The 206589-nt window shown below is 42.4% G+C and overlaps 4 protein-coding genes across 15 annotated transcripts; 2 read left to right on the top strand and 2 right to left on the bottom strand.

Annotated features, from left to right (window-relative positions):
• Positions 1-1778: 1778 nt before the first annotated feature.
• On the top strand, positions 1779-20390 carry LOC134340995 (interleukin-20 receptor subunit alpha-like). The gene is made up of 7 exons (XM_063038669.1): positions 1779-1970; positions 5796-5922; positions 9877-10058; positions 11073-11239; positions 13038-13191; positions 15102-15223; positions 18745-20390. Exons 1-7 carry the CDS (start codon positions 1922-1924, stop codon positions 19294-19296), a joined length of 1353 nt encoding a protein of 450 aa, XP_062894739.1. The 5' UTR covers positions 1779-1921; the 3' UTR covers positions 19297-20390.
• Positions 20067-68481, bottom strand: LOC134340997 (small integral membrane protein 35-like). Of its 8 annotated transcripts, none has more exons than XM_063038674.1 (7): positions 68287-68481; positions 63328-63399; positions 44634-44745; positions 43275-43562; positions 26281-26394; positions 24336-24369; positions 20067-22015 (listed from the first exon to the last, which is right to left on the bottom strand). In XM_063038674.1, exons 4-7 carry the CDS (start codon positions 43309-43311, stop codon positions 21868-21870), a joined length of 333 nt encoding a protein of 110 aa, XP_062894744.1. In that variant the 5' UTR covers positions 43312-43562; positions 44634-44745; positions 63328-63399; positions 68287-68481; the 3' UTR covers positions 20067-21867. The 8 variants fall into 8 exon arrangements, 7 of the variants coding, with proteins under 7 accessions (XP_062894744.1, XP_062894742.1, XP_062894740.1 ...); XM_063038672.1 differs by lacking the exon at positions 68287-68481 and adding an exon at positions 67474-67592; XM_063038670.1 differs by lacking the exon at positions 68287-68481 and adding an exon at positions 67348-67484.
• Positions 67408-128443, top strand: LOC134340994 (transmembrane protease serine 4-like). 5 transcript variants are annotated; one of them, XM_063038666.1, is made up of 13 exons: positions 67408-67574; positions 101350-101431; positions 104341-104445; positions 105585-105737; positions 105823-105952; positions 108067-108174; positions 110279-110319; positions 113378-113537; positions 117302-117471; positions 118452-118544; positions 121194-121336; positions 123054-123203; positions 126581-128441. In XM_063038666.1, exons 1-13 carry the CDS (start codon positions 67554-67556, stop codon positions 126584-126586), a joined length of 1362 nt encoding a protein of 453 aa, XP_062894736.1. In that variant the 5' UTR covers positions 67408-67553; the 3' UTR covers positions 126587-128441. The 5 variants fall into 5 exon arrangements, with proteins under 5 accessions (XP_062894736.1, XP_062894738.1, XP_062894737.1 ...); XM_063038667.1 differs by lacking the exon at positions 67408-67574 and adding an exon at positions 68624-68834 and having other exon boundaries at positions 126581-128440; XM_063038665.1 differs by lacking the exon at positions 67408-67574 and adding an exon at positions 72204-72338.
• Positions 128444-130179: 1736 nt separating this feature from the next.
• LOC134341022 (sodium channel subunit beta-4-like) lies at positions 130180-173142 on the bottom strand. Its single transcript, XM_063038741.1, has 5 exons — positions 172594-173142; positions 150437-150615; positions 145691-145904; positions 142542-142671; positions 130180-140041 (listed from the first exon to the last, which is right to left on the bottom strand). The coding sequence occupies exons 1-5, from the start codon at positions 172679-172681 to the stop codon at positions 139954-139956; spliced, it is 699 nt and encodes a 232-aa protein (XP_062894811.1). The 5' UTR covers positions 172682-173142; the 3' UTR covers positions 130180-139953.
• Between the last annotated feature and the right edge of the window lie 33447 nt (positions 173143-206589).

Here is a 206589-nt window from a genome sequence, read left to right on the forward strand (position 1 = left end):
GTATCTCCAATTTACGTAAGAACACAAGGAATACAGGCTTCAATAACCCCACCATTGGTAGTAGCTACTTGAGGCACTGCCTGAAGAAGGCAACATCCATCATCAAAGATCTCTGCCATCTGGGCCATGCCATCTTTTCACAGCTGGACATATAGAAGCCTTGAGTCCCATACCACCAGGTTCAAGAACAGCTACTATTCCATTATTGAACCAACCAGAAAAAAATTAATCACTAGAGATTAGCAACACTGATCACTTTGGCCACTTTGTACTAAAGTGGACTTCATTTTTGTTTGTTCTAATTGTGTTCTTTCTTGTAAAAATATTACAAATTTATCTTTTATTTATGTTTTTCTTGGGAGTTATGCTTATATGATACTACAGTATATGCCTGGGATGCTGCAGCAAGTAAGTGTTTCATTGCACTTTCGTGTACATGTTCCTGTGCAGATAACAATGAACTCAACTTTGACAGTGAATAGATCACTTTTAGAGCTCTCAATTTCCCCCTTTTTTTTTTACCTCAATCTATTCTAAATACCTCTCCTGATTGAGACTTTGTGTAGCCAAACATTTGTGCAATGCAACAGTGAAGCAATCCTGTACCCATCCATTATTTCCATTCATAGATAGTTGAAAGACACCAACAGATGAGGAATCAGCATGGGATTTTACACCCACCCCTGATCCAATGGTTCATTTCGGCATCATGCAATTCTCCGCTAGCAGAGAGTAGCTATTTCAACATAGAGAACGTGACATCTTTTTTGCCTGTATTACACAATATTGACATGCAGAGGGGATGGGACATTCTGGTATTTTCCCGTCCTCCCTCCAGATATATAATAATAAAGAGCAAAATAATTAAGTTAAATCCCATCCACTACCAATATTCACCAGCACCGGTAAGTATGGCGATTAATAAAAAAATCTGGATTTTTCATGTAAAATGTTCAATTCTAAACTACACACTCAAAATGCTGGAGGAACACAGCAGGCCAGACAGCATCTATGGTAAAAAAAAATGTTTTTAAATTTAAAATGAAATTAAAAATGGTAGAAAAAATGTCGGCCCCAAACATAGATCCTGCCTGGACAGCTAACCTCCTCCAGCATTTTGTGTGTGTTATTCTGGATTTCCAGCATCTGTAGAGTCTCTTATGTTTAAGTTCTTACCAAACCAAAATATAAGTAGTTAGACGTACTTTTCCGAAGGGAGCGGTGAAATTGAGTCTAACTTTAGGGCAATGAATTCCTATTAAATAATCAGAGTTTAATTGCGTTTTCACAGAAATTGTAGCCTAGATATGAATATTTCCGAAGCTATATTTGCGAAAATTATTAGGCAGAGAGCATGTTATGAATGTATACGTTAATTAACTAGGTTAATGCTGGGTCTCAGCGAGAAACGTCGACCATCGCTTTGCCGGCACAGGATCTGCGAAGTTCCGGCAGTTTTAGTCCAGATTCCAGCATTCGCAGTCTCTTAGGTCTCCATTCAAAGATGCAGAAACTTACATTTTGCTTACAATTTTAACACCATAAATGTGAAATTTGAAATGTATTCGTGATTTTTTTTTGTGGAAAATCAGCGCCCCTGTCCCGATTTCGGTTTCGATCGTTCAACTTATGCTGAAGTTCAGCTTTAGAAGGGGATCTGTAATAGCTGGACTGGGTCTAACCAGTCTACTTCCCCTCTGTGGACTCCATGCATGTGAGGTCAGTGCGTCAGCTTTTGGGAGAGTTTGAAGGAAATTCCCCGCCACTGCTGAGTTGAAATCGCCCGGCGGAAGTTGAAACTGACTCCCTCCCACGCCTATACCTGGCGCTGCCCTGGACAAGAGTTGGGTAGTTGAGTGCGGCTGAAGAAACGAACTGCATGCCCTCCGGTGATTTCTAAATACTGTAACGGCAAACGACAATGGAACTTCAGATTACAATTCTTCTGTTACTGGGGATCAATCTCTCTGGTAGGTCTAGTGTATTGGATAAATAATGAGTCTTTACATTTTTATTCTTTTAAACCCATTTTATATATAAAAAGTTAACACGTTCCATTTGCAGCTATTGAGTTTGATTTTGTCTTGTCAATCAATACCTCTAAATGAAATATGTTGAAATGAGGAGCCGTGTTCTTGGGTGTACTTACTCATTGTCTCAGACAAGGATATTACACCTGCGTGGGATTCACACGCCAGTGAATATTTTTAAAGTACAGTCACCGTCGCTATTGATGCAGCAACGTTCTGGGGGAAAGCAGTACGTTTAACGATCAGATATTTTAATTACTTTTAAATGAGGGAAAAATAGTGGCGAGCTCATGGGACAATACCCCTGTTCTTCAAGTTTTCCATTTTCGTCCACGCGGGAAAGGTTGGTTTACGACCTCAGCTTGTGGACTGCACAACCGTGAGCCTACACCGCGAGTGTCATCCAGACCCTGAACTCAGGGTTTGAATTTGAAAATTCTGGTTAAAGGAAAGATTTAAAAAAAAATACATAGACGTGACAATTGAGAACTTGCTAGGAAAGCCATGGCGCTACTGTTTTTGACGTTAGTATGTCTGAATGCGATGCATTTTGTTATGAGAACGTCACGCAATAATAATTATATATCAACATCAAAGATAGCGGTGTATGTGAAAGCAGTCAGTTCCGAGACTAGTTAGCACGCTTTGATCAGGTGATTATGGTTTAAAAACCCACAAGGAGTTGAGCGTATTGTCTTGCTATACTTGTAGTACTGAGGATCTCTGTGCAGCCAAAAAGTTGTTTTTTGGAAGCATTACTAAACTCACAGAAGCATAGTGCATAGCGCCTGTTAGCTCCTGCTCTCTCCCTGTGTGCTTGGTGTCTGTTTTTGCGTCTAGAAAGCGATCTATCTCCTTAAACATATTCAACAACTTTACCTCTACAGTCTTTTGTGATGGAGAATTCCACATCTTGTCTAAGAACTTTCTTTTCATCTCAATCTTAAATCTTTTAACTGGTACTCTGGAACTGTGACCCTTCTTCGTCGTCCTACACAACCCACCCAGGAGGAACATCCTCCCAGTCTAACAGAACTTCATGAGTTTCAATTAGTTAACAACTCATTCTTTTCAACTCTCATCAAAGCAAACATAGTTTGCTTATATAAAAATATAAGGACCTGGGTTATAGGACAAGATTGAGTAGGTTAGGACATTATTCCTTGGAACACAGAAGACTGGAGGGAGATTTGATAGAGGTATACAACATTATGAGGGGTATAGATAGGGTAAATGCAAGCAGCCTTCTTCCACTGAGGGTGGGTAGGACTGCAACGTAAACTACATTTATGTTACATGATCGACACAACATTGTGGGCCGAATGTAAATTTCTATGTACTTAACCAGAGGTCGTGGGTTAAGGGTGAAAGGTGAAAAGTTTAAGGGGAACATGAGGGGAAATTTATTCACTCAGAGGGTCACAAAAGTGTGGAACGAGCTGCCGGCACAATTGGTCCATGCGAGCTCAATTTTAACATTTAAGAGAAGTTTGGATAGGCACATGGATAGTAGGGGTATGGAAGGCTATGGTCCCAGTGCAGGTCAATGGGAGTAGTTAGCTTAAGTGTATGAACTAGATGGGCTAAAGAGCTGTTTCTGTATTGTACTTTTCTAGGAATCCATGACTAAAATAAACTCTATTCATAATTTAAAAAATTACAACCCCTGCAATCTCTTTCATTCTTACATTCATAGCCAATGTGTTCAGTATTGTTCTGTTGTATTCATTAAAACCAACAGGATTCTTGACACTCATGTTGCCCTCTCAGGCGGTATGCTAATTAAGGGACTCACCCAAATGGCCACTCCATCTCCAGTAGCTGAAGAACCCTATTCTGTGAAGGCAACCTCTTCTTATGCAGCTGTTCTGTTGAGCCAGAAATCAATCAGATTACACACGCACCCATTGGCATGTATATCCTTAAGGCAGAACAAAAGTGCAGATGTGGCCTCTTCAAACCCTGTGTCATTGCAACAGGAAATTGTTGTGCCCATTCTTAAAGGGGCAAAATACCATTTGACTTCTCAACTGCTTGATTTGGCTGTATCTTGCAACTGTGTACAAGAACACCTTAGTTTCTTTGCACACCAGACTTCCCAATCTCCAGTCAGTAGCCACGTTACTAGGTCCCTCCAGTACCCAATTAAATGGTTACTGTGGTCTTCTGCTGCTGTAGCCCATCCACTTCAAGGTTCAACATGTTGTTCACTAAAAAAATGCATGGTTATTTGAGTTAATCTCACCTTCCTGTCAGCTTGAACCAGTCTGGCTATTCTCCTCTGACCTCTCATATTAACAAAGCATTTTCATCCACAGAACTGCCACTCAGTGGATTTTATTTTGTTGTTTTTTGCACTATTCCCTGCAAATCATATTTCTTCCTCATTCTGGTGTTTGGTCTGAGCAACGACTGAACCTCTTGACCATGTTTGCTTGTTTATGCATTGAGTTGCTGATGCATGATTTGCTGGTTAAATACAGTATTTGCATTAACAAGCAGGTACAGGTGTACCTAATAAAGTGGCCACTGGGCATATGTTATGAATTGTTGAGATCCAAACAATGATCCCTCCAGTTATCACATTCCACCCCAAGAAAGACCATTTATTGCTATTTTCTCTCTCCTGTATCTCTGCAACTAATTTTCAGTCCATGAATTGACATTACTTCAGTCCCTGCTCTTTAATTTTACACACTAATCTTTCATCCGGATCTTTTCAAAGACTTACTGAAAATCTATAACACTCTTGTCTACTGGTTTTTCCTTATCTACCAGTTACACCCTTGAAAAATTCTAACTGTGATTCTTTTTCTACAAACATTTGTAAATTTCAAAACTAGACTTTGGTGTAACTGGGTAGCTGTGAGGAACAGAAAGTCTGTTGTGTTTCCTCCACCTTCTGCTCTCACACCAAACAGAACTACGTTTTCCCTTTTTCTACTAGGATTCAGTCTAATCTGCACAATCCTAAAATTCTTTGGTTTTTCCCCATGTACAAAACAGGGACTTTTGATGGTGAATAATCATGAACGGTCAGGCTTGGTCATTAGTGAACTGGTTGGTGTTCGATATACAATGCAGCAGTCACTAATGAGCAGATTTATCAATACTTGGCACAGTGTGTACTGAGGTCGCAGATCGCCAAACTCTGAGACAGAAACTTGTAATGTTATGATGGGGTTTAATAGGGAACATACAGAAAAAGATGTTTCCATTTCAGAGGAACTCTAAAACTAAGGATTAATAATTACAAAATATTTACTAACAAATCAAAGACTTTTTGACTGCTGACTTATTAGATAATCAAACTACTACCATATGGAATACCAGAAGTGAATGTAACACTGATACATTTACGAAGCTGAGTAGGTTTCTGGTGATAGAGTATAAAGATTGACATATATTTTGGGGATAAAAGATATGTTCCTGAGCTGTATTTATTTTAACTATTCCATATGTGTCATCAGTATTAGAGCCAATATTTTCTATAGTCTGCTATACAAGGTACACACATCATTTGTATCCATAGACAAACTTACATAGGCGACATTGGCAATATAAAGCTGCAAATGCCAACTAGACTTGTACTCCAGTTACAAGTCTCTCATCACCTCACCCCATTTTCTTTAAGCCAAGTCAGTACACACCAGCGAGTGATCAACACAGAATTGCTGTTAAGCTATTGTAGAATTGAGGAGTTATTTTTAAGCAATTGTAGGGTAAACTTGCATTGATTGCTGAATGCTGGGATTTTTTTTACAGGATCTGAAACCATCCTAAGTCCCCCAGAAAATCTTCATTTTGTTTCTGTGAATACTGAAAACATCTTTCATTGGAGTCCAGCCCAGAATAATTCACAACATGTTCGATATGATGTGGAGTACTGCAGGTAAGGGAGTCTCATTTCTCATTGCCAAAATACAGCTGGTGAGCATGGAGGAGTGTTGCAGATTTTTCCCCCATCAACTACAGTTAACCTAAGTGAATTTTGGATATGATTGGAAGCTTGGGGTAAATACATGTGATAGGGTTAGTGGGGTGGAGATGGTTGCTGCATTTTTAGGACCATGAGTTCAAATGCCATGTCAGAGACTTGAGGTCAAAAAAAAGTTAGGAATCTGCACTGTGTTATTGAGGGGTTGACCAATCATCAGAGATGTTATTTTTCAGTAAAAACGTTAAATTGCTTGCATCCCAAAATTTTGGAATAGAATTTGAAGAACAGACACATTTTCCTGCACTTTCTGAACAGTGTGTGTTACTTCACAGGCAATATCGCTAAACAAAAAGATTATTTATTTATCTCAAAACAGTTTATGGAACTTCATTAAATGTTTCATATATATAAACACTAGTGACGGCACTTTAAAGAAAACTTTAGTTGGACATAACATGCTTTGAGAAGTCCTTAGGATATGTAAGCTGCTAGTTCAATACAAGTTTTATCACAATCTCATTAATTATCCTTTCTACATCTCCTGTGTAGGCTCAGTGTTGACATCTCATCTCTTAGAAATGTCCAGTCACTTTGAGCCAATTTAATCATTATAAAAAGCATTGTGGTCAGCACAGATATTGTGGGCTGAACAGCCTGTTTCTGTGCTGTACTTTTCTATGCTCTATACATTTAGGCATAGCGCAGCAGTTAATGTAATGCTATAACAGCGCCAGCAAACCGGGTTCAGTTCCTGCCATCGTCTGTAAGGAGATTGTATATTATCCCTGTGACTGCGTTGGTTTCCTCCCATATTCCAAAACCATATGGGTTAGTAAATTAATTGTGCGGCACGGGCTCGTTGGCTTGAAAGGGCCTGTTACCGTGTGCTGTGTCTGTAAATAAATATAAAATGGATCACTGGAGCTGTAAGCCAGAAGCTCTATCAGATCTGCCACTGCGTCATTCTCAAAGTGGAACTTGATCCCACAGTCTGACCCAGCCTAAGCAGAAAATTGGTGGATAATTCCAAGACAAAAAAGTAGTAGAAGACGAGGCATGTAAGTCTTGTGTAAGAGGTATTAAACTTGCTCTGAGTCCTGATGAAGGGTCTCGACCCGAAACATCGACTGTTTACTCTTTTCCATTGATGCTGCCTGGCTTGCTGAGTTCCTCCAGCATGTTTTGTGTGTTGCTTTGGATTTCCGGATTTTCTTGCATTTGAGATTAAACTTGTTCTGTAAGGGATAAGCCTGAACATGTAAGTGAGATGTGGTGAGTTTAGATCTTAAGCTCTGTAAATTCATGACCTAGGATGAAGCAACAACATATATTAGTTTTTTTTCTGAAAGTTACTGAATGGGGTTGTGGGCAACAGGAGAGGAAATTTAGTCAATGTTCTCGTGCAATCAATTGCGGAACTCCCTCAATTTTTTAAAATCACACTTGAATTATGCGTCATCACCAAACTGTGAAATATTCCCTGTATAACTAAGATAGCCACTAATAAATAACAGGAAGACGTAAGTTTACAGAAAGAAAATTCACATCTAGTTCAACCATAGATTCAGTGAAGGTTTGAGCTGGTGTCAGAATTTAAATAGCTTTATGTGGGTACTAACATAATGACTGAGAGTATAACTAGTATCAAAAGATTTCAAGAACTTTGATGCACCTGATGTTTCAGATATCTGTATTTTACAGCTGACTTCCTAATTCATAAATGTTTTGCTAACTCTGGCTTTCACTGACACTGTGTTCTGTGTCACTGATGTTGCAATGTTAGGGATGTCCTGTATCCAGTTGTGGAAATGTTTAAAAACTAACCACAGTAATGACGATTTCTTCTGTGTTGCAATTATGGATTCATCACAGGAAGGTGCTTTAAAGCAAGAAGTAAATTGTGACGTAAAGACCAATTTCAACACAGCATTTAAACTGAAACACTATATACCAGCCCTGATAAACAACAATGGGAAAGCTCTGAAAGGGTATTTATTGTTAACAGGATGGCTGGCATTTCATCACTCATTCCTAGTTGCCCTTGAGAAGGTGCAGAACCTTGAACCTTGAGATGTCTCGGAACTATAGGACCAAAAACAGCTTTTAACTAGAGCTTATTTACAAAACAAATCTAGATGCTGTCCATTCATCTGTTGCATGTATGTTGCTCCATCTCCCAGGAGCCCATATTGAGACCTGCATAACCTTACCAATAAAGTGGATATTAGTGCCCCTGATTTTGTCAGTGAGGGCACAGAGATGCATTTGGCTGTGCACATTTTTGGGAAGCGTATTATTGTGTGGGCACAGCCATGTATCAAGAGAATGCAATTAGCTGCATGAGGCTGAATATCAAGAGCACAACCTCTCTCTCAAAAATTTTACTTCTTACTGTTGGTTTGGTTTTGAGTCATCCAGTTTGTTTACATGTAAAGACACTCACATTCCCCTGAAAAACCCCAATCTTACTATGCCTGCTTACATTTGTTGTAAAATAAATCGCAAGTGAAATTATAAACAAAAGAAATTCTGCAGATACTGGAAATCCAGAGCAACACACACAAAATGCTGGAAGAACACAGCAGGTCAGGCAGCATCTATGGAAATAAAGAAACAGTTGATGTTTCAAGCCGAGACCCTTCATCAGAACTGGAAAGGAAGGGGGAAGATGCCAGAATAAAAAGGTGGGGGAAGGGAAAGGAGAACTAGCTTGTGCAGACGTGGTTAACCAGGAGGCTGGAGGTCTCCCAGATTTCCCACATCTCACACAAAGAACACAACACAGACCCTACAGCCATTCTCACTGTACTAACAGATGAAGAATGAAGATGATGAAGAAGGGGCGGGGGGAACGTTGACTCAGACCATGAGAGGCCTGCGTCGGGCATTTTCATGCCTTACACGGTGCAGATTGGAAGTCTGTGTGGGGCGCCATTCCTCGCACAGACTAGAGCAATGTGTGATTAAGTGCCTTGCTCAAGGACACAAACACGCTGCCACAGCGGAGGCTCAAACTAGCGACCTTGAGATAACTAGACGAACGCCTTAACCACTTGGCCACGTGCCCAACACATGGAAGAAGAGGAAACTTACCAGAAACTTACTTCACCCAAGCCTGCTGAGCCACAGCATCCCCACTTTAACATTGGTCCATTCCAACAATGGCTGCTCCGCTTCTCGCTAACTTATTTTTATTTGTGCTTACTAATGAATCGCGATTTGATTAGCCTGTCAGAAAAAATGACAGATGCCACCTTCTTGAAGATGTCCTTGATGGTTGGAAGGATTGTGCCTGCGATCCTGTGCAATATTTTGTGCGGCTAAAGTGTAAATATTTAAACTCATCCCAGATTGCCAACAATCCCCTGTGTTTTGTGATAATGGACACACCTCAAAAAAGCACTTTGTTCATATAACAGAAATAAGATAATTATTTTAGCATGGCATTTAAAGCAGTATATCAGCAGTCCCTTCCAAATTCCCTTTCAGGACAGTCAAAGCACTTTGAGGTGTGCTGACTGGTTACCGGAGCAAAGACACAGTAGCATGCTGCAAGACCACACATGCAACTTTGTAGTAATGAGCAGACATTCTGTTTTACATATCAGTGAAAGTATAAAAATTGATATGCACACCAGAGCACTCCCCTGCTCTTTTTCTTTACAGAATTAGGGTTGGGTAGATGCCTGCAAAAAAACCAATCTCAAGGTAGTATATATGGAGTTATAAACATACTTAGATAATAAATTTACTTTATATGTTTGTATTTTGTAGACAGGGTTGAAGGTAGAAAGTCGTGTGATCTTCCAGCATGAACAAGAGTTATTAATAGGAGGCTGTTTCGTTTTTGGAGAGTGTTCACTTGCATAATAACATGAAGATACTGATCAAGTCTCTTTATTGCAGGTATGGATATGGTGAAGAGTTTATCCCAGTGTCAAGCTGTACAGGGATTTCCCACCATTACTGTGATCTCACTGAGGAGACCTGGAACTTCACTGTTACCTTTTTAGTTCGTGTCAGGAGTGTGATTGGCAACACAACTTCCAATTGGGAGAGTTTCGAACGATTTCAACCCTACGATGCCAGTAAGTGACCTCTCATAGAATCATATATCACAGGAAACAGGCCAGTCATGATGCCTATCTACACTGGTCCCATTTGCCTGTGATTGACCCACATACAGTACCCCTCAACCATTCCTATCTATGTACCTGTCCAAGTGCCTTTAAAATGTTAATGTACCTGCCTCAACCACTTCCTCTGGCAGCTCATTCCATATATGGAGGACCACCCTCTGAGTGAAAAAGTTGCCCACCAGGTTTCTATTAACTCTTTCTCCTCTCATCTTAAAAACCTAATGCCCTCCAGTGCCCACTACAGTTATGGAAGAGTTTTTAGTTAGAGATGACACATCTTGCAGTTCAAGTGACAAACTTGGGGGTTTGAGTGCTAGCTTTTAGATTGCTGGGTTATTAATTATACTCCCTTTTCTGTTGAAAAGGGCTTTTAAGAATCTGAAAATATTTACTGCTGAGGTGAATGGTCTGGGATAATAAGCCCTCATTCAATTTCATCCTAACCATAAATTTACATTTAGTAGCCGAAAATGTAGCTGATATAATTCCTTGCTCATCACTGACACTGATGGAACCCGAGAATATGCTTCCAGCTACCACGGCACAGATTTTATCCTGAGACAATCTGGTCTGTCTGTGTCAACACGACACATCTGAACCAGCCCCAAAACTGTCAGGCAGCAAGAATGACATACTTATAACATTCACATCCTGACTGACTCACACGTACTCTGTGACCTCAGTCTTACTGGTACTGGTATATTCACATTCATGCCATGTTCAGACCAGCACACATATTCAAATTTACTTAAACACTGATTTGCTTGCTTGTTTGCTTATATAGACACTGGCAAACTCAGTTACAGACATGCACACAGTGACATATTTGCTTATTTATACACACCCATTGAGACATTCACCATGTATTTCCACGTCCATGCATTAGCTTACTAATACTGACAGATTCATTCATTTTGTTTGTTTGAATATCAAAGTCTAACTTTAGATTTAATTTCCTTTCAGCTGCTTTGGGATCGCCATCTTTTTATATAAAAGTAAACGATAACAAGATTACCGTCAGGGTCTTCCCACCCACCCTGCACACAGCAAAAAGAAACAGGTCAATGGAGGATGTGTTCAAAGACTCGATGTTGTATGTAATTTATACCTGTGGAAATGGCATCAACCGTGTAAGTGCTTGTGGATTTCTGACTGTTGCAATTCCTGATGATGTTGGTAATTTTTATAAAATTGGTCATTGCTGATGGTAAATTGGACATTACCAACTGTTGTCCATCCACTTAACCTTTCTGCTACCTACATCTCCATAGTCCTTCTTGAGAGGACGAAGTCAAAGTAAATTTACTATCAAAATGTGTATATGTCACCACATACAACCCTGAGATTCATTTTCTTGCAGGCATTTACAGGAAAATAAGAAATTCAATAGGATTTATGAAAAACTATACATAGATACACAAGGACTGACAAACAACTAATGTGCAAAATAAGACAAATTGTGCAAATACAATAAATAAATAAATAATACTGAGAACATGAATTGTAGAGTCCTTGAAAGTGAGTCAGGATCAAACATCTTCTGTTGCTTCCTCAAATGAATGTTTTTTCCAAGTATGAGCCATTCCAGAGGCGTGAGACCCAGCAAGGTAGACAGTTAGTAGCCCAACTTTCATCCTTCAAAGTTTTGCAAGATGGAATTATCAGACATTGAAAAGCAGTGGTTAGAAAACCCCGAGCTTGAATTTTCCCTTTACTCTTTTGGAAGTGTAGAGGCCATTTGTACAACCATTCATCTGAGCATTGTGAATTCCACGCAACATACACAGAATGCTGGAGGAACTCAGCAGGCCAGGCAGCATCTAGGAAAAGAGTACAGTCAATGTTTCGGGCCGAAACATCGACTGTACTCTTTTCCATAGATGCTGCCTGGCCTGCTGAGTTCCTCCAGCATTTTGTGTGTGTTGCTGAGATTTCCAGTATCTGCCAGTGACCTAAACCATAATCAGAGAGAGGTTTCCAGAGAACACATTACGGGAGGAGAGGGAAGTAGAGAGGCAAAGAGATTTAGGAAGGGAGTTTATGAGTTTTGTGCTCAGACTACTGAAAGAATACCAGCCAAACGTGAAGCATTATACATCTGGGATGCAGAAGAGGCCAGAATTTGTGGAATCCATCTTTTTAGGAGGGTTATGGGTCTGGTGAAAGTTACGGAACTAAAGAGGACAAAGCCGTAAAATTATTTGAAAACTAAGCATGAATGTTAGCCGGATAAAGGATCCCCGTCCCTTGCAGCCTTGTCTTGCCTCTCATCTCTTGCAAGAAAATTCAGAAGAACATGGAGTGTTACACCCAGGAGACACATACCATCCCTTAATGGGGTAGTGGAAACAATTATCTCCTTATTTTCTCCCCTAACCACGACTTGGTATAGAATATTAGGCCAGGATGCAGATTCCTTGTTCCTTGTTCTGAATAACTGCACCAACAGCTGAGGTGAAGCATACTATCGGTGGAGGAAGAGTGTCCAGGACAGAGTACTGTCAACCTAGCAATGTGACCAGCCTTGGATGAAATACTAAATTTTAAGATGCCAATAATAGGCAAATCTAATTTGTCTTCCACCTTTCCAGTTCTCAAATGAAATTGTCAATAAATTATAGACAACAGTCCCACAATGTTGCTTATGGAATCCCCATAAGAGCTTTGATAATCTTAAGTCCAAAGCTGAGCTTTTCTATGTTGAACATGCCAATATCAGCATGGCGACTCAGATGATGATTTTGGTGTGCCACATTAAATGACGCCACAGTTGGATCTACAAAGTTACTTTTGTACGAGTAATAAGTACCTTGCAAGCTGTTTGTATGTGGATTGTGGTTAGTTAGAACTACCTTCTTGGAACATCGTGTTGATATGAACAGTATGTTGTAAGCTTCTCTAAAGTTTCTCCTGCTTGTGTTCCAACAGTCTGATGAAATTCGGGGTTCAAAAGAACCATTCAGAACAAATAAAGAGCCACCGGGGGCTAGCTACTGCATCAGAGTCAGGGCAAAACTAGATGGCGATAAGAGGGAAAGCAATATTACAGAAGAGAAATGTGTGGAAATCCCAACTAATCCAGGTAAAGAGCAATATCAATATATACATTAATACATCTTTATAGCATATATATCAAGTTGGTTTGAAAAAATTAATCTGGGCTAATACAAAGATGAAACACACATAAATAGAGACCATCTAGATAAGGGGTTCCCAACCTGGGTTCCACAGAACCCCACAGTTAATGGTAAGGCTCCAAGGCATAAAAAAGGTTGGGAAAGGCTTTACCCTCCATTGTGGCCTGTGTTTTTGATCAGTTGAGAAGTCTGTAATTGACCCATCTCCTGTTAAAAAGCAGCCTGAATATTTCTCCACTTTGAAATATTATTTTCATTGTCTTGCTAATTTCCTGGTGTTGGAGAAACAATGGGACTTTGGTACCTTAACTCAGTGGAAAGGCTAAGAATGGGATGCACAGAGTGGGAAATCCTGATGTTTATACTGTATTGTGCCCCTCCACAGCATGGCACATTGCGGTATAAACACCAGGAAGCCATATGCATTATCAAAATTTGAAAAGTGTGTGTTACTTTGTGAAGTTGTTCGCTGCAACTCAGTTAGTTGCACTTCCTGCATAGAGTCAGACATTACAGGATCTGAACATAGACCAGGGCTGACCCTACTTCAGTACAAAGGAATGCTGTACTGACAAGGGTGTGTCTTTGGATAACACTTTAATATGAACTGATAATGTTCAAAGTTCAAAACTAAATACATTATCAAAGTACGTACATGTCACCATATTCTACCCTAAGATTCATTTTCTTGCAGGCATTCGCAGTAGAACAAAGAAATACAATAGAATCAGTGAAAAACTACATACAAAAACTGACAAAAAATGTGCAAAAGAAGACAAACTGTGCAAATATAGAAGAAACAAACTAATGATAATAATAATAATACACAGGCACAATCAAGTGGCAAACATCATTCACTAAAATCTTGCTTTAAAATACAAACTCATAAAAGACACCATACCTTACTATAAATATGAGCCTGATCCAGTTTTAGAGTCAGAGTCGCACAAATTATATTATGACTGATCCATTATTACAGATAGGACAATCCATCATAACCATCCGGATACAATATTACAGGATAAACAAGCAAGAACAGCTTACTTAATAGATAGCACCATTCCAAACACACATAATATACAGAAATCAAAAAGTGAAAACCACCAGGTATATGCTGAATTCAAAGAGGAAATTGAAGGACTATGGAATATGAACAGGATTTACATTGTCCCAAGAGTAGTATCTACAGCTGGTATTATCCAGAAGTCAATACACGATAACATTAAACAATTAGGCCTACACGGCAATAGTAAATCTTCAGAAAGTCACCATAGAATAGTCTGAAAGTTCTAAGCAATTGAGAAATGATTGTGCTTGGTTATGTCCGTACCGTAAGTTTTACCAGCTGGGACTGAGAAAAAAAATAATAATTAAGTAGATAAATCATACTGAGAACATGAGTTGAGTCCTTGAAAGTGGGTCTGATAGGTTATGTTCGGCGATTATTTCAGTGTTGAGGTGAATGAAGTTATCAATGCTGGTTCAGGAGCCTGAAGATTGAAGGGTAATAACTGTTCCTGAACCTGGTGGTATGGAACCTAAAGCTCCTGTACTTCCTTCCGAAGCTTTGATAATGATCTAAATATACTCCATTGAACTGTTTGAGGAACTGCAAGCTATAATAATTAACACTTAATCTTCAATCAATATTGAAATCCTTTTACGTTGGTCTTTGTCACAGTGCCAGATTTGCCAGTACAGTTCAATTGGTATCCCAGCTCAGTAGGAATCAGATGGAAAAGCAGTCTGGCATGAAAGGCACCAGATAATATCTAACTCTGAGACTGATAGATTTTTAATCCAGGGAGGACACAGGCCACCCAGGCAGATAGTTATTGATCTCATTGAATTGCAGATGAATTTCACGTCATCTCTGCTGTCATCGGTGCTGTTGCCACTCTGATGATCGTCTGCTTCTGCCTGCGATTGGTCTGCCATTATTACCTGAAGAAACAAAGAACAACACCAGCTGTTCTGGTAAGTTCTGCCCTCACTCGCTGACAGTATGTGTGGTAGTTACATCTGAAATCATTACAGACAAGGAATCTGATCTAATCTCTTCTTTCAAGTCAGATCATGTCAGGCCCTTAAGTGAGCCCAATAATCCAACTCTCGCCAGACTTCTTACTAACTCACTGTTGCTGCTAGCCATCTTCCAAAACCTAGCCTTGTATGATGTCATGTCTGTCAGACCATCGGTCAACTGGCATATGTTGTGACATTTTTGTTGTTTTGTGGCAGCAGTACAATGCAATACATAATTAAAAATACTATATATTACAATAAGAAATATATATAATTTCAACAAGTCGTGTAAAAGGAGAGTAAAACAAAATTGAGGTAGTGTACATAGGTTCATTGTCCAATCATAAATCTAATGGTAGAGGGGAAGAAGCTGTTACTAAAACATTGAGTATGTGTCTTCAGGCTACTTCACCTCCTCCCTGATGGTAGCAATGAGAAGAGAGCATGTCCTGGGTGGTGGGGTTCTTTAATGATGATGCTGCCTTTTTGAAGCATCGCCTTTTGAAGGTGTCCTGCATGCTGGGGAGGCTGGTGCCCATGATGGAGCTGGCTGAGTTTGCAACTTCCTGCAGCTTTTTCCCATCCTGTGCAGTGGCCCCTCCATACCAGATGGCATTTCTATCAAGGTTACTGAACAAGGAGGAGTGAACAATGTAAGAACATAATGACAATATTAAAAGTAAAAGGAAGCTTGCATTTATACAGCATTTCCATGTGCCTTTCAGAACATCTCACATTTTTTTTCTGGCTAGTGATATCACTGCATTATTCATCCTGAGTCCAGATTCCTTTGTTGAGTATGGCAATGTTAATGATTAATAATGCAGATGAATGATTGAAAATCCTCCCAAGAACACTTTACAAGTCCAAATTCATTATTTGCACAGGTCTTATCGGTGTGGAATATGGGCATTATTGGCAAGCCTTGCATGTAATGTTCACTTCTACTTCCCTTTGAGAAATGTGCATCTGAAATAAAAAGCTAGGAGTAGAAACTACTACAGTGCTATTCAAAGGTACAAACTTAACTGGGTCCAATCACAAACAAGAGAAAATCTGCAGATGCTGAAAATCCAAGCAACACACACAAAATGCTGGAGGAACTCAGCAGCCCAGGCAGCATCTATGGAAAAAAGTATAGTTGACGTTTCAGGCCAAGACCCTTCAGCAGGACTGGAGAAAAAAAGATGAGGATTCAGAGTAAGACGGTGGGGGGGGGGAAGGGGAAGGAAGAAACACAAGGTGATGGGTGAATTAAAGAGCTGGGAAGTTGATTGGTGAAAGAGATAAAGGGCTGGAGAAGGAGGAATCTGGTAGGAGAGGACAGAAGGCCACAGAAGAAAGAAAAGGCGGAGGAGCACCAGGGGGAGGTGATGGGCAGGTCAGGAGATAAGGTGAAAGAGGGAAATGGGAATGGGAAATGGTGAAGAGGAGGAGCATTACTGGAAGTTTGAGAAATTGATGTTCATGCCATCAGGTTGGAGGCTACCCAGATGGAATATAAGATGTTGCTCTTCCAACCTGAGTCTGGCCTCATTGCAACAGTAGAGGAGGTCATGGACCGACATGTCGGAATGGGAATGGGAAATGGAATTAAAATAGGTGGCCACTGGGAGATCCTGTTTTTGCTGGCAGACAGAGCGTAGGTGCACATTCCAGAATGAAAGAGATGTTATACTTCTTCAAAGAAAGGGGCTTTCCTTCCTCCACCATCAATGCTGCCCTCACCCACATCTCTTCCATTTCATGCAGATTTGCCCTCATCCCATTCTCCCGCCACTCCACCCGGGTTCCTCTTGTCTTCATTTACCACCCTACCAGCCTCCACATCCAGCACGTAATTCTCCGTGACTTCCACCAACTCCAACGGGATCCCACCACCAAGCACATCTTTCCCTCCCCCCTCCCGCCCACTTTCTACTTTCTGCAGGGTTTGCAACTTGCTTGTCCATAGGTCCCTCCCCATTGATCTTTCTCATGGCATTTATCCTTGCAAGCAGAACAAGTGCTATACCTGTGCCTACACCTTCTCCCTCACTACCATTCAGGGCCCCAAACAGTCCTTCCAGGTGAGTCTGTTGGGGTTATCTACTGTATCCAGTGCTCCTGCTATGGCCTGCTGTATATCGGTGAGACCTGATGTAGATTGGGAGACCAGTTCGCTAAGCACCTATGTTCCATCCACCAGAAGAAACGGGATCTCCCAGTGACCACCCATTTTAATTCCACCTCCCATTCCCATTCCGATAAGACAGTCCATGACCTCCTCTACTGTCGCAATGAGGCCACACTCTGGTTGGAGGAACAACACCTTATATTTCGTCTGGGTAGCCTCTAATCTGATGGCATGAACATTGATTTCTTGAACTTCTGGTAATGTGCCCCCCTTTCCTTCACCAGTCCCCATTTCCACTTCCCTCTCTCACCTCATCTCCTTGCCTGCCCATCACCTCTCTCTTTTTCTTTCTTCCATGGCCTCCTGTCCTCTCCTATCAGATTCCCCCTTCTCCAGCCCTGTATCTCTTTCACCAATCAACTTCCCAGCTCTCTACTTCACCCCTCCCCACTCCTGGTTTCACTTTATCACCTTTTGTTTCTTCTTTCACTACCCCCCGTCCCCACCTCTTATCCTGACTCCTCATCATTTTTCTCTCTAGTCCTGCTGAAAGGTCCTGGCATGAAATGTCGACTGTACTCTTTTCCATAAATGCTGCCTGGACTGCTGAATTCCTCCAGCATTTTTGTGTGAAATTTAACCAGGCCATTCCTTTTAGAGAGGGTAACTTGTTATTCTTATCTATTCAGGGTTTGTAAACAACGCCAGCCTAGAGCTAATTTGATATGGCTGGCCCAGCAATTGTCTGAATGCTGTATCTGAGGGTGACTCACCATCACAGGAATACAATACTGGCTATTCAGCAAAGCCTTGTTTCCTTGAATAAACAAGTACCCGTAATGATTAAGGACTCCTCTGTTACAAATCTTTAGTGAGACTACTTTACTTACTACTTGTTCTTAGTGACAGACCATTCAAGATCAATGTAATACCCCTGCTCAGATTTTAAAGTTAACACATACTTGCCCTTAGCCCAACCCATAGTCAATTTCTTTTTCCAGATTATCCTATTACGATCTTTCTCACAACCCTCAAATCTGTCCTTAAACTTCTACATATTCTAGCCAATAACAGCCCAGTTTAACACATACCAAATTCTGTAAGAATTCAGCAGGTTAGGCAGCATTTATGGAAAGGAATAAACAGTTGACGTTTAAGGCCTGACTCTATTGAGATTCACTTTCAGGCTGCTCATAGAGCTTCTGGTGGAGTGTGCCCGGTTCCTCAATTCTGGCTAGAAACTGGGTTTAAAAGTGTTTTAGATCTCTCACAAAGTCTGTCTATTGTGGTTCAACACTTCTTCCTTCTTATGATCTCACTCTTGCATTTACAATGAAATTATTATTCCCTCCAACAGAAATCATTTGAAAAGAACAAGAAGTTTTTGAACATCAAGTATTACTTGAGTTTGACAGAAGATGTGGTGGTACAAAAGGTGTTTGCTGTCGATGCCCATCCTGGTGTCACCAGGACTCTGGAACAGGATGAACCTTGGCTGGACCAGAAGATCAAGGAAGCATCTTCTGTGGATAGTGGAATTGATATTGGGAGCCAATCATCAGACCGCATGGTATTGCTCAGTGAGCCTCTGAACCGCTACATGCAGCAGACGCCAGACTCAAGCAGCCTCCAGAGCACCAACCCCGAGTGTGGGCAGAGCAGATCACAGCCTGTCGATTTCTGCTCAGTACACATCCCGGATGCGACGGACGAGCCGGGGGATAGCACTGGAAGCCTAAATATTTCAGGGTATCAGAGACAGATGCCAAGGACTAACGTGGGTCAGGAACAAATTGTAGAGGACTCTCTTCCCTGCTGCATCTCGTTATCAGATATTAGCGTAACAGAAGACTTTACAAAAGGGTTTCTCAACTTGGATGATGTCATGCTAATGGAGAATGAATTTTAAACAAAAGATGTTCATATCAAACATTCTGCAAGCAATTATAATGTATTTTATAATTTAATTATTTATTAAAATACTTCAGTTTCACCACCATTGTAATTGACTTCCTTTGTGGAAGCTTCTTAGTAAACAATACATTTCAGTGGACGTGGCACTATAAATCGAAGGCTGCTCAGTGATGGCAGAAGTACAGTGGATTCTTGTTAATTGGGACACATCGGGACCAGTACATTTTGGTCTACCCCAGTTAGCCAAATTTTCATGAAAATAGTTTAAAAAAGACAAACTACTGTTTAATTGATAATAAATTACAGTATGTATGTATTTAAATGAAATAGAGAACAAACTAGAACACTAGCAATATTACTACAGTACTATAAAACTGTGTATTAGTTACAAATAGTTATTGATGGATGAATTCATCCAGTGTACACTGTTGTGTTCTTTTGATTGACTCTAAATGAACAAAATTAGCGCAGATACCTAGTGCAGATAATGGACTGCCTTCATTGCCTTCCTGCATGAAGTAGTGTCAAAAATCATTGCTTTTTAATTCGGCATCAGTCGGCCCAAATGAATAACATAACACAAGCATACACAACTGACACTACTTAAAACTGCCCACTGTAAGCACGGTTTAGTGTCGTAATGGCCACACAAGTACTGATGACTGACACTATTTAGAAACATCCTCCAAAATCTTCATTTTTATTGTAATGTTCAAGATGATTGTTGATGCCTTCAAATTCTTCATTGTTCCTAACTTCTTGAAGTAGTAAAATCGTTTCATTTTCACTTCTGGCCATTTCTCACATCTCCAAGGCTGAATGCTTGAAACCACAGTGAGCAAAACAGTTTTGAATTGTATTACTGCTTATTTATTGCTAACTATCCATGACAAAAATCATTGCTCTCTGACCTCAAGCGCATGCAACTGATGCTATTTAAAAACTGTTTGGTCTAAGCATGGTGTAGTGTCTAACAGCCACACAAATGCACGAGACAGACGCTAGTTAAACTGTTTGACTACATTCTGTCCCAATTAATTGGCATAGTGTCTCAAATAAGCAAATAAAATCTTGGCTATTTTCTGGACTAGTTTTTGTTCTTTATGCTCAATTAACTGGAATGCACTGTATTACCATCTTCATTCAATTGAGGACACAACAATACATTCAGAGCTTTGCTTTTACAGGGTCAGAAACTTAGGTTCCTATGGCTGAGGTTTAAGCACATAATATAACCTGAAATTCTCTGAGAGCATCCAGAATCATGGAATAGATGGTACGCTGATGGGCTGTCTTCTCTTTAAGGTGGATGCAGCAGATCTCCAGGATCAGAGAAGTTCCCTCCCTATTGTCCTGGCTGATATTTATCTTTAACCAGTATCAGCAAAATAATTACCTGAGTATTTAATCAGGAACTCATTAAGCACAAAATGGAACATGGCAAGTTCACACACACATTTCTACAACTTGGCTACATTGTAGAAAACATAATTAGTTGCAAAATACTTTCTGGAAAAATATGGCTATCAGAGCTACTATGTGAATGCAAGGCTTTACAGTTTTTTTTCTTTCAATTCAGTTGATTCTTAAAATAAAACAAATTGAAAACATCTGCAATCTCAAGCTTCAAAATGGAAAAATTGTACTTCTATGTAAAGAACCTGGCAAATCTTTCTCACAAAGCACCGAGACGGGGCTAGATGGCAAGAGGGTGCAAAACCCCAATATCAAATTGATAACTTCTTTAATGATCTCACAACCAGTGCAGAGTGAACACTGTTGAGGGAAACACAGCAGTCATTTTGTGACTAGCAAGCTCCTACTAGTAATTTACTGGGTGATTTACTTTTCTAATATTGATTGATTAATAAGCATTGGCCAGGATACCAGGAGTAATTCATCTTCTTTCCCTTTTAAAAATTGCTTTGGGATAGGTTATTTCCACCCAAGAGATGAAATGGGGCTTAAATTTAATATCGCAAAGACAACACAGTTGGTGCAGTGCTCTCTCTGCATCAGCCTAGAGGAAAATCCCTGGCATCAAGTAATATAGGGCCCCAGTCAACGGCCAGTCATAACTGAAGTAACATTGGCGGTCATCTGCACAGGCAGTGGCTGAAGGCAAATTCAAAGTTGCTCCATTGGTAATGTTATCCGGAGAATTAAACAAGTAAGGTTCAGCAAAATCAAATCTGAAAACTGAGGAACATTGGAATGCCTTGAGGTTGTAAAAACTGCAGAATGAATATCAAGATCTTATTATTACGTAAAATGGACTTTCATTTTTAAGATGGCCGAGTAAGCAAACCCCCCCAACTCCCGTTTCACACATGAATTTCTCCATATTTGGTTGATGTGGATTGAAAGCAGATCACATCCTCTCCACATGTTGAAAGATCCAAACAAAATACAAAGGGGTAAGATACACTTTCTCCTGGGCATATTTTTCCTACTCCTGCTCCTAACCACCAGAAGGGAGCTATTGGAAGGAGGTCCCTCATTTCCCTAGAGGTTCTTAATGATGCAGTCTTTCTTTCTGGATTCCACCCACCCTGAGATGAGGACGCTATTCATTTGCTGGAGAGAAGTCCACTTCTCTAGTCCTCATAGTGTGATACTGGAACTGTTGATCTGAGCCGTGGTTTCCCATTGTGCTCATCATCCCACTGACAGTGAATGGCGGGTCAAACTCCAGCTGGATTGAGTTCAGTTCTCTGTAAAAAAATACAGTAGTTAATGTATTTCTATTTCTTCTCCTCACTCACATCCCCTCTGCCTCTATCCCCACCCTCCTGCTTCCCTTTTTTGTACTGCAATTTGGTTGCACAGAAACCAGAAGCACTTGCAGAACTTTGTCCGAGTCCAGTCTACAAGTGGGAAGCGGTGAAGATGTTAAAGTAACACACACAATATTTTATTTTATTTTATTTAGTGACACAGCGTGGAACAGGCCTTTCTGGCCAAATGAGCCACGTTGCCCAGCAACCCATCCATTTAACACTAACCTATCACAGGGCAATTTAGAATGGCCAATTAACCTACGTCTTTGGACTGTGGCGTACCCAGAGGAAACCCAGTCATGGGGAGAACATACAAACTCCTTACAGATATTGCTGGAACTGAACTCTGAACTCTGGTTCCCCGAGCTGTATTAGCGTCACGCGAACCGCTACGCTACCGGGAATCAAAATGCTGGAGGAACTGAGCAAGTTAGGCAACAACTATGTAGAGGAACTGAGCAAGTTAGGCAGCAAATATGTATGTTCCAAACCTGAAGGATCTCAGTCTGAAACATCGACTCTTTATTCCTCTCCACAGATGCTGCCTGACCTGCTGAGTTTCTCCAGCATTTTGTGTGTGTTACTATGGATTTCCAGCATCTGCAGAACCTCTTGTGTTTAGAAGTTGTTTGTTGATATCCTGACCAACGCTGGAGTATCTGGAATCAAAGCTGCCTCCTTCCACTGTAACCAGATAATAAACTGGGATTCATTTTGTAATGCAGTACTTCCTAGCCTGTGGAACCCTGCACTAACTCTCTCAGTGATATCACCAATTATAGGCAACAGCTATTTGTCATCCTCCAGAAGTTATTTGGTGTGACAAACTCAAAGGCACAATTGTTAAACAAAAGGTAGCACCTTAGTGGAAGATTCTTGACCTGCAGCATGAAACCAATCCATAATCACCTTGTTCTGCAGTTCCTGCACCCTGCTTGATTTTCAGCCAGTTTTACTTCGCAACAACTAAACACTGCTTTTACAGAGAAAGATCTAACAACACTTCAATGCCACACTCCATTGGATGGCATATACTTCATTTCCTCTGTTTTATTTGTACATCCAGTTATTGATAATAAAAAGGGTTTTCCAAAGACTTAGTGATTATTCAGTGTTGATGTGATTCATATTATCTTCCACTAATTCACTTTCCAGGATCTATGTGTCAATGGAAATGTCAGCATTTTATTACCCATGCTTAATTGCCCTTGAGAAGATGGCAGAAACCCAAGTTCTTGAAACGCTAAAGCCCTACTTGCGAGGAGCTGAATATAGACCATCTCCCTCCTCCCTACCTTCCTGTTCCAGCTTTTTCCCTGCTTCCTTTCCAGTCCTGATGAAGGGTCTCAGCCTGAAAAGTTGACTGTTTCTTCCCCTCCACAGATGCTGCCTGACCTGCTGAGCTCCCCCAGCATTTTGAATGTGTTGCTATAGACCATTCTGACTGGCTTTCAATAAACTTTAAATACTGAACTGAAGTGCAGGAGGCAACATTGGTTTTGAGTGTTGGCTGTTAATGTAAACAACATGTTTTGATGTAAGTTTTGGATAAATGGATCTGAATCTAAATCTGAGCTTCAAAACCAGGAAGTGAAACACTTGTAGAAAGTGGAGCAATTACCCCCATTCAGGTGAAAGAATTCGAATATCAGAAACACGGTTTTAAAAGCTAATTTAGCACAAGGGACAAAGAAATAGAAGGCTGCATTGATAACGTGGAAAGACTTGTCTGTTAATGGGATTTGGACACATTGGCAATATAAGCGTTTTGTGCTAAACTTACTGTTCCTGAGCAGATGTATCCAAGAAGCACTTTGATGACTCCAGAATAACATCTTAGTTATACCGGTGACTTGACAATGAGATCTCTAATAACCAGACAGAAAAGGGAGAGTATCTGCTCTTTGCCAGTTGTGCCAAGGGATCTTTTAATATCCTGATATAAGGACATTCTAACATTAGATGTGCACTGGGTGAAAAGATTCCTATATACCTTATTGTGTGAACTTTTTCTCCATACATCAGCTACAAAGCCACCTCGCCCATATCCCGGCCCCTTCCCTCCCTTACCCCTGAAGCAACCCCCCATCCCCCACCCCCGGTACTTTCCAAAGTATACCCTTCTCCCTGTATCTCCCCCTATTTCTTCCTCCTGTACTTTCCACTCTGACCATACCAGTCACGGCCTCACGTTCTGTGACTCAAGTAATAAACTGACAGAAAAATGCATTCAGGGACACATAGTGATCTGTACCTCAGAATATTCTGACTGAACTTCAGCTTGGATCCTGCGAAATACAGAAAGAGGAACAGGGTTAATAAAGCTCTGTGCACTGAACCAGCAAGCAGTCTGAGAGGCACACAGAATAAGCACACCGAAAGACGCATCCTCACAATCACCCAGCACACAGTGTCAACTACACACATTACATCCCATTGCACACGTAGAATACTCTCCAAGTACCTTCACATATTGGATGCCATATTATAGGAAGGACGTGATTGCTCTAGAGAGGGTGGATTTAGCAGGGATATCTAAAGAAGAATTGCTTCAGTTGGTGGTATATCTGCCCTAGGAGGTGGTGGAAACAGTTACTCTCAACATTTAGACAGCATCTAGACCAGCACTTGAATGGCTAAGGCATGCAAGAGTCTGGGCCTAATGTTAGAGCATGGGCTTATTATAGATACTAATTATAGACAGGTGACTGAATGGCCTCTTTCTATCTATGTGCAGTAACTCTAAGATTTTGTGACTATGACACTGGCATACAATCTCACATAATCTACAACACTTATGTAGGTACATATTCACTAACATATTTTGACATGTACCTAACACCAAACATACTTCAGCACACTTTGATATACTCTACGTACATCCTCATTTCTGCACACACAACCACATGCATGCTATTGTTACATATACACACCTGAGCTCCCCCTCAGACACAAACATGTACGTTAAAGGGCCACTTTATTAGGTACACTTCCACATTAATGAAAATATCTAATCAGCCAATCATGTGTCAGCACCTCAATGCATCAAGCATGCAGACATGGTTAAGAGGTTCGGTTGTTGTTCAGACTAAACATCAGAATGGAGAAGAGATATTATTTAAAAGACTTTGACCGTGGAATGATTGGTGGTGTCAGACAGGGTGGCTTGAGTATCTCAGATACTGCTGAGCTCTTGGGATTTTCAGGCACAACCGTCTCTACAGTTTACAGAGAACGGTGTGAGAAACAAGAAGACATCCAGTGAGCGGCAGTTCTGTGGGTGAAAACACCTTGTTAATGAGAGCGGTCAGAGGAGAATGGCCAGTCTGGTTCAAGCTGACAGGAAGGTGACAGTAACTCAAATATATATAACCCAAAGAATGCCTAACGCCAGGTGTGACCCTCCTTTCATCCGCATGATTCAGCTTGCGCCTTGGACAATGATACAAAGTACAAGACTGCCAATGTGGAAAACGCAAAACAACACAGAAAATGTAGGAAACACTCAGTAGATAAGGCAGCATCTATGGAGGGAGGGACAGAGTTAAAAGGCCAGGACATAGATCTCTCATCCATTGACTCTATTACCTGGGTCACAGATGCTGTTTATCCTGCTAAGTATCTCCAGCATTTCCTGTTTTTATTACAATGGAAGTTGAATTACATGGAAAATCATGCGTTTTGCCCCATTGAAGGTTACTAGCACAAGCCATTGTACTAGCCCAACAACATCAGCATGGGTTGAGGAATGAGCCACCCCACTTTCCAAAGGAAATCTACCATAAAAGGGAAGGGAACCAAGGGAGCTATATGGAAAACTGCAAAAATTCTGTTCGTGAACTGGGCCAGATCAGCCTCTCAGTTTCACTCCACAAGATAGTACTATTAAACCCATGATGATTTATTAAAGCATAACTTAACAATATAAATCACCAAGTTTAGATTCAGTACTTGGAGCAAAGGTTCATGGATAGAATTCGAAATTAGAGTTAATGATTAGCATTAGGGTTTATGCTCATTTTCAGTTTCAGATTAGTCAATAACCTCAACGATGTCTCTGAACCTAATTTCTATTGCTAAAATCTAACCCTGTCAATTAACTCTAAGCCATAATTGAGACATTATCAGTAACAGCAGGAAGAATTGATTGTGGGGGTCGGTAGTCCATTTACTTATAGAAACTAAGCTAGTCCATTTACGTTTAAAACAGCGTCCACGTCTGTAGTACAGGATGAAGAAGACAGCCAGTGAAACAATAACCAACAGCAGCAAGCAGATGCCAATGATGATCCCTCGAGTATTTACACTGCCATCTAGAAACAAGAAAGAGGCACAAATCATTCTTTTTAAATCTTTTTATTGAGTAAGTATACAAAAAAGGTAAGCCATATAAACATTAATACAATGTTAAAGTATAATAAAATTCCAAAAGATAACAATACCAAAAAGAAAATACTACAAACAATGTAATTTAAGCATAAGAAACCAAGATAACATAATAGTATACTAGATTTTATATATATCAATGGAAAAAAAGAAAAAAAAACCCCCCAAAAAAAAACCCACCGTGCAGCTAACTAAAAGCAAAGCAAAGCAATGGGCTAACTTGAAACCAAACAGAGTTAAACTTAAAATCACGTCCTCAATCCCGACCTCCATTAAAACAGTGAAAAAAAAAACAAGAAGGGTAAATATTACATTAAATGAAAATATCGAATAAAAGGTCCCCAAATCTGTTCAAATTTAAATGAAGAATCATAAAGGTTACTTCTAATTTTCTCCAAATTCAAACATAAAATCGTCTGAGAAAACCAAAAAAAGGTAGTTGGAGCATTAAGCTCTTTCCAATGTTGTAAAATACATCTTTTCGCCATTAAAGTAAGAAATGCAATCATTCTACGGGCTGAAGGGGAAAGATTACTAGAAATTTTAGGTAGTCCAAAGATAGCAGTAATAGGGTGAGGAGAGATATCTATATTTAATACCTTAGAAATAATATTGAAAATATCTCTCCAAAAAGTTTCCAAAGTAGGGCAAGACCAAAACATATGAGTTAAAGAGGCTATCTGCCCCGAACATCTATCACAGAAAGGATTAATATGCGAGTAAAAACGCGCTAACTTATCTTTGGACATATGTGCTCTATGAACCACTTTAAATTGAATTAGGGAATGTTTAGCACAAATAGAGGAAGTATTAACTAATTGTAAAATCTGCCCCCAATCATCCACAGAAATGGTAAGCCCCAATTCCTGTTCCCAATCTACCCTAATCTTATCAAATGGAGCTTTCCTAAGTTTCATAATAATATTATAAATCATAGCCGATGCACCTTTCTGACATGGATTAAGGTTAATTATCGAATCTAAAATATATATAGGAGGAAGCATTGGAAAGGAAGAAAGTATAGTACTTAGGAAATTTCTAACTTGTAAATATCTAAAAAAATGTATTCTTGATAAGTTATATTTATTAGATAATTGTTCAAAAGACATAAGGGAACCATCTAAAAATAAATCCAAAAACCGTAAAATACCCTTAGTCTTCCAAGTTTGAAAAGCGCGATCCGTAAAAGAGGGAGGAAAAAATATGTTACCTAAAATAGGAATCGCTAACCCGAATTGATTAAGATCAAAAAATTTTCTGAATTGAAACCAAATACGCAAAGCATATTTAACTATCGGGTTAGAGACCTGCTTAAGGCGTTTCGAATCAAAAGGAAGAGAGGAACCTAAAATAGAACCAAGTGTATAACCCTGAACAGATTTTAATTCCAATGCTACCCATTTAGGAATAGATAGTATGTCCCGGTCAAGTAACCAAAATTTCATATGTCGAATATTAATAGCCCAATAATAAAATCTAAAGTTAGGTAATGCTAAACCTCCATCTCTCTTAGCTTTCTGTAAATGTATTTTACCCAGTCTCGGATTCTTATTCTGCCAAATAAATGAAGAGGCACAAATCAGAATCAGTAAATCTCAGCAGTACCTGTTGTTGTTGAGTGCCATTGAATTGTCACCTATGGATAGTGTAGTTGCCCATTGGGTGTTTGTGGCAAGATACGGAAGTAGATTGCCAGGCCTTTCTTCTGCGAAGATACTGCTGCCGCCAAAGTTGCAACCCAGCTGGACTCGAACACAGGACCATCCTCCTTCAAAATCCACTGCTGATGCCACTACACCACCAGATGGCCACACGCCAAATTTCTGACTGGAACTCTTAAGTTATAATCAAGAAGCAATCCATACCATTGCACACAAGCTTCCTCCATCTCACCCTATCACCCCCTTTTCTGTTCCCTTTTCCCTCACATGCTTATCTATCTCCCCCTTAAATGAATATAATGAATGAATTTGAACATTGAACTTTGATCCATTTTATGTCAAGTTCCGAATTCTACTAAATTACAAAAACAATTCTCCAAGTTTCCTAATTTGATTTTATAGGGTTTGGTTTTAGGACGTCTCCACCAATTTGGATCCCTTTAGTTGCTGTGAATGTGTCTCTTTCACTGATGATCTTTGAAACTGCCATGGACAGGCCCAAGCCTGGCTGCGAAAGGTGGCAGTTTGGGCATAGGGCCAGCAACCCCAGAGCTACAGAAACACCAACAGAAGCCCTAAAGACCCCATTCCTGGAAGGAAAAGGATACACCAAGAAGATGGGCTGAACCTGGAGGCAATGTGAAAGACTGGCCCAAGACAGAGGTCTCTGGTGCGTGCTGTTGCTGGCCTATGCCCCAGTGAGGGTAATGGGATTAAGTAAGATGATCGTTGAAGTGATTAGAAAAGCACCACTCAAACCTTGTTTTGGATCTATTCCTCGATCCAACCTCATTTTCAGCGGTTATTTTTATTGCCCTGTATCTTCTTGGGGAAGAATTTTTACCTTCAGGGCAGGTGATTGCTTTATTTTAGTCAAGAAATCTGAGCAAATAGTGATTCAGTGCTGCACTGTTGAGTTGGAATCATAGAGTCATACAACATAGTGTCAGACCCTTAAGTCCGTGATGTCTATCCTCACTTTTATGCCCATCTAAGGTGATTCCTTACCTATTTAAGTGCCTGTCTAAATGCCTCTTAAACACAGATATTGATCTGATTCCCCCCCTAATGGCAACACATTCCGGATATTATGTGTTGAAACCCTCAGCTCCTCTTTAAAACTTGTTCCAAACCTGCCACTGAAAGATTAAGCTGAGACCCTGTCTGCCGGGCCAGACTGCAAAGGTCAGGGTGTTGGGGCTGGAGGCGAGGGAAGGGCCGGTTCAGCTTGCTGCTCTGAGAGTTTACTCTTTCCTGCACTGAACTGAATCTCTGGCCTGCAACTAACAGGCTTCTGTGGACTCAGTTCTGCATGCTACTTGCTTACTTTTATTGTTAGCACGATTTGGTTTTTCCTGTCTGCCCACTGGGTGTTCAACAGTCTTCTTTTGTTTGAGTGGGTTCTATTGTGTTTCTTCATTCTGTGGCAGCCTGAAGGCTGTGTAAAGTGTACATACTTTGATTAATGTACAAATGTTTGTACTTTGCCCTCTTAGTTGGATATAAGATTCTATGAACTATTTATGACCCAGGAAATGGAAGTAAAATCAGGCTGTTTGGCCCTTGATGCTTGCCATGCCAGTCAATAAAATCTTTTACATCAGTATCACTTTACTTCATTGTATCCCACCTCTTTTGATTTGCTTAATATTCAAAATCTATTCATCTCTGTCTTGAGATCTTGAGATATAATATCTCGAGCCTCCACATCCTTCTTAGGGAAAGAAAATCTAACCTTAACCCTACTTAATACGCTTTGTGTGATGAGGTTTGCTAAGACTTCATCTTGAAACTTGTGATGTTTAGTTGTAGACAGACCAGCCAGAAGAAACGTTATCTCCCCTCTACCCAGTGAGAATTTTGACATAATCTCTTCATTCTTCTAAACTCCAAAGAGTGTGGGCCTACTCTGCTCCTCACCTCCTCACCTCAGGAGCCAACTTAATGAAACTTGTTACATTCCTTAGGCAGTGAGACAACACTTGTACCTAATATTCCATGAACACCAGAGATTCTGCAGATGCTGGAAATCTCGAGCAACCCACACAAAATGCTGGAAGAACTCTGCAAGTCAGACATGGAGAGGAATAAACAGTCAATGTTTCGGGCCGAGGCCTTTCATCAGGACTGGAGAAGAAGGGGAAGAAGCCAGAATAAGGTAGGGGAGGGGAAGGAGTGGCAAGTGATAGGTGAGACTAGATGAGGGAATGAAGTAAGAAACTGGGAGGTGAAAAGTGGAAGAGGTAAGGGATTGAAGAAGAAGGAATCTGGTAAGAGAAGACAGTGGACCATGGGAGAAAGAGAAGGAGGAGGGGAACCAGATGGAGCTGATGGGCAGGTGAGAAGAAAAGAAGGGGTTGAGGGGGTAACCAGAATGGGGAAATGGATAAAGAGAGAAGGATGGAGGGGAGAGAAATTACTGGAATTTGGAGAAATTGATATTCATGACATCAGGTTGGAGGCTACCCAGACAAAATATGAGGCGGTGCTCCTGCGTCCTGTGTTTGGCCTTATCATTCCAGTAGAGGAGGCCATGGACAGACATGTTGGAATCGGAATGGGAATACTGCATCTGTTGCCTCACAAGAACCTTATGTGAGGCCTCTATTGGGCGGGGTCGACCATGGATTTTGCATCCTCACTATCTATGTAGATAATACGCAAGCCAGGGCAGTACAATATGGAGAGCAAAGCTGTTGTCCATGTAGCAGGCTTCCCCTCTCCACATAGCTGATGAATCCAAAGGAACAGCAGAGACCAATACAGTTTGGCACCAGCAGCGTTGCAGGAGTTGCCAGTCAACATTGAACTCAACTTAGGACTGCATTAGAGACTCCAGCTCTGGATTTCTCCTTGGGGTTTACTCCCAAAGCCTTCCCCCTGAGAGGGTATAGCATGTCACTGTTGTAACACGTGATTATTTGAGTTATTGTCACATTCCTTCAGTATGAACAAGTCTAGCCATTCTCCTCTGACCTCTCTCATTAACAAGATGCTTTTGCCCACAGAAAAACCACCCGCTGATTTTCGAACAAGAAAATCTGCAGATGCTGGAAATCCAAGCAGCACGCCCAAAATGCAAGCCAGGCAGCATCTATGGAAAAGATGGGCAAGCAAGGAGAAAAGGTGAGAAAGGGAAAAGGGTATGGGGAATGCAGAAGAAGAGGCCTGCCCATCATCTCCGGATGGTGCTCCTTCCCCCTTATCTTTCATGGCCTTCTGCCCTCTCCTATCAGGTTCCCCCTTCTCCAGCCCTGCATCTCTTTCAATAATCAACTTCCCAGCTCTTTACTTCACTCCCCCCACTTTCAGGTTTCACCTATCATCTCGTATTTCTCCCTCCCTTCCCCCCCCTTTTAAATCTACTCATCTTTTTTCCTCCAGTCCTGCTTAAGGATCTCAGCCCGAAATGTTGACTGTACTTACTAGATTTTTCTTTTTTTTTGTTTTTTGCACATTCTCGGTAAACTCTAGAGACTGTTGTGCATGAAAATCCCAGGAGATCAGCAGTTTCTGAGATACTCAAACCACCCCATCTGGCAGCAACAAAGTCACTTAGATAATATTTCTTCACCATCCTGATGTTTGGTCTGAGCAGCAACTGAACTTCTTCACTATATCTGCATGCTTTTATGCATTGAGTTGCTACCACATGGTTAGCAAATTAGATATTTGCATTACTGAGCAGGTGTACCTAAGAAATTGGCCACTGAGTGTACATTCCACATTGCATCCCGTCTTCTTTGCCCTTGCCCATTTACAAAGCCTGGTGTATCCTACTAAGCCTCCCTGCATCCTTCTGCCCTCACCCACACCCCTTCACCACAGACACTACTCCGCCCCCCACCCCCACCATTCAGTCAATGTCATTAGAAGAATTAGAACATTTGATCATTTTACGGTTATTCAAAGAAGGCTTGGTACTAACTAGTTATAACGACGGTAACAAATCAGACAGAGATAAAGTATCTTTGATCATTAAAATTGTGAAAGATATTATTTAAATGGAAGTTCTTGCTTTCTTTCTATTTTGTGTATTGCTTACATATTTAAGACTCAGATTTATCTGACAATGAATGGAATGTTGGCATATCTCTACTTATGGTTTCCTGTCCCTGTATGGTTTGCAGGTGAGATCTGCCTATGGACATGGAGGAAGATGTCATGTATAGGAATGACAGTAGCGAATTTCAGATCTGCAAGATAAGGAGAAGGAGACTAGCGTGGGTTTTGATGGGAGCCTGGCTATGGCCAAAAGGGCTTGGAAATGGCAGGAGCTGCCATCTTGCTTGTGGTAAGGATCACATTCTCCAATCCACTGGTTCCAGCCTGGTTCACATTCAGATTTGTTTATCACATGTACATCGAAACACACAATGAAGTGTGTCACAAACATGAGGAAATCTGCAATACTTTGTGTTTGTGAGGAAATCTGCAGATGCTGGATATTCAAGCAACACACACAAAAAATGCTGGTGAACGCAGCAGGCCAGGCAGCATCTCTAGGAAGAGGTACAGTCGACGTTTTGGGCCGAGACCCTTTGTCAGGACTAACTGAAGGAAGAGTTAGTAAGAGATTTGAAAGTGGGAGGGGGAGGGGGAGATCTAAAATGATAGGAGAAGACAGGAGGGGGAGAGATGGAGCCAAGAGCTGGACAGGTGATTGGCAAAAGGGATATGAGAGGATCATGGGACAGGAGGCCTGGGGAGAAAGAAAAAGGGAAGGGGGGAAGCCCAGAGGATGGGCAAGGAGTATAGTGAGAGGGACAGAGGGAGAAAAGGCGAGAGAGAAAAAGAATGTGTGTATATAAATAAATAAATAACGGATGGGGTACAAGGGGGAGGTGGGGCATTAGCGAAGTTAGAGAAGCCAATGTTCATGCCATCGGGTTGGAGGCTACCCAGATGGAATATAGGGTGTTGTTCCTCCAACCTGAGTGTGGCTTCATCTTTACAGTAGAGGAGGCCGTGGATAGACATATAGACATATCAAATATGTCATTTGTGTTAACAACCAACACCTCCAAGGATTTGCTGGTGACAGCCTGCAATTGTTGCTACACATTCTGGCACCGATGTAGCATGCCCACAATGCTCGGCAGAACAACATAGAACACAACAAAACAGAACAGAGCAAGCAACAAAGCATGAACAGTGAAACAAGTCTTGTTCCTCCCCCCCCCCCCCGCCCCATCACACACAATTCTCTTACACCAGGACAAGCCAACTTTGGCCTGCAGCTACCAGCAGACTTGTGGATTATCAGACACTGGTCCCCAACTTTCCCAGTAGACTCTGAGATTCGTAGACTTGGGTCTCTAGCCATCAGGCCTCAACTTCCAGACTTCCAATTGACCTTTGGGCTTCAATCTGGATCTCCGATTGTCCTCCAGGCTTCAATCTGGATCTCCAATCAGGCTTCGGCCTTCAATCTGGACTTCCGATTGACCCTTGGGCTTTAATCTTTGGTATCACTCAGGACTTGCAGATGATGATGAATGAGGCCCCTAAATGAGGACCCGAACTCCAGGCCTCAAACTTCAGTCTTGCCAACGGCAAGATCCTGAACATCCTCGCCAACATCATACCACGCACACACTGCCTGCCTTCAAATGTGGAATGGAGGCTTAGACTAAGACTTAGCCTCTGGCCTGTCTTCTGGTTCTCCCACGTCCTTGTCCCTCAACCCTAACCTGACCTAACTCCCACCTCTGTCCCTAAAACCATCCCTATGAACCTAACATCAAAGCCTAACAACTAACTAATTCTGAGCCACGACCTCAATAGAGACCACAGCTCAGCACCATCTTGAATCTTAATGATTAGCAGTCTTGCCTTTAAGCTAGAAGTCACGTCAAACCCTAAGAATTCTGAGCAGAAATTATGGAGGATGCTATGTTTCCTCCACTCCCATCATTCACATGTGTCCTATCAAAAGTTCAAAGTTTAAAGTAAATGTATGATCAAAGTACAGATATGTCACCTAAGATTTGTTTTCTTGCAGATATTCACAGTAAGTACAAGGAAAAACAATAGAATCAATAAGAAACCACACTCAGCAAAGACAAACACCTAACATGCAAAATACAACAAATTATGAAATACAAAAAAAAAGAAGCAATAATAAAAATAAGTAAATAAATGAGTTGACGAGTCCTTGAAAGTGAGTCAGTTGGTTGTGGGAACAGTTCAGTGATGGGGTGAGTGAAGTTGAGCGAAATTATCCTCTTTGGTTCAAGTGCCTGATGGTTGAGGGGTAATAACTGTTCCTGAACCTGGGGCTGTGGGACCTGAGGCTCCTGTACCTCCTTCTTGATGGTTGAGGGGTGATAACTGTTCCTGAACCTGGTGGTGAGGGTCCTGAGGCTCCTGTACCTCCTTCCTGAAGGCAGCAGTGAGAAGAGAGCATGGCCTGGATGGTGGGAGTCCTTAATGATGGATGCTGCTTTCCTGTGACAGTGCTCAGTGGTGGGAGATGGCAGTTAATGATCCCACAGAGCTATTATAGGCATCATAAGGGGAGCTCTGCACAATTCTATGACCATATTTATCTTGTAAGCAAACTGCAGTGAAAGATTGTTATACTCTGATGTACTCTGCTCTTGGTGTGCGTTTGCTGTACACAAAAGCGACTGTGTGTTTCCTCCAGTTCAGCATTAGCTACACTGCTTCCTGATTCCTTAACAAGATAAGCAAGCAGCAACCCTTGTTAAGGGAGGATGTGTTCAGGCTGGCCTCTGAGATGAATGTAGCCAGGATTTATATCTCTACTGTGCACATACAAAATCTAACTTCTTTCCAAGTGTGATAAGACTGCTGAACGGATCCTGACCCGGATCTGGGCTGTACCCTCCAAATATCCGGACCTGCCTCTCGGTTTTTTTGCACTACCTTACTTTCCATTTTTCTACTTTCTATTTATGATCTATAATTTAAATTTTTAATATTTACTAATTTTTACTATTTATAATATTTAATATTTGTAATCCAGGGAGTGGGAAACGCAGAATCAAATATCGCTGTGATGATTGTACGTTCTAGTATCAATTGTTTGGTGACAATAAGGTATAAAGTATAAAGTATAACATCGAGATATGGACCAGACAGGAAGGATTGTACCTTCTATCTGGTGAGTGCTGTATCATGCAGGCCTGATGTACAGACGTCTGTAATTGGTCTCAGTGAGACTTTTAACCCTTTGGGTCATTTCTCAACTGTACACCATTAATAATTGGAGTGACATTGACATATCAGATGAAAACTGTTTCTGACATTTTAATCAGAAGTTTAATATAAAGAGTGAATATATTTACAGAGTAGAGATGATCTCATCTTACAAAATCTCTCATGCAATTCATACATATTTTACAGTTCCATTATCTCCCAGTACTACAAGGAAAATAAAAATAAAACCAGTTTAAACATGAGGAATGAACACAATATACCAGAACTGAATACAGGGTCTTACCCATTGCTTCCCTGTGAGAGTGCAGCCAATGCAGAACTTGCCGTGAGATTCAGAGCTCCCAGGAAACTCAACTGCCACTGAAACTGGTTTGTCCTGATTCCTGACAAGTCTAGCATATCAGTACCCAAAATAAACTGGGAGATCAGGTAAGTTGCACAGATGAGCTTGGGACAAACATCAGACTTCATTAATCTCAATTTTCCCCTCCTTTTTCATTCACACTCACTCGTTACGTGCCATGTCATATGACGTGGGCGATCATGGTCTATCCATGATCATGATTGTTCTCAGCACATTTTTCTACAGAAGTGGTTTGCCATTGCCTTCTTCTGGGCAGTGTCTTTACGAGACAGATGACCCCAGCCATTATCAATACTCTTCAGAGATTGTCTGCCTGGCGTCAGTGGTCGCATCACCAGGACTTGATGATATGCACCAGCTGCTCATACGACCATTCACCACCTGCTCCTATTGCTTCATGTGACCTTGACTGGGGGGGAGGGTGTGCTAATCAGGTGCTACGCCTTTTCCAATGGTGAGCGGCAGGCTAGCGGAGGGAAGGAGCGTCTTACATCTCCTTTGGTAGAGATGTATCTCCACCCCACCACCCATATTCATACATCAGCTCTCCTATTTTCCCTTCCTGCCCGAGAGCCATCTCACATTGCTTTTCCTTTTCCTCCTTTCTCCCCCTGCCCCAGCACCTCCATCAATTATCTTCCCACCATTTCTTTCTTCTCTCATTATTCTTCCATTTCTCCTCTTCACTGGAAGCTGAAGAGTTTGCAAGAGTTCTGTACAGGAAAACCTGCTTTACTGATCTTTAAGCACCTAGTGCAGAGTTGGGTGGGCTAGTCAGTGGGGTGCCTTGCTGGATTGATTCTGACCATTGCCATCGTGGCTATTCGTAGACCCATGAAATGGGCCACTGACTACCTGCCAGTTTTATCTCTGGAGAGCAAGCACACAGTTCTGTAGAATGCTTGAGACCTTCCATGACCAGTAGTCACTGCATGAAAAGTGTGATTTAGTTCGTGTCCTACTGCTGGCTGAGTACACCTTATCCAAAATAATTGCAGCCAGAAGTGTTTTGGATTTCAGATTCTGGAATATATAAGGAGATAATTTGGGATCGCCATCATTTCTGACTCTGAATTTACTGTAGGTGCTACTGGTAAGCTGGTACAATGTGGTTTAAGATGGCACTGGTGAAACCCAGTGATGACTTGCTGGTAGCAAACAAAACTACTAACTACTTTATTAGTAATACACACACAATGCTGTTGGATCTCAGCAACTGAGCTCCTCCAGCATCTTGTGTGCATCACTTTGATTTCCAGTATCTGCAGATTTTCTCGTTTGTGATTCAGCTACTTTATTCCTCACACTTTTTTTTCAGATATGATCACCTGTAACTTCCCTTTCAGAGCTTTTGAACTGCTTATCTTACACTTATTCATCACACATATATGTACTTAACAGTAAAAGTTATTACAAACCATTAATATAATGAAAATATAATGTGTGCAGGGTAACAAAAGCAGCATCGGGAGAATACCTGAATCAGCTGTTCAATAGCAACAAGCAATGGCCTACATCTGTGGGCCAATTTGCTGTGTTTTGATTACATTATAATGTAAGGTTACATTATACTGTATTTGTAATTTACTTTCTTAAAAGTTTCATATAAACTATAAAAACAATCAGCATTGTTGGCTTGTTCTGGTGTTAGATTTTCATCAGCGACGATCTTGGCAAACTCATCAATGAATTTCTCTTCAACACACATAGAAGTTGCTGGTGAATGCAGCAGGCCAGGCAGCATCTCCAGGAAGAGGTACAGTCGACGTTTGGCCGAGACCCTTCGTCAGGACTAACTGAATTTCTCTGTTGCTTTGTGATCAGCAAAAGCTTTATCTTTAAAATTAAAAAAAAAATTGTGCCTTTTCTTAAATTTCTGTAACCAGCCTGCTGAATATTCACAATTACCTTCAATTTTCAGTTTGTTGTGATAGATCTTTGTTTGTTTCATAATCAGCACACTGTTAAGCAGCATATGTTTACTCTGATGCTGATGAATCCACTCTTTCAATACACATCAAGATCTTCATTTTTCTCTTTATGTGGTGATGTTTTGTTTTTCCATTAACCTCTGTCCATTACATATGTGAGGTTACTTCTCAGAACCACCTGTGGTGTGCCAAGACCTGCGCATTGCCGGGAACCTTCCCAGTGCTTTGTGGAATTTTCCATTTGTGATGTCATGTCAGCGCTGAAAACATTTTCAGAATTTGGAGATGTTGGGATTTTGGATTCTCGGGTGAGAGGTACTCAACCTGTACTTGTTTTTGTGAAATTAACTTCTATTTTCAATGTAACAATGGAGAGGCAGAGTGGACTGATGTAAAATATTTAGAAACTGAGTAAAACAAAAAAAAAGTGGAGCATACTACCCAAATTTGATCATAAAATAAATCAGTGTAATCTTTGGCATCAGACTTGGACTTTGCATTTGGAGATAAAAAAACTCTCCACCTCTGGGGAAAGAGTGACTAATATGCACCCTTAACCATAATGATCCACAAAGCCAATCTTGGAATGGATATTGCCAATGCCCTGCCACCTCCTTTGTATTTCAGGGATTACGTGTATTAACGCTGACTAATGGGTGGCATGGTGGTGTAGTGGTTAGTGTTACGCTATTGCAGTGCCAGTGACCCAGGTTCAATTCCCACCACTGTCTGTAAGGAGTTTGTACATTCTCCCAGTGGGTTTCCTCAGGGTGCTCTGGTTTCCCCCCAGGTTAATTGGGCAATGGTGTGGTTGTGCACTACGGGATCATTGGACCAGAAGGACCTGTTAGGGTGCTGTATCTCTAAATAAACAAATAATCCAGGCATGGAAAGCAACCTTGGATTGGCCCAGTGAACTGGAAAATACACCATCAACCACAAGTGGCATATTTCTCTTCATTCCTTCAGCTGCCGTGCAGCAAGGATGAAGCTCCCTTCATGATGGTGCACACTCACTGAGAAGAAGGAGCCCTGAGAACAGGGTGACTCTCAACACGCAGCTCCAGGGTCTCTAGTTCTAGGCTAATTTCTGATGCTGTCCCTGTGCTCTTTCTTTGACTGGGCGTGTTTCCTCTGGTGACCGAGCTTCCTCCCACATCCCAAAGATGTCCTGTTTGGTTATTGTTAAATGGTCGCTGTAAATTGACCTTTGTATGCAGATTGCATTTATTTAGAGATAGAATGTGGTTACAGGCCCTTCAACTCAATAAGCCAACGCCACCCATTAACACCCTTGTGACCAGTTAACCTACTATCCTGTACGTCTTTGGAATGTGGGAGGAAACCGGAGCACCCGGAGGAAATCCATGTGGTCGCTGGTGAGTGGTAGAATCAGCAATAGTTGACAGGAAGGAAGGGAGAATGCATGGGGTTGTAAACAGGTGCCTGGTGAACAGCATAGTCAGTGGGCTGAAGGACCTGTTTCTCTGTGAGATGACTAGAGGACTGATCACTGACATCAGGTCGAGAAAAAACAAGAAGTAAATGATTATAGGGGAACAGAAACTCTAAGAAGAAGGTCACAAGTTTAGATTTCCTCATTATTCTGCAGCTCCGAAGAATGACTTAATGATTCATCAAATATACACTGCCTCAGATTGAAAATAATAACAAAGGTAACAGATACCCAGGACTTAGTTACTGTCTAAGTCTGACTGAGGTGTTCAGGTCTGTATGGATCAACTGCCTCCCAAGTGCTGGGATCCAATTAAGTTTTTATTCTTTAATAATTACTGTCCCTCCTCAGATTATCTGAACTCAATGGAAGATTACGTCTTTGATACAGCTCAGTGTTCACTTTGGCTGCTCTTCATTGAGCACAGGCAGATACAACTCCTTGAGCAGCACACACCTTCCCATCTTGAATTTTTCAGTTATTCAATGCAGTTGAGGGATGTAACCATATGGGAAAGGTCCATTATTTTCCATTGTAGCTCTGTACAAACTTACATGAAGATTTCTCTGTACTTTCAGATGTTATTAAAGAGGCCCTCTGTTGGGTAGGATCGACTATGCATATTGCAACTTAGCTGTCCACGTGATATGCAAGCCCGGGCAGTACACTATAGAGTACAAAGCTGTTGCCCTCTGTACACAGCTGATAAATCCAAAGGAATGCAGAGACTGATACAGTCTGGCTCCAGCAGCAGCAGCATTGCAGGGGTTACCAGTCAGCATTGAACTCAACATAGGACTGCCTTAGGGACTCCAGATTATTCCTCTGGTTTTACTCCTGAAGCCTCCCCCATGAGTGGGTACAGCAGCAAGGCAGCGGAAGTTTGAGATCAGAGTTTTCCTTCTCCTAGGTGAGCTGCCAACCACGGCTGATGAGCCCCTTCTGTCCAAAGCGACTGGTTTTAAAGCGCCAGTAACCTGACTTTGCCCCTTCTCCTGTCAGTAGAAATTGTTCTGCTGGGCTTAGTAGCTAAGCACACGTGAAGGCCAGGAGCTGGACTTGGTTGTCAGAGGCTATTTGAGACACACGTCATTGGAAGCGTTTAATAGATGGTGGGAGTTCATCCCCACTACCACTCCCGGCTACAACAACCTTAAGGAATGAATAATAATCTTTACATAACTCCTAACCTAATCTATTGCATACCCGACTCTGTCCACTGCTCCTGTTCTTGCAGTCTCTAACCTCCTTTCCCAAACTTCGCTACCCTCTACTCATTTCACTGTCCAGAAAAAGTGACAAAACAAACAAATATAAATAATATCAAGCAATGCTATATGTGCAACAGTGGAATTTACTACTGACAAAAGCCATATTGTTGCAGTCAGAGAGACATATAGTATGGAAGCAGGCCCTTCTGCCCAATGAGACCATGCTGACAAAGGTGGTCTTCCAAGCCACATCCCATGGGAATGTTCATCTGTGGCAAAGAGCATCTGAAGTTTGAAAACTTAGATTCACCACAAAGCTCACAATTGACTGGACAGCAGGAATCCCCATTTCCCCTGCATGCTCTGAGGTACTTAGTAACTACACAAGGCACTTTAGAGCACAGGAGAGGTACCACCAACACCACCTCCACAATACTTTCCACACCCACTGACAGGGCAAGCAAGGCAACATTGGTGCCAGAGGTTGGAGCCCAAAGGTCGAAGACTGAAATCGGCAAGCCCAAAAGGCCAAGGCCTCTGGGTTGGCTTGTCTGGAGCTTAGACAAGTGTGGGCCAGGGGCTGGAGGTTGGTAGCCTGATGTCTGTGAGTCTGAGAGTGCGGGGCTGAGGCCTGAAGGCGGCCTGTCCTGGGTTTGGAGGTCTGTGTGTGCGCGCGTCTGTGAGTTGGCGGGAGGCTGGGAAAAGGGCTTGATTTACTGTTGTTCTTGTTGCTTGTGTTGTTCTGCTGAACATTGTGGACTTGCTAAGTTGGTGTCAAAATGTGTAGAGACACTTGCGAGTCCACTCCCCCCCCCCACCGTATATCCTTAGGTTGTGTTGGTTGTTAATGCAAACAACACATTTCACTGTATGATTCACTTCACATGTGACAAGTAAATCTGAATCTGCTACCTGAATCTAAATTCCACGGAACTAGCCAGCTGATCTGCACACTACACCATTCACGTGCTGGATAATGGATCCCCCAAAGGGGCACTCAGTACATAGCTCTGCCACAGAAGGAGTTCCAGGTGGACAATGGAAACATTTCAAGCATTTTTTCAAAGCCTGCTTAAAAGATATTGTAATATCCTCACCATTTTGTCCCATGTCTGTTCGATGCCCAATAGAAAGGAAGAGAAAGCTTTGAGTTTCTTAGTTGGGAGCACGTTGGGTGCACATGGAAGTCTGTGAGTGCGGTGAAAGAATTGCATTTCTCAGTACCCACTGTCCCCCCCCCCCCCCCGAAAACAGCTGTTGTCCCACATTGGCCTCATCGGCCTGCTACAGAACTACAGTAACCCTCGACCACAGGGAACTCTAAGGCAAAGGGATTTCCCCCAGGTACTCCCAAATATGTGTGGGTTGGTTGGTTAACTTTTGACTGTAAATTCCCCCAGTGTGTAGATAAATGGTAGAATCTAGAAGCCGTTGATGGAATGTGGGGAGAAGAAGTTGTAGGGACGGTTCGTGAGGTTCTGTGAGGTTTAATGGGCTGAAATAGCCTCACTCTGTTGAGCAGAAACATGGAAGATGTGTAACTGAGTGCCCATGAAACAGTTAAATAGCCACTGCAGACATGGCCTGTTTGGTGTAGCTGACTGATAGTGGCTGAAATGCTTTGCTATTTTGAAGAGTCATCCTCATCCTTATCAAAATTTAAATTTATGCTTCAACTCTCCCCATACCCCCACTCACTCTGCTTCCCTACTATCCTTTCCATCCTCTGTTCCCTACTCCTGATACCTGCTCTTCATCCCCGTTCTCATTCCTTATCTCTACTCTTGTTCCCTTTATCCACTGCTCTTCTGGATCCTGCATCCCCACTCCAGTTCCCACTCCCCTGCCTCCTGCTCCAATATCCTTTTTGGTCCTCTGCCAGCCATTCAAGAAGACTTTGGGCTTCGGATCGATGTGTCACAGCAATTGCCAGCACCAGAAGTCCCTGCAGCAATGATGGTACTGAACACTAGAGGGTAATGCTTAGCTGCTGCTGAGACTTGTGGGAAGGACAAAAAACACTCACAAAATAGAGTGAGAGGAGGACATTTGGCTCTTCAAGCCTGCCCAGCTATGCCTACAATCATTTCTTCTCCACCCGATGGTTTTGTGCCAGTTCCCAGTAGCCCTCAATCACACGTCCTTCCAAAAATTTATTTATCTCCATTTTAAATGCCTGTAATGAACTACCTTCCATATTTCTCTGGGGTATAGAATTCCAAAATTTCACGACTCTCTGTGAGAAAATTCTATATTTTGGAATTTTAATTGACTGGCCCATTATCTTGAAACCATGTGGCTTTTTTCGACATTTCCCACCAATATGAGAACGAGAAAGATAGACAGAGACATCAGCATATCTGTCATGTATCCTTAAAATCAAAATATTTCAAAAAGTGCACCCCTCATTCTTCTAAACTTCAAACAATCTTGATCACACCCTGTCATTCCAGGAATCAGCCTGGTGAGTCATTTTCAGACAGCTTCCAATGCCTCTACATCCTTTTCTGGGTAAAGGTGTCCAGCTGTGATGTCACCAACACCCTAAACAATTACAGTAAAACTTCCCTATTTCTAAACTCCAACTTCTTACAAAGTGGGCCAAGACGTCGATGTGAGACAATGTCTCAGACAGCCTAACATTCTTGTCTTTATTCTGTCTCCTCCAATGCTTTAGATTAGATTATGAGAACACTCAGTCGTCTTTTTATTGTCATTTAGAAATGCATACATGCATTAAGAAATGATACAATGTTTCTCTGGAGTGATATCACAGAAAACAGGACAAACCAAAGACTAACACTGACAGAACCACATAATTATAACATATAGTTACAGCAGTGCAAAGCAATACCATAATTTGATGAAGAACAAACCATGGGCACATAAATAAAGTCTCAAAAGTCCCCGAGTCGATCGACTCCCGAGTCCCCGATAGCAGCGGCAAAAGGGAGAAACTCCCTGCCATAAACCTCCAGGCACTGTCAACTTGCTGATACCTTGGAAGCAGCCGACCCCAGCCGACCCTGAGTCCATCCGTCCGAAAACTTCGAGCCTCCAAGCAGCCTCTCCGATACAGCCTCCCGAGCGCCATCTTCTGCCGAGCACCTTCAACCTCGCCCCGGCTGCTGAAACACGCAAAGCCGAGGATTTCGGGGCCTTCTGCTCCAGAGATTCTGGTTACCACACAGTAGCAGCGGCAGCAAAGCGGGCATTTCAGAAGTTTTCCAGATGTTCCTCTGTACTCTCACGTCCGTCTCCATCAAATCAGAATTGTGCACGGCTCCCTACTTGACAGATAACAGACTCATCACCAAAGTGGCCGCACGCGCTGCCGTCACGCCGCCATCTTCTCCCAATGTTTGAACAATTCTTGTCTTCAATTCATTCTGTGCTTCTTTGTCAATGTATCATTGACAATAGAAGCACAGAATGGAACAGAACTAGTTCTCACCCTCAACAATTTCTCCTTTGGCTTTTCTCACTTTCTCCAGACTCAAGAGGTAGCCATGGGCACCCACACTGGCCCCAGCTATGACTACCTTTTTGTTGTATAAATAGAACAGCTCACGTTCCGAGCCTTCCCTGGTAATGCTCCCCAATTCATCCTCCTCTACATTGATGTCTGCATTGATACTGCTTTGTGTACCATGCTGGCCTCATCAATTTTGCTTCCAGCTTCCACCCTGCCTTTAAATTCACTTGGTCCATTTCTGACACCTCCCTCCCATTTCTCAATATCTCTGTCTCCATCTTTGGATACATACTGTCAATTGACATCTTTTATAAGCCTACCAATTCCCATGACAATCTTGACTATGCCTCTTCCCAACCTGTCTCTTGTAAGAATGCTATTCCCTTTTCTCAGTTCCTTCATCTCTGCTGCATCTATTCCAAGGATGAGGCTTTCCCGTCCAGGACATCAGAGATGTCTGTCTTCTTCAAAGAATGGGCTTTCCCTTTCTTCATCATTGATGCTACTTTCACCTGCATCTCCTCCATTTCCTGAATATCCATCTTCCGACTGCCTTAACTGGGATAGAGCTCCTCTTGTCCTCACCTACCACCCCATGAGCCTCTGCATCCAACACATCATTCTCCATGACTTCTGCCATCTCCAAAGGGATCCTACCACTAAACAAAATTTTACCCCCTCCCTCCACTTTCCACAGGGATTGCTCCCTTTGTGACTCACTTGTGCGTTCTTCTCTCACCACTAATCTCCCTCCCCGCAATTACCTCTGCATGCGGCCAAAGTGCCACACCTGCCCATTCACCTCCTCCTTCACCTCCATTCAGGGCCCTAAGCAGCCCTTCCAGGTGAGGCAACACTTCACCTGTAAATCTGCTGGGCTCACCTATCGTGTCAGGTGCTCCCAATGCGGCCTCCTCTACATTGGTGAGACCCGTCGTAAGTTGGGGGACTGCTTCATCGGGCACCTCCGCTCCGTCTGCCAAGAGTGGAATGTCCTGGGGAGACAACATCTTAACTCTCATTCCCATTCCTGTTCTATCGTACTGGTCCATGGCCTCCTCCAGTGCCAGGATGAGGCCTCCCTCAGGTTGGAGGAGCAACACCTTGTATTCCGTCTGGGTAGCCTCCAACCTGATGGGGGAAAAAAAACTACCTCTAACATCCCCTTACGTTTCTCTAATCATGTTAAAATTTGATGTGAAATGTGTTGTTTGATGGTGCAAAGACATAAAATAATTATAAATTACAAAAATAAATAATGAGGCAGCATTCACAAGTTCATGGGCCATTCAGGATTTGATGGTGGAGGGGAAGGACCTGATTCTGAATCGTCCTCATGCTCCCCAATGGTGGTAATGAGAAGAGGGCATTTTGCAGATGATGAGGGCCCTTAATGATGCATGTCACTTGAAGATGTCCTCGATGGTGGGGAGTGGTGTGTCTGTGATGCAGCCTCTTGCAACCCCTGCGTAATGAAGCCTCCACACCAGATTGTGATGCAAGGGAGACCAGCTAGAGGTTTTTAAAATAATGAGAGACATAAAGAAGGTAGACTTTTAATCAGAATCGTTTCCCCAAGAGAAAAGTTAAACACCAGAGGACATGCTTTCAAGGTTGGAGGTTTTGCAATTTCAAGGTGACATGAGGGACAAGTTTATATACAGAGAGAGTGGTAGGTGCCTACATTGGGTTACCAGAGGTGGTGATGAAAACAGGAAGTTTGGTGAAGTTTAGGAGACTTTTAGACAAACACATGAACAGGAATGAATGGAATAGAGGGATATGGGTGATACGCCGGAGGAGGATATTTAGTAAACATTGGCATCAAGATCAGTACAATGTTATGGGCTGAATGTTGGGGGAGTCCAGAACCAGAGGCCGCAATTTGAGAATAAGGGGTAGGCCATTTAGAACAGAGTTGAGGAAAAACTTTTTCACCCAGAGAGTTGTGGATCTGTGGAATGCTCTGCCTCAGAAGGCAGTGGAGGCCAATTCTCTGGATGCTTTCAAGAAAGAGTTAGATAGAGCTCTTAATGATAGCGGAGTTAAGGGATATGGGGATAAGGCAGGAACGGGGTACTGATGTGGATGATCAGCCATGATCACAGTGAATGGCAGTGCTGGCTCGAAGGGCTGAATGGCCTACTCCTGCGCCTATTGTCTATTGTCTATTGAATGGTCTGTACAGTACTGTTCTATTCTATGCTCTACGTACAAGGAAATAGGTTATAAATAAATGGAGGAGTGTCATACGTTATGTAACAAAATGGAGAGTTGCCCAGATTTTGTGGGGTTAAACCACATTTCATTTCTGTAGCTTTATAGACAGAACTAACTAGCCAAACCTCTCTTACTGGTACTGAGTCAGTACGAGCTCAATAAACAAGGTCATAGAATGCTGGTTTGTTGTTGGCTTAGAAACAGTAAACAGAGTGTCTGATAAACATTAGGGACACCTTAACAGTTGTCTCTGAGCTACTTGAATAATCTTCTCATATTTATTAGATACCTGGTTGGGTATGTATAGAATGTACACAGTCAGTTATTACTATTATTGATTTATGATGAAATTGAAAATATATTGATAGATTTTTCCTTTGTTCTGTGGAGAGATTGCCTCTTTTCTTACTGGAAGAAGGTACAGGAGCCTCAGGACTCTCACCACCAGGTTCAGGAACAGCTATTACCCCTCAACCATTAGGCTCCTGAACCAAAGGGGATAACTTCACTACATTTCACTCGGCCCATCACTCAACTGTTCCCACAGCCTATCGACTCGCTTTCAAGGACTCTTCATCTCCTGTACTTGATATTTATTGCTTGTTTATTTATTATTATTAACATTTTTTGTTTGTTATCTTTCGCCCATTGGTTGTTTGTCTGCCCTGTTGGGTGTGGTCTTTCATTGATCCTATTATGGTTCTTGGATTTATTGAGTATGCCCATGAGAAAACGAATCTCAGGGTTGTATATGGTGACATTACTGTATGTATTTAATAGTAAGTTTATTTTGAACTTTGACTTTCTCTCACCAGTGATAACCAATGATAGTAGAACCAGAGCAGATCTCGAGTGATTCTTCCATAGTTCACTTTCTAAAAGTTCACTTTGTCTCTTTCTCCCCCCTGGTGCTGTATGACTTGCTGTATACCTCTGGCATTTTCCAATTTCATTTTGGATTTTTGGTATCTGCAGTTTCTTGCCCAAATAATGAAGAGCCAAATTTGGAGTAGTTACAATTATGGCTGTCAAAGTCCTTACTGAAGTAGCAACAGTTTACTTTTGATCCAGTATCATATCAGAATCGGAATCAAGTTTATTATCATTGATGTATGCCGTGGAATTTGTTGTTTTATGACAGGGCTACTGTGTATTGCATAAAACAGTTACTATGAATTACGTTTGTACAATAAAAACAGAAATAAATAAGTAGCAAAAAAGAGGAATGGTAAGGTTGTGTTCATGAGTTCATGAACCATTCAGAAATCTGATGGGGGAGGGGAAGAAGCTGATGCTAAAATGTTGAGTCTTGAGGTTCCTGTACCTCCTCATCTGATGGTAGTAATGAGAAGAGAGCATGTCCTGGATGGGGAGGGCCCTTGACGATGGATGCTGCCTTCTTGACACACCGACTTTTGAAGATGTATTTGATAGTGGGCAGGCTTGTGGCCGTGATGGAGCTGGCAGACTCTACAGCCCTCCGCAGCCTCCTTTGATCTCCATACCAGGCGCTGATGCAACTAGTCAGAAAGCACTCCACTGTACACCTGTAGAAGTTGGCTAAAGTTTTCATAGTCATAGTTATACTTTATTGATCCCGGGGGAAATTGGTTTTCGTTACAGTTGCACCATAAATAATAAATAGTAATAGAACCATAAATAGTTAAATAGTAATATGTAAATTATGCCAGTAAATTATGAAATATGTCCAGGACCAGCCTATTGGCTTAGACAGCATCCTCTTTTCAGACACCACCGTGAGAGAGTCTAGTTCCATCCCCACAACATCACTGGCCTTACGAATGAGTTTGCTGATTCTGCTGGTGTCTGCTACCCTCAGCCTGCTGCCCCAGCACACAACAGCAAACTTGATAGCACTGGCCACCACAGACTCGTAGAACATCCTCAGCACCGTCCGACAGATGTTAAAGGACCTCAGTCTCCTCAGGAAATAGAGATGGCTCTGACCCTTCTTGTAGACAGCCTCAGTGTTCTTTGACCAGTCCAGTTTATTGTCAATTCGTATCCCCAGGTATTTGTAATCCTCCACCATGTCCACACTGACCCCCTGGATGGAAACAGGGGTCACCGGTACCTTAGCTCTCCTCAGGTCTACCACCAGCTCCTTAGTCTTTTTCACATTAAGCTGCAGATAATTCTGCTCACACCATGTGACAAAGTTTCCTACCGTAGCCCTGGCATACCGAATATCCTCAGACTCCTAATGATGAAGTACAGCCACTGATATACCTTCTTCGTGATCGCACCAATGTGTTGGACTGAGGATAGACCTTCTGAGATGTTGACACTCAGGAACTTGAAACTGCTGACCCCTCAATGAGAACTGGTCTGTGTTCTCCCAACTTTCCCTTCCCAAGGTCCCACAATCAATTCTTTGGCTTTGCTGAGGCTGAGCGCAAGGTTGTTGTTGCAACAGCAACCAACCAGCCAACCCGTCTCACTCCTGTCTGCCTTCTTGTTGCGATCTGATATTCTGTCAACAACAGTGGTCCGTTTAGAGATGGAGATTGTTATATTATGAGAATTAGATATTATTCAGATAATTCCTCCAAATGGTATTAAGCATACTACACCTTGAGACCTGTTAGCACATGCTTTTAACACAGTCTAACAAACCATGGTCACATTCAGACACTGATACGAATTACATAAACGGTTACTAATACTGGATAAGATAGTGCTGCTGATGCATTCACTGATATCGATACAGATTCCAAAATTAATTCAGATACTGACACAAGTAAGGGAAGTTCATTCATCTCATTTCAGTCCAAAAAAAAAATCCCAAATTACCTAAGTTGAGTATTCATTTAATTTGGAACTGAATTCAGGCTTTTGTTTTCATTGGAAAGGGATATAGATCCTTTATTAGAACTGACAAAGACTCCCAGACACAGAACATAGTTTTGCTTTCTACAGAGGCTGCCCATCCTGCTGAATGTTTCCAACATTTTCAGTTTCCATTTCAGATTTCCAATATACACAGTTTAATTCTTTTAGAAACCATAGAAAAACTACAGCACAGAAACAGGCCTTTTGGCCCTTCTTGGCTGTACCGAACCATTTTTCTGCCTAGTCCCCTGACCTGCACACGGACCATATCCCTCCATACACCTCCCATCCATGTATCTGTCCAATTTATTCTTAAATGTTAAAAAAGAACTCGAATTTACCACCTCATCTGGCAGCTCATTCCATACTCCCACCACTCTCTGTGTGAAGAAGCCCCCCTTAATGTTCCCTTTAAACTTTTCCCCCCTCGCTCTTGTCCTCTGTTTTTTTTCTCCCCTTGCCTCAGTGGAAAAAGCCTGCTTGCATTCACTCTATCTACACCCATCATAATTTTATATGCCTCTATCAAATCTCCCCTCATTCTTCTACGCTCCAGGGAATAAAGTCCTAACCTATTCAACCTTTCTCTGTAACTCAGTTTCTCAAGTCACGGCAACATCCTTGTAAACCTTCTCTGCACTCTTTCAACCTTATTAATATCCTTCCTGTAATTTGGTGACCAAAACTGAACACAATACTCCAGATTCGGCCTCACCAGTGCCTTATACAACCTCATCACAACATTCCAGCTCTTATACTCAATACCTTGATTAATAAAGGCCAATGTACCAAAAGCTCTCTTGACAACCCTGTCTACCTGTGATGCCACTTTTAGGGAATTTTGTATCTGTATTCCCAGATCCTTCTGTTCTACTGCACTCTTCAGTGCCTTACCATTTACCCTGTATGTTCTACCTTGGTTTGTGCTTCCAGAGTGCAATACCTCACACTTGTCTGTACTAAACTCCATCTGCCATTTTTCAGCCCATTTTTCCAGCTGGTCCAAGTCCCTCTGCAAGCTTTGAAAACCTTCCTCACTGTCCACTACACTTCCAATCTTTGTATCATCAGCAAATTTGCTGATCCAATTTACCACATTATCATCCAGATCATTGATATAGATGACAAATAACAATGGACCCAGCACTGATCCCTGTGGCACACCACTAGTCACAGGCCTCCACTCGGAGAAGCAATTCTCTACCACCACTTTTTGGCTTCTTCCATTGAGCCAATGTTTAATCCAACTTACTACCTCCCCATGTATACCTAGTGACTGAATTTTCCTAACTAACCTCCCATGCGGGACCTTGTCAAAGGCCTTACTGAAGTCCATGTAGACAACATCCACTGACTTCCCTTCATCCACTTTCCTGGTAACCTCCTCGAAAAACTCCAGTAGATTGGTCAAACATGACCTACCAGGCACAAAGCCACGTTGACTCTTCCTAATAAGTCCCTATCTATCCAAATGCTTGTAGATTCTGTCTCTTAGTACTCCCTCCAATAACTTACCCACTACCGACGTCAAACTTACCGGCCTATAATTCCCCAGATTACTTTTCGATCCTTTTTTAAACAACGGAACAACATGAGCCATTCTCCAATCCTCCGGCACCTCACCTGTAGATACCGACATTTTAAATATATCTGCCAGGGCCCCTGCAGTTTCAACACTAGTTTCCTTCAAGGTCAGAGGGAATACCGTGTCCTGGGGATTTATCCATTTTAGTTTGCCTCAAGATAGCAAGCACCTCCTCCTTTTCAATCTGTACAGTTTCCATGATCTCACTACTTGTTTCCCTTCATTCCATAGACTTCGTGCCAATTTCCCTAGTATATACAGACGCAAAAAAAACATTTAAGATCTCCCCCATTTCTTTTGGTTCTGCACATAGCCGACCACTCTGATCTTCAAGAGGACCAATTTTATCCCTTACAATCCTTTTACTCTTAATATACCTGTAAAAGCTCTTTGGATTATCCTTCACTTTGACTGCCAAGGCAACCTCATGTCTTTTAGGTTCAATTTCACAATTAAAATTCTATCCTATAAACTAATCACTTTTAATGGGAAGACACTTCCCTTCTTGTCAATTTTTTCAAATTTTAGAATATTGCTTCACTGCCTCAGTTGTTTAACATGAACTTAAATGAAAATCTTTAGCTTGGCCTCTCAGTTGAAGCAACTAAGCAAAATTTTTTTACCATTGTTATTGGAATTTATTTATTTTTTGAGATACAGTGTGGCAAAGACCCTACTGGTCCTTTGAGTTACGGTCTAATTATGGAACAACTTACAATAACCAATTAACCTACACCAACTGGTAGGCCTTTGGACTGTGGGAGGAAACCGGAGCACCCGGAGGAAACCCATGCGGTCATGGGGAGAACGTACAAACTCCTTATAGACAGCGGCAGGATTTGAACCCAGGTCGTTGATGCTGTGAAGCATTGTGCTAATCACTTTGCTACTGTGCCACCTCAAGTCCAAGAGAATGACAGACAATGACTGTGCAGATAAACCGGTGGATGGTCTTGGTCGAGAGATGAATGTTTGTGCTCAACTTGTGCTATGGAATCCTTTATCTCTGCCTGAGCAGTCTGAAATGCTCAAGGGGTGGGTGCAGTAACAAAATTGCCTTATGCATTATGAACTATGTACTGGAGAAGGCACACACCCAGTTTCTGTATGTGTATTACAGAAAATCTGTATTACAGGAAATACTACAGAAAGGAATCACAAAGTTATCTCATGTCTTCATGCCTTAAAATAGAACACAGAACAGTATAGCACAGTACAGGCCCTTCGGCCCACGATGTTGTGCCAATCTTTTAACCTACTCCAAGATCAATCTAACCCTTCCCTCCTACGCAGCCCATAACCTTCCTCTTTTCTTTCATCTATTTGCCTATGTAAAAGTCTCTTCAATGTCTCTCATCTATCTGCCTGTACTATCTCCCTGAGCAGCAAGTTCCATGCACCCACCCATCTCTGTGTAAAACAAAAACCTGCCTTTGACATCTCTCCCAGGCTTTCCTCCAATCACCTTAAAAGGATGTCCTCTGGTATTAGCCATTGCTGCCCTGGGCTGTCCTCTCTATCTATGCCTCTCATAATCTTATACACGTTTATCCTTTCACCTCTCAACATTCATTGCTCCAAAGAGAAAAGCTGTAGCTCACTCAACCTTTCCTCATAAGACATTTTCTCTCAACCAGGCAGCATTCTGGCAACTCCCTATCAACTTGCGCAGCAACTTTGGAGGATCTATGGACTTGGATTCCAAGATCCCTCTGTTCCTCCACACTGCTAAGAATCCCACCATTAACCTTGTACTCTACCTTAAATTTCGAACTTCTAAGGTGCATCACTTCATAGTTTTCTGAGTTGAACCCCATCTGCTGCTTCTCAGCTCAGCTCAATGTTCATTGTAACCCTCGATAACCTTCTACACGATCCACAACACTACCAATTTTTGTGTAATCTGCACCCGTCCACTTCCTTTTCCCAGACAGTTATAAAAATCACCAACAGCACGAGTCCCAGAACAGATCCCTGTGGAATACCATTAGTCACTGACCTCCAGGCAGAATATGCTCCACCTACTACCACTCTCTGCCTTCTGAGGGCAAGCCAATTCCGAAACCATGTAGCCAAGTTTCAATGGATTTCATGCTTCAGAACCTTCTGGATGAGCCTATCATGGGGAACCTTGTCAAATGCCTTAGTAAAATCAATATGCACATTTACTGCTCTACTTTCATCAATTGCTTTGTCACTTCAATCATGAGGAATAAACTACCCCTCACAAAGCCACGTTGACTATCCCTATGAAGACCATATTTTTTTCCAAATGCTTGTGCATTCTGTTCCTGAGAATTCTCTCCATTAGTTTACCCACCACTGATGCAAGACTCGTTGGTCTATAAATCCCAGGATTATCCTTACTACCTTTCTTGAACAAAGAAACAAAACTTGCCGTCCTCCAATCCTCTGGTACTACTCCTGTAGCCAGTGAGGACACAAAATGTATTGTGGACAGCGCATCAATCTCTTTCCTCACTTCCTGTAACCTGGGGTATATCCCATTCGTTCCTAGGGACTTACCTATCCTAATGTTTCACAAAATATCCAACACTATCTCTTTCTTAACCTTGACATGCCCGGCAAGTTAGCCTTTTCTCCACTGAACTCACATTCGTCAGGGTCCCTCTCATTGATAAATACTGAAGTAAAGTATTTATTAAGGAGTTCCTATACCTCCTCCAACTTCAATCACGTTTCCTCTTTTATCGCTAGCAGTCATACCCTCACGCTCGTCATCTTTCTGTCCTTCATGTATATGTAGAATGCCTTGGCGTTTTCCTTAACCCTACATCCCAAGGCCTTCTTGTGTCACCTTTTAGCTTTCCTAAGTCTCTTCTTAGGATCTTTCCTGGCTAGCTAATAACTCCCAAGAGTCCTGTCCAATTTTTGCTTCCCAACCCTTAAATACGCTTCCTTTTTCCTCTTGACTAGATGTTCCATCTCTTTCGCTAACCATGGCTCCTTCACCCTGTCACCCTTTCCTTGTCTCAATGGGACAAACCTATCCGGATCCCCTTGCAAGTGCTCCCTGAACAATCTCCACATTTCCAATGTGCATTTCCCTGAGAATATCTGTTCCCAGTTTATGCCCTGTGAGATCCTGCCTAATACCATTGTGATTAGTCCTCCCCCAATTATATACTTTCCCATAACATCTGCTCCTAGCCTTGACCATGGCCATGTTAAAGGTCAGAGAGTTGTCACTATCTCACATGTCATATGTTTTTTGTTTTTAGAAAACCCAGATGCTTATCAAGGGGTAAACAGAAAATCTAGGAACAGGAGTAGGCCCTATGACTCCTTGAAACTGATCTATACACAGTGCCCAGGTTATGACAAGCTTCAATTCCTGAGAACTGCTCCTAACGAAAATTGTTTGCAAGTCAGAAGTGAACAGAAACTGTGTGGAAGGGAATCACAGGAACAGCTGAGAGGGTGACTGAGCAGCTGACAGCTGATCTCACTGACTGAGTGAGCGAGGGAGGGAGTTTGTCTGACACTCCCAGCCCCCGATGTCATAGCTTGGTTGTGTGTGGTGGGGGTTGGAAGAAGAGAAGGCACATGGAAATACCCTATTCCCACCCCGTAGAAGATTCCCGCAACTCTGCAGCAGCCGGCAAATCCCAGCAGCAGTCTGCTGGACTCCGAGATGCTCAATGATAGGCATAGGGTGTCCGTAGGTCAAGTGTTTGTAACCAAAGGAAGACCTGTACAAGACTGGGGCTAAACATTTTCACCAACTCCAGCTGTCACAGCATTTCTTGCTCTTCAGTGTTCAAATATCTCTCTGTCTCAGCTTTGAACAGGGTCCATGTCTGTGCATCCGTAGCTCAAGAGTTGAGAATTCCAAATATCCACAAACACTAGTGAATTGATTTCACCTCTTCTCAGTCTAAAATGCCTGACTATGCATCCCCAAGAAGGAGAACATAGAACACTACAGCACAGTACAGGCCCTCTGGTCCACAATGTTGTGCCGGCCCCTTAACCTACTCTAGGATCAATCTAACCCTTCCTTCCCACATAGCCCTCCATTTTTCTTTCAACCATGCGCCTATCAAATAGTCTCTCAAATGCCTCTACCACCACCCCTGGCAGTGTGTTCCACACAATTACCACACTCTGTGTTAAAAAGCCTGCCTCTGGCATCCTTTCTACAGTATACTTTCCCTCCCAACACCTTAAAGTTATTCCCCCTGGTATTAACTGTTTCTGCCCTGGGAAAACGTCACTGGCTGCTCACTCTATCTATGCACTCTATCTTATCATCTTGTGCAACCCTATCAAGTCACTTCTCATCCTCCTTCTCTCCAAAGAGAAAAACCCTAGCTCGCTCAGCATATCCTGATAAGACATGCTCTCTAATCCAGACATCATCCTGGTAAATATCCTCTGCACCCTCTCGAAAGCATTCACGTTCTTCCTGTATGAGGTGACCAGAACTGAACATTAGAATAGTTAACTAGACAAAAAATGAATCAATTTCGGTGAGCCAAGAAGGATTTAAGGGAGAATTTGTTTACTGGAATGTCTTGCTGAGGTAATGGATAGAAATGATGAGGGAAATCCAGTCAATGTAGTTTATTTGGTTTTCTAGAAGACTTTTGAAAAGATGTCACATAACAACCTTGTAAGCAAAGCTGAAGCACATAGCATAAAACAACCATTAGATCTGAAGCGGAACAAGTACTGGACATGGGGTCATGGTGAATGGTCATTTCTTGGACGAGAGAGGTGGATAGTGGTGTTCTCTTGGGATCAGTGTTAGGGGCTTTGCTTTTTTTAAACTCTCTGTTAATGACCTTGACTTGGGACATAAAATCACATTTTCCAGACCTGCAGGTGACACACAACATTCCTTTCTTCCACATCCCCTCCCCTTCAATGACACATTCCCCAAATAATCCCTCCCTGTACTCTCCCCCTTCCCACTTCAGCCACTTCTCTACACTCCAACACTCTCCCATTCTAAAACACCCTCATTTCTGCCATCAGCAACTTCTTCAATGGCTCCTACATACCCTACACCCATTTACTCCACCACACTCTTTCTACCTCCCCCTTCCCCATGCCACACTTTCTATCAACCCATCTCCATCAAACCCTTCCCTTCCATCTCACCTTCAGGATTCAGGAAATGTCATTTCCATTTCCAGTTCCAATGCATTGTCGCAGGATGTCAATAGACTGGTCAAATAGGCAAGTGAAATTTAAGATTCTTAAGAGTTTTAATAAGATTTTTGAAAGATTTAAAAAATGATTTTTAAAATAAAGGTTGCCTGATGTGGGGATTGAGAGCTGTTGTACCATCCAAGCTGAGAGCGAAAGAGTTGAAGGAGCTACATGCCAGTCACCTAGGCATGGTCAAAATGAAAGCATTGGCGCAAAGCTTTGTCTGGTAGCCTGACATAGATCAGCAGATTGAGCAGCTTGCTATGCACTGTTTGGGATGCCAACACATCCAGAAGATGCCAAGAGCAGAACCTCTCTATCCCTGGGAGTGGCCTGTTCTACGAGTCTGTGGTGGCCAGTGCTATCATGTTTGCTGTTGTGTGCTGGGGCAGCAGGCTGAGGGTAGCAGACACCAACAGAATTGTGGGGATGGAACTGGACTCTCTGACAGTGGTGTCTGAAAAGAGGATGCTGTCCAAGTTGCATGTCATCTCGGACAATGTCTCCCATCCACTACATAATGTACTGGGTGAGCACACGAGTACATTCAGCCAGAGACTCATTCCACCGAGATGCAGCACAGAGCGTCATAGGAAGTCATTCCTGCCTGTGGCCATCAAACTTTACAACTCCTCCCTTGGAGGGTCAGACACCCTGAGCCAATAGGCTGGTCCTGGACTTATTTCCTGGCATAATTTACATATTACTATTTAACTATTTATGGTTTTATTACTATTTATTATTTATGGTGCAACTGTAACGAAAAACCAGTTTCCCTCGGGATCAATAAAGTATGACTATGACTATGACTATTACCCTGGCAGAGGATTCATGTGGATTTTGCCATACCATTCATGGGCATGGATTTCTTGGTAGTAGTGGAAGCAGCTACAAAGTTGCCAGCAGTGTTCCCAATAGCCTCCACTACAGCCTCGCACATTGTTGATGTGTTGAGAAGCCTCTTCTCAAGGATAGGTGTTCCAGAACACTTAGTGACAATGGACCACAGTTTGGTACGGAACAGTTTCAGTCATTCCAGAAAACGAAAGGAGGAAGACATATTACATCCACACCGTACCACCTAGCTACAAATGGCTTGGTGGAAAGGTTTCTCCAGAGTCTAAAGAACACACTGTGAGCAATATCAGCAGAACACACCACACTGATACTGAACCAGAAGCTCACCTACTTCCTCTTTGCATCTCGTAATGCAGCACTCTCCATAGCCAACAACTCACCAGGTATGCTGATCCTGGGTCATCACTTGTGCTCATACTTGGATCTCCTCAAACCCAATCTCAGAAGGAGCATGCAGGACAAACAGCTGAGACAGATTGAGGGCTCCTCAAACAAAGAGGTTCGATGTTTCACTCCTGGACAAGCAGTCCTGGTGAGGGACTACAGAGGTGATCAAAAGTAGGTACTTGGAAAGATTAAGGACAGAACTGGACCTCTCTCCTGTATCGTGGAGATTGTGTCTAATGTCATCTGGAGATGACACATGGATCAGTTGAGGAGAACAGAGTCAATTGTTAGAGAGGAAAGGTGTCCATAGCAGTCAGAACCACTTCCTGTAGTCCCAAAGTCAACTCCTGCATCCACCATGGAGGAGGGCACAGAACGTGAGATTGTCTCACCTGCTAAGCAGAGTCATCTGTGAGCACCACACTAAAAGGAAAACTAAGTAGGCAAAACATACCCTGGCTCCTATGTTTTTCTTTTGATTAGTTTCTGGAATTACAGAACATAATATCCTCCTTCTTCAAAGAATGTGGTTTCCTTTCCTCCACCATTGATGCTGCACTCACCCACATCTCCTTCATTTCCCAGCCATCTGCACTCACCCCACTTTCCCACTGCCTTAACAGGGATAGAGTTCCTCGTGTCCTTACCTAGCACCCCATGAGCCTCCATATCCAACATATCATTCTCCACAACGTACACCATATCCAAAGAGATCCTACCACCATCTTTACACCCCCCCCCCATCCACTCTCTACTTGCCACAGGAATTGCACCCTCCGTGATTTTTTTGCCTGTTCGTCTCTCTTCACTAATTCTCCCCCTACCCCAGCACATATCCCTACAAGCAATAGAAGTACTACACCTGCGCATTCACCTCCTCCCTCAAATCCATTCAGGGCCCAAGCAGTACCTCCAGGTGAGGCAACACTTCACCCATGAATCTATTGGAGTTGTCTATTGTTTCTGGTGCTCCCAGGCCACCCTCAGGGTGGAGGAGCCACATCTTATGTTCTGTCTGGGTAGCCTCCGAGCTGATGGCATGAACATCGATTTCTCCTTTTGGAAATCTTTTCTTATGCACTCCCCCTTCCATTTTCTTCTATTCCCCAACATGGCTTCTTACCTTTTCTCCACACCTGCCTATCTCCTCCCCTTGTTGCCTCTTCTTCTTCCCTTTCTCCCAAGCTCCACTCTCCTCTCCTACCAGATTCCTCTTTCTCCAGCTCTTACCTTTCTCACCCAACTAGCTTCACCAGTTACCTTCTAGCTAATCCTCCTTCTCCTTCTCCCACCTGTATATACTCAGACATCTTCCCCCTTCCTTTCCAGTCCTGATGAAGGGTCTTGGCCCAAAATGGAAAGGTTTGTTACTTTCCATAGATGTTTCCTGACCTGCTGTGCTCCTCCAACATTTTGTGTGTGTGTTGTTCAAGCAAGAACCTGTCAACTTCTTCTTTAAATGTACCCAATGACTTGGCCTCCACAACCACCTGTGGCAATCAATCCCACAGATTCACCACCCTCTGGCTGATGAAATTCTTCCTCATCTCTGTTCTAAAAGGACACCATTGTACATTGGACCTGTGCCCTTTGGTCCTAATATTCTGTTTCTCTAATAACATAGATAACTTTCCTGTGCTCCACCTGCCATCCTTTTACCCATTTATTATACTTGTCTTTATCCCCTTACAAGGCAGAAAATACTTTTTCTGCATATCTTTGCATCAATAATACACTTGGAAGCAATACATGGCTTATATTAATGATTTGGATTGTACCCTTCTCTCTAGAATCACACTAGCTGCAGCTTCCCAGCTTGGAAGTGACTTATTCATACTTGTCTTTCTTCTCTGTCATGGAGTCAATAACATGACTCTTATCTCTGGGAATAACCTTTGACATAGCACCTTATCAAAGGCTTTTTAACCTTTCTGTTCTGATATCATTTTTATAACTTTCATTTGCAACAACTCCAACAGATTTTTCTGTTTACTGAAGAGCAGAATGTTTAAAAGTACTCCATCACCTAAATAGAAACTTCCAATGTTTTGTTACTAACTTCCACAAATTCTCTCCAGAAACTGATGTAGTGATTGTTCTTCACTTGGTTAATAATTTTGGTTGATTAATAACAAGTTCTTGAACAATTGGTTGAATTACAATTGCATGGATGGCTTGTTGATTAAATTAACAACTCAATTGGCTAGTTGGTAGAGTTAGCAAATTCTATTTATAAATGAATCTGATAAGTACTATGTGATGTTAGTCACCATTTAAAGAGATGATCAAATGTGAAAGTTCTTATCTGTTCAAGACATGACTAGCATCTTTTAACACTTTTTTAAAAAAATTGTTGCTTTCTTGGAATCCCTTTATTAATGTTATAGAGTGGATTTTTTTTTCAAAATCTTTGAGTAACAGCTACTGGTAAGTAAAAAAAAAAATCACCCTTTCCTCTATGTCTCCATCTCTGCCTTTCTCTCTACCCTGCTCTCATCCCCCCACAATTACTTAAGATGCCAGTGACTCCCATAGGTGTAGTTCAGCAAGAGTTAGATTTCCCAGTCCCTGGCCTCTACTGAGAAATATTTTTTAAAAAATGCCTTCACTTCTAAGTCTGCACAGTGATGTCAGTTGAGCACGGTCACTGCCTGATATTTGCATATCTTCCATTTTTTTTACCAATCTCAAGTGCCAGAGCGGTCTGTCCTTCTATTCCAACGTTACATTCTGAGGCAAGGGAGTCAAATGTTCTTGTTAGGCTCGGTGTCCTACAGGACAGAAAATTGTAGGCTGGAACAAGAAAGTCTGAGTGTATAAACAAGTTCTAATATTCCACTGTAGTAGTGAATAGTGGGTGTTTCTGAGGTATGCTTTCTTCTCAAGGTTCAAATGCACCTTGAATATCACAGGGCACTACTAGAGGGATATTTCTGAATCAGAATCAGAATTGGGATTATCATCACCAGAATGCATTGTGAAATTTGTTAACTTATCAGGAGCAGCAGTTCAATGCAATACATAATATAAAAGAAATAAAGTAGAAATAAGTAAATCAATTACAGTACATGTTTATAGAATAGATTAAAAATTGTGCAAAAACAGAAATAATATGTTGAAAAAAAAGTGAGGTAGTGTTCATGGGTTCAATGTTCATTTAGGAATTGGATGGCAGAGGGGAAGAAGCTGTTCTTGAATAGCTGAGTGAGGCTTCAGGCTTCTGTACCTCCTACCTGATGGTAACAGTGAGAAAAGGGCATGCCCTGGGTGCTGGGGGTCCTTAATAATGGACGCTGCCTTTCTGAGACACTGCTTCCTGAAGATGTCCTGGGTACTTTGTAGGCTAGTGCCCAAGCAGCTTCTTTCAGTCCTGTGTAGTAGCCCCTCCATACCAGACAGTGATGCAGCCTGTCAGAATGCTCTCCACGGTACATCTATAGAAGTTTTTGAGTGTATTTGTTGACATACCAAATCCCTTCAAACTCCTAATAAAGTATAGTTGATGTTTGCCGCCTTTATAACTGCATTGATATGTTGGGACCAGGTTAGGTCCTCAGAGATCTTGACACCCAGGAACTTGAAACTGCTCTGTCTCCACTTCTGATCCCTCTGAGGATTCTTGTGTGTTCTTTCATTTTGCTCTTCCTGAAGTCCACAATCAGCTCTTTTGTCTTGCTGACATTGAGTGCCAGGTTGTTGCTGCGACACCACTCCACTAGTTGGCATATCTCACTCCTGTACACCCTCTCCTCTCCATCTGAGATTCTACCAACAATGGTTGTATCATCAGCAAATTTATAGATACTATTTGAGCTATGCCTGGCCACACAGTCATGGGTATAGAGAGAGTAGAGCAGTGGGCTAAGCACACACCCCTGAGGTGCCCCAGTGTTGATGGTCAGCGAGGAGGATATGTTATCACCAACCTGCACAGATTGTGGTCTTCTGGTTAGGAAGGTGAGGATCCAATAGTAGAGGGAGGTAGAGGCCCAGGTTCTGCAACTTCTCAATCAGGATTGTGGGAATGATGGTATTAAATGCTGAACTATAGTCAATGAACAGCATCCTGATATAGGTGTTTGTGTTGTCCAGGTGGTCTAAAGCTGTGTGGAAAGCCATTGAGATTGCAGCTGCCGTTGACCTATTGTGGTGATAGGCAAATTGCAATGGGTCCAGGTCCTTGCTGAGGCAGGAGTTCAGTCTAGTCATGACCAACCTCTCAAAGCATTTCATCACTGTAGATGTGGGTGCTACTGGGTGATAGTCATTAAGGCAGCCCACATTATTCTTCTTAGGCACTGGTATAATTGTTGCCTTTTTGAAGCAAGTGGGAACTTCCACCCGTAGCAGTGAGAGGTTGAAAATGTCCTTGAATAATCCTGCTAGTTGGTTGGCACAGGTTTTCAGAGCCTTACCTGGTACTTTGGGGGCCTTCTGCCTTGTGAGGGTTCACCCTCTTTAAAGACAGCCTAACATCGGCCCTTGAGACAGAGATCACAGAGTCACTGGGTGAAGCAGGGACTTTCACAGCTGCAGTTATATTCTCCCTTGCAAAGTGGGCATAGAAGGCATTGAGTTCATCTGGTAGTGAATACAAAAAGTAGTGGATACAGCCTGGTCTATCACAGACAAAGCCCTACCCACCATTGAGCACATCTACGAGGAGCACTGACCCAAGAAGGTAGCTTGCATCATCAGGGACCACACCATCCAGGACATGCTCTCTTCTCAATGTTGCCTTTGGAAAGGAGGTACAGGAGCCTTGGGTCCCACACCTCCAGGTTCAGGAAAAGTTATTACCCTTAACCATCAGGCTCTTGAACCAGCATGGATAATTTCACTCATCTCAACACTGAACTGACTCCACAACCTATGGACTCATTTTCAAAGACTCTACAACTCATGTTCTCGGTATTATTTATTTATTTACTTATTATTATTTTTATTTGTAGTTTGTCATCTTTTGCACATTGGTTGTCAATATTGGTAGTTTTTCATTGACTCTATTTCTTTGTATCTACTGTGAGTGCGTGTAAGAAAATGAATCTCAGGGTAGTATGTGGTGACATATATGTACTTTGATATTAAATTTACTTCGAACATGTCTCCTTACTCCCAAGCATGAGAACAGGGTGATGCTGTTCCAGCCCTTAAGTTCGTATCTGTACTCTAACTTCATCTGGTTGCCATAACACTCTAATATGTCTTTGCCAACAAAACGTTTTCTTTCTGGTTTCTCTGAAGAATTATTCTTAACCATTCCCAAAAGGGTTGTATTCTCTTGACCTCCACTCTCAGCATCAAAAACATGCTTACTGGTTATTGATTTGGTTAATATCCAAAGATGACAAATGATTGCTTAGTTTGACTACAGAACCTTAGTAACAATTATGAATATATGTAACTCTCAGAAAATCATTCATGCCAAGAGTTCCAACAAAAATACATTACACCTCTATTCTAAATGTATTTAGTGGTTTCTTGAAATGATATATGCTTGCAAATTATACCTACACATCCCTTGAGGCATGCTTTCTGGTCAGCAGTGGTTGAATTTATTATCAGAAATTAGACATTTGCCTAATTAGGAGTTATTTAAAGGCTGTGGCCATCCTGTTTGGGAGAATTATGACTAATTCAATTTCCTGTTGACAGGAGCTTCATTGCAGACAAAAATTAGCACAATGGTGAAGGTTTTTTTCTCCCCTAGGGAAGTGCAAGGAAAATCATTGGCCACTGTATCCATGAAAGTTGGGAATCTGATTTATTATCAGACTTAAATGATGTGAAATTGTTGTTTAGTGGCAGTGGTGTAGGCTAAAGACGTATAAAATTACTATAAATTACAAAATAGTGCAAAAAAATCAATGTAGTCTTAATTGTTTCATGGATGGACCATTCAGAAATCTGGCGGAGGGGAAGAAGTTGCTTCTAAATTGTTGTGTGGGTCTTTGGGCTCCTTTACCACCTCCCTGATGGTAGCAAAGATTAGAGAGCATTCGAGACCTAGATGGTGAGGATGGGAAGGATAGGATTCTGAAACGCTGTGTGCACGAAATAAAATATCTTGCACTGACTTTGTATTATTATACTACAGAATATGCAATATGTTTGTCTTGAGAGTTTAAATTGTGGCAAAGTAGCATCTTATTCCATACTGTCTTGATTTTCATTGGGTCATGTTTGATGTATAATTTCCCTCTGTTTCATCGACGGTTAGGTTTCTCAATTGCATAAAAATCTTTCTGCAGCAAATACTGCATACAAGTGAAATGTGGGAGGAACTAAGTAGGTCAGGCAGCATCTACAGAGTGGAATAAGTCGATGTTTCAGGTCAAGACCCACAAGTCCTGATGAAGGGTCTCAGCTTGAAACATCGACTGTTTATTCCTCTCCACAGATGCTACGTGACCTGCTGAGGGTCTCCAGCATTTTGTGTGTTGCTCTGGACTTCCAGCATCTGCAGAATCTCATGTTTGTAAGCGGAATGACGTACCTTGTTATCTCTGCAGAGAGGTGGAATGAAACAGCCACTGCTATCTGTTTTATCAACCAAGTCCACCCACACCTGCAAGACAATGGGAAACAAAATATACTGAGAGGGAAGATGGGCAGCAGGTAAACAATACAGGAATGTTTTCAACGCAAACAACAGGAATTCTGCAGATGCTGGAAATTCAAGCAACACACATCAAAGTTGCTGGTGAACGCAGCAGGCCAGGCAGCATCTATAGGAAGAGGCGCAGTCGACGTTTCAGGCCGAGACCCTTCGTCAGGACTAACAGGAATGTTTTTCTATTTTTGGCAGAGAAATGGCAGAGATTTGTGTGATTATGAATTAACAAGGAAGCAAAAGAGCGGCAATAGTTGCAGAAACAAGCCCCCCCACCTCCTTATTTGAAATGTGTGTTCAATTTTCAAAAGGGAATACTAATATTGTGCTTAGCCAGACTCCCTTGAGAGATGGGCTTGTAAGGAACATGAGACATTACAGCACAGGAACAGGCCCTTTGGCCTTGCTGAGCTGATCTAACTAAACTAGCGATTAAATGCCCAACTAAACTAATCCCTTCTGTCTGCACAATGTCCATATCTCTCCATTCTCTACATACTCATGTGCCTGTCTAAGAGCTTCTTAAAAACTTGTATTTGCCTCAGGAACCTCCTCTAGCAGCACATTCCAGACAGCCACCACCCTGTACTTCTCAAACAAAGAACTTGTCCTGCTCATCTCTTTTGATAAGGATGGTGGAGGAGCACCAAAAGGAACCATCTACTTTTCATTAAGAGTTGCACCTGGTACGCAAGTAATGGTGTTGCATTTGAATAGTGTTATTGAAAAGCTAAATGCTTCAACATTTTAAATTTTTCTCGGATGGTGCATGTGCCTTGTTAAGTTCTTTCAGCAAGGTTAATGGAGTTACTTTGTGAATGTACAGTCACTGGGTATAGTTGCAAGAATAAATCCATGAAATAGAGCACACCATAGCAGAGCGGTTAGGGTAATGCTACGACAGCACCAGAGACCCAGGTTCAATTCCTGTTGCTATGTGTAAGGGGTTTGTACGTTCTCCCTGTGACCATGTGGGTTTCCTCCAGGTGCTCCAGTTTCCTCCCACAGTCCAAAACAGTACTGGTTGGCGGGCTAATTGGTCACATGAGTGTAATTGGGTGGTGCAGGCTTGCTGGGCCAGAAGGACCTGTTACCATGTATCTCTAAATAAAATTTTAAAAAATATATAAATATTTAGAGGAGGTTTGTAGATTGATTATTCAGAGCATCAAAGGTTATGGGGAGAAAGCAGGAGAATGGGATTGAGAGCAATGATAAATCAGCCATGATGGAATGGCGGAGCAGACTTGATGGGCTGAATGGCCTCATTCCATTTTTATGGTCATCTGTGCAAATTTATCGAACTCATTGATTTTGAACACCTCTTGCCTGGATGATTACTCTTCTCCTGTGTGTCAGTGGTCTCTCTGGTCTGCAGTGATCTTACAATGGTCAAAATTTACCCTGAACTCATCTGCAAGTACCAAAACCTGACAACCCTCCTGATTTAACCATCTTTATCTCGGCCTTGTCAACTAGCCAATTTTCACCAGGGAAGCAGGTCATTTTGTTTGACAGTTGACAATTATGACAAAAGTGGTTTGTGGAATGTCTGAACTGAAGTGAATTTATTATTGAAGTATGTACAGTGTCATGTAAAAGTTTGGGCAGCCCTGGTCAAAATTTCTGTTACTGTGAATAGTTAAGTGAGTAGAAGATGAACTGATCTCCAAAAGTCAAAGTTAAAGATGAAACATTCTTTTCAACATTTTAAGCAAGATTAATGTATTATTTTTGTTTTGTACAATTTTAGAGTGAAAAAAAGGAAAGGAGCACCATGCAAACATTTGGGCACCCCAAGAGATTTGAGCTCTCAGATAACTTTTACCAAGGTGTCAGACCTTAATTAGCTTGTTAGGGCAATGGCTTGTTCAGTCATCATTAGAAAAAGGACAGGTGATGCAAATTTCAAAACTTTATAAATACCTTGACTCCTCAAACCTTGTCCTAACAATCAGCAGCCATGGGCTCCTCTAAGTAGCTGCCTAGCACTCTGAAAATTAAAATAAATGATGCCCACAAAGCAGGAGAAGGCTATAAGAAGATAGCAAAGCATTTTGAGGTAGCTGTTTCCTAGTTTGTAATGTAATTAAGAAATGGCAGTTAACAGGAACGGTAGAGGTCAAGCTGAGGTCTGGAAGACCAAGAAAACTGTCCGAGAGAACTGCTCGTAGGATTGCTAGAAAGGCAAATCAAAACCCCTGTTTGACTGCAAAAGACCTTCAGGAAGATTTAGCAGACTCTGGAGTGGTGGTGCACTGTTCTACTGTGCAGTGACACCTGCACAAATATGACCTTCATGGAAGAGTCATCAGAAGAAAACCTTTCCTGCATCCTCACCACAAAATTCAGCATCAGAAGTTTGTAAAGGAACATCTAAACAAGCCTGATGCATTTTGGAAACAAATCTTGTGGACTGATAGTTAAAATAGAACTTCTTGGCTGCAATGAACAAAGGTATGTTTGGAGAAAAAAGGGTGCAGAATTTCATGAATTGTTAAGTATGGGGGTGGATCGATCATGCTTTGGGCTTGTGTTGCAGCCAGTGGCACAGAAAACATTTCACTGGTAGAGGGGAAAAATGAATTTGATTAAATACCAGCAAATTCTGGAAGCAAACATCACAATCTGTTTTTTAAATAAAAGCAGAAGATGAAAAGAGGATGGCGTCTATAATAGGATAATGATCTTAAACACACCTCAAAATCCACAATGGACTACCTCAAGAGGTGCAAGCTGAAGGTTTTGCCATGGCTCTCACAGTCCCCTGACCTAAACATCATCGAAAATCTGTGGATAGACCTCAAAAGAGCAGTGCATGCAAGACAGCCCAAGAATCTCACAGAACTAGAAGCCTTTTGCAAGGAAGAAAGAGCAAAAATCCCCCAAACAAGAATTGAAAGACTCTTAGCTGGCTACAAAAAGTGTTTACAAACTGTGATACTTGCCAAAGGGGGTGTTACTCAGTACTGCCATGCAGGGTGCCCAAACTTTTGCTTTGGGCCCTTTCCCTTTTTTGTTATTTTGAAACTGTAAAAGATGGAAATAAAAAGTTTTCTTGCTTAAAATATTAAAGAAATATGTCATCTTTAACTTTATGCCTTTTGGAAATCATTCATCTTTTACTCGCTTAGCTATTCACAGTAACAGAAATTTTGACTGGGGTGCCCAAACTTTTGCATGCCTCTGTATATGTCACTTTAATTTGTTTTCTTGGAGGCATTTACAGGAAAATAAAGAAATACAATTCAATTTATGAAAAACTATAAATACAACAGAATTGCAATTCTGAAGGTTCAAATTCAACCTAAATGTGTTATCTAAGTATAGGTGTTGCCATATACTACCTTGAGATTCATCTTCTTGCAGGCTTTCACTGGAAAAAGGAAATACAAATTTACAAAAAAAAAACTATACCTGAACAAAGACCGACAAACAACCAATATGCAAAGAAGACAACAGCAAATAAAAATAGTACTGAGAACAGGAGTTGTAATAACCACAGAATAGTGACTGAAGTTATCCACACATGGTCAGGACCCTGATGGTTGTACTTGTGTTGAATAGATGTTATTGTAGCAATACCCTAAAACATTCAAAATCTGACATTCAGATTTACTGGAACTACATTCGTTACGTATGTTGACTTGTGATCTTTGCTCATAGTTCGGCGAAGGAAACAAATTCTCTGAAATGCATGCATTATCTTTACTAGGAAGTCCATCTTGTTTGAGTTTTTGGGGAAGAATTATTTTATTCAAAACAGTGGTTTCTCTGTCAAGCTGATGTATGCCCCAAAAACTAAAATACATGAAACCAAAATAATCTGAGTCAGAATGGAAGTGCGGTCACTAATCTGAGTCACTGCCGCGCGCTTTTTCGATTTACAAAATGTTTCTCTACCTGTGAGTGCAGGTAACATGTAGTTTGTGTTGCGCCGCAGAGGGCGTGGCAGGTGGAATCTCGGGCTGTCTCAAACCCGGGTGTACTGTCTTGTTACCTGGTTTTCCCCAGAAGCGTTGACATTACCTGCAGGAGGCTAGTGAGAAACCCACTGCCTGAAACTCGGAGGAAGTCTTGCCGCCCTGAGAGCTTCTACAACCGCAATAATGGTTAAAAAGACTCAACAGGTTTGTGGTCGTCTCAGTAACAGACTTTTTTTTTTGCTTTTAAAATGAGTTGGAGCCGGTAGGTAACCAAACACCCTTGGCAGTCTGTGCTTGTTAAATCTGGCTCTTTGTCACCGCGCAGGACAGCGTAGACTCCTGAAGTGTTTTAAATGTTAATGTGTTTCCAAAGCATCTGAGTCATTTTAACCGGTCTTGGTGATGCTTAGGACAATATTGGCCTTAAATCAACAGCTTCCTCCTTGCCATTTGTTCAGCGGTATTATATTTCTTAATTATTAACCTATGGTAATTCGCCTTGAATTTGCTAATTCATGTCGTGGCCCTGCCCCAGGTGTTTGTCCAGGCACTTGGAGTGACAGCAATAACAAACAAACTACTGGAGGAACTCAGCAGGCCAGACTCTTTTCCATGGAAAAGAGTAAACAGTCGTCGTTTCAGGCCGAGACCCTTCATCAGGACGTCTACTGTTCACTCTTTTCTATAGATAGTGCCTGGCCTGCTGAGTTCCTCCAGTATTTTGTGTGTGTTGCTTAGATTTCTAGCATCTGCAGGTTTTCTCGTGTTTGCGACAAACCGCGGTCTGCTTTTAGGGACTTCATGCTTTTGTGCGTTGGTTCTACCATGGAGACATTGCAGCAGTGAGTGGTTGATTATCTATCCAAATGACTGTAATTAATCAGGAGGAAGAACCCCGGGTGAGTGTTTCTCTCACCTGGTCAGTGGGGTTCGATGTGATTCCATGGTCAGGGTGCATAGGTGAGACGTAGATCAAATGCCAGTGTCAACTTTCTTCGAGGAAACAACGGATTAATATTCGTGGGTCTGATCCGGGAAGGAGACTTGCTACTGGGACTTCAAACGAAATAAAGAATGGATGAGAGGCTGGGGGTCAGTGAGACAATGAAGAGCAGGGATGTCATTTTACTGGCAGCTGGCAAAATAGTGAGTGGCGGAGGGGGTGGGTGGGACAGTCATCTGAACGGGAGGGGCTGTGTACAATGGACCCAATAACAAGTCAATAAGGAAGGGAGGCTGGGTCTCAGCCATCCAGATCTAACACTTCAGCGCACAGGTGATCTCTATTCCCAACAGCCATTTTAGGTCCAATGATCTCTGGTTATGGCTGTGTACTTTCGCCATCCAAAATGAAAGAAGAAAAATTGCATTTCTAAAGCGCAAACACAACAGATGCTGGAAATCTTGAGCAACGCACGAAGTGCTGGAGGAACTCAGCAAATTTCCTGAGAGGAGGAATAAACGGTCAGTGTTTCGGACTGAAAAGGAAGGGGAAAGAGTGCAAGCTGACAGGTGATAGGTGACACCAAGTAGGCAAGGTTGGGGGTGAAGAAGAGCTGGCAGGTGATAAATAGAAGAGTTGAAGGGCTGTAGAAGAAGGAATCTGATGATAGAGGACAGTGGACCAGAGGGAGGTAATGAGCAGGTGAGAAGAGTAGCGAAAGGGGAGTCCAAATGTGCGATTGGAAAAAGAAGTGGGAGAGGGAAGAATTGCCGGAAGTTAGAGAAATCACTTTCTATAGCAACTTCCTGTCTCGTGAAAGAAACACTGATGTTTAATCTGAAAAGCACCACTGGCTCACTGTAACATTGCTCAGATAAACTTGTTTTAGAGATGTTGCTTGCATTCTTCTCAGTACACTGGCTAGCACTGAGAGCAGCTTGTGTTGTCATACTTGTCTTTCAACAAACGTTGCTAACAAGTGACAAACTTGTAATCTTGTTGGCTTTTTGTAATATTATCAAAAGTTGTTCTGAATTGTCCTGGTTGAAGTCAGCAAACATCAAAAAAAAGTTCTCTTTTAAATTAAGTTAAAGGTTAAAACAAAAAACAAAATGATCAAAGAAATGACCTAACGTCAAGTTAGTTAGAACATTGAAATCTACAGCACGTTAGAGGCCCTTCGGCACACAATGTTGTGCCGATCATGTAACCTACTCTCGAACCTGCCTAGAATTTCCCTGCCGCATAGCCCTCTATTTTTCTAAGCTCCTTGTACCTATCTAAGAGTCTCTTAGACCCTATTGTATCCTGTTGTAGTTGTGACAACACTGATGCAGAATTATTACAGTTACCTCAAATGCAAGCTGCTTCAGTAATAATTCTGCACAAGTGTTGTCACAACTAATTTGTTGTTAAGTTGTAAGCACAGTAGATACTGGTATAGTTGGTCAAGGAGAGGGGCCTTTGGAGGGATGAATTTTAGCAGAAAGATGGAATCGGGTCTGCCCAACAGCTGGAAGAACATCATTCACTTGGCGGTTGTAGAGTCTTTTGAGGTTAGATTTGGAAGAGAGAAACCATAGAGGAGCTGAAAACCAGGAAGTTTTAAAATTGTGGTTTTGCTAGACTGCAAGTTAGTTTTTTTAAAAAAAAAAGCTAGCCAGTTCCATGGGCACTGGTCTCCCCACCACTGAAGGCACCTTCAAAATGTGATGCCTCAAAAAGGCAGCATCCATCATTAAAGACCCCTAACCACCTAGGATGTGTCCTCTTCTCATTGCTACCATTAGGGAGGAGGTACAGGAGCCTGAATATGCACACTCAACATTTTAAGAACAGGTTCTTTTCCTCTGCCATCAGATTTATGAATGGTCCATGAACACTACTTTGATACTTTGCTCTTTTTGTTCTAAGTATTTATTTTTATATATTATTGGGACTTCCAACTTTTTTGGCTTGCAGTATACTGCAGCTGCAAAACAACCAATTTCATGAAATTTATTGGCGGTGATAAACCAGATACAATTCAGTGTGCTGAGCTGCCTTGTCCTGACAATGCTCACCAGTTCCTAGTTTTGCCAGCTGACTGACCCAATTGTTGAAAGTTTCATTGCCGGATTATCTCCTCAAATGACTCTATGCTGCTGGCATTGTTCATCCTTCAAGTGTTCTACCTCCATAGTATTGGGAAAGTAGTCCAAATGGATCACTCAAATATTTAAAATTTTATATGCTCAAAAACTAAATTTTTTCTTGCCCCCCCCCCACTTCCCCACCCACCACTTCCCAATTCCTGCATGTTTGTTTGAAGGTGTCTGGATGATTGATCCTGAATTCCTGGTGAATCTAGGTTATTTTGTGAAGGTTCCCCTCGTGTTGTATGACAACCATAGACCCATTCACTGGCCACTTGTGCTGGGACAGAATGATTGGTAACCAGGAGCTGAACTCATAACCTTTGCAATTATCGGCTTATACTGTCCTGTCACACTGACCCATTGTGCCATTGCACACCAGTTTGGTGCCTGTTGTATTCTTTGGGAATACTTTGTAGACTTTGTAGGATTTCTGTTGCTGATGTTTGTGCATCTTCTCTAGCTGGTCTTTTGGTTAATGCTGAATGAAAAGCTCTTGTTAAAACCCAACTGGTTCACCAATGTTTTCCATAAAAGCAACAAATTATCCTTAATTAGTTTGAACTTGTCTGTGCTTGAAGGCAGAATGTATGAAATTGCTGTCCCAAATCTTAGTAGTTTGCATTTACTCTATCTAGGCCACTCAAGTTTGGGAAATCTTTTCCCTTTGACTCTTGCTCTGATTTTAAGTTAACTTTATACACTTGCTCTAATGAATGCAACCTTAAATTACCAGACCTTTTATATTTCTCCAGATTGGGCAAGGTAGGTGAGAATATGTTGCTGCTTGTGCTTCATACAGGGTAGAACCTAGATGTGCCTGTTCTCTAACAATGTACTGTCCAAAGCATTGTTATCTCACCAATAGATTTTAGCTTTTATGATGATCTGGAAAGCTATTCAGTCCACACTGGCTCCCATTTCGCTTCCCTGTGTCCCTACAGTTTATTCTCCCACACATGCCCCCAAGAGTACAGAGAAATTTTACAAGGATGTTGCTGGGACTTGAGGATCTGAGTTATGGGGGTAGGCTGAATAGTTTAGGACTTTAGTGTTGGAGAATGAGGGGAGATTTGATAGAGGCATACAAAATTTAGGGGTATAGACAGGGTAAATACAAGCAGGCTTTTTCCCTGAGGTTGGGAGGGGCTAGAGGGCATGGGTGAAAGGTGAAATATTTAAGGGGAACATGAGGGGAAATTTCCTCACTCAGAAGGTGGTGAGAGTGTGGAATGAGCTGCCAGTGCACGTGGTGGATACAGGTTTGATTTCAACATTTGAGAAGTTTGGATAAGTACATGGATGGGTGGGCTATGGTCTGGGAGCAGGTTGATGGGATTAGGTAGAATAATAGTCTGGCACGGACTAGCTGGGATGAAGGGCCTGCTTCTGTGATGTAGTGCTCTGACTCTATGCAATCAACTATCCCCACTCCCCAACCCAATGAGTTTGCTAAGAGGAAATAAATTCCCAGTAGAAACCCTCAGTCACAGGAAAATATGCAACATCTTGTTTTTGATGCAAGATCCTGGGCTGTCTCACTGTAAGGATTTGGATGGACCCGGTTGAAGAAAGGAATCTGTTTACCAGTAAATAATTGAGTGAAATTTCCCATGAAAATTAATTGTACTTTATGCAAACTGAAATTAATAGTTAACATCCAGCTTCATCTAATTATCTGCAGAAGATGAGTGATATGCAAATTTGGGTCATGTGAGTGGCGGGGAAGGGTGAAGTGGAAGAGGAAATGCTGGAAAATTAAAGTTGTCAGACTACTTTTTGAATATCTAGTTGCTGGTATAACTGCTAAATGCCTGAGCCTAAGGCAGTGTTTAGCTACCGCTGAGCTAGATTTTAATGCCAAGAGACGGGAGGATTGGAAAAGTTGAGGTATGCTTGTCAAATATTATATAATTTCGTTTTTCACCTCCTTCCTGCCTCTGCTGCTGCTGCTGCCTCTGAGTGTATGGGATGCGAGGGACTTCTCCCTTAAATTGAGGCCACTTCCCTCCTTCCCCAGGCATGTTGGTCAGGTAGCATCTGTGGAGGGAAGTGGACATTTTGGGTTGAGACAATTACTGGATTGAGAAGAAGGGAGAGCCCTTGTGAGGAAAGACTGAGGCAAGAGAGAATGAAAGGTGAATCCAGGTGAGAAGGCTTTGGTTGGCAAGTATACCGAGGTGGGAGGGGAGAGAGGGGTTGCAGCAGAAATGGGCTGGGAAATGATGTGGGGATCAATGGAGGACTGCAGATTTTGCGATCTATGAAAGGTAGGTGAAGAACTAAATAAGGAAAGTGGGGGGGGAGGTGGAAACAGTGAGATGGAGGGGACTGAATAGGAGGTGTGTGTGTGTTGGGCAGGTGGAGTAGGAGGTGGAGGGCAAACTGGGTGATAGGGAGAAGGGGGCAGTTTGGGGAATGAGGTGTCTGTGTTGACCATAGGAACAGTGGGGAAAGTGAAGTAGTTGTTGGGATAGGTGAAAGTGATGGGGCTGCAAATGGAGGGGGCCAGAGGAGAATTTGAAGGGTGTGTGGGGGAGAAGTGGAGAGAAAGGGACAGGGGAAAAACTTGCCTGAAATTGGGGAGTTCAATGTTTATTCTGTTAGGTAGTAGGAAGACACTACAGCACCTTGTATTGCACCTGGGTAGCGTGCGCGCCCACACACGCACACACTGTGTCTTCCTTTCCTATCAAATTCCATCACCAGCACACCTTTGTCATCTCTTTTTATCACCCTCCTAGCCTTTGCCTCTACCCTTCCCTCTCCCACTCAACTCACCTAATTTTCCGTCCTGTCCGGATGAGGAGTTTTGGTCTGAAATGTTGACCACTCATTTCCCTCCACAGATGATAGGTTCTTGATTTTAAAGGCATCCAAGGGTTTCAAGGAGAAGGCAGGAGAATGGGGTTGAGTGGGATAATAAATCAGGCGTGATGGAATGGTGGAGTAGACTTGATGGGTGAATGGCCTAATTCTGCTCCTATATCTTGTGTAACTCTTCCAGTGCTCTGGTGTTCTCTTCTGGCCTCTTGTGCATCTTCAATTTTATCCCTTCATTGGTGACCAGGCTTCCAGCTATCCCAACCCTAAATGGTTAATTTTTTCCTTACACTATTTACTACTTTCTTCCTTTTAACAATGAGGCCTACCCTATTGACTAAACTTGTAGATATTTGATAACGTCCCTGAGTAATGTGTGCTAGGATTCCTGTGAGATGACTGGGCTAAACTGGTTGTAAAAGGCAATTTGTAATTGTAAGCAAAACAAGCTCTTGGTTGTCAAATTGGACTAATCTTGGGGAAGAAACCGATGGTTTCTCCATCCTCCTCCAGGATTTTGAAAATGACTTGCTAATAGTTCCAATGCTCTTTCTCTGAATTGTGGCAAAGTGATCTGAAGATCACTCGTAGCTATATAAACAGAGCAAAATAATGCAATTGCAACAAATGAGATACTGGAGGAACTCGGTGATCAGGCAGCATTTGTGGAGGGAACTGTGTGATAGAAACATAGAAAATAGGTGCAGGAGTAGGCCATTCGGCCCTTCGAGCCTGCACTGCCATTCAGTATGATCATGGCTGATCATCCAACTCAGAACCCTGTACCAGCCTTCCCTTCATACCCCCTGATCCCTTTAGCCACAAGGGCCATATCTAACCCCCTCTTAAATATAGCCAATGAACTGACCTCAACTGTTTCCTGTGGCAGAGAATTCCACAGATTCACCACCCTCTGTGTGAAGAAGTTTTTCCTAATCTCGGTCCTAAAAGGCTTCCCCCTTTATCCTCAAACTGTGACCCCTCGTTCTGGACTTCCCCAACATCAGGAACAATGTTCCTGCATCTAGCCTGTCCAATCCCTTTAGGATTTTATACATTTCAATCAGATCCCCCCTCAATCTTCTAAATTCCAGCAAGTATAAGCCTAGTTGATCCAGTCTTTCATCATATGAAAGTCCTGCCACCCCAGGAATCAATCTGCTGAACCACCTTTGTACTCCCTCTATGGCAAGAATGTATTTTCTCAGATTAGGGGACCAGATGTTAGCTTCACTCGTGTTTGTTAAACTTATTTTCTAAATAGCAGCTGCCATTTGAAACGTCACAAACATTTGTAAGTAAACTTTGGATTATATTGCTTTGTTTAACTTGGTTGTAAACGGAAGTCAGTTGTCAGTTCTTAAAATGTAAATGGAAAGCAGCTTGAAGCCAAAAAAAACGCTTTACAGAAAACTTTGTAAATGTGCTGTGTCTCTTTACAGACAAGGTCACTGCTTTGTTATTGCTCAAGAGAAGAGTACAAGATTTCTGTACAAACTCCCATGAGGGCAGTAGGTGGTTTAATTTGGGTTGTTGTTAACAAACTGACTCAATTTGCTTAGTTCGAGGTAGCTTGCAGAACCAGATGAATAATACATTTAGCATATCAAAAACCGTTTATAGTTGGAAGAGCTTTGTGTACTCCAAAATTAGCTTTACAGCATTAATAATAGCTCGCTAAGATCCACATCTCAATGGTTTGTAGACATTGTGTTAAAAGGATATTTAAAGGAAGTATCATGTGTTTGTGAAGCTATTCAAGTGAAAGAAAAGAGGTAAATGTAGGCAGCAGTTCACACTTATTAAGAATGGGGTAAGGTACATAAAGGAACATGGAAGAGGCATTCCTCCAGCTTCTGTTTCTGTGACTGACAACTTGTCTGTCTTTGTCTTTGGTATGTTTTAGTTTATAGGAATTGTGACTGTTTTGAAAATCATTAATCCTTTGTGCAATAAATCCTTCGTGCTATGGAAATGGTTTGTAACTAGGAAGTCCTTGGAGTTTTGAATGTGTAGATTTAACTGTATCACTGTAAATAAATGAACTGCGTCTTAAACTACCTTGTTAGCTGGAAGCATCTTCTCAGTAGGTGTGTGTGGGGGGACACTGCTCGAATAGTAGGTATTAGCAATTAAACTCGCCATAGAGAATAAACAGGGAAGTAAACTAGTCTTTGAAAACTGGGTAGTTACAGGATAATCTCCCTTTTGAGAGAGTAGTCATGGCTATTTGTATCCAATAGGACTTGAAGTCAACTTTTGATTTAGAACGATGTGGTCAGCAAAACCAGCACCATTGCGAATAGACAGTTGACGTTTCAGGTTAAGACCCGGAACTGTTGTTTCTTTCATCCGTTTAAGATACAGCCTTTGCATTCATTGAAGCCTTCTGGTTATTGAAAGTCCTAGACAGTGGATGTGAAGAAGATTCTTCCTATAGTGGGAGAGACTAGGACCAGAGGGATGTCCCTTTTAGAATAGAAATGAAGAGGAATTTCTTCAGCCAGAGGGCAATGAACCTGTGGAATTCATTGCCACAGATGGTTGTGGAGGCCAAGTCATTGGGTATATTTAAAGTGGAGGTTGATAGGTTCTTTGACTTGGCAGGAAAGACAGAGTCAATGGATGTTGTTTATTTGGACTGGATGGGCTCTTCCCCCCAGGGTTCTGAAAGAGGTGGCTGAAGAGACTGCAGAGGCATTAGTAATGATCTTTCAGGAAATATTAGATTCTGGAATTGTTCTGAAAGACTGGAAAATTGCAAATGTCACACCATTCTTTAAGAAGGGAGAGAGGCAGAAGAAAGGAACTTGTAAGCCAGTTAGTCCAACCTCAGTGGTTGGGAAGATGCTGGAGTTGATTGCTGAGGATGAGGTTATGGGGTGCTTGCAGGTGCATGATAAAATGGGCCAAAGCCAACAGGGCTTCCTCGGGGGGAAATCTGGCCTGACAAATCTATTGGTGTTCTTTGAGGAAATCAGCTGTTTCACCATTGTCCTGCTTGTGTTTATTTGGCTTTTCAGAAGGCCTTGACAAGGTGCTGCACATGAGGTTGCTAAATAAGATGAGCCCTGGGAAATTACAGGAAAAAATATCAGTATGGATAAAAGATTAGCTGACTGGCCCAAGGGAAAGAGTGGGAATTGTTACGTACCCCGTAACTGGGTTGCCAAACCAGCAGAAATGGATCACTCGGTTGGAGTCTGGAGTACTGGAACTAAGAAAGTTTTATTAAAGAAACAAGCAACACAGTAATCGAAAGGATAATAAATGCAACAGTTCAGCGATTATAAACACACATGTGCACAGAATTAAGATAACAGCATCAATCAAGCTCTGTCGTTGTCTAGGGGTAAATGACCAAATTTCAAAGTGACTCAAAGTTCAGTCCAGTTTAGTAGTTCAGTTCGCAGTAATCGTTTCCATGGCGATGGACAACGTGGGGGGGAGAGAGAGAGAGAACAGGAACAACTGATCATTCAGACACGGCTTCACTCACAGACCGGCGATTTTGGGCAGGTCCTTGGTGATGTCACCTGAGGTCACCGACTGTGACCCCTCCTCCAGATGCGGTCGATCCTCTGCAGTGAGCCCGGCACCCAGGCAAGGGCGGACACACACCGGGTTCCCGCTGATCGTACCTTTCCACCCTGTGCGTTGTCTGGTACTTCCCACCGACTCGTGAGAAGCGTACCGCTTCCAGGGTCTCGTTACCTCGGGTGGCGTGTGTGACCTGCCTTAGCGAACCGGTCCCTTTTTATCCCCCTGCTGGGGTATCGCCTGTCCATCACTTCAAACAGTTCAAGGTTCAAAGGGGGGAGCCGCTCCAGAGAGCTCTCTCTCCCCCGTCCCTTCATTACACATCTCCAGACGCTGCTCCATTGTTCCTTATCTCTCCTTCCCCTGAGGGCAGGTGGCAGACCACTTGCTGATGTCACTGATGCTAACCTAGGCTAGCAAACATCTTAGTTTTATGTGTATTCTCATCACACTTCCCCCCTTTTAAGGATTTTTACCGGGAGGTAAAAATTACAAACATGAATACATTATTTGATACATACACAAATATACATCTTTATCAGCTATTTGGCTAACACAGCGAGTTTGAAGCTTGTCAACACCTTGACAGACAGTCATCGCATTTTCTGTTCCTTTTACACGTGTTATTAATAATCCCTTAGACCAGGCTCCAACTCAGCAAACTTCATAGTGGCCAAAAACACTGATGAATTGCGACCAATGTAACCTCTCATTTGGTTTTGTCCCGGACCACAATAACAAGGGTCGTCCCATTCCGACTCAGTTTTCTCTCGCAAGGCCTTAGTAGGAGGGGGACGGGTATTGACCGCAGAGTTACTGCAAAACTTCCTGCAGTACCCCACCATCTCCAAGAGCCTTCTGAGGGCCCTCTTGTCTGTCGGGGTTGGGAGGTCAGCGATAGCCTGCACTGTAGCTTGCATCACTGCCAGCTGCCCCTGTGTCACCACAATTCCCAGGTAAGTAACCTTCATGTGGCCGAACTCATTTTTTTCAAGGTTCACTATCAAGCTGGCTTCAGGCAGCCGTATTAAATTGCCAATACACACCTCTGTGTTCCTCAGCCCTTTAGTCACTGAATTACTCATTAAATATGAATGTTGTTTACTAGGCTGACCTATTGTAACAACAATCACCCAACGTCCCAGTTCTTTGCATTGCCTCGGGACAATCAACCACACGGGTGCGAGTCGTTTAATTACTTCTTCTAAAGATTCGCTTTGTTCAGGGATTAAGGGAGAGACCTTATCAGTAGACCTGGCCAAAACAATAGCCTTCTCCCATCTGATCGATCCCATACTAATCTTTTCAAAATGGTTTTTTCCTCTTATCAGGGGGCCCCTAGCTTCATTGATTTCCACGCTAACACCGACTAGGTTTGTTAGCATATCAAAAGCCGGTGACCGTCTCAGTTCGCGTCGGTCATGATCAATAACATTTTTCCCCCTGGGCAGCCGGTAAATCTCTTTCATGATTCCAACAACTGTTTCCTCCAGCACCGCAAAATGTCCACTGGGGGGTACCTCGTGGGCCATGTTAAAAACCTCATCCCCATAACTCTTTTGCACCACCCCCCATTCCTCATCTGCGGATACTGTACTTGATTTCCCTTTTAGCACTTCCTCCTCCGCACAATAGCCTAGTAGTTCCCTTATCAAGGCTGTGTCAGAGAGAGCGGTCTCTGCCAAAACCATCAGCCCCTCGTCTCGCTCCTGCGTCTGCACAAATTCTTTCCTGGCTACTGCTACGTCCGTCCCAGCTCCCTCACTACCTCTTGTCTCACTACACCCCGTCTCATACAAGGTTGGCAGAAACTTTTCAGCTAAATTCACTATCGCGGGCCCGTGATGAACCTGTGAGTCCATGGGCGGGGCCTCAATGCTGGCAGGCTGACCTGTCAATCTCACGACTGGGAACACGATTCCTCCGGCGATGTCATTACCGAGCAAGACTTCCACGTCTTTCATCGGTAATTCGGACCTCACCCCGATCGTGACTAGTCCAGAGACCAGGTTGCTTTGTAAGCGTATCTGGTGCAAAGGGACTGACTCTGTCCCTTCCCCAATACCTTTGACCTCTACCTCCCCAGTCTGGGTCTCTGATCTAAACTCTAATACACTCTTCAGTGTTAGTGACTGACACGCTCCCGTGTCTCTCCAGATCCGCACTGGAACTGGTTTTAACCTCTCCTTCACTGACACCAGTCCGGCCGAGATAAACCTCTCGCGCCCTTCCTGGACTTTTTCAGACCTGTCCTTCCCTAGCGGTTCGCTTAACAGCTCGATACAGCCATTCAAAATTTCCGCTTTTCCTTTCCCCGTCTCCTTCCTTGGGGCAAAGCACCTGGACGCAAAGTGTCCGACTTTCCCACAATTATAACAGACGACCCCAGGAGACTTCCTACCAGACTGCTCCCGGTCTACCTTATCCTTTTCACTAGTCCCCGGCTTACTTTCTGACTTTTCCGGCGGACTCTCCCTGCCGTCCTGACTACCCTTCTGGTAGCCTTTACTCGGGGCAAATTTCATTTTATGCGTCAACGCATACTCATCCGCTAACTTAGCAGTTGCGGCTAACGTGGCTGCCTCTTTCTCATCGAGGTAGGGTCTCATACCCTCAGGGACACAACCTTTAAACTGCTCAATCAGGATCAGTTGTAGCAGTCTGTCATAATCCCCCTCTACCCCCTTTGAGGCGCACCAACGCTCACAATATGTCTGCATCTCACGGGCAAACTCCAAATACGTGCGGTCCCACTGTTTCCTCGCATTCCGGAACCTCTGCCGGTATGCCTCCGGGACCAACTCATAAATCCTGAGGATGGCCTCCTTCACCACCTCATACCTCTGGGCATCTTCCGCGGACAGGGCTGAGTAAGCTTCTTGGGCTTTCCCTTTCAGTACACTCTGAAGTAACACAGCCCACTTATCCCTCGGCCATTCCTGACTTATAGCCACTTTTTCGAAGTGGAGGAAGTACCGATCCACGTCGGTATCGTCAAACGGGGGAACCAGCCTCACCTCCTGGGTCGCCCGGAACCCTCCACCTTGGTTCGGCACGAGCCCCTGCTCGGCCCTTATCTTTAACTTCTCCAGCTCAAATTCCCTTTCCCTCTGTTTCCCTCTCTCTTCTCGCTCCCATTGCCTCTCTTTCTCCTCTCTCTCTAACTGTCTGTCCCTCTCTTTCTCTTCTCTCTCCAACTGTCTTTCTCTCTCTTGCCTTTCCACCTCTCTCTCTCTCCTGCCTTTCTAACTGCTTCTCTTCGTGTTCTAACTGCCATACCCGGAACTCGTGCTCGAGTCTCAGTTTTTCAAGCTGTACCTGTACCGCATCTCCAGCAGGTTTTTCAATAGACACCACCCCCAGCTCACCTTGGGGAAACACACCTTTAGATACATAGTGCTCTACAATAGCTCTGTGTATCTGCTCTCTCCTCATTGTCGACTTCACCTTAGCAAGATTCAACCGTTTGGCCACAGCTACCAATTCCGATTTCCTGGCATCCTCTAATGCCTCCAAGGTCGGCGCCTTTATAAATTCCTCGGCCTCCATTTCTGCTGTTTGTCTTTTCTTTCTTTCGGGAATTTTAACCCAATCAATTTACTCCGTCCCAAATTTAGCGTTCAAAATCGCGGACGAGAACCCCACTTATGTTACGTACCCCGTAACTGGGTTGCCAAACCAGCAGAAATGGATCACTCAGTTGGAGTCTGGAGTACTAGAACTAAGAAAGTTTTATTAAAGAAACAAGCAACACAGTAATCGAAAGGATAATAAATGCAACAGTTCAGCGATTATAAACACACATGTGCACAGAATTAAGATAACAGCATCAATCAAGCTCTGTCGTTGTCTAGGGGTAAATGACCAAATTTCAAAGTGACTCAAAGTTTAGTAGTTCAGTTCGCAGTAATCGTTTCCATGGCGATGGACAACGTGGGGGGGAGAGAGAGAGAGAACAGGAACAACTGATCATTCAGACACGGCTTCACTCACAGACCGGCGATTTTGGGCGGGTCCTTGGTGATGTCACCTGAGGTCACCGACTGTGACCCCTCCTCCAGATGCGGTCGATCCTCTGCAGTGAACCCGGCACCCAGGTAAGGGCGGACACACACCGGGTTCCCGCTGATCGTACCTTTCTACCCTGGCCGTTGTCTGATACTTCCCACCGACTCGTGAGAAGCGTACCGCTTCCAGGGTCTTGTTACCTCGGGTGGCGTGTGTCCTGCCTTAGCGAACCGGTCCCTTTTTATCCCCCTGCTGGGGTATCGCCTGTCCATCACTTCAAACAGTTCAGGGTTCAAAGGGGGGAGCCGCTCCAGACAGCTCTCTCTCCCCCGTTCCTTCATTACACATCTCCAGACGCTGCTCCATTGTTCCTTATCTCTCCTTCCCCTGAGGGCAGGTGGCAGACCACTTGCTGATGTCACTGATGCTAACCCAGGCCAGCAAACATCTTAATTTTATGTGTATTCTCGTCACAGAATAAAGGGGTCTTTTTCTGGTTGGCTGTCAGTGACGAGTGGTGTTCCACAGGGGTCAGTGTTGGGACTTCAGAATTTGATAGGTTCTTGGTTAGTAAGGTGTCAAAAGTTACAGGGAGAAGGGAGGAGAATGGGGTTATGAGGAATAATAAATTGGCCATGATGGAATGGTGGAGCAGTCTTGATGGGCTGAATGGTGAAATGGTCACCAATCTCGATAGGTGAAATTTTGAGGGTACAGGATCTTTATGTTCCTGTGAGGTTGAAAGGAAAGGTTAAAAGTTTTCAAGGGATATAGGAAACTTCTTTTGGAAAAAGAGAGGGATCTACAATAAATATAGGCAGCTTTGAGTTAAGGAGGTGCTCGAGAAATATAAAGAATGTAAAAAGAATCTTAAGAAAGAAATTAGAAAAGCTAAAAGAAGATATGAGGCTGCTTTGGCAAGTAAGGTGAAAATAAATCCAAAGGGTTTCTACAGTTATATTAATAGCCAAAGGATAGTGAGGGATAAAATTGGTCCCTTAGAGAATCAGAGTGGATGGCTATGTGCGGAGCCAAAAGAGATGGGGGAGATTTTAAACAATTTCTTTTCTTTGGTATTCACTAAGGAGAAGGATATTGAATTGTGTAAGGTAAGGGAAACAAGGGTAGTTATGGAAAGTATGATGATTAAAGAAGAGGAAGTACTGGCATTTTTAAGGAATATAGAAATGGATAAGTCTCTGGGTCCGGACAAGATATTCCCTAGGACATTGAGGGAAGTTAGTGTGGAAATAGCAGGGGCTCTGACAGAAGTATTTCAAATGTCATTAGAAACTGGGATGGTGCCAGAGGATTGGTGTATTGCTCATGTGGTTCACTGTTTAAAAAGGGTTCTAAGAGTAAACCTAGCAATTATTGGTCTGTGAGTTTGACGTCAGTGGTGGGTAAATTGATGGAAAGTATTCTTAGAGATGGTGTATATATAATTACGTGGACAGACAGGGTCTGATTAGGAACAGTCAACATGGATTTGTGCATGGGAGGTCATGTTTGTCAAGTCTTATTGAATTTTTTGATGAGGTTACTAGGAAAGTTGACGAGGGTAAAGCAATGGATGTTGTCTATATGGACTTCAGTAAGGCCTTTGACAAGGTTCCACACAGAAGGTTAGTTAGGAAGGTTCAATTGTTAGGCATTAATATCAAAGTAGTAAAATGGATTCAGCAGTGGCTGGATGGGAGACACCAGAGAATAGTGGTGGATAACTGTGTCAGATTGGAGGACGGTGTGTAGTGGTGTGCCTCAGGGATCTGTACTGGGTCCAATGTTGTTTGTTGTATATATGTGTGTGTGTATATATATATAATATATTTATGATCTGGATGATGAGGTGGTAAATTGGATTAGTTAGTATGCAGATGATACTAAGATAGGTGGTGTTGTGGATAATGAAGTAGGTTTTCAAAGCTTGCAGAGAGATTTAGGCCAGTTAGAAGAGTGGGCTAAAAGATGGCAGATGGAGTTTAATGCTGAAAAATGTGAGGTACTACATTTTGGTAGGACTAATCAAAATAGGACATACGTGGTAAATGGTAGGGCATTGAAGAATGCTGTAGAACAGAGGGATCTAGGAATAATGGTGCATAGTTCCCTGAAGGTGAAATCTCATGTGGATAGGGTGGTGACGAAAGCTTTTGGTATGCTGGCCTTTATTAATCAGAGCATTGCGTATAGGAGTTGGGATGTAATGTTGAAATTGTATAAGGCATTGGTAAGGCCAAATTTGGAGTATTGTGTACAGTTCTGGTCACCGAATTAGAGGAAAGATGTCAACAAAATAGAGAGAGTACAGAGAAGGTTTACTAGAATGTTACCTGGGATTCAGCACCTAAGTTAAAGAGAAAGGTTGAACAAGTTGGGTCTTTATTCTTTGGAGTGTAGAAGGTTGAGGGGGGACTTGATAGAGGTGTTTAAAATTATGAGGGGGGGGGGATTGATCTGCTGGACGATGCTGAGGATGTTCTATGAGTCTGTGGTGGCCAGTGCTATCATGTTTGCTGTTGTGTGCTGGGGCAGCAGGCTGAGGATAGCAGACACCAACAGAATCAACAAACTCATTCGTAAGGCCAGTGATGTTGTGGGGATGGAAATGGACTCTCTGATGGTGGTGTCTGAGAGTAGGAGTTTGGTGTGGACTAGAAGGGCCGTGATGTCCTGTTACCGTGCTGTAATTGTTATATGATTATAATGGCCTAATTCTGCTCCTATGTCTTATTGCTTATGATTTAAGTTTTCTGTGCATAACAACAAATGAAGATTTAAAATATATTTTGAACATTTCTAGTACATTTTTTGTTCTTCGACCCAAAATACTTTGAAGAATGAAGGTTATTGCCTGAGAACTGAGAATAGTTTGAAAAGCGAAATCTCTCTAACAGCTTTTGAATGAGGCCTGATTCATGAGACCTCATTCATTCTGAATGTAAATGCAATGAAACGGGTAGATGTTTTGCTAACCAAAAGACTTTGGTTTAGATCGTTAGCTAAAGAACTGGAAGTGAAATAAGTATTTACTCACGCTGAGTTGCAACCTGCATCTCAGTGAAGTGTGCAGCAAAAGCGGATGGAATGGAAATGGTCAGCTGAATGAAAACTTAAGGGGAAAGCCTTTACGGGGGGTACAGGGAAAGAGCTTCTCGTATGTGCAACTGTGTGTGCCCAGGTGCAAAGAGAAACATCCTTGCAGCAGTGTCATAGGCCCATAACATCAGATGGATTTCATTTGCAAGAAATCCATAAACTAAACCTAAAACAAATTTTACAAGAAAGAATGCAATTGGAACAAAAAATCCATTTTGCTGTAAAGTGATCAGAAGTGGTTATAGTGCTGCTAAACTGTAGTGCTTAGTGTTTTGGTGGTTGGTTCAAAAACTAAATGGCTGAAGACATAGCTGCTCTTCAACACAGGACTGTAAGACGGGGCAGAATTGGACAGAGTAGGCGAAAGGTCAGAAGTGTTAGATGGAATACAGGGTAGGGAAGTGTATGGTCATACATTTGGGTAGAAGGAATAAAGGCATAGAATATTTTCTACATGGGGAGAAAATTCAGAACTCGTGCAAAGGAACTTGAGTACTCGTGGAGGACTCCCTAAAGGTTAACTTGCAGGTTGAGTTGGTGGTGAGGAAGGCAAATGCAATGTTAGCATTCATTTTGAGAGGACTGGAATATAAGACCAAGGATATAATGCTGAGGCGTTATAAGGCATTGGTTAGACCACACTTGGAGTAATGTGAGCAGTTTTGGGCCTCATCTTTGAAAAGATGTGCTGACATTGGAGGGGGTCCAGAGCAGGTTCATAAGAATAATCCTGAGAATAAATGGGTTAATGGGCATTTGATGGGTCTGAGCCTGTCCTTGAGTTCAGCAGAATGGTGGGTGGGGGAGGGGGGAATCTCATTGAAACCGATCAATTATTATGTGGGACTTCAGGTTTCTGAACCTCCTTCCCAATGATATGATGGCACCAAAGGCGGACTAACTGAATGATACTTTCAAAGAGCGGGCACATGCGTGATAAGCCAAATTGTTACTTTCTTTGATGGGTGAGGTATTTTCACTGATGGATCAGATGATGAAATTGAACCTTGTTGAACATTTCCTCAGTGACACGATTTCTGGAGTTCAGATATCTCCAATGGTTTGTGAAAAGACTCAATGTTTTAGGAACACCATCAGACTTCTGAATGAATGAAGAACCTGCACATAAACACTACCTCACTATTTTTGCTCTTTCTGCACAACTTATTTAATTCATTTTTAAATATATATTTCTTGTGGTTTTTTTGTATTGCATTATGCTGGCACAAAGCAACAAATGAGCATGATATTTATCATATTTAACTTTGCTTCTGAAGATTTGAAAGTGATGTCAGCTTGTGGTTTGGATTGATATTAAAATCCTTGGCCAAAGTCCAAGTTTATTGTTGTACAGGTGTGTGTGTTGAAACCATAGTTTCCTCATTCAGCTCAACAAGCGTTGCTGGTTTTAGTACACATTTATCCATATACTACTAAAACTCTCACGCTCTGTCTGTCTGTTTGTAACCTCCAATTAGCGCAAACGGTGCATTACAGCGGCACTTTTTTTGGCTAAATCGAATTAAAATGCGCTAACTTACAGAATGCAGGCAAAGTTCAGGGTTATATATTCATATAAAATTGCTCATTCGCCAAAATCACAGGCTCCCTTTTATTCCGAGAGCCGATCTGCCATCATGGACATCGGGACACAACAGCCTGATGCATGCGCACGGCCAGCCTCAGCAGCAACACCTACCGGAGCAAAAGGGCAGGGCAGCTCTATTTCGAGGGGTCACATTCTGCCAATCACCATCAGCATGTGCAGGATTGGGACAGATCTAACTGCCACCCATCAGTAAGAGATAATTAAATCTTATTGTAATGATGTACTTCGAGACACCCATAAAACCCTTTGCTGCAGGCAAAAGACAGCGGTGACTATATCATGTCCATTTAGGAGAGCACCAACCACATCATCTAGAATAATCAGCATCCTCTGGTGTTCATGCTTCGTATCTTCTATCCAGCATTAGGGTAAAAAAAAATGGTCGGCCTAATTATGCCGCGTGGAAAGGGAAGGGAGACATTATGGTCAAGAGATGACGCCAAACATCCTCGAGAAGCGGCAAGGAGAGGGAGAGAACATGAATCAGATGAGGCCAGGGCCGCAGGACTCCAGGATCAAAGAGTCAGGACAAAAAAAGATGAGAGAAGAAGAGACCGAGGAGGAGAGGCATGCACGTCTCTAGGATCAGAGACAAACAGCAGAAGAGATGACGAGACGGGGGATGAAAGGGCTGCATGTCTCCAGAATGACAAAAACAGGCACAGGAGGAGGATAGAGGAGGAGACAAAGGAGCTGAGAATTTCATGTCTCCAGGATCAGAGACAAAGAACAAACAGTGGAAGAGATGAAGAGATGGGGGTTGAAAGGACTGCATGTCTCTGGAATGACAACGAGAGGCCCAAGGGTGGTGGATAAACCAGAAGTGATGCCATCAAAAGTGTCCTTTGTTAAACAAGGAGGAGCTATATTTGCTTTGCTATGCGTCGTTCTCCTTTAATAAACTGAGGTTTTGTACTTCAGTTTCCAAAGCAAAGCGATACCAATAGCATTCAGGAAAATTTAATGTTCATTCTGGTCACATCAGACTGCACTACCCTTCTCTCAAAGGGCGCCCCAACAGGTCATCCCATTGTCTAGTGACACTTAAATGTGAAAGGACAATGTTTCTCATTTTTAAGCTTTGGAAATGAGGAAGAAACCCCAAATTTTGGCAAGTTTGGATTTTCAAAGCTTTTGGGTTTCAAGAGGAACTAAGATTTTAAGCTGAAGTGTTGTGCTAACGAGTAAGGGGAATTTCAGAGGAAGGCATCTTCTGTGCTGATTGCAAGTATAAGTCTGGCAAGCATTTGTTCTTGTAAGTACTGCAAAAGTTTTGAAAATTCCCCAACTATTGGAGTGGAATTTAAATTTTGAGCAGGGTGAGAAATGTTTATAAAAATGGAATTAATTTAGTATAGAATAATTTGGGTTGGTCTGTGTGAGTCAGATCACTTGTCTGTTTCAATTGATCTCAGGTGCTGCTTCCTGCAGGCTCAAAGCATGGCAGCACCTGCTGTATTTGGGTTATGAGCATTGAACTTGTGGACATCTGTACATACAAACAGGCTTTATAATAATAAATCCAAAAGTCTGACTTGTGTAGTTTCATCGGTTGCAATTCTAATTTTTGGATCCAGTTTCATGCTACTGGAGTCTATTTTGGAAGGGACTCGTGTGGAGCTTGCCACCTCTGGTCTGCTGTGCCTGTCTCTTGGAGAAACATTGGAATCCATCAGGTAGGACATGAGATCAGGCATGAGAGGAATAATGATCCAACTGCTCCTGTGTCAGTCTCCCAGTATATGGATGATGTCACAATCTTCAATTGCTAGTCTGTGGACTGGGCATCTGTGACTAATTTGAGCTGGTCTTCATAGCCAGAGCAAACCACAGCAAAAGTGAGGCTATATTTTCCGATCACTGGTCCAAGTGATCCTTGATTCCCTTTTCTATCCATTCTGGGGAACTGAAGCTGCTGAGAATATGGTTCAAAGGAATTAAAGGTACGTGCAACTGGATGGAGCACATAGCCATAATATGAAAATTGGGAATTTAGCTGCTGGTTCCCCTCGATTGCATGAAATAATCTGGTCATGAGGGGCATGGTGTTCTTGGTGTTGTACATGTCAAAGTAAAAGGCTTGAATGGAGTGGATGTTGAGAGGGAGATTCCTGTGGTGAGGGAGTCTCGGACTAGATGGCACAGTATCAGAATACAAGGGTGCCACTTCAGAATAAATGAGAAATTTCTTTAGCCAGAGGGTGGAGGATCTTAGGAATTCATTGCCACGCAGCAGTGGAGGCCAAATCATTGAGTATAGGTTGATAGGTTCTTGATGAGTCAGTGTCAAAGATTACAAGGAGGAGTCAGGAGAATGAGGTTGACAGGGGTAATAAATTAGCCATGACGGATTGGTGGAGCAGACTCTGAGATGAATGGCCTAATTCTGCTCCTGGGGACTTGTGGTCTAAGTGTGGCCCAAAACAACTATGGCAACAAGTCAGTTGGGCATGGCCTACAATCCCCTGGAAACTTTGTAGAAGGAAATGGTTCTCCAAACAAACAGCACGACATTTGGCAGAATTCCTCTCTGCCAGAAGTTTCAACCAAGCACTAAGACCTTGACTGGTGGTGAGAAAGGCCCTACCTATTTGGTCAGTATGCACTGCTGGAGCCTCCAACCTCCTTGCTAATGGTGTAGATAAGACCATCGTTCATCTCTCTTTGTATTTGCCCAGGAGTTAGAAGGGATGCAAAAGCCATTCTTCCTTCTGAAAAGCTATGTAACCAATATAAAGACTAGCTTTTGTCACATGTACACTGAAACATCAAAAGATACAAATGATGCATTTCACTGTATCAAATGTGCTGGGGGCAGCCTGTAAATATTGCCATGCTTCTGGTGCCAATATAGCGGGCCCACACTTTGCCCGTGCTGCTTGCGTCTTTGGAATGTGGGAGGAGTCCCATGTGGTCACGGGGGAAATGTACAATATAGACAGCGACAGGAATCGAACCCTGATCTTCCAGCCAGTGCTGTAATAGTATTATGTTAACTGATAACCTGGGACTCTGTCCTGGCAGCAGCCCATGGACCACTGAGTCTACAATCGACTGCTGTGGGTGATCATCTGCTCGAGGGATGCCTGCAGCAAGCCTCTGTCCAGAATGCAATGCTGCCAGCTGACGCAATCTATGATGCAGGGGCTGTACTGAGAGACCTGTGTCAAGATGCAGCCACTACAAAGGCCCTTCTACAGGGAAAGGTCACTGTACATGGAAGGATGGCTCTGTAAAAACATCATCAATGGAACGCTTGTAATGAAAGAAAGAATCCTATATTGACATAATATAAATACTGAAAGTCTATAGAATGATGTGTTTGGTGGGGAGTGAATTCTTTTATAAAAATCAAAAGCTGAATGAAGTATTTTATGGGAAAATAATACAGCTAAGTATTGAGAGACGCAAACAACAGGAATTCTGCAGATGCTGGAAATTCAAGCAACACACGTCAAAGTTGCTGGTGAACGCAGCAGTCCAGGCAGCATCTCTAGGAAGAGGTACAGTCGACGTTTCGGGCCGAGACCCTTCGTCAGGATTAACTGAAAGAAGAGCTAATAAGAGATTTGAAAGTGGGAGGGGGATCGTGCCTGGTGGCATGAACATTGACTTCTCTAACTTCTGCTAATGCCCCACCTCCCCCTCGTACCCCATCCGTTGTTTATTTATATACACACCTTTCCTCTCTCCCTCTCCTTTTTCTCCCTCTGTCCCTCTGACTATACCCCTTGCCCATCCTCTGGGGTTCCCTCCGTCCCCCTTTTCCTTAACGGATGACTCGTGTGGTTTGGAGAAGAGAATGCTGCAAGGTCACATGGGCAGTCTTAGTAACAAGCAATGAAGCACAACAGTTGCTAGGTAGAGTTAGAGGTGCTAATGGAGGGAAGCACTGGGAACTATATTTGCTATTTGGTATTGTTGTGGCAGGGGAGAGCTGTGATAGAACATATATTCCCATAAGCACCAGGTTCATGAAAAGTTATTACCCTTCAACCATCAGGCTCCTGAACCAGTGTGGATAACTTCACTCACACCAACTCTGAACTGATTCCACATCTATGGCCTCACTTTGAAGGTCTCTACAACTCGGGTTCTCAGCACTTGTTCAGCTTGCTTTTTGCGTATCTGTTTCAGTCTTTGTATATGTGTAGTTTTTCATAAATTCTATTGAATTTCTTTATTTTCCTGCAAGTGCCTGAAAGAAATCAAATGTCAAGGCGATGTATGGTGACAGTGTACTTTGATAAATTTATTTTGACTTTGACTTTGAAGTATTGGGTGGAGCAAGTATCTCAAGAGAAATATTCAGGAGATTTGTATCTGAGTTTGGATACTTGCCAGAACCAGATGAAATTTAAACAAGGTGATTAAAATTGTGGCTATCTTGGCCAGTTCTTAGTTGAAATTACTCAGTGACATTGAAAAGTGACCTATTCCAGGCTAGTTAGTACAACTTTATTAGTGGGAGAACTCTTGGAATTGATTCTCAGTGGCAACACAAGCTTTATCTAGAAAGATTAATTATGGGCACCCTGTGTGTATTTGTTGAGCAAAGTCTAGCATGCGAAGCCAGTTTCGTCAGACTGGGTGGATGAGATGAACAAATTTCACGATACATGCTGGTGATCTGATTCTGAGATCCAGCGGCCATGAAGGCAGTGCTGCAAAGCTCCGTGGAGAGCGAAGGGCATGACAAGGCACAGAAGACATCATGGCTATCTACTGCAGCCAAGGAAGTCACCAGTTGTGACAATTTTTCATACCATTAGACTGACCTTTTTAAGGTCGGCTGTGGAACTACCCCAGTGCAACAGCTTTTTCACTAAAAATCTTCCCGCACAGGTTTTGGTCATCACTGGAAATGGCAGACAACCAACACAGCTGGTGATTTAAACTTTTATGTAGAGCAATGAAGGTTGTTGGGGTGGTGTTTTAGATGTAATCAACATGGACTTCGAGGCATTAGATAAACCCTGCATGGCAGCTAGTTAAAAGCATGTGCCTGGAATCTGGGTGGAATACAGGGTAATGATAAATGCTTTTGAAACTGGAAGAGGAAAGATAGGTTTGTGTGAGAGACGCAAGGTTGTCAGGGTGGAGGATGGTTTTTGATTGAGAGAAGACAGATGGGTTAGTTGTGCTGAAAGGTAGAAAATGGAATTTAATCCCAATATAAATCATTTGTGAAGACCCAAAAAAAGCAATGAAATACAATGAGGGGTTCTGAGTAGTGTGGAGGAACAAGAGGCCATTGGAGTGTTTGTCTGAATATCCTTGAATGGGTTTAGAATACATTCTAGTATTAGCCAAGGCATAAGATACAAGAACAAAGAGGTTATGTTGGAACTGCATGCACTTCTTAATAAGTTAGGACTTGGTTTTGCTGACAGTTCTGGTCAGCACATTGTGAATGTTTGTTTGGAGAGGATGTCTTTCTAAATGAATTTGAGAATGTTGCTGAGACTGGAAGACTTTGGCTATAAGGAAAGATTGAGTAGGCTGGGTTTGAGGTGTTTGGTGCATGAGAGGCTGAGGGGAAACTTCAGCTGAATAAAACCAAAGGGTGAAAGTAGAAAGGTCTCATCTCCCGTGGTATGTAAAAATCAAAAGGGCGGAGATTTAAAATTGGTTGAAGTTCAGAGGGGAGATGAACATTCTTTTCACCCAGAAGGTGGTGGGGACCAGTTCCTTGAAAGGCTGAGACAGAAATGCCCAGCATTTAAAACGTGATTGGACCCTTGTATGGTGAGATTTGGGTGTTCTTGTACATGGAAAAAACCAAAAGGTTCGTGTACAGATGCAGCAAGTAATTAAGGAGAAATGATATATTGACCCTTATTGCTAGGGGCTGGAGTTTTAACATCGGGTTTTGGTGGGCCCACACCTGCAGTACTGTGTGCAGTTTTGATACCCACTTTAAGAAAAGATATGCTGGCATTATAGGCAGGATAGAAGAGATTCACTGTGCTAAATCCTGTGAGAATTGTCTTTTGACACAACTAAATATATTAGCTCTGTATTCTTTAGAAGGAGGGGATGATCACTTGAAATGTGCAGGTTCCTTGGGGTTACAACAGTGGCTGTGCAGATGCTTCTACTAGTGGAAAATTCTGGAACTAGGGGACATTGTTGAGGAAAAAGCAGCAAGTCATTTAAAGATGTGCCTAGGGATTTCTCAGTGTGGTGAACCTCCGAAATTGTCCACCCCAAGAACTGTAGGGGCCAAATCTCTGGTATTCAAAGAACAGGTAAATAAATTCTTTAAGATAGAATTGAAGTTCTATGTGGAAATGCCACAGAAAAGCTGAGGCTTGGGCCAGATTGGCCATGGCCATTCAATAGTGGCCCATTCTGAAGATCTCGTGTTCTTGTATGGGTGTATACTTGAAGAGCCATGGCACGCTAGGCTGCACATTAGTTGTTGAAAAGTGGAATGTAGGGTAGCTCTTTAATCGTAGATACCATTGGGCAACTTGCTGCCTCCTGTGCCACTGACAAGTTTGCTACTTTGCTACTAAGAGTGGTTGAGTTCATGTGTGACTTGTGATATTGTTTTGTGACAGAATAGATGTGAGAGGATGTTTTCCCTGGCTGGGTGTTTAGAATGAGGAGCCTTCAGGATGTGTGATAACATTTAGGGCTGGGATCTTTTTCCCTCTGAGGATGGTGAATCTGTGGAATTTCCTACCTAGAGTGTGTATGGGCTAAATTACTGAATGTATTCAAGAAGGTAGATTAATTTCTAGACCGAAAGCATCAAGGTGTGAGATTGGGAATATGGTAGGAATCAGTCACTATCGTATCGGATGACTGAGCACACTAGAGGGATGAATTGCTTCCTGTTGCTCCTATGTTTTAGCACGAGTCCAGGAAGTGAATCCGAAACAGATTGGAATAGGGAAGTGTCCTGAACTTTGTAATATTAGTCAAAGCTAATGTTGGTAGGGAGACTCGTTCAATAACAATAAACAAAGTAATTGTTAGGAATGAGTAGTGACAAATCACATACTTCCGGATATCTGAGAGGTTGCTTAAGAAATTTGGGGACTTCAGGTATGGGAGGAGCTGTGGTGATGTCATATAGGTTGAAACTTCCCAAAGGAAGGGCCATGGGAAAATCCTGGACAACTAGGACCATCACTCCAATTAGGACCATCCTTCCTGTGGGGGGTGGAGACAATGAAAGAATAGAACGCACATGGAGTAATGGTTCAACATGGAGCATTTCTAAGTAATTGTGGTGTCTTGGCTTTGTATATCAGTGATAATCCTGATTCAGATCAAAGATTTAACTTAATTCTTGAAATTTGTGGTGCCAATAGACCACAGCAATTTGCAACTCCATGTACTGTATATGGTGAATGAAGAATTATGTAAAATGTTAGAAGTAAGGATATGGAATAAAACATGCATAAATACATACTGGCATGTACAATATAACTGGTTGAAAGTGTTTATAGTGCAGTGATGGGGGTAATGGTTGGGGGGGCTAACTAGAATAGTTAATCAGATTAACGTGTCTGGGGGAAGATATTTTAAAAATGAAGTTTTTGTTTTAATAACCTTAACACTTTCTAGAAGGGAGCTTGTGGAAAAGGCAGTTTGCTCTGTGGGTTGTGTTTGCAATGGTATTTTTTACCCTGCCTGCTGCTTTGTCCTGGACGCGAATCCTGCAGTGATGGTCGACTGTAGCCAATGACTTTTTCTGCTGACCTGACAGTTCGCTGTAGTTTTGTATATTTTGAAGATATTGCACCAAACCAGACAGTAATGGCTGTTGTTCCATTATCTGACGATTAATTGAAATAAATGCAATGGGGTATTTGTAAACTACAAGGAATTTGTCTAGCAGGGCTTTTCATGGAGCAACTTGTACCTTTCAAAAGAGCAATATTGAAATCTAAAAGGAATGTCTGATTTACTGAAGGAGGTGCTGTGCGTAATGCGTACGGTGTTTCAAATGTAATTATTTAAATAAGTTTTCCTATGTAAACAAAACTAGTTTCACTGCATTTACAATTTTATTACTTGAGTCACTGCTCTTGATACGTCCTTTGCATTGTTCTTGGAGTACGTCAGAAGCTGTAGAATCAGTGAATTCTTTGACGATGTTATACCTGTGTTCGTGCTCTGAGCCTTCATGAGCTTCTGAAGTTTCCTAGATTCTGCCAAGGCCCCAGCAGTTGGGAAAGTTGTAGATAGAATGTTATTCAGGAATGGAAGAAGACTTTTCCATGGATGCTGCCTGGCCTGCTGAGTGAGAGTGTGAATGTGAATGACAGATATCCTGTGCTATCACCTTCCCTCCTCAACCCCCTTTCAATTGTCATCATGTAGGCTTGTCCTAGATGGTGGTGGTTCATTAATGATGGATGCTGCCTTGAGGTACCATTCCTTGATGGTGTTACAGCTTGTAACTTTGGAAGTGGTCGAGTCTGCAACCAGTTAAAATGCTTTCCATGTTATGTCTAGAGAAATTTGCAAGAGTGATAACATAACAGATCTCCTCAAATTCCTAATAAGGTATAGCCACTGGTATGATGCCTTTGTGATTTTGCACCAGTGTGCTGGGCCCAGGACAGATCTTCAGAGACGTTGGTACCAGGAACTTGTAGCTGCTCAGACTTTCCAGCACTGACCCATCAATGAGGACTGGTGTAAGCGTTCTCCCATTCCTAACCACCCCTGAAGTCCATATCAATTCCTAGGTCTTGGTGACATTGAGTGTGTGGCTGCTAGGATACCATACAACCAGCTGATCTATCTCACTCTTGTATGCAGCCTCATTTCTGTTTGAGATTTTGCCAACAGTAGTGATGTAATTGGTGAATCTATAGATAACCAGGGGATTAATATTGTTGCCGCATCTACGGATAAAGATAGTTTGGGTGGGTGGGGAGGCATGTTAGGAAGATAGTTTGCAGAAGTACAAGCTTCCCTAGAAATGAGCATGTTCCATTTAGTTATGATGTACACAGGTCATAGCATAAAAATCACTATGGCAACCATGCTTCCATGGTATAATGAGTGGCATCAGAATTGTAAGAAAGGACAAAAGTGGGGAGAGGAAATGAGTTCAGTAATTTGTAAGACTGAATGGACTTCTAAATTTAACAACATAGGATTCACTTGTATATATGAATGTCCTTGAGTCACTTGATCATGACCTGTGTCAGCCTCTTAAGCAAGTGGGCAGAAATTGAACGTGTGTTGATGGTGCCTGGGTTTAGTAGTTTCTCGGAAGGCTAAGCAGTGATCTGAAAGGCTCATGGCTGCTTCTTAAACAGCCCTTAATCTGCTCTAGAATCTTGAAACCTCATGATTCCTATTTTTGTTGAGTGGTCTTTCTAAAGCCAAGAGTTTGCAATTACTTTAACATAGATTTGTTATGTAGGCACTTCTGCCAGACATGGCATTTATCACCACTTCTTGTCCCTTGTGATGATGGCAGTGAATTGTGTGTTGGGAGCAAAGACGAGGTTTCTCTCCACTCTTGTGCTGTGCAAGCCTGTATGGAGCTAAAGAAAGTAGGTTATGCCCAGGATGGGAACACGAGTGAAGTGATCATAACTGTAGCCAAGGCTGCAGTTATTGCCTGGTTGTGGTTTGCAAAGCAGCTAAATGAACCAAATGGCTCAATTCTACTCCTGTGTCTTGTGATGGTCAATGACAGGTGGCCTAATTTCTTGGGGAACCAGTTTACCAAATATGGTGTTAAAGTCACAACGGTATGACAAAACCAGGAAGATCAAGTTCCTTCTGAAGGACATGAGGGATGTGTGTTTTTGTAACAATCTGGTGGTTTTCTTGATCAGTTTTTTGAGGTGTTTTAAGTGTTTCAGAAAGGACAGGGAGGGAGGCAAAAGAGGTGGGAGTGTGGCACTGTTGATCAGAGACAGTGTCATGGCTGCAGAAATGGTGGACGTCATGGAGGGTTTGTCTGTGGGTGGAGGTTAGGAACAGGAAGGGATGGGACTTTACTTTTTTTTTTAAATAGGCTGCCCAATAGTAACAGGGATATTGAGGAGTAGATAGGGAAACATCCTGGAAAGGTGTAATAATAAGAGTTATGATGGGAGATTTTAATTTCCCAAATATCGATTGTCATCTCCCTAGAGTGAGGGGTTTAGATGGGGTGGAGTTTGTTAGGTGTGTTCAGGAAGGTTTCTTGAAACAATATGTAGATAAGCCTACAAGAGGAGAGACTGTACTTGATTTGGTATTGGGAAATGAACCTGCTCAGGTGTCGGATCTCATAGTGGGAGATCATTTTGGAAATAGTGATCACAATTCTATCTCCTTTACAATAGCATAGGAGAGGGATAGGAACAGACAAGTTAGAAAAGTTTTTAATTAGAGTAAGGGGAATTATGAGGCTATCAGGCAGGAAATTGGAAGCTTAACTTGGGAACAGATGTTCTCAGGAAAAGTACGGAAGAAATGTAGCAAATGTTCAGAAGATATTTGTGTGGAGTTCTGCATAGGTACGTTCCAATGAGACAGGGAAGTTATGGTAGGGTACAGGAACTGTGGTGTAGAAAGGCTGTAGTAAATCTAGTCAAGAAGAAAAGAAAAGCTTACAAAAGGTTCAGAGAGTTAGGCAATGTTAGGGATCTAGAAGATTATAAGGCTAATAGGAAGGAGCTTAAAAAGGAAATTAGGAGAGCCAGAAGGGGCCATGAGAAGGCCTTGGCGGGCAGGATTAAGGAAAACCCCAAGGCATTCTACAAGTATGTGAAGAGCAAGAGGATAAGACGTGAAAGAATAGGACCTATCAAGCGTGACAGTGGGAAAGTGTGTATGGAATCGGAGGAAATAGGGGTACTTAATGGATGCTTTACTTCAGTATTCACTATGGAAAAGATCTTAGTGATTGTAGTGCTGACTTGCAGCAGACTGTAAAGCTTGAGTGTGTAGATATTAAGAAAGAGGATGTGCTAGAGCTTTTGGAAAGCATCAAGTTGGATAAGTCACCAGGACCGGATGAGATGTACCCCAGGCTACTGTGGGAGATGAGGGAGGAGGTTTCTGAGCCTCTGGCGATGATCTTTAAATCATCAATGGGGATGGGAGAGGTTCTGGAGGATTGGAGGGTTGCAGATATTGTTCCTTTATTCAAGAAAGAGTAGAGATAGCCCAGGAAATATAGACCAGTGAATCTTACTTCAGTGGTTGGTAAATTGATGGAGAAGATCCTGAGAGGCAGGATTTATGAACATTTGGAGAGGTATAATATGATTCAGAATAGTCAGCATAGCTTTGTCAAGGGCAGGTCATGCCTTACGAGCCTGGTTGAATTTTTTGAGGATGTGACTAAACACATTGATAAAGGAAGAGCAGTAGATGTAACGTATATGGATTTCAACAAGGCATTTGACAAGGTACTCCAAGCAAGGCTTATTGAGAAAGTAAGGAGGCATGGGATCCAAGGGGACCTTGCTTTGTGGATCCAGAACTGGCTTTCCCACAGAAGACAAAGAGTGGTTGTAGATGGGTCATATTCTGCATGGAGGCCGGTGACCAGTGGAAACCATAGAAAGGGTGCAGAGGAGATTTACAAGGACGTTGCCTGGATTAGGGAGCATGCCTTTTGAGAATAGGTTGAGTGAACTCGGCCTTTTCTCCTTGGAGCGACGGAGGATGTGAGGTGACCTGATAGAGGTGTATAAGATGATGAGAGGCATTGATCGTGTGGATAGACAGAGGCTTTTTCCCAGGGCTGAAATGGCTGCCACAAGAGGACACAGGTTTAAGGTGCTGGGTAGTAGGTACAGAGGAGATGTCAGGGGTAAGTTTTTTTTACTCAGAGTGGTGAGTGTGTGGGATGGGCTGCCAGCAACGGTGGTGGAGGTGGATACAATAGGGTCTTTTAAGAGACTTTTGGATAGGTACATGGAGCTTAGAAAAATAGAGGGCTATAGGGAAGTCTAGTAATTTCTAAGGTAGGGACATGTTTGGCACAACTTTGTGGACCGAAGGGCCTGTATTGTGCTGTAGGGTTTCTATGTGTACTCAAATGTATTGAAGTTATTGTAATATCTGTGCTTAGTGAAATGATGGTCCTGCTGGGATAGGTGAGGTTCTTCAGTGGCAATCAACATTATTTAGACCCAGAAGAAGGTTATTGAGGTTCCAGTGCTTAGTTTCTCATGATATAATTTTTCTGGTGACTTTGCAATGCCTGTGGATTACATGGGATGTGCAGTGCAGGAGCAGTAGCTTAACTAGCTGGGCCGAGCCGCTTGTTTATGTTCTACAGAGGGGTTCCTCCTGTCCTGTTTCACCTTTGTCCCACTGAAATTCTATTTTTGCTCTTTGTTTAAAAGGCCTCAGTGCTCTAATTAGATTGCTAAATTTGTCCAGCACTGACATAGACCCCTTGGCCCAACTTGTTGGAACAAGATGACAATCTACACAAATCTCATTTGCCTGCGTTGGCTCCTATCCCTCTAAAACGGGGGTTCACGGACTCCTTGCTTAATGGCATTGATCTATGGCATAAAGCGCAGGGAAACCTTTCCTAATTGTTTACCCATCCAAATGTCTTTTACATGTTAACTGTACCTGCCTCTACTACCACCACCACTATCATTGTGTTCTACATGCCTGCTACCCACTGAATGGGAAAACATTCCCTTTGGATTCACTTAATATTATTCTCCTTTTACTGCAAATCTATGCCCTTTAGTTTTAGACTCCTACGCTGGGTAAAAGACAGATTAAATACCCTACCTATGCCCTTCATAATTTTATAAACCTCTAATGCCCCCTTCAATGTCGTTCAGTCCAGGGGGAAAAAGTGCCAGTCTCTCCAATCTCCTTATAACTTGAAGTTCCCATTGCGAGCAATATTCCTGTGAATCTTTTCAGCACCCACTTTGGAATTTGACTCTGGTTTATTATCACTGGCATGTATTGTGATAGAAGAACAGTGCAATGAATAAAATTTTAAATGTATATAAAATTAAATAAGTAGTGCAAAAACAGAGCAAAAAGTGAGTGTTCATGGGTTTATTATCCCTTTAGAAATTGAATGGAGGTATTGAAGCTATTTTAAAACAGTTTGCATCTTCAGGCTCCTATACCTCCACGTTGGTACTTTTCAGAGGACATGTCCTGGTGAAACCCTAAGAATGGATGCTGCTCTTTTAAAATTGAATTGACTTTATTACTTGCACCCTTCATATACATGAGTAAAAATTTTTACGGTATGTCTCCATCTAAATGTGCAATTTATTGTAATAGTATGTACAACCATATAACATAGAAATACAGTTGTGTCAGCATGAGTTAATCAGTCTGATGGCCTGGTGGAAGAAGCTGTCTTGGAGCCTGTTGGTCCTGGCTTTTATGCTGCTGTACCATTTCCCGGATGGTAGCAGCTGGAACAGTTTGTGGTTGGGGTGACTCGGGTCCCTAATGATCCTTAGGGCCCTTTTTACACATCTGTCTTTGTAAATGTCCTGAATAGTGGGAAGTTCACAACTACAGATGTGCTGGGCTGTCTGCACCACTGCATAGTCCTGTGATTAAGGGGGGTACAGTTCCCATACTAGGCAGTGATGCAGCCAGTCAGGATGCTCTCAATTGTGTCCCTGTAGAAAGTTCTTAGGATTTGGGGGCCCATACCAAACTTCCTCAACCGTCTGAGGTGAAAGAGGCGCTGTTGTGCCTTTTTCACCACACAGCTGGTGTGTACAGACCACGTGAGGTCCTCAGTGATGTTTATGCTGAAGAACTTAAAGCTGTTCACCCTCTCAACCACAGATCCACTGATGTCAATGGGAGTTAGGCTGTCTCCATTCCTCCTGTAATCCACAATCAGCTTCTTTTGTTTTTGTGACATTGAGGAAGAGATTTGTTTTCTTTTGAAGATGTTCTCGGTGGCGGGGAGGCTAGTGTCCATGATGGAGCTGGCTAAGTCTACAACTATCTGCAGATTTTTCCAATCCTGTACCAGCTACTCCCAATGGTGACATTTCGCATTCAAATTATTTACCAGGTTGAGGTTTCCTTTGACTGCTTTGTCCCTTGGAATCTTCCCCTGAAATAAAAATATTTTGCCCTTTCTATGCTGTAAATTCCTTCCTAGTTTCAAAGACCTCCAACAGACCACCTGTCTCTTGGGGAAGAGGGCTCCAGGCTTTCACCTGAATTAATAGCTGCCATTTATACAGTCAGTGGTGACTGTATTAGGTACACTTGCTCATTAATCAGCTAATCGTGTGGCAGCACCTCAGTGCATACAAGCATGCAGACATAGTTAAGAGGTTCAGTTGTTTAGACCAAACATCAGAAAGAGGAAGAAGTGTGATCTCAGTGACTTTGACTGTGGAATGGTTGCAGACGCCAGATAGGGTGGTTTGAGTATCTCAAATTGCTGCTGTCTTGGGATTTTCACACAACAGCTTCTAAAGTTTACAGAGACAAAAACATCCAGTAAGCAGTGGTTCTGTGGGCAAGAAGCTGATAGGAAGGTGACAGTAACTCAAATAACCACGTGTTACAGCAGTAATGTACAGAAGAGCATCTCTGAATGTATAACATGTTGAACCTTGAAGTGGATGGGCTACAGCAGCAGAAGACCATGAACACACACTCAGTGACCACTTTATTAGATACATCTTTCGGTGGCCGCTAAGTGCAAGTTTTTATGCCTTCTCCAATTTTATAATATGGTGACCAGCACTGTGCATGAATTGTTTAGTCTAAGATGTTGTATGTTTGGTATAACCTGCTTTTCAGCTCTTTCCCCAATGACACCTAGTTATGTATGCTCAGGCCCATCTCCCACTCCACATGGATTCAAGCTCTGGAGACAGGACCACCTCACTGTAATTGTCTTGTCAATTATACCCCTATAGAGAACCCTTGCCTGAATAATGGGACATGTCATCTCCCATAAATGGTGGCTGGGCTTTTGACCCCAGCTGGTTTTGCAATTCCCACTACTAGCTCCTCCCTTCCCCCCCCCCCCCCCATACCACTCCTGAATTAGGGAGTGTATATCTCAGTCCAGAGATATCAACCCCACCCCTAATGCAAGTTGGTTCCTTAATGTTGTCACAGCTGGGGGTGGGGAAGGAAGAGGACGTAGTGGGTATATAGTCCCACTGTCGAATGCTCCCAATTGCATGCGTCTCAAATAGCCTCTGACAACTAAGTCCAGCTCCTGGCCTTCATACGCTGCTTGGCTGCTAAGCCATGGCAGAACCATACCCACTGACAGGAGAAGGGACAAAGGTAGGTTATTGGTGACTTAAAACCAAATTGCTTTGGGCAGATGGGGCTTGTCATCTGTGGTTAGCTCTCAATGAGAGAAGTAAAACTGTCAAACCTCCACTGCTTTGCAGTTATACTCACTCCTTGGGGAAGGCTTTAGGAGTTAATCCTGAAGAAAAATCTGGAGCTGGAATGCCTAAGGCAGTCCTACGTTGAGTTGAACACTGACTGATGACTCCTGCGCTGCTGCTAGTGCCAAACTGTATCTGTCTACCGTTCCTTTGGGTTCATCAGCTGTGAGGAGTGGGGGATCCTGCTGCATGGGCAAAAGCTTGCTCTCCATATTGTACTGCCCCGGCTTGTGTGCATGTAGGTAGCTGGGGCGCAACATCCATGTTTGACCCAGACCAATAGCGGCCTCAAAGATATAGGGTCGAAATTAATTTGTGCTATAAAAATGAAGTCAAGCCTTAGTAAGCTGTGTAAAGATAATTCATAACTGACTCCATGGAAGATGTTTAATTTGATTTTGTTATATTTAACTATTCCATCCCTAACGCAGGTAGGAATCAGACCATCTGTTAAATTTTTTTTTAGGTACAAGAAACTGCTGGAGTAGAGGAGGAGGCGGATGTGTTTGTTAGTCTTAGACCAAGACCAGCCAAAGCCATGGATCCAGGTTAGACAAATAACTATAACTGTATATCGTGTGTGGACACAGTTCCACTTTGCTCATCTTTCCTTGGTGCTTGAAAGAGATGAAGCTGGTGGGCAAAGGAATAATGATGTGATAATCAGTGGTCCAAGCTACCAAGGTTGAGAATTTAGTGCTCTGCATTTGGAAGTCCAGTTGCTTCATTTGTCCTACAAAGTTCAAAGTAAACTTGTTATCAAAGTACATATTGGTCACTAGATATTACTGAGATTCAATTTCTTGTGGGCATTCACAGAGAACAAAGAAATGCAATTCTGTAAAAACTACACACAAAGGCCGACAAGAAGCCAATGTGAAAAAAGAGTCAAGCTGTGCAAATAGAAAAGAACATTTAATATTAAACAAGTAAACAAATAATACTGAGAATGAGTTGAAGTCATTGAAAGTGAGTTCATAGGCTGTGGAATCACTTCAGTGAGGTGAGTGGTTATCCACGCTGGTTCAGGACTCTAATGGTAGAAGTGTAGTAATTGTTCCTGAACCTGGCTGTGTGCTACCCAAGGCTCCTATACAGTGGAATTGGGACAACTATCAGCTGGGACTTGCGTAAGGTGTTATCTTTTAGATCCTGTTTTGGGCGGAGGGGGGGAAGTAATGGGGAAGAACCTTGGTTTAATATCACTACACTAAAGTAATGTACGAAATGTTGTAGTTTCTTGAGACCTCCGCTACAATACTACACAATGTTCCCTTTCCTACAGGAGAGAGGTCACTTTTTCCAAATATTTTTAACCTCTAAAATGTTATCCTCTTGCTAGTGCCTACTATTGCTCATTTTCTTTTGTGAAATAGATTTAAGAAACATGCACAGTGCTGTAACTAAAGTCCTGCCAAATTTTAAAAAGATTAGACAGAGGTTAACATTATTTGTCACGTGTCTATCAAATCATAGTGAAATGTGTTGTTCCAACAACCAGCACAGTCCAAAGATGTACTGGACTGCAGTTTGCAGGGCCCAGCATAGCATGCCCACTTTTACTAATTTGAGCCCATGTGTCTTTGGAATGTGGGAGGAAACTGGAGCACCCAGAGGAAACCCACGTGGTCACGAGGAGAACATACAAACTTCGCAGACTAGGTGCTGTGCTATCTGCTACAGATCCTGCTTCACATTTATGTTTTTTACTTGATGGGCTTTGCACCTCATGCCTTGTTAACAGATGTCACTACTTCCATTGAATTTCGATATCTGTATTCATTTATGTAAACCTGCAGATTTCATTTGGGAATCAATACAGGGCATTGAGCAATATGTGGTCAGAACAAAGTATTGCATGGAATTTGAGGAACTAAAGTCTGTGTCATCGGACTTTTTGGAAGAAAATAATATTCAGATTAAGTTACTGTGAAAAGCAACAAATGATAAACTCCTTTTTAAAGCCATTTTGGACCTGTTCATAATGCCTCAGCAATACGTACCCATATAACCATATAACAATTACAGCACGGAAACAGGCCATCTCAGCCTTTCTAGTTTGTGCTGAACTCTTACTCTCACCTAGTCCCACCGACCTGCACTCAGCCCATAACCCTCCATTCCTTTCCTGTCCATATAGCTATCCAATTTAACTTTAAACGACAACATCGAACCTGCCTCAACCACTTCTGCTGGAAGCTCGTTTCACAATGTAGTATTGTGGATAATTTCATTTATCCAGATCTGGCATTCAGATAAATGCTTTCTCTTTCTGTAATTATCTTGTTGCCTCAACAAACATGCAAGGGTCATAAAGTTTGTTTAATCAGAAGTATGTCAAAGTCTATTCCTGTGGTTAGCTCTTTCTGCTTCAGGGAACATTGCTCAACCAGTTAGTGGTATAATCTAGATCATAAGTGATATTAAACAGGCTCTTTTCTCCTGTCAGGAACTAAGATGCCATGACACAGGTGAGTCCTGGGTAATGGGTGTCTCAATTCCACTGGTAGAGTTAATCTGACTGTTGTTTGTCACTCTTTGTACTAATTGACCATCACATTTTCAGCATTCCAAAATTGTCGATTTTAGGATTATGAAGACACGCAGTCCTCTTTTATTGTCATTTAGTAATGCATGCATTAAGAAATTATACATTATTTCCTCCGGTGTGATATCACAAAACACAGGACAGACCAAGACTGAAAAAACTGACAAAACCACATAATTATAACGTATAGTTACAACAGTGCAACAATACCATAACTTGATGAAGAAGTCCATGAGCACAGTAAAGTTCAAAGTCTCTCAAATGTCCCACATCTCATGCAGACGGGAGGAGGAAGAAAAACTCTCCCTGCCATGCCGACCACAATCCGACTCTGAGTCATCCAAAAACTTCAAGCTCTGATCAGCTCTCCGACACCGAGTACTGAGCGCCATCTCTATCCGATTGATTCGACCTCCTTCTCGGTCGCCAAAAGCGGGCAAGGCTGGGGATTTTGAGGCCTACCCTCCAAAAGATTCCCGACCACACAGTAATGACAGCAGCGAACGGGTGTTTTCAGAAATTTAAGGGGTTCCTCGGCTTTAAAGCCTCTTGGAATGTCCTAGTGACATGATAAGTGAAAAGATTCCACTTTTCTGACATTTGAAGTTCCTGGAAATATGGGCACTTATAACTCTGATATTTGGAAAAAAATCAGTATTTTTTTTCATGGTTCCAAGCCTACTAGTCTTTGGAAGCTTCTGTTCTTCTGCTTTTTCTTACTGCAATCCCTTAGACCTTGGATGATGTCAAATGCACTCCTATATAATGAAAAGGGCCCTCATATAATTAATCCCACGTGAGCTCCAGGCTCCAATCCCAATTCCTTCTGAGCTGGTGGGTTTGGGGATGGATGAGGAGTCAAACTGAATCCTGAGTATTTGTACTAATAAATCTTCCATTCTCTATAAGGCACCAATCGGACCTCGTGTGCAATGGGCAAATATAAGAGGGTCATTATTGCTGTACTCTGCGTCGTCATTGGTTTAGCAATCGTTGCTGTCGCTGCATATTTTGGTAAGCTAATTTCTGTTTTGCAAAATGCTTTGAAGGTGTTCCTCCTTCCTGTATCCTTTAATATCACTGAAGTTCTGGCTTTCTGTCCTTCACTGCTTCCTCCCCTTGTTCACAGATAAGCTGGGCATCAAATGTCCACCAGTTGTTTGCATGAAGTACTGCATTCAAAGTTCATAAAATCTCATCCTGCAGCTCTGTGTAAACCTATGGTATCATTTCTGTGTTCAAACTAGGGGTGAAGTGGTGTGGAAAGGTAGGGGGAGGGTGGCGACTTGAATGGACTGCATATAATGACACTGGATGATTAGAGTTAGAGGCTGATAGCAGAGGGAGAAGCAAATCTCTTTGAAGTCGGAGCGGGAAAGTGTTTAAACTTCTGAAGTAGATCCTGGGTGCTTGGTACTCCCTCACCTTTGAGCCTAAATGCTCCTTGTGGTTAGAAATTTATTGTTGTCTCTCTGCTTTGATCTCTTCTGGAGAGAGGATTGTGGAATTTTCCTGCTCTATGTTGAGTTTTCTGATGTCACTCCAGAGTGCCCTGCCTCTAATTTTAACAACTGTTTTGCCCTATTCACTCCAGGAAGTAACTTTCCTCTCTCTCAATCATTAATCACCTTGTACACGGCAGTCAAATCGCCCCTGCATTTGCCCTCGGGAGTCTGATGTACTGTAATGATAGCTTATGGGAGAGATTGAAAGTTTTTAAACAAAACTTCTCTATATTTTGGCTCATCAGTTTTGTGGGAGAACAAAAACTGCAAGGCCATGCTGATAATCCATCAACTTTATTTGTGATGACTGGTTGTTCCAATGGGAAGCACTGGAATGGGAATCTTGGTTAACTTCCAACTCCAAGGTTAGAGGTGGAATTGGTTTTCTTGAGAACAGTTGAGGCTAAGCTGGCATGGCATTCAGTTTCCTGTTGATAGTCCCATCATGGTTTGCTGTCATGGATCGCAGTGTAGAATCTCCAGCTAAGCAAGTTATTGGATCTTCAGCTTAATTTTGTGAAACTTTGCCTCAAGTAATTGGAGCCATTTCCCAAGAATCAATCATGAATTGCCTCACCAGCAACACAGTGACTTAAGCCAGTTTGGCACATACTGATGTCTAACCAACATCATTCTTTACCTTTGCAGTGAAGGTTGCCATCGACACTTATTTATTCTTCTGCCCCAAGACTTTCAAGTTCATTGCCCTTGATTTGCAATGCAACGGGATCAAAGACTGTTCAGAAGGTGAAGATGAGCTTGGCTGTGTGTCAAACGTCACCTTCCAGGAAGAATATCCAGGTAGGCAAGTATTGGATTTCTGCCCATTTTTCTTCTGATTGCCTTGTTGAATGAACCAATGACATGCTCTTGTGTTCCTTTCCAGTGCGGATTTACGGACCAAACTCCATTCTGCAGGTGAAAGATTCAACAACCCAGGAATGGAAAAGTGTGTGTTATGAGAATTGGAAATCTAAATATGCTCAAGTAGCATGCAACCAGCTAGCCTATACAAGGTACTGAGAAGCAGTGTTGGAGACATCATACAGATGTTAAAAAACTGCAGATGCTGGAAATCTAAAGAAACACAAATTGTTGAAAATGTTCTTTAGGTTAGGCTACATCTGTGGAAAGAGAAATAATATTTTTGGTCAAAGGTCCTTCATCAGACATTGTCCTCATGAGGGGTATAGTCCTCAAATGTTTAACTGTTTCTCTCCCCACAGATGGAGCTTGGATTTCAGTATTTTCTGTCTTGGATTCAACTGTGACCTCATCTACCTTATGATGAAGTACACAGGTAGACAGGGTTGTAAAGAAGGCTTTTGGCATCCTGGCATTCATAAATCAAAGTATTGAGTATAGGAGTTGGGATCTTATGATGAGGTTGTGTAAGACATTGGTGAGGCCAAATTTGGAGTATTGTGTGCAGTTCTGGTCACCTAACTATAGGAAGGGTGTCAGTAAGATTGAAAGAGTGCAGAGAAGATTTACTAGGATGTTGCCGGGTCTTCAGGAGTTGAGTTACAGGGAAAGATTGAACAGGTTAGGACTTTATTCCTTGGAGCGTAGAAGAATGAGGGGAGATTTGATAGAGGTTTACAAAATTATGAGGGGTATAGACAGAGTAAATGTGAATAGGCTCTTTCCACTTAGATTAGGAGAGATAAATATGAGAGGACATGGCTTTAGGGTGAGAGGGGAAAGGTTTGGGGGAACATTAAGGGGAACTTCTTCACTCAGTGGCGGGAGTGTGGAACGAGCTGCCATCTGACATGGTAAATGCCGGCTCACTCTTAAGTTTTAAGAATAAATTGGATAGATACATGGATGGGAGAGGTCTGGAGGGTTATGGACTGGGTGCAGGTCAATGGGACTAGCGGAATAAAGTTTTGGCACAGACTAGAAGGGCTGAATGGCCTGTTTTCTGTGCTGTAGTGTTCTATGGTTCTATGACTGAGCAGCACGGTTTCTCAATTGTAACAGAGGTACAGTGCCATTTGGGTTTCATGTTCTTGGATCACAATAGAATGCATTAAATCATCAAGCCAAGTATCTAGAGGGCTAGTGTAGTAAGTTATGCTATAGCTACACAAAGTCCTGGATAGATCGTGTCTGGAGTTCTGAGAGCTGTTTGGGGAATCGCATGTTAGGGAGGAAAATTGACTTGCTGGGGGTGTAGACTATATTTACCAGAAGAGTACCTGGACCCAATGGGTTTAGTTACACAGTGGTATTGTAAAAACAAGGGTTAGGTTCTGTGCAGATCATCAAGGGATGATTTTTAATAATAGTTTCTAAGATATTATGGAGGATTACTAAAACTGTGAAGGGTTTATTTCTGCTAATCAGATACAAAATTGAGACCCAGTGCTGAAATTGGAGTCAATTTTTTGAGATGAGGGTAGGATACAATTTACTGAACATAACTTGATGGGTTGATTGCCATATTTGGGCTAGCATGGTACCATAGTGGTTAGCACAGTGCTTTACAGTGCCAGTGAACCAGGTTCATTTCCTGCTGCCATCTGCAAGGAGTTTGTACGTTCTCCCTGTGACCTCATGGCTTTCCTCCCACAGTCCAAAGACACGTCGGTTGGTAGGTTAATTGGTCATTATAAATTGTTCAGTGATTAGGCTAGGGTTAAATCAGAGGACTGCTGGGTGTTGTGGCTTGAAGAGTGTGGAATAGGCCTAATCTCATAAATAAATTAAATATTTAAATCGGGGTGGTCTTGTAGGGGGTGGGGGGAATGAATGGATCAAAAAGTGCAGTTGCTGAATGACAGAATATCCTTCAAAAAGCACATGGTCAAGGAAGAATGCCCAGAGTAGAATGGGACCCGGTGATGGGTGTTACAAAATCACGCCATAGAAATAGTGGTGGATGTGACAGTGGAAACTTCTAGGGAGACTGGTGGGTAGACTGACGAACCCAGACACATGTAGGGAAATGGATGAGCTCTAGGGTATGTGACTACAAATCCAAGTGCCAAGTGGTCCTCAGCTAAGTAATGATTTTCAATAGTCCTGTGGTGACTGCGCTGGCCACATTTACAATTGTATATTTTTTCTTTAACAAGTACTAACACATGTCAGTGATAGCAAACCTGGTTCTGATTCTCTGCAGAGACCCCGTGAGTGTCTCATTGAATAAGGATCTCTGGCCTTCCTACAAGATCATCAATATCAACAAAGTTACAACCTCGAGCACCATTCAAAGTCTGTTGACAGATGGGTGAGTAGCAACTAGCGACCTGTGACCTGTGATATTTGATGAGACATGTGGCTTTCGTTCAAACATTGTCCATGGGATTCCCTGACCATGAAAGCTGATCCAGAAGGCACATGGGATGCATGGAGATGTAGTAGACTGGATTGGATTAAAAACTAGTTTGGTCACAGAAGAGAGGGTAGTGATGGAATGTTAATCTGACTGGAGGGCTGTGACTGGTGGTGCTCCATAGGGATCAGTGCTGGAACCTCTTGCAGGTGGACTGATTGGTAAGCTTGACCACAGCTCCCACCATCAAATTACAGGAGAGTGGTGAAGACACTGGAGACGGTGGAGAGATTTATGCAAATCACCAGGACTGAGAAATTAACCATGGCAGAAGATGGTTTCCTTTGGAGCAGTGGAGGCTGGACAGATTCGTGATGAGTGTAAAACAACAATTTAATCCACGCGCCCACGGTAGCAAAGTGCTTAACACGATGCTATTACAGCTTGGCGTCGGAGTTCAGAATTCAATTCTGCAACCATCTGTAACAAGGTTGTACATTCTGCCCTGTGAAGTCATGGGTTTCCTCCGGATGCTCTGGTTTCCTCCCACACTCCTGTTTAGTAGGTTAATTGGTCATTGTAAATTGTCCGGTGCTTAGGCTTGGGTTAAATTGGCAGGTTGGGGGTGGAGCAGCTCATTGGGCTGGTAAGGCCTGTACTACACTGTATCGCTAAATAAATAAATCATTCCACCAATAGTTTTAAGTTGTTTTATTAATCCCTTCTGCTTGAGAAATAGATCTCTGCCAGGCTCTAGCCTATCTCCTGTTTGTAAGCAGTTCCAGCATAGACTCCCTTTTCTTGTCCTGTCTCAGCTAACAGTCACATAAATGGCCTTCATCTATAACCCTGTCTCCTGAGCCAAAACCAGCTTTAGATTGTCAGAGTGGTGCAGCTCCGATATGTAAAATAATAAATCTGCCATAATGGAATGGTGGAACAGACCCTATGGGGTGAAGGAGCAGAGTTGGCTCATATGCCTTATGCTCTAAATATAGATCTGGGTCCAGTTTTCCCTTTACCTGTTACATTTCTTTGACCAACTTGCAACTGCAGTGAAATTCCATCAGGCATTTGACTTTTTTTTTTCCCCCACGCACTGCTCTCACCAACCCTTGTGACCTCTTCAAATTTAAAAAAAACAATTATTAGTTGGCATTATCTTCCTTTAACAAATTTGTGCTGAATGTATACTAGAGATTTAGAGATGAGGGAAGTAATTTTCATCAGAGTCACTTGATCCTAAAGCAGACAGAAATGTTAGTCAAATTGCTGGAAATGTAATGTGTAAAGGAAACATCAGAAATGGGTCTGGTGGATAGAAGAATAACTTTAGGTCATAGACTTTGCAGCTGACCCAAAATTCTTCCTTTACCTGTGGTGAGGTATCTCATTTTGAGTACTTGGCTTCTCAAGGAGTAAATCAGTTGACCCCACTCCCTGTTTTTTTTATCTGAATTTTTCACCAAGCGTTTATCAGTGTTCTGTCTCAAAAGCTGCTGCTTCCATTATTCCAGCCAGCAGTGCATTCAAATACTAGGTTTGGGAATGGAATTGTTGATGTTTTGGGTCTCGACCCAATGCTTCCACAATTCTTTGACCCCTACAGATGCTGTTCAACTGACTGAGATCCTCCTGTAGAATGTTTGTTCCTCCTGACTCCAGCTTCTGTCTCCCCTAGGCGTTGGTTGTTTGAGACTCCTCATTTCAATGCCAATTGTCTTAAACCTGCGTCCTTCACAATCGGACATTCCACTGGAAGCTGATCTCAAAATGCACTCTATGCAATTTAAGGTTTTTAAACAAATCTGACTTCTTTCAAACACAGGCAGAGAAGCTGGTGTGAAATCACATGACCTTGCCTGCAAATGTTTTGATAAATCATGTATGATCAATTGTAGGAAGCTCCATGTACAACAGCAACATTTTAATATTTTCTCTGTCTCAGCTTGGAGTCAATTATGAATTTAAAAACTGATGAAAGTAAATCAAGATGGTGAAAATTTTCTCTGAAAGTGAACTCTCCCTGAACCAATGTTTCCTTCTGTTCTCTGTTCAGGACCTGCAATTCCAATCAGATTGTCTCTCTTGTTTGCGCACGTGAGTTAATTATTAAACTAAATATTCAGTGTTTGCTAAACTGTTCTCCATGTTCTGGGTAGAGGCAGATAAATTATCTCAAAGAATAGGTTCTATTTAATTTGCCTCCAGGAAGCTGTCTGTTGAGAAGGCAACAAAGATTTGATTAATGACTGACTATCATCAGTTAGTTTAATCCAGGCTGCAGTACTGGGCTATCTGAATGCTTCATTGTTGGTTGGCTTCTGCGGTAATGGGAGATCCAAATATTTAAGGTCATCCACACTCCCTTGCTATGGTTCCAAAGTTCAAAGTACATATGTCACCATGTACAACCCTGAGATTCATTTTCCTGTGGGCCTACTCAACAAATCTATAGAATAGTAACTAATAGAATCAATGAATAGCAGCCAAACCAGGGATTTCAACCAGAGTGCAGAAGACGACAAACTGTGCAAAATGAAGAAGCAATAATATAAATATTGAACTTGAGTTGAAGAATCCTTGAAAGTGAGTCCATGGGTTGTGGGAACATTTTAGTGATTGGGCAAGTGAAGTTGTTCCCTTTGGTTCAGGAGCCTGATGTTTGAGGGTTAGTAACTTTTCCTGAACCTGTTGTGGGTCCTGAGGTTCCTGTGCCGCCTTCCTGATGGCAGCAGTGAGAAAAGACCATGGCCTAGGTGGTAGGGGTCCCAGATGCGCTCAGTGGTGGGAAGGGCTTTACCCATGATGGACTGGGCCATTTCCACTACGTTTTGTAGGATATTCCATTCAAGGGTTCCATACCAGGCTGTGTTCTTTGTTTTGTGGCTGCCTGTTGGCAGATGCCTCTCAAAGTCGTATAATGTATACATACTTGGGTAAATGTACTTTGAACTTTGCAGACAGTCAATACACTCTTCACTGCACATCTATAGAAGTTTGTCAAAGTTTTGTATGTCATGCTGGACCTCTGCAAACTCCAAAGGAAGTAGAGGTGCTTCATTACTGCACTTGTATGCTTGGTCCAGGGCAGGTCTTCTGAAGTGATAACAAAGTAATTTAAAGTTGCTTCTGATTCTCCAAGGAGAACTCGTTTATGAACCTCTGGATTCCTTCTGAAGTCAATAATCAGCTCTTTGGTCTTGATGACATTGTGTGAGAGGTTGTTGTAACACCACTCAGCCAGATTTTTCAATCTCCCTTCTGTTTGCTAATTCATCGCCACCTTTGATTCAGCCTACATCACAGCTTAAATATGGCATTGGAGCTGTGCTTAGCCGCACATTCGTAAGTATGGAGTGAGTAGAGCGGGGGCTAAGCACACAGCCTAGTGCTGCACCTGTGCTGATGGAGATTGTGGAGGAGATGTTGTTGCCAATTGAAACTGGGGTCTGCAAGTGAGGAAATCGTGGATCCAATTGTACAAGGAGGTATTGAGACCAAGGTCTTGGAGCTTAGTGATTAGTTTTGAGGGGTTCAAGGTACATTTATTATCAAAGTATGTGTGCAGTATACAACTCTGAGATTTGTCTTCTCCAGACAGTCACAAAACAAAGAACCATGGAAGCAGTTCAAAAGAAAAACATCAACCCCCCCAATGCACAAACAAAAACGAATTGCGCAAATGGCAACAAGAACATCAACCCCCCCGCACAAAAAACAAATTGCGCAAACAGCAACAAGAAAATCAACCCCCTCCATGCGCAAAAAAAAAACAAATCATGTAAGCTGCAACAAGAAGGAACAGGTGGAAAGACTGAATATAAAAACATAAAACTAGAGGCCAATTGAGCTACAATCCAATCCATAAACTGAAGGCACAGAACTTCGATACCATCCTCTGAAAGCACTGAAGGAAAGGGAGGCCATTTGAACGCAGTGGCCTTATCTCAGGAGCAGCAAGAGACTGGCACATGGACACCTTCCTCTGGCAGCAGCGGGTGAGAGGCTGGTAGAGAGCACTGAACACTCACTTGCCTCTACTCTGATCAGCAAGAAATGGAGCCGATCATGGGCTCGCTTCCTGCTCCCTATCTCTGAGCTTCTTGTCCTTGAGGCCGCTCGCCTCCTGGAATCTACTCAGAGGCAGCAAAGCGCTAGACCGCTCAATCAGCCAAACAAACACCTTCAAACCATAGATCACAGGTTCCAACAATACCAGGGATGTTTTAAAATAAAAAGACCTGCAAGAAGTGAAAGAAACAGTTTGGGCTATCTGGAAAATGTTGCCCAAGGTAGCATTGTTTGTTGGTGCCCTCTTACAGTATTGAAGATCCCTAGTGTTTTACTCTCCAACTGTTTATTTTTATTTGCTTCTTGAGCAATCCTATCCTGTTTCCCGTTGACTTGTGCCATCTTCAACTGTTTAATGAATCATTTGTGGAACACGATGTCCCTGGAAATGCCAGCTTTTTTTTTTCTCTTCCGTAATTAAGATGGTGGTGGGCACCATTTTGGGTGGTATAGCCCATGTGAAGGTGCATCTAACCTTGTATGTAGAAAGTTTAGAATTCTGCCCTAGTGCTGAAGAAGGAATGGCAAAATTGTTCCACTTCAGGGTGGTGTGAGCTTTGGACAAGATGATAGTCCATTGCACTTGCCAGTCGGTTCAGCTAGTGAGTGAACAGAGACTTGGGGAGAATGAAACCTGTTGTCTTCTGCAAGACATCCTGTTGGTACTCTTCACAGCAATGGTGGAGGAAGTAGATGACTAGGGTAATATTTGAACTGACTGAAGAAATCTAACTTTACTCTAGTTCTGGGCTACAAGTGTTAATGACTCTACACTCATCTGGAGTGTAGAGGATTCCATGATTTTGATTTGAGCCCTGTTGAAGTGTCAGATAAAGATCCTCAGATTCCAACCTGCTCTAGCAATCGTGTTTTGTGGCTGGTTCAGTTGGGGTAAAGTTGAGCACCAAAAATAAACACAAACGATAAAATGGAATCTGTTCTAAAGGTTATTGAACTGGGTTGAAAAGAGAATTCAATACATTTTTGTTCTGCATTTGCACCCAATGATAATAAATGCCTCTAATCTCTGACTACACATGATTAGTTTGGATTTTGTGATTATCCAAAATGTGATTGGTTTCAGGATGTGAACGGAGTGGAACTGGGCGTATTGTAGGGGGAGTGGATGCCATCATTGATGAATGGCCCTGGCAAGTCAGCCTCCAGTACAAGAACCATCACCTGTGTGGTGGCAGCATTATAACCTCCCGGTGGGTGATAACAGCTGCACACTGTTTCCCAGAGTAAGTACATGTGTGATCCTGTTCTTCCTTGCAGCTAATTATTTCTGCACTGTTCCACTAATTGTTCTATATGCAAAGCACATTCGTACTTTCTGTGCAAGTACAATGTTGATTAGGGAGTACATGTCTAAGCATGGATAGATGGAGGCATCTGAGGTAATTGCCTTCATTGGCTGGGACGTCTATGTAAGAGCTAGGGCAGTTATAGCACAGCCATATAGAACTTGGTAAAGCCTAAGTACTGTGCAGTCCTGGCCAACACCATAGGAAAGATACGATCGCATTGGAGAAGTTTCACAGGAAATTCACCAGGACGCCCATCTAAGCTGGTCACATTGTCTGCATTTGGCCCATGCGCCACTAAACCTTTCCTATCCTTTTTACCTTCCAAAGTCTTTTAAATGCTGTTATCGTATGTGCTCCAAGCACTTGCTCTGACAGCTCATTCCATGTCCTCACCAGCCTCTGCATAACAGGCTCTGCCTGCCAGGTCGCTTTAAATGTCAACTTTCTCACTTTGAACTTATGCCTTAAATCGAGATTTTGTTTCATACGCTGGGAAAACCATAACCCTAATACATTCACCCTGTCTATGCATTCATGATTTTGTACAGGTCTATGGGGTCACCCTTTATTCTCTGACACTTCTGTGAATGGAGTCCAACCTCTCCCTGAAGCTCGGGCCCTCGTGTCCTAGCAAAATTCTTGAAAATATTTGTACTTTTTTTTTTAGCTTAATTGCATTATTCCTGTGATAGAGTAACCAGGATTGTGCACAACACTCTATATGGTTCTTATCAGTGTTTTGTACAACTGCAACATAGTGGTTTAAAAAAAAAACATTGTCTATCTGGGATGTCACTTTCAGGGAGATGTGTACTTGTACTCCAAGGTCCCTCTGGTCAGTGTTTAGAACAAAGTCCTACCCTGTTTGATTTCCCAAAGTGCAACACCTTACACTTGTCTAAATTGAACAGCATTTGCCAATCTTCAGCCCACTTACCTAGCTGGTGAAGATCCTCCTGACTTTTTAAATAACCTTTGCTGTCCATGATGCTGCTTATTTTAATGTCATCTGCAAACTTGTTAACCGTGCCTTGTACAGTCTTGTCTAAATTAATGACCATAGATCCAGTAATGATCCCTGAGGCAAACTACTAGTCGCAGGCCTCTAACCTGAAACACAACCTTCCACCGTCACACTCTGCTTCCTACCATCAAGCCAAATTTGTATCCATTAAGTTAGCTCTCACTGGATCCCATGTGATCTTGCCTTCCAAACTAACCTTCCAGCATTTAACCTTGTCAAGTCTTTGCTCAAGTCCATGTAGGCAACATCATCCGCCCTGTCCTCAGCAGTCCTCTTGTTACCTCTTCCAAAAAAAAAAGAAAAAAAAAATGCAAGTAGATTTCAGTCAGTCTCTCATGCATTATGTTTGTGTCTTATTTTGTGATATGTACCAAGATGCATTGAAAAGTTTGTCTTGCATACTGTTCATGCAGATCAAATCATTACACAGTGCATTGAGCTTGAATAAGGTCAACAATAACAATGCAGAATAAAGTGTAAAGCCTACTGAAAAAGTGCAGTGCGGGTAAATGATAAAGTGCAAAATCATAGCGAGGTAGATTGTGAGGCCAAGAGTATCTTTCAACAAGAGGTCTGTTCAAGAGTCTAACAATAGCATAGATGCTGTCCATGAGACTGGTGGTATGTGCTTTCAGGCTTTTGTATTTTTTGCCCGATAGAAGAGGGGAGGAAAGGGAATATGTGGGGTAGGTGGGGTCTTTGATTATGCAGGCTACTTTGAGGTAACAATAAGTATACAGTCCATAAAGAGGTTGGTTCATGCGCTGAGCTGCGACCCCACACTCTACAGCTTGCAGTCACGTGCAGAGCAGTTGCTGTACCAATATCCCTACTGATAATCTTTAATCATATGTTTTGTGCTTCAGAATCCCCTTCAGTAACTTGCAAACAATTGATGTCCAGCTCAGTGGCCTGTGGCCCTGCCTAGTCTTTGCTGCCTTTAAATATGGTACACATTAAGCACCTCCAGTCTTTCAGAGTTTCACCTATGGCTAAAAGTGACACAAGTATCTTTGCTAGGACCTTTTGTTTTTTCCTTGGCTTCCCACAAGGTCTGAGAGTATACTTGGTCAGGCCCTGAGAATTTTTTCACCTGCTTCAGGACTACCAATACTTCCTCTAGTAATTTGTATCTTGTCCAAGATACCACAACTTGTTTGCCTCAATTCCTTAGCTTCTATGATCTCCTCCACAGTAGAACCTGATGAGAAATGTTAAAAAATCTCACCCATCTCCTATGGCTCAACATGTTGATCCTTAAGGGGATCGATTCTTTCCATGTTCACCCTGCTTGGATTATCCTTAACCTTACCTGCCAGATCCTCTTTTTGCCCTCTTTCAGCCCTCAAGTTTTCCTTCAAATTTTCATCAAGGGATTTGCTTAATCTCAACTGCTTAAACTGATTTTTCTGACCTTGGCTTCAATATCTCTCATTAACCAATTGATCTTTCATTCCCTGACTTGCTCTTGACCCAACAGGAATGCGTTGTCCCTGCACTCGTGTGTAAAAGCCTTCCACTTTCTAAACATCCTTTTACCCACAAACGTTCTCAGCCAGTCAACCTGAGTTCTTGCCAAATGTCTCCAAAATTGATTCTTCCTTAATTTAAGACCTTGTAGAGCAGTCCTATCTTTCTCCATAACTATTTTAGAACAAATAGAATTGTAATTACTGGTCACAAAGTTCACCCCCACTAACACATAATTTGCCTTGTCCTGTTCCTTGAGAGGTCTAGTGTAGGACTCTCTATTTTGATTAAGGAAGCTTTATTGGACATTTTTTAAAAACGTATTCCACCCTGTGCAAGCATTTTACACTATGGGTGACCCAGTCAATGCTTGAGATTAAAGATTCAAGATTAGTTTTATTTGTTACATATACATTTAAAGATAGTGAAATGTCATTTGCATCAATGACCAATGCAGTCTGCAGATGTGCTGAAGGCAGCCAGCAAGTATTGCCATACTTTTGACACCAACATGGCATGTGCCCATGACTGACTAACTCTAACCATACATCTTTGCAATGTGGAAGGAAGCAATCCACATGCTCATGTGGAGAATGTGCAGACTCCTTGGGGGCAGTGGTAGGAACTGAATCCTGATATTCTAATTGCTGGCACTGCAAGGCTGTTGCCCTATCATGCCACCTCTACCTGCCCTGAGCAGAAGTGTTTTATTAAAGACCATAGATTCAAGATGAGGGATGGGAGATTTGGAAAGCATTGGATGAAGAATTTTCATCCAGAGGCTGGTTCTGGAGAACAGGGTAAGTATTTACATGAACACATGAAGTGTGGTATTGAAGGACATGTGGCTCCAAGTGCTAGGAAAGGGCTTGGTGTAGAAAAGGGGTTCCCTGCCATTTAATGCTATGGGCCCCTTGTACACGGGGTCCAAGTAGTACACAGACCCCAGGTTGGGAAGCCCTGGTATAGAGTTACTTAATGGTTGTCAAATGCCTGTTTGTGCTGTTTGACTTTATGCAAGCATTGTCTGAATTACCCAATCAAACACTTCCCTGAACAGCATCCCATCCATATTAAAGCTTATCCTACATTGTACTATTCACCATTGTTTGGATATACAATAAATCCCTCAATTTGCCAAGGTGCTAGTGTCAAAAAGTTCTGATTTTTTGGAAATCATTTGTTGATGGACTTTTTGTTCCAGGGAATATCATCAGATTGCAAACTGGAGGGTGTTTGCTGGAAGTGAGCGCCTTCACTCTGGAGGGAGCACATTTTCTGTCAAGAATATCATCATGCATGGGAACTATAACCGGCTGACCAGTGATTATGACATTGCCCTGGTAAAATTGAGGTCTCCCTTGCCTTACACAGGTAAGGTATGCTTTAATTTAACAAAGGACAATATTGACTAATGTACTATGTTTGTTCTTTAGCCAGCCAGTGTTATTTCTCTTTTGGGGAACTTTTTCCATTTAAACTATTTTCAATACAAATTTTCAGTGTCTGTCCCTGCAGCTGATAGTTGGTCAATTTGACATCAGTTTCTGGTTGTAATTATCATATACATTCTGGGGGTGAGGGTAGGGGGTCCCAATTCTTAGCTAAACAGCATGGCAGTCCAAATCTTTTATTTCTCTGAGCAAGTGGAATTCGGTGGGAGGAAAGGAATTGTTGGTGTTTCAGGTTGAAACTCTGCATCAGGACTTGGGAATCTTTATTATTCCAGCCAGTCCATGCATCTGTGATTTCAGAGTTTAATCTGCACTCAATGAGCAGCTATATGGTGATACACTTACTCCACCTTGCACCCAGTCCAGTTACACCCACGGCTGTGGCATCAATTGGTCCCAGACCAAGAGGAGCCACGTCTAATTACAGGGGCTTAACCACAAGGGATTTTGCAGATGCTGGAAATCTTAAACAACGCGCACAAAATGCTGAAGGAGCTCAGTAGGTCAGGCAGCATCTCTGGAGGGAATAAACAGCTGTTACATTTGTAGGGCTACTGTCCCTCAAACTAGTGGAGGGTACAACGGATGAAGACAGGAACCTAAAGGGTTAATACCACCTATTTATCCCAAGAAATATAACATTCAGAACATTCTGCCATTATGTATGAAAGAGAAGTTGAGTGAAGAAGTTTTATTCTACTTTCCCTAAAAGTTAAATATTTGCAAACTGGCCACTTGGATATTTTTGATTATTAAATAGTACCAGTTTCCTATTGCTACCTGAGGCAGTTCAGTATATCACTGACTGAATGAGATGAAATTCCCTAGGCTTCACTGTCATTTATCTTGGTGTGACGCACAATTCCTTTATGTATAAATTATTTTGATTTCTTCCTCCAGATAACATCCGTCCAGTTTGTTTACCCAACTCTAACATCCCAGCGCAGAAGAACATGGCATGGGTTACTGGCTGGGGCTACAGGAAAGAATTTGGTAATTGTAATTTGGTCACTGTTGGCTATGAGATGGGGGTGAAAGTACCTTAAATTTGTTATCTGCATCGTTACAATATTAACATCACCCATCTGTCCCACTTCTGTACAGCTAAGTTGTGCCAACTTTGCTTTGCATCTCTTCAAACACAGCTGACTAAGGAGCTGTCTGTTCTCTACCCCATGCCTATATTTCACTGGTCAGTATTTAACCATGAGGTGCAATGTTGCAGCTGCCTTAACTCCAGCCTCTTGGGTTTGATCCTGGCCTCTAGTGTTGTCTGTGTGGGCTTTGCATCTTCTCCATAAGACCATAAAACATAGGCCATTCAGCCCATTGAGTCTGCTCTGCCATTCTATCATGGCTGATTTTATTTTCGCTCACAACCCATTCTTCTGCCTTCCTCCCCATAACCTTTGATGCCCTGAATAATCAAGAAACTATCAACCTCCGCTTTAAATGTACCCAATGACTTGGCCTCCACAGTTAGCTGTGGCAATGAATTCCATAGATTCACCACCTGGCCAAAGAAATCCCTCCTCATCTCTGTTTTAAAGGTACGTATTCTGAGACTGTGCCCACTGGTCCTAGACTCTACCACTGCCCACTTGACTTAGGCCTTTCCACCTGTAGGTTTCAATGAGATCCCCCTCATTCTTCTAAACTCCAGCGAGTACAGGTCCAGAGCCATGAAATGGTCCAGAGCCACGAAATGGTCCAGAGCCATGAAATGCTCCTCGTATTAACCCTTTCATTCCCAGAATCATTCTCATAATCCCCCTCCCCACCGGGGACCTTCTCCAATTCCAGCATGTTCATTCTTGGATATGGGGCTGAAAGCCATACTGGCTGACAGATTAATTGGCCATTGTAAATTGTCCTGATTGTAGGTGGCAAGTGAAGTTAATGGCTATATGAAGAATACATGGTGAAGTAAGTGGGGGGGGGGGCGGGGAGAACATTGGATTTGCTCTGAAGCTAGCATTGATATGATGGACTGAATGGCCTATATTGTTGTGGAATATTTAAAATCCTCCAGTAATTTCTAGCAAGTTCTAGATTTTGTGGTTTCATTTAAAACTTAATGGCGAATTGGATAATGAAAAAAGAAGATGCTCTATTGCTAGCTTGCTTTTGTGGATTCTGTTATTCCAAGTTGTGTGACTGCGCAGTAACTGAAATGCTGAGTGTATGTTCATGGTCTTCTGCTGCTGTAGCCCATCGACTTCAAGGTTCAATGTGTTGTGCATTCAGGGATACTCTTTTGCAGTTTTCAGTGTGTGTATAAAAGTAATAGTAATAAATTACTTTTAGTCTCTTCGTGAGCTGAAGGCAGCACTTACTAAACCCTGAAAAAGCAATTGTATCTGGGCAGAGCGCAAGAGCGAACTCACTCCTCGTGTAACAGGTCAGGGCCAAATCAGACCAAGTAACTTGTAGGAAAGGAAGCTTTTATTTACACTCAGTGGCCATATTCTTCATATGACCAAAGAGTCCAAGACCGGAGGACACAGCCTCTGAACAGAGGGGCGTCCTTTAGAATGGAGATGAGGAGGAATTTCTTTAGACAGAGGGGTGAATCTTTGGAATTCCTTGCCACAGGCAGCTGTGGAGGCCAAGTCACTGGGTATACTTAAGGCAAAGGTTGATAGATTCTTGATTAGTCAGGGCATGAAGGGATATCAGGGGAAGGCAGGAGATTAGGGCTGGGAAGAAAATGGATCAGCCATGATAAAATGGTGGAGTAGACATGATGGGCCAAATGGCCTAATTCTGCTCCTATAACCTTGTGTCTTTGTTAGGTACCCCTGTATACCTGTTCATTAATGCAAACATCTAATCAGCCAATCATGTGGCAGCAACTCATGCATTAAAGCATGCAGATGTGTGCGTGAAGTTCAGTTGTTCAGACCTCACATCCGAATGGGGAAGAAATGTAATCTAAGTGACTTTGACTGTGGAATTGTGGTTGGTGCCATATGGGGTGGTTTGAGTATCTCAAGCTGTGGATCTCTTGGGATTTTCACACACAAATCTCTGGAGTTTACAGAGAATGGTGCAAGAAACAGGAAAAAAAAATCTAGTGAGCGGCAGTTCTGTAGGCGAAGGCACCTTACTCCTGAGAGAGGTCAGAGGAGAATGACTAAAGTGATTCAGGCTGACAGGAAGGCCTGGTAACTCAGCCATGTGTTACAACAGTGGTGTGCAGAAGAGCATCTCTGAATGCACAACACGTCGAATCTTGAAGTGAATGGGCTACAGCAGCAGCAGCAGGCCACACCTGGTTCCACTCCTGTAACTAATAAGGAGGCCATTTAGTGTATTTGGAGCCTTTATGGCATTTTAAATAGCTTGAGGTAATTTTTAATTGTAGCTAATGTTAGAATGTGTAGGCAACTTGTGCTGGAATTCCTTCTTTAAGATGGTAAGCCAATGTATTTGGCAGAATCAATAAAGAATACTGTGATTGAGGTCCAGGTGATCTACTTTGGTTGTGTTGGGCTAGGGCCAAGGAAAAGCATCTTTCGTGTGTGTTCATGTTCAAAAGAAAGGAAGCTTACAGCTCAGTGTGACGCTGGCTGAGATTTTGAATTGAACGCAAAAGGTGAGATCTCCTGTTCTGATTATGTATTTTGTTTGTATACAAAGGTGAAGTGTCTCCTATTCTGCAGAAGGCCAACGTAATGATAATTAACCGAGATATTTGTAATCGGAGGCAATATTATTCTGGGAGGATCACAACACGCATGCTGTGCGCTGGCTACCTTACTGGCAAAGTGGATGCATGTCAGGTATGTGCAAGATGCAAGCTGAAAGGTGAATGTGTTGCTCGGGATTTTCAACAGCTGCAGAATCTCCTGTGTTTATGCGGTACTAATACTTGATTTTCTTCTGCAGTTCTGAGTTCCAAAGACTCGGGTACACTGTATAATTAGCAAGCTGGTGTCTTTTGGTCAGAGGCTGATAGATGCTTACAAAGCAAAGGGGTAAAAAGGTTACCACAGTAGATTAAAATGCAGAGTATACTCTACATGCACAGTGGGTTGAAGGAAAGACCCTGGGCATGGCTAAAGACTAATTTCCTCCTCGCTACATTATGCAGGTGATGCAATACTAAAAATGATCTTGGACTGAGGTCATCAATGGTGTCAACTTGGCCAATTGAATTTGAGGATTACTGGATAGCCAGTGCCTTTTTCCCAAGGCAGCAATGTGATGTATAAGGAGAATGTCAGAGGTATATTTCTTACAGTAAGTGTATGGAATGTACTCGTATAGGACAATTTATATATTTAAAAAAAAAACAATTAACTTGCTGGTAAGTCCTTGGACTGTGGGTTAAAACTGGAACACTGGGGGAAAACCCACGCATTCCACGGGGAGGGTGTACAGGGACTCAGAGGATGGGGAATTGGGCTCTGAACTCCACCTTGAACTGTAAAAGGATCACGCTAACCACTGCACTTCTGGGGTGCCAAAAACAGGACGTTGTGTAGGAGGAAATAGGTTAAAAGGTCAGCACATTGTGAGCCAAAAGGCCCATTGGATCTCGGTCTGAAACATCGACTGTTCATTCATTTCCATAGATGCTGCCAGACCTGCTGAGTTCCTCCAGCATTTTGTTGCTTTGGATTTCCAGCAGCTGCAGTCTCTTGTTTGTGAAAGTCTTAGAGCAGAGCTAGTTTCTCGTGTTTATGATTTGTTATGTTGTGCTGTACTGAGCTGTTTCTGATGTTTCAACCGCTAATTTAACTTTGAGCATAATTGGCCTGGAGCTTGTATTTAAGAGTGGGAGAAGAGGATGTTGGCGAGTTAGAAGTGGCTTGGAACAGCTGGGTCAGGGTGAGAAGGCTATGAGAATTTAAGACAGCTGTGATGTTACTGGTATGAGATTTGCAGGTAGGTGAAGTCAAGACAACATCATAAGCAAAGCCCTCCCCACCATTGAGCACATCTTCAAGGTGCACTGCCACAAGAAAGCAGCATCCATCAAGGACCCCCACCATCCAGGCCACGCTCTCTTCTCACTCCTACCATTGGGCAAGAAGTACAGAAGCCTTGGGTCCCACATTAGAAGTTTAGTAACCGTTGTTGCCCTACAACCATCAGATTCCTGAACCAGCATGGATAACTTCACTTCACTTCTCTCAATGCTGAACTGACTCCACAACCTATAGATTCACTCAAGGATTCAACAACTCAGTATTTTACATTCATCATTTGTACAATTTGTCGTTTGCAGATTGGTTGTCAGTCTTTGTTTATAGATTTTCATAAGTGCTATTTTCTCCTAAATACCTACAAGAAAATGAATCTCAAGGTTGTATATGATGATGTATACATACTTGTTCATAAATTTTCTTTGGACATTGAATTTAACTGACTGGGATATCCTCAAGTGTTTGAATGGCCTTCTGTTCCAAGGCCCTTGCTATTGTATATTGTGCCAGCACCATGTATTGACTGAGTCAGTTAACCCAGTGAATCTGCTGTCCGTTCTCTCTCCAGGGTGACAGTGGGGGGCCGCTAGTTTATCAATATAAGCATTGGCAGCTGGTTGGTATCGTGAGCTGGGGCACAGGATGTGCCCGCATTGGTCGGCCTGGAGTTTATACCAATGTAACTGTACTGCTCAACTGGGTCTACAATGTCATGAATGTAAGTATGAATGGGGTGGAGGGGGTTGTGGAGAGTGCAACATTTCTCCCTCTCCTGTCTATACACAGGTACACCGTGGATCATCTTTCTATTCCTTCATCCAGCCACCCCTCTTCAGAGCATCCTGTCCCTTTCTCTCATCTTCCTTTTGTCCTGTCATCTTTCCTCCAATTACTTTTTTTTGGCCCAAATTTCTCTACTTCCTCCTTCCTGACTCCCCTGGTAGACCATGACACACAGGAGCAGAATTAGGCCATTGGGGCCCATTGTGTCTACTCTGCAATTCAATCATGGCTGTTTTAATTCCCTTCTGAACCCTATTCTCCTGTTCCCCATAACTTTTGGCACCCTTAATTACCTAGCTGCCCTTGCTTTAAATATACCCAATGACTTGGTTTCCACAGTGAGTTCCACAAATTTGTTCCCCACTTTTTTGAATTTCAAACCCATCCTCCCCATTCACCCTCTCTCCCCCCCCCCCATAAAAGGGTGATGTATGAGTGGGCTTAAAAGATGAGAGCTTTTTATACTTGATGTGCATGTGGTCTTGTTCTGCCACCTGGTGGCTAGGATCAAAAATGGAAAAGCAAATTCATGAAATTTGCTCAAGTTGAATTTGTCATTAGATGAAAAAAAGGCAAACTGATTCTGCAATAATGAAGAAAAATGGTCATGGTATTATGCCTCCTGTTCAATAATCTTTGATCTATAAGTCTTGGAAGTTGTGCTGTTTGAGCAATTCATTGTGGAAACTGGGCACCTGTGACTGCTGATCAACTATACTTTATTGTCGCCAAGCAATTGATACTAGAACGTACAATCATCACAGCGATATTTGATTCTCCACTTCCCACTCCCTTGATTACAAATCGATAGTAAATATTAAAAATTTTAATTATAAATCATAAATAGAAAAATGGGAAGTAAGGTAGTTCAAAAAAAAAACCGAGAGGCAGGTCCGGATATTTGGAGGGTATGGCCCAGATCCGGGTCAGGATCCGTTCATCAGTCTTATCACAGTTGGAAAGAAGCTGTTCCCAAATCTTGTACCCAATAGTTCTTGAAACTTTTTCCAAAAGGCCAAATGGCTGCTTTCGTAGAACTGAGATAGCCATGTATCTTCCATCTCCTCTTGCAGCACATTCCAGACCCCTACCACTAATGCCTTGCAAATCTCCTTAAACCTTTGCCCCCTCACCCTAAATCTCCTCCCTTTAGTGTTTGACATTTCTGCTTTGGGAGAAAGACTCCTCCTTAGCCTATCTATGCATCTATTTTATGTACTTTCCTCTTGCTGCCTGTGATGATATAGCATCTCCCAGGGTGAGATCTGACAGGCAGCAATCTTTCTAAGATGCAGGAGATTCTGCAGATGCTGGAAATCCAGAGTAACAAGCACACACAATGCTGAGGAACTCGGGCAGCATCTATGAAAATGAATAATCAGTCGACATTTCGGGCCGAGACCCAGGAGCCCTGATGAAGGGTCCTAAAAACCTTTGTTCCTAAAAACATCTGCTCCAGTTCCCTCCATGGCTTTCCCCCCCATTCTCAGCTGTTGCTGAAATCTCATAAACCTATGGTCTTGACTGCACCTCTTCCTAGAGATGCTGCCTGGCCTGCTGCGTTCACCAGCAACTTTCATGTGTGTTGCTTGAATTTCCAGCATCTGCAGAATTCCTCGTGTTAGCCTATGGTCTCCTTGGTTCTGCATCAATGATTATTGCTTTATTGAAACAGAGATCCTAATCCTGTGCTTGTCTTTGTGTTCCCTTAACACCTGCCTTACTTTTTTTTCTCTTTCTAGCTCAATGACAAATTTACCTTTTTGGTAATTCTTGGGATGCTTTCCTGCTAAATGTGCGACATGATGCTAATTGTTTTAGATTAGTTACTTGGATGAGCTTTGATTTATTTTCCTGAGGGCTTTGAAACTGGGGTCTTCCTCATTAAGATGTTAAGCATCATGAGTGATATTGGTCTGTGTACTTATTGGGGAATAGCACCTGCATTCGGGATGTGATTATTCCATTTTATCCACCTAGCACAGGAATGGGGTTTAAATAACACACCTGCTCCATACATAGACTGCTTCATCGCACCCAACTGATATATCCTTTCTATTCCCTGCTCTTGAACTTGTCTAGTTTTCCATTATAGACATCAATGCAACCTATTTCAACACATACAATGCTGGGGTATCCCTTTGCAGCTGCTTACTTCATCCACCCACCTCCCTCACCTGGTGTCACCTGCCCGTTTGTTCTCCTTTCCATTCTCCCACCTTATTCTGGCTTTCTGCCCCCTTCCTCTCCGGTCCTGATGAAGGGTCTCAGCCTGAAATGGCAACAGTTTATTCCCTTCCATATCTGCTGCCTGCCTTGCTGAGTTCCTCCAGCATTTTGTATGTGTTGTTCAAGGTCTCCAGCATCTGCAGAATCTCTGTTTAACATTATTTCATGTCACACAGCACCAGCGTGGTACCTTCAGCTCAGAGTCCGCTCACCATCATAGGCCCAATTACATTAATCTTGCCCTAAGCCCATTTTATTCTCCTGTATAGTATTCCACTCTCCCGAGAATCAACACTAATGTCAATTTACAGTAGTCAAATTAATCTCTCATTCTGTGGATGTGTAAGGAAATCCACACAGGGAGTATTATGTTTGTTCTTAATAAAGACAAACTTGGCATGGGTTTTAAAAAAAACTTAACACATCTTTATTTGGGATGCTCCAGTAGTGGTTTCAGCTCAACACAAGCGTGTGCAACCAGCTCACTGACATCAGTTCCTGTTCTAGGTGAAATGCCCACATCACACACTGGGAACAGAAGTTCTTTATGTACAGGCATAACACAGGATATGCAAACTCCAAGCTGGCAGCACCAGAGGTCAGGATCACCTAGGGCATGAGCTGTGAGATAGCTCCATGGTTGTGTAACAGTTGGAGCATCACTTTACAGTGCCAGTGATGATCAATCAGAGTTCAGTTCCTTTTGCTGGCAGTAAGGAGTTTGTCCATTGTCCCAGAGACTACGTGGGTTAAACTGGGTGCTCCAGTTTCCTCGCACCTTCCAAAGACCAGGTTAGAGTTAGTGAGTCGGCATGCTGCACGGACGCCGGAAGTGTATCAACACTTGCTCATTGCCCGGTACAATCTCGATGTGATTTGATGCAAATGACACATTTCACTGTATGTGCGACAAGCAAATCTTTCATCTTTGCCACAGCCTCAATAAGACAATCACATTCTATTCTGTGTTTAACGAGTTGCTGTTTTTCCCATGCATTTCTCTAAAAATAACACAAATGTTTTGCATTATTCATCGCCTTCTCTCCTTCCAATGTTTTAAAAACCGTTTGCTTTTTCACATAGGTATGAGGTTGAAAGGTTTGGAGAAAAATTTCACACTAGTCCTGGATTTCCAGAAGGATTCTACTCTTAAGATTCATAAAGGTCTCTGACTTGAACTGTTTACATGAATTGCTGCACGTGTGTGCCTTGGCTGACAGAATACAGAAGTAAACACCAGCTGATTCCCTGTCTTCAGCGTTCACACTAAAGGCCAAAACATGCATGCATGGGGCTTTTAAGATAATGTTAACTTTGTCAACTTGAAAATTGAATACAATTCTACAGTGCACTTTTTTGCTATCAATATTTACATGATGGGTTGAAGTTCTTTTAAATGAAGACTGCCACAAATGCCAGTAGGCCAAATGTTAATCTTTTCGACTCAAATGATTTCCAAAATTAATTTTGCATCAAAAATATTCATAGATGACCAGATAATTTTTGATTCTTGCCTTTTTGCTCTAAGACTGCTGAATCAAATGGCCAGATTTTTGCACAGAATTTCAAGGCTGCCAATCAATAAATCCCATTATTGGGAGTGAAGATGTGATTGATAACTTGATTGACCTGTCAGGTATATCAATGATCACAACCCACTGAAACCCTTCCTAGAACCAACTTCACTGCGGGAAGTAAAAGTAGCTTTTACAAATCAGACGTACACTTAAGATGAGAGTTGGAGTTCAGGGATGCAGTCTTGCCGTGTTTTATACACCAAATGTTAGAATTGAAGCACTACATAATTAACTATACAAGAATGGATCTGATTCTGCAAGGGAAATACTTCAGGTCCTCAGGTGGCAAGATTCAATATACCTCAAATTGTCCAATACAAAGGGTTTATTTTTGTCCATGTGAATTTTAGTTTTGAGCTGTGAATTTGTTCCTAAACTAGACCACACATACAACTGAGCTGAATTCCAGTGTAGCAAGTAGCTGTCTGCAGTGAGATTCAGGTAATCTGGGAAATCATATCCTTGGGATACAGTCCAACCCCGTTTCGATGTCTTTATGCACATTTTCGTCATCTCTAAAATCTGCACTGTTGAAACTTGATGGGTATTTCAATGTGTTCTGCTTTCAGGATAAAGTAATTTTATTTAAATGTCACTAACTTGTAAAAGCTTTTGTTTAAATAGAAAAGCCATTTTTTTTGTTGAATTTATTAAATTGCACAGGAAGAGATGTTGAAAATGCAGTGTCTAGGCTCGGTGGGAGGGCAGTTTCTTGTGCTTGCTTCCCTTTGCCAGCCAGCTCTCTGGTCTATATTGGGAGCTGATCTCTGCCAGTGTAATGGGAAGGGAAGGAGTTGGATTGCAATGAAATGCAGTGCTCTTTGATTAGAGCTGAAAAGGACACGTCACAATTTCTAGTGAATCCAAGTAAAAAAGCTGGCATAGAACAAGTTCAAGATTTGACTATGATGTGTTCCCTTCTCTTATAAATATCCTGATGGCATTCACTGACTGAATTTGCACATGCTTAACAGCCAATTGTAGAGGTGCATTCAGGTGTCAGTGAGATGACCCGGGGGGGGAGGGTCCTTTCAGTTGTGTAAAAGTTTATTCTACATACTGTACTTGCGTTAGGCAAAGCACTTGGAAAGTTGATTCTTTGTAAATAGTGCCACAAAGTGATTACAAATGGAAGGAGCATCTCCAACTCAGTTTTTGTGCTAGAACATCCTTTATTGTCACCAACCTTCCATTAAGTTGCCATACATCCAAATGGTTAAAAGGCTCACATGATCCACCTGGATTTATTCCTGTGCTGGTGATGAATGACTCGTTTTGACCTTGAAAGCTTGTGACAACTTTGTATCAATATGTCATTTTAGATTACTTTTAAATAATTATAGATTACTTTTAAATAAATCAATCTTTTTAAAATCAGTGTTTACAATTCTTTGGAAATGGGAGCTCCCCCCATCCACAGTATGAACAAACTTTCTGTATATGGTGGTCAAGGGGAGAAACTCAGTGGAATGGTTTCAAATTGGTTGGTGCAGAAAGAGATGATCCAGTACACTCTTCCTGAATGCTAACAACATTCCTCAACATTGTCATTAAGAAGAAGTGACCGAATGAATGGAGGTTAAAATTAGCTTTTTTTTTGTCACATGTACATTAAAACATAGTGATATTATATGCATTAAAGCAAATCAGTGAGGGTTGTGCTGGGCAGCCCTGAAATGTCACCAACATTGCATGCACACAACTTGCCAACTAACCATACTCTGAAATGCAGGAGGAAACCCATGCTTTAACAGGGAGAATGTACAAGCTCCTTACAGTAGCAGGAATCAAACCCCAATGTTAAAGCTAATGCTGTAAAGTGCTGCATTAATTGTTATGCTACTTTGCTGTCATGCTTTGGTGGTAATGTTCCAGACTTGATTCAGTTTGTGTTCCTAAGTCAAAGGTTGTGCTCAAATGGCTTCTAAAATGTTGAATACAAAATAGTAAGACTGGTGCCTCCTGGTGGGGTAGGGAGTGGAATGCAGGGGATATTTTTAAACTATCATCTGAGAAGCCCCCTCATGTTGACACAAAGAATCCCACAGCACTTCCCTCCAGTGTCTCACAGTTCAACCCCCAAATTCAACCCATCAAAGGAAAATCATAGATAGCAGGTGCAAGCCATTCGGCCCCTCATTGCTCTGCCATTCAGCAAGATCATTGTGGTTCTTCTATCTTAATGTTCCTTAGTTCCTTTAAAATTCTGAAGCACTCTCCAGCTGATTATAGGCTACCTGCAGGTTAAGAATGGCTGACGTTTGGCCTCCGGTACATGGATTTGAGCATTTGTGATATGTTAAATTCAAAAGTCTGACACCACACCACACCTATGAGGAACATCTCATACTCCATCTGGTATGCCTCCAACCTCATGACATGAATGTTGCTTTCTCTAATTTGTGGTAATTTCTCCCCACTCCCCCTTCACTCTTTTTTTCCTTTCCATTCTATTATTCACTCTGGCTTCCCTCTTGCCCCTTCTCTTCTCACCTATCCATCCATAACCTCTTGTTCCCCTCCTCCCCTTCCCCTATGGGCTGCTGTTCACTCCTATCAGCTTCCTCCATCAGCCCTTTATCTTTTCCATCTATCGTCTCCTATCTTCACTTTATTCCCATCCACCCACTACCCCCTCACCTATCACCTGCCAGCTTGTACTCGTTTCCTCTTCTTTCTCCCCTCCCCACCCACCCCACTCCACCTTTTAAAATTCTGGCATCTTCTCCCTTCCTTTCCAATACTGATGAAGGGACTTTGCCCAAAATGTCAACTATTTGCTTCTCTTTGTAGATGCTGCCTGACCTGCCAAGTTCCTTTAGCATTTTGTGCTGCTGTGGATTTCCAGCATCTGTAGAATCTCTTGTGTTGGTGAAAGTCTTGCATGTGTTTGCTCTTACAAAGAGCAGAGCTGGTTTCTGCTTCCCCTCTTTTCAGTCTTCAATATTTGATGCCATTCACCACAATATTGGGCAATCATAGATTTTTGTGTATTTTCTGACTTGTGGCAAAATTGTTTATTACCCAGACATTTGTATGTAAATTCAACAATGCTTCCATCAGTGATTTAACTGAAGAGTGACTCAAGTACAAAAGGATAGGTTGAAGTGTTTTTATTTAATTTGTGACTGATTTTGTTTTCAGTATAAAATAGAACTATTACCAGCATACAAAATTAAATACAATCCAGGATATTAATCCTTGTACTTTAGCAACACATGCATAGTTTGTATTTGGCATCTAAATCAAAAAGGCAATGCATATTTTGTTAAGAGCTTGAGAGTCAGTTATCTGCCTGCTACCTTTTATCACATGAGACCATTCCTTCCTGCAGTGTGGCACGTGCCAGAGAGCAGCATGCATGTCTGCAAGGTACGGATGCAGGGTGGGATGCTGACCAGGCTTCTTGATATGTCAACGTGATGGTGTGCTGTGCTTTGAGCTGTACGGACAATTGTGTTCAAGTGCAGTGAACTATGCAGCCTGTGTTAATTGTTTAAAAGTCAACAGACTGATTTGTCATTTCTCAAATTCACTTTGCAAAAGAGTTCTGACCGCAATAAAATCAATCCCATCCTGTCCTGACTGGTGACATCCATCTTTCCCCACCTGACCTACCCTCTAACAGTTGGCTAAGGGATGGTCTGCAAGCTAATGTCCGGCACTAATCTTGCCCATTCTGCGGACTGACAGCTCTAGAGGGAGGGCAAAATGAAAACCAAATTCTTCTCTCATTATCCGTAGAATGTCGTCACCACCACCCCTCACACCTGTATCACCATCTTATTTCACACTGGCCGCATTCAACGTTGTTTTACTTGCGATGTGTGAAGAGCACTATAGGGTGAGAGGTATTGCAGTGTCACTGTTTCTCTTGCTGTTTGCCCTGCACCCAGTGGGGCACCCTATCTCAAGCCTCCTTCCATAGCTCCAGGGCCCAACAATGCAGACAACACTCCACCCAGTTATTCCAAAGGACCTCAAATTGGAGTGATTAACTATGATCCTCTCTGATGTGGGAAGAAAGGATGAGGTGAAGATTTCCTTTAGCAAGATTGCAGGCTACAGGTACTGTGAATTTTGGAAAGATTCTTGCCTTTATTTTTCATGCCAGAGGTCTTTGGCAAATCATGACTCGAGGTCAATTGTGTGCATCACAAAAGGAACTGGATTAAGTTAACCAGCATTACACCACCCTAGTGATGATCTCATAATAGTTACATCACTTCCATTAACAATCTGGCTACCATTCAGGTGGCTATTAAGCAATACCAGGAAGCATCTAATATTTACAACTGCTCCATAATAGTGGCTGACAAATTCCTCATGGTTTCCAATGAGAAGAGTTCATCTCCAGTGGCACTTGAGTTATTCACTGATTGGCTTTGTGGATGAGGATGAAAGGTCTCTTCAATGACTTGAACATTGATTTCTCTTTAATCCTGGTTTACAACCTTTTATACTCAAATCTAATTTGAGTCTTGTTCTTTTCAGATCCCAGCGACATCGCGATCTTTGCCAGAGTGCTTTCTGTATTGAGATTTTTGTGCTGCCTTAGTCAATGACCAGGTTTCTGTGATTGAGTTGGAAACTGATATGTTTCACGAAGGTTCAGTGAGTGTCATGCCTCCAATTCTGGTTTATCCTGAGCCAGTCTTCTCAATTGGATCATGCTGCACGACCTGACAGGGGAATGGGCTTCATCAGGGCATAGTGCCTGGTGGAGAGCCAAAGATTCATCAGTTGCTCTGATATGCACAAAGAGGGCAGGCATCTTATGAACTAGAGCACGTTCAAATTGTAAACTTAAAAACAGTAAGGTTGGGCTGCTGTTTGGACATACTGATTTGCATTTGACTAAATTGTTTAGCCAGCTTATCAGGCAGTGCTATATACTTTAGATGCTTCCTGTTTACAATATTGCAAGGAATAATACAGATAATCATAATGAATGTATATTTGGTTCTGTGTTGCATGAACGAAACTGAATCCCTGCAAAAGCTAAGGACAAGATTAGGACATGGATTGATTTCCAGCTGGTTGCAACACCTATATCACCTTACACCCTCATCCTCATCCTCGTACCCCCTCACCCCCACCCCACGAGGGCAATAGAGCACAGAAGACTGTTAGTGGCTACACCAATGTGAAGTCAAAGTTAGTAAGTGGAAGATTAAATAATGGAGAAGGAGTTTTGAATGGTAGGCTATTATTTTCCTGCTTGTGTCTCATTCATGGAAGTTAAACACAGTCCTTGCTGGAGGGTTGACTCTCTACAAGTATTGGCAATGGGCATGGTGGGCTGGGATGTGAAAATAACGGCGTACAGAAAGACCAGCAGGAAGTGAAGAGAGAAGTAGGAAGAGGAAGGTGAAGAGAAAGATCTAAAGGTACAGTGGAATAGAGGAAAGAGGAGAGAACAGCATATGAGAGAAAAGTAGTGATGGGGAGAGGGAAGAATTGGGTATAGAGAGGGAGTTGGGGGAAAGGGATAGCAGAGGAATAGACAGCTGTTGGAAAGGGAGGGTGTGACTAGATTTTTCCTCTAGCGGAAAAGGGCAATGAAGCAAAGAAAAAAAAATGCAGAAAGAAAACCTTTCTGGATTGTCGATGTGAAATTTGAACAATATTTTCACATAGTGAGCTCAAAGATGGCAGTGATCATCAAAACAGTTGAAGTAGGATATATTTTTGAGGAACATATTTGGAATTTAGCTGATATTTCTCACTGTGATCATACTGTCATGAATAGTGGGCAGTCCATTTAAATGTATTGAGAGATGCTTTTTTAGAATGCTAACTACCCAAACGGTGTCTACTATCATTACATTTGTTGATAAGAACATGGTGGCTTTTGGTACTCAATTTGTGACATTAATCTAGTAGACAGTAATCCTATAATACCCTGTCCCTTTCCTACCCCTTCCCCATTCATTCCTAAACTAAAAGGCAAATAAAATGTTCCAAATCCAAGGGGCATCACACTCTGGGAGAATGTGGTTTGTGGATTTGGGTTTAAGGACTGCTTGATGAAATGCTGAATGACAGTATGAATTGGTGTCATTACATCACCTGCACGTTTTGGAGGAGGAACTTGGACATTGCTGTTTCTTCAGGGTTTGTGCTTATGACCTTGCCTTTTGACCCCTGCTGCACCAGGAGTGAAGGTCTATACAATGGGAGGCAATGCTAGCCACTGTTATAATGAAAGACTATCACTAGGTTTGCCCAGCTGGGGAGAGGGTTGCTTAGTTGGAGCTTAGGAAGGGAAATAAGAACTGGAACATGCCAGTAGCCAAGCTGGAGTTCCTTCAGAATCACAGGCTGAATCTGTGTGAAGTTTCCAGGGAGTGGAATGGAGATGGCCTTTTCTGCCAGATTAGCCAGTCTGAAGGAGACTGGGGAGAGGTATGGTTATGTCTTCCCAGTGACTCTACCCATAACTCCTACAGAAGATTATATGTGGTCAGTTATCCTTGCATAAATGGTCATCATGCACTATTGGGTTCAAACTTGCAAAGTGCAGAGTTCAATGTTATGCAATTACTCACACTCCTGGTGTGCTGGGCAGTATAGTGTGTACAATTTCCAGTCCAGTGATGGTGCAGGCTGCTACAACAGCTAACTGTGAGGCAGTTTGGAATCACATGTTATTCAGCAATTGTCCAGTGATCTACATGAAGATCGCCATGAGTAAGAACATGCATAAAGCTCAAGTCACATGAGACACGCATTCAACCAGAGAGGGGTGACACATCCCACAATGGAGCTGAGTCTCTGTGGTCAGTGATTGAATGTGAGATCTTTAGTCACAAAATGCCGAGAATGGTGGGACATGAATGGAGGGGTAAAGTTCATGCATTGTTTTAACAGGAAGCAATAATTGAATGGGCTATTTTGTAAATTTTATTTCTAACTCCTAAGTTATCAATCACAATAATGAAAGTCACTTCCTGATTGTCAAAGCTCTTTGTTTTCTGGAGATGGAGAAATGGGAATGGAAAAGGTACTGCTCTTTGCAGACTTGAAACTTTTCTCCTGTGAGTAGATCATTTGAAGACTGGAAGGTGCCAATGTTGTAGTTGGGGGATATCCTTCAGTTCTTGCTTGCTGTACTGCTGAAACTAGCCTTTGCTAGGAAGAGCTTGATTGCTCAGCTTCCAGTCCATAGTGATATCACCAGTTCCTAACATCTTGTCATAAAAATTCCCAGAACTTGACATCATATAAAGAGAACTGAGACAAAACACACATAGAATTTTGCAATCTTTCACACTGCACTGCCTTTGAAATTCATAGTGAAGAAGCAGGGAGCTACTAATATTATATTCTGAGCCATTCTGAATAGCATTATTTTTTGATTAATACCATTGGACATGCAACTGGATGCAAAGTCTCCCAGTGTTCTAATCATTTAGTATACATTTACTGCAAGTTATTAATGCACTTTGCAATGGTAAAGCAGCAGTGAACCTCTTTTGCTGATCTGTGTGGAGGGTAATTGACAATGCTGTACATCTGGTGCTGTAAATCTTGGTGTAGGGCACAGATAATGCACACAAGTCATGTTCTCATCACTGGGAAGCTGAATGCAAGAATTATTTCCAAGAAGCGTCTGGTTTTTAAAAAAAAAACAGTAGTGTGTGGCTCCAGTGACAGTCACAACCAGTGTGATGTCAAACAGTAGCTTTTTCTCTTCCCCTGTCTATTTGTGCCCTAAACATGGGACAAGGGTCAAATGGATGATCAGGCAGAAGGATAATGAGGAGGAGTATTTCCCAATATTTCTACAGGTCACTATTTCCTGTTTGTTTCAACCATTTGTGGCATCATCTCTTGCTTAATATCACTGGACATGCTGTCAGAGGAGATGCAAGACTCCCTGCATTTTACATCAGTTTCACAACTATTTGCTCATCTTTTATGCCGATGCTCCAGGCAAGCACCGCCCACCCTACTTTCTCTTATTCTCATCTCCAATATGATTATCTAGCCTTGCTGTAAATGCTTCAGTACCACTATTTCAATAATTCCATGCATTAGCATGTTCAACATTCTGTCCATGCTTAGAGATGCATTCTATCAATTGTATACAATTGTATACCAAATGAAATGCATTTCTCAAACACCCTCTGTACCACGCAGATGTTGCTGTATCTGAATTGATGGTTTATGGAAGTGGTTCATTGTTATGTTTAAGGAAGCTAATGCTACAGCCAGGGGATTCCTGCTAGAGAGAGGGTCATTGATTGTCACGATCGCTGTGACCATCTCTGATAGCCAGTGTGTGTAAAATTCAGAAGATCTTCAGTTAGGTTCTGTTTTCCACACACTGTGCACTTGACCATACCCCTCCCCACCCCAGCATCATCTTCCTAAAAACCAATTTCCCCCGGGATCAATAAAGTATGACTATGACTAACCCTTCTGATCCCAGGGCTAAAAGTCTGTATCTATGTCACGAATTGGTAACTAACTCTGTATAGGCTGACAACCATGGAGTTTGAGTTTTAATTGGTTGAAGTAGCTGGGAAAACTTCCGGACAACTGGATCATTAATTCAGTTGTCCTAGGTACATGCCCATGTGAGCTGAACTTTCAACTGTTGCATCATTATCTGCTCTCGATGTAACCACCCTGGCATGAATAAACTAATTGTTTTATAGTATGTGTTGTTTTTTTTTGGGTTGTTCAGAACTATGAATTTCATTGGTGGTTTGACCAGGAGATGATCCTCTCTGGTCAAAAGTCTGGAACACAAGTTAGATTTCAATGATGAAGACCACCTGATTCACATTGGTTCATCTATACAGAAGTCCCTTTTGATAGCATCCCACATTCTCCTAACAATTCAAAGATTAATAATGTCAAGTCTTTGACTTAGCAATTCCATAACTAATAAGTCTTTTGCCTTGAGCTTGCTTGCTTATTTCAGGTGTCCAGCTGACAAGGTATTCCCTAAGAGCCTTCTCTGGACATGGTTTCTGTATCGTAGTAATCATTGTGGTATGCTTACTTATCAAAGCCAGGAGTGTTGGGCACCAGAGAAACTGAAAAGATTGGGAAAGATTCACCTTCAGAAACTCATCCTGCAGCTTCATCAAGTCATGCCTGGTTACAACATGGAAACATGCTACCCAGCCTATTGGATTCATACCAGTTCTGTTCTTCAGGAGCTGATTAGTGATTCTCCCCAAACCTCTGTAAACTCTTTGCCTTCAGATATTTAACCAGTTCCCTTTTGAACACAATGACTGAATCTCTTCCTTTGCTTCCTTTCCGATGAATTCCAAACCCTAAGTAGTTGCTGTATTCTTCCTGTCATTTTTGACCCTTTTGTCAATCGCTTTCCTTCTATGATATCAATTTGCAAATATCTATCCAATACTGAAGAGCATATCTTTTACTCAGCGTTAGCAATGCTGATGCGTCAATGAATAAACTGACAAGGCACTGCTACTGCCAGACAGTCAGACTGTACAGCAGTGAATGCCCAATCCTGTAGCAATCTTTATTCTAAAAACAACTACTCCTGCTTCATTGGAAGGCTGCATTATAGATTAAATACAAATGTAATGAAAATGACTAGGGTGGTGGAAATGGGTTTTTTTTTCCACACCAGCAATTCATCAATCCAGACCGACATCTAGCACTAAATTAGTAAGATTAAGATTATGATGTCATTAAGCAGTGGTGTGGCAATTTTCCACATTAGAAGCCATTAGTCAACTTTCCCAGTATTTTATTGAATGCTCCTCGAGACAGTGAGAGAATACATAATTTTCCTGCCCCTCAGTTCTGATAAAACAAATTAATTTTGTGCATTCAAAGTAATTAATTGATTTTTTTTTCCGGGGGGGGGGAGAGAAAGAAAGGATAAGATTGATAATATCAATTAGGCCAGAAGAATAGGAATAAATCAAAGGAGTATGGGTGTTTGATGTTTCTGGGCCTGTACTCGCTGGAGGTTAGAAGAATGAGAGGGATCTCATTGAAACCTATTGAATATCGAAAGCCCTAGATAGAGTGGCTGTGGAGAGAATGTTTGTACAGTGGGGGAGTCTAGGATCAGAGGGTGCAGCCTCAGAATAGAGATGTCCATTTAGAACAGAAACGAGGAAGAGTTTCTTTACCAGAGGGTGGTGAATCTGTGGAATTCATTGCCACAGACAGCTGTGGAGACCAAGTCATTGGGTATATTTAAAGCAGAGGTTGATGGGTTCTTGATTAGTAAGGGTATAAAGCATTATGGGGAGAAGGCAGGAGAATGGGATTGAGAGGATTAATAAATTAGCCATGATGGAATGGTGGAGCAGACTCGATAGACCAAATGGCTTATTCTGCTCCTGTATCTTATGGTCTTAAGTGGATGGATCCAAGACATAATCAAAGAGGTTTATGGAATGAAGGACTTTATCTCAGTGGGAATAGAGTCTGAAGAGAGGACAGCTTTGCATCTAATACATGATATCGGACAAATATCCTTGTAGTGCAATGTTGGTCTTGGAAATAGGTGAAGTGCACTTTCACCAAAATTATACTGGCCATAAAGAATTCAGTAACGAGATAATCTTGCATTATTATGACTTTATCTTGGAAGGCTGATGTAACCAATGTCTTTAAAATGACAAAGGGGGTTGATATGGCACAATCAAGTGTAGTACTTGAACTGTGTGATTGGCAGCCCAAGTTTTGGACCATTGATTCAGAGTTCAAATCCCATGGGTCAGCTAGGGAACTTAAATTCAGGGTCCCTATGCATTGTTGCAAAAACATAACTAATTCACTAATCTTCTTCGGGGAAGGAAAGCCACCATTCTTTCCTGATCTGGACTAGAGATGATTCCAGATCCATTAATGTGTTTGACTCTTGATTGCCTCCTTAGTTCAGGGCCAATTAATGATGGACGATCAATGGGGGCTTTGCCAGAGATATCCCACCAACAAATAAATAAAGCTATTTCATTAGGTGTGCAAAAGCCAGAACAATATTACAAATAGAACTAGCCATTAAGAAATAAAATCAGGATGTACTTTTTTATTTCAAGCGTTATAGCAATGTGGAACCCTGCCTCCACTGAAAAACTCTAAAGCTTTACATTAGGCAAGGATATTGGATCATATGAAGAAAGGAAAGGATATTATTGAGGTACAGACCAGCTGTGAGGAATGGGCAATTTTGCAGAAAGTTAGGGTTAAAATAGCATAGTCATAGAAACAGTAATGCACGTTGAAGCACCACCATTGCAACAATTGAAATTTAGTTCTATTATTAAAAATGGACCTGGAATGAGAGATTTCTAATGGTAAGAATGATCACAAAATTACTGAATTGTTAAATAACCCATCAAAATCATCAATGGTGAGGGGAAGATGATTGAGAGAAATAGTTTTTTTTTGATGGGCAGTCAAAAAACAGATTTAATCACTTGAAATGGCAAAAGAAGAGACATCAGAACAATTTTTTTTCACACAGCAAATTGGAATTTGGCGCTTGAGAGAGTGATGAAGATAGATTCAATTGTTGCTTTCAAAAGGTAATGCAACTGACATCCAAGTTATGGGGGACAGGAGTGAGAGATTGTATGAAATGAGGTCAGCCTCTTGGGCCAAATGCCTTTGTCCCATGATGTAACTGTTCCATTGTCTTAAAGTTCACTAACTTTTTTTTTCATTCTTATCCAATCTTGCTTATGTCTGACTCTGGATAATATTTTTGAATTATAATTGTTCACTGAAATGATCCTGTAAAATAGTTAATTTAGGGGCAATTGGGGTTGGGCAATAAATTCTGATCTGGCAAGTGAAGGAATTCTGTCCATGAATAATTGAAGTGCTCAGCATGTTATAAGGACCATAACGTGGTTGTGATGTGCTATTGTGTCAGTTTGTTGGATGAAGTCCCAAATGACATTGTCAATCTATGCAGCTGCTACAATATTATCAGGCAAAGTTTGAAAGGTTGTTGCCTCCAGATTCATGTAATTACCACAATGAGTTACGTACCTGATTCCCTAGTGCAGAGTCGTGCAGCAAACTGGGAGTAGATCCTCCCAAGCCAGACTTACTTGTGCTGCCTGCAAATGATTACTCAGCCTACCAGAGATGCCTCTCAATGGGAATTACTGATCACCTGGGCTGATCAATTCAACTACTTGATGTACATGAATTCCAGTTAAATTACAGAAGGAATGGGAAGTTATTTCTGTATCATAATGACAACTCCCAATTCCCTAGAAACCAATTTGGATAATAATCTAGCTTCAGAAGCCCCTGGTACCTCACAAAAGGCATTTGTTCATACTCTTTCCAATAGTGTGCATTTTGAACTGGCGATAGATTAGATTAGAGATCCATCTCAGAGTTCACAACAGCCTTAAGATGTCCAGTCCAATTTCAGGTTAGTCAGGAGTTAGCTCCTGACTGACTGTTGTGCATGTAATTAAGTACACCGATCATACTTTAGAGGACACTAAGCCAAAAAGGAAAGAAATTAAAATGACAGTAACATATCAAGTAAAAGGCCACAAGTGATACAAGACTGGTGCTGTACAGCTGGTGTCAATCCCTGTACAAATAGCGTATACATGCTGCAAGGCAGATGAGTTGCATGCCCTAATATCTGAGAGTTTGAGATGACAGTACTGAGGATTGAGAAGGGAGAGGAGTTCAGTATGTGTCAGGAACGAACGTATCCCCATCTCTGTGGTATCTCATGCTGATGGCACCATATATCTCCAGCGTAAATTGTGTATCCTCCTCCCCTCCCTCCATCTTGTTGCAAGTGTGGTAGGGTTACCTTATAATGTGTGTACTCGCTAGTGTATTAATAGGCACATCCCATGTCTTTAAGCACTGATGTTAAATTTGGTGCAATCTTCACGCCTTTGATGGGCTTTTGAGGTCAGCTTTGGAACCGTAATGTCCATGTTCAGTGTTGGCGCAGGAGTTTACCAGGCACTCCTTCCTAGAGAAACCACAGCAAGCAGCATGAATAGAATCACCGACCCACTGACTTCGTCCAGTTAACACTTCACTTGTGCGGATACAAACAAGCAATTGCTTCACCAATCAGTTCAAAGCTATCAGCCCCAAACTTCCTCAGAGCCAACATCCACCAGCAGTGCTGCTATGACTTCAGAGCAAGTAAATTTCCATCTCTTTCAAGGAGAAGTCACAGCAGCACAGTAAAAGCTGATCCAGGAAATTCCAGTTCCAATTTAACGAGTCAGGATTTGTGGTGTTTATATCCTGGCTATTGTGGCTTTAAGATATCCTGAAGTGCTTTACCACTACTTTTGAAATGCAGTCGCTATTATAAGATGGGAAGTACAACTAGGTCCTACAAGCAGAGTTACCGTTGACAGAATAACTATTCAGTGACATGGTTTGAGGAATCAATAAGAAAAGACGTTTTGGCATTGGAAAAGGTCCAGAGGATCCAGAGGGGATTCAGGAGAATGATTCTGGGAATGAAAGGGTTAACGTATGAGGAGAGTTTGATGGCTTTGGGTTTGTACTTGCTGGAGTTTAGAAGAATGAGGGGGGATCTCATTGAAACCTATCGAATATTGAAAGGCCTAGATAGAGTGGATGTGGAGAGGATGTTTTCTATAGTTGGGGGGGGGGGCAGTTTAGGAACAGAAGACACTGCCTCAGTATAGAGCGAAGTCCATTTAGAACAGAGATGAGGAGGAATTTCCTTAGCCAGAGCGTGGTGAATCTGTGGAATTCATTGCCACAGGAGGCTGTGGAGGCCAAGTCATTGGGTATATTTAAAGCAGAGGTTGATAGGTTCTTGATTATTAAGGGTGTCAAAGGCTACGGGGGGGGGGGGGAGAAGGCAAAAGAATGGGGTTGAGAGGGATAATAAATCAACAATAAAGGAATGGTGGAGCAGACTTGATGGGCTGAATGGCCTAATTCTGCTTCTATGTCTTATGATCTAATACTAGCCAGGACCCCAAGGAAGAAATCCCTGGTTTTCTTTGGTTAATACAAGGATCTTTAACATCCAAGTGAGTCCTTAGTTTAAAGTCTCACCAGTAAAGGTCAGTTCTGGCAGAGAAGTATTCCCTCAGTAAATCTATGGGAATGCTTGGCTGTATTACGTGCTCAATTCTCCCGAGCAAGGCTTGAATTCATAATACCCTCATCTCTAAATCAGGGGATTAAGGTAATTGTTAACTGAGGACAAACAATAAAAAAAAGGTTATAATGATCAGAGGGCAAAGATTGAAGGACATTGGGGTGGATTATCTTGGGTGACTTTCCAAGTTAAACCCTTGCATTCTGATGTTCCACAAGTTCACAGGCCAGAGGCCAGTGGGAAATGAAATTAGATTTTAGCCTGGTTTATCTGGATGAGGACAAACTGGTTGAGATCAATGTGTTTGTGAGAAAGGGTAAAAAAAATGTGTACCATAATATGGAAGCAGGGAATCCAAAAGTGAGACAATAGTGAAGAATATTGAAGGATGAGAAATGCCACAGTAATATTATTACATGCAGAGTAGTGGCTGATATTCAGAAAGAGAAGTCTGTTAGCAAGCTGTGAATTAAAGATAAATCCTTGAGGGTATGCCCCCCTCCCACCCGCAAAAAGAGAGTTTTGCCTCCTGTTCAGGAAAAAGTTCTATATCGATTCTATAATCAATCAGACTCTGGATGTCACCAACATGCAATTATTCCCCATAACTCTCTGAAAGGGACATGTTTACCTCTCCCAAACAGAGTTTCAGAACGTAACACCGTGTCATGTTACGTTGACCCCAACCGATCTTGCCCTATCACAAGCTCTAACTCGGATCTATTTTAAACATATATTTATTTATTTATTTAGCGATATAGCACGGCAATAGGCACTTCCGGCCAGTGAGCCCGCATCATCCAATTCCCGTGTGACCAATTAACCTACTAACCCGTACATCTTTGAAATGTGGGAATACCAGGGTACCCGGTGGAACCCCACACAGTCATGGGGAGAACGCAGTGTACAAGCTCCTCACAGACAGAGATTGCACTGTTTTTGTATTTGCGGGCTGGGGTGTTATTACTTTTGCATAGAATTAGAACCACAGAGTACCTACTACTAAACAATGCAGATCATATCTTGTTCAGTCTTTGACATCTCTGAGATAACTAAAGGGTTGAACACTGTCTTTACTCAGAATATTACAACACAGATGAAGGCCCCAAAAGCCAGTGTGCCTTATCTTATTGAAACCACTCCTACTATTCTGAACTAATTGAGTTAACTCATGTTGAATAACACAGAGCCATGACAATAAAACTATAGGCATAGACTATAGGCACAGGCTACTGAGAGGTATATCAAAAGGTGTTATAGTTAACCAGCTTGTTCATATTCCCATTGTACAAATTGCTAACTGGAAATATTCTCTTTAAAATGGTTTGCAAATAAGGATGTTGGATAATAACGTTTTGCATATTCACATCTTACTTACTTCTTTTTTCCAACTTGCTTAATTATAAACATTACAAGCTTTTTAATAATAAATATTAAAATGAGGAATCCTATCAACCCTCCGATAACGGAAAGAATGATAATTGTCACTGTGTTGTCCACGGGTAACACTGCAATACAAAGGAGAGATTTACAAATTAGCATAGTTTCATCAACAGGGTGCATAACGAATACAGTGGTATAATGGGAGGGGTATTTAATGCAGGATATGGGAGGTGCCCTCTTTGTAACAACAGAACTTTGTCTCTACGATGACAGTAATGATCTGTTGTCCCCCGTACCAGTTTGATGCATTCGTTACAGATGGAGGACAAGATCAAGACTGGGGTTCCTACCCATTGATTCTCTCACCATTTGCCATGGGCCCAATCTGAAGACCTGGTCCTCTGGCCTCAGATAGCTCGGCTAAAGGTGACAATTTGTGCTTCATTGGCTCAGAGCTAGTCAATAGGTGGTCATCAGCAGGATTCTTTTCCCATATTTGTCATAAAACCTTGTGGAGCCTGGAGTTAATGTTGCACTCTGGTATTAAACACCACCATGCTGCCTCTTCTGGTAGGTCTAGCTCACAATTGGGTCAGGACGTACTGCAGAGACTGCAAAGGAGTATTCTCAGCTAATGGATGAAAGGCACAAAATTATGAGCATACCAGGCTGTTGTAATTCTACTCCTCTAATCTACAGAATTGCACAAAAAAATTTGGCACATCCTTGGGTTGGTAAGGAAGCCCTGCAGGTTTGACATACCACATGAGCCTTCCTCCCTCTCACCACCTCCCTGCCACCCCATGCCCATCTCAGTGTGCCAGCTTATTGGCATTATTCTTTCTTCCTTTAACTTTTGCAAGTTTTCACATAATTTATTTACAGTATTTAGAGAGACAGCACAGTAACACACCCTTCTGGCCCAATGAGCCTGTACTGACAATTAAGATCATAAGATATAGGAGCAGAATTAGGCCATTTGGCCCATCAAGTCTGCTCCGTCATTTAATAATGACTGATCCATTTTTCCTCTCAACCTCAATCTCCTGCCTTCCCCCCTGTATCCCTTCATGCCTTGGCCAATCAAGAATTTATCAACCTCTGCCTTAAATCTTGCATAAAGGCATGACCTCCACAGCCACCTGTGGCAACTAATTCCACAGATTCACCACTCTCTGGCAAAAGAAATTCCTCCTCATCTCCATTCTAAAAGGACGCCCCGCTATTCTGAGACTGTGTCCTCTGGACCTAGACTCTCCCACCACAGGAAACATCTTCTCCACATCCACTCTATCAAGGCCTTTCACCATTCGATATGTTTCAATGAGGTCACCCCTCATTCTTCTGAATTCTAGTGAATACAGGACCAGAGTTATCAAACACTGACAAACCATTCAATCCTGGAATCATTTTTGTAAACCTCCTTTGAATTCTCTCCAGTCTCAGCACATCCTTTCTAAAATAAGGGGCCCAAAACTGCTCACAATGCTCCAAGTGAGGCCTCACCAGTGCTTTACAAAGTCTTAACGTTACATTACATATTCTAGTCCTCTTGAAATGAATGCTAACATCACATTGTGAGTCTTCCACAGTGAAGACTGATGCAAAATACTTATCAAGTTCATCTGCCATTTCCTTATCCCTCATTCTACTTCTCCAGCATCGTTTTCCAGCAGTCCGATATCGACTCTTGCCTCTCTTTTACACTTGGTGTATCTGAAAAAACTTTTGGTATACTCTTTAATAATGTTGGCTAGCTTACTTTTGTATTCCACCTTTACCTTCTTAATGACTTTTTCAGTTGCCTTCTGTTGGTTCTTAAATCCTCCCAATCCTCTAACTTCCCACTAATCTTTGCTCTATTATATGCCTTCTCTTTCGCTGTTAAGTTGGCTTTGACTTCTCTTGTCAGTCACGGTTATATCATCTTTCCTTTAGAATACTTCTTCCTCTTTGGGATATATATCTCCTGTGCCTTCTGAATTGCTTTCACAAATTCCAGCCATTGCTGCTCTGCCGTCATCCCTGCCAGTGTTCTTTTCCAAACAATTCTAGCCAACTCCCCCCCATGCCTCTGTAATTCCCTTTACTCCACTGTAACACAGATACATCTGACTTTTGCTTCTCCTTCTCAAATTTCAGGGTGAATTCCATCATATTATGATTATTTTCCCCTAAGGGTTCTTATACTTTAAGCTCTCTAATCAATTCTGGTTCATTGCACAACACCCAATCCAGAACAATTGATCCCCTAGTTGGCTCAACTATGAGCTGTTCTAAAAAGCCATCTTGTGGGCACTCTAGAAATTTTCCCTCCTGGAATCCAGCACCAACCTAATTTTCCCAATCTACCTGCATATTGAAATTCCCCACGACTATTGCAATATTGCTCTTTTGGCACGTATTTTCCATCTCCCGCTGTGGATAGCAACCTAGTTTTGGTTGTCTGTAAACAGCTCCCACCAGAGTCTTTTTTTTACCCTTACAGTTCCTTAGCTCTATCTACAATGATTCCACACCATATGTCACCTCTTTCCATTGATTTGATTTCATTTTTTACCCAAAGAGCAATGCCGCCCCCTCTGCCTTCCTGCCTATCCTTTGGACATTAAGCTCCCAGCTATAATCTTCTTTCAGCTATGATTCAGTGATGCCTACACCCTCCTACCTGCCAATCTGCAACTGTGCTAACTACACCCACATGACCAATGAACCTACTAGCCTGTATTTCTTTGGAGTGTGGGAGGAAACTGGAGCACCCAGAGGAAACTCGGGGGCTGAATTGAACCCGGATTGCTGGTGTTGTAATAGCATTATGTTAAGCACCATGCTACTGTGCCAGCAATAAATACTGTAAATCCACATTATTCACCTCAGCTATGCAAATGGTAGTGATCTCCACATTCTAACCCCTCACAGAAGTTTGTCCCACATGTTCTACTGCATGTAATAATAAACATTGTAAACTTAATTCCCTCAGATTTTGATCTTCAGAACAGCTCTATCCCTGTTGGCTGATGAGTAAGTAAGCATGTGAACTGACCTACTGTATTTCAAGTTTGAGTTCACTGGTGAGAACCTATTAATATATAATTAATATAACTCTTGATTGTTAATTATGTCAAGAAACATCAAAGCACTCACATTCGCTGACAACAATGAGCCCCAGAGTCGCATGAGCCTTTTGATCTTTTTCCATAGGGTTTTTGAAGTAACAAGTGTAAAATCCAGTATCGTCAAAATCCACGTCTTTCAGCAAAAGGGAGATGTTCTTTGATTTAATGTTCCCAATGAATGAAATTCTGTCTGCTTCTGTAGTGACCGAGGGCCTTAACCCTGACAGTTTGATCAGAATAATCTGTACAGAAAAGAACCAGAGTTAGAAGCATATTGGAACTAAAAGAGTTAGGTCATTATGCCCAGCCCGAAGGCAAATGAACATGTCTCTGCTGCATCTTTCACTACACCAGGATGCCTCAAATCACTGGATGGATCAATGAAGCCCTTTGAAGTGAAGACGACAAACAAAGCAGTCAATTTACACACAGCAAGATCCCACTAGCAGTAATGTGATGTTGACTGAATCTTCTGTTTCAGTGATATTGGTTGAGGGATAACTATTATAAAACACTACAGGCTCTTTGACCCACAATGTTGTGGTGACATTATAACCTACTCTGAGATCAATTCAACCCTTTCCAACTATTGGTCTAGGGAATTCTGGGTATCTCCCCCTCCCCCAACCTGCTCCACTCCAAGCGCTTTCTTTAATACATTACCCAAAAGATTTAACCTTGATGGGCCTCCCTTTAAAGGCTTTGCCTACGTTTTGAGACAGGAAATGGGATACCATCTCAACTTCTCACTCAAGCACTAGTATTCAGAAGACTATTCAAAAACAAAGGCAGTATAATTTTATCCTTATCTGATGCCCAAAAGAGATAAGATTTATTGATCACACGTACATTGAAACATACAGTGAAATGCATCGTTTTGCAACAACAACCAATACAGACTGCACATTGTGCTGGGGGCTGCCTGCAAGTGTTGCCACACTGCTGGCACTGACAGAACCTGCCCACAACTCGCTAACCCTAACTGTAGACCTTTGGAATGTGGGAGGAAACCAGAGCACCCAGAGTAAACCCATTCGGTCACAGGGAAATTGTATAAACTCCTAACAGACAGCAGTGCGAATTGAACCCTAATTGGTGATTGCTGTGTACTGTAAAGCGATACACTAACCGCTACATTTCCGTGCTTCAGAGAGGTATCCGACGAAGTGAAGCCGTGCTGCAACGTGATTTGATCAGGTGCCAGAAATTTAACCAATGTTAATTAATAGAGAGATTGATACTAAAACTAGAAGACAAAAGGACATATTTAACATCTGTGTTGTTAAAATTACATATCTTGTAATTTAGTAGTGTTAATACACCATTAATAAAGCTATTTATAATTTTTGAGTAAGTTTATTCTAAAAATATTAGTTTCTGTTGAAACTGAAACTGTGTGAGTCAGCTCTGAGAAATTTTGGAACAGAAACGGAAAGCTGGAATTGTAATGTTGGATATCTGAAATAGACACAGTGTGTTGAATGTACTCTGCAGGTCAGAAGAGAGAAATAGTTAAAATTTCAGTGGAAAATCCTACAGCACTTTCTGTTTGTATTTTTTGTGGAATGAAAATTAGGAGACCATTAAAAGAGGTTACCCTTTGGCCTGATAAACATCGCTCGTTAAATCCCATTCCTAACTATAATCCAAACTGGCACCTGAGTTTTCCAGAGAGTTATTTTGTACAACAAGAAATCAGAGAGAAGTCCAAAGCCTGACAGAACAACCAAAGCTGAAGAAGCTCAGAGGAGGCGATGACAGATGATGGAGATGTTGCTACTGAGAAACAGTGATTTCAACTGAATGAGAAGCTTGTTGTTTCAACTGTGATGGCATGGCAGACCAGATGTGATAGGCCAAATAGCTTAATCCTGCTCCTTTGTCTTAAGATCATTCAGATTTCCTTTATAGAATCCCAATGCACTTTACAGCCAATGAACCACTTTCAAAGTGTGTCAGTGTTGTAATGCAGTGGCCCCCAACCACTGGACCGCTGACCGGTACCGGGCCACAAAGCACGTGCCACGAGGCCGCAAGGAAACGATATGATTTGGCGATAGGAGTCAACTGTGCCTTTCCTCATTCCCTGTCACGCCCACTGTTGAGCTTGAACGCATGCGAGGTCATTTCCCACGCGTCATCCATGTCAGCGCGGGAAGGAGATCAACTCCTCGAGCTTGCAAATGACGACGGGCTGAAAAGTATGTTTGACATAACATCTCTGCCGGCATTCTGGATCAAAGTCAAGGCTGAATATCCTGAGATAGCCACGAAAGCACTGAAAACGTTACTTCCATTTCCAACATATCTCTGCGAAGCGGGATTTTCTGCAATGAATGCAACGAAAACTAAACTGTGGAATAGACTGGACATAAGGAACCTCTGGTCGAGTATCACTGTCTCCCATCACCTCTCGATAGGACCATCTTGTTGCAGGAAAACAAGCCCAGGGCTCCCACTGATTCAGTGATATTGATGCGTTGCAATAATTTTATATGTTCATACGGGGAAAGTATGTGCTGTGTGTTTAATATCCAAACGTTACTTAAAATGTTATGATGCTATTATAAGTGACTTATATAACCATGTAACAATTACAGCACGGAAACAGGCCATCTCTGCCCTTCTAGTCCGTGCCAAATGCTACTCTCACCTAGTCCCACCGACCTGCACTCAGCCCATCACGCTCCATTCCTTTCCTGTCCATATACCCATCCAATTTTTCTTTAAATGATAATATCAAACCTGCCTGTACCACTATTACCGGAAGTTCGTTCAACACTTACTTCAAGCTCCCTGTCCTCCCCTGATAATTGACTTATCACTATATTCATGCAAGGAAAATATGTGCTGTGTTTAATATTAAACTCGTTAGATAAACCCTTTTAGAAATGAAATTGAGTGTATTAGCCACTTATCACCTGTATTCCAGTCGTGATTAACACCCCCCACCCCCGAACAGAATCGCCAAAAACGATTTGCAGAAAAAAAATTGGCAGGTACACGCATGCGCACTGGTGCCCGCGCAAGGCTTCATGGTCATTGTAGTCTTTCTCTGCGTAAACACAACATATTTGACTGCTAATCTTGTCAGTTGGCAACCCTACCCCAACGGGTCGGCCAGTCCACAAGAATATTGTCAATATTAAACTGGTTGGCAGTGCAAAAAAGGTTGGGGACCCCTGTTGTAATGGAAATGTAGCAATAAATTCGAGTGCTGCAAGCTCCTACAAACAGGAGAGTGATACAACCAGGTAATCTGTGTTTATGTTGTTAATAGAAGAAGACTAGGGATAATACCCCAGCTCATCTTTACTACATAACAATGTGATCTTTTTTGTCCCCCTGAAAGTGTTATTTCATATCATCTAATTCCAACAATGCAACTCTGTCTCCAGGACTGTACTGGATCATCAGGCTAGATTTGTGTGCGCAAGACTCTGGAGTGAGGTTTAAACTCAGAACCTGAAGATATAAAGATTAGCTTTATTTGTCACATGTATATCACAACGTCAAAATGTACGGTGAAATATGTTTGTGTCAATGTCCGAGGATGTGCTGGGAGCAGCCCACAAGTGTCGCCATACTTCTGGCGCCAACATAGCATGCCCTTTTAGGCCAGTTTAGCGAGCAGAGCAGCGGACATCCCTGCTGAAATCTGGAGGAAAACACACAGAGGATGCAGAGGGGGATCACAAAGGCGAGGAAAGAGGACCAGGTCGAGACAACAGAGACTTATGGAGAAGAGCAGTTCGGTGGGTAATAAAACAGACGAGTTCACGGCGCTAGCCAGGCGTCAGAGAACATTTCGGGAGTGCAGTGTTATGTGTTTCACTGGAACGGGGCTGCACGAGGACATACCCGATCAAAACTTTTCCATGGACGGCTTCCAGACCGTTCGGGCTGACCGGAAGTGCACTGAGAGCGGTAAGCGTAAAGGAGTTGGGGGCTTACTGTTCTGGTTAACAACGGATGGTGCAATCCGGGTCATATTACGATCGAGGAACGTGTTTGTAGACCGGATATTGAACGTTTTGCTGTTGGACTTCGGCCATATTCCACCGAGATACAACACTGGGCGGCACGGGAGGTCGTTCCTGCCTGTGGCCATCGAACTTGCAGCTCCTCCCAGGCACCCTGAGCCAATAGACTGGTCCTGGACTTATTTTCCATCTGGCATAGTTTGCATTTTGTTGTTTGATTGTTTGTGGTGTTTGTATTGCTATATTTATGCTCTATTCTTGGTTGGTGCGGCTGTAACGAAACCCAATTTCCCTCGGGATCAATAAAGTATATCTATCTATCTATCTTTACCAATCCTTACTTGTACATCTTTGGACTGTGGGAGGAAACTGGAGCACCCCGAGGAAACCCATGAGGTCACAGAGAAAATGTCCAAACTCCGTACAGACAATGGAGGAACTGAACCCTGACCTTCCAGCTGCTGCTTTAATAGCAATATACTAACCGCTATACTACCATGCTACTCTTTGCCCCAACACCAAGTGCACCAGCTATTTGGCAACTGCTGACATAAGAGTAGATGATGTTATTTTCAGCACAGTAACTCGGTGGGACAGTGGGGGCTTGAGGGAGATGATAGCCTCCAGAGTGGTAAGCTGCATGCAATGGAGACTAAGTCACAGAGTGAACTTCCTTTGTTGTTTCTGAGAATATCCTCTCCCCTAACGCACTCGCTTTCGTTTCTTGTAGAAGTGAACTTCGCAAGCCTGGGGAAGGATTACGAGGGTAAAAACAAAGTTGCAGTGCTCACTCTCTTTTCTGGTGATGTTCTATTTCTCTGGAAGTTCCACCAGAAGGTAGCACCATCGAAGTTCTTGCAGCTGGAGAAAGTACAGGGCAGGATGACATTACTGCCATTCACGACCTTAATCGTTGGCAACTTTCCAATGCTAACTTCAAGCCCTAAATTAACATGAAATAGAAAGAGACCTGCCAGGAGAGAAAGACAAGTTAAAATACAACATTGCATTTTTGCTCTGATTTCTTTCTTCTACTCCCACTAATTCCATTCCCACTAACTCCTTGAAGGGATGGCTACTTTTCCATTTCACAAGTGCTGTTGCCAAGAGGCCTCTCATGCCTCAGTAATGATGGCTCATTCAGTGTTAGGGGTGTATTCAGTCGGTCTCTTCAGCTTAATTCAGTGCTCTTCATGAAGTTATAGGCACACGCATAAACTGCATCAGTATGAAGAGGCTAAAAACAAACCAGGAATGAATATAATGTCTCTTGACAGCAGTCAGGGTAGGAAATCTGGGCTGATTTTGTTTGCAATGCTTCAATTTGTCTTAAATCCATTACAACCCATCAGAACAATGATTCTGAACTTTCATCCATTCCTCTGCTGACTCAGTCACTGAACCATTTTAATGATTTCTGGAATGGATTCTCAATTCCCTTAAACTTCAGCTCATTCAAAACTCTGTTGCTGACAACCTAACACCTACTGATAGACCATCTAAGCCCAGATGATCCATCACCCCTTTGACTGCTGACTCACGTAGAACATACTGTAGAAGAGTACTGAGCAACTGCAGTATGGCCTGGTGTGGGAACACTGATGCCTTTGAATGGAAAATCCTACAAAAGTTAATGGATTCGGTCCAGTACGTCATGCGTAAAGCCCACCCAACCATTGAGCACATCAACATGAAACACTGCTGTAGAAAAGCAGCATCCATTATCAAAGACCCTCACCACCCAGGCCATGGTCTTTGCTCGCTGCTGCTATCAGGTAGAAAGTACAAGAGCCTCAGGACTCGCACCACCAGGTTCAAGAACAGTTACTACCGTTCAACCATCAGGCTCTTGCACAAAAGGGGATAACTACACTCATTCTACTTCTGGTGTTCCCACAACCAATGGTCTCACTTTAAAGACTCTTTATCTTGCAATTTCATGCTCATTATTTATTGCATTTGCACAGTTTGTTGTTCATTAATCCTGTTCACAGTTACTATAGATTTGCTGAGTATGCCTGCAGAAAAAAGAATCTCAGGGTTGTATGTGGTGACGTGTACATACTCTGATAATAAATTTTACTTTGAACTTTTGAACTTTGAGAAGGTAGAATATAGAACAGTACAGAAGGGGAGTGAGGAGGAGTGCAGTTGTGGCAGGGGATGTCATAATTAGAGGAACTGAAAGCAGATTCTGTGATGTGAAAGAGACACCCAGATAGTATGTTGCCACATAGGTGCCAGGGTCAGGGATGTCTCAGATTGGGTCCAGAGCATTCTAAAGGGAGAGGTTGAATAGCCGGAAGTCGTGGTACGTATTGGTACCAACGAAATAGGTAGGAAAAGGGAGGAGGTCCTGAAGAGAGAATATAGGGAGTTAGGCATAAAGCTGACAAGCAGGACCTCCAGGGTAGAATCTCTGGATTGCTGTCTGTGCCACGCGCCAGTGAGGGTAAGAATAGGATGATTTGACAGATGAATGCATGGCTGAAGAATTGGTGCAGGGAGCAGCATTTCAGATTTCTGGATCATTGGGATCTCTTCTGGGGAAGGTACGACCTGTACAAAAAGGACAGGTTACACCTGAACCCAAGAGGGAACAATATCCTTGCAGGCAGGTTTGCTAGAGTTGCTAGGGAGGGTTTAAACTACTTCGCAAGGGGATGGGAACCAGGGTGATAGGCCTGAAGATGGAGTAGTTGATATAAAACTAGGTGCAGTGTGTAGTGAGACTGTGAGGAAGGACAGGCAGATGATAGGGCAAAATTGCATTCAGTAGGATGAGTTGAAGTATAACAGGGGGTCAGATTTGAAGCAGGTGATGAATACAGGACTGAAGGTGTTATATTTGAATCCACACAGTATACAGGATAAGGTAGATGATCTTGTAGCACAGAGAAAGATTGGCAGGTATGATGTTGTGGGCATCACTGTGTCATGGCTAAATGATCATAGTTGAGAGCTGAACATCCAAGGTGACATCAGATCGGAAGATGGAGAATTCTTGTGGGTAGAGTGAGAAAAAGACATGTAAAAAGGGCAATGTTATGATAGCCATGGGGGATTTCAATATGCAGGTAGATTGGGAAAATCAGATTGGTGCTGGATCCCAAAAGAAGGAATTTGTAAAGTATCTATAAAATGGCATTCTAGAGCAGCTTATGGTTGAGCCCACTGGGGGAGCAGTAATTCTCAATTGGGTGTTGTGTAACATCCCAGATTTGATTAGGGAGCTTAAGGTAAAGAAACCATTCAGAGACAGTGATCATAATATGATAAAATTCACCCTGCATTTTTGAGAAGGAGAAGCTTAAATTGGATGTATCAGTATTCCAGTGGAGTAAAGGGAATTACAGAGGGATGAGAGAAGAGCTGGCCAAAGGTGCGGAAAGATACATCCCAAAAATGAAGAAGTATTCTAAAGGAAGGATGGGGCAGCTGTGGCTGACAAGGGAAGCCAACAACAGCATAAAAGCAAAAGAGAGGGCGTATAATATAGCAAAAATTATTGGGAAGGTCTGAGGATTGGAAACAGAAGGCCATAAGGAGAGAAGATGAAATATGAAGGTAAGCAAGACAATAATATAAAAGAGGATACCAAAAGTTTATTTCAAATATATAATGAGTAAAAGAGAGTGGATATGGATCACTGGAAAATGATGCTAGAGAGGTAGTAATGGTGGACAAGGAAATGGCAGGCAAACTGAATAAGTATTTTGCATCAGTCTTCACTGTGGAAATCACTAGAGTATGCTGTAAATTCAAGAGTGCCAGGGGACAGAAGTGAGCGTCATTGCTATTATTGAGGAGAAGATGCTTTGGAAGCTGAAAGGTCTGAAGGTAGATAAGTCACCTGGTCCAGATGGACTACACCCCAGAAAGGGGTAGCTGAAGAGATTGTGGAGGCATTAGTAATGACCTTACAAAAATCACTAGATCCCGGAATGCCTCTTGAGGACTGGAAAATTGCAAATGTCTCTCCACTCTTTAAGAAGGGAGAGAGGCAGAAGAAAGGAAATTATAGACCAGCCTGATTTCAGTGGTTGGGAAGATGTTGGAGTCTATTATTAAGGATGAGGTTTTGTGGTACTTGGAGGCACATGATAAAATAGGCCAAAGTCAACATGGTTTTCTAAAGGGGAAAAATATTGCCTGACTAATCTGTTGGAATTCTTTGAGGAAATATCAAGCAGGATAGACAAAGGTGAGCTAGTGGATATTGAGTACTGGTATTTTCAGAAGACCTTTGATAAGGTGCTGCATATGAGGCTGCTTAACAAGTTATGAGCCCATGGTATTACAGGAACGATTCTAGCATGGATAAAGCAGTGGCTGATTAGCAGGCAATAAAGAGTGGGAATAAAGGGAGCCTTTTCAGGGGGCTGTGTTGAGACCGATTCTTTTTACATTATATGTCAATGATTTGGATGATGGAATTAATGGCTTCATGGCCAAGTTTGCAAACAATATGAAGATAGGTAGAAGTAGTGTTGAGGAAGCAGGGAGTCTGCAGAAGGATTTAGACAGATTAGGAGAATGGGCAAAAAAGTGGCACATGGAATACGGTAATAGTCATGTACTTTGGTAGAAGAAATAACAGCGTAAACTAGGGAGAAAATTCAAAAATCAAAGGTGCAACAGGATTTGGGGGTCCTTGTGCAAGATTCTCTAAAGGTTAACTTGCAGGTTGTGTGGTGATAAGGAAAGCAAATGCAATCTTAGCATTCATTTCAAGAGGACTAGAATACAAAAGCAAGGATGTAATGCTGAGGCTTTATAAGACATTGGTCAGGCTGCAGTTGGAGTATTCTGAGCAGTTTTGGGCCCCTTATCTAAAAGATGTGCAGGCATTGGAGAGGGCCCAGATGAAGTACATGTGAATGATCCCAGGAATAAAAGAGTTAACATATGAAGAGCATTTGATAGCTCTGAGCCTGTACTTGCTGGAGTTTAGAAGACTAAGTAGGGGGATCTCATTGATCTGCCTTAAATACTGTCGCCCAGTAGCACTCACATCTACAGTAATGAAATGCTTTGAGAGGTTGGTCATAACTAGACTGAACTCCTGCCTCAGCAAGGTCCTGGGCCCATTGCAATTTGCCTATCACCACAATAGGTCAACAGCAGATGCAATCTCAATGGCTCTCCACATGGCTTTAGACCACCTGGACAACACAAACACCTGTGTCAGGATGCTGTTAATCACTGACTACAGCTCAGCATTTAATACCATCATTCCCACAATCCTGTCTGAGAAGGTGCAGGATCTGGGCCTCTGTACCTCCCTCTGCAATCGGATCCGCAACTTCCTAACCGGAAGACCACAATCTGTGCGGATTGGTGATAACATCTCCTCCTTGCTGACGATCAACACTGGAGCACCTCAGGGGTGTGTGCTTAGACCACTGTTCTACTCTCTCTATATACCCATAACTGTGTGGCTAGACATCGCTCAAATACCATCTACAAATTTGCTGACGATACAACCATTGTTGATAGAATCTCAGGTGGTGACAAGAGGGTGTACAGGAGTGAGATATGCCAACTAGTGGAGTGGTGTCACAGCAACAACCTGGCACTCAACGTCAGTAAGACAAAAGAGCTGATTGTGGACTTCAGGAAGGGTAAGATGAAGGAACACATACCAATCCTCACAGAGGGGTCAGAGCTGGAGAGAGTGAGCAGTTTCAAGTTCCTGGGTGTCAAGATCTCTGAGGATCTAACCTGGTTCCAACATACTGATGCAGTTCTAAAGAAGGCAAGACAACGGCTGTACTTCTTTAGCAGTTTGAAGAAATTTGGTATATCAACAAATACACTCAAAAACTTCTATAGTTGTACTATGGAGAGCATTCTGACAGGCTGCATCACTGTCTGGTATGGAGGGGCTACTGCACAGGACTGAAAGAAGCTGCAGAGGGTTGTAAATCTAGTCAGCTCCATCTTGGGCACTAGCCTACAAAGTACCCAGGACATCTTTAGGGAGCGGTGTCTCAGAAAGGTAGCGTCCATTATTAAGGACCTCCATCACCCAGGGCATGCCCTTTTCTCACTGTTACCATCAGGTAGGAGGTACAGAAGCCTGAAGACACACACTCAGTGATTCAGGAACAGCTTCTTTCCCTCTGCCATCTGATTCCTAAATGGACATTGAACCTTTGGACACTACCTCACTTTTTTAATATATAGTATTTATGTTTTTTGCACTATTTTTAATCTATTCAATATATGTATACTGTATTTATTTATTTATTTATTTATTTATTATTATGTTTTATTTTATTTATTTTTTTTCTCTCTGCTAGATTATGTATTGCATTGAACTGCTGCTACTAAGTTAACAAATTTCACGACACATGCCGGTGATAATAAACCTGATTCTGATTCTGAAACCTATCGAATATTGTAAGGCCTAGGTCGAGTGTATGTGAAGAGGATGTTTCCTATAGAGGGGAAATCTAGGACCAAAGGGCACAGCCTCAGAATAGAGGGCCATCCATTTAGAACAAAGCTGAGGGAAAATTTCTTTTGCCAGAAGGTGGTGAATCTGTGGAATTCATTGCCATAGATGGTTGTGCAGGCCAAATCAATGGGTATATTTAAGAGGGTGGTTGAAAGGTTCTTGCTTAATTAGAGTATCCAAGGTTATGTGGAGAAAGCAGGAGAATAGATTTGAGAGGGATAATACATCAGCCATGATGGAAAGATGGACCGAATGGCCTAATTCTGCTCCTGTGTCTTACTGCCTTCTAATACAGCATAGTACAAGCATTTCAGACACGATGTTATGCTGCCTAGCTCTTCCCTCCTACAATCATTTCCTCCCTTTTTCTATCATCCATGTACATATCTAAGAGTTTCTTAAATGCCCTAATGTATCTGCCTCTACCGCCACCCCTGGCAGTGCTTTCCACACACTTACCACTCTCTGTAAAAAATCTACCTCCGACATCCCCCCTATACTTTCCTTAAATCACCTTAAAATTATGCCCTCTTCGTATTAGCCATTTCCACCCCAGGAAAGAGTCTCTGGCTGTCCATTCCAGCAATGAGTTGGTTTTAAATTATTCAGCCCTGATATCAATGTCTCACATCTTCCACCCTCATCTGTCAGATTTCAATCCTCATCCGTTTCTGACTTCTCACGCATCCCTGATTACTATTAGTACACCTTTGAGAGCGATACCTTTGGATGCCTTGACCCTCAAGTCTCAAATTTACCTTCCCAAACCTCTGCACATCCACAGTGCTCCTTAGAATCTGTCTTACTAACCAAATTTTTCAGTTATCTGTCCCCACATCGTGTTAAGTTGCCCAATTTGTTTGGTAATATTCCTGTGAAATATTTCAAAATTCTTCAGTACACAAGTGTAAAGGAGAACACAGATCTGACACAGCATTAAATAAACACAATAAGCATGAAAAGCACGATAAGTATAAATATAAAAGCAATCCTATGAAACACAATGTACAAATAACAGTTGAGTGTGGCCGTATATACATAAGAATAGCATATATATATATATATACACACACACTGAATGTATATGCATAAAATGATTCTGGGTGCAGGAGTGTCTGTACATAAGGCAACTCTGACAGGAAATGATAAAGTGACATTTGGGATCTTTTTACAATGTTTTTAAATGAAGTGCTATTGTTGAATGAAGAGTCCTGTCTAGTATGTTCTTTTCGCCTGCTGTCAAATTTACTATGTCCAACAAACACTCATCCACAAATACCTTTAATCAAAGAAGCTGAGGAAACATTATTTCCTTGCAATATCTATTCATCCTAGGCTGTCCTTTCTTCCTAATCTGGTATTCAGACACTTATTCCTCAATGAATAAACATGTTCTAACAGATTAAACTGTGATGCGATCATACGTGTGACTCTCTGACGGTGGTGTCTGAAAAGAGGATGCTGTCCAAGTTGCATGCCATCTTGGACAATGTCTCCCATCCACTACATAATGTACTGGGTGGGCACAGGAGTACATTCAGCCAGAGACTCATTCCACCGAGATGCAACACAGAGCGTCATAGGAAGTCATTCCTGCCTGTAACCATCAAACTTTACAACTCCTCCCTTGGAGGGTCAGACAACCTGAGCCAATAGGCTGGTCCTGGACTTATTTCCTGGCATAATTTACATATTACTATTTAATTATTTATGGTTTTATTACTATTTAATTATTTATGGTGCAACTGTAATGAAAACCAATTTCCCCCGGGATCAATAAAGTATGACTATGAATATGACTATATGACATCTTCAAGGAGCGATGGTTTGAAAAGGCAGCATTCACTACTAAGGACCCTATCACCCAGGACATGCTCTCTTCTCATTGTTACCAACAAGGAGTTGTTACAGGAGCCTGAAGACACACACTCAATGATTCAGGAATAGATTCTTCCCCTCTGCATCAGATTTCTGAATGGGCACCGAACCCATTAATGCTACCTCACTACATTACTTTTGCACGACATATTTAATTTAACTTTTTTAATATATATATACACTTACTGTATTTACAATTTTTACTATGTATTACATTGTACTACTGCTGCATAACAACAAATTTCACGACATATACTGGTGATATTAAACCCGATTCTGATTTTGATTCTACGTTTGTATTTTGGAAGTTTTCATCTGAGAGATTTTCAAACAATGTTCGAGTTTTGGATACTTGTTAACAGCACAGGTCTACTTTTGGTTCAGATTCCAGTATCTACAGTTCATTTATTTTCCAGGTCTGAAGATAATCAGGTCTGGGGCATAAAACATGAAGAACGAGTCTAATTCCTATTTCCGCCAAACAATATTCCTCACGTTCCTTGCCCACGGGGCATAAATGCTACAAGATATACGAGTCAGGAAATTAGTGAAAAAAAGAGTGAAAATCGGAAGCCATTTTTACTTAAACCAAGGAGGAGCTGCTATTTTCAGACTTTTTTGGGGTTTAAGGATAAAGGGTTCTGGAACAAATTTTAGGAATACATGGAAGGAGGGAGGGGGGCTTTGGGGTTCTAATGTTTTCTGTCATTCATTCTTTGGGTTTTTCCCCCTCTCTGTTTTGATGTCTGCGAAGAGTAAGAATTTCAGGTTGTATCTTGTATACATTTGCTGATATTAAGTTGAACCATTCAGCCATTGAATCAATGATCCAATTGAACAACAGGATGGGTTCAAGCCACTGTTATGTCCACAACAGTTGCAGTACACCTTCCAATGAATCAAAAGCACTACTCTTCAGTTGCTGATCAATGGCATATTGGCTGACCTCATTTTCCAGCTTTATAGATTTGTCGTACCTTTCTACATCTTTATAGGCTCGTGCCAACTCTGATAAATGAGTTCACTGCAGCAACACTGGTGGGAACTGCTGACAAAGACATCTCCACATTTCTCACGTTAATTTATCACTGTCTTACCTCATGCAGCTGTTTCACAAGGGAATCAGGGTCATTTATTAAACCGTTTCACATAATGGTATATAGAGAAAAAAATTATAGAAACTTTCAAGATTTCAGGATACTGCATCAATGAAGAACTTTTAAAATGTAGACTTGATAGTTTTTAGTTACTTTCCATCTTGTTCAGGATATACACTTAAAAAAATTAAATTTGAATGTTGTCATGCACATAGTTGGCCAACTTGCACTATAGAAAACACAACAGCCAATCTCTGTGCAGCAACCTCCCACAAAGGACAATGCAAACATAAGCTGGCAGTATTAGTATCAATACTGATTTAAGGATAAGCATTGGCCAGGATGTGGCTTGCCGTAGAGCGTTGGGCTTCTAAGTTTCTTGAGCACCTGTATTTACTAATTGTTAGAGTCATTAGGCCCTGGTGCTTTCTGTTTAATCTTGTCAAGTTAATTGTGACTGGCACGAGTCTCCTGCACTCTATAATTATTTAAAGGTGACTCTTGTTTAGCATTGAGTGGAGTCCCTGTATGTTTGAAGAGAATGATTTGTCTTGCAGTGTTGCTCAATGTTCTGTTGGTGTCCCTTTGTCAAACGTCTTCTTACCTTCTCTGCCACTTCTCCTCACCTGGGTCCGGCCCTGAGAGCGGTCACCGTGACAACAGGTTAAAAAGTCAACAGTGGAACACTACTGGCATTCCACGCATGATGAGACCTGGGTGGTGGGAGGGAGCTCAGCAGTCATTCTAGAAGCTGCTTCTCATCCTAGCAGTCCTTGTCCTAATGCTATGGTGCCTCCTGCGGATGATAGGAGGTCAGAAAGATTGTTGGACAAGTGGGAGGAATCAATGACAATGCTAAGGGCCCTGTGTACCCAGTGCTCCTGATTTATCTCTGGGATGATAAAGATGGACTATTGACCTTACAATCTATCTCGTCATGGCCTTGTCTGCCTGGGTTGCACTCTCTCTGTAACTGGGACTGTGACACTACATTCTGCATCATGTTATTGCTTTGCCCTTTGTATTACTTCACTGCACTTAGTTTTGAAATGATCTGCAAAATAAAGTTTTTCACTACATCTCGGTACATGTGGCGATAACAAACCAATTCCAACATGATGGATCAAACTCAGTAAATGCCCATTGAACTTGATGGGCACTTACTGAACTCGAGCAGTCACTTTGTTGTTCCTCTTCACGCCTTGTGGCGCATCGGGAAGCAACCTTGTCAGTTCTTTTGCATTTTTATCTGTTTTTTTAATGAGGCCGAGTTGCAAGCTCAACACTCAACCCAGCATGGATGGAAAGCGTCCAAGGAGCCGGCTGGATTCGAACCCGGGACCACTTGATTCCGAGTCCGGTGCTGATGCCACTACACCACCAGCTGGCTATTGATCAGTAATTGCATCACTCAAAATCAGAATCAGGTTTAATATCACTGACATATGTCATGAAATATATAAAGAGTGAGCAATTTCAAGTTCCTGGGTGTCAGCATCTCTGAGGATCTATCCTGGGCCCAACACATCGACGCAGTTACAAAGAAGGCATGACTGCAACTATATTTCATTGGGAGTTTGAGGAGACTTGGTTTGTTACCAAAGACTCTCGCAAATTTCTACATGGAGATCATTCTAACTGGCTGCATCACCGTCTGGTATGGGGGTGGGGGGAGCTACTGCACAGGATCGAAATAGCCGCAGAGTTATAAACTCAGTCAGCTCCATCATAGGCACTAGCCTCCGTAGTATGTAGGACTTCTTCAAGGAGCAATGGCTCAGAAAGGCAGCATCCATCATTAAGGACCCCCATCACCCAGGGCATGCCCTTTTCTCACTGTTACCATCAGGTAGGAGGTACAGAAGCCTGAAAGCACACACTCCGTGATTCAGGAACTGCTTCTTCCCCTCTACCATCCGATTCCTGAATGGACATTGAACCCATGAACACTACCTCACTAAATTTTTTATTTTTATTTTTGCACTACTTATTTATTTTGACTATTTAAATATATATATACTTTTTTATTATTTATGTATTGCACTGTACTGCTGTCACAAAAACAACAAATTTCACAAAATATGCCAGTGGTTTTAAAACTGATTCTGAAATTTGTGGGTTTGTGACAGCAAAACAGTGCAGTACATAAAATATACTATAAATTTTAATAAGAAATAAATACAACCAAGTAGTGCAAGAAAAGGACAAAAGTAGTGAGGTAGTGTTCATGGGTTCATTGTCCATTCAGAAATCTGATGGCAGAGGTCATTCCTTCATGAGCATTCCTCAATAATGCCAGTAGCTTGCAAACACATATTCATCTTTTCAAATACCAAACAATGGCCAATTCTTTCTACCTCCTCACACCGGGAATTGTGAAGCCTGTGATAGTTCCTCAACTCAATGAGAAGCACTCTTCCCTCCAGGTCAACTCTCATATCACATTTTCTTTCAACATTTGGCCAACTGAGTCCTTGCAAGATGCCAGAGTGATCCCAGAATCTGAGACTAAAGGTCCCACTCCAGAAACTAGGGTAGGACTTCTAATGAGATGTTAACTGAAGCTCTGTCTATCCTCTTATATGGATGTAAAGCCTGTTCATCAAAAAAAGAGCAACAAAGTTTTTCTTTGCAAACATCCCGAAGTACTCTATAGCCAATGAAGTATTTTTGAAAAGTAGCTAGATTTGCATAACAACGTGTTAATTTGAGCAAGGCATCAAACCACAAACTGCAACATGAAAATGACTAAATCATCAAGGGTCAACTTTATTGGCCATATATTAGGAATTTGCTGTGGTTTGTGGCACGACATGCAACAATAAATAACATTCAATAGTTATAAATAATAATTAATTATATAAAATAAATTGGAGGTTAAAGTAGAGATAAGGAATAAAATGTGCCTCAATTCATAAATATCAGCATGTATTTACAGTGTAAACAGGAAAACATTGACTCGATAGATTCTTGATTAGTAAGGGCATCAAAGGTTAAGGGGAGAAGGGTGTTGAGAGGGAGAATAAATCAGTCAGGATCGAATGGCGGAACAGACTTGAATGGCCAAATTCTACCCCTACTTTTTAATGGTCTTATGGTCTAAATTGTTTTTGCTCGTGTAACTAATGCCATGGAACCATACGTCCACTTGAGAGGGCAGACAATTTAACATTTCACTCAAATGGTGCGGTACACCTATGAGTACAGTAAGGAGATGGTGCTGAAATCATCAGAACAAGAATCAAATTTATACCCTTCTGATTCTGAAGCAAGACTGCCACCCACTGAGCCACAGCTGGAATGACTAAGGAAGACATGAGACGCTGTAATAACAATCTCTCAGTTGTACCAAGTTTGCTGCATTCACAGGCCTCGATGACGCCGTTGCAGCATAGTAAAACAACTCTCTCTGTCTTTGACAGTCAGAGGCATTCAACAACAGTTAAATAAATCCATATTATTAAACATATTACAGGACATAGATCAGTACAGCACTGAAAAAATCCAGACCCATGCTTACTTTTTCAATCCAGGTCAGTGACCCTATTCAAATGAACACGGTTGTGTTATATACACCAGGAATGGCTGGTTTAACACTAAGGGCATTCAGCCCCTCATCTTAGCATCTGTGAGCTTGTGGGTGGCCAGCCAAATGTGCTGGTGTCTGACCTGCAGCTTTTTTCTCTTGTGGCAATGCAGGAGAGAGGAAGTCGGGAGCAATCTGTTGTGACCCACTATGAAGAGAGTGTACAGTTCAGATGAATTAACTGTCTGTGATAACAGCGTGCAGGTTCTGATTATTTAGCTGGGTAAAGATCAGCCAAATTCCAAATTATTCAGCAAGATAAGGAATAGACCCACTGTGCAGACACTAAAGATCTACAGGTCATGTCAAAGGTAAGAATCATTCCCATGCAATAGTAATTTGTTCCACATTTCAGTACAATAAGGATCACACATTCTGCTAACAACACACACCTCCAGATATTTTAGGTGTGTAAGGATTATTTGCTGTGTAAGTGGAATGCAGTTTTGTTTTAATTCCGCAATTTTGGGTGTGTGTACCTCTGGATATACTGTAGGTGTTGGATATCCAGGGCAACACACACAAAATGCTGGAGAAACTCAGCAGCATCTATGGAGAGGAATAACAGTTGACGTCTCAGGCTGAGACACTTCAACAGGACTGGAAAAGAAAGGGGAAGAAGCCAGAAGTAGAAGGTGGGGGTGAGGGAAGGAGTACCAGCTGGCAGGTGATAGGTGAGACCAGGTGAGGAGGAGGGTAGGTAGGTGGGGAGGGATGATGTAGTTTTATGTTATTTACTGAGGTGTTAACCCAACGCTTCTTATCTTTCAGCAAAAACCATTGTTGGCAGAATCTCAGATGGAGGTGAGAGGGCATACAGAAGCACTCAACATCAGTAAGACTAAAGAGCTGAGTGTGGACTTCAGGAAGGGTAAGATGAGGGAGCAAAAACCAATCCTCATAGAGGGATCAGAAGCAGAGAGAGTGAGCAATTTCTAGTTCTTGAGTGTCAAGATTTCTGATGACTAACCTGGCGTCAACATATCGATGCATCTAGAAAGCAGGCAAGACAGTGGCTATACTTCATTGGGAGTTCGAAGAGATTTGGTTTGTCACAAGAACACTCAAAAACTTCTACAGATGTACCGTGGAGAGCATTCTGACAGGCTGCATCACTGTCTGGCGTGGGGTGGTGGTGGGGGGGGCTACTGCACAGGATTGAAAGAAGCTACAGAGAGTTGTAAAATTAGTCAGCTCCTTCTTGAGTACTAGCTTCCGTAGAATCCAAGACATCTTCAAGGAGAGGTGCATCAGGAAGGCAGCGCCTACTACTAAGGACCCTCACCATCCAGGACTTGCCCTCTTCTCATTGTTATCGTCAGGGAAGAAGTACGGAAGCCTGAAGGCACACACTCAATGATTCAGGAACAGCTTCTTCCCCTCTACCATCTGATTCCTAAATGGACATTGAACCCATGAACACTACCTCACTTTTTTATTATTTCTGCTTTGCACTATTTTTAATAATTTTTTCTATTGTGATAAGACTGCTGAACGGATCCTGACCTGGATCTGGGCTGTACCCTCCAAATACCCGGACCTGCCTCTCGGTTTCTTTGCACTACCTTACTTTCCATTTTTCTATTTTCTATTTATGATTTATAATTTAAATTTTTAATATTTATTATCGATTTGTAATCCAGGGAGCAGGAAGCGCAGAATCAAATATCACTGTGATGATTGTATGTTCTAGTATCAATGGTTTGGTGACAATAAAGTATAAAGTATAATCTATTTAATATACATATATATACTTGCTGTAATTGATTGATTTATTTATTTCTATATTATTGCGTATTGCATTGTTCTGCTGCCGCTAAGTTAATGTCTTTCACAACATATGTCAGTGACATTAAACGTGATTCTTATTCGGATTCAGATTCCTCTAAGGATGACTCATTGTGTAAATGGAAGAGCTTTGTTTCTGTGATAAAGTAATGGTTACAGAACAGATTTTATAAAGTGGAGGGTTAGAGAAGCGAGAGAAACAGAGTGATAATGGACAGGACTATGTTGGTGCCCGTCCTTGCTTTTTTATGATGCAGATTCTGAGAATATGGGTCATCTACATCCAAATTATCATCAGAGACAGTCACTATGGAGCAAAGTGCTTACTCCATGTCAGCACGATTTCTCTCTTCATTGTTGCATTGTGATTAAACCATGGACTAGAGCAGCCAAGAGTTCCACATGAGACAAAAACAGAAATGCTGGTAGAACTCAGCCTGTCAAGCAGATGCTGAATATGGAAACGGAATCAGTCAGCACCTTTTCCTCAGAGCTGGTGGGGGGGAGAGGCGAGGGTTTGCAGTTTGAAAGCAGAGGCGAGGGCACGACCAGTGCGTTAAGACAAAAGCCCATGTGGAGATAGGTTAAGAGTGATCAGGTAATGAGGAATTTGAGTACTCATCATAAGCAAGAGAGTTTAAAGAAAGGGATGAGAAAGGGACGCAAGTATGATAATGGCAAAAGAGATGCTGATGCTGGAAATCTCGATCAAAACACACACAAAGTGCTGGAAAAACTCGGTGGATCAAGCAGAATCTACGGAAGAAAATGAACAGTTTCAGGCCGAAACCTAACCATCTTGGTAAGCTCGAGCTGAGAACCCACTGAGTTCCTCCAGCATTTTGTGTGTGCTTTAATGGCAGAGCAGTTCACCGGAAGTTGCCACTCATAGTCTTTTAAAATAATTCTCTATAATGTCACCCCTCAGCCTTTGCAGTCCCGTGAGAACAACCCTAGCCTATCCAATTTCTCCTTGTAACTGACGCTCTCTATTCCAGGCAACATCCTAGTGAATCCCTTCTCTACTCTTTTTAGCACTGCTTTCTCCAGTGAGGTGACCGGAAATGCACACAATATTCCAGATGTTGCCTAATCAATGACTTGTATAGCGACAACTTAATGTCCCAAGTACCTCTGCCTGCGAACACAAGCAAGCTAAGCTCCTTCTCCACCCCTAACCATCTGTGTCACCATTTTCAGGAAGCAATGAACTTGCACTCAAGTTCAAAGTAAATTTATTACCAAGGTATGTAGATGTCACCATATACTCTTTTCAATCTCTTTATTGATTTTAGAATATATAAACAAAACATAGCAATGATACAAATAATAGGAGATAAATTGTTACACTTACAAACAGTAATTATAAAGTCCAATATTGAAATTTGACAAAGCTCCCAATCATGTAAAACTAACAACGGATAAAACAGATCAAAAAAAAACTAAAAAAAAGGCATGAAAAGAAAAAAAAAACCAAAACCAAAAAGAAAACCCCAACCCAAAAGAAAGACAAAATTAATCAGCTAAACTAAAAGACTTGGGCAAATCTAAGAACTTAAAAATGAAAAAGAAGAAAACCTCAGTGCCAACGACTCCATTCCCCTCCAACAACAATACAGAGAAATAGAATAGATGTCACCATATACTACCAAGGATTCATTTTCTTGCATTCACAGGAGAACAAGAAATACAATAGGGTCAATGAAAAACTACACACAAAAAAGACTGACACCCAGCCATTATGCAAAAGAAGACAATCTGTGCAAATACAAATAATTAATAAATAAATAAATAAATAAAATGCATCTTATATTCTCGTTATTTATTGGTATTTAAGTATATTTACATTTGCACAGTTTGCTGTCTTCTGCACTCTGGTTGAACGCCCAAGTTCGGCGGTCTTTCATGGATTCTGTTATAGTTAGTAGTCTATAGATTTATTGAGTATGCCCACAAGAAAATGAATCTCAGGGTTGTATATGGCAACATATATGTACTTTGGTAATAATATTCACTTTGAACTTTGGACTGGATTAAGGTTCATCTACAGCCACTATGCCCAACTTTCCAGCTGGTCTACATATATCCTTCTATATCTTGCTATAAATAACTTCATCAACCTTCATGTCATCAGTACACTTACTTACCCGACCACATACATTCACCTCCAAGTCATTTACATATGTGACAAACAATGGTTCTGTCCTTTCCTTAGCTAACCTCTTACTTCTAATATGTTTGAAATAGATTTTGGAATTCTCTTTAATTCTTTTTGGCCATGTTCCTGTTCACCTTCCTAATTGTATTCAAGATCGCTCATATATTGTCTATAATCTCGAAGGACTCATTTGATAACAATTTTCTATACTTGATATACCCTTCATTCTTTTTATTTTCTTTGCTAACCAAGGCTCCGTCACCTGAGTCTAGATGAAGGGTCCCGACCTGAAAAGTTGGCAGCTCATTTCCCTCCACAGATGCTGCCTGACAAGCTGAACTCTCTCAGCATTTTGTTTGTTGTTCCCTGCTCTTACCATTCTTTCTTCCTACCTGTTTAGCCATGCGCTGACTCCAAACTCTTCCTATATCACTTCTAAAAGACTTACACTTACGGATATAATTTTCCCCTTTAGCATCTGTTCCCGATCTGTTTGCACCAAGTTTTGTCTTATACTATTGAAGTCAGCGCTCCCCCAATGTAAGACTAGGTCCAAGCTTATCCTTTACCATAACTACATTAAAACTTACCAAATTGTGGCCACTGTTCACAAAGGATCAAGAAGAATCAAGAAGATCAGCTGAGTTCCACCAACTTTTTGTGTGTGTTGCTTTGGATTTCCAGCATCTGTAGACTTTCTTGTGTTTATAATTTACCTTCAACTTCTCAAGGCAAGTAAAATGAGCAGTGAACACAAGCCTTGCCAGGCAAAGCCACTTCAAAGTCAAAGACATGTTTATTCTCATGTGCAAAAGTCCATGTGTGCACAGCTGGAATGAAAAACTTACCTACAGCAACATAACAGGCACATAATATCAGGTAAGCAGCATCCACAAGAAAAACACAAATTAAACATGAATTAGACACTTCATAAGAATAGAAATAGCATTGACCTGATTAGAGCTCATTTTCATTTATGTATTTATTATAAACTGACCAAGGCAAAGCCACCTTTGTTTCCTGTCACTAAGAACACCAAGACCATTAAGAGCCACCAATATCGATTGGTCAGGGCAGCAAATATTCTTACTTGAGCAACCTCATTGAATAATGGTAGGTTTCAAATTTGCTTTTCTGCTGACAATATGCCAATCCCAAAAGTTTGACAACAGGGAAATGTGACCTATGACTTTGCATCATGATTGAGCACAAATACATCTTCCAGTGTTGGGTTGGAAAGTTGAGGGTTAAAGCCCCATTCTCAGAACTTAAGCACAAAACCTGCAGTGGTACTCCAGTGCTATACATCCTTTAACAGCTATAGGAAACATCTCCTACTCGGTGAAATATCCATTCCAATTCCCATCTGCTGTTACAGTCGACTGGAAAATACCCCAAAGGTGTTACCTCAAAGGAGAGCTGAGAATTTCTCCTCAGTATTCTGGTCTACATTTATTCCTAAGCAAGGTCACAAATATAAATTATTTGATTATTATCTCCTTGGTTTGCTGTGGTTTTGGCTGCTACATTTCCGATATTACAACCAAGACTACACATTAAAAGAACATGTCACTGGGTGGGAAGCAATTCGATTCATCCTGGGGTTGTGAAACATGCCATATAAATGTGTATTTTTTTCAATAGCACAGATAAGAATACAATTCAAGGTTGGTCGATGATAATTCACAGGGAGCATTCTGATCCCTCCACCTTCCTAACACAGGATACTGTGGAGTGACCTATCCCATTAATACAGGTCTGTGCTGGAGTTGGATGAGATCCAGCCACGTCTGCACTGAGAGTTATGAATCTTCTGCAGCTAAAAAATTCAGGAGCCACAGGCTGTAAGAGCCTCTCTCACTAAACTGCAACAAATCTGACCGTCTACATTCAACCGAGCAGTCCTCTCCTGCATCATATTCCATTCTGAGACAGGAACACACTTTCTTTTCTGCCCCCCCCCCTTCCTTAGCCTGCAACCCCTCTTCATTGCCTCACTACCTTATCTTCAGTCGTGTTCCATTCAAACACCTGCAACCATCTGCTTAATATTCTATAAAACACCCCGAAAAGAACACCGGCAAGGACAGGCTCACCTGGTGGATCCTCCATTTAGAATTTAAACCTCCCAGACTCCAGAAGTGCCAACACTCTGTTTGGCTCCACTGATGTCAACATCAGTTATTTGCATAAGAAAGGGCAAAGAATAGACCACCTTGCCACTCCTTACTTTCACTGAGAAAATACATATTCATTTACTTAACACACACAAGATGCTGGGGGAGCTCAGCAGGTTAGGCAGCATGCAGGGAGGGGAATGGGCGGTCGACATTTTGGACCGAGACCCTTCATCAGGACTGGAAAGAAAGGGGGAAGGAGCCAGAATAAGAAGGTGGGGGGAGGGGACAGAGCACAAGCCGGCAGGTGATAGGTGAGACCAGGTGAGGGTGTAAGTGGGTGAGTGGGGAGGGGGTGTGAAGTGGGAAGCTGGCAGGTGATGGATGGGAAAGGTAAAGGGGTGAAGAAGAAGGAATCTGATAGGAAGCAAGACCATGGGACAAGAGGAAGGTAGAGCAGCACCAAAGGGAAGTGATAGGTAGCTGAGGGGAAGAGTAGAGACCTGAAAGGAGCCAGAATGAGGAATGGAAAAAGAGAGAAGTGAGAGGGGTGGAGCAATATACATTTACTTCCATCTCTGTTTTAATTCATACAGTGGAAAGCAAATTGACCTTTTATGCTTACCTTACTTCTTTGTTCTTTTCCCATTTAATCCACTAATTTCACAGCATGTACTTTTGCAGACTGGCAGAAATTAAGCATATTCAGCCATTTCCACCCTCCCCATCCAGAAAGTTAGGGAAGACTTGGTGTAGATGACCCTGTTGTTTTAGAGTTATAGAGTCAGACAGCAAGGAATCAGACCCTTCAGTCCAAATCCTCTGTTGTTCCTGCCTGAATCTGATCCACAGCCCTCAAACTCTCTCCTATCCATGTACTTATCTAGGTGGCCTTTAAACATTGCTAATTTGCCAAGCTCAACAACTATTTCTGGCCGGTCATTCCAAATATGCACCACCCTTTGCATGAAGAAACTGCCCCGGCGTCCCTTTTAAATCTCTCACCTTGGATCTTAAATGTACGCAGCCCTCTCACTTCTCTCTTTTTAGCACCCCTTCCCTAAGAAAATGACAATATACCTCCACCCTATCTATGCCCCCCATGATTTTATGCATCTCTGTCAGTGCACTTCTCAGTCTTCTACATTCCAGGGAATAAAGAGCTACTCAATGGAATCCCTCCTTGTACTCACACACCGAGTACCCAAGTACACACAAGTCACTGCAGTATAGGAGAATGAGGGGTGATTTGATAGAGCTATATAAAATTATGAGGGGTATAGGTAGGGTAAATACAAGCAGGCTTTTTTTATTGACTTTGGGTGAGACTAGAACTAGAGGTCAAACGTTAAGAGTGAAATATAAAAGTGTAAGTGGTGAATGAGGGTTCAATTCAAACATTTAAGAGAAGTTTGGATAAATGCATGGATGGGAATGGCATGGATAGCTATGGTCCAGGTGCAGGTTGATGGAACTAGGCAGGATGATAGTTTTGGTACAAACTAGGTGGGCCAAAGGTCCTGTGTCTCTATAACTCTAACATTTAAGCAATGGCACTTGAATCACTGAATAGCACAACCAGTGAAAATCTCTCTTCCTTATAATCACAAAAATGTGCATGTTGTTGGTGTTGACATCATGATCCCCAATTTAGGATTTATTGGACACTAAACCAAAGGCATTTTCCAAAACTATTGGTCCTCAAAGATCAATCAATACTAACAATAAGAAATTACATTTATTTAATGGCTTTCTTTGGAAACACTTCCTAAGGCATTTTCACTGGGGCATTGTCAGACAAAATTTGATGGCAAGCCATGTATGGTCACAAATGTAAGTTTTTTTTTGAGAAGCATCCTGAAGGAGGATAGAGAGGAAAGTCAACTAGAGAAGGAATTCCTGTATTCAGGATGTAGAACTGGGTGCATGGTCACCAATGGTTTGGTAATCAAAATGAGAGATGTTCAAGGTGGCAGGCTTGGATGAACATGGAAGTCAGAGGATTACAGGCTTGCAGGGATATGGAAGATTATAGAGATTTGGAGAGGGGAAATGGAGACACAAAAACTACACATGTTAGCATATAGGACAAAAATAAACTCGCTAATGTCCACGCATAGCATAACAATTGGGGGAGTCTAGGACCACAGTACACAGCCTTAGAATAGAAGGACGTCCCTTTAGAACAGAAATGAGGGGGAAATGTCTTTTGCCAGAGGGTGGTGTGTCTGTGGAATTCATTGCCACAGACAGCTGTGGAAGTCAAGTCCCTGAACATCCTTAAAGCAGAGGTTGATAGGTTCTTGATTAGTCAGAGCATCAAAGGTTACGGGGAGAATGGGAATTAGCGGGATAATAAATCAGCCATGATGGAATGCTGGACTGCTTCGATGGACAGAATGGCCTAATTTTGATCCTATGTCTTATAGTCCTATCTATCACTTTACCATAACCTTCTTCTTAACTGGCAGCTTCTGTGGAGGGAAGTGGAGAATGTTTCAGGTCAAGACCCTTCATCTGGATTGGCGGTTTGGAGGGAGTGGCCTAGGAAGGATTTGAATACAGTCAAAATAGTTATGAATCCTATGGAGATGTTAGGCTGAAGATGAGCAGGAACTGATTTACTCAAGCCCGTAGGACTTAGGTTTAATGTCAGTCACCTCAGTTCTCAAGTCTTAGAAGTCTAAAAGCATCACCATAGGCGATAATAAACCAACCAAAAAAATAAGCAAATTATTAAAGACCTTAATATACCACAGGGCAAATGAGCGTGCGGGAAGTGGCGTACTCCTGCAGATGGCACTCACCACCTTTCCCCGAAATCCATTTCTTTCATTATAAAACTAATTGATCTTCTTTATCCTTTTTTTACCAAGTTGATGAAAAAGCAAGGGATGCGTCCTCTTCCAAATAGCAGTGGGTGCGTGGACAATAAATGCAAATGTGCAAGGAACTCTCACCAGAACAGTGAAGGGAAATTCAGGATTTCCTACAAATTATTTTTAACCAAATAGGAACAATCAGGAGTTGGAAAACGTTCTTCCACACCCAGTGCGTTTCCTGAGTTCACCTCAGTTATAGAACATAGAACAGTACAACACAGGAACGAACACTTTGGCCCATAGTGTAAGTGCCCACCATGAGGTCAATTTAAACTGCACGCAAGTTTGTACACAGTCTCTGCCACTCTGTGTATCTTTCTAAACGCCCCTTGAGCTTTGCTATATCTGCTTCCACCATATCCCGAAGCAGTCACCCACCACTCTGTAAAAAGTCCTGGTCCGATCCCGGTCTGGTTATCATGCTTTTCTCAAATCTCACCCCTTCCCCTATCCCGGATTATTTTAACTCCCGATTTCTCGTTTCTCTTGAAAGCTCTAACTAAACGCAATAAAAAAAAAGATCCTGGTTGGGTTTTGCTCAGCCCGAAGTCAAGGGTGGGGATAGACGAAGGCCGAATCACCGCATGCCGAGCTAATCTTGCTTTATTTTTGGAAGTGGTGCAGGACGCGGTCCTGACACCTTGGCTCTATTCTGATTTAAGCAGTTAGCTCCTGCAAACGCAACACGGCGACTGGCCCCGGTATCCGGTCCCAATTAGAACTTTTGTAAAAGTTACTGATATTTGAGTTCATCAATTCGTGAGATTTTCTCACCGAACACCGAGCAAAGCTCACACCCACAAAGCAAAACAAACAAACAAAAAATCAATAATTGGGAAATCGAACAACATTAGACATAGTTTTAACATCCCTGCCAAATAATCTTATTAAACATTAAGATGTGAAATATTCTCAGGGAACGCAGGTTGTATATGGATCTCTCAGCGGAATTCGCGAAAATATTGGTTTCCTTCCTTACCCAGCAGAATTACCAGCGAAAATCTACTCAAGGAGGTTTTTACTGATTCGGCTCCGAGCAAGCTCAAGGGCGCATCGCCAGCGGCCATTCCGAGGACGGAGTTCGATGCCTGCAGTTGAGATCACTGGCTGTGTGAGTGGACTGGGGAGGGTTGAGGTGCTGAGGGTTCTGGGGAGATGCGCGTTTCTCTCAGCGCCCACAGACGTAGGAAGATGACTTAGCCAGATCCAGAGCCGGCAAACAAGGTGCCCAGGAGGAGCTGCGGATCTTCAGTTATTGGTTGACTGAGCAGGGCACAGTAGTGAGGACTCTTGCTTGCTGCCTCTCGCTTCTTACCCTTCCTTCCCTTGCTCCCCCTCCGGCAGGTTCTGTCTGTACTGCCCCAGTCTCCGCGCACACTGCGGGACTGAGCCGGGAGCCCGGACCAGCCAACTCCAGGATCCTTCCTTTGCAATTCTGCATTGCAGTCACAAAACTGCTTTCGTCATCGCCCAGAGGGGCCCGGCAAAACAACAACCCTCATGCCAGCAGCTTGATATAAACCTTAACAAGAAAAAAAATTAGAAACACACTCTGCCTAACTCATTGGACTATATTGACTTCTAATACATCAAAGAGATGGGGGGAGGGGAGAGAGATTTTAATTGATTATTAAAGTTCTAAAACTTTCTGAACTTTTTCGCAACTTGATGTGCTGTGGGACGCGGCTCTGCTGGAGGTGTGAGGGTTCTGAGCAATGTGACGCCTTTGAAGTTTGTCCAATCTGGAGTTACTCGGGTTACTCTGTTCACCCATGTCATAGGCTTAAGAAGATGTTGATTCCCTCTCTCCCTCTCAAGTCAGGAGCTATTTTTAAAATCAAGAGCCATTGCAGCGAAATGTATAAACCACCTTTTTCATTTAGAAATTAGGGTGCGCACTAGGATGATAGAGTGCCTAACCGTTATCTCTGCTCTAGGAAATAGCCATGTGAGTACTGCGGTAGAGCTTTGTACGCAGGGCGTGTGCACATATTGAGATGCAAACCGCTTCTCTAAGAGCAGTATAGTCAGACACCGTGAATATGTACAGAGACGCGTTTCCCTAAAGATTAAGGGCTAGTTGACCATGTACCCGTTCGCTGCCCCGTTGCATTTGCTACTGCAAGTGTAATTTGGTAAGCATCCCTTGTCAGAAAGCTTTCCCAAAGTGCAGAAAGTGGCAATTAATCACAGCATTTAGGGGAAGGAATGTGTGAAAGACACTGATGTGTTGGACTAGATGGTGGATGGAGGCAGAGGCAAGACAGTGTTTTTAGTTCTTGGCCCCTGACAACAACGCAGAGGGATCGCTGCAGGATGAAAAATGCTTGGAAGGTCTGGGGTGTTGGCTGGTAGCCGCTCCGGGAGGCAGGTACTCCCGACATTTCAGAAGCATCAACCAAGCACTTGAAGTGCCAAGGCAGAGAAGGCGACAGACTAAATGCAGGTACGTAAATGGGACGAGTATACTGTGCAATGGCTAGCATAGCCATTGTGGGCTGAAGGGCCTGGTTCTGAGCTGGATGATTGAGACCAGCTGATCTCTGTTACAATTACATTGTTTCAGTGGCAGAGGCTGCCCGCCTCTGTGGAAGTTTGCAGAAGTGCAGAAGTGCATTGTCTCTGTAGATAAGGCGATTCTGCTGTTTCACGTAGTTCCTTTACAGATAGAATACCCGTTTGTTAGGTTGTTACTGGCCATCCTTGGAGAGAAATACTGACACATGGTGACAGAAGTCATAGTTAATGAAGCTAAGAAATATGGAATCCAAATCTGAAATGGGGCACAATATACCAGGTATGACCTCTCCCAGTGAGGTAACTTGTGGGTGTGTGCGAAGAGACCGTGACTGCGTGATTCAATTGCGATAGCACACAAGGGAATGGCTGCTGAATTCTTAGACAAGCAACTCGTGTAGATAATGGGGAAGAGTGGGTACAAGTGCCACACTACACATTAAACTGGCTGTGTTGGATAAAATAGAGCAGTTGCTGTACTGTATCTGGTTGGTGGCAAAGGCAGAGTATGGTGCCTTCTGACCCTGGAGAATGTATTAGCTGCAATACCACTCAGCCAGAAATCAAATTGTTGACACTTAGCAATTCTTTGTGCGCCAGGAACATGGAGATAAACCCAAGAGAATGTGCACAGTACTTGTCAGTCATCTGTAAGCTCAAAAGACTGTTAAGGAATGTTAGATGAGTGTCCCTGAGCTACTGATCATGGCCAAGTGGTCACTGCAGGCAACTTTGTGAGGTCTGAAAGGACAGGCTGTTTGTTTGCTGGACATCATCACCAGCCTGTTTACAGAGTGACAGAAACGCAAGTAATAAACACGAGAGATTCTTCAGATGCTGGAAATCCAGAGCAGCACAGACACACATTGCTGCAGGAACTCAGCAGGTCAAGCAGCATCTATGGAAATAAATAAACAGTCGATGTTTCAGGCAGCTTTCTTCAGGTCTAGAAAGGGATGGGAAAGGCGCCAGAATAAAATGGCGAGGGGATAGCTAGAAAGCGATATGAAGCCAGATGGGTGGGAAAGGTAAAGGGCTAGAGATAAAGGGATCTATTAGGAGAGGAGGGTGGACCATAGGAGAAAGGGAAGGAGGAAGGGCACTGAGGGGATGTGATAGGCAGGTGAAGAGAAGAGGTAAGAGGCGAGGGTGTGGAATAGAAGAAGAGGGAAGGAAGAGAGAAAAAAAATGACTGGAAGGAGAAATCGATGTTCCTGCCATCATGCTGGGGGCTTCCCAGACGAAATATAGATGTTGTTCCTCCACTCTGAGGATGGCCTCATCGTAGCAGAAATAGCATGGACTGTCATGTCAGAATGGGAATGGGGATAGAAGATAAAATGGTTGGCGACCGGGAGATTCCGCTTTTTAGGGATGGAGCAGAGGTGCTCGACAAAGCAGTCCTCCAAACTTATATTTGGTCTCACCAATGTATCGTACTGTGCAAAAGTCTCAGGCACGTATACATATAGCTAGGGTTCCTGAGGCTTTTGCCCAGTACTGTATTTGTCAGCATGGAGCGGAGAGGGAGTCTGTAAATCTGATGGGAACAAAGGATATTGAGAATGGCGAGGGTGGAGCACCGAGGGAAGGTTGTGTGAGACAGGTGGCAGAGAAAGAGTGCTAGGGTCGGGGGTGGCGTGGGTGTCGACACACTCAGCCCTGAGATGCCAGCCAAGGTCATTTGATTCCAAACAATTGACTTATTGGTCATTCCAGAATGTTGCTTCCCGTTCCCTCCCCTCTCCCTTCCCCTTTTCCCAACCATGTCCCCCCTCCCACACACAGTCCACAATAGAGACCCATATCAGAATTAGGTTTATCATCACTCACATATATTATGAAACTTGTTGTTTTTGTTTTGCGGCAGCAGTAGAGTGCAATACATAAAATCACCACATACAGTACTGTGCTAAAGTCTTAGGCACTATATATATATATATAAAACGAAGGCTGCATCGGGATCAGCAGATACAATAGATGATGCCAGCAGATTCACAGGTGAAGTGTTCCCTCATCTGAAGTACTGTTTGGGGCCCTGAATTGAGGTGAGGGAGGAGGTGAATGGGCAGGTGTAGCATTTCTGTGCTTTCAGAGATAGTGGGGAGGGATGAATGGACAATGGAATCATGAAGAGAGCGATCCCTTCATAAAACGGAGAGTGGAGGGGATGTGTTTGGTGGTAGGATCCTGTTGAAGAGGACGGAATTTGCAGTGAATGATGTGTTGAATGCAGAGGCTCATGAGGTGGTAGGTGAGGACATGCAGAACGCCTCAACAGGATGAGCAAGATGTCTGGGAAATGGCAAGCAGTGAATTGAAGATGGCTGAGCAATAATGAAGAGTAAAAGATCACAGACCTTTATTTCAGTGTGCAAACCTTGTATAATATTCTGGGCCAAGGGACGATGAGAATATCTTTGGAGACATGAACAATTACCCCATTCTCTGCAGCAGGTCCATTAGAACCAGAGGAACTAGATGTGTAAGAAGGAATGCAAGTTCTTTTGCAAATGAAATGATCAGGTTACATTACTTGCTAGCCTTAAGGACACTGAGAAAATACAGGTAGTCCCTAGATTACATAATGGTTCCGTTCCTGAGAACTGTCTATTAATTGATTTTTCCATAAGTCAGAAGCATTAGTTTTCTACAGTAATCCTGATCACATCACTTGACATAGATCTGCTATAATTCCTTTATTTCATTGAATAATCACCTGAAGACCACTCATAATTAAACTAATGCAATATATACTGTACTCAGTCATTAATGAACACAATATGTTATTATTATAACATTTTATTATTATTGATAAATGCTATGGAAGAATTTTTATGTCAGATTTCCTTCAGAAGGTCATCTGTAACCCAAGGAGCCCCAATATGGACACAACAGTAGTGCAGTGGTTAGCATACCACTTTACAGCATCAGCAATTGAGGTTCTATTCCCACCACTGTCTGCAAGGAGCTTGTTCATTCTTCCCTTGACTATGGGTTTCATCTGGGTGCTGGATTAGTGAAGGTTAGTAAATTGGCCATCTCCAGTGACTAGTGGTGTTCTGCAGGGGTCGGTGTTAGGACCGCTGCTTTTTATGTTGTATATAAATGATTTAGATGATGGAATAGATGGCTTTGTTGCCAAGTTTGCAGATGATACGAAGATTAGTGGAGGGGCAGGTAGGATGCAGAAGGACTTAGATTAGGAGAATAGGCATGAAAGTGGCAAATGAAATACAATGTTGGAAAATGCATGGTCATGCACTTTGGTAGTAGAAATAACTGTGCAGACTATTTTCTAAACGGGGAGTAAGTCCAGGAATCTGAGATGCAGAGGGACTTGGGAGTCATTGTGCAGAACACCCTGAAGGTTAGCTTGCAGGTTGAGTCAGTGGTGAGGAAGGCATTGAGAGCTGACCCAAATGCAAGACACAGATAATGAAGTACTAGGGACAGGACTAGGTTTATCGAGATAGCAAGGTGAGCAAGGAAGAAACAACGCTGGACATTGACACAGGCCCTGGACGAGACAAGGACCAGGACAAGGAACTGGAACTAGGAGCCTGAGCTATGACTCCGAGCCACAGACTGGACAGGGACCCGGAACCTGGGTCTTGACTCAGGCTCGGACCCCGGATCTAGGCGAGGACAAGACGTGGCTACAGGACTGGACGTGGCTAGGCTACAGGACTGGACAAGGGACTCCCGGACTGGACGAGAACATGAAGCCTTGACTTGGACAGGACTGGAACACAGAACAGAGCTGGGACCTGAGGGACATATCTAATTAGTCAGGGTATCAAGGGATATGGGGAAAAAGCCGGAAATTGGAACTAGATGGGAGAATAGTTTAGCTCATGGTGGAGTGGTGGAGCAGACTTGATGGGCCAAATAGCCTACTTCTGCTCCTTTGTCTTGTGATCTTGTGACCCCTCCTTGGGAGCAAGACTTGGGGCCAAGGCTTTACACAGAGTCAGGACCCCTCCTTGGGAACAGGACCCAGGGCCAGGACTCTTCTTTGACACAGACACTAAAGCACAGGGGCACAAAAAGATAGTTCCAAACTCAACAATAGATAGTTCCTTATCTTGGCATGACAAGGCTCCAGTGTCACTCCAGCAGTTGAACTTGACAGGGATGCAGGCAATGCTTCACGCAGAAGGGAAAGGGAACAGTCCAGCAGGGAATCCTTGGTTTGAGAGGTATTTGTGTGCCAGCCCAAAACAAGAATCAGGTGCCTCAATTAAACCACCCAATGGAACAAGGGAAAACAGGAAAACCCGGAATAAGGAATTGACAGACCGGACTGTGACAGTACTCCCCCTCTATGGGAGCCTCCTGGCGGCCTAATGTCATGGCCCATTCTGTGAAGTCTGCAATCTGGTTCACGGTCCGGTCCATAGACTCAGGACTCTAGGTCTTCCAGCTGTCCCTTGTTTCCGTTGGGTTAATCATAGGCACCTGATTCCCATCTTGCGGCTTGGAATACAAGTAGCCTTGGGGTCGAGTGTGGGCGGCTAGTTTGTCTTGTCAAGATTTCCCTGGGAGCAACCTGCTGGTGGAAGGCCAGAGCAGCCACTTGCCATCCTTAGGCTGCGTTGGAGAACCATTGCTTCATGAAGCCTTGCTGTCAGTAGTCGGAGCTGTCTTTGTGGTATGGATTCGGCTGTTTACCGGGCCAGCTGAGTGGCTGTCAGCCACTCCGAGCTAGATAGGGATCCGGCAGTTTCCATAGCCAGCTGAGGTTGCTGGCTGTAACTGTGATTTGGAGCAACCCCAATGCAGATGTGGAACTGTCTGTCATTCTTTGGTGTTTGTCTCTTCTTGTCCTTGCCTCCATGGGGTAGGTCAGGCCGTTCTGCCATTACCCTACGGTTGGATCTGTCCCCTCGTCCTCGCCTCTGTGGAGTAAGTCAGGTCATTCTGCTGTTGCCCTGTGGGGGGGATGTCTTGTCTTTGCCTCTGTTAGGTAAGTCCGGCCGTTCTGCCGTTACCCGACGGATGGACCTGTCCCACCTTGGTGTGGAGATAAAGTTGAATCCTAGCTTGTCTAAGGATAAGTCCCAGCTCTATGTCTATGTACTGTCCAGTCTCATGTTAGTGTCATGTTAAAGATGAGTCCCGGCTTTTCAAAGGATAAGTCCCGGCTCTATGTTGATGTACAGTTCCCAGTCTGTCTCCAAGCTCCAGCCTCGGAGTTACCAGCCTCCGCATCCCAAGACCCCAGCCTGCAGCCTTGTCCAGTCCCGTAGCCGTGTCATGTCCTTGCCTAGTTCTGGGGTCCGAGCCCGAGGCAAGACCTAGGTTCTGGGTCTTTGTCCAGTCTCTGGCTCGGAGCTCAAGCCAGGCTCTGAGTTCATAGTTCCTTGTCCGGATTCCCTGTTTCTTGTCCATGTCCTAGACCAGGTCCTGCATCCTAGTCCTGTTCCTTGTACTTCAGTGTCCGTCTTGCATTTGGGCCCATTCCCAGCACACACCTTGTGACACCTAACAGGCTTTCCTGGACTATGAACGACCCAGGCAGGTGAGGGGTATTCAACAGGATGGCGAGAGTTAAACGACAGTGTCTGCATCACTGGGTCTATGTAGGACTGGGCTGTTCTGTCATAAGGGGACATTGGGAGCAGATCCAAATGCGAGACACACACTGAAGTACTAGGAACAGGACTAGGTTTATCGAGATAGCAAGGTGAGTAAGGAAGAAACGACACTGTTCATTGACACAGGCCCTGGACAAGACAGGGACACTGGGCCTGGGCTGGGACTAAGACTAGGAAAGCAGGACCAGGACAAGGAACTTGGAACTAGAAGCCTGAGCTATGACTCTGAGCCAGAGACTGGACAGGGACCCAGAACCTGGGTCTTGACTCAGGCTCAGACCCCAGATCTGGGCAAGGACAAGACATGGCTACAGGACTGGACATGGGACTCCTGGACTGGACAAGAACACAAAGCCTTGACTTGGACAGGACTGGAACACACCACCTGGAACTTGGAACACACAACACAGAGCCAGATCCCCTCCTTGGGAACAGGACTTAGGGCCAGGGCTTTACACAGGGTTAGGACCCCTCCTTGGGAGCAGGACCTAGGGCCAGGACTCTTCTTTGACACAGACACTAAACACAGGGACACAAAGAGATTGTTCCTTATCTTGGCATGGCAAGGCTCCAGCCTCACTCCAGCAGTTGACAGAGATGCAGGCAAGGCTTCAGAAGGGAAGGGAACAGTCCGGCAGGGAATCCTTGGTTTGAGAGGTATTTATGTGCCAGCCCAAAACAAGAATCAGGTGCCTCAATTAAGGCACCCAATGGAACAAGGGAAAACAGGAAAACCCGGTATAAGGAATTGACGGACCGGACCGTGAACCGGAATATGATCTTCACGGAGCAGATCATGACAAATATAATGCATCATGCTAGCATTCATTTCAAGGGGTCTGGAATATAAGAGCAAGGAGGTGATGCTGAGGCTTTATAAGGCACCGGTGAGGCCTCACCTTGAGTATTGTGAACAGTTTTGGGCCCCTCATCTTGGAAAAGATATGCTGGCATTGGAGAGGGTCCCAGAGGACGTTCACAAGGATGGTTCCAGGTTATCATATGAGGAACGTTTGATGGCTCTGGGTCTGTACTCGCTGGAATTCAAAAGGATGAGGGGGGATCTCATTGAAACCTTTCGAATGTTGAAAGGCCTAGACAGAGTAGATATGGAAAGGATGTTTCCCATGGGAGGGTCTAGGACAAGAGGGTACAGCCTCAGGATAGAGGGACGCTCTTTCAAAACAGAGATACGGAGAAATTCTTTAGTCAAAGGGTGAAGAATTAGTGGAATTTGTTACCACAGGCAGCTGTGGAGACCAGGTCGTTGGATGTATTTAAGGCAGAGATTGATAGGTTCTTGATTGGACATGGTATCAAAGGTTACAGGGAGGATGCCAGGAACTGGGGTTGAAGAGGAGAAAAATAGGATCAGCCATGATTGAATGGTGGAGCAGACTTGTTGGGCCAATGGCCTAATTCTGCTCCTATGTCTTAAGGTCTTGTGGTCCAAGTTATGTGCATGCCATATTGATGCCAGAAGCATGCAACATTTGCGGGCTGCCCCCAGCACATCTCAGACTGTGTTGGATATTGATGCAAATGATGCATTTCAATGCATGTGTGACAAATAAAACTCAGCTCTAATCTGTTCAGTACTGGTACGAAAAGTAGCCAATTGCACAATGTAAACTTGTGAGTGAACTTGACTCTCTATTGCCAGAAGAGATATCCTGAGACTCACATTGTGGAATTGCAGATCACTGAGAGATTTAATGTTCTTAAATGAATTAGTCTCAAGAGTGAAATCATTCTACAAGGCTCTGAATCTTAATCTGGATTGCAGCTCCAATTTTACAAAAGGCCAAACAATTACAGTGTTGATTACGCTGGAAACAAGATACACACAGGCTAAGCAACGTTTTCTTTCTATATTGTTTGCCTTGATAGATCTGCATCTGTGGTTGGATGCTGATTAATATTTAAATAGATCATCATCCATTAGTTTTAAAGACACTAAACATTTAACCTAAGAGATTTCATAAGCTGTCAAGAAAACAGAAATATTATCTCGTTGAGGTGGTCCCAATAGAAACAGTGAGTCACTTACCAGGAGACTTTTAATGTGAAGCGGATGAGGTACATGATTGCAAAATCACCCCTGACTGAACCTTATTCTGGCATTGCCTAAATCATTCTTCAAGGACAATCTGAGTATATGGCTAGTTGTCGAGTGTTTCTGAGATTGTCAGAGGTAATTGAATTCACTACCTGTTGGATTCTGATGTAGAATAGTTATTTTTCTTGTATTTTCTATGCTTGCTTGTATTTTTGTGTAATCATCTATTTTCAGTGATTTTCTGGCAGTTACAGTACAGTTACTTCTATATTTTTCCAGAAGCTCCTTGGTTTTCAGTAGCAGGTGCCACGCCACTTGAATCTGGCAATTTTTTAGGTCAAACAACAGGAATTCTGCAGATGCTGGAAATTCAAACAACACACATCAAAGTTGCTGGTGAACACAGCAGGCCAGGCAGCATCTCTAGGAAGAGGTGCAGTCGACGTTTCAGGCCGAGACCCTTCGTCAGGACAATTGTTATCTCTAGTCTGAGTTTGAGACAACCACGACTGATTTTTCCTTTATCTTTTCTTTGTACTCTCAGCTCCTCTTTCTTTGTTTGTTCTTTGTTCTTGTAAAACTTAAAATGGACAAAAGCAACAAGTTAAGGTCAAGGGTGGTTGAGAATGATGATGTTTGTGTGAGTGTATCTATAAGAACCGTGTGTGTATCATGATATGGCCTTTCTACACTTTTTTTAACCAGAATTAGTTTGAGAAAGGCTGATCTGATAAAGGATTGGTAGATGTGTAGAGTCATGGTTATGGCAAGTGAAGCAGCCCTTAGGAAAGCCAACAAGCGTCTTACTGGAAGACTTCCATTCAGAGTAGCAATGGTTAACAGATATCAGCTGGTTGATGTATGATGGAGGAGAATTCTGAAATGAATATCCACAGAAGTCCTCTGTGCATTACCCCCATCCACTCAATCTAACAAAGTTAACTCCAACAACTGAAACTCTTGGATGTGTGGAGAGCTAGAAGACAGCTCAGATTCTAAATTGACTGAAGGCTAATGGTGGTCATGTGATCTTTTATAAAGCATAGAATACATAATTCATTGAAAGAGGCATCACAGGTAGATAGGGTCATAAAGAAAGCTTTTGGCACATTGGGCTTCACAAATCAATGCATTGAGTACAGAAGATGGGATGTTATGTTGAAGTTGTATAAGACATTGGTGAGGGCTAATTTGGAGTATTGTGTGCAGTTTTGTTCACTTACCCTCAGGAAAGATGTAAACAAGGTTAAAAGAGTGCAGAGAAAATTTACAAGAATGTTACTGGTTCTGGAGGACCTGAGTTATAAGGAAAGATTGAATAGGTTAGGACTGTATTGTTTAGAGCATAGAAGATTGAGAGGAGATTTGATAGAGGTATACAAGATTATGAGGGGTATAGATAGGGTAAATGCAAGCAAGCTTTTTCCACTGAGGTTGGGTGGGACTATAACTAGAGATCATGGCTTAAGGGTGAAAGATGAGAAGTTAAGGGGAACATGAGGGAAAACTTCTTCACTCAGAGGGTTGTGACAGTGTGGAATGAACTGCCATCTCAAGTGGTCCATGTGAGCTCGATTTCAACGTTTAAGAGAAATTTGGATAAGTACATCTATAGTAGAGATATGGAGAGCTGTGGTCCTGGTGCAGGCCATTGGGAGTAGGCAGTTTAAATTACTTTGGCATGAACTAGATGGGCCGAAGGGCCTGAATCTGTGCTATACTTCTCAATGATTATGATAGAGGAGTACAACAAAAAAAAATCAATAGGTTGGTTCCAGGGAGGAGAGGATGTTCTTTGGAGAGACTGAGAAGGATGATTCTACCTTCTCCAGATTTAAAATAGGGATCGTCTCAAAGAAGATAAAATCCTTACAGAGATTGATAGTTTATGATTTTCTTGCCTTTTCTGTTTTGATGAATTCCTTCATTTTTTTAAACATTGAAGAAGTTAAAGAGCTTGTTTATTCTTTTGATGGGGAAAAATTGGACATGTAGTGCATTTTTGGTATTTGTGCTAGGTTGGGATAACTGCAGATTTGTGGTGTTCCTGAAACAACAGAACATAAACGTGCTATCTTATGTTATCAATATTGTTTCCAGAAATATACAAATGTTTATTTATTGAGGTACAGTGTAGAATAGGCTTTATGGCCCTTCGAGGCACACCGCCCAGCAACCCCCGATTTAACCCTAGGCTGATCACAGGACAATTTATAATGCCCAGTTAACTTACTAACTGGTATGTCTTTGGACTGTGGGAGGAAACCGGAGCACCTGGAGGAAAACCATGTGATCATGGGGAGAATGTACAGACTCCTTACAGGTGACATTGGAATTGAACTCTGAACTCCAATGTCATGAGTTGTAATAGTGTCGTGCTAACTGCTACACTACATCTTTAGATGTAAGCTTTGGAAATGTGGACAGTCCAGGTTATTATATTATTTTAAAAGTTAGATCAAGTGCATCTTTCTTCTCAATTACTTATTATGATATGAACAAGGCCATTCAGGCCATTGGGTGCTGCTGACTCACAACAGAGTCATCCCATCAGTCCCAGTCTCTCTTCTATCTTTTTACTTCAGTTAATTATGGAAATCAGAAGATTCATACACTTGGTGGCCACTTTATTAGGCACACCTGTACACCTGCTCGTTTATGCAAATATCTAATCAGCCAATCACATGGCAGCAACTCGATGCATTAAAAACATGCAGACATGGTCAAGAGGTTCAGTTGTTATTCACATCAAACTTCAGGATGGGGAATAAATACGTATCATCTAAGTGACTTTGACCGTGAAATGATTTTTGGTGCCAGAAAGGGTGGTTTGAGTATCTCAGAAACTGCTGATCTCCTGGGATTTTCATGCACAACAGTCTCTAGAGCTTACAGAGAGTGGTATGAGAAACAAAAAACATCCAGTGAGCAGCAGTTCTGTGGGTGAAAACGCCTTGTTAATGAGAGAGGTCAGAGGAGAATGGCCAGACTGGTTCAAGCTGACAGGAAGGTGACAGTAATTCAAATAACCACACGTTACAACAATGGTGTGCGGGAGAGCATCTCTGAGTACACAACATACCAAATCTTGAAGTAGATGGGCTACAGCAACAGAAGACCACGAACATACGTTTGTACAATCATTGTCCACTTTATTAGGTACCTCGTGTACTTTTCTAACCGAGTGTATTTCTTTAACTTCAGCTAAGGTTGTTAAAAGAAAATAAAGTATTTCAAGATGAGCTGAGGGAAACCGACTGCAATCCCTGTGTTTTATTTGAAGTTACAAACAGGTTTCAGATTGGAGAGGGAACATCTTAGACTTTAACAGTATCAGGTAACAATCTTAAATGTCCTTTGCATCTCAGTAGCATACTAAAATAGAAAGCCGCACAAAATATCCAGTATCTCATCTTTCAACTTCCAGGAAAGCACCACAAGATATGAGATTACTTTTAAGATGCAGCAGATCTATTTTTTCCTTCCTTGCTTACCTGAGTTAATATATTGGGTTAATATATTGCAGGTATCATCTGGCATTGTGGTGAACTGGCCACTTGTCATGCACTCAAGTAGACTGGCAGACTCCACTGTCTCTCCCCTCCAACCGATTTGCCACAGACTGATCTGATGGGGGAACAGTTATAATGAGGGGCATTGTTTAATTCCCCTCCCAATGCTCACCTGACGTTGAGCTACTTTTTGGAGCTGGTAATTAGGCTAACCGGAAGTCTGTTCTCTGGATGCCAGTCTAAATGTGTTGGAAGTCTATCCCTGCGTGTGAGTGCGGGTTGGTGGAAGGGAGGGAAAGTGGCTTGCTTTGCTGTTGTTGTTGCTTGTGTTGTTCTGCCGAGCATTGTGGGTGTGCTGTGTTGGTGCAGAATGTGTGACAACACTTGTGGGCTACCCCCAGCACATCCTTGGGTGTATTGGTTATGCTTCAATGTTAGATTTAGATTTAGGTTATGAGGACACGCAGTCCTCTTTTATTGTCATTTAGTAATGCATGAATTAAGAAATGAAACAATGTTTTTCCAGAATGATATCACAGAAACACAAGACAAACCGACTGAAAAACGGACAAAAACCACATAATTATAACATATAGTTACAACAGTGCAAAGCAATACCGTAATTCGATAAAGAACAGACCATGGGCACGGTAAAAAAAAGTCTCAAAGTCTCTCGAAAGTCCCATCATCTCACACAGACAGTAGAAGGGAGAAAACTCTCCCTGCCATGAACCTCCAGCGCCGCAAACTTGCTGATGCAGCACCCTGGAAGCACCCGACCACAGCCGACTCTTGAGTCCGTCCGAAAACTTCGAGCCTCCAACCAGCCCTCCGACACCGAGCACCGAGCACCAACTCTGCTGAGCGCTTTGACCCCGGCCCCGGCCACAGGCAATAGGCAAAGCCAAGGATTTGGGGCCTTCCCCTCCGGAGATTCTCGATCGCACAGTAGCAGCGGCAGCAAAGCAGAAGTTTCTCCAGATGTTCCTCTGTGTTTCTCACAGCTGTCTCCATCAAATCAGGATTGTGCACCGCCCCTAGTTAACACATACGATATCATTCGGAGCGGCCGCGCGCATTGCGTTGCACCGCCATCTTCTCCTCCCCCTTTCATGTACACGTGATAAATAAATCTGAATCTGAAATATGCAGAGAAGCCTTGAGCTCACGTAAAGCTTACCATCTCCCCACTACCAACACAGTCATAGATCCGTGTTGCTCCTACCCTGCTCTCTGACCACTGCACCAACCACAGTTTGGACAGCTTGCCACCATTTAAAATTGAGTCTCGAGTGTCCATGAGCTACTTCTCTGTGACAAGCAGTAGGATTGGTCTGTAGAATTGTTATTTTTCTTGTAGTTTCACTTTCTTATGCTTGTTTGTATTTTTACGCAATCACCTACAGTACATACATTTAATTGTTCAGTAAACACGAGGAATTCAGCAGATGCTGAAAATTCAAGCAACACACATCAAAGTTGCTGGTGAACGCAGCAGGCCAGGTAGCATCTCTAGGAAGAGGTATAGTCGACGTTTCGGGCCGAGAACCTTCGTCAGGACTAACTGAAAGAAGAGTTAGTAAGAGATTTGAAAGTGGGAGGGGGAGGGGGAGATCCAAAATGATAGGAGAAGACAGGAGGGGGAGGAATGGAGCCAAGAGCTGGACAGGTGATTGGCAAAAGGGATATGAGAGGATCATGGGACAGGAGGCCCAGGGAGAAAGACAAGGGGGGGGGGAAAACCCAGAGGATGGGCAAGGGGTATAGTGAGAGGGACAGAGGGAGAAAAAGGAGAGAGAGAGAAAGAATGTGTGTATATAAATAAATAACGGATGGGGTATGAGGGGGAGGTGGAGCATTAGCGGAAGTGAGAGAAATCAATGTTCATTAGCGGAAGTTAGAGAAGTTTGGAGGAACAAGAAGCCACACTCAGATTGGAGGAATAACACCTTGTATTCCGTCTGGGTAGCCTCCAACCTGATGGCATGAACATTGACTTCTCTAACTTCCGCTAAGGCCCAACCTCCCCCTCGTACCCCATCCGTTATTTATTTATTTATATACACACGTTCTTTCTCTCTCTCTCCTTTTTCTCCCTCTGTCCCTCTGACTATACCCCTTCCCATCCTCTGGGTTTTTCCCCCCCTCCCCCTTTTCCTTCTCCCTGGGCCTCCTGTCTCATGATCCTCTCATATCCTCTTTGCCAATCACCTGTCCAGCTCTTGGCTCCATCCCTCCCCCTCCTGTCTTCTCCTATCATTTTGGATCTCCTCCTCCCCCTCCCACTTTCAAATCTCTTACTAGCTCTTCCTTCAGTTAGTCCTGACGAAGGGTCTCGGCCTGAAACGTCAACTGTACCTCTTCTTAGAGATGCTGCCTGGCCTGCTGCGTTCACCAGCAACTTTGATGTGTGTTGCTTGAATTGTTCAGTGAGTTTTTCGGTGGTTATAGTTGCCTCTGTATTTTTATGGAATCATCTTGGTTTCACATTACATAAATCTGGCTATCTGATTGGTTAACATTATCAATGGAATTTACAGTTATCAATTGAACAAAGGTAGTCCAGTATAAGAAGACCAGACCATCTTTGTTCTCTCTCTCTTTTCCTTAGGCTCTTTCTCTGCATGCTCTTTCTTCATTCTCTCTCTGCATGTTCCTCTCTAGTGTCTTCTTTGTTCTTGTTACACTTTCAGATTGGCTGCCGGTGACTAGTGGCGCTCTGCAGGGTTCAGTGTTGGGACCACTTCTTCTTACGTTGCATGCCAATGATTTAGATGACAGAATTGATGGCTTTGTGGCCAAGTTTGCAGAGGATATGAAGATAGTTGGAGGTCCACATAGTGTTGGGGAAGTAGGGAGTCTGCAGAAGGACTTGGACAGATTGGGAGAATGTGCAAAGAAGTGGCAGATAAATATAATGTAAGGTCATGTATAGTCATGCATAGAAGGAATAAAGGTGTAGACTATTTTCTAATTGGGGAGAAAATTTAAAAAATTAAAGGGACTTGGGGTCCTCATGCAGGATTCCCTGAAGGTTAACTTGCAGGTTGAGTTGGTGGTGAGGAAGGCAAGTGCAATGTTAGCATTCATTTCAAGAGATATATAATACAAGAACAGGGATGTGATGCTGAGGCTTTATAAGAAAACACTTGGAGTATTGTGAGCAGTTCTGGGCTGCTTATCTAAGTAAAAATATGCCGGCATTGGAGATGGTCCAGGGGAGGTTCATGAGAATGATTCTGAGAATGAAAAAGTTAATGTACGATGTGAAGAACATTTGATGGCTCTGGGCCTGTACTTGCTGGAGTTTAGAAGAATGAGAGGGGATCTCATGAAACCTACCAAATATTGAAAGGGCTAGATAGAGTGGATATGCAGAGAATTGTTCCTATTGTGGGTGAGTCTAGGACCCTGGGGCACAACCTCAGAATAGAGGGACGTCCATTTAGCAGAGATGAGTTGGAATTTTTTTAGGCGGAGGATGGTGAATCTATGGAATTCATTGCCACAGACAGCTGTGGAAGCCAAGTCGTTGAGTATATTTAAAGAAGAGTTTGATGGGTTCTTCATTAGTTAGGGAATCAAATGTTACAGGGAGAAGGCAGGAGGATGGGTATGAGAGGGATAATAAATCAGCCATGATGGAATAGCAGTGAGACTTGATGGGCCAAATGGCTGAATTCTGCTCCTATGTCTTATGGCTGTATGGTCTTAATAAAACAGGTTTTATGCCTCATTCTTAACTTCTGAAGAGCCTTTGGATCCAACAAAGCCTTGTTGTGTGATGACCTCCTGCATGCATCCTCTCTGAAATTTCTGAATTTGGAGGACTGTTTCTATCCCCAGGCCTAATGTAGGAACGTTGGATCAGTTTCAGGAATTTTGGGAATGGTCCCTGTCCACATTATTCTACACAACTCATTTTAAACCTTCTCAACAATAGTGCAGGATCAAGCTTATCAACCGGTGCTTTTTGCTCATCTGACCAAATTTTATCTTTGCATTTGCATTTGCTTTACTCTAGTGGTTGAAGATCATTCATAGTACAACACATCTTTGGTTAGGTATGTTGAGGGAGAAGGTATGCATTTAAACCCAATCTCCTTTCACTGAAAGGTCTTAGATATGTGTAGCCCCCCTGGCCAGCCTCAGGATCGCTCGGCTCGCTGTCGTCTAGGGAAACAGCCCTCGGCCCCGCCAAACTGGGTAATTAGTTTGTGTGGATGCTGTGTGAGGTACCCCACCCCGCCCAAATAACAGACAATACACCAGATACGATTAAATGATTTACAGTTTATAGATATTACCGGAACTATAAAATTAATAGAGAATAAACTATAAAAGGAAAATAAAAGGCGCCACGCTTATCAAAGTCCATTCTCTTCGTGCACAAACAGTTGGAGCTCAGGACCCTTCTTCTTCACCCTGTGACCCCTCGGACCACCTCAACTGGCCGCCTGGGACCAACAACGGTGGTCGACCAGACGCTCCACCCGAGTCCGTCTCCATCTCCTCTCCTTGCCGAACACCTTGCTCGGGGTCCGACCCCGTTAGCGGACTCACAGCACCTGGTCCATCCTCTGTCTCTCTCTCCCACCCTCTGCCCAAAAACCCCACGCATACAATATCATCAGATACACAAAAAACATAACAACTATCCCAATTGGTTTGTAACATCTTCTTATCATAGTCTAACCCAAAACATCTGCTAGCGCAAGAACTTTCTCAGCGTTTAACATCACAAAGAAGCATTCCCAAGTACAACATAACAAAGAAGCCATTTTAATTAGCCTACGCAGTAACATAAAAGACGAAACCCCCTTACATACGCTTTGACAAAATCTAGAATCTCATATAAAGCATGGATAGAGAAGAGCAACAAAAATTCAATAGATTGATTCCAAGTAGGAATGGGTATCCTATGAGGAAACATTGAGTAGAATGGCCCTATCTTCTCCTGACTTCAAATAAGGAGCAACACACGCAAAATGCTGGAGGAGCTCAGCATGTCAGGCAGTATTTATGGAAAGGAATGAAGAGTCAACATTTCAGGCTGGGAGCCCTTCATCAGGACTGCTGTCTGACCTGCTGAGCTCCTCCAGCATTTTGTGCATGTTACTCTGGATTTCCAGCATCTGCAGAATTTCTTGTGTTTAGAATAAGGAGAAATGGCCTCAAATAAAATTTCTTGGAGGGAATAACAATTCAGATTCTGCCTTCCTTAGCTCAAGTGTGCTCACTAGAGTCCCTAAATGTCTGGACGAGGAGTTCATGCAAAATTTAAGAAACTCCTTTGCTCAGACGAATGTTAGTCTTTGGAAGTTTAATCAAATTGTTGGCTGCTAAGGTCAATAAGTTCTTGGGTGCTATGAGATCTGGAGGTAGCTCAAGAAGTAGGTTTTGAGGAGAAGTTCAGGCATGGTCTTACTGAGTGATGCAGCAGGTTTGAGGAACAGTTTGACCAATTCCCGCAGATAGATTTAAATCTGGAAAAGTATAAAGTGATTCACTGTGGAAGATTGAACTTGAAGGCAGAGTACAGGATTCTCAGCAGTGTGGAGGAACAAAGGGATCTTGGGATCCACATCCATAGATCCCTCCATGTTGCCGCACAAGTTGATGGGGTGGTTAAGAAGGCATATGCTGTGTTGGCCTTCATTAGTCAGGGGATTGAGCTTAAGAGCTGAGGTAATGTGGTTAAACCACACTTGGAATATTGTGTTCAGTTCTGGTTGCCTCATTACAGGAAGATGTGGAAGGATGTGGAAGGTCGAAAGAGAGCGCAGAGGAGATTTACCAGGATGCTGCCTGGACTAGAGAGCATGTCTTATGATGATAGGCTGAGTGAGCTAGGGCTTTTCTCTTCGGAGTGAAGGAGGATGAGAAGTGACTTGCTAGAGGTGTATAAAATGATAAGAAGTATATACACAGTGGGTAGCCAGTCATTTTTCCAAGGTGGAAATTACTAATACAAGGAGGCATAATTTTAAGGTGATTGGAGAAATGTGTAGAGGGGATGTCAGAAGTACTTTTTTTGTACGTAGAATGTATTGCTTGTGTGGAACACATTGCCGGGGTGGTGGTTGAGGCTGATACATTAGGGACATTTAAGAAACTCCTAGATAGTCAAATGGATGATAGGAAAATGGAGGTCTATGTGGGAGGGAAGCGTTAGTTTAATCTTGGAGTATGTTGAAACGTCAGCACAACATCAAGGGCTGAAAAGCCTGTACTGTGTTGTAGTGTTCTATGGTCTCTTAAGTTGTGCATTATGTTTTGATTTAACTGATTCCCAAGAAATAATAAACAGTGAGTTCGATGTTGCATCTAGCTAGTTTTTATATTCATTAACATTTATATATTCGTTTCTGGGATGTAGGTGCTGCCGACAAGGCCAGTGGTCATTGTCAGTTGGTGAGCTACCATCTCTAGGGCAATAACTATATTCCCACATGCCCGCTGTTCCTGCCTTTCTTTGTAATAGAGCTTGCAGGTTTGGGAGTCCTGTTGGAGAAAGCTCGGTAAATAACCAGAGCACATTTTGTAAATGATAGCAACTACAGTCACTGTGCATTGGAAGTAGATAAGATGAATGTTTAATGGGGTGGATGGAGTCCTAATCAGGTGGATTGCTTTGGCCCAGGTGGTGTGGAGTTCCTGTGGTGTTGCTGGAGATGCATTGATCCGGGCAAGTGGAGAATGTTCCAATACACTTTTCACTTGTGCCATGAAGAGGGTGGAGTACCAGATAATGAGTCACTCATGACAACTTTTTCAGAGATTGTCCACTTAGCGTCAATGGTCGCGTAACCAGGACTTGTGATATGCACCAACTGCTCATACGATCACCCGTCATCTTCTCCCGTGGTTTCACGTGAGGGGGTGGGAAACTAAGCAGGTGCTCCACTTTGCCCAAGGTTGACCTGCAGGCTAGCAGAGGAAAGGGAGCACCTACACCTCCTTTGGTAGACATGTACTCCACCATGCCACCGAATGAATCATATGGAGGAGTATCAAAATACATATTTTAAGCAAAATATTAGTAATAATAATTTATTTAAAATGGCATTGTGGAAGAACATAGATTTTTGCTGGAAAGTATTATGAGCAAGTTTGCAAGAGATTTCTTGATGTCTATCAAGTATATTTTTACTAATAGATTCTGAAAATTAGTTAATAGCATTTCCTTTCCTGCTTCAGGTAATGAAACAAGATTTTTCTTTCTTATTCTATGCAATAAACAGATGTCAACAGACTGAGCAGATTTAATCTTCACTGGTCATCAGCAGAGTTCTTAGAGTAAATAACAGAAATGAAAAATATTCAAGAAAAGATTGAACTAGATAACAGTCTCACTGCTTTATCAAGTTTATTTGAAAGAGCATTTAGGGTGAATAAAAATAAGTGTTTATTCAGAATGTCCATCCTAAATTTAATAATGCTGCAATCCATCCAGAACATAAAGAATGATGTCTTTGAATTTGGTATTAAAACATATTAAAGGAAAAGACACTGTTGCTGCCTCGTATTATTAAATTATTGTTCGTCCATCGTACGTCGATGAGGACCTCGACACCATTATGATGGTGTCGAGACTAGCGCGTGATTTGGATTTAAGTGAGGGAGAGTTGCGCAGCGTCAGCCTCACTCTCTCTTCCCAATTCCCATCTGGATCCAGTGGCAAGACAGAGTCTAGACGGCTGGAGATGGGACTAGGCGTGGTGGATGACCAGGATGTCTTCTGTGTCTTGTCCTGCTCTACATGTTCCTCGACGCTTGCAGAGACTGCCTTCTTGACCGTTGGACCTTCCATTGGTCTCGTCCGCTCAATCCGCCGGAGTCTGTCTTCACATGCTGGGATAGACAACTCCCTATCTCACCGAGGGTTTGAGACCCGTCGGCTACCCACACCTGGTTTAGCCGGCTTGTCGAAGCCGTTGCCCGGGGTGTGGCCGCTGTCGCATGTAAACAGCTACGGGGAGCCATAGGTGAGAGCTGAGTGCCAGGTGGGGACCAAAGGTGGACTAACCGCCCTGAAAAGGACGCAACATGTTCCCCCACCAGAGGTGCTACCACCCCCTGACACCCCATACACCCCATTATTATTAAATTATAAACACACATTCAAGTCAGACCCCTCTGAGCTTTCCATCTCTTTCGCTAATTTATATTGCTTTAACTCAGTAGAATCCCAGGATGTTCCAGAACTCAGGAGGAGGGATCCTGACATACAGTAACTCCACCAAAGTCAGTCTCAAGCTCGGCTGTGAAAGGAGGAGGGGTTGGGCATGGGGTAGCAACCCCATCCCATAAAATCCCAGTACCACAGAAATGCCAACGGAAGCTCCAAAGGCTTCATCCCTGGGAGAGGAAGGAGAAGATGGGTTACATCTGGTGACAACCTGACAGACTGACTCAGGATAGAGGACTCTGGTGAGCTGCTGTTGGCGGCCTATGCCCTGGTAGAGGTGATGGGCTGAAGTAAATAATCCTGATTTACCTTGTTCCTTTACAAAAGAAATTTGATTCACTGAACCACTTTTGCTGAAGACTTTCAGTCCAGTTTATTGAAGCAGTTTTAGGAATGTATACTAGTACAATCACACACTCGCACTGTTGTGCATGGGCGCAATAGTACACCGACCGAATGGTGTAGGAAAAGCAGGAAACGCAGTAAACGCTCAGCAGCTCAGGCAGCACCTGGGACAGAAAATCCATTTCAATTGGACGCAAAGAGCACCTAATAAGAGTGGTTAACTCTGCTCCTCCTTCCTCTACAGCAGTTTGATTTGATGAATGATTCCAGCATTTTCTGGTCTTATTTAAGATTTCAAGCAGCTGCATTTTAAAAAAATCTGCCTCAATAATACATATGCTTAACAGTACATCTGTACTACAGAGCATTAACGTGGTGATATGCTTGCCCATCATCCTCTCGTACTAAAGTAGAGAAATGAATGGTGCATTAATCCAGTTATACACTAAAGATTAGCTTTATTTGTCATATGTACACTGAAACATACAGTGGAATACACCATTTTGCGTCAACAACCAGCATAGGCTTGTGCTGGGGGCAGCCCACAATGTTTATAGCACTTCCGGTGGCAACATAGCGTGCCCACAATTCACTACCCTTAACCATACATCTTTCAAAAGCGGGAGGAAACTCACGCAGTCACGTGGAGAAGTTGGAAACTCCTCACCGACAGCAGTGGGAATTGAACCCTGATCGGTGATCGCTGGCGCTATAAAGCAATTGTGCCAACCGCAATGCTACTGTACCACCCCAGGATGCATTAGTCACATATCAGGCCAATTGTGAGATAATACACATATTGGTCAATTAAAAGACACAAACCCAGTCCAAGATTCAGTTCCAGCTGAGGACTTGACTAAGTTTTTGAGAAGGTGATGGAGGTGATTGATGGAGGTAGGGCAGTGGATTTTATACATGGCAGGTAGTAAAGCTTTTGACAAGGTTCCTTATGATAGGCTAATCCATAAGATTAAGACACATGGGATCCATGGAGACTTAGTAGACAGGTCTTAAAATTGGCTTGGTTACAGAAAACAGAGTGTTGAGGTGGAGGGGTGTTATTCTGTCTGGAAGTCAATGACCAACATTAGGGTTCTGCAAGGGTCATCACAAACAACACTGCTGTCCAGACTAAATGACACCCCCATGATATGGATGAAAAAGTACGTGGGCTGATTAGTAAATTTGAGGTGACACAAAAATGATCAGAGTTGGGGATTATGAGGGAGGTTGTCAAAGGATTCAACAGGAGAAAGACCAGTTGGAAATGTTGTACATTGGGAGGTCACAGACAAGAGGAATGTATGCGGTAATTGGCATTGGGAGCATTGATGTACAGAGAGATCTTGGGGTGAAAGTCCATAGCTCTCTGAAGGTGGCAACGTAAACAGATAGGGTGGTAATGAATGTGTACGACATACTTACCCTCATTTGTCAGTCTGTATCACACTAAAATTGTATAAAACTTTGGTTAAGCCACTTTTGAAGTATTACGTGTACCTCTGGTTGCTGCATTAGATTATGTGCCGGCTTTGGAGAGGGTGCAGCAAAGGTTCATTAGGATGTTGCCTGGTCATCCATAAGGAGAGGCTGGCCAAACTTGGAGATGCTAGAAAGTACGAATGCTGGAATCTGGAGCAAGTGACAAACTTGTTTTCTCTGGAGCACCAGAGGCTGGTAGATCTGGTAGAAGTTATAAAATTGAGAGATATAGACAGAGTAGATAGAGACCTTTTCCCAGAACTGAAATATAAAATACTAGAGGGCATAGCTTTAAGATGAGAGGGGAGAGTTTAAAGGAGATTTACGAGGTAAGTTTTTTAAAAAATACAGACATTGGTAGATACCTAGAATGCTCTGCCAGGGAAACTGGAGGAAACGGATACAATAGTAATGCTCACATAGTCATAGTCATACTTTATTGATCCCGGGGGAAACTGGTTTTCATTACAGTTGCACCATAAATAATTAAATAGTAATAAAACCATAAATAATTAAATAGTAATATGTAAATTATGCCAGGAAATAAGTCCAGGACCAGCCTATTGGCTCAGGGTGTCTGACCCTCCAAGGGAGGAGTTGTAAAGTTTGATGGCCACAGGCAGGAATGACTTCCTATGACGCTCTGTGTTGCATCTCGGTGGAATGAGTCTCTGGCTGAATGTACTCCTGTGTCCAACCAGTACGTTATGTAGTGGATGGGAGACATTGTCCAAGATGGCATGCAACATGGGCAGCATCCTCCTTTCAGACACCACCATCAGAGAGTCCAGTTCCATCCCCACAACATCACTGGCCTTACGAATGAGTTTGTTGATTCTGTTGGTGTCTGCTACCCTCAGCCTGCTGCCCCAGCACACAACAGCAAACATGATCGCACTGGCCACCACAGACTCGTAGAACATCCTCAGCATCGTCCGGCAGATGTTAAATGACCTCAGTCTCCTCAGGAAATAGAGACGGCTCTGACCCTTCTTGTAGACAGCCTCAGTGTTCTTTGACCTGTCCAGTTTATTGTCAATTCGTATCCCCAGGTATTTGTAATCCTCCACCATGTCCACACTGACCCCCTGGATGGAAACAGGGGTCACCGGTGCCTTAGCTCTCCTCAGGTCTACCACCAGCTCCTTAGTCTTTTTCACATTAAGCTGCAGATAATTCTGCTCGCACCATGTGACAAAGTTTCCTACTGTAGCCCTGTACTTCAGAGGCATTTAGAAAGGTACGTGAACAGACAGGATATAGACCATGTGCAGACAGGTGGAATTAGCTTGGAATGGCATCATGGTCAACATAGGTGAAAGGCCTGTTTCTGTGTTGTCCTGCTCTATGATATACACATGGCTTACTGCCATTCATTATGTTGTGCACATCCCTGCAAAGGGACCAGTAGTTGTGTTTATTACTGCACTCTCCCAACCCAACAAAAAAACACAAAGTCAATGATGAGATGAAGTGTTGAGCTCATTACCAACAAATTGGTTGAAATTTGTGCCAGTTAAAAGGACAATGTAACATCATACTAAATGTGACATGACTGGACACAGAGTCGACCTCGTGTGCCATGTTGTAAAGGTCAGTGTGAGCCTGCAGCTGCACTTGTCACTCTCGAGTACATTCATCTCATTTTACTCATTGAGGTGTAACCACACCAGGCCATGATTTAAAAGGAAATGTTTCATTGCTAAACACCCAGTGGGTGCCATGTTCAGCGTCAAACCTGGGTAGCAATTTACCTCCTTCAACCAACCGGTTTTGCTCAAATTAAAATACTGAGTCTATTACCTTAGCTTGTGTGGAGTGTCAACCCTGGTGTCCTGAAATCTGGCCAAAGCCCCCAATCTCCTCAGTCAGAAGCAAATGCCCTAACACTGAATCTTATATTTAATCATAGGTTCATATTCCACTTGAGTAAAATATCTACGTTAAGACTCTCATGCAGTACTGAGAGATTGTCACATTGTCAGGGATGCCATCTTTTAGATGACACATTCAAATGAAGCCCTCTTGGGGCAACTATTCAAAGAAGACCTTCTCACAATCCTCACAATTACTTATCCTTCAACCAAGCAACACCCTTCTCCTCCTCACTTTGCTGTGCTGAAAATGGCTATTAAATTCCCTGTGTTGTGACAGGAAATACATTTCTAAAGTCCATCACTGACTGTAAAGTGCTTTGATATTCTAAGACTGTGATGGGTTTTAGAAATTTAATGCTTCTTTCCAATAATAAACATCAAATACAAAATGTTGGCCAATTGACTGCAGGATCTCAAAGGTCTGCCTTTTAGACTGGCTCATCCTTCAGTCAGGAACTAACATATTGTTGGTTAATCGAAATAGCTAATAACATTCACAAAATGCTGGAGGACCTCAGCAGGTCAGGCAGCATCTATGGAGAGGAATAAAGAGCCAACACTTCTGGCCAAGATCCTTCATAGGGATCTGAAGTGTCAATTGCATAGATGCTGCCTGACCTGCTGAGGTCCTCCAGCAATTTGCATGTGTCCCTCTAGATTCCCAGCATCTGCAAAATCTTTACTGTAAGTCAAGAACATTTCTTGATGGTCATTGAAGAACCAAAGCTCTGCATTTAAAATGAATTAGAATTATCTAGTATGATCAAAACCAACTAATAATTCATTCAAAGTTAATGAATAAAAATAAATCTCACTCAGCTTGGTGTAAGTTAACTTAATGGTACCACTTGATGTCAACCAATGACTTGCAAGCTGGACTTCTTGATTCTTTTCTTTTCAAGACACTTCCCAGCCTCACCCCTCTTCAAATATCTCTTGTCCTACAACTATCAGGGGGTCTGCATTCCCTCATTCTGTTTTCATGCACTTAGCTGATTGACTTTGTCATGCTATTGGCAGCTATGTCTTCATCAGTCTGAATTCTCACCTCTGGTAATTTATCCTAAACCTCTCCACCTCTATCTTTTGATTCTCCTGCAAAAATAGTCCCTCAAATAAATAACTTTTAACCAAAGTTTTAAACACCAATCCTAGTAGCTCTTTGTGTGTGTCATGATCAAATCTTGTGAGATGCCTTGCAATTTGTTTTCTAAAATATACTTTATTGATAATGTATAGTAAATACAATCAGGAAATAAAGATAAAGATAAGCATTATTTTTTCGCATGTATATTGAATTATCAAAATATAGAGAAATGCATTGTTTTGCATCAACGACCAACAAGGTCTGAGGATGTGCTGGGGGCAGCCTGCAGGTATCATCATGCTTTTGGTACCAACATAGCATGCCCACAACTTACTAACCCTAGCCATATATCCTTAGAATGCAAGAGGAAACTGGAACACTCAGAGAAAACCCACACAGTCACGGGGAGAACGTACAAACTCCTTACGGACAGCAGTGGGAGGTAACCTCGATCTTTCGATCACTGGTACAGTAAAGCGTTACGTTAACTTCTACACAACCATGTCGCCCAGGGAAAATGTCTTTCTTTACTTTCATTATACCATCAATTGAATACATTCTGTTAACACCACTTGTGTTGATCTTTAAACTGTGAAACTTCCATAGGGCCCAATGCCCCGAGGCTGTAGGATCCTATAGACTGCTCGTCCTCCACACCACCCCCACAGAGCAATACATAAAAACATATAACTGTTGATGATGATGGAAAAGGAAGGAGTCACCTGAAGCCTGTCACTTTACAGCAGAAAGATCACCATGAGCTGCTGAAATGGAATTCATGATCAAAGTTATATGGCTATTGTTTGATCGATTAATCTTACTAACCCAGCAAAATGTAGCCAGCAAAGGATGGTTACACTATAGAAATGATGTAAATCATAAGCTTCCTGGATCAGAGCCCATTTTCTCTATTGTGCCCAGAACCAATGCTAACACCATTCAGCCTTAAATTCACGAATAGCTGGTACCATGTCAAACATTTGTAATGACATTGAATGATCTCAGAGTTGCTAATGCAAATGTTTATGATTCCTGGTCTAATTCTCTACCAGTGATTCTGAGTCAGGTTTGTTAATTTTTCCTTTGCCATCATTATTTCTCGTAAACTGGAACCATAGGGGTTTATTTTTATTCCCAGCAATTTGCTTTATGTGAGTGGGATGAGGAAGAGCTCACAACTTGTTCCCTTTAAAGTTATGCATCCTATTCTCACAATATTTATTTCACTGATGGGATGGATACTAGAATAAGGTTAATTTAAGTTAAGTGATTAAAGATAAGCTTTTAATAGCCCTCCATGTTGAACAGAAGGAATAATTTTGTCCATCATAACCCAGAGATAAAACTCTTGCACATCACATATGGCTCCGTTAGAACTCTGTTATTCCTGTGGCCAACAACATCACAAGCAATTGAAATAACATTGAAGGGCATTGTTTACGCTTGTCCGAAGGCATTAGGCTGATTTCAGAAATGCTGTTCTGATGTCATGCTTCTTCAAGTTTGGTATCCTTGAAGACTTGATCACTTTCCATTGAGTTGCAGTATTAAGGTCATTTATGTTAAACTTGAATCTGTAGTCACCTTGGAAAGAACCTCTAGAATATTGATAGTGTCACCGCTTAATTGGGCTCTGAAAACATATATTTGTTCCTCAATCACACTTTATTAACTTGTGTACAAGGAGAACAGTGTGACCCCTGTCACCAAGCTGGTCTAAGGTTTGAACAAACAACCGCCGTTTTTATATAAAAATTGACTAGTTGGATAGAGATATTGACCAATTACTAACCTTGTGAATGTTCAGATTCCTTATTTGCATAATCGGTCACTAATCACACTACAATAATACAAGCATTAATAGCCAATAGAATCTACATGGTAAAGGCCAATAATACTTCAGAATCAGTAAAATAACTAACCTAAAGCAAGTGCGTCCTAGAATCCTCCATTTGCACTCTTGCATTGGTAAGTCAGATGGCTTTGGTCTCCTGCTGTGCAAAGACGAGCTATTGTCCCAAGGACCTTTCTTGCCTTAGCTTACGGCACGTTATCTACCCCTTGCCTTGTCACGACATCCACAGCAGTCTTTTGTATCGACCTCACTAAGTGCTGGTCCAACACATCATTGGACTTCTATTTGGTTGTCAGTTTGTCAAAGTAGTCAAGCTTGTTGGCAAGATAAACACAACTCCATTTTTGCCATTTATTTACAGTGGGTGGAAACTAATTGGAGACCAGGCCGTTTAGCCTGAAAGGGGGTGTGAAGGGGTCTGTGCTCTGTCATAGAGGTGGGGCTGCTTTGGAAAGATTCTCTCCCAGTGTTGAAACCATTTGCTGAGAAACACAGGATTGAGTGTGTTGTAAACATTTTTACACTTCATAATCATCTCTGAATTACAGTATATGCTAAGCATTCAGAGTTAATTTCATGAAGTAATCTTTGGCAACTTTCCTTTAATTGCATTGTCAGTGCAGTGAATAGATGTTAGGTAATGCATGCATCGGAGGTAGAATCAATGAATAGTCATGCAGGTTATTAATGTGCCTTGTAATTGAAAGTATGACTTAAGTACTACACGGATAATGGAATTTTGATGCCTTCATTTGTTTTGGGGCTTAATTTATATCACTTTCTTTTGCTGAACACTTCTTGCTTTCTTATGGTGCTCTCTGATGAGGGTCATCACTCCAACATATATGCTGATCTTGAAGATGATTGAACCTCAAAAATATCTCAAGCTTTCAAAACTCTTTAAGTCTCAGAAAATGTTTTGAAAGATATTGACAACTCTGGAGAGTAGTGAGGATTTCGGATAAATGGGATTGGAACGAATACTGTTACTCATAGAAAAATGGAGGGCTATGTGGAAGGAAAAGGTTAGGTCAGGGGTTCTCAATCTCGTTTTATGCCATGGACCAATACCATTCAGCAAGGGTCCGTGGGCCCCATGTTGGGAACCCCTGGGTTAGATTGATCTTACATCATGAGCTGAGGGGCCGGTAATGTGCTGTAACAGTCTATGTTCTATGAGTGACGGCCTCTACTGAAATTGTAAGATAAATGTTATTCAGATTCTCCATACTATCACAAAGATGAGATCTTAGATCACCTTTCAAATTCCACAACTTATTTTACATTTACACAAACTGGCATGAAGATCTGCTTCTTCCATATTTCTTTTCACATCCTGGTTGCCATTCTGGCTAATAGAGGGGGGGACAGGAGAGGGTTAAGGAGAGATAGAGCGAGGAAAAGTGAGAAAACATTGTGTTTTAAATAGCAGAAAGTGGAAAGGGTGCAGAGGACAGAGAGAATATCTATGGTAGGGTGTAGACCAATTTTCATGGGAATCATTAAATACATACTAGCAGTTAGAGACAGAAGAGAAACAAAGGAAGACATTGAAACTGAAATATAAATGGCTGTTCATCTGAAATAATTGGATTCGGTATTGATACACAAGGATTGCAATATGCCCCTATGGAGGACGGGGTGTAGCTCGAGCTTACATTGGGCAGCATTGGATCCGTGCAGAAAGCCAGAAGTAAAGTGAGAGGTGACTGGAAGCTTGTGGTCACCCTTGCAGCATGGAGGAAATGGTCACCAATGTTCAATGGATTCTCCAATCTAGAAGTTATAATTAATCACGTTACTAAGCACTGAGCACCCGCTTGCAGGCTGTTGGTTGTCCGATGTATTCGATGATGACAGGAAACCTATGCGGGAGAGTTCTTTAAGTGGAAAAAGCTGTTGCATTAGGGAAGTTCCACTCTCTTGACCTCGGACATCTGGGTCCAGTGGTACGAATAGTCATCACAACTGGGGTCTTGCAGGCTATCAGTGGGTGGAGGTTGACAGGTTCTTGATTCACCAGGGCATCAAAGGTTGCCAGGAGAAGGCAGGCGAATGGGGTTGAGAGGGTTAATAGATTGGCTATGATGGAATGGCGGGGCAGCCTCGATGGGCCGAGTGGCCTAATTCTGCTCCCAGGTCTTATGTCTTAAGGTGAAGATGTTAAATTCTAGACATTCATACGGCTCTATTTGCTTGCATTGGCTTGTGTTACTGTAAGAGTTGCCTCGCCAATCATTCAGTGCAGCACAGCTTGTGCCTTAGTAAGGCTAAATCGGGAAGGATGTCAGAATCAGAATCAGGATTAATATCACCGGCATATGTCATGAAATTTATTGATATGCAATACATAATAAAAAAACTGTAAGTCACAGTAATAATATATACATATTTAAAAAGTTAAATCAAATAGTGCAAAAAGAGAAAAAAAGTAGTGAGGTAGTGTTCTTGGCTTCAATGTCCATTCAGAAACCTGATGGCAAAGGGGAAGAAGCTGTTCCTGAGTTGCTGAGTGTGTGTCTTCACACTCCTGTACCTCCTCCTTGATGGTAGCATTGAGAAGAGGGCATGTCCTCGGTGACAGGCAAGAAGCTGTCCCCAAATCGCTGAGTGTGTGTCTTCAGGCTCCTCTGCCTCCTCCCTGATGATAGCAATGAGAAGTAGTTAAGCAGAGGCAAAAATGCTTTTTAAAAGTAGTTAGTTAATGGAGAAAGTGTTACAGCTCATACAGAGGAAGTGATATAGAACAACTTGCTTTCTTTTCCTCTTTCTTTCTCTCTCTCCTCCTCCTTTCTCTCTCACTTCTTTTTTTCCTTCTATCTTTATCAGGCGGAAATGAATAGCTGGCATCATACTCGAGTCTGTTAACCATCTTGACAGCTCCATTACCGATGTGTTGATGAGGACAGTGTTCCAGTACTAGCTTACTGTAAAATATCCAAAGCCTACTCAAATCAAATTACCTTTCAATCACAGTATCACTGCATGGAAGTTCGATGTCACTGTAATTGTCTCGATTCCTTGATACAGTATTTTTTCCTAATTCTCTCTGTTCTCTACTTGTTTAAAGATTAGCTTTATTTGTGACATACACATCCAAACATACAGTGAAATGTGTTGTTTTGCATCAACAAACAACACAGTCCAAGGACGTGCTGGGGGCAGCCTGCAAGTGTCGCCGTGCTCCCAGTGCCTCCATAGCATGACCAAAAATTACCAACCGGTACATCATTGTGACGTGGGAGGAAACCGGAGCACCTGGAGGAAAGCCACATAGTCATGGGGAGAATGTACAAACTCTCGTGGCAGGCACTGAACCCTGATTGCTGGTGCTGTAAAGCGATACACCAGCCATTTCCTCTGATGTTTTCCTCTGACTGTAAAAGCTTTTATAGATATGTAAAAAGGAAAAGACTGATAAAGACAAATTTAGGTCCCCTACAGACAGAAACAGGTGAATTGATTATGGGGAGCAAGGACATGGCAGACCAATTGAATAATTACTTTGGTTCTGTCTTCACTAAGGAGGACATAAATAATCTTCCAGAAATAGTCGGGGACAGAGGGTCCAGTGAGATGGAGGAACTGAGCGAAATACATGTTAGTAGGGAAGTGGTGTTAGGTAAATTGAAGGGATTAAAGGCAGATAAATCCCCAGGGCCAGATGGTCTGCATCCTAGAGTGCTTAAGGAAGTAGCCCAAGAAATAGTGGATGCATTAGTGATAATTTTTCAAAACTCATTAGATTCTGGACTAGTTCCTGAGGATTGGAGGGTGGCTAATGTAACCCCACTTTTTAAAAAAGGAGGGAGAGAGAAACCGGGGAATTATAGACCGGTTAGCCTAACGTCGGTGGTGGGGAAACTGCTGGAGTCAGTTATCAAGGATGTGATAACAGCACATTTGGAAAGCGGTGAAATGATCGGACAAAGTCAGCATGGATTTGTGAAAGGAAAATCATGTCTGACGAATCTCATAGAATTTTTTGAGGATGTAACTAGTAGAGTGGATAGGGGAGAACCAGTGGATGTGGTATATTTGGATTTTCAAAAGGCTTTTGACAAGGTCCCACACAGGAGATTAGTGTGCAAACTTAAAGCACACGGTATTGGGGGTAAGGTATTGATGTGGATGGAGAATTGGTTAGCAGACAGGAAGCAAAGAGTGGGAATAAACGGGACCTTTTCAGAATGGCAGGCGGTGACTAGTGGGGTACCGCAAGGCTCAGTGCTGGGACCCCAGTTGTTTACAATATATATTAATGACTTGGATGAGGGAATTAAATGCAGCATCTCCAAGTTTGCGGATGACACGAAGCTGGGTGGCAGTGTTAGCAGTGAGGAGGATGCTAAGAGGATGCAGAGTGACTTGGATAGGTTGGGTGAGTGGGCAAATTCATGGCAGATGCAATTTAATGTGGATAAATGTGAAGTTATCCACTTTGGTGGCAAAAATAGGAAAACAGATTATTATCTGAATGGTGGCCAATTAGGAAAAGAGGAGGTGCAACGAGACCTGGGTGTCATTATACACCAGTCATTGAAAGTGGGCATGCAGGTACAGCAGGCGGTGAAAAAGGCGAATGGTATGCTGGCATTTATAGCGAGAGAATTCGAGTACAGGAGCAGGGAGGTACTACTGCATTTGTACAAGACCTTAGTGAGACCACACCTGGAGTATTGTGTGCAGTTTTAGTCACCTAATCTGAGGAAAGACATCCTTGCCATAGAGGGAGTACAAATAAGGTTCACCAGATTGATTCCTGGGATGGCAGGACTTTCATATGAAGAAAGACTGGATGAACTGGGCCTGTACTCGTTGGAATTTAGAAGATTGAGGGGGGGATCTGATTGAAACGTATAAAATCCTGAAGGGATTGGACAGGCTAGATGCAGGAAGATTGTTCCCGATGTTGGGGAAGTCCAGAACAAGGGGTCACAGTTTGAGGATAAAGGGGAAGCCTTTTAGGACCGAGATTAGGAAAAACTTCTTCACACAGAGAGTGGTGAATCTGTGGAATTCTCTGCTACAGGAAACAGTTGAGGCCAGTTCATTGGCTATATTTAAGAGGGAGTTAGATATGGCCCTTGTGGCTACGGGGATCAGGGGTATGGAGGGAAGGCTGGGGCGGGGTTCTGAGTTGGATGATCAGCCATGATCATAATAAATGGCGGTGCAGGCTCGAAGGGCCGAATGGCCTACTCCTGCACCTATTTTCTATGTTTCTATGTTTCTATATCAAAATGTTCCATTGTGCCAATGAAAGGAAATAAATCTCTGTTACTATTGTAATGCAGTAACGTTAGCTGTCAGCTTGGACACAGCAAGCTCTGACAAAAGAAAATAGAAATAAATTATAAAATCAATTATTTGTTTTCCCCAGGGTAGGGGAATCTAAGCAAGCGTGCATGGGTTTAATATGAGAGGGAAGATTTAAAGGGAAGCTGAGGAGCAAATTTTCACACAGAGGTTGTTCGGTATATGGAGGAAGTGGTCGAGGTGTTACTTATTTTTTTTGTAAGTTCTAGTAATTTTTATGTCCTGTACTGTACTGTTGCTGTAAAACACCAGATTTCATGACATACGTCAGTGATAATAAACCTGAATCTGATTCTGATTCAAACCTAATTGCAACACATTTCACAAAGGGACAGCGCAGTGGTGCAGCTAGTAGAGCTGCCTCACAGCTGTGGTGATCCAGGTTCAGGTCTGAGCTCTAGTGCTGTTTGTGCGGAGTTTGCACATTCTCCATGTGGGGAATTGCGTGCATTTCCACTGGTGATCTGGTATTTATTTATTTATTGAGATACAACATGAAATAGGCTCTTCTGGCCCTTTGAGCCTCCCAGCAACTCCCGATTAACCCTAGCCTAATCACGGGACAATTTACACGACCAATTAACCTACTAACTAGTACGTTTTTGAACTGTGGGAGGAAACTGGCACGTTCCTTGGGGAGTACATACAGACTCCTTGCAGACGACATTGCAATTGAACTCCAAACTCCAACGAAGCCTCGAGCTGTAATAGCGTTGCGCTAACTGCTACACTGCCATGGTGCCCCAACCTCTACTGTGGCTTCCTCCCACGTCCCAAAAATGTGCGGGTTGGAAGCAACGTTCCCTCTATTTTGTAATGACCAGCATGCGCAAAAATCTTGTGCCATGCAATTTTTTGCCCAGTGACAACAACATGTGCTCTGAATGTTATATACAGAGGTATTCATTTTAATAGCTAGCAAAACACTGTCAATAAGAACTTTGATCTCCTCTGGGTTTGATCGTTTACACTTTCATTCATTTGCACTCTCACAAAATATACATAGCAGGCCTGTAGCAGGTAATGAAGGATTTTATCACCGGAGCTTTTGCAAACTGTCCATATGTGACTTGCTAGCTAAATGATGCTTTAAAAAGTCAAGTTTCTAAACATCACTCCACTTCTTCCCAC

This window comes from Mobula hypostoma, chromosome X2, assembly GCF_963921235.1.
Source record: "Mobula hypostoma chromosome X2, sMobHyp1.1, whole genome shotgun sequence".
NCBI classification, from domain to species: Eukaryota; Metazoa; Chordata; class Chondrichthyes; order Myliobatiformes; family Myliobatidae; genus Mobula; species Mobula hypostoma.

Bases quoted from the DNA above. Each gene is read 5' to 3' on its own strand.
- LOC134340997 (XM_063038674.1), bottom strand. From the start codon at position 43,311: ATGGACTCAGGGTCGGCTGGGGTCGGCTGCTTCCAAG. The intron at 26,395-43,274 runs GTATCAGCAAGT...TCTTGTTTCTAG, and splicing joins TGGGGTCGGCTGCTTCCAAG to ATGGCAGTGTAAATACTCGA. The intron at 22,016-24,335 runs GTACAGATCACT...ATTTTTTTACAG, and splicing joins TTCAGTCAGAATATTCTGAG to AGAACTGAACTCAATCCAGC.
- LOC134340995 (XM_063038669.1), top strand. From the start codon at position 1,922: ATGGAACTTCAGATTACAATTCTTCTGTTACTGGGGATCAATCTCTCT. The intron at 1,971-5,795 runs GTAGGTCTAGTG...TTTTTTTTACAG, and splicing joins ACTGGGGATCAATCTCTCTG to GATCTGAAACCATCCTAAGT. The intron at 11,240-13,037 runs GTAAGTGCTTGT...GTGTTCCAACAG, and splicing joins GTGGAAATGGCATCAACCGT to TCTGATGAAATTCGGGGTTC.
- LOC134340994 (XM_063038664.1), top strand. From the start codon at position 90,220: ATGACAAGGCACAGAAGACATCATGGCTATCTACTGCAGCCAAGGAAG. The intron at 90,415-101,349 runs GTGATTTAAACT...ATTTTTTTTTAG, and splicing joins GCAGACAACCAACACAGCTG to GTACAAGAAACTGCTGGAGT. The intron at 118,545-121,193 runs GTAATTGTAATT...TTGTATACAAAG, and splicing joins GGGCTACAGGAAAGAATTTG to GTGAAGTGTCTCCTATTCTG.
- LOC134341022 (XM_063038741.1), bottom strand. From the start codon at position 172,681: ATGGCCGCTGGCGATGCGCCCTTGAGCTTGCTCGGAGCCGAATCAGTA. The intron at 142,672-145,690 runs GTGAGTGCTTTG...TTTGTATTGCAG, and splicing joins GCTCATTGTTGTCAGCGAAT to TGTTACCCGTGGACAACACA. The intron at 140,042-142,541 runs GTAAGTAAGATG...TGGTTTCTCTAG, and splicing joins AAGCAAGTTGGAAAAAAGAA to GAAGGAGTGCCTGGTAAACT.